Source organism: Copadichromis virginalis, linkage group LG6 (genome assembly GCF_057382275.1).
Source record: "Copadichromis virginalis isolate Kocher_CV1m ecotype Utaka linkage group LG6, C_Virginalis_male_GT1.1, whole genome shotgun sequence".
In the NCBI taxonomy this organism is placed as follows: Eukaryota; Metazoa; Chordata; class Actinopteri; order Cichliformes; family Cichlidae; genus Copadichromis; species Copadichromis virginalis.
Window position 1 is genome coordinate 3,434,632 of NC_140623.1, and position 220,383 is coordinate 3,655,014.

The following is a 220,383-nucleotide window of genomic DNA, read 5'->3' on the forward strand; positions in this document are numbered from 1 at the left end:
TTCTTATGGCCTCTGACAGTGGACTCATCTCTGTGCTTGTCCTGCTAGACCTTAGTGCAGCGTTCGATACTGTCGACCATAATATCCTATTAGAGCGATTAGAGCATGCTGTAGGTATTACAGGTACTGTGCTGCAGTGGTTTGTATCATATCTATCTAATAGACTCCAGTTTGTGCATGTAAATGGAGAGTCCTCTTCACACACTGAGGTTAATTATGGAGTTCCACAGGGTTCAGTGCTAGGACCAATTCTGTTTACATTATACATGCTTCCCTTAGGCAGCATCATCAGAAGACATAGCATACATTTACACTGCTATGCAGATGACACCAAGCTCTATCTATCCATGAAGCCAGATAGCACACACCAATTAGTTAAACTGCAGGAATGTCTTAAAGACATAAAGACCTGGATGGCCGCTAACTTTCTGCTTCTTAATTCAGATCAAACTGAGGTTATTGTACTCGGCCCTGAAAATCTTAGAAATATGGTATCTAAGCAGATTCTTACTCTGGATGGCATTACCTTGGCCTCCAGTAACACTGTGAGGAACCTTGGAGTCATTTTTGACCAGGACATGTCCTTCAACGCACATATTAAACAAATATGTAAGACTGCGTTCTTCCATTTGCGCAACATCTCTAAAGTTAGAAATATCCTGTCTCAGAGTGACGCTGAAGAACTAGTTCATGCATTTATTACTTCCAGGCTGCACGACTGTAATTCATTATTATCAGGAAGTCCTAAAAACTCGCTGAAAAGCCTTCAGCTAATCCAAAATGCTGCAGCAAGAGTCCTGACAGGGACTAGAAAGAGAGAGCATATTTCTCCTGTTTTGGCTTCCCTTCATTGGCTTCCTGTTAAATCCAGAATTGAATTCAAAATCCTGCTCCTCACATACAAGGTCTTAAATAATCAGGCCCCATCTTATCTTAATGACCTTGTAGTACCATATCACCCTATTAGAGCACTTCGCTCTCGCTCTGCAGTCCTACTTGTTGTTCCTAGAGTATTTAAAAGTAGAATGGGAGGCAGAGCCTTCAGTTTTCAGGCCCCTCTTCTGTGGAACCAGCTTCCAGTTTGGATTCAGGAGACAGACACTATCTCTACTTTCAAGATTAGGCTTCAAACTTTCCTTTTTGCTAAAGCATATAGTTAGGGCTGGACCAGGTGACCCTGAATCCTCCCTTAGTTATGCTGCAATAGGTGTAGGCTGCCGGGGGATTCCCATGATGCATTGAGTTTTTCCTTTCCAGTCACCTTTCTTACTCAGTATGTGTTAACAGACCTCTCTGCATTGAATCATATCTGTTATTAACCTCTGTCTCTCTTCCACAGCATGTCTTTGTCCTGTCTCCTTCTCTCACCCCAACTGGTCGCAGCAGATGGCCCCGCCCCTCCCTGAGCCTGGTTCTGCCAGAGGTTTCTTCCTGTTTAAAGGGAGTTTTTCCTTCCCACTGTTGCCAAAGTGCTGCTCATAGGGGGTCATATGATTGTTGGGTTTTTCTCTGTATCTATGAAGCGCCTTGAGGCGACTTATGTTGTGATTTGGCGCTATATAAATAAAATTGAATTGAATTGTTCGCACTAAAGTAAAAAGCACCATCACTTCATGCGGATAGCCCTTTGGTGCCAGTGGCGGTCTCGAGGCTGGAGCCGAAAAACAACACCCTGATAACGACTGTGTTTAGTCTGGTCCTTCCCATTCCATGCTAGGCCACCTGGGTTGGCTGGTAGACTGTTTACTTAGCCTGGCAGGGCGAAGGACACTGTCTCAGCTGAACTATGGACACGCACACACATACACTTACACTGATAAGCACACACTCATCCCCATCCCCCTCCCTTTCCAAACGCCTTCGATGCTTGTTTCCTGCGGGGGAACACGGCGGGTCTGTGTGCCGCGCTGGAATGGTAGCGCTGTGTAGGGCGGCTGCTCTGCTCGCTTCGGATTACTCCTCACCCCCCACCCAATCCTGTGGCTTGTCATGTCTTTCACAATGTTGTGCTGTGGACATTTATGTGCTTTTTGTGCAGAGGAGTTTTTTTGTTTCCTGTTCTCATGCTGTCCTACCATGGAAGCACAGCATGAGAAGAGGTCTCTTTTTTTCCTCTTGTACTTTCCCATTGTAGTGTATATTTCAGTGTTTTTCTGTAATGCTACCGATCTCCGACCTGTATCCCCATGTGATGTCTGTGTTGTGTGCGTAAGGTGTGTGTGTGTGTGTGGGGGGGTCCCATTTCACTGCAGGGCAACCTGCATGTGGCGAATAAAGCTTTGATTGATTGGTTGATTAGTTGCCAGGTAGAAATCCCTGTTCTTACATTGTGAAAGTTTCAGTTTAGATAGAAAGTGTCAAACTAACTAGCCATAGCAGTCAGATGTCCTCTTATGTTGTGGGCTTTGCAATAATAACTCCCACTATGTCAAGTGTGAAGTCAGTGAAGTTTCCTCATGATGCTTCTGCTGAAGTCTTCATTCTCCTTGTACCTGGTATAATTAGCTGCTTTGTTAGTATTGCTAAAGAGTCACTGAACTGCTCTGTGTGTGGGGAAGCTTTGGAGCATCTGTGGGACAATGTGAGGAGAAACAAATTAATATGAGATAAGAGTTTGTTCTCTTTTTTCTTTCTAGATGCCAGTTATGCTTAAGTAAATGCTGTGGAGGACCAGGAGTTGAGCTCATCAAAATAAAGCATGTATGGATTAATAATTATTTGTACTGTAAAAAATGCATTAATGACTTAATTTACTATAATTCTCTTTATTTAGACATTAGTAAAATAACTAAACTATGTAAATGATTAGCAAAGATTTAGGGGCGCATTTATACATAGAATGATAAAGATATCTCTCAAACATCTGTTAGGGTGTTAATAAAACCTGTCCCTGGATTAAACTGGGATGTTACTGCATTACATTAAGAAGCTCCTAAATAACTGGCTCATCCTTGATGTAACTCTTCATTCAGAAACTTGGATAAAAAATGCTGTCTTCATTGTAAAATGCGTCAACTAATTATTTATTGGTAAGTATTAATTCATGAAAAGCTTTATCTCAATGAATACAACTCTCCTGGCCACCCAATCAAAATTGCGCTGCGAAAAAAAATGAAGCAAACATTTGATCATCACAGTACAACACCAAATCATTTAAACTTTAGAGATATCATTGTGTCCAGTTACAAAAAGCATAAACCACTGTGAATCCATAGTGGTGTACAGTCATGGCCAAATGTTTTGAGATTGACACATATATTGGTTTTTCCAAAGTTTGCTGCTTCAGTTTTGATTATAGCAATTTGCAGATACTCCAGAATGTTATGAAGAGTGATCAGATGGATTGCAAAGTCCTTCTTTGACATGAAAAAACCCATTTCCACTGCATTTCATTGCTGCCATAAAAGGACCCGTTGAGATCATTTCAATAATCTTCTCGTTATCTCGAATGTTGATGAGCACAAGGCTGGAGATCATTATGTCAGCTGATTGAGTTAGAATAGCAGATTAGATGTGTTAAAAGGGTGACGCCTAAGATCCTTGTTGTTCCTGTTAACCATGGTTACCTGCAAAGAAACACGAAGGAGCATGCCAGGGCGAATTGGAGAGGTCAACACTGCACGTATTGACTCTTTGCATAAATGTGATGTAATCGTCAATAAAAGCCTTTGAAACCTATCACGTGCTTGTAATTATACCTCAGTACATCACAGAAACAACTGACACAAAGATCTAAAAAGACTGAAGTTGCAAAATTGGTGAAAACTAATATTTTTGTCATTCTCAAAACATTTGGCCACACCTGTAGTAGTAGTGTTATACTGTGATGACTGCAGCAATTTGTGTAATATAACCCAAAGCAGAGAAAATACGCATAAAGATGTCCAAAAAGCTCATGAATATGGCAAAAGAATCTGTTGGGCCTGGGTACTTTTACCCCTCACCGTGAATGTTTGAGTGCGGTTGCTTAAATTTGATCTGAAATTACTTTTCTATGCTTCGCCCTTCTTCCTCTCAACTTTTGAGTCAGTTTCTTTAGCAATAAAGTTTAATAAATTGGTTCATTTCATACACAAAAAATGTACAGAAGGGTTTAGTGTTTTAGCAGTTAAACTCTCCAGTTCAATATGTGAAATTGTCATTAAGTCAAATTGGTGATGGAAACATTTAAACATTTTTGCCAGTTAGCAACAATCTGCCGACATCACTTGAAAGAAATACACAGATACACCTGTGTGACTTCCCTTTAATGAATATTAACATGAAGTTTTTTGTTCCGTTTTCCATCCCAAATCCATTTCGAGTTTCCCTACATCAGTCTACAGTTGCTTATAAGCAGATGTTTAGTTTATTATACTTTTAGATGAGAAGTTCAGGAAAAGATCAACAAAACTTTTTCTCTTAAAACAGATTAGTCGTGAGCTAAGATTACCAGCTTTTCCCCCTTTCAGAACAAATGCAGAAATCCTTCGTCATCAGACCATCTACCATCTACAGTGTTAGTTTAACAAAACAAACAAAAAAGCCTTTTCTGAGTTTTAGGAGTCAAGATAACTACATACAAAGGTACTTTTGGCTGTTTCCTTGGTTCTCAAAGGATCCCAGCAGATGGATCTGCATGTTTAGTTTGGCACAACCATCCTTTAAATCTGGATTTGGGACCAGCATGAGTACACTAGCAATAGCCGCTGAATTTCATTTTTTTTTATCTTTTATGTGCAAGACAAATGTGTTAACTCCTAAACTATGTTAACAATGTACACTATTGACACAGTGATTCTTTAATAACGAAGTATTGATGTGAATAAATAATTCTTTTTTTGAAGGCTTTGTACAGTTACGGTGCCAGACTCAAACCCAACTTGCCATTAAAGAAAGCGGTCACAATTTTTTTGGTGGCTTGGTTGCCGTTTTCTACATTATTGTGAATTTTTCAAAATCACAATAATTATGAAGAAAACAAACCCAAACCTAACCCCCACTACTGTACGTGCATAATAAACACACAGTTGAGCTTGCCATAGGCCTAGATTCTGAGCACAGCCTGAAGAAATTGACGAGCTACATTTATTTTGGATATGATGCAAAGCAAACAAAGGCAAGAAATCAAACCTCACAGCTCGAGAAGAATTTTAGTTCATAATTTTTCATATTAAAACTGTCTTTATTAAGTTAATCTCTAATAAAATAAAAGGAGGAAAACCAGAACACAGCAGAAGCCAAAAAACAAAAAAACAAAAAACAACGAAACAAATTGGAATGTACTTCAGTAAAGAAAATAAAAGCTCCAGCTGGTCCAACAGGGGGGCTTTATTTCAACCACAGTCAAATAAAGCACCGCTTTTATATATATATATATATAAAGATATTTTATATATATATATATATCTATATATTTATATATATTTATGGTTTTCATATACACCTTCAGGCAATGACTAGAGAGGATTCTTTACAGAATCAAGTTTCTTGTGGTTCTCTTCATTTACAGGTAAACTTAGTTTCTGGATAATTAAACCACAGAAAAACTCAAGGCAACTTTTCTTGCCTTGTTCATAAAGTACAAAACTGGCACAGAGGACAACCTTTTTTTTTTGTTTTTTTTTGTTTGTTTGTTTTTATACACAGTAAAAATGCAATAAAATTAAATTACATACAGAGGAGACAAAAGTTCTGTAAACCTTTCCCCTTTACAGCAAAGCTCAAATAAAATCAGTATAAAACACACCAAGAAAAAAAACCAAAAAAAAAAAAAACCCACCAAGCCCACTCACCCACCCACCCTTTAAAAAAAATGTGCTGTAGTCTGTACTACTTTTTCTGCTTTTCTTCTTTATTTCTCAAAGGAGATGTTGGCTCTGCGTGGAGTCGCAATCTTATAATGCGAAAAGAGCGGCGGGAGCCGCTGAAGCTGGAGAAAGCGTCCGACTGAACATCGGCAGAAGGCAACAAACAGCAGCACAAAACCAGCAGAAGAAGAAGAAACATAATGAACAGGAGAAAGTTTGTTTCCTCTGAGCTGAAGTCAGACGTCCATAGCAGAGAGAAAAGGGGGGGAGGGAATTCAAGATATGGCGGTGGTCAGTTGATGATGTCATGAAGAGGGCTGGCCTTTAATAGAAAGTTTGGTAACAATGGCAATGGTGGCTTCCACCGTCCTGTACAGCATGTCCAGCGTGTCAGGTGGGGGGCCAACGCTCTGGAACATCTGTGAGGAGGAGGAGGAGTGGCTGCCACAGCCATCTGGACCCTCCCCCACCAGCCCTGATGGGAAAGCAGCATCCTCTGAAAGGGGTGGGGCCGGGCTGCTGCTGGTCTTAGAGCTCATCTCCTTCTCTTCCTTCACCTCCTCTGAGCAGGTAGACACGGCCTCATCCCTTCTCCCCTCCCGTTGATCTCCCACCTCGTCGTTCTCCTCGCGTGGCACCACATGTTGCTGCAGCTCAGGCTCCTCCCCCTGGACAAACCCCTCTCCCGTCTCCTGCAGCAGGGAGGAGGAGGAGGAGGAAAACGAGGAGGATGACGACGAAGAGCCCTCCATCTTTTCCTCTTTGGGAGAGGAGTCCAGATTTCTAGAGGAGGTGGGCATGGGGTCAGGAGAGGGCGGATCCTGCTCAGTGCCTGGGTCGATCAGTGATGAGGAATCTCGTGTTTCCGTGTCTGAGGTGCTTGTGGGTGTTAGCGCCTCCTGTTGGTCAGGCTTTGGATCACTGCAGGGCGGAAGAGTTGAAGAGGAGGTGGAGGCGGCGTAGAGCTGGGCTCCTCCATCTCCGGCTCTGTCGTCATCACCGCTCACCCTCCGCCGCTTCACCGGGGTCGCCCCTTCATCCTCAGCTGACAACAAACAGACTGTTACTGAAAGGAGCCACTATTCTACATCATTTACAGCACTGACTTTAAATTTTTCACAAAGTCTACTTTGTTGAGTCATACTCCAGATTATTCTGCCTAAATGGTCAACCCAAAGAAATGTGCTCAAATTGAGGTTGTGTTTTGGTTTAGTGATTGAATGGCATGTTATACCTTTGCATTTGTGGTCTTTGGCCTCCAGCTCTAGAGTGCTGCGTTGCTGGAGACAAGCACGACAGCAGCTCAGAAGCTCTTGCAGGGCTGGGAGGAAAGCTGGGTCAATGGCCTGAGAAGGCTGCACAGACAACAGCAACATCAATGCCCTCAGGTCCTGACAAAGAGAAGAGAGATCAAACAATGAGAAAACAGTGGCACCATGTATCAGGAGGACTGTTCTATGAGTGTGTGCATGCATGCATACAGCATTGAGCAGGCTGCTGGTCTTGTTAAGCTCCAGGCGATGAGCTGCCAGTTCAGGCTGCAGACTGCTCCGTTCACTCAGCAGGTTTGTCACCAAAACACCAATGAGGTTGGAGCAGCTGGGACCAGACAAAACCTGGACCTACACATACACAAATTACAAATTAAAATGCAACATCATTTGGACAATCAGTACAAACTGGGTACAACCTTGATCAAATGTAGTGACTATTTAGGATTCCTACAAGAAAAGCTGAAACTTTTTATACCTTGTGCAAAAAGCAGTTAAGGAAGGTGTAGGCCACGTTGTTGTTCAGAAAGGTCCTCTCGTCCATTAGGATACATTTAATGTACTCGCTGAAGGCTGGGTCTTCACAGAGCAGCTTCACACACGTTTTAGCCATAACAGACTGAAAGAAGAGCGAGATGAGAAGGATTTACCATTGTGCTGCTGTCCATATCCAAAGAGCCCGAGTCTATTAACAAGGCCTGACCTTAAAAATGGTTGAAATGAGTGAAATCAGAGGAACGCAGCTGTACCTGTGACTGACAGAGCTCTGTCCACAGTTTGGGGAAAAGCGCAAGATGGAGGGGAAGTCCTTCATACGCTATCAACACACCTGAGAGGGAGGCAGAGCATTAACATGGAAACATCTATGTTTCTGTGCAAATTCATGTGTGCTTGCAGACAATTTACGGTTTGATCAGTATGCTATAATGATAACAGTGGAAATACAAACACGTACTTAGCTTGACAAGTGTATCTGTGAATTTCTCACAGTTGATGGCAACGCGACACAGCAAGTGAATGAACTTATGGTAGGACAGGAAATAATCCAGCAGCATTCGATCGTACACCTCATCTTTACCCTGAGATGGACACAAACAAATATTACCACCAACACCAAGCCTCTGCAGGTACTGAAGGTTTTCTGTTGAGGTTTCTTTTACTGCTGACACAAAACGATTTGGAGCAGGAACAGATAACCGTACCTTGCTGCTCTCCACCAGTGAAGGCAGCAGACACATGTTCAGCTCCGGTCTTGGAGGTCGGATGTTGTTTTTGGCTCCCATAAGTTTGAGGTTCTCTCTGCATGGCAGGTAAGGACCAAACGACACTGCACAGGGACAATTAAAAGTCAGTGAAAAGAAAGCCAGATTTTTAATTTAATCTGAAAGAGTTTAAGTAAAGATGAACCAGAGATTTTTAAAAGTCGAAACCACTGAAGGTTTTACTTAAAAACCTTTTGGATTATAAAAGCTTAACTTGAAGAACATCAGACAGTATATTTGTCAAATATGTACTGTTCAAACGGTGGATGATTATCATTAAAAATGGCCCAAGTTTCAAACACTGAGACAACCTTCATTTCTTCCTTGATTCCTCACTTGAGCGTGGACTTGATTCTCCTTTTCTGCTTAAGGGCAGCCTTGATATTATGAGTGATCCACAGTTTATTGTTAGAGAAACAAAGTACAGTCCCAGTGGGTATGGCATTATGTACACAGATATTAAAGTAGTCCATAATGCAATTGTAAGGTCAAATACCTACAGTCATTCAAATCATGCTTTACTTATCGCCTTGTTTTTAAGCTCTAGGCAAGGTTACCCAAGCATTAAGATAGCCAAAGACTCTCATTGCCGTCTAATCATTTTACAAACTAGAGGAATGTGACATTGAAATGCTTTAAGCATTGCACAGAAATTCTCTTCAATGTTTCTTTCTGTCTCAGGTTAGAGTTCAGGTGAAGGATGTGAACGAGTCACCACAGTTTCCCCCAGAGGTTTATAGTGCCTCTGTATTCAGCATCGCCCCCTATAAAACTCCCGTCATCCAAGTGAAGGTAAACACACCCAACTTTTTCAGTTTCCATCTGTCTGGAAATAATATAATGGTTCTGCGAATGTTTGCCTCCTTTGATTTTATGTTTACATAAAAGGCATCTGCTATCATGCAATGTACTTTGAACTGAAATCCACTCAGTAATCTGTTCATGGTTAATGTGTCTGTGAGCAGCAATGAAACACACCACATCACCAGGAATCAGAGAAAAGCATTCACAGCAACACTTCCTACATCTTCCAGTATGTCAAGTGTCCTGGCTGAGTAATCACCAATGAAAACACTAAATCAGTCAGTGTGACGTGTGCACTGCCAGTAAACACAGCGACAAGAAACATCTAGTGAAGTTAAAAAGATACGTCAAAGATGAAGATTTATGCTTAAAAATGTAAAACTAAAAGCTGTTTCTCCTAAGTGGAACGAGTATTAAGCTTTTATTGTGTATTAAATGAAAATACAGCAATATTATTGGCTAACTGTGCTTAGAATATAAAAAGAACAATTTGCAAAAGAATGACAATTATTACAAATTTAAATAAATTACATTGTTAAAACTGAAGCATAAATGATTAAGCAGCATTATACTGCTGTCACTCACTGATGTGCAGCTAGTTTGGATAACTTAGTTTTAGACTTTTGGTTTAATCCAGTAGCTCACAAATTAGTATCAACTACAATCGACTACATTAGTTCATAAAGGTTTTAAGTGCTTTTTTTGCTCTCTACCTCCAGGCTTCAGATCCTGATGTTGGAGATGTGGGGCAGCTGGTCTACAGTTTGACAGCAGAAAGTCCTTATTTTGACATTAACCCATCCTCAGGTCTGGTCTATGTGATCTCAGCAACAGAACTGGCTGGACAGACAGCTAAAATGGAGGTGAAGGCCACTGATCCCCACGATCTTCATGCTACCGCTGTAGTGGAGGTGAGTGTTTAAGACCCCCCCGCTTTCCTGTCCACTCTGCTCCAACGAATAAAGGCAAAAGTCTTTATTAATAATAATTACACAAAAAAGAACTGATAGCTGATTTTCATATGCATAAATACAAAGTATTTCCTTTTAATTCATCTTCTTGTTTATTTTGTTCAATAAAACAGGTTAATAAGAAGTTAAATTCCAAGTTAAATTAATCTCTCTTCTGCCCCCAGGTGATGGTTCAGGCAAGTGCAAGCAGCTCCAACGTTGTGACCATCTCACTTAATCAGCCTGCTAACATTGTGGAGAAGAAAGTTGAAGATTTATCGACGTAAGACAGGTTTAGCTGGTGTTAAAGATTGCTTTCTATAATCCACTTCTGTTACTTCTAATAGATTTTTGTGTCTCCCAGGTCTTTGGGCAAAGTTCTGGGCTGGACTGTGAACATCGTTCAGGTGTTCAGCGCTAACGATGGATCCACTGGCACCCGAAACCTGAGAGTTTCTGTGAGGACTTTGGTCCGTTTCTTTGCTGTAGATGGAGGGGAGGTTGTTTCCTCTGAAGCAGTCATAAAGTAAGAGACTGACTTCTAATGTGTTCTACATCAGGCCCATCTGTTAGACACTCAGTATTGTTTTGCTTTGGTTTTTAGCAAACTTGCCTGAAATTCATTAGTCTGAGTAATGTTGATTTTGAGTAATTTTCCAGAGGCACCTACCATTTTGACCAGTTTGAAATCTAAACCTGGTCTCATAAAAATTAACTTCTATATTTAGATATAATCAGGGAAAGATCACCTTGGTGAACTGTGTAAAAAGGTCATGTGACAGATTTCTTTTGACCTCTTGCTGTCTGATCCACCAGGAAACTGCAGAGCCAATCAAATGCTGTGAATGCAGAGCTGTCTCAGTTGTTTGGGGAGGAGCTTCATTTTGATGTTGAGATGGTGGACCCTCAAGGGTCCACCTCCAATCAGGCGCTGGTCATTGCTCTGGGCGTCCTGTTTGGGCTGAGCACCCTGGGATTGATTCTTGCTGTTGCGTTTCTCATCAGGTGAGATTGCAGTGTTTCAACTGTTGCTACACATTTTCTTCAAATTGGTTAAATTGTTTTCTCGGCTCAAAAGCAGACAATAATTGTCCAAGTGGACAAAAAAGAAAATACTGCCGCTTCAAATTTGTAATTTAACTCATTATTTCTATACTGTTGTTTTTAAAAATGGTAAAGTTTACCAAAACAATTTGTATATCATTCAATTCAAATCAGTTTTATTCATATATTGCCAAGTCACAACAACAATCGCCCTAATGTGCTTTATATTGTAAGGTAATAACCCTACAACGTTAGAAAGAAACCCCAACATTCACACGACCTCCTATGAGCAAGCACTTGTCAACAGTGCGAAAGAAAAACGCCCTTTTAACATGCAAGTAATACCAGGCCAGACCTCAACTGGTTTGGAGTGGAGAAAAGACACACAGTGATTTAAAAAAAAAAAAGTATGAATATATAGAATAAATTAACCTTATGTTGAGGTTTTTTTAATTCTCTGCCTGGCATCAGCTGAACTATTTCAGTACTTTGTAGAGTTTGATAACTGTTTTGCGACAGCTGTTCAAACTGCAAATAGTACAAATAATTTTGAGTCTATATTGCGTCACCTTAAAGATCATATTGAAGATCCCCCCTACCCAGGGGGAAATTGCACCCAAAAGCATAGCTTCTGGGATCACTGGAATGTATTAAGCCCTCTACTGCAACTTCACAGTGGGATTGATTTATGTGTTTATCCTGACAGGTTCCATAGGAAGGGGAAACATCAGAAGAGTTCAGACAAAGAACATCTTACCAAGAACGAACAGTCTGAGAGTTCCATGTAAGATGTCTAAGAAATTAATTTTATATCACAGTTGTGTATGTCAAGCATTTTTTAAATGTTGACTTCCTGTTATATTTCAGAAATAGTTCTCGAAAACCTTCACACACCTCTGAACAGGTACATTTTACCCAAATGTAATCCAAAAACCACAGTTTGCTTCAGCTGCTGCTGATCGGTGATTTGTGTTACAGAAAAGCTCACATGAGTTTATTGATTGATGTGTTTATCCTGACAGGTTCCAGGGAAAGGGGACACATCAGATTCCAGACCTTCAAGTCCGTCGTCTGAGTCTATGACCAGCAGCCACCATTTCTGAGCTGAAAGTGTTTCTACATGACATAAGAATCAACACCATAAACCAGGGGTGTCAAACTCAAATACACAGTGGGCCAAAATTCAAAACTGGAACAAAGTCAATATTTATTGAAAAAAAAATCTTCCTCCAGATATAAGAATGAATCTTTTCTTATGGACTAAAATAAGTTTGGCTGAAAAACTGAATATGGAACAGCAAAGCTTAATACTAAACAATATATATATTAGCTGTATAATACCAGTAGGCCAGCTCTGATAGTCATTTGGTATGGCTTCGCGGGCCAAATGTGATTAGGCTGCGGGCCAGAGTTTGACACCTATGCCATAAACACAATAACTGAACATGTATTTAATTTTTCCACTTGTCTTGATATTTTATTTTTTAATGAATGAACATGAATGAAAATGAGAGTGAATAAAAGTTGAGAGGCACTCGGTGTATGCACAAGATGTACAGAAATAAACTACAAGAATGATTATTATTTTCTGAAAGTTATTCATAACACAAATGCAAAACTTTGGCTATGAAAAGTTTAGCCTTTCTGAACGAGAATATTCTAGATATGCAAAGGTTTTAGTGCTCCCTTTTAAACACTCACACCAGACAGAGCACATACAAATAGATAAAGAGACACTGACATACAGAAAAGCCTATGAAGAGACTCAGGGAGGGCCGACTCTGTCTGTTCTAATTCTTGAATAGGAAAATGAATCAAATTATAGTAGAATTTGTTTTAAATAACACTATGCATTATGTAAACAGAGTTCAGAAGTAAAGCAGCAATGAAAATATGCACAGGCTCATGGAGAATTTTGTTTTATCCAAGTAAGGCACACACTGATTAAAGCAGAGTATAAGAATATATACAGTAAAAATAATCAAAGTTACTGTAACTGTTGAACACCACGATATCAGATCATCCCTCTGTTCCTGTGCTACTGCGAGTGTAACTACCGCCCCCCTCTGCACAGCGCAAGGCACAAGGCTCGCGTGCTGAGTGAAGCAGAAAAAAAGTGCGAGAGAGAGAAAGAGAGAGAGGGTGAGAGAAGGAAAAAAAAACCCACGGCTTGCAATAAGGAGCCGGCTCGCGTCGTTCACGTCAAAGACCGGCTCTAAGAGCCGTTTCGTTCGTGACCGACACATCACTATACTGTCGGCATCAGGACCAGCAGAGTCAACCTGATGATCTTCATTATGACTGAACTCAGTAAAAATAAGACCACACACAGCAGATCTGTGTAATGTACAATTTGGTCAACACATTAGTTTTATTTGCGGTGCTGTGGTGGCACAGACTTTGTATGTTAGTTCACATGACTGTATAATTTATTTTCATTGACTTAAAATGAGCAACATCCTTTTTTGTTATCCTTTTGTTGTTACTTTTCCCTGGCACACTCTCTCACAGTCTGTTCTCTAAAACCTAAAAGAGGAATTATGGATTGGATCAACTGGTCCCTAAATGCAATTGACACCCCTTTCTCAACGAGAAGTTTGGGCTCGGGTGAGCCTGAGTGCTGAAGATATCTACCTATTCGGAACCATGGTAACAGGGTTCTGATTGGAGCTGGCTTGGCCCTGACTTATCGAAGAATTAAGAAAGCAGAACCGGCTGTTCAAACCCCCACAAGGCTGCCCGCTGGGATTGGAACATTGGGAAGAGGCGTGAGTTTCTCAAAATGGGCTCATTGAGTCAGCACGGATAAGATCTTGGAGAGGCTACGGCTGCTGTGAATACTCAGAATAAGATCTCTGACTGCAGACTGGATGACATCTCGGAGGGGCTCGCTCGGAATAAGATCTCTGGGCGCAAATTGGATGACATCTCGGGGAGGCACACTGCCGTGAGTTCTCAGAAATCGGCTCCTTGAGCACAAGAAATGACAACATCACAGAACGCAAGTATGGAGAAGCTCGCGGCTCTCCAACGGGAGATTGAGAGACCAGTGTTGGACTGTAGAACTGCTTTGAAATTCATATGAGCTGTTCTCAAAAAGCCATCTCTAGACCCAGCAGTCTTAGCTAATTATAGGCCAATCTCCAACCTTCCTTTCATATCAAACATCCTTGAAAGAGTAGTTGTCAAACAGCTAACAGATCATCTGCAGAGGAATGGCTTATTTGAAGAGTTTCAGTCAGGTTTCAGAGCTCATCACAGCACAGAAACAGCTTTAGTGAAGGTTACAAATGATCTTCTTATGGCCTCTGACAGTGGACTCATCTCTGTGCTTGTCCTGCTAGACCTTAGTGCAGCGTTCGATACTGTCGACCATAATATCCTATTAGAGCGATTAGAGCATGCTGTAGGTATTACAGGTACTGTGCTGCAGTGGTTTGTATCATATCTATCTAATAGACTCCAGTTTGTGCATGTAAATGGAGAGTCCTCTTCACACACTGAGGTTAATTATGGAGTTCCACAGGGTTCAGTGCTAGGACCAATTCTGTTTACATTATACATGCTTCCCTTAGGCAGCATCATCAGAAGACATAGCATACATTTACACTGCTATGCAGATGACACCAAGCTCTATCTATCCATGAAGCCAGATAGCACACACCAATTAGTTAAACTGCAGGAATGTCTTAAAGACATAAAGACCTGGATGGCCGCTAACTTTCTGCTTCTTAATTCAGATCAAACTGAGGTTATTGTACTCGGCCCTGAAAATCTTAGAAATATGGTATCTAAGCAGATTCTTACTCTGGATGGCATTACCTTGGCCTCCAGTAACACTGTGAGGAACCTTGGAGTCATTTTTGACCAGGACATGTCCTTCAACGCACATATTAAACAAATATGTAAGACTGCGTTCTTCCATTTGCGCAACATCTCTAAAGTTAGAAATATCCTGTCTCAGAGTGACGCTGAAGAACTAGTTCATGCATTTATTACTTCCAGGCTGCACGACTGTAATTCATTATTATCAGGAAGTCCTAAAAACTCGCTGAAAAGCCTTCAGCTAATCCAAAATGCTGCAGCAAGAGTCCTGACAGGGACTAGAAAGAGAGAGCATATTTCTCCTGTTTTGGCTTCCCTTCATTGGCTTCCTGTTAAATCCAGAATTGAATTCAAAATCCTGCTCCTCACATACAAGGTCTTAAATAATCAGGCCCCATCTTATCTTAATGACCTTGTAGTACCATATCACCCTATTAGAGCACTTCGCTCTCGCTCTGCAGTCCTACTTGTTGTTCCTAGAGTATTTAAAAGTAGAATGGGAGGCAGAGCCTTCAGTTTTCAGGCCCCTCTTCTGTGGAACCAGCTTCCAGTTTGGATTCAGGAGACAGACACTATCTCTACTTTCAAGATTAGGCTTCAAACTTTCCTTTTTGCTAAAGCATATAGTTAGGGCTGGACCAGGTGACCCTGAATCCTCCCTTAGTTATGCTGCAATAGGTGTAGGCTGCCGGGGGATTCCCATGATGCATTGAGTTTTTCCTTTCCAGTCACCTTTCTTACTCAGTATGTGTTAACAGACCTCTCTGCATTGAATCATATCTGTTATTAACCTCTGTCTCTCTTCCACAGCATGTCTTTGTCCTGTCTCCTTCTCTCACCCCAACTGGTCGCAGCAGATGGCCCCGCCCCTCCCTGAGCCTGGTTCTGCCAGAGGTTTCTTCCTGTTTAAAGGGAGTTTTTCCTTCCCACTGTTGCCAAAGTGCTGCTCATAGGGGGTCATATGATTGTTGGGTTTTTCTCTGTATCTATGAAGCGCCTTGAGGCGACTTATGTTGTGATTTGGCGCTATATAAATAAAATTGAATTGAATTGTTCGCACTAAAGTAAAAAGCACCATCACTTCATGCGGATAGCCCTTTGGTGCCAGTGGCGGTCTCGAGGCTGGAGCCGAAAAACAACACCCTGATAACGACTGTGTTTAGTCTGGTCCTTCCCATTCCATGCTAGGCCACCTGGGTTGGCTGGTAGACTGTTTACTTAGCCTGGCAGGGCGAAGGACACTGTCTCAGCTGAACTATGGACACGCACACACATACACTTACACTGATAAGCACACACTCATCCCCATCCCCCTCCCTTTCCAAACGCCTTCGATGCTTGTTTCCTGCGGGGGAACACGGCGGGTCTGTGTGCCGCGCTGGAATGGTAGCGCTGTGCAGGGCGGCTGCTCTGCTCGCTTCGGATTACTCCTCACCCCCCACCCAATCCTGTGGCTTGTCATGTCTTTCACAATGTTGTGCTGTGGACATTTATGTGCTTTTTGTGCAGAGGAGTTTTTTTGTTTCCTGTTCTCATGCTGTCCTACCATGGAAGCACAGCATGAGAAGAGGTCTCTTTTTTTCCTCTTGTACTTTCCCATTGTAGTGTATATTTCAGTGTTTTTCTGTAATGCTACCGATCTCCGACCTGTATCCCCATGTGATGTCTGTGTTGTGTGCGTAAGGTGTGTGTGTGTGTGTGGGGGGGTCCCATTTCACTGCAGGGCAACCTGCATGTGGCGAATAAAGCTTTGATTGATTGGTTGATTAGTTGCCAGGTAGAAATCCCTGTTCTTACATTGTGAAAGTTTCAGTTTAGATAGAAAGTGTCAAACTAACTAGCCATAGCAGTCAGATGTCCTCTTATGTTGTGGGCTTTGCAATAATAACTCCCACTATGTCAAGTGTGAAGTCAGTGAAGTTTCCTCATGATGCTTCTGCTGAAGTCTTCATTCTCCTTGTACCTGGTATAATTAGCTGCTTTGTTAGTATTGCTAAAGAGTCACTGAACTGCTCTGTGTGTGGGGAAGCTTTGGAGCATCTGTGGGACAATGTGAGGAGAAACAAATTAATATGAGATAAGAGTTTGTTCTCTTTTTTCTTTCTAGATGCCAGTTATGCTTAAGTAAATGCTGTGGAGGACCAGGAGTTGAGCTCATCAAAATAAAGCATGTATGGATTAATAATTATTTGTACTGTAAAAAATGCATTAATGACTTAATTTACTATAATTCTCTTTATTTAGACATTAGTAAAATAACTAAACTATGTAAATGATTAGCAAAGATTTAGGGGCGCATTTATACATAGAATGATAAAGATATCTCTCAAACATCTGTTAGGGTGTTAATAAAACCTGTCCCTGGATTAAACTGGGATGTTACTGCATTACATTAAGAAGCTCCTAAATAACTGGCTCATCCTTGATGTAACTCTTCATTCAGAAACTTGGATAAAAAATGCTGTCTTCATTGTAAAATGCGTCAACTAATTATTTATTGGTAAGTATTAATTCATGAAAAGCTTTATCTCAATGAATACAACTCTCCTGGCCACCCAATCAAAATTGCGCTGCGAAAAAAAATGAAGCAAACATTTGATCATCACAGTACAACACCAAATCATTTAAACTTTAGAGATATCATTGTGTCCAGTTACAAAAAGCATAAACCACTGTGAATCCATAGTGGTGTACAGTCATGGCCAAATGTTTTGAGATTGACACATATATTGGTTTTTCCAAAGTTTGCTGCTTCAGTTTTGATTATAGCAATTTGCAGATACTCCAGAATGTTATGAAGAGTGATCAGATGGATTGCAAAGTCCTTCTTTGACATGAAAAAACCCATTTCCACTGCATTTCATTGCTGCCATAAAAGGACCCGTTGAGATCATTTCAATAATCTTCTCGTTATCTCGAATGTTGATGAGCACAAGGCTGGAGATCATTATGTCAGCTGATTGAGTTAGAATAGCAGATTAGATGTGTTAAAAGGGTGACGCCTAAGATCCTTGTTGTTCCTGTTAACCATGGTTACCTGCAAAGAAACACGAAGGAGCATGCCAGGGCGAATTGGAGAGGTCAACACTGCACGTATTGACTCTTTGCATAAATGTGATGTAATCGTCAATAAAAGCCTTTGAAACCTATCACGTGCTTGTAATTATACCTCAGTACATCACAGAAACAACTGACACAAAGATCTAAAAAGACTGAAGTTGCAAAATTGGTGAAAACTAATATTTTTGTCATTCTCAAAACATTTGGCCACACCTGTAGTAGTAGTGTTATACTGTGATGACTGCAGCAATTTGTGTAATATAACCCAAAGCAGAGAAAATACGCATAAAGATGTCCAAAAAGCTCATGAATATGGCAAAAGAATCTGTTGGGCCTGGGTACTTTTACCCCTCACCGTGAATGTTTGAGTGCGGTTGCTTAAATTTGATCTGAAATTACTTTTCTATGCTTCGCCCTTCTTCCTCTCAACTTTTGAGTCAGTTTCTTTAGCAATAAAGTTTAATAAATTGGTTCATTTCATACACAAAAAATGTACAGAAGGGTTTAGTGTTTTAGCAGTTAAACTCTCCAGTTCAATATGTGAAATTGTCATTAAGTCAAATTGGTGATGGAAACATTTAAACATTTTTGCCAGTTAGCAACAATCTGCCGACATCACTTGAAAGAAATACACAGATACACCTGTGTGACTTCCCTTTAATGAATATTAACATGAAGTTTTTTGTTCCGTTTTCCATCCCAAATCCATTTCGAGTTTCCCTACATCAGTCTACAGTTGCTTATAAGCAGATGTTTAGTTTATTATACTTTTAGATGAGAAGTTCAGGAAAAGATCAACAAAACTTTTTCTCTTAAAACAGATTAGTCGTGAGCTAAGATTACCAGCTTTTCCCCCTTTCAGAACAAATGCAGAAATCCTTCGTCATCAGACCATCTACCATCTACAGTGTTAGTTTAACAAAACAAACAAAAAAGCCTTTTCTGAGTTTTAGGAGTCAAGATAACTACATACAAAGGTACTTTTGGCTGTTTCCTTGGTTCTCAAAGGATCCCAGCAGATGGATCTGCATGTTTAGTTTGGCACAACCATCCTTTAAATCTGGATTTGGGACCAGCATGAGTACACTAGCAATAGCCGCTGAATTTCATTTTTTTTTATCTTTTATGTGCAAGACAAATGTGTTAACTCCTAAACTATGTTAACAATGTACACTATTGACACAGTGATTCTTTAATAACGAAGTATTGATGTGAATAAATAATTCTTTTTTTGAAGGCTTTGTACAGTTACGGTGCCAGACTCAAACCCAACTTGCCATTAAAGAAAGCGGTCACAATTTTTTTGGTGGCTTGGTTGCCGTTTTCTACATTATTGTGAATTTTTCAAAATCACAATAATTATGAAGAAAACAAACCCAAACCTAACCCCCACTACTGTACGTGCATAATAAACACACAGTTGAGCTTGCCATAGGCCTAGATTCTGAGCACAGCCTGAAGAAATTGACGAGCTACATTTATTTTGGATATGATGCAAAGCAAACAAAGGCAAGAAATCAAACCTCACAGCTCGAGAAGAATTTTAGTTCATAATTTTTCATATTAAAACTGTCTTTATTAAGTTAATCTCTAATAAAATAAAAGGAGGAAAACCAGAACACAGCAGAAGCCAAAAAACAAAAAAACAAAAAACAACGAAACAAATTGGAATGTACTTCAGTAAAGAAAATAAAAGCTCCAGCTGGTCCAACAGGGGGGCTTTATTTCAACCACAGTCAAATAAAGCACCGCTTTTATATATATATATATATAAAGATATTTTATATATATATATATATCTATATATTTATATATATTTATGGTTTTCATATACACCTTCAGGCAATGACTAGAGAGGATTCTTTACAGAATCAAGTTTCTTGTGGTTCTCTTCATTTACAGGTAAACTTAGTTTCTGGATAATTAAACCACAGAAAAACTCAAGGCAACTTTTCTTGCCTTGTTCATAAAGTACAAAACTGGCACAGAGGACAACCTTTTTTTTTTGTTTTTTTTTTTGTTTGTTTTTATACACAGTAAAAATGCAATAAAATTAAATTACATACAGAGGAGACAAAAGTTCTGTAAACCTTTCCCCTTTACAGCAAAGCTCAAATAAAATCAGTATAAAAACACACCAAGAAAAAAAACCAAAAAAAAAAACCCACCAAGCCCACTCACCCACCCACCCTTTAAAAAAAAATGTGCTGTAGTCTGTACTACTTTTTCTGCTTTTCTTCTTTATTTCTCAAAGGAGATGTTGGCTCTGCGTGGAGTCGCAATCTTATAATGCGAAAAGAGCGGCGGGAGCCGCTGAAGCTGGAGAAAGCGTCCGACTGAACATCGGCAGAAGGCAACAAACAGCAGCACAAAACCAGCAGAAGAAGAAGAAACATAATGAACAGGAGAAAGTTTGTTTCCTCTGAGCTGAAGTCAGACGTCCATAGCAGAGAGAAAAGGGGGGGAGGGAATTCAAGATATGGCGGTGGTCAGTTGATGATGTCATGAAGAGGGCTGGCCTTTAATAGAAAGTTTGGTAACAATGGCAATGGTGGCTTCCACCGTCCTGTACAGCATGTCCAGCGTGTCAGGTGGGGGGCCAACGCTCTGGAACATCTGTGAGGAGGAGGAGGAGTGGCTGCCACAGCCATCTGGACCCTCCCCCACCAGCCCTGATGGGAAAGCAGCATCCTCTGAAAGGGGTGGGGCCGGGCTGCTGCTGGTCTTAGAGCTCATCTCCTTCTCTTCCTTCACCTCCTCTGAGCAGGTAGACACGGCCTCATCCCTTCTCCCCTCCCGTTGATCTCCCACCTCGTCGTTCTCCTCGCGTGGCACCACATGTTGCTGCAGCTCAGGCTCCTCCCCCTGGACAAACCCCTCTCCCGTCTCCTGCAGCAGGGAGGAGGAGGAGGAGGAAAACGAGGAGGATGACGACGAAGAGCCCTCCATCTTTTCCTCTTTGGGAGAGGAGTCCAGATTTCTAGAGGAGGTGGGCATGGGGTCAGGAGAGGGCGGATCCTGCTCAGTGCCTGGGTCGATCAGTGATGAGGAATCTCGTGTTTCCGTGTCTGAGGTGCTTGTGGGTGTTAGCGCCTCCTGTTGGTCAGGCTTTGGATCACTGCAGGGCGGAAGAGTTGAAGAGGAGGTGGAGGCGGCGTAGAGCTGGGCTCCTCCATCTCCGGCTCTGTCGTCATCACCGCTCACCCTCCGCCGCTTCACCGGGGTCGCCCCTTCATCCTCAGCTGACAACAAACAGACTGTTACTGAAAGGAGCCACTATTCTACATCATTTACAGCACTGACTTTAAATTTTTCACAAAGTCTACTTTGTTGAGTCATACTCCAGATTATTCTGCCTAAATGGTCAACCCAAAGAAATGTGCTCAAATTGAGGTTGTGTTTTGGTTTAGTGATTGAATGGCATGTTATACCTTTGCATTTGTGGTCTTTGGCCTCCAGCTCTAGAGTGCTGCGTTGCTGGAGACAAGCACGACAGCAGCTCAGAAGCTCTTGCAGGGCTGGGAGGAAAGCTGGGTCAATGGCCTGAGAAGGCTGCACAGACAACAGCAACATCAATGCCCTCAGGTCCTGACAAAGAGAAGAGAGATCAAACAATGAGAAAACAGTGGCACCATGTATCAGGAGGACTGTTCTATGAGTGTGTGCATGCATGCATACAGCATTGAGCAGGCTGCTGGTCTTGTTAAGCTCCAGGCGATGAGCTGCCAGTTCAGGCTGCAGACTGCTCCGTTCACTCAGCAGGTTTGTCACCAAAACACCAATGAGGTTGGAGCAGCTGGGACCAGACAAAACCTGGACCTACACATACACAAATTACAAATTAAAATGCAACATCATTTGGACAATCAGTACAAACTGGGTACAACCTTGATCAAATGTAGTGACTATTTAGGATTCCTACAAGAAAAGCTGAAACTTTTTATACCTTGTGCAAAAAGCAGTTAAGGAAGGTGTAGGCCACGTTGTTGTTCAGAAAGGTCCTCTCGTCCATTAGGATACATTTAATGTACTCGCTGAAGGCTGGGTCTTCACAGAGCAGCTTCACACACGTTTTAGCCATAACAGACTGAAAGAAGAGCGAGATGAGAAGGATTTACCATTGTGCTGCTGTCCATATCCAAAGAGCCCGAGTCTATTAACAAGGCCTGACCTTAAAAATGGTTGAAATGAGTGAAATCAGAGGAACGCAGCTGTACCTGTGACTGACAGAGCTCTGTCCACAGTTTGGGGAAAAGCGCAAGATGGAGGGGAAGTCCTTCATACGCTATCAACACACCTGAGAGGGAGGCAGAGCATTAACATGGAAACATCTATGTTTCTGTGCAAATTCATGTGTGCTTGCAGACAATTTACGGTTTGATCAGTATGCTATAATGATAACAGTGGAAATACAAACACGTACTTAGCTTGACAAGTGTATCTGTGAATTTCTCACAGTTGATGGCAACGCGACACAGCAAGTGAATGAACTTATGGTAGGACAGGAAATAATCCAGCAGCATTCGATCGTACACCTCATCTTTACCCTGAGATGGACACAAACAAATATTACCACCAACACCAAGCCTCTGCAGGTACTGAAGGTTTTCTGTTGAGGTTTCTTTTACTGCTGACACAAAACGATTTGGAGCAGGAACAGATAACCGTACCTTGCTGCTCTCCACCAGTGAAGGCAGCAGACACATGTTCAGCTCTGGTCTTGGAGGTCGGATGTTGTTTTTGGCTCCCATAAGTTTGAGGTTCTCTCTGCATGGCAGGTAAGGACCAAACGACACTGCACAGGGACAATTAAAAGTCAGTGAAAAGAAAGCCAGATTTTTAATTTAATCTGAAAGAGTTTAAGTAAAGATGAACCAGAGATTTTTAAAAGTCGAAACCACTGAAGGTTTTACTTAAAAACCTTTTGGATTATAAAAGCTTAACTTGAAGAACATCAGACAGTATATTTGTCAAATATGTACTGTTCAAACGGTGGATGATTATCATTAAAAATGGCCCAAGTTTCAAACACTGAGACAACCTTCATTTCTTCCTTGATTCCTCACTTGAGCGTGGACTTGATTCTCCTTTTCTGCTTAAGGGCAGCCTTGATATTATGAGTGATCCACAGTTTATTGTTAGAGAAACAAAGTACAGTCCCAGTGGGTATGGCATTATGTACACAGATATTAAAGTAGTCCATAATGCAATTGTAAGGTCAAATACCTACAGTCATTCAAATCATGCTTTACTTATCGCCTTGTTTTTAAGCTCTAGGCAAGGTTACCCAAGCATTAAGATAGCCAAAGACTCTCATTGCCGTCTAATCATTTTACAAACTAGAGGAATGTGACATTGAAATGCTTTAAGCATTGCACAGAAATTCTCTTCAATGTTTCTTTCTGTCTCAGGTTAGAGTTCAGGTGAAGGATGTGAACGAGTCACCACAGTTTCCCCCAGAGGTTTATAGTGCCTCTGTATTCAGCATCGCCCCCTATAAAACTCCCGTCATCCAAGTGAAGGTAAACACACCCAACTTTTTCAGTTTCCATCTGTCTGGAAATAATATAATGGTTCTGCGAATGTTTGCCTCCTTTGATTTTATGTTTACATAAAAGGCATCTGCTATCATGCAATGTACTTTGAACTGAAATCCACTCAGTAATCTGTTCATGGTTAATGTGTCTGTGAGCAGCAATGAAACACACCACATCACCAGGAATCAGAGAAAAGCATTCACAGCAACACTTCCTACATCTTCCAGTATGTCAAGTGTCCTGGCTGAGTAATCACCAATGAAAACACTAAATCAGTCAGTGTGACGTGTGCACTGCCAGTAAACACAGCGACAAGAAACATCTAGTGAAGTTAAAAAGATACGTCAAAGATGAAGATTTATGCTTAAAAATGTAAAACTAAAAGCTGTTTCTCCTAAGTGGAACGAGTATTAAGCTTTTATTGTGTATTAAATGAAAATACAGCAATATTATTGGCTAACTGTGCTTAGAATATAAAAAGAACAATTTGCAAAAGAATGACAATTATTACAAATTTAAATAAATTACATTGTTAAAACTGAAGCATAAATGATTAAGCAGCATTATACTGCTGTCACTCACTGATGTGCAGCTAGTTTGGATAACTTAGTTTTAGACTTTTGGTTTAATCCAGTAGCTCACAAATTAGTATCAACTACAATCGACTACATTAGTTCATAAAGGTTTTAAGTGCTTTTTTTGCTCTCTACCTCCAGGCTTCAGATCCTGATGTTGGAGATGTGGGGCAGCTGGTCTACAGTTTGACAGCAGAAAGTCCTTATTTTGACATTAACCCATCCTCAGGTCTGGTCTATGTGATCTCAGCAACAGAACTGGCTGGACAGACAGCTAAAATGGAGGTGAAGGCCACTGATCCCCACGATCTTCATGCTACCGCTGTAGTGGAGGTGAGTGTTTAAGACCCCCCCGCTTTCCTGTCCACTCTGCTCCAACGAATAAAGGCAAAAGTCTTTATTAATAATAATTACACAAAAAAGAACTGATAGCTGATTTTCATATGCATAAATACAAAGTATTTCCTTTTAATTCATCTTCTTGTTTATTTTGTTCAATAAAACAGGTTAATAAGAAGTTAAATTCCAAGTTAAATTAATCTCTCTTCTGCCCCCAGGTGATGGTTCAGGCAAGTGCAAGCAGCTCCAACGTTGTGACCATCTCACTTAATCAGCCTGCTAACATTGTGGAGAAGAAAGTTGAAGATTTATCGACGTAAGACAGGTTTAGCTGGTGTTAAAGATTGCTTTCTATAATCCACTTCTGTTACTTCTAATAGATTTTTGTGTCTCCCAGGTCTTTGGGCAAAGTTCTGGGCTGGACTGTGAACATCGTTCAGGTGTTCAGCGCTAACGATGGATCCACTGGCACCCGAAACCTGAGAGTTTCTGTGAGGACTTTGGTCCGTTTCTTTGCTGTAGATGGAGGGGAGGTTGTTTCCTCTGAAGCAGTCATAAAGTAAGAGACTGACTTCTAATGTGTTCTACATCAGGCCCATCTGTTAGACACTCAGTATTGTTTTGCTTTGGTTTTTAGCAAACTTGCCTGAAATTCATTAGTCTGAGTAATGTTGATTTTGAGTAATTTTCCAGAGGCACCTACCATTTTGACCAGTTTGAAATCTAAACCTGGTCTCATAAAAATTAACTTCTATATTTAGATATAATCAGGGAAAGATCACCTTGGTGAACTGTGTAAAAAGGTCATGTGACAGATTTCTTTTGACCTCTTGCTGTCTGATCCACCAGGAAACTGCAGAGCCAATCAAATGCTGTGAATGCAGAGCTGTCTCAGTTGTTTGGGGAGGAGCTTCATTTTGATGTTGAGATGGTGGACCCTCAAGGGTCCACCTCCAATCAGGCGCTGGTCATTGCTCTGGGCGTCCTGTTTGGGCTGAGCACCCTGGGATTGATTCTTGCTGTTGCGTTTCTCATCAGGTGAGATTGCAGTGTTTCAACTGTTGCTACACATTTTCTTCAAATTGGTTAAATTGTTTTCTCGGCTCAAAAGCAGACAATAATTGTCCAAGTGGACAAAAAAGAAAATACTGCCGCTTCAAATTTGTAATTTAACTCATTATTTCTATACTGTTGTTTTTAAAAATGGTAAAGTTTACCAAAACAATTTGTATATCATTCAATTCAAATCAGTTTTATTCATATATTGCCAAGTCACAACAACAATCGCCCTAATGTGCTTTATATTGTAAGGTAATAACCCTACAACGTTAGAAAGAAACCCCAACATTCACACGACCTCCTATGAGCAAGCACTTGTCAACAGTGCGAAAGAAAAACGCCCTTTTAACATGCAAGTAATACCAGGCCAGACCTCAACTGGTTTGGAGTGGAGAAAAGACACACAGTGATTTAAAAAAAAAAAAGTATGAATATATAGAATAAATTAACCTTATGTTGAGGTTTTTTTAATTCTCTGCCTGGCATCAGCTGAACTATTTCAGTACTTTGTAGAGTTTGATAACTGTTTTGCGACAGCTGTTCAAACTGCAAATAGTACAAATAATTTTGAGTCTATATTGCGTCACCTTAAAGATCATATTGAAGATCCCCCCTACCCAGGGGGAAATTGCACCCAAAAGCATAGCTTCTGGGATCACTGGAATGTATTAAGCCCTCTACTGCAACTTCACAGTGGGATTGATTTATGTGTTTATCCTGACAGGTTCCATAGGAAGGGGAAACATCAGAAGAGTTCAGACAAAGAACATCTTACCAAGAACGAACAGTCTGAGAGTTCCATGTAAGATGTCTAAGAAATTAATTTTATATCACAGTTGTGTATGTCAAGCATTTTTTAAATGTTGACTTCCTGTTATATTTCAGAAATAGTTCTCGAAAACCTTCACACACCTCTGAACAGGTACATTTTACCCAAATGTAATCCAAAAACCACAGTTTGCTTCAGCTGCTGCTGATCGGTGATTTGTGTTACAGAAAAGCTCACATGAGTTTATTGATTGATGTGTTTATCCTGACAGGTTCCAGGGAAAGGGGACACATCAGATTCCAGACCTTCAAGTCCGTCGTCTGAGTCTATGACCAGCAGCCACCATTTCTGAGCTGAAAGTGTTTCTACATGACATAAGAATCAACACCATAAACCAGGGGTGTCAAACTCAAATACACAGTGGGCCAAAATTCAAAACTGGAACAAAGTCAATATTTATTGAAAAAAAAATCTTCCTCCAGATATAAGAATGAATCTTTTCTTTTGGACTCAAATAAGTTTTGCTGGAAAACTGAATATGGAACAAGCAAAGCTTAATACTAAACAATATATATATTAGCTGTATAATACCAGTAGGCCAGCTCTGATAGTCATTTGGTATGGCTTCGCAGGCCAAATGTAATTAGGCTGCGGGCCAGAGTTTGACACCTATGCCATAAACACAATAACTGAACATGTATTTAATTTTTCCACTTGTCTTGATATTTTATTTTTTAATGAATGAACATGAATGAAAATGAGAGTGAATAAAAGTTGAGAGGCACTCGGTGTATGCACAAGATGTACAGAAATAAACTACAAGAATGATTATTATTTTCTGAAAGTTATTCATAACACAAATGCAAAACTTTGGCCAATAAAAGTTTAGCCTTTCTGAACGAGAATATTCTAGATATGCAAAGGTTTTAGTGCTCCCTTTTAAACACTCACACCAGACAGAGCACATACAAATAGATAAAGAGACACTGACATACAGAAAAGCCTATGAAGAGACTCAGGGAGGGCCGACTCTGTCTGTTCTAATTCTTGAATAGGAAAATGAATCAAATTATAGTAGAATTTGTTTTAAATAACACTATGCATTATGTAAACAGAGTTCAGAAGTAAAGCAGCAATGAAAATATGCACAGGCTCATGGAGAATTTTGTTTTATCCAAGTAAGGCACACACTGATTAAAGCAGAGTATAAGAATATATACAGTAAAAATAATCAAAGTTACTGTAACTGTTGAACACCACGATATCAGATCATCCCTCTGTTCCTGTGCTACTGCGAGTGTAACTACCGCCCCCCTCTGCACAGCGCAAGGCACAAGGCTCGCGTGCTGAGTGAAGCAGAAAAAAAGTGCGAGAGAGAGAAAGAGAGAGAGGGTGAGAGAAGGAAAAAAAACCCACGGCTTGCAATAAGGAGCCGGCTCGCGTCGTTCACATCAAAGACCGGCTCTAAGAGCCGTTTCGTTCGTGACCGACACATCACTATACTGTCGGCATCAGGACCAGCAGAGTCAACCTGATGATCTTCATTATGACTGAACTCAGTAAAAATAAGACCACACACAGCAGATCTGTGTAATGTACAATTTGGTCAACACATTAGTTTTATTTGCGGTGCTGTGGTGGCACAGACTTTGTATGTTAGTTCACATGACTGTATAATTTATTTTCATTGACTTAAAATGAGCAACATCCTTTTTTGTTATCCTTTTGTTGTTACTTTTCCCTGGCACACTCTCTCACAGTCTGTTCTCTAAAACCTAAAAGAGGAATTATGGATTGGATCAACTGGTCCCTAAATGCAATTGACACCCCTTTCTCAACGAGAAGTCTGGGCTCGGGTGAGCCTGAGTGCTGAAGATATCTACCTATTCGGAACCATGGTAACAGGGTTCTGATTGGAGCTGGCTTGGCCCTGACTTATCGAAGAATTAAGAAAGCAGAACCGGCTGTTCAAACCCCCACAAGGCTGCCCGCTGGGATTGGAACATTGGGAAGAGGCGTGAGTTTCTCAAAATGGGCTCATTGAGTCAGCACGGATAAGATCTTGGAGAGGCTACGGCTGCTGTGAATACTCAGAATAAGATCTCTGACTGCAGACTGGATGACATCTCGGAGGGGCTCGCTCGGAATAAGATCTCTGGGCGCAAATTGGATGACATCTCGGGGAGGCACACTGCCGTGAGTTCTCAGAAATCGGCTCCTTGAGCACAAGAAATGACAACATCACAGAACGCAAGTATGGAGAAGCTCGCGGCTCTCCAACGGGAGATTGAGAGACCAGTGTTGGACTGTAGAACTGCTTTGAAATTCATATGAGCTGTTCTCAAAAAGCCATCTCTAGACCCAGCAGTCTTAGCTAATTATAGGCCAATCTCCAACCTTCCTTTCATATCAAACATCCTTGAAAGAGTAGTTGTCAAACAGCTAACTGATCATCTGCAGAGGAATGGCTTATTTGAAGAGTTTCAGTCAGGTTTCAGAGCTCATCACAGCACAGAAACAGCTTTAGTGAAGGTTACAAATGATCTCCTTATGGCCTCTGACAGTGGACTCATCTCTGTGCTTGTCCTGCTAGACTTCAGTGCAGCATTCGATACTGTTGACCATAATATCCTATTAGAGCGATTAGAACATGCTGTAGGTATTACAGGTACTGCACTGCAGTGGTTTGTATCATATCTATCAAATAGACTCCAGTTTGTGCATGTAAATGGAGAGTCCTCTTCACACACTGAGGTTAATTATGGAGTTCCACAGGGTTCAGTGCTAGGACCAATTCTGTTTACATTATACATGCTTCCCTTAGGCAGTATCATTAGAAGACATACTATACATTTACACATGCAGATGACACCCAGCTCCATCTGTCCATGAAGCCAGATAGCACACACCAATTAGTTAAACTGCAGGAATGTCTTAAAGACATAAAGACCTGGATTGGCGCTAACTTTCTTAATTCAGATAAAACTGAGGTTATTGTACTCGGCCCTGAAAAGCTTAGAAATATGGTATCTAACCAGATTCTTACTCTGGATGGCATTACCTTGGCCTCCAGTAATGCTGTGAGGAACCTTGGAGTCATTTTTGACCAGGATATGTCCTTCAACGCACATATTAAACAAATATGTAAGACTGCTTTCTTCCATTTGTGCAACATCTCTAAAATTAGAAATATCCTGTCTCAGAGTGACGCTGAAAAACTAGTTCATGCATTTATTACTTCCAGGCTGGACGACTATAATTCATTATTATCAGGAAGTCCAAAAAACTCACTGAAAAGCCTTCAGCTAATCCAAAATGCTGCAGCAAGAGTCCTGACAGGGACTAGAAAGAGAGAGCATATTTCTCCTGTTTTGGCTTCCCTTCATTGGCTTCCTGTTAAATCCAGAATTTAATTCAAAATCCTGCTCCTCACATACAAGGTCTTAAATAATCAGGCCCCATCTTATCTTAATGACCTTGTAGTACCATATCACCCTATTAGAGCACTTCGCTCTCGCTCTGCAGGCCTACTTGTTGTTCCTAGAGTATTTAAAAGTAGAATGGGAGGGAGAGCCTTCAGTTTTCAGGCCCCTCTTCTGTGGAACCAGCTTCCAGTTTGGATTCAGGAGACAGACACTATCTCTACTTTTAAGATTAGGCTTCAAACTTTCCTTTTTGCTAAAGCATATAGTTAGGGCTGGACCAGGTGACCCTGAATCCTCCCTTAGTTATGCTGCAATAGATGTAGGCTGCCGGGGATTCCCATGATGCATTGAGTTTTTCCTTTCCAGTCACCTTTCTCACTCACTATGTGTTAACAGACCTCTCTGCATTGAATCATATCTGTTATTAACCTCTGTCTCTCTTCCACAGCATGTCTTTGTCCTGTCTTCCTTCTCTCACCCCAACCGGTCGCAGCAGATGGCCCCGCCCCTCCCTGAGCCTGGTTCTGCTGGAGGTTTCTTCCTGTTTAAAGGGAGTTTTTCCTTCCCACTGTTGCCAAAGTGCTGCTCATAGGGGGTCATATGATTGTTGGGTTTTTCTCTGTATCTATGAAGCGCCTTGAGGCGACTTATGTTGTGATTTGGCGCTATATAAATAAAATTGAATTGAATTGTTCGCACTAAAGTAAAAAGCACCATCACTTCATGCGGATAGCCCTTTGGTGCCAGTGGCGGTCTCGAGGCTGGAGCCGAAAAACAACACCCTGATAACGACTGTGTTTAGTCTTTTCCTTCCCATTCCATGCTAGGCTACCTGGGTTGGCTAGCAGACTGTTTACTTAGCCTGGCAGGGCGAAGGACACTGTCTCAGCTGAACTATGGACACGCACACACATACACTTACACTGATAAGCACACACTCATCCCCCTCCCTTTCCAAATGCCTTCGATGCTTGTTTCCTGCGGGGGAACACGGCGGGTCTGTGTGCCGCGCTGGAATGGTAGCGCTGTGCAGGGCGGCTGCTGTGTTCGCTTCGGATTACTTCTCACCCCCCACCCAATCCTGTGGCTTGTCATGTCTTTCACAATGTTGTGCCGTGGACATTTATGTGCTTTTTGTGCAGAGGAGTTTTTTTGTTTCCTGTTCTCATGCTGTCCTACCATGGAAGCACAGCATGAGAAGAGGTCTCTTTTTTTCCTCTTGTACTTTCCCATTGTAGTGTATATTTCAGTGTTTTTCTGTAACGCTACCGATCTCCGACCTGTATCCCCATGTGATGTCTGTGTTGTGTGCGTAAGGTGTGTGTGTGTGTGGGGGGGGTCCCATTTCACTGCAGGGCAACCTGCATGTGGCAAATAAAGCTTTGATTGATTGATTGATTAGTTGCCAGGTAGAAATCCCTGTTCTTACATTGTGAAAGTTTCAGTTTAGATAGAAAGTGTCAAACTAACTAGCCATAGCAGTCAGATGTCCTCTTATGTTGTGGGCTTTGCAATAATAACTCCCACTATGTCAAGTGTGAAGTCAGTGAAGTTTCCTCATGATGCTTCTGCTGAAGTCTTCATTCTCCTTGTACCTGGTATAATTAGCTGCTTTGTTAGTATTGCTAAAGAGTCACTGAACTGCTCTGTGTGTGGGGAAGCTTTGGAGCATCTGTGGGACAATGTGAGGAGAAACAAATTAATATGAGATAAGAGTTTGTTCTCTTTTTTCTTTCTAGATGCCAGTTATGCTTAAGTAAATGCTGTGGAGGACCAGGAGTTGAGCTCATCAAAATAAAGCATGTATGGATTAATAATTATTTGTACTGTAAAAAATGCATTAATGACTTAATTTACTATAATTCTCTTTATTTAGACATTAGTAAAATAACTAAACTATGTAAATGATTAGCAAAGATTTAGGGGCGCATTTATACATAGAATGATAAAGATATCTCTCAAACATCTGTTAGGGTGTTAATAAAACCTGTCCCTGGATTAAACTGGGATGTTACTGCATTACATTAAGAAGCTCCTAAATAACTGGCTCATCCTTGATGTAACTCTTCATTCAGAAACTTGGATAAAAAATGCTGTCTTCATTGTAAAATGCATCAACTAATTATTTATTGGTAAGTATTAATTCATGAAAAGCTTTATCTCAATGAATACAACTCTCCTGGCCACCCAATCAAAATTGCACTGCGAAAAAAAATGAAGCAAACATTTGATCATCACAGTACAACACCAAATCATTTAAACTTTAGAGATATCATTGTGTCCAGTTACAAAAAGCATAAACCACTGTGAATCCATAGTGGTGTACAGTCGTGGCCAAATGTTTTGAGATTGACACATATATTGGTTTTTCCAAAGTTTGCTGCTTCAGTTTTGATTATAGCAATTTGCAGATACTCCAGAATGTTATGAAGAGTGATCAGATGGATTGCAAAGTCCTTCTTTGACATGAAAAAACCCATTTCCACTGCATTTCATTGCTGCCATAAAAGGACCCGTTGAGATCATTTCAATAATCTTCTCGTTATCTCGAATGTTGATGAGCACAAGGCTGGAGATCATTATGTCAGCTGATTGAGTTAGAATAGCAGATTAGATGTGTTAAAAGGGTGACGCCTAAGATCCTTGTTGTTCCTGTTAACCATGGTTACCTGCAAAGAAACACGAAGGAGCATGCCAGGGCGAATTGGAGAGGTCAACACTGCACGTATTGACTCTTTGCATAAATGTGATGTAATCGTCAATAAAAGCCTTTGAAACCTATCACGTGCTTGTAATTATACCTCAGTACATCACAGAAACAACTGACACAAAGATCTAAAAAGACTGAAGTTGCAAAATTGGTGAAAACTAATATTTTTGTCATTCTCAAAACATTTGGCCACACCTGTAGTAGTAGTGTTATACTGTGATGACTGCAGCAATTTGTGTAATATAACCCAAAGCAGAGAAAATACGCATAAAGATGTCCAAAAAGCTCATGAATATGGCAAAAGAATCTGTTGGGCCTGGGTACTTTTACCCCTCACCGTGAATGTTTGAGTGCGGTTGCTTAAATTTGATCTGAAATTACTTTTCTATGCTTCGCCCTTCTTCCTCTCAACTTTTGAGTCAGTTTCTTTAGCAATAAAGTTTAATAAATTGGTTCATTTCATACACAAAAAATGTACAGAAGGGTTTAGTGTTTTAGCAGTTAAACTCTCCAGTTCAATATGTGAAATTGTCATTAAGTCAAATTGGTGATGGAAACATTTAAACATTTTTGCCAGTTAGCAACAATCTGCCGACATCACTTGAAAGAAATACACAGATACACCTGTGTGACTTCCCTTTAATGAATATTAACATGAAGTTTTTTGTTCCGTTTTCCATCCCAAATCCATTTCGAGTTTCCCTACATCAGTCTACAGTTGCTTATAAGCAGATGTTTAGTTTATTATACTTTTAGATGAGAAGTTCAGGAAAAGATCAACAAAACTTTTTCTCTTAAAACAGATTAGTCGTGAGCTAAGATTACCAGCTTTTCCCCCTTTCAGAACAAATGCAGAAATCCTTCGTCATCAGACCATCTACCATCTACAGTGTTAGTTTAACAAAACAAACAAAAAAGCCTTTTCTGAGTTTTAGGAGTCAAGATAACTACATACAAAGGTACTTTTGGCTGTTTCCTTGGTTCTCAAAGGATCCCAGCAGATGGATCTGCATGTTTAGTTTGGCACAACCATCCTTTAAATCTGGATTTGGGACCAGCATGAGTACACTAGCAATAGCCGCTGAATTTCATTTTTTTTTTATCTTTTATGTGCAAGACAAATGTGTTAACTCCTAAACTATGTTAACAATGTACACTATTGACACAGTGATTCTTTAATAACGAAGTATTGATGTGAATAAATAATTCTTTTTTTGAAGGCTTTGTACAGTTACGGTGCCAGACTCAAACCCAACTTGCCATTAAAGAAAGCGGTCACAACTTTTTTGGTGGCTTGGTTGCCGTTTTCTACATTATTGTGAATTTTTCAAAATCACAATAATTATGAAGAAAACAAACCCAAACCTAACCCCCACTACTGTACGTGCATAATAAACACACAGTTGAGCTTGCCATAGGCCTAGATTCTGAGCACAGCCTGAAGAAATTGACGAGCTACATTTATTTTGGATATGATGCAAAGCAAACAAAGGCAAGAAATCAAACCTCACAGCTCGAGAAGAATTTTAGTTCATAATTTTTCATATTAAAACTGTCTTTATTAAGTTAATCTATAATAAAATAAAAGGAGGAAAACCAGAACACAGCAGAAGCCAAAAAACAAAAAAACAAAAAACAACGAAACAAATTGGAATGTACTTCAGTAAAGAAAATAAAAGCTCCAGCTGGTCCAACAGGGGGGCTTTATTTCAACCACAGTCAAATAAAGCACCGCTTTTATATATATATATATATAAAGATATTTTATATATATATATATATATATATATATATATCTATATATTTATATATATTTATGGTTTTCATATACACCTTCAGGCAATGACTAGAGAGGATTCTTTACAGAATCAAGTTTCTTGTGGTTCTCTTCATTTACAGGTAAACTTAGTTTCTGGATAATTAAACCACAGAAAAACTCAAGGCAACTTTTCTTGCCTTGTTCATAAAGTACAAAACTGGCACAGAGGACAACCTTTTTTTTTTGTTTTTTTTTTTGTTTGTTTGTTTTTATACACAGTAAAAATGCAATAAAATTAAATTACATACAGAGGAGACAAAAGTTCTGTAAACCTTTCCCCTTTACAGCAAAGCTCAAATAAAATCAGTATAAAACACACCAAGAAAAAAAACCAAAAAAAAAAAACCCACCAAGCCCACTCACCCACCCACCCTTTAAAAAAAATGTGCTGTAGTCTGTACTACTTTTTCTGCTTTTCTTCTTTATTTCTCAAAGGAGATGTTGGCTCTGCGTGGAGTCGCAATCTTATAATGCGAAAAGAGCGGCGGGAGCCGCTGAAGCTGGAGAAAGCGTCCGACTGAACATCGGCAGAAGGCAACAAACAGCAGCACAAAACCAGCAGAAGAAGAAGAAACATAATGAACAGGAGAAAGTTTGTTTCCTCTGAGCTGAAGTCAGACGTCCATAGCAGAGAGAAAAGGGGGGGAGGGAATTCAAGATATGGCGGTGGTCAGTTGATGATGTCATGAAGAGGGCTGGCCTTTAATAGAAAGTTTGGTAACAATGGCAATGGTGGCTTCCACCGTCCTGTACAGCATGTCCAGCGTGTCAGGTGGGGGGCCAACGCTCTGGAACATCTGTGAGGAGGAGGAGGAGTGGCTGCCACAGCCATCTGGACCCTCCCCCACCAGCCCTGATGGGAAAGCAGCATCCTCTGAAAGGGGTGGGGCCGGGCTGCTGCTGGTCTTAGAGCTCATCTCCTTCTCTTCCTTCACCTCCTCTGAGCAGGTAGACACGGCCTCATCCCTTCTCCCCTCCCGTTGATCTCCCACCTCGTCGTTCTCCTCGCGTGGCACCACATGTTGCTGCAGCTCAGGCTCCTCCCCCTGGACAAACCCCTCTCCCGTCTCCTGCAGCAGGGAGGAGGAGGAGGAGGAAAACGAGGAGGATGACGACGAAGAGCCCTCCATCTTTTCCTCTTTGGGAGAGGAGTCCAGATTTCTAGAGGAGGTGGGCATGGGGTCAGGAGAGGGCGGATCCTGCTCAGTGCCTGGGTCGATCAGTGATGAGGAATCTCGTGTTTCCGTGTCTGAGATGCTTGTGGGTGTTAGCGCCTCCTGTTGGTCAGGCTTTGGATCACTGCAGGGCGGAAGAGTTGAAGAGGAGGTGGAGGCGGCGTAGAGCTGGGCTCCTCCATCTCCGGCTCTGTCGTCATCACCGCTCACCCTCCGCCGCTTCACCGGGGTCGCCCCTTCATCCTCAGCTGACAACAAACAGACTGTTACTGAAAGGAGCCACTATTCTACATCATTTACAGCACTGACTTTAAATTTTTCACAAAGTCTACTTTGTTGAGTCATACTCCAGATTATTCTGCCTAAATGGTCAACCCAAAGAAATGTGCTCAAATTGAGGTTGTGTTTTGGTTTAGTGATTGAATGGCATGTTATACCTTTGCATTTGTGGTCTTTGGCCTCCAGCTCTAGAGTGCTGCGTTGCTGGAGACAAGCACGACAGCAGCTCAGAAGCTCTTGCAGGGCTGGGAGGAAAGCTGGGTCAATGGCCTGAGAAGGCTGCACAGACAACAGCAACATCAATGCCCTCAGGTCCTGACAAAGAGAAGAGAGATCAAACAATGAGAAAACAGTGGCACCATGTATCAGGAGGACTGTTCTATGAGTGTGTGCATGCATGCATACAGCATTGAGCAGGCTGCTGGTCTTGTTAAGCTCCAGGCGATGAGCTGCCAGTTCAGGCTGCAGACTGCTCCGTTCACTCAGCAGGTTTGTCACCAAAACACCAATGAGGTTGGAGCAGCTGGGACCAGACAAAACCTGGACCTACACAAACACAAATTTTTATTCTGTATTTAATTACAAATTAAAATGCAACATCATTTGGACAATCAGTACAAACTGGGTACAACCTTGATCAAATGTAGTGACTATTTAGGATTCCTACAAGAAAAGCTGAAACTTTTTATACCTTGTGCAAAAAGCAGTTAAGGAAGGTGTAGGCCACGTTGTTGTTCAGAAAGGTCCTCTCGTCCATTAGGATACATTTAATGTACTCGCTGAAGGCTGGGTCTTCACAGAGCAGCTTCACACACGTTTTAGCCATAACAGACTGAAAGAAGAGCGAGATGAGAAGGATTTACCATTGTGCTGCTGTCCATATCCAAAGAGCCCGAGTCTATTAACAAGGCCTGACCTTAAAAATGGTTGAAATGAGTGAAATCAGAGGAACGCAGCTGTACCTGTGACTGACAGAGCTCTGTCCACAGTTTGGGGAAAAGCGCAAGATGGAGGGGAAGTCCTTCATACGCTATCAACACACCTGAGAGGGAGGCAGAGCATTAACATGGAAACATCTATGTTTCTGTGCAAATTCATGTGTGCTTGCAGACAATTTACGGTTTGATCAGTATGCTATAATGATAACAGTGGAAATACAAACACATACTTAGCTTGACAAGTGTATCTGTGAATTTCTCACAGTTGATGGCAACGCGACACAGCAAGTGAATGAACTTATGGTAGGACAGGAAATAATCCAGCAGCATTCGATCGTACACCTCATCTTTACCCTGAGATGGACACAAACAAATATTACCACCAACACCAAGCCTCTGCAGGTACTGAAGGTTTTCTGTTGAGGTTTCTTTTACTGCTGACACAAAACGATTTGGAGCAGGAACAGATAACCGTACCTTGCTGCTCTCCACCAGTGAAGGCAGCAGACACATGTTCAGCTCCGGTCTTGGAGGTCGGATGTTGTTTTTGGCTCCCATAAGTTTGAGGTTCTCTCTGCATGGCAGGTAAGGACCAAACGACACTGCACAGGGACAATTAAAAGTCAGTGAAAAGAAAGCCAGATTTTTAATTTAATCTGAAAGAGTTTAAGTAAAGATGAACCAGAGATTTTTAAAAGTCGAAACCACTGAAGGTTTTACTTAAAAACCTTTTGGATTATAAAAGCTTAACTTGAAGAACATCAGACAGTATATTTGTCAAATATGTACTGTTCAAACGGTGGATGATTATCATTAAAAATGGCCCAAGTTTCAAACACTGAGACAAATGTTCATGTAAGTAATCTCTGTTCTACTTTGGTTACCGTTTGATGTCACTGTGAGACAACAGGCCTCATATACTGATGTTTACCATTAATATTTTGTTGTTACCACGGTGCGTATGCTAGTAAATCAAAATTGAAAAAAGAAAAGAAAATATAGAAAAAGGTTTGGAAACAAAGCTGATATGAAAATGACTAACAGTCAAAAAGAAAAAGAACATTCAAGGAGAAGCTGTGACATCTAGCAATGAACGGCATCATGCAAAGCTACCATGTTCTTGGGGATCCATTTTAAGCTATAAAACAAGAATGCAAACCAAAAGAGGACAATCAACATGAATAATGAGGAGAAGACTTACTGGGGATATTGCTGTGGTGGTATGTGCAGTGGTTGTGTTGTAAGAAGGGGACTAGAGTGTGCAGGAAGTCATGAGGACTCAGCAGAACGAGTTCCTTCAGCACATCTGCAACAAGAACATCACGTTACAGGACACTTTCTAAAACTTCCAATTATTTCTACATCTGACCCGTTACATTTTTAGAGAGACGCAGATATGTATTCTGCTAGCCAAATTCTACTCTGTCTCAGCTGGAACAAAGGATGATTTCTGTTTTCTAGAGTTTGGCTACAATAGTTGCCAAAAATGTACACACAATCACACAGAGTCAAAAGTGTTCATAATACTCAATTCAATGTGATCACTGGTCTTTAAATTGTAAGGCAGAAACCCTTCAAAAATCAGACAATCCCCTGTGAACAAGCACTTAGTGAAGATTAAGAAGGAGCGCAGTAGTTTTTCCTTCCCACGCTGAGCTCTTTGGACTTTCCCATTGTTCTGAGCATTGGTGAGTCCAATGAATGCTGTCAAACAAATCTTTCTCATCCTGGCAAAGACAAACTACCAGTTGTAGCCAATCACAATCACTAATGAGATCACAGGACTTGGCTTTATCAAGTTAGCACATTGTAGGAACAGTTCAAATAAATGTTTAAAAGCCCCAAATTACCAGGACATACATGTCCATAATAAGTGTATATAAACATCTGACCTAACTTAATATACTTGAATGTTAGCTGGTGGGTTATCAAAGGTGAGTGTTACCCAAGCAGGCGTTGCGGAGCTCAGGTGGGCTATAAGAGTTCAGCAGAGTGAGAAGCTTGTGGGCAAAGTCAATCCTCTCCTGCCACTGGATCAGAGCCTGTTTCACATCTGGGTAACAGGAGAGAGAAAAAACAAAAGATCAGCACAAATACGAGAACACACATCTGCAGATATTTTACTCTAATACAGCCCTTTGTAACCAATGGAGTTGGTACACTGTACCAGAGCTGCTTCTTGGATGTTCAGAGTCAGATTCAGGGACATTTCATGTTCACTGGTTAAAGTTTGTGTATCATAATTTCTAAACACAAAAAAATTGTCATTTTATAGGAGCTAAAAATACAAAGTGGCTGAAGTTAAAGCTATCCAGAGATCAGAGCCAGCTGTAAGCCAGCAGCCTCGGCATGAGCAATGGAAGAAAAGAAAAAAACCAAAGCAGTTATGAGAAAAATGAAGACTATTAAAACGGTGAAGTCTGGTGAAATGATGCAAGTAGTTAACATTTGTATTTACTATATGAATCTGTAGCTGTCAAATAAAGGAGGATGTACAGCAACTCATTTTTTCCAGTATCAGAGCACTTTTGTTTCACTTGTATCTACTTGTTGAGCAGATACTAAAGTCACTGCTCAGTTTTGTTATGAAAACAATATTTCACATTTGCAGCAGTAACTGCCCAAGAAAAGTGCAATCAGTGCATCTCCAAATATGTTTCAGGCATTCGTTGTTTTCCTGACATCGTTGTATTATACTCAGTCGTACATAGCATTTGTATTTTATTCTATTCTATTGTGTACAGTTGATTCTTATCCTATTCCAGTGTTTTTCTAATTTTTGCTATGTAACTTTGCACTGTCCACTTTCTGCTTTAACAAAACACATTTCCCACCAATAAAGGTTATCTCATCTCATCTAAGGTCACATTTTTTGCACATTCATTTACTTCATGCCAGACAGATCAACTCTTCTGTAGTGTAATGCTGTCCTGGGGTTTTATGTCTTAGTATGGTCATCTCCTTTTTAATGGCAAAAATCAAAGTAGTGATCGCACAACAATCATCCAACTAACCACACCTCTTTATGAACAAGAGCACAGCAACTTCAATTAATAAGACTAAAAAACTACCGGAGCCAAAGTGACACTCCTGTGCTACGAGTCAGTGTAGCTCACTGCTGCACCATTTCAAATCTGGCAAAATAACCACAAACAGCTTCTAGCTCTGCATACGTACTATCAACAAATTTCCCACGTGTGGGACTAATAAAGGTTATCTTATCTTATCAAGTGAAAACTGGAATTCACCTACAGAGCCTAACTTCTTGCTAACATGTTGCATTAACTACAGTTTCATTTTACAGCGCCACATCACAACAGCAGTGGCCTCAAGGGCCTTGATATTGTAAAGATCCTGCAATTATAGAGAAAACGCCCAACAATCACATAACCTTCTTTGGGCAAGCACCTGGTGCCAGTGGGAAGGACAAACTATTAGTTTTAACTGTTTAACCTGTGTTACTATTACATGTATTCGCCCTGTTAAACAGTAGGGGATGGTGCACACCTTTGCGCTGCAGGTATGGCCTGGTGGCTTTGAGGACAGAAAGAAAGATGGAGAGCAGCTCCACCAAGTCTCCAGTGACGTGGCATGCTGTCGCCTCATGGTACATCATGTGCAGAGTGTTGAAGGACTGCAGGGAACAAACAAACAGTGCACATAGCTTTACTTATTAGATTTGGAAGGGTTAAAAAAAAAAAAAAATGTAGTAAGCAATGAAATGCAAATTTTATTTTCATGTACATATACATATTTTAAATGCACTTGTAATATACTATATTTAATTTTATCTTTTTAAATCCAGATATTAATGATTCCCTTTGGCCTGTTTTAAATATAATGCCAAAAAAGGCAGATGATGCATGAAAATGAATTGGATTATGGCAGCATAGAAAGATGAGACGATAGCTTAATTTAGCAATTCTTTTTGTAATATTTAGAAGAGACCTGGATTGTACCTCAGTCATTAGGATAAGTCCTCTGTTGAAGACTACCAACAGTCGGTCCTCGTCATTCTCCAGCAGAACTCTGAAGGCACTGAGAGGAACAGCACAGAGAAAGGTCAACTTAGAAAGTAACGTCAGTAAACTTTCCAAACTCTGATACAAAATGGACAGTTTCTGTGACAAACATCTTCACCAGGTTACAAAAACAAGCTTCACAAGACCTTCAGTGATAAAAGTGTGTGTGTGTTCTTACCTGATAAGTGTGGTCCAACAGGAGCGCCCATCCAGACAGCGGAGGTAGCAGCTAATAGTGGTCTTCTTAAATTGTTTAATGTCCTCCACTTCCTCTTCCCTCATCTCAGCTCGCTGCGCCACAAACAGCTGCATCAAATTGAACAGTTCCTCCACTGCCTGCAGGGAGAAGCACATCAGCGGTTATGATTTTTACATTATCACAAATAAACATAACCAAGGCAAGATCTTTAACCCTTTAAGACCTACCATAGAACCAAGTCCGCCAGAGCTTACTTTATATTTTTACATGCTGTAGTGCCATTTTTGGGAGCATTTCAAGTTGCTATACATCAATACAACTGTTATAGCCCAGATTTTAATAATATGTATGCATTAAGTCCATAGTAACTACATTAATTGCAAAAAAGTGCAATAAACTACAAAAAAATTGAAAATTGTTTTTGTTTTTTTTACATATATTTCTACTTGGAGAAATTTAAGAGGCTTATCCCTCAAAACTTTAAATACAAAAAAGTTGCAAAAAATAGAATAGAAATTTATTTTTAGTGTCTTCATAGTTTTATTTTGGAGATACACCATTTTTTATATACTGCAGGAAAAACGAAAAACAATCCTATGATGCAAATTTGCAAAGAAAACAGCATGTGCATCAAAATAAACTATTTCCAGCAGTGCAATTCGAGTTCTAAGCATCACAGAAACCATTCAGAAAAGCATAAAGTCAAACATGACTTATAAAAACACCAGTATAGGCTCTTAAGGCCTACAAATAAAAAAACTACATTTTCCGCGAAAATGACGTCACTTCTGGTTTCGGCCAGGAAATGGTGGACATGCGATAGTTCGCGCTGACGTCTGTTTCACTGTGGGAAGTGTTACGAACAGCTGATCGGATCAGCAAAGCGTGTTTCTGGAATATTATGTTTTTGTTCCTGCAAGCGCTTTTTATGCAGTTTTTGCAAAGCTATATGTGGAAGGCAACCGTGACCGAGGACAAGCTGATGGCATCAGATGTAAGTACAACTCCTCCGGTTTCATATGCAAAACAAATTATTGCGCTAGCTTACACGGTTGCAGTGCTACTGGGATTTAAAAATAGTTACGCAAAAAGGAGCGTGCCCGCTCCGACCGGCTTTAAAGGGTTAACAATTAAAGACTTCCTTTATGTTTTGCTTTTAGGTGGGGAATTTTCAAAGTGCTATGGACAATAAAGTCACATCACTGCTAGAAGTCTGACTGTCCTCTCACCCCTGGATACTGGCTGGCATGTGGAGTCAAGTTCTTGAAGGCCCACTGGATGTTTTGGTGTGATGCTAGTTGGCGGGTGAAAGCAGTCGACTGCTCGCAGCACATGCGCAGGATGCCATAGTAGGCAGGGAGCATGCCGCGGTTGAATAGCACCACCTCCTGGTCATCGTGGTCAGCCAAGATATAGTTGAAGGCAATGTTTTTGGTCACCACAGGGTTCTGCACCACTAGCCGGACGTTCTCCGGACAATCCACACAAACGTTGTACCAGAAGGACAGCAGTGCCTGCTTATTGTGGTTGGTTGCAATGGCTGGCTCTGACAGTTTCGGCTGAAAACGTGAAAGAAAAAAGTTCTAAATTCTGCACCTAAGACTCGGACACGCACATTGAAGTGTACAATCGGTACAAATCTTTAAAAATATCTTCGCAGTCAAAGAAAGATGTACCTGGAAGAGGTTCCAGAGGTCCATGAAGTAGCCAGAGAACATGAGTTTCTCCGTCTTGGAGATGAGGCAGTAAGTCATGAAGCTGAAATACTGCACCAGTTTGGTAGTACCATGAACACTGGCATCCACATACAGCTTGGCACGTCCCAGCAGCCCTAGCAACAGGTTGTAGACCTGGTGGAGAACCACGGTGGTGTCGGGGGACAGTGGGAGCTCACGGGTCGGCAAGTGGAGGGAGCGTGTGGAGCGGAACATCTGTCGAAAGGAGTTGCTGGGGATGAGGGAGACCAGGAGGTATGCAGCAGCTAGAGGGAGAAGAGAGAGTTAACTGCTATCATAAACAAAGGACTACTGTGGCTGCAGTGGTACCTCATGTTAATTTAAACATGTTGTTTTTAAAGGTGGTCTTTTCATTATTGACAGAATGCTCTGCTCTTATTAAACAGGCTTGAGTTTTTTTGGACTTGAATGGTCTCATAGTTTGCAGATATTTTTTTTGGTCATCTCAGACATCGCTCTGGTAGTCAATACAGAAGCCCAATCAGAAGAAATTTAGCTTACAGGGAGCTAAAACCGCTCATTTCGACAATGGATGAACTTAGTGCTGCAGCAACAGCCACTGTAAGACTAATGAGGAAATGTGAATCATGCAAATCTCTTTAACCATCTTTATTTAACCATCATATTTAATCTTGAGATTCTTTTCTGTGAGAGCCCTGGCTATTTTAAGAAGCAGGTTACACTATTAGTAAAGTTCTATTTACATTAACAATAAAGGAAGAATGTATATCTATATAGTCAAAGTAAAAATTGGGTTGTGTACACTAAAGGGCTGTTTAATTTAATAATTAGCATTTTTTTTAAAAAAACTTAACGTTATATTTGTTTTGGCTTCTAAAGTTCTCAGTTTTCAGAATTTAATCCACCTTTTTAAACACTGGCACAATGTCTTTTCATTCGTAGTTGGTTTAACTCCCTGTTGAGTGTTTGTTAAAAAAAAGAACATGAAACTAAATACAATGAGACAATGCAGAGGCCCTTACACGTGCGGACTCGGGGATAGTTGTGTGCCAGCAGGAAGCGTTCTACCCAGTTCTCCATGTTCTGCAGCACCCAGCTGTGGGCCAGTTTGTTCCTGGGAGTCTGCACAGCCAGCCAGTCCAGACATTGGGATGGATTGTACTCAATCACCTGACAGGAGGCACACAGATGAGACAGCATATATTTAATAAGGACTTTATAAGCAGTATATTCATTTTAAAATGGCAATCCTAAACACTGACCTAATTTTTTCTGTTTGGTTTTATTGACTTTTGATCCTGCATGTGGTGCAAGTTTACTTTATTGATAAATAAGATGTAAACCAGTTGCAACTACATGTATGGATCTCATTCCATTCATCCATCTTCCACCACTTATCTAGGGCTGGGTCACAAGGGCAGTAGCCCAAGCAAAGAAACCCAGAAGCCCGTGTTCAAAGTCACATCCTCCAGCTCATCCAGGGGAACTCTCTCCAGGATGCCCTGGGCCTACACCTCAGGACCTTATCCTGGTAGGACATGCCCAAACCACCTCAGCTGGGTCCTTTCAATGTGGAAAAATCGTAACTCTATTCTGAGTGCCTTGCAAATGACTGAATTTCTCACCCCTCCTTGAGAGAAAGCACAGCCACCCTTTGGAGAGAATTAATTTCTGCTGCTTGTATCTGCAATCTCATTCATTTGGTCATATACGTGAGGGTGGGGACATAGATCAACCGATAAATCGGCAGTCTGTCAATCTCCTGCTATACTCTACTCTCACTCGTGAACCAGAAATACTTAAATTGATCTACTTAGTGCAGCAACTTGTCCCTGAGCCAGAGTGGGAATTCCACCCCTATCCAGCTGAGAACCATTGCCTCAATCTGCTATGAAACGCTTGGTGCAAGGTGGAAGCCCCAACCTGATGAAGCCAACAGAACCACATCATCTGCAAAAACCAGAGCTGCGATTCCGCCATCTGGCTACGCCTAGAAATTAGGGGCAAAGGGCAGCCGGAGCAAAATCCCACACCCACTGAAAAGAACGAGTTATTGCCAGTAATGCAGATCAAGCTCTCGCCGCACTCGTACAGGGATCTAATAGCTCCTAAATATCAGCCAGACACCCACTATTCTGTAAGGACCTTGTACAGAATCACCTGAGGGATGAGGCTCAAGTCTACAAAGCACGTGTAAACTCCCACATGACCCAGGTACATCTTTCTTTGACACATCCATGCATGGAATTATGGTTAAAAAACCCCAAATCATTAAAATAGTGATTTGGGGTTATAACAAAGCCAGAAACAGAAATTTTCTGAGCAACCTGAAATGTTGAAATGAACGTTGGAAGCAACTATTGAACTATAAACAAAGGAAACCATATTTTTATGCAGTATAGTTTTGTCCAGCCTAAAAGGATCAAATTTTGGCAAAGCACCAAAATTATAACTAATATTATTTCTAGTAAATGACATTTGATCAACTTTTTGAAGACCTGTATTTAACAAAACCCAGAGAGGTTTTCTTTTGATAATGATAACTACATATTACATTAAATCCTTTTATTAGATCTAAACAAATGGAAAATATTAGTGTGTCAGTGTTTACCTCCCAGATCCTTTGGAGAATGTAGGAAGCAAAGGAAGGCATCCCCGGAGGTCCACCCGCAAACTCCATCAACATTGTTAGCAGCTTGAAGAAAGGATTGGCAGCCTAACAGAATTTAAGGGGGGGTCATGAAAAATCATTTTTGTATCACTACACCATATTTTTAAATGGTTTATTAAGCGTTATTACAAAGGCAAGTTAACAAACGTGAATAGACAGAAGTTCAGTTTCTATCTATTCAGGAAAACAAAATGAACAAAGGCTAGATTCGATTGTTTTTTCAAATAAAGGTGATTTTAAGCCCAGTTTCATTTCTGTGGTGCTTACCTCAGGAGTCAGCTTTGCAATCGAGGTGAAGAGCATCGACACAATCTGCAGAGAGAAGCATTCAACATGAGAAAATTAAAATGGATGCATTTTACACTTGTATAGGTGGCAGTCATTGCAACATTTACTCAGTCCATTTCCTACAAACATACATGTTCAGCCAGCCGGTTATTATAGCGACAGAGGCTAAATATGAGGTTACAGGTCTGCCTGATGTTGATGCCATCTCTGATGTGCTGGAAGAGGAAAGGGAAGCCCTTCCCTCCAGTCAGCGCTGCCATGTCGCTCTGGGACAGAGTCAGATGTCTGGACAGAGAGGAGAGGAGAACGCAGTGGCTGCTTGAATGCTTAATTCTAATGAGAATGAATCTAAACAGAAAAATGCATGCATGTTGTATACTCGTACCTCTCAGAGCGAGACTGCTCCACCAGCAGAGCAATGAGTGCGATCATCTTCTCCAAAGCTGCAGGACGATATTTTTCTTCAGCCAGAGACAAGATGTCTTCTTCCTCGTCCTCCTCCTCTCCTTCCTCCTCTGACAGCACCTCTACCTGAGGCTGAGAAGGACGTTGGTTAGGTCCTTCTTATAATTAGGTCATGTCTTCTAAACACAATATAACTACAGGCTGGGTGTTACTTCATTTAAAAAAGACAAATAATATTACAAAGAAACAGAACCATTCAGATTAAATCTCTCTTTGATAATATTACTGTAAATAAATGAGTTGTGAAATATAAGCAGTGTGTAAGCTTACATTCTCAGGGCCTTTTGTTCCCATGTAGAAATGCACCATGATAGAAATGGCTTGTAGTGACAACAGGAACTGACTCTGTGGACACAAAACACAAAAAATATTAATCGTTTTTAACAAGGAAGGGGGAAAATAACCAAACCACATTTATGAAACTAAAAAAGGACTCAAAATCATGCTGTGTCAACTGTTAGCTGAGAAGAAAGACCCAAAGAAAAAGCAAAATAGTGTCAGGTTTCTTTCTTTTTTTTTTCCACACTAAGTGATTTCAGGCTGCAAAACTCAATTTACCTCCTCCTCGCCCATCTTGGCAAACTCATACAGAAAAGCGAAGTACTCAGTCAGGTGTTTGCTGTGAGGCTTGACGCCGTGCTCCATGATAGAGAGGAGGGTCTTAACAAAGCGAGTGACACAGGACCGGCTGCCGATATCCTCCACTGGCCCATCCATGTCGTCAGAGCTGAACAGACACAGGAGCAGAGGTTCTGAGACTGAGGTATCTAATGACACATCTAAACTCTTTAGTTCATGTGGAGCCACAAGTTTTTTTTCTCAGAGTCTAGTGTGGCACAGACACTGAGTGACACATAGCTCCTGCTTGGATCTGTGTGGCCATCTGATTTCACAGACACAACACTGTTTGTGCTGCACACCTTGCATGGCAAAAATGTACCACATGAGATTTAAGTGGGTTGTGTTGCTAAGCAATAAAGATAGCAGGGATGAACTGTAAAATTCTGGGCCAGTGTTTTAAGTAACAGTGTGGTCGATTTTTTTCTTATTTTTGCTTTATTTGATCTTTATCCCAGTAGGAAAAGAAGTAAAATAAACAAAATGATACAATCTTAAAGGCTTTCGGTTCCTTCCGAAAAGCGAGAAGAGGTTTTTGAATGACATTAACGCTATGTCAGCCTATTATACAGGGAGGCACTAGTCCCTCCTGACATGGGTGTCACTTAGCCAGCCTGTAAGGCATAATTTAGCCATTTCAATCAGCTGTGTTGGATCAAGGACACATCTAAAACCTGCAGGACACCGGCCTTTGAGGCCCAGAGTTCCCCCACCCCTGCGGTAACGTCTGGCGTAATGGCATTTAAGCTTCTGATGAAGTCTCGCAGGAGGCAGTCTCATAGTGAGACACGAAATGAATGCTATGAAAGAGAACTATCAGTGTACATTCAGTACTGATGCACGAATCGTCATAGGAGCGCACTTGCTGCCAAATGCAGTCATCCAGTTGGTCAGATCTATTATTTGGATAATAATAATAATAATAATTTGTCTAGTGAATTTACATGAACAGCTACATTAAGAATGGTTTAGTTGAAAACTATTTTTAATGCACAAAATATTTGCACAGACTTTGCATGTTCGGTGTGAAAAGGCCTTAATGGAAGACTTTGAGACTCCTAATCTTGGAGAAAATGTTTTGATCAGGGAAACCTGTCCCACAATAATGAGTGACATACCCATCCTCCATGCCAGGCTGCAGGTAGAGATGAGCATGAACTGGCCGCAACCTCTGGATAACGTGAATACACAACCTCTGGAACATCTGGAAGACAACAAATTAAAACAAGAAAATTTACATTTAAAAGTCAATTTAAAGACAAACTTCCACTGACAATAAGTTCAGAATGACGTAAAAAGAGTTACAATATAGCTATAAACATTGGGAAAAAATTAAAATATAAGTACTTTTGAGTCGTTTTGGTGTAGCACTGTCTCCTCCACCTCAATCTAACCCTTTTCTTAGAATCACACATCTGCCTGTGTCTTCGTTCACTACATAAATGAACCTTCTGTTTTTTCCCCTTTAAATCCAATATATCCACTGTCCCATATGTGCACATGTCTAAACATTCTCAGTCTTGCCTGTCTAGTTTTCTAATCTTCCACTACGTCGAGCTCTGCCTGTCTTTTAGGTCAGAGCCACCTTCTCCAAACCATACATCCTTTCACTCTTGCTGCTATCCTTCCATCGTGCCACATCATTTTTTTCCCCTTTAGCTACACAATTAGTATTTTTGAGCACATTAGTCCAGTTTCAGTATTGTGAATGTTGTTGTTTTTTGAGGTTTGTTTTGTGTACAGTGATGTTTTATGACTTGTCCCTGACCTGTCTGACAATCTGATTGGGACACTTTATTAGGATCTGCATCGGCCACCAGTTGTCATCAGCCATCCGGTCTAAAAACCACTGAAACAGAAAAATAATGATCAAAGGTTGTGCAAAAAAAAGAAAAAAGTTTATTCACAGTATCCATTTACTTTGCTGTAATCACCAGAATAAAAAAGGTTTAAAACTCAAACCTCGCAGGCGGCCTGGCTGTTGTTGAACTGTTTGGTCAGCAGTTCAATCCACTGCAGCATGGTGGGCTGGAGGTAGCAGAGCAGAAAGGATTAACAGTCTATCAGTAACTTCCTTCCTCCTCCCCTTTCTTTCCACTTATCTTTACAAATTAACACCACTCAGAAAATGATAACAGTGATAAGGATGAGTGTGCATTACCTTCTCCTTGGAGTGAATGAAAGTCTCAAGGACAAAGGATGTGCTGAGCTGCAAATGAAAGGGGAAAAAACAACAGTAGAAAAGTAAGTTTTAGTTAAACTAATTAGCATTGCAAATCAGTGACATCACGCAGCATGGTATAAATATTTTTAGAAAATGCGGTCAGTTAGAAAATAGATTAAAATAACATCTTTCTGAGTAAAAGATGCAGAAACTTTTACCCATTTTCATTTTCTAGATTGGGCTTCAGCCAGCTGTTATTCCAGTGTGTTTTATCCAAAACCCAAAGTAGCTAGGAAGGAGCTAGTTTCCTTATTTTAAGAGAGAACTGTTCCATTTTTAGTACTTTTGTAGTAGTAAAGTGAAAACAAAAAAGTCTTTTTATTTTAAAAAGTAATTCGCACAATTACAGTTTATACATTTTCTCAAAAATCCAGGTTTCAAGTCAATAAAAGCCAGAAAATAATAGCTAAATGCTTGTATTACTTCTCACCTTGGCAGTCATGAGGGAGACAGCTTTGGGGTCTGGCAGGGTGCTGGGGATGCTGCTGCAGAGCTGCCACATGAAGCTGAAACAATGACAAGTCGTGCCATTGAGTGAGTAGTGATCAAAAAGGCCAATAAGATGTGACCAAAAATACAAACTGATTTATGCTCACCCAAAGTAGGTGTGTTCAAATATGTTTTTATCCTGCAGAAACTGCATGTTGTCGTGCCAAATCCACTGAAAGAGAGAGTTGGACATTTAAATGAGGGATTTAATAGGAGTAATGCACAGAGATCTGCTACGTTTAAAAGAAAAAAAGCACAGTCAGTACCTCAAGTAGATCAGGAGAGACATCAAAACTAAAGTCCTTCCCATTGTCATCCTCCGGTTCCACTCTCTTGTAGAAGAGCATGTAGGCACTGTGTGTCTGAAAGTTTGATTATCATTTCATTGTTACCTTCTGGATCAAACACAGAGGATAAAAACTACAAAAATGGACCAGAAATTCTCACCTTCTCAAAGGAGAAGTCCATAAACTTGTCAGTGACAGAGTCGTAGGTTTTAGTCTAAAAGATAAATAAAGTAGGTGAAATTAGAGATTACACGTGGAATTAAGTGGTAGTATTTATCTTGCAACTCTCGCTCATACCGTCATCTCTCCACCAAAGCACTCAGAGGCCAGCTGAGCTGAGTCAAAGGGTTTTACCTCTGCATCATTGAAAAGGTACCTGGAGGACAAGATAAACCTTTGAGATGGTGGCGTCCTATGACAGTCACTCACTTTTTGGGTTTAAAGACTGATTATTAAAACTTTAATATGCATCATCCATCACCATTTATTGTTCTTGTAGGCATGGGGGTTGACAATGTCCCGGATGAAGCTGTAGTAATGGCCGCCATCTGCTGTGCCCGTGTGCACAGTGACGCCAATGAGGTCATACTCATAGCTCTCTGTGACCTTTGCTTCACCCTCCTCTCGAAAACCTGAGGCCCATGGAAGGCAACACTTGAAGAGTCAATTACAATCATCAATACACAATAAATGTCCGACTGGGTGAACAGAAACTAACCCTCTTTGCGCTCCCCTTTGCCCATGAGGAAATCCTCAGTGTAAGGCGTCATGTCGAGGCGCAGGGGGAAGGAGAAGTGGGTGTTGACCTTCTCCTTCATCATGGTCACCATGTTAAAGGTGTATCTCATTGTGTTGAAGCTCAGGATGCGAGGCAGTTTCTTAAAGCAGGCCCTGTGTAAAGAGACACAGTGAGACATGGTGAGACACTGTGTTGAGAGAGGGGCATTATTTTTTTCAGGATTTTAAATCGTTCTGACCTTTTCTCTGCGCGGACCTTCTTTCCACACTGTGAGCAGGTGTACATGTTGTCACCCTCCAGGGTGTCTTTGATGGTCACTTCATCCAGAGACTCCTGAGGAAAGATAACAAAGCACAAATACATCAAAGAAGGAAAAGTCTGCAGTGCACTTTGGTTTAGAGAACAAAAGACAAAAGTTTGTGTTCCCTTTCAGTCGATTCACTCGGTACAACACATAAGTATGGGATATCACGCCCTCGCGTGTCCTGGCTGAAGAAACCTTTATTCACGCCTTTACGGCAGATGACGTGTGATGACACGCGCAAGGCCCCGCCCGCACATATAGCCGCTGCCATCACCGTCATCCCTCAGTTCTTACGCTCTTCACCTCGCTGAGAACACCTCTGCTGAGTTGGGCTAGCTAGCTACTGCTAGTTAGCTCCGTTGTCTGCCAACTTGAACCTAGCTTAACTGCCCCTGTTGGTGTTAGCCTCCACCGCCCAGCTGGTGCGTAGGCTGCCCGCGGAGCGCTATTTTCAAGTTTTTCTTGTGCAGCGTTTCGCTTTGCGTTTTGGGAATGGACTCCAAACCGAAGCGAGCAAAGCAGAAATCTTCTGTTCGCCCCTGTCCTCAGGGATGTGGTTTCTCTTTGCACGACAGCGACCAGCACGATGCCTGCCCTGTCTGCCTGGGGATCGTCCACGCTAGGAGAGCGTTGACGGAGCCCGAAGCTTGTGCGTTTTGTCGCCAGCTCCGACGCTCGACCCTGGAAAGACGGGTGACGTTTGTGGAAAGAGTGCTGGGACGCTCGGCTGTCGCACGGCATGACCCTCTTCTTTCCGAGTCTGGAGCCCCGGCTTCGTCCGAGTCCGAAGACGAAAATTTTCAGGTCGATGTCCCCGCGATTAGCTGGGCTGACCACATGGAATACGTTGACGGGTTAGCCGATGACGGACCGGAACCATGCAGGAGCGCTGACGGGCTTCAGCCTGGGTTGAAGCCCGCCAGCGCTCCCCAGGAAGACGATGACGTGCTGGACATCGGCCTGGACATCCATGGTTTGTCGGACGATGAGCAGGAGAGCTCATTGTCGACCCAATATGCCGCCGCTGCTGCGCCGGTCGGCCACGATGACACCTCTCTTTTCTCCCTGTTTCGCCGTGCCGCTGAGAAGCTGCAGGTGGACTGGCCCTCTCCTCCACCAGCTCGGAAGCCGTCGCGGTTTGCGGGTTTTTTCCTTCCACCGGAGCCCGCAACGGCCAAAAACTGCCTCCCCATGTTCCCAGACTTTCTCTGCGAGCTAACAGCGTCATGGGACAAACCTCTGTCTACCCGCGTCACTGTGCCCGGCTATGGACAGTACATGGAATTGGACGGCGCCGAGGGAGCTGGTTTAGCTAACCCACCCCCTATGGAGCCGTCTCTGGCTGCTTATCTGGCCCCGTCCCATAACCATGGTGTCGGTGGCCCCGCAACTCTGCCGTCCAAGCACTGCAGATTCTCGGCCTCGCAGCTGGAGAAGATTTATCGGGCTCAGGCCGGCACCGCTCGAGCCATGAGCTCCGTCACCATGCTCCAGACGTACCAAGCAATGTGCCTGGCGGAGCTTGGATCGCTGGTTCCGGAGGACAGCCCGCTGTCACCTCTTCTTAACGAGGTTAGAGTCACCACGGATTACATCCTCCGTGCGTCTCGCTGTGCAGCGCTCTCCCTGGGCAGAGGGATGGCTTCGACAGTGGTGGCGCAGAGGCACCTGTGGCTGACCCTCTCCGACGTCCCTGATAGAGACAGAGCTGTGTATCTGGACGCACCAGTGTCTGCGGCTGGGTTATTCGGACATTCACTTGAAGCCATTCAGGCTAGATTCGATCTGAGGAAGAAGCAGACGGAAGCTCTGCGCGACATCATCCCCAGACGCCAGCCCCAGCCCAAGCCCACTGCTAGCTCTCACAGGCCCGCCGCTCCTCTGACAGCTGGCAAGAGACCGGCGCCCACTGCTGGAGTGGGAGGGCCGCCGGCGAGAGCACGTACTCCGGCCCGAGCTCCACGCCAGTCGGCCTGGGGCAAAGGCCCTCCCCCGGGCCCCCGACGGGACCCGACGCCCAGGAGGAAGAAGCCTCAGCCCTCCTAGCTGTGATTGCGAGTGGGGAAGGGATCCGGCAGCAGGGAGACGCTGCTCTTACCCCTCTGTTGCCGCACAAGAGGTGCCGCTTAAGTTCTGTTCAGGTTGTCAGCCCCAGAAGGCGCTGCACTTCCCTATCGCGGTCTCCCAAGCACATAACCCCTGCACACGGTTCAGATGTGTTGAATGTTCAAGCGACCACATCGAGTGTTCCCGCTGTTTTTCATTGTTATGCCCCGGAAAAGGTGCACCTAACAAAATGTATAAATGTACATGTTCCCATGTTACAATCAATAAAGAGTGTTGTTTACTCTCAAACAATCTCAAATGCTCAACCTGCAGGCGAAATGAGCCAGGTCAGGCAGGGGATGCAGTCCCCTGCAGACACACTGGGGGGCGACGGCGCCCCGCCGTCAGTGCTGCAGGCCAGCCGGCTGGCTGCTCACTTCCCTCAGTGGCGCGCTTGCGCCCCCTCTCCGTGGGTGCTGCAAACCGTTGCCATGGGTTACCGGTTGCAGTTCCGGGTCAAGCCGCCTCGTTTCCAAAGAGTCGTGAACACGATTGTCAACCCCGAGGCAGCCTTGGTACTCAGAGAGGAAATACAAGCGCTATTACAGAAGAGAGCAATACGGGTGGTCCCCGCTTCGGAGACGGACAAAGGTTGGTACAGCCGTTATTTTGTCATTCCGAAGAAAGGGGGAGGGCTTCGTCCCATCCTCGACCTGCGAGTCTTGAACACGTACCTGCGAACGTACAGGTTCAAGATGCTAACACTCAGACAGCTCCTGAGTGCAGTCGGCCCGGGAGATTGGTTTGCGACAATCGATCTAACAGATGCTTATTTTCATGTCGCTATACACCCGAAACACAGGCAGTTTCTGAGGTTTGCATTCGAGGGCGTAGCCTACGAATACCTAGTGCTGCCGTTCGGGCTGTCGCTCGCTCCCCGCACCTTTACGAAATGTGCCGAGGCAGCGCTAGCGCCCCTCAGGAAGAGGGGCATCCGCATCTTGGCCTACCTGGACGACTGGGCTCTCGTGGCTTGCTCCAGAGAACAGGCGGAGACGCAGCTGTCGCGGGTTCTGTCACACATTCAGACACTGGGGTTCTCTGTGAACTTTCAGAAGAGCTCGCTAATCCCAGGTCAACAGATCGCTTTTCTCGGTCTGGAAATATGCTCTCTTTCCAGCCGCGCACGGTTGTCAGAGCACAGAGTGGCCGCGTTTCATCGCTGCCTCGCTCAATTTCAGCTGGGACGCAGACTGCGTTTCCAGACGATATTGCGCTTGTTGGGCATGATGGCATCCATGATCGCCGTAGTGCCGCTTGGGCTGTTGAAAATGAGAGCGTTTCAACGCTGGACTCTCTCTCACCGTTTGTGTGCTTCGCGTCACCTCCGGAGGAGGCTGCCGGTAACTGCGTCTTGCATGCTAGCTCTCCGTCCTTGGAGGGAGCCCGGGCTACTGCACCAGGGCTCTCGGATTGGGAGGGTGTTGTTTCGCAAGGTGGTGTCCACAGATGCTTCCCTAAGTGGGTGGGGAGCGCTGTGCGAGGGTGCGTCAGTGAGAGGGATCTGGTCCGCGGCTCAGCGCCAGCTGCACATCAACCACTTAGAGCTGTTAGCAGTGTTCTTAGCTCTAAAGCGTTTCCGTCCAGTCCTGCAGGGCCAGCATGTCTTAGTCAGGACGGACAATTCAACAGTGGTGTCTTATATAAACAGGCAGGGAGGAACACGCTCTCTTCCCCTGTTGCAGCTGTCTCGCTCTCTGCTGTTATGGTGCAGTGTTCATTTTCTGACTCTAAGAGCCACCCATGTCCCGGGCCACCTGAACCTGGGGCCGGACCTTCTCTCCAGGGGGGGTCCTCTGGTGAGAGAATGGAGGTTACACCCTTCAATAGTGGCTCAGATTTGGGATCTATTTGGCGAGGCGCAAATAGATCTTTTTGCTTCCAGGGTGAATGCTCACTGCCCCCTGTACTTCTCCATAATCGACCACGATGCACCCTTGGGCTTGGACGCGCTAGCGCACCAATGGCCAGACGTGCTCCTGTATGCATTTCCCCCAGTGGAAATGATATCTCCAATTCTGGAGAGGGTGCGTCGGCATTCCCTCTCTCTGATCCTGGTGGCCCCTTGGTGGCCCGCGAAGTCGTGGTATGCAGAAATAATCAGCCTGCTTGCAGCAAGTCCTTGGCAGCTTCCTCTCCGCAGGGATCTCCTCTCTCAGGCGGGGGGGGAAGTGTTTCATCCGCGCCCGGATCTGTGGCACCTTCATGCTTACCTGCTGAGAGGTTAAACTTGGTTGCTAAGGGTCTGCCACCTAGTGTGGTAGCGACGATTCAGAGCGCCAGGGCCTCGTCTACTAGAGGCTTGTACGCTTACAAATGGCGAGCCTTCGAGCGATGGTGCCAGGACCGCCACACTCTCCCATTTCAGTGCTCTATTGTGGATGTTTTGACATTCCTGCAGGAGCTGTTGGATAAAGGCCTTTCGTTTTCGACGATCAAGGTTTATTTAGCGGCTATATCTGCTTGTCATATCGGTTTTGACGGGGTGACACCAGGTGCGCATCCCCTCGCCGTGCGTTTTCTGAAAGGGGTTCGCCGGCTGAGGCCCGTGCTTAAGTCCAGTGTCCCGGCTTGGGACTTGTCTTTGGTGCTGGAGGCCCTTTGTGGCCCTCCGTTTGAACCCGTTGAGTCGGTAGATATGAAACTTCTTTCGTATAAGACCGCATTACTTCTCGCTTTGGCCTCGGCGAAGCGAGTGGGGGACCTTCATGCGCTGTCTGTGCATCCTGCCTGCACACAGTTTTCTCCTGATGGCCGCAAGGTCGTATTGCGTCCGAATGCCGCCTATCTTCCCAAGGTCATGCCTGCATCTTATAGTTCAATGGAGTTTGAGTTGCTGAGCTTTTGCTCCCCTCCTTTTGAATCTGAGGAGCAGAGGAGGGTGCATTCTCTTTGTCCGGTGCGTGCGCTACGCACCTACATTGAGCGCACTCGGGATGTGCGTTTGTGTGACCAGTTGTTTGTCTGCTTCGCTAATCCGAATAGAGGTAGAGCTCTGTCCAGACAGAGGCTGTCCCACTGGATTGTAGAAGCTATCTCGCTGGCATACAGCACCGGAGGTTTTGCGTTGCCCCACGGGGTGGGAGCTCATTCCACCAGGGGGATGGCGACCTCATGGGCTCTTTTTAGAGGGGTGCCTGTGGCTGATATTTGTGCAGCGGCTAATTGGGCGTCGCCGCACACTTTTGTGCGGTTTTATCTGTTGGACGTTACAGCCCCTTCGGTGGCTCATGCTGTCCTTTCTGCTGGGTCTACCACTCACTAAGGATGTGGTGGTCCCGTTCCGGTTCGGTGGCTGCTCTGCGGGGCGTGTATATAGGTCCCATACTTATGTGTTGTACCGAGTGAATCGACTGAAAGGGAACGATTAGTTATGTCTATAACTTCTGTTCCCTGAAGGAGAGGAACGAGGTACAACACAGGGTGGCCCCACTGAGCAGTTGGCTCGGTGAAGAGCGGCTATCGAACTGAGGGATGACGGTGATGGCAGTGGCTATATGTGCGGGCGGGGCCTTGCGCGTGTCATCACACGTCATCTGCCGTAAAGGCGTGAATAAAGGTTTCTTCAGCCAGGACACGCGAGGGCGTGATATCCCATACTTATGTGTTGTACCTCGTTCCTCTCCTTCAGGGAACAGAAGTTATAGACATAACTAATCGTTTTCTCTCTTAGTTGGTAAAAGATGCATGTGACATCACTCCTTGTTGAGCAATGGCTTTTTCTAAACCCTCAAGATGAGCATTTAACTCATTTTGGGTCTGAATATGAAACTGATGGAAGCTGAACCATACTGCATCGGTATATGGTAGCAACCCTGCTTTATTCTTCTTTTTTATTCTAATGAGTATCATTTACATACAAGATTTCTGTATACAAAAAAACAAAACAAACAAAAATGGACTGCACTTTTCAGAACCATTGTGGTTTGTGCAGGACTGTTTATGTGGCAGAGGTTGATCTCCACTGAAGCTGTAAGAATCACAGGTGAGCTTCAAACTTGCGTAACATTTTCGCCCCACTCACATAGATGTTCTTCATGTCTGCCACCTGACATCTGACTGTGTAGAACTCCTCTGCAGTCTGACTGACATGGTCACAGTCCTGTGGGAGACACAGAACAGTGAGAAAAAACAATGGCAGAAAATGTACCTCACGCTGAGTCTGTGGAACCCTTAACTCATCTACTGTAACCTTTGTAGTTTTAAAAATAACTACATTTGTGTGAGGTATTAAAATAAACACGAAATTCAGCTGTGCTTTGTTGTTCTCAAAACAGTTTTCCTTCAATTTAATATTCCTCCTTTCAAAATCAATTCCCGCACTCACCAGAGACACCACATTGTTGGTGATGACACCTCCAAACAGAGTCTTCACTGTGTTTTTCTGTCAACGTAGATAATTAAGATACATCAGCTTATTAATCAACTTTAACATGTACTATGATGCCTGAACTATTACTCATGCTCTTAAAATTATCTTTAATATTGCATAATATTTGTGGTCATCATTTGTATAATAACAACATCTTATTTGGATATGTACTTTTTATACAAACAATCTACTTCTTAATATGTATAGTGCTATAGAGAGATTATTGTGATTTTCTGAATGGCAGAGATGAACACTAAAGGTTTTATGAAGATCAGTAATAAGTGGCACCTGCTCCAATCTGGAAATTAGTGTTTGAATCCTTTAAAGCATTAAATATATAATTTGTGTGTATGTAAAGATGTATGCTCACCAGCTCCTGGGACATCTCTTCTATCTTGGTGATGAGGTCGGTGAAGAACTCTGTCATGTCTTTCTGCTCGCCGGTGTTAAGAGGCTGTTTGTCCATTGTGTAGGTTTTACAAAATGGCCGGGGGTTGTATGCTTTTCTCTCACTCTCCTGAAAACACACAGATTAACACAGATAATCCATCTCACCAAACCTTCTGATTTTGCCGTCTGTGGTGCTCAGAAAAAAAGTCCAATCGTCCAGATCTTCAGAAACTGAACGGGTGTTAAAAGTTACTCTACTAGTGACTGTAGTTTTAAACAAATACGACAGACAGAAGGGAAGGACTAAAAGGAAAACTCACCATGAGATATGTGAACATCTTCTGCAGCTCCAGCAGTGTTGTCTTGTGTTTGATATCTTCAGCGTACTGCACGCAAACACAGAGGGTGAGGACCTGTGTGCCATTTGAATTTTAATGACGTTATTGTAACAATCTTTCAGATACTGACCTTGGCAGTGAAGACAGCCTGGCGGGCCTCAGGGATCATATAGAGCTGCTGAATGGTAGAGGCCAGGTAGCATGTTGCTCCCAGGTTGGTCAGACCCACGAAGCGGCACTCAGCCCGGACGTCGTCATGGGGCCAGTAGTCCCACTTGTATGGAGCATGAGAGCCTAGAAGCAAAAGATTAAAAGAAAGTTTGAGTTCTGTGTCACACCTGTCCTTTTATTAAATTATTCAAACTGGCAGTTGCATTATTGCAGGGGTGAATCTTCCTCCAGATATAAGAATGAATCTTTTCTTATGGACTCAAACAGGTTTTGCTGAAAAACTGAATATGGAACAAGCAAAGCTTAATACTAAACTATATATATTAGCTGTATAATACCAGTAGGCCAGCTCTGATAGTCATTTGGTGTGGCTTCGCAGGCCAAATGTAATTACGCTGCGGGCCAAAGTCTGACACCTATGTATTATTGGGTTGCAAATGGAATTTCCAACTCGCCCAAAACCTTTTCCGACATAATTACAGATGGCCTTAAAACAAACTAAACTTGGAGAACAGTCTGGTAATCTGGTTGTTAAAGCTATGATTAAAATTAGGCATGGTGTAAAAACATATCTAAAATTAAGTCTAAAATAATGATAGGATTCTGCACTTCTGTAGAGCTTTGTAGTTTCAGCTCATAGTGCTCTTTAAAACTCTTTCACAACAAAAAGTGTCCCAGTCTCTTCAGCATTAGTCCCAATTGTGGGTCAATGTCTTGTAGAAGAAGACTGGATTCACTGTGGCAAAGCTTACATTGAGTCAGATCACTGACCTAGAGGACTACTGACACAGAGTGTAGCTTGCATATACAGACAGAAACACAGTACACAGAAGTAAAATAAACTACAGAAAGAGCACTACCAAATAAAAGTAATCAAAAAGTGAAGCTCTTCACCCTGCATGTGCTGAGACATGACCCAATTATGGAGCAGCCGATAGTTTTCTACCGAGCCCTTCACCGTCTCCACCAACAGATCATAGGCGGCGGCCCTTGCAGCGTGGGACTTGCACTTGGGCTGAGCACGGTCAACCAGACTGGGGAGGAGGAAGAGGAGGTTGTAGACATCCCTCAGAAACTCCTGCCCCTCACGGGAGAACTTAAAAGGAGGCTTGTGTTTGAGGACGCTGGTGGCAAGACGAAGGAGCCCTGTCAGGCCATCGTCTTCGATTGTTCCATCTTGTTGGTCCAAGATCTCACGGCTGGAAGTGAAAGAGTTATGTTTACATCAAAGCAGTATCAATTGTAGAAATTTGCCATTTGGTTTAATTTTAAAAGCCACTGCCATCAGTAATATTGTCAGCATGAACTTTCAGCAAAATGCAAACATCCTTTAAATCTTTGTATACGGAGCATAAAATTCAGTTTGTGACAATCAAACCTCCTAATGCAGTCGGCAAGATGTCGGGCAAGAGCATCCAGGTCCAGCAGGGTGGTCTGCATCGAGCCGGCCAGCGACAGAGAGGGAGAGACCTTCTGTGAGTTCAAACAGATCAATACTAGCAGCAGCTCAATACCAAAATCAAAACGTTACTACAAACTCAAATCTACTAAATCAACAGGTTGGTATGATCATCAGCATTGTGGTTTGACGTTCCCACCTGGCTCGCATCTTTAACGTGGATGTTATCGATGAGTTTGCAGAGCAGCCAGAAGTATTCCTTACAGCCCGTCCTTAACAGAGGCTCCTCTTCATAGTCTTCGACCTGCAAATATAAATGCACAGTTACTGCTTAAGAACATCCCAATGAAACGTTAATTCATCAACTCTTAAAGTCTCATGATGTGATCTAATAGAGTGCATGTCAGGTTCTGCTGCATTAAACCAATGTGAGAAACAAGGCTTAGTAGAAACAAACCAGATTCAAAGTAGCAAAGGTCAAACTGAGTCCAACGTTGCCTCTGAGGAGTACTGACAAGCGTACCGCTTCCAGTACTTTAAGAGGCTGAGCTACTTGAGTGCGAGACCTACCCTTAGTGGTTTGAGGGCCTGGGCGTCAGGCAGGAACTTGAGCAGTGTGGAGGCGGCGAGCAGCAGGAAGGATCTGTTGATGGACTCTCCTCCCTCCAGACCTGACAGAGACAACTTGTACAGGCCATTACATGCCTCGTGTCTCACTGCCGGCTACAAAGAAAAACAACGCACCTCAACAAAATGATGATAAAGTGAAACATACTGACATGCTGATTAAACGACTAAAGTCTGAACCACAATTGTAAAAATTCCCAACTGGCTCTTGCTTGTGCTCTACTGCCCTGCTGCTAATACGGCGAGGACCCGACAGAAGTATGAAACAAACTTGAAGCATTCAGGTATCACAAACAACTGAATTGCATAAATTATCCTCAAAGAAATGTGAACTTGTCGCCCTCATCAGGCTGTAATAGTAATTACAAAAACAACTGAATTGAGTGTTATAAAGATTTCTAAAACAAGTCTGGAACAAAATTCATGAACATTTTAACAGAGGTGTGACTGGGACCAGTTTAGATGTGAATGGTTTTTAAAGTCCACCTGAGGATTAAGGATTAATATTTTTGACATCCATTGTCCCGGTAAAATGCTACTGAGAGCTCAAGAAAGCACAAAAATGATCCATCTATACGGTCATACAACATCACAAGACCATTAAGAAAACTTCTACCTTTTTATGGAGTAAATTAATATCTCTTGACTTGTGATGGAGCTGTGGATGTTAGACTCACCTCAGGAATCAGGAGGGTGAGTTTTTTCAGCCAGTCGTGCAGGTGGTCGCTGTCAGCCAGACTGGATTTCACTGTTGAAGAGCAGTGAGCCCAGCTCACCAGCAGCCACATGGAATAGTGAGTCACTGTGGGTAAAACATTACTGTCACACTCCACCAGCTTACTTCTTTTAACATTTTTAGCATGATCACCGTCTGAAAATGTAAAATCCTTACCTTCGTGTCGAGACCTGTGGTCAGACTGAGCCTTCAGAACTCTGCAAACAAAAACAAACAAAAACAACAACAAACATGTCAACTATGCTGTCCATTTAAAAGTAAAGAACACATTTTTGAGCTTTTGTATGGCAAACCTGTGTGCAAGGTTGTCGTAAGTGTAGGCCACATTGATTAGTCGCTGGATCAGGTTGGTGCCTTGAACAAGGCTGAGGAACACCTGCGAACAGACAGAAGAGCCGATGATAAAGATCCAGAAGTCAGAAACGTCCTGTTGGCAGTTTCTGCTACAAAGCATTACAAGTCAGCTGGAATAGTTACTTCAGTCAGTCGAGGGATGTGCAGGCCTTTGCCATGATCTACAGTGGATTTGCGCGATTTGCCTGGCCATGCCCTTTTACGTTGGCTGTCGGAGAGGCCTGACCAGGAGAAGACATCGTGGTAGGCTAAATCCAAGTCTGCAGGGTCTACAGCAAACTGGCAGATCAGCTTCAGCAGGCAGGCCAGACAGTCCAGCAGCCACTATAGATAAAAGGACATCAAACCAAACACTTACTTATATTAGTCTGTCCAATAATATGCTCATAAAATACATCTACTATCTACTGAAAATGTAGAAAATGACAAAGGTAGACTAAACTGTCTCACCACTGTCCAGGATTCTTGGTCTTTGGGTTCGAGGATGCCCGAATTAAAAATTTCCAAAAGCAGCTGTAAACCTCCAGATGAAACAAACTAAAGAAGAAGAAGACAATTAAAGCCAGGATTGAGAGGAATTTGATTTCCATCCTGCTTGAGTTAGTGTTGTGCTGTACCTTGCAGCTCCAGGTGTTTTTGCTGTTTTCTATCTGATCCTCACTGGAGTCGTCCGAGTCTGGATACAGGTCACTATAGCTGCCCTGGGAACGAACAAGCAAGAACTAAGTAAAATAGTAATACTGTCACTAACACAATTTTACGTTTTTGAAACGATGATGCCAAGTTCTCCATGAAACACGCATTGCACTGTAAAAGTATCATTATTTATGGAATGTTTTTAATGCCGGCTTTAGTCCAAATAGGGGGAAAGAAACTACCCAAACTTTTCTGGATTTAAGGGCCAATTACTTTTTTACGTAAGTCTTGTATAGCTTTTTTTCCCTTCAAAAATGAACTCATGATTTAAAAATTTATTTTTATATTTTCTTGGGTTATCTTTTTTATCAATTTATCAATCTGAAAAATTTAAGTGTGACAAATATTTAAAGAAAGGGGCAAAAACTTTTTTCACTGTACTGTACAGAGCACCCAGCATATTGATTTTAGTGACTTTACATTTAAATATATTTGGGATTACAAGTTGTACCTCAATTTAAAAAACAAAAGTGTCTACAGTCAGACTATAGTCGCAGTAATGGTGCTACCACTTAGTTAATTTGTTTTAACTCGACTCGTGTCCCTATATTAACATCTACAGATTCCACACTTGGCAGCGGATCCTGCGGACAGAAAGAGGCCATCAATCCTTTATCTGTCTTACTGTTGACTCTCTGTGGATGCGTCGATTGGGCTTTCCCAGAGCCTCGATGATCTCTAGAGCGTACAGCAGCTTGTGAGGACTTTTAATCCTCAGCAGCTCCTTCCAACACAAACCCTCGCCATTCTTCAGACAAAATAAAAACACAAAATTAAAAGCAAATTTAGTTATTCTATGTTTGTGCGATCAACAACAAACTCTTGAAGAGCCCTTATTTAAACAGGATGACTGACCGTATCATCTGAGATGTTCTGGAAGGCCTGCAACATTTTGGGACAGGTGGGAAGCAGCATGAGCAGCTCCCAAACTCGACGAGACAAATTCTCTGCGTGAAGGTGAAGCTCCTCGCATCGTGCGCTCTGAGTTTAACAACAAAACAAAACAAAACTTTAGTTAGCAGGGATGTTCCTGGTGACTGTCTTGATGCTCATCCAGGTAACTAAATCCCTAAAGGTTGATTCTATTCATCTGGACGTAGCGTTCTCAGTGGGAGAAAGGTTTCGTCACTCATCGAAGTGACTGAGTAAACAATGGGCTGTCAGTTCAGTTCCTTGATCATTAATATGCAAATTGTCATCACCATTGATCAACAAGCACAGATCAAAGACCTTGAATATCATTCACAGAGAGTTGGGGAATGGCTGCAATGGCTGGTGATTAATTTACTTGCAGATTAAACAGAATTTATGTCAAGTAGTCTGCGAAAACTGAAAGAAAATAGCCAAAACTGAGTACAGCCCTCATGGACAAAGTTAGGAAAGGACATATTCAAGAGCCTTAAGAAATCAATGATTCTGATCTTCCAAAATCAAACAGTGTTTTAACATTGTGTTATTTGTTATTTTATAAACACATCTGTACTGAATTTGGTTATGCTTTGTTCCAGTTAAATGCTTTTATATCATTTCACGTTTGTCAGTTTATGTAATTTCTCCTGAACACCTACATGCAACGGTTCATTTTTTCAGAACTGTCGAACCCGTCTTACTTTCAAATTTGTCTGTTTACAACTTCCTGTCACAGAAACACGCTGACAATGCTGCCTTCAGGCGATGGAGTAACCAAGGATGACACCAGTGAGTAGTAGGTGGCAACATAACATCTTAGACAACATGGTGTTGTGCATTAATTAAATACAAATAAATAGTCTAGCATATTTCTAATACTAAGGCAAGAAATGTTAACCATTTTGCATACTTGAGGCATCTCTCTTACCCACAAATGTAGTTATACATGTGGATGAACATGACTGTGAACATCAACTAACATAAATCAAAGGTACACCTTAAAACAGTTTTCTGTGTTTCAGTGACCTCACCTCTCAAACTGGGTTTCAGTTCATACCTGCTCTTTTGCATTATTACATGTGGTCTAATATTATACCTAGTAAATACAATTTTCCATACATTTTAGCCAATATAACAGCCATATGATGTATACATCCCTTCAGGAGTTCTTCCATAACTAATACCCACCTCTGGGCTCTCCTGGACCTTCTCTGTGTTTGGGCTGGGTGGTTTGAAGCAAGCCAGCATCTCCAGCAGGTCGAAGAGTGTGGTGAGATGTGGCTCCTGAAGGAGCAGTAGCATAGGAATGTGCTCTTTCTGAGGAGGTGGAAGACAGGAGGCAGGCAATTGGATGCCCTCGCCCTTCCTCTCCCTCCGTGGAGCTCCCAGAGACACAAATACCATCTGGGATCAGATAAGAAGATGGTTCATAAAACTCATCTGCACTGAACAAATGTAATCAAAATTTACATGATTAGACAACAACGTTAAAAGATGTAAAACAATCTTTCAGACTTGAGCTGAACTGCAGTCTGTCCTACTGTTGGCCGTTTCTTATACAGAAGAGAAGTCAAACTGTTACCTGCATGTCTTTAAAGCCCAGCTCATGCAGAGTCTTCTCATCATAGTCTGTGGTAAGTTCATGACCAGAAGAGATCATCCTGACCGGTCCCATCAAACCACCTGCAGAACACGAGACAACATTTCACTAGCAGACTCACTCACACATTGACACACAAACAAAAGCAAGGGAGAATATTTTATGGAGGGACCTGACCTGGGAAGTCTCCTGGCTGCCGGCCACTCTGGCCAAATTCCTGCAGCTGAGCCTGATGGTTCATCTGCTCCTTCTGCAGGTTCTCGTACCAGTGGGTCACCTCAGCTCGCAGGTCAGCTACTTGGTCACTGGGATACATCTCAATGGTCATCTGCAGAAATATGTAATGGGTAGTGGGTCCAAACATTTGACTTGTACTGTAGAAGCACATTATAAGTATTTATGCAATAAGACTTATTTGCTTTTAATAAAGTGTCACCTTGTCAGGCAGGCCGGCGGGCTGACAGACGATCCTAAGAGGTAGAGACTGTTTGTCACTCAAAGCTTTAAGGTGGCTGCTGATTCCCGTCCCCTCGATCTGCCACTGTCGCAGGTGGTAAGCAAACCTGCCACAGACCAGAGACGAAACGATGTGCTGCAATACTGTTTGTTTGCTTTTTTTTTTTCCCATATAAAATGATTTTGACCACTGAGTTTTTCATAATGTAAACATTCCAGGTGTGTGTACCTGCGCCGGAACGCCTCCAGGTGTGTTTTGAGCATGAGCAACCCCCTCTCAATGCTGGTCAGACTGGAGTGGGCATCCTTCTCCAAGTTGGCAGAAGCCATCAGGAGGCTCTCCATACATTTCCTTATGAACTCTTGTTCCTTCTCCAGTCCTGTTTTACCAGCTGGAGACACACAAAAGTAGAATTAATAGATTAAGATCAGCAATTTTTCAAAGTCTTCTTGTTCTTATTGGTACGGAAGAACAAAAACAACAATTTCATAACAAAGCATATGACTTCATCATAGTGCAGTGAGTAAAAACTGACCATTGATGTAGTAGGAGTTGATGTACTGTATAGCAGCGCGGCTGATATCAGCAGATTGAGCTCTCAGAGCGATCCCCCACAGCTGGTCCATCCCACACAGCTGGCGGCACAGACATTCCTCAATTAAGCATCTACTCAAATGTGTCTGAAGACAACATGTCTGATTACGAGCATCACATGCTTTTGTTTCCATTTACCTCACAGCTAGAGGCGTTGTCCAGTGCAGTAGTGGCAAGCCGGGCCAGGTTACAGAGGTGCTGAAAGAGGTTGAGGCCTGTCATGCTGATAGTCTCTGGTTTCAGCTGTGGCATCTGGAGACACACAGTGACATTAACAAACACAAAGTAGTCAACATCAACACACGGCTGCTGCTCGTCTGAAGCTGCCCAGAGGGTCGTGATTGTGCTCCACCCCAGCTGAGTTTAAACCCATCCAGTTGAATAAACGTATGAGAAATAGTCTGATAAATTCTGTTCCTGTTTTTTTTATTTATTATTTATTTCCAGCTCTAAACTATAAACCTGAGGCTACAGTCCCACACACTTACACAAAACCCTATTCTAATGAGGACACGCATATGATCTTTCTTTTAGTATTTAGGTATGAACACAAAGCGAAGATGGGAAAAAAAGCACAAAGAGACTTTAAAGGACTCGCCGCTGTACAAACATGAAGAGGTAGGAACAGTGGCTGCAGCCTGACTGCTCATCACTGCTTTTGTTACCCGTTGAAGTTCAGGGGCTGGCTGCTGGGCTGGGCTCTAACATCACTTTGTTCTTTTGACTAGCTTAGCATTAGCATGCTGTCTGTGTAAGTGGTTGCAAAGAGCTGAAGTTGTGTTAGCAACACATCATGCTCTTGTCCTCTTGTGTAACATTTCCGCCCTGTAGACTGCCATACTATATGCACAACTACAGACAAACTTAAAAAAAAATCTAGCACAAGTGCAAATGGAGCTGATAAGAGAGCTCGATAGCCAGGCAGACTAACAGATCGCAGAAATTGAACTAGAAGACAACCAGTTCTTGTACAGAACCTGTATAGTGAAACCAAGAAAAGAAAAGAAAATCTTAATGCTATGATTCTTTTCCAACTGAAAAATTTCCTGCCAAATTAACGTTGCACAGCACAGGAAATAAAGGGTATTTTGTCAAACATTTAAGAGATTTATGGAATTAAATTTATGTCACAAGTTGTACACGAAACGGGCACAGGTTTTTGCCCCGTCCCTCCACTTTGGAATTATCTATAATTCCACAGCCATTCTTATTCATTACCCATGGGACACCCATAAAATTCTATAATCCACGGTCTTTTTACTACCTTCTCCAGGAAGAGATGTTTGTAGGTCTCCATGCCCATAGCATGCTGGTCTTTGCTGCGGACCTGGTTGAGGAACCAGTGCAACGCATCATCGTAACATTCAGCGTCCTCCACCAGACAGTGCCACAGAATGTCCACTTGCTCCAGACTCAGTCCTGACAAATCAAACACCAAAATAATTACAAACTAGAGTTCAGCGATGTCAAACGCAGACCGGGTTCATATAACGCAGACCACTTTTCCCCCTTATCTTTGGGCTTTTGGCCATAATTATCTGCTTACGTTGCACATCCATACATAAGAGGCTAAGAGCTTCTAAAGGGGATTAAAAGGTAAGAGACACATTTTCTTTTATTATACGTAAACACGCTAAAAAGGTGGATAATTTTAGAGATCCCCAATGTAAAATGAAAGAACCCAACAAGAAAGGCTCAGAAATCAAGACTGAAATGCAAAGTGCTAAAGACCACGAAACTTTAAGAAAACACTTCACTCCTTTAAATTTTTTTCCCTCTTTTGGGGGTGTAAAATATTCCTCAAGAAGTGAATGGTGTGGTGTGGAAACACAGCAGAGATCAGGGTTATGTTATGAAAACCACAGCTGTTATTTACTAAAGCATAATATGGACACCTCTACCTCTGTGCAACTCTCTGGATAGGTGCATGTCTTTTAAAAGCATCTTAGTTCACAGAGAATATTACTCTAGTACATAAATGGTATCGGAATCTTACTGAAGTGGTCGGGAGATCCCAGTGTGGAAAAGACACAGGTAAGGAACTGCAGACGGACCTGGACCTCTGCACTGTGACTGTACCTGCACAACACAGACGAGTTATGTGTCAACAGTGAAGAAAGTGAACTGATGTCTGAAGATCACAGTTTGCAGAAGCTTCCAACTGCTCTCTCAGAAGTATTGACACCAAGCACACTTCTGCTAACGCAGTCTTTCAGATGCATGTGTAAATAATTTAAATGAACAGTGGCTGCTATCATGGGCACTCCAGAAATATCACACTAGTGGGCAATTACAGTGTCATTAAAGGTTAAAGCAGGATAATAACTGCACACAAGGGAACATTAAGCAAAGCAATCAAATGGAACTAAAGAGGTGTTATGCAGATAATGTGAAGATAAAAATGAATTTGCTGGTGGACAGAATCATGAGACGCATCTTTGTTTTCCAAAAAGCAAAAACTCAAACACTTGGCTAGTCTCAACGAGGAATTGTAACACTGATGCTCTCACAACAAAAACTGAAATTTTAAATTGGGTACAGGAATTCCACTGTCAGCATGATTTTTCTGAGAAGTGACTTTAGTGTCCAATTCTTCCTAAATGTGGAATTATCAGGTGGAAGGTGCTTTGTTTTCTAGCCATAATTAAGAGAATAAAACTGACTCAGAAAGCTGACAAATTAATTACAAACAAGAAATGATAAACTGAAAAAGGAAGCATTGTTTAACTTAAATAAATGAACTAAGGTCAACCAATTTTTTTTTTTAAAAAGTGTGCATATATGAGTCTCTTAATTTTAATAAAGAACAGAAAGTATTCAATGACTACTAAAGTAATGTGGCCTAAAGAACTTCATAGAAAGATAAAAGTCATTATTAACAACTGCAAAATCAAGCGTCCCGTTAAGTACAGTTATAGAAGTTTATTGTCATTTCGTAGTGTTACCCAGCCTGAAACGAAATACTGTTTCTCACCAGCTTCTACAGTGCAAAAAGCAATACAGTTTAAAAAGAAGTTTAAAAAGAGCAGTAAAAGAGGCAGTAATGAATTGCAACAACAGTTATGGATAATAACATAAAATCTAAGTTTTAAAACAAACTCAACTCACATTTGTCCGGGTAGCCAGCAGTCCTTTCACGGAAGGGGGTGGTTAAATTAGGTAGTGTGTGTGTGTGTGTGTGTGTGTGTGTGTGTGTGTGTGTGTGTGTGTGTGTGTGTGTGTGTTAGTTATACACAGTATACAAGGCAAAAACAGTTTGGACAGTTTCTAACAAGTTGAAAGCGAATATTTAGTATGACCAACTTTATTCTTCACAGCCTGAACTCATAATTTCTTTAAGTCATCATGAGGAAAATTTCTCCAGGCTTCTTGAACCACATTGAAAGGTCTGCTTCTGTTGTTCTTTATCACACTGTTGACAGTACCATTTTCTCTTGTCTTCCAAATCTCCAGTTTCCCCAAGATATATAAAGTTTCCAGCTAATAGCAGTTTGTGAATCAACTTGTTGGTGCAAAAGTGATATTTTATTCTTGTCATACTATCATGTCGGGCCTTTTTTGTAGATTCAACTGAAGAAATGAGAACAAATAATGTGCTTTTCTAACAGACAATTTGATACGAAGTTGTCTGTAAAGCCGACTTCACACCTTGAATTACAGCAGGTGCTGCTGTTTTGCTTGAATTATTTATATGTCAGTGGTAAGTGACTTAACTTGTTTCTGGACAGGAACAAAGATGGGATTGAGTGAAAAAGCAACCAAAGAATTTCAGAAAGACTGGAGAAGCTCAGGGAACACTTTAAAAAGAATTACGAGTCCGGCTTCTTGCAAGCAAAATATAAAGAAATAAAGGGCGACTCAATATTCTGTATAGTAGTGTCGATATGTAGTAGTGGTGTAAGACAGACTCACAGTGCAAATTTGTGCCGGTGTTCTCTGACTTCTTGGATGTAGTGTTGCAGGTTGTCGAAAAACAGTTTCATCATGTGCAGCTCCTTTTCAGCCCACCTGACAGAACCAACAACCAAATCAGTGCAAGGCTCACAAAACAAAACACTTCAATACTCATATTTCTATTTTTTTCAGAAAGACTCAAATATTTTGACTCAGCTTTGATGAGTCATGTAATTGTATCTGAAACTCCATATGGTATTTGACTTTTGCACTCTGAAGAAGTGGTGTAACTTACATGGTGATCCAATGAGTGTCATAGCTGGAGCCAAATTGCTGGAAAGTGCCAAAAAGTTTAGGGAGTAGACGCAAGGAAACCACAACTGACCTGAGAGAAGAGAAGAAGACAGAGTCCAGTTTTTCAAGATTCCCAAACGAGAATAATTACAAAAATAAATAAGATGAACATTTTAAATGCTCAAGAAATGATTATCTGGTGTTGATAAATCAGTAGTTTATCTATGCACAGGAAGCTACAACATGCAACCCTTTTTATGTGTGCACTGCAAGAACAGGTGCCTACCAATTATTCATTTTCAATACATTCAATCAGAGATAAGTCCTAAACATCATAAGCGTGTTGTATTTATACATTTATGCACCAATTTAAAACATAAATAAAGAGGTCACTCTTACCGGTGATGGGCCAAGTTGTCAAGACAACCCTCGATAAAGCGCATTCGAATCTGTCTGTCAGTGAACCAGCAGACCAGCGAGCACAGCAGTTTCTCAGCTTCATTGATAAGACCTTCAGAGAGATGAATCTAAACACACAAGCAAATTATAAAATGAATTTTACACAATCCTACTGAAGCTAGCTGAAGCACCATCTATCAACTCTGTGAACATAAAGCATTGTCTATAAGGAAATATTGGAGAAGTGGAAGTCGTACCGCATCTTCATCTTGTACCAGGTCCCAGAGCAGAGTGTTGCCCTTCTTACAAACATTATCCAAGTTGATGTCAGTCACAGCGTGGCTGCTGGAGTACTGATGTTTATGAACAGCTGGACCTGAGGGGATAAAGAGCATTCACATGGTCAGATTTACTACTATTATTATTATTATTGTTATAAATTAAACTGTCCTAGTTCCATAGTGTGGCCCACCTTGCACCAGATGCTCATGGTAAATGGAGGCCAAGTTGGGAAGGTGCTGCTGCAGGTGGGAGCTGAGCTCAGCATGGGAGTTTATCTGGACTAGCTCCTCCTCACAGCCCGATTCCTCCCCGTCAAAATCAGCCATGTTCTTCTCTGACTTCGCACTGACCTGAGAGCTGCTGCAGCTAACGTCATCAGCACTCAGCATGTCCTCCACCATGGGTCTGAGGGAGGAAAGTAGGGTTTATAGATCAAGGATAGACTGACAGGTACATTTAAAAGAGAAAAAACAAAAACACTAACATGTATAACTACAGAGAGTTTCCTAGCACAGATGAAATTTGTGATTTAAGACAAATATGCAAAATAAACACCGCAGTCAATAAAATGTTTTACATCTAAAACCAGCTTTAATACTACAATATGTGCTGGACATAAGCTGTACTCAGAAGGTAAAATCCTATACTTACCTATTAATATACAGTATATAAACACACAAAAATTGCTATATGCAGAATACCATGAATGTCCCTCCATTTCTACCCTAATTTGAAACTATGTGCTCAGTAGACAGACACTCTGTGTTAGCCATTCATAAACAGAAGTGTAGCAGTCTTACCCTTCATGATGGTGGTGGTGGTGATGATGATGGTGGTGATGGTGGTGGTGCTGCTGAGGGCCAATGAAACGACGGCAGTTGAAGAGTTCACTGCTCATGGCCTCTCCTAGGAAGTCCCCGGGTCGCGGGAGACAGGGAGGCTCCTGAGGTCCCTGGACAATCTGAGAAGGGCTGATATCTGGCGGCTGCTGCTGGGTCTCTGTCCCATCAGGCCGAGCAGATGACGATGCTGAACAAGTGTCAAGCATTCTCATGCGACTCTCTAGAGACGCTGTCGCCGCTGTTACCATAATACCAGAAGTTTCTGGGTTGAAAGGGAGAACCTTGGATTTGGCTCCTCCCCCTGGGCCACTCGGCCCTGCCCCCTCACCAAGAGCATCCCCGGCTTTCCTTTTCCTTGACTCAGTCTGCTCCCGGGGCTCCTTTTGGTGCCCACCTTCAGCAGCTGAGCGGTTACCCTCATCTTCATCTTCTTCATCGTCATCATCCTCCTCCTCTTCGTCTTCTTCTTCATCCTCTTCCTCCTCCTCTTCCTCCTCCTTTAAGGCCTCGCTATCTGCCATGTCATCAGAGTGCAGCTCGCTGCCTGGGCTCCCAGCTGACTGGCTGGCTCGACTAGAGGCGGCTTCGTTGCTGGAAGCCTCGCTGCGGCCACTGCTGCTGCCTGGTCCGCTGCTGCCTTCCTCCACGCTGTTGGCAGTTTCATCTGAGCTGCCCTGCATAGACTCCTGAGGAAACAGCAGCAGCTCTTTTCACCTGGTTGTGCATTTTATGTTAACAACCTGGCTTTAATTAGACATTACAGAAAGACATTAGACAAAGAAACAGGTCATGGTATAAGATTTAAGGGCCTCAACTCCCTTCAGAATACGTCATTTTAATCATTTCAAAAACTGGACTGAAGTTTTGACCAAAAGTAAAAATTATTGTGGCCAGAAAAGTCAAAGTGACCTTCATAGTGCAGAAGGTCACAAGGATAGGACAGACTTCAAAACAATCATGACTGTTACAGAGGAAAATAAGTCAGCTGCTCTTTATTCTCTTGTTTGTATGGACGGGTACTTGCATACAACACTCAGCCAATCGTAACCACCTTCCTACAGCACTTTCTAACATTCACACACATACTCTAATAGATGCACTGGGGGCAACTTGAGGTTCAGCATCATGCAGACTGAAGTCAGGGGTCGATCCACTGACCTTCACATTGGTAGAACACCTGCTCTACCACCTGATCCTAGTTCATTGTGTCACCATATGTGCTCTATACCTCTGTGTCAGATAGTCTTTGCTGATTCCTCTTGCTGCCAGTCATCATCTGGTCATCCATCTCCATGTCGCTGCCTCCACTGTGTTGCGTGTCGCTATTGTCACTGCTGTCTGGACTTGCGGCCGGTGAACCTGAAACCACATTAGACGACAGACTGAGGACCGTGTATAATCCTGAGGCTCAATAACGCATCCACAGTCTGAAAGTGGAATTGACCAGGTCTAATGAAGATTCAGGAATTTATTGTGTAAAAACACCACTCATCCTAAAGTCATAACCAAACTGTACATATATAGAGGAACGATAACTAATGATGAAGATGCAAATATCTGGAAATCACACTGCAGATATCTGCAACTTAACTGTAGATATTGCCAATGGAAATCTGCAGACACGCGGCAAAAATGATGTCAGCTGTCCTAGAATCACATTATCAATTATCCCGACAGGTGCGACTGAGTATATAATCATTTTAGCCACTATTGAATGAAATTAAAAACTTGTTTCTTGCTTTTCTTTAAATCAAGTGGCAGGAAATCTCTTGGGTTGTGGAACATTTTGTATTTTGGAAGAAATTTTATCCTAAAATTATCGTTAGTGAAGAAGGCAGGTCCAGTTATAAAACCAGAAATTAAAAACTACATTTCTGGTAAACAGCCAGTCCCACAGCCAACTAATATAAAACATGTTGTCTTTAAACTAAAGCTCAGATACTGAAGTGGTAAGAAAAAGCCTCAAAAATATTATACTGTTTTTTGGTGGGGGTTTTTTTGTTTTGTTTTTTAAATAACAGGCTTCGTACTGAAATGCATGCACGCTGACCTTTCTTGTTGCCCATGGGGATGTTGGTGTTAAGCAGGGAGGCGAAGGAGCTTTGTTTGGAGAGCTGGGCTTTTGCTGCCAATGCATTATTCCAGAGGGCCTTAATCAGCATAGAGGCCAAGTACAGTGTCTGTCCGGGGAGAGTGGGGAAACACAGAAGCAATTCATCATAGCGACGTCACAACCACTTAAAGACAATGTTGGTGAAACTGTGCCCAGTGCTTCAACTTCAGAATGTTTTGTACCTGCTCGGTGTGAGTGCTCGGATGCAGGCCTGATACCAGGTTGAGGACATGACGGAGAGGCACAGGATCGAGGTTTTTAATGAGAGACGGGAAAAGGTCGTGGATGTAGCGGCTGCAATGTTTTAACTGATTTTTAAAAGAAAAAAACAACAACAAAGAAGCTGTTATTGTTGTTAAACACAAAACGCCCACAATCTCATCAACTCATCGCAAAATACTGAAGGGAACATACTAATTCACCTGAAGTGTTTCCATGATTTCATCACAGTACAGTTATTATATATAACACAGGCTAAATATAATATTGCATTAAATCACAGAAGAATTTGAACCATTTAAAGTTAATGAAAGAATAAATAAAAATCAGATCAAGTTCCCACTTCATCTGCAGATGAAAAATGGCTTCTTTGCCAATTCTGACATTCACAGCAATGTATGTTAATGTGCAGTGTCCCTCTTAAATGCATAAACCATTTAGTGGCATATACACCCCTAGTTTTTAAAAGTTTTGTTCCCAGTGCTTCTGACACAGAAAAATCCACCAATACAGAAATACCAGCACCGATCACTTGGTATGACTGATGTTTGACTGCAGGCTGCCCCATGATGGAGTGGAATAAAGCTGTACAGTCTCTCATTTTACCTGAGCTGCAGCCCAGATGCAGTCTATGTGCTGTGTGCTGAGCCGGCCCTCTGCAGCCAAGAAATTCAGGATCACTTGGCACTGTTTAATGATCTACAAAACACACATACACAAATGTAAATGTGCAAAACTGGGGGAAATGTTCTCCAGAATAGGTTTTTCATTTTTCATTACTGGAACCAAAAGTCTCACCTCAATGTGCAAATTTGGGCCAAATATGTGCTCCACTACATTGTTGTGGATCAGCCAGTCGGCTAGTTCCTTTGCTATGGACCTGAAAGAAAAAAGCAGAATCATAATACGCTGTGTGAACCATTTTATTTTATTTATTTGTTTATTTATTTATTTTTAGCCCAAACTGGTTTAAAATAGCACCACATCCTTCCTGTTTGCTTGCATTTATGGACAGGCATCTTTTTTCTTTACACTAACTTACGTTTCTGTGTCAGACACCAGGGATTCGTTGTTACACACATCGTTGAAGGTGTGCAGCTGATTCTGAAGAAACACAAACATGCCCCGCAATAAGTGAAGGAATGAAGCACAACCTGTCAAATTAATAACTGCAGCACCACTGGCTCATAGCTCTTATTTAACCATCTAGTGGACAGCATAGATAATAGATCTTTGTTTTTGATGTTATTTCCCTCAATTAGGAGTATACTTAGTGAAAGTATTCTCAATTTTAGCACTTAAACAGTTTGTTTGTTTGTTTTTAAACCTGGACTGCATTTACTTGTGTTCTTTCACCAAAAGAGGAAATTTACAGATACAACACAATTCATCCCTCTATTTCCCACCAAATATTACAGACATCTCCAATTGCTTAAATATTTTTGTGCAAAGTCTCATTTTGACAAAAGGTCCACAGAAAACTAGAATCAGCCAGACCTACATGAGGGTGTGAGAATGAGTTAAATCCGTTTGGAGTCCGACTCACTGTGATTTGGCTAAGTCCGGCCAATCTCATCGTGAGAGTGGGTGACATGAAATATTTGAAGGCAAGATCCAGGCTCTCCTTATCAAAGCACAGTGCGCTGTCCAGTGGTTCCTTCACCGTGCTCCACATTAGGTCTGCCATATTGCGTGCTGCGCTCTGTCGCAGCTCCTGGTCCGACAGCTTACACAGATACCTGCAGACGCATCCGACTGACAGATAAGCTACTGACAAAAACTTTTATGTTTAATACTCTCCCCAAGGGTTGTACAGTATTGCCAGCACTATTTACGTATTATTTTAAAAACCCACAGTATTTGTGACCACTCCCCCTCCTACATTGTACAAACTGCCCCCTCTCGTCAGATCTTTGAAATTCACCAATCATTACTTCTGAGAGGAAAAACAAAGGACCTTTAGGGTACTATTAAAACAAACTTGTCAGCATCCCAAAGCTAGAAAAAAAAAGTTTCATAAATCCTCCTCTAAAACAGCCAAGTTTCATTTTGAAGAAGAACTCTCACTTAAGGTTGGCTGTTTTGAATCAGACTTTTGTAGGCGTACGCTATAATTTTCCAATAAACAACTGTGCTGCTGACTCATTTACTCTCCACTCTGGATGGCTGCGTTTGTGGTTTTTAGAGGTGTAGCTTGGAGAGTTGCTACTGAAGTACTTTGTGTTCATTTAAATAAAAAGAAATCTTTAAATAGAATGGAAAGTTACCATGATGTGAAAACTGTCCTAATTTGGGTTTTTGTTAACGTACCTTTTTATCTTTTAATTGTTATCATGTGAAACCACTTCTCTACTGTTTGGATGTGTTCCTTATGGTTGTGCTAATCAATCATTTTTATAGAGGTATACAGCACAGTCTGCAAGGCAGAGCTTAAAATATTCAAGCAGCTTTACAAACATTAGCATGCCAACCTACTCACAATAACAATACTAACACACTGATAATCTAGTAAATATCAAATACTGTGTTCACTATGGAAGTTTAACATGTGTTTAATTAGCAAAATCCTAATTGAAGTACACTGAATGCAACATTATTACATTTGCAGATTTTTATTTGTATACTATAGTATTAGGAAAAATATTGACTTGTTAAAGCTGGCTCCAATTTTTCACTCTTTGGTACAGAAAATGTTACCAAAGAGTTAACTTGGTAAAGTCGTATTTTTTTTGTTTTGTTTTTTTAAATACAGTAGTTTATTTAGTTACCAAGCTACTCAGACAAAAGAGGCAATACGGTAGCAGAGCATCAGTCTGCCTACATCACATGCACTGCCAACACTCTGCCTCCTCTTGGGTCACGTGAAGAGACACTGACTGGAAGTCTGGCAACTGTTGCTATGGCAACAAAGGCTCTTCCTAGCAACAAATGTATGGCACTTTAACAAGAAGAGAAGAGGCTGCGCTGCCTGACTGAGACAAATGGCGAGCTCTAATGCAGAATCAACAACGTCTGGCTTATAAATAATAGCAAATCTTGACTTCTTCAGCTGGGAAACAAAGCTGGACACTGAATCTAATATTCAGAGCTTTGCAGACAAGATTAAAAATCTGACAGTACACAAGAATACTGCAGTAAGAGTGTTAGTGACTGTCTTCAGGTTCAGAAAGTGTGGTGTTCAACAACATGGCAGCTCCTGAGGCACTTACAGGTCTTTTAACCTGCACCTGAAAGCAAGTGCAACTGGTGAGAATCACCCGTCTCTGGCTGAGGAAGATGCTCTATGTTGTTACATGTTTAAAGCCAAGAATTGTGTGTAAACTCACCGTATCACATAGGTCCGGAACGGTATGATGTGTTGCATGACGGCAGGAATGTGCAACCATATTCGGATCTGTGGGAAGATCAAATACAATATGCGAATAATTAAACTTTTTTTTTTTAAGTATAAATTTCAGCTGAGAATCTGCCTTGCATCTTAAACAGAAGTTCATGTTCAAAGTTGTGCGTTATATTTATTACAGGGACATTATAAAGAAAAAAAAGGCAGTTAGCCAAAATATCTTCAGTACTTGCCTCCAAAAAAAAAACTCAAACAGATTAACAATTTCATCTTAAATTTAGCAATTATCAAATTTAAACCGATCACAATTTACTGCTGTTACCACTATTATCCAAGTTGTTTTTAAACATACTAATTCGTATGAGAACTGGTTCTGCTAATCTGTGGTTTTTGAAATAACAGCAGCGGTTTAGATTGATAGCACTCACATTAGAAACTATGGTGATGAAGGCGTGGGCGATAGGGAAGGGGAGGCTCTCTGGAGTGCCAAACTCGAAGCACTCCTTCATCAGGGAGAGGCCGTGTTTCCCACAGAACAGGCAGACGTAGCGCAGCAGATGCAAAGGTACCTCCACATCCTGGACAAGAGTAGAGCAGGTTTACAAACGGTCATCCACTCAGAAGCTCATTTACCTTTTTTTCCTTTTTGTGTGTGTAATCTGAGCTAGCCCTGTCAACTGTGATGAAGTGCTGTTGCAACAGAAGACAAAGCTGTTGAATGCATAAAGACAGGGCAAAATGACTTTAAAGAAGCATCGTCTATTCTAAAGAATATTCACTGGTTTTGTTTCTTTGTGACTTAAAGACGACTGTGTGGTAAAAGTACACTGCTGTGCCAAACTCAGCATACTGTGAACTTGAGACTGAAAGTAGTGAATTAAAATAAAGCGTGTAAACACTTATTTCCTATAGGTATGAGTTACTTTTGCTAATAAAAACCAGAAAAGCCATTAGTTTCCAGATTTCCAGCTCTGGAGTTTTTCATAAAAATGTCTTCTTCAGGCCATCTTAAACCCTCTCCTCCCCCAAGCCTAATAAAAACTTTATCATAGTGGCAAAGTGAACAAAGATAATCCAGGGACACATTACTTCTCTCTGGGGCACTGTAACATCATCTACAGGAATTCACAGCACAAGTTCCCAGAACAGCTTTAGTTTCATGTTGACAGTACAGAGCTAACACATGAGCTCATTTACAATGTTTACAACCCTTACAATGCTCATTTCAGAAAACAACGAGCTTCAACAGGACCCATGACCAATAAAACCCTGTTACCATGCATTTTATGAAGCTTAGAAATTCTCTTAATAATGTAAGCACATGTACGAAAAAACACAAAGAGAGCAGGAAACTGGGACAACACTTAGCTAAACAAAAATGTAACCCCCCCCCAAGGACTACCAAAACAGTGACGTGACCACTGTGAGTCATCTGGTAGGAAACGGAAAGAAGGTAAGGACCAGGGTTACATGGTTAACAGTAACTGTACTTTAAAACTCAGTGTGTGGGGACTGTAAACCAATCAAAGATGGCATTCTCTCAGAGACAAAGGTAAGCCTAGCCCTAACCTTACCTATGTAACATCTACATATCAGAGTAATTGTATTTATATGGTCACTCAGTTAGCAGCATCTTATCTACAAACCATTCTGGGCACTCTAAGGGACAGATGAGACGGCTGTTTTCAACATGTGATGGTCATGATATTTACTTCACAGTAGGATATAAATATCATCTTGAGATGTTACTGGTATACATACATCTCTTCCTACTGTTATCTATGCAGCGATGAGAAATCTGATCTGCTGCTGCCAATTTTCCAAATTACATTTAGAATAGTCACGTGAGCTGACCCTCTGAAATCTGCTTTTGGAGGAAGTAGAATAACACTTAAGCAATTTTCTTCCAGGTCCCACACATTAGACTGGACACCTTTCATTACTCTTTTTCTGTTTAAAAAACAAACAAAAAAACAAAATCATAATAATGCCCCAGTGCTATAATTCAACCACATCAATCAAAATGCAAGCGCGAGTGAAACAAAAGTCCACCACAATCGACAAGAAAAGATGTGACAATAAAACGTGACTCTCTTCACCAGACTCGTGACACTGTCACGGCATATACATGTTGTTCCCTAGGGCTGGGTTTTGATGACCGATTTATCGATTAAAATCGATTCTGGCTTGGATAACGTGATATCGATTCATTAAAATCCTGAATCGAAATTTATTTTGCCAGAATCTCAGGTGAAACGTCACAAAATTTCAACAACCACCAAACAGCTAAAACCGTAAATGTTAGCAGGAACACGGACTCTGCATAAAGACGTAAACACAAAGCGCGGACCCGCCGACGCATCAGAATCAGTGAGATGTCGCCTTTCTCACCCGACGGACACGGTCGGGGCTGAAAGCCGACAGCTCGCTGATTCTGATGTTTCGGCGGGTCCGCGCTTTGTGTTCACGCCCTTTTTGCGCTGATTCTAAAGCTGTTAGTTTGATCTCTCTCCAAACAATATTGACCGAACCAGCAGCAAAAGAAGATCCAAACTACGCTTCACATAAACATCGTCATGAATTCCCTCTGACTTTTGCTGCCACCTTGATTAAAAAAAAAAAAAAAAAAAAAAATTACACTTCATGCACAGCTCTCTCTCTCTCTCTCTCTCTCTCTCTCTGTGTACTTGAAGAACAGTTTCCCGTCTAAAAATCTGTTTTCTGCATTATTCGCTTGCTTGTTACGCACAAGTCTACCGTTATTTACAGCGCTGTCGGGCGATGTTTTTTTTTTTCCTTTTACTTACTTCCGAAAACAAAGCCTCATTTCTGCTGTTCAATAGGCTTCTGAACAAATTTAAACTTTTTAAAATTATGCAAAATTTCAAATCGCTCAGCTGTGTCTCTAATAAAATCTCTGCAACTTTGCTCTGCTTCACTTCAGCAGCATCAGCTAATGTTCATATGTTGATTAATGGTTTTCTTTCGCTTTTGATCTACTGCAGAATATTTTTATAAAATCCCAGGCCAGGAAAATCACCTTCACATTTTCTGTGTTTTATCTTCAGCTACTTTGACACAAAGGCATCTGCTGTGATGCTCACACCTTTGATAAAGTCTCGCAAGTGTCAGCTTTCTTTTTATAGATATAAAAATATGGAAACGTACTGATGCATGATCTGAATTATAATATTTCTGACTGTCTGAGGCAAAATTTCCCCGATTCAAATCGAATCATGGATCGAATCGATTTAGGACCTTGTGAATCGGAATTGAATCGATTCTAGAAATCAGTGACGATACCCAGCCCTATTGTTCCTGTCTTACAGCTATTCCCAACCCAAGGCCTACACCTACCATCACCCCTGCCGCCCTCCCTCTAATGCCCTGGATGCACCACAGCTGTCAGGTTTGGAAGTAGAAGATGTGAATGCAGCTCTAATCAAAGAGTTTCAGGGTGGAACAAATGACAGAGGCAAAACTGCCACAAGAACAAGACAGCATGAGAAAACCAAGTACAATTTAACCATTTTGAGGATACAGCTGTCAGAACAGCTTGTAAGTCTGATCATTTCCCCCCTGTGGGAGGATCCAGTTAATTAACAGGAAACAACTTGTAACCAATTTAAAAAAAAAAAAAAAAAAAAAAAAAAAAAAAAAAAAAAAAACCTATGACAACGTTTGGTTCAGTGCAATAAGGATAAAGTGTATTTCTTACATTCATGTCACAGAAGGAGCCGAGGATGTTGCTTTCATGAGCCGATATGTCCTGAAATTTAAAAAAAAAAACGTGTAAGACCAAAATGAGTTTTAACCTAAAATGTAAGATAAGATAAGATAACCTTTATTAGTCCCACACGTGGGAAATTTGTTTTGTCACAGCAGGAAGTGGACAGTGCAAAAGTTATGAGGCAAAAATTAGAATACAATGTATTCTAATGTAGAAGATCAGTAAATACAAGTTTCTTAGTCACAGCCCACACTTGTCACAATCAAAGCATTTTTTAAGGTGCTTAAAGAGAAGAATGTGTTTTGGCACTGCCATCAGAGAAAAGACAATGCATCTGTGTTCATCATATAATCTCACATAATCTAAGAAGAAAAACACTAGGCAAAACATAGCCTTAAGAGCAAAACCATGTAAACTGCATAAATAGATATGGTATGACTGAACGGCCACATTTAATGTGGTGATGAAGCCAGGAGGTATTTGCTAAATGTGTCAGCCAATAACTAAACATAGTCTACAGTAGAGAAAGAGGAAACCTTGACCACTGTGGGTGTGGTGATGTGTCAGGTGTGTTATCCAAGACTCCTCACCTCTATGGTGGGATGTGTGTTGTGTTTGTAAGCTGTGTAGAGGGGGAACTGGATCTGGAAGATCTTGGCTGCACATAGCAACAGTTTCTCCCTCTCCTCCGTGCTCCAGGAGCTGAAGGGATCTTGACTGTCCTGGTTACTTTCAATGCCACATGCCACATCGTCCCCACTCCTGGATTCAATGCTGGCATCCCCAGATCCAAGAACATCTACTTGAGATTCAGCAGACTGGTTCTGGCCCTGATCCTGGGTCTGGGGCTTGTTCTGGTTTAGGTCTGGTGTATCAGCATCCTCTTCAGCCGAGTCTCTTTCCACATTCACAGGCTCGTCTTCACCAGGTGAGTGTGGCTGGGGGAGGGTGACAGGTGCGGTCTCACCTCCACTCCATTCAGACCCCGCCCCCTCTGCCCCAGATACGCCTCTTTTGTGAGTGTGGTCCTCAACGCTGAAGAGTCTCTCTCTCAGGCTGCTGATCTGAGCAATGACCAGGTTGATGAGGGCGTAGACTAGCTGGTTAAAAACCTCCAAATGCTTGTACTCCTTGAAGCAGCAGAGACATTGCCTGGATACAAAAAAAAAAAAAAAAAGCACACATACAAAAAAAGAAGCAATAAACACAAAGGAATCAGAAGCTTAAAGAGTGCTCAGAGGATTGAAATTCCTTGTAGTATATTAAAAATGAACAACAAGTTTAGAAGTGTGAGGCCTTTTGTTACATTCCTCATGTTATTTTGTAATACCACTGTTTTTCTGCTATTGTATAAGAGAGGTGAAGGGTGATAGTAAAGAAGAAAAACAACAAAATATTTTATGTATTTGTTAATCTCTATTTATCTCTGTGTCATTTTGGCAATTTTGTAATCATTTATGGATGCGCTAGATTTTCTTCAGTCGCTGGCTGTCACAGTGCAAGTATGAAAGGGGAGGAGGAGCAGAGCATACCGTGCTCATAACAGCTCATAGCACCAAACACTTCCAAATAAATGCCTTAATTCATTTAAAACCAAAGATGGGCAGAGGACCCCCAATTACAAAACAGTTATCCTACTGGAAACACAAAACAATGCTCTGGTAGACACTAGGGCTGCCACGATTTGTCGACTAGTCACGATTACGTCGACTATCAAAATCGTCGACGACTGATTTAATAGTCGACGCGTCGTTTGAAACTTTGTACGATCACAAAAGACGCAGGAATAAGTAGCAGGATTTAAGAGTGTAATAACGGACTGAAACAGAAGATGGCAGCATTGCATGTACAAGGATGTCAGCTACCGTTAAACCCCGAAGAAGAAGAAGAAGAAGAAGCAGCTGTGTCCCAGAATTCATAGCGCGGCCCAGCGCAGTTTCCAACAATGGCGGCAGCTAGTTAGTTTTAATGTTACTCTTATTATTCTTTCTGGGTCACAAAATAAACGTTTAACATATTTTCAGGCGAGAATGTAGCTGTGTAAACCTCAAATATCTGCTCAGTTTATCAGGACACCACATATTTTCAAAAGCGCTCCGACGTTTTCGGAGACGTCTGTTACCCACTAGCTCGTTAGCGAGCCGGGGGCTAGGCTCACTAGCGCCGTGAGAACACCGGACGTTTTCAAACCCACCGCCGTCTTTCGCTACTCAGGTTAAATATATATGAGTCACTTAGATAACTTAAAATGTTATTGTTTGGCTTTTTTTTTTTTTAGTATTTTATTTGTTCCTGAGTAAATCGGTTTGGCTGAGATTAAAGTTATAGTTTTTACACAGCTGAATAAACGTCAAGCAGACAGCTGATTATCAGAAGTGTGAGATGCTCGAGAATATACTCCGGTGTCCTGTTATATTTTAGATAGCAAGGAGTTTATTAAACTTCACCAAAACAATCTGCAAATTTCATTAAAATTTAATAAACTATCATCTTGTCTTTATTTTTAGTTAGCACAGACCTTAAACACTTAAAGCTGTAAGCTAAAGATAGTTATATAAGAGCAGATGCTGCTGGTGCAATAAGCTGTAGTTTTACGTCTAATGGATGCAAGATCTGATTAGTCGACTAATCGCAAAAATAATCGGTGACTAGTCGACTATCAAAATAATCGTTTGTGGCAGCCCTAGTAGACACCATCAGTAGACACCATCAGTAGACACCATCAGTAGCAAAAAAGAAAACTCTTTATTATGAGGACTCATAAAAGTGAGCAAAAAAAAAAAAAAGCGGTGGGAATGTAGAAAAAATACCAAAAAAAAAAAAAAGTACGCTATGGAGCCTGACCAGTGACATAAACAAATAACCATAAATAATTAAAAAAATACAATAAAATAAAAATAAATAAAGGAAAGAAAAAACATGTTGGGTGCAAGAAAAAAAAGCCACTGTTGAAAGAAACCAAGTCTATAAAATCCCAGTAAAATAAATTTAAGTTTGTGGTTCAACATGACAAACTGTGGAGAAGTTCCAGGGTTATGAATACTTTTTTTTGTATGTCCTGTCCAGCACTGTAGCAATGAGAATCTCTGAATCTCTTATTCTCTGAAGACTAGGGCTGCCACAAACGATTATTCTGATAGTCGACTAATCAGATCTTGCATCCATTGGACGTAAAACGTACAGTTTATTGCACCAGTAGCATCTGCTCTTATATAACTATCATTAGCTTACAGCTTTAAGTGTTTAAGGTCTGTGCTAACTAAAAATAAAGACAAGATGATAGTTTATTAAATTGTAATGAAATTTGCAGATTGTTTCGGTGAAGTTTAATAAACTCAGCCATCTGCTCCTTGCTATCTAAGATATAACAGGACACCGGAGTAAATTCTCACACTTCTGATAATCAGCTGTCTGCTTGACGTTTATTCAGCTGTGTAAAAACTATAATTTAATCTCAAGTTATCTAAATTACTTATATATCATGTTTAACCTGAGTAGTGAAAGACTGCGGTGGGTTTGAAAACGATTTGGTGTTCTCAGCGGCTCTAGTGAGCCTTGCACCCCGGCTAGCTATCGAATTGGTGGGTAACAGACGTCTCAGAAAACGTCGGAGCGCTTTTGAAAATATGTGGTGTCCTGACAAACTGAGCAGATATTTGAGGTTTACACAGCTACATTCTCGCCTGAAAATATGTTAAATGTTTATTTTGTGACCCAAAAATATTAAAACTAACAAGCAGTCGCCATTGTTGGAAACTGAGCAGGGCCGCTATGAATTCTGGGACACAGCTTCTTCTTCTTTGGGGTTTAACGGCAGCAGTCATCCTTCTTCATGCAGTGCTGCCATCTTCTGTTTCAGTCCGCTATTACACTCTTAAATCCTACTACTTATTCCTGCCCTTTGGGATCTTACAAAGCTTCAAACGGCGCGTTGACAATTAAATCGGTCGTGGACAATTTTGATAGTCGACTAATCGTGGCAGCCCTACTGAAGACCAATGCCTTTCTGAAGTAGACCATCACAGCTTTTGCTATACTGATCCACTTGATTCTCATATTTTATTTCAGCCTTTACTATTGTTACTTTTTTTTGCCTCCACCCATTTTGAGTTATTACAAATCAGAACAGACAGGACCGGGGGACAGGAAAGAGAAAGATAGAGGTTGGGAAAACACTTAATAGAAGGAGAAGGGAAGAAAAATAGAGGAGAAGAGGGATAGAGAAAGAGAAGACAACGAAAATCTGTTTGATCACCAGCTGAGAGAAAAAGAAAAAAGGCAAAAAGAGGACAACAGTGTCGGGAAAACCACAGCAACCACCAATATAAGCATCAGTAACAATAAATAATAAATCTTGAAGGAGCAGCATACAGTACTAATAATGCATGAGGTTTAGAGGCAGCAGCCAACCAAGACAGTGTGTGTCTGTGAGTACCTGTTTGTACACCTGTGTGAACACTTGTGTCACATCTGTGACTATGAGTGCGCTTATGTTCAGAAGATTTCTCCATGCAAGTATTTTCTAATGGTGACCCTGCAACTGCCTCTGTGTGCACACAACCATCAAGTCACTAAGCTCCTGGACCAGGCACCCAGGAATATTATGCTTAGGTGGACAGGTGTCTGTCCCCCTCAGGGAAGACCTGCAACTAAGCAGGTAGCTGAAATCCTTCGATTAGATTCTCCTCAAACAAGTGTATTGACTGTCATGTTACATTACATTAGGGTAGAAGGAAGTTCAGCTTTAAATTTCTTAACAAATTCTAGAAAAATAAAGTACTTGTGAGTGGAAATAAACTGTTGAAGTATGAAGTAAAAGTATTGATTTATCAGGAAGCCTGCTATTTTAACTCTAGAAAGACTAAAGAATTACTCAGAGAACGGCACAAATCAGAAAAGAAAAGAGTTTTTGGTAGTGTTGGATGAATGATTTAACAACTCTGGGATGTTCAGTTCAATCACCAAATATAAGCAAATGATAAACTACAGTCCTTCTATATAAGGCACTTTTGTCATCAGCTGACCTCGACCATCACCCAGATTAGACCGTGTTCTTCTCTCACAAACGAGGAATGCTTCTCTTTGGAAATAAAAGTTTTCAGAAGACCATGTTTTGAATATTTATTTATCTAAGTGAAGGTTATCAGAGAATGGAGCTACAGATTTATTACAGCAAAGTTATTTTGATACCTGAGACACCAAACCAAAGGCTTCCATTCCTCTACCGCTTCACCGCCTTGCTCAAAAGCAGCTGAACTATGATTGCTGTTCTTCAACATGACTGAATATATGGGTATTCAACCCTGCAGCAGGCATATAACTGGAGGTTATGTAGCCTCTCCTCTCTGACGCACACACACACTTATTTAAAACCCTTGTTTGTTAATTGTTTACAGTAATAAAGCATAAATCTACAAATACGGTACCAATGGGCCAAAAAGTCTGACCCACAGTGTAAGAAAAATACTACGCTGAACACCAACAAACCAACAAGAACAATTCAGCAGCTAGTGAAGGGATTCAATTTCAGATATTTCAATCTTACCAAAAAAGAAGAAGAAAAAAAACCCCACACCACACACACAATGAAGAAAAGCAGAAGCATGATGACTGATTTTCTGAAGCACTGACCTCTGAGTCCAGGAGCTGATGTAGCCCAGCACTCGGAGAGCATGTTCCTTCTTCAGCTGAAAGCTTCCTTCGCTGCTGTCTGCATCTGATACTGAGGAGAAACAGTACAGAATACTTATCAGAGAACAGCTAGACAATTCCCTTCGATTTACTACAATCAGAATCCAACCAATGTAGGATTCTTAAGGACGATACCAAGAGCAATATCCAACGATTTAAAAAAAAAAAAAAAAAAAAAAAAGAAAAAAGAAAAAATATGCAAGATATCAACTGACATTTTATTTTTCCTTTCAGACACACAAAGCATAAACACATATGCCAAACATTTGTTATTGAAGTTACTTATGAGTCATTAATATGATATGACAAAATGTAAAACTCAGCACCAAGTCTCCAACATCATAAATGTTATGTGCCAATGTATGAACACACTGTTGATGGATGCTACCATAATATTTTTGCTGACTTGATAAAACACCTACAGAGCACAAAAAGATCATAGTGAAGTTTCCCCACACTGTTGTTGGTCTTCTTAAGTCGCCTGTGCAAGTCTTTTTGTGTGTGTGTGTGTGTGTGTGTGTGTGTGTGTATATCTAATATGGTAAATCTGGATAAATTCAAGGGCAATATTTAAACAGTAGATCAAGACCCCCAAGTTTCCATCTGCCTTGTTTATGTCTTTTCTTTCTATTCTAAAATGTAAAACAATTCAAAAAATTAAAAGAGGAGGACAACATCAGAATACCACCTTTATCATTTAATTACCACTGAGTATTGATATTAGCTTAAAAAGGATTCTATCAGATTTGGAGTCCAGATTGAAACATGTTAAACACTGGCACCATACTTGGACTGTGTCTAAAGTTTCTGTCCTTGTATTCAGTTCCACCCAGCTCAGGGGATTCAAGTGCCTTCTGCTGAATTGCTGACCTCCTTTGGCAGCCAAAACAGACAAAAAGTGTCAACAATAAGAGTTTAATAACCCATCTCAGCAGGACTCCTCAATCAACCTGAAGTGAATGTCCTCAGCTCTGTATGTGAACAGAAACTCCTCAGAGGCTTCAGGAACAAGATCGAGCCCGCACTATTTCGAGATGGGATGAGGGATGTCATTTTGCTGCTTTCAGCTCAGCATGGATATAGATATAAAGCAGGAGAACACCTGCACTGTGTGATCACACTCCTCAGCAGTGACTAACATTCAGTCACACTGGAAGCATTTTAACACGAATGTTCCAGGTGTGACACTATAACACATGCATTTCAACTAAAATGTATTTTTGAAAGGAAACAGAGGTTAAATGCTATTGGCAACAATACTCAGCTAGGCTGTGACATTAAGGCTACGTTCACACTGCAGGTCTTAATGCTCAATTCCAATTTTTTGATCGAATCCGATTTTTTTTTGTCTGCTTGTTCACACTACAAATAAAATGTGACAGCAAACGCGCTCTAGTGTGAACCCTCAAAGCGGCCGCATGCGCAAAAGAAGACGTCACACACAACGCGCTCTGTTTAGACCCAGTTTCCCAATTTTGCTTTAAGTTATAAAGTTATTTTGTTATTTACATATGGCCAAATAACTACTATACTACTACTATCCTTATAGCTGTTTTAGAGAGGAGCAGTGCGTCTACACTGGATAGCCAAGAAGCCTTCACGATGTCTCCTCGGGCGCTTCTCCTGCGCTGATAATTGCCGTCTGTCTTGTGTCAGTGACGTAAAAGACGGACTCAATGCGACATGGCCATTCAAACAGCAGTCGCTGTATGTATCGGATTCAGCACCACATACGAAAGTGACCCAGGTCGGATTTGAAAATATCGGATTTGTGCCGTTCACACTGTGATACCATGAATGGGTCAATATGGGTCAAAAAAGTCAGATTGATGCGCTTTCGCCTGCAGTGTGAACGTAGCCTTAAACAATGCTCACTTCGTACAAAAATGATCACCGACGTCATTACAGTCACTGGATATTCTCTTTTTCAGGCCACTCTCAGAAAACTCAGCCCAATCTATGTGGTGCCTACAATCATGCCAAATTTAATAATATAGTGAATAAAATATTGTGTTAACAATAAAACCTTTACCTTTGTGCCTCGGTATATTAGCTGATATTTTCAAAGATAAGTGTTTCAAGTTAAAGTTAAAATAAATTGGGTATATTCAGTCTTGATATTGGCAGAATGTCCCCCACTGTATCTCTTTATCTCTCTTCTTGTGCAGTTCTTCTGTTCTGTGTGTTACACAACACAGCTAGCAAATACTGTTATACCTAGTGGATAACGTTACATTAATCTTGTGCAGCATCACCATCTCTCCAGCCTATGACTCTTGGTATTTACAGTCCTGTCAGCGCACAGCCTTCATTGGTAGTCATATCAATCTCTGGTTTTGAGGTTGATTATCACTGGCCTGGGTCTGAATGCCTCTTTAGTCAATCTACTCACCACTCAAAATGTCGAAGTGAAACTTATAAAGTTTGTTAACAATAACCATGGAGAAGCTAACCCTGGCCATCAGCGACATACCAATACAGCATCCCAACAATGATAAAGATGCTTTGGTAACCTAGCAACAATAAAAGACAGATGCTCTTTTTGAAAAACTGCTCTCTGTGGTCACAGACCCTTTGCTTGTCTATTAGAAATTAATCAATACTGCCATACAGAGGAATAAACCATGTAACTATGACTTTAGCAGTACAGCCCAATCCTAGATTAGAGTATATGACTGTGAGTTAAGAATTTGTGTGGTTCAGAATTTGGGTGTAAACATTTGCTTTCCATTTTACAGAGAGGTAGAGATAAACAAAAGCAATACTGGTGGCTTCTACAAATCACGCACACTGTAAGTGCCGCCTTGTCCTACGGCCCTACAAGGCGGTAGGACAAACTACGAGCACACTTCCTTCTGCATCTTCAACGTGATTAAGACAATTTTGTTGAGTTTCCTACCTACTTTCTTGAACCATTTTGTTCATTACTACTATTACTACTTAGAGCTTTCATCTAAAAGGCAAAGTGTCCAAAAAATTGTTTTTTTAAGAAACCACACAGATTAGTTGTGTAAAGAAACATCAGTTAAATAAAGATCAGTGCAGTAAAGAGAGTTTCTGTTTCTCTCTCACACATACACATTGATGCAAATCTGAGGTCAAAGGTCACCCACAGTCACAGCACATGGATCTGCCCGTCTAGCTGACAGAGCTGTCACAGCTGACAGCACCCTGCTGGCGAACCATCCATCTCACCCCTACATAATGGTCACACTACTGTGTATCAGCTGGGTTGTAAAATCTTCTTCCCCCCCCTCTCCATTCCCTATAATAAGCCAAAGAAAAAGTTCAGCAGTTGCCATGGTGAAGTGGTGAAAGGCCAGCATCAGCAGTAATCTGTTTAAACCATGTGGAAGTATATGGCGTATCAGCACACAGCAAATATTAACCTTCATTTAACTTCAATACAAGAATAAAATGTGAGACTTCTTAAAAGAAGTTAAATCCACAAAACCCTTTGTTAGCCAAGTAAAACAGGCTCAATACTTTAACTATACGTTTACATGCATAGCCACCCTTGAAAAGGCCCGTTTTAATCCAGAACTGTGATGTATTACAGTAGCGTTGTGGTTTAGGTGCAGAGAGCCAGGTACTTTATCTACACTGGTAATGCACAGCTTTAGTCTGCACAAAATCACCAGCTAATTGTATTCACACACAGCTGGAGTTTAAAACTATGAGCCACTGCCAACATTAACATAACATTAGCTTACTGATCTTAGCTGAACAGCACAAGGTTCTATACTAAATTACAAAGCTAAAAGCTACAATACAGTGAATTATAGAAATGGGATCAACTGCAGCAGGCAAAACCTACATGTACTAAATGTCCATGGAACATAGAGTGATGAGATTTTAAGGTAATTATAAGAAGATTGTGAAAGCTGATGTTTGTTTGTTTTTTAATATTTCGAGAATAATCAAACTTCTTCTTATGATAAGGTTATGGTTTCAATTCTTAATATCACTCCTTTCACTAGTATTGAACCTTAAGAGATGTGTGAACATCTAACTTCTTTGTTTACGAAATTGCACAAATGAGAGCTGGGCGATAGAACAATAACAATATGTATTGCGAAATAACTTTTTCTCGATAGAAAAGTTAAACCATTGTGATAGGCCTCATCTCTCCTGTCCTCAAAAAAGAACAGCCAATCCAAATTGACTAGCGCAGAGCCGAACCAATCACAGCCGCAGCGTCACGTCACGTGACTTGTTACGTACAGCACAAGTGCCAAGCCGCACATGTGTATTTGTTTGGGAAGCAGCCAGCCGCCGTGCCGCCCGGGTATTGGAGGAAATGAGTGTGCTGACTAGAGAAACATCAACCGAGCGTGACCGAAGGTTACCGAAGAGAAAACAGATGATGGTTCCAATGCCGGAGATTGTCGAACGGAAGAGCCATAGAAGTTCCGTAGTGTGAAGGTATTTCGGCTATTTCAAGTCTGACAAAAAACAGAGTAGCGTGCACTGTAAATGTGCCGAAAGCAAGTCTGGAAATACAATAAAGCGGTGCAGCTCAATCTGACTGGAAGCGCTAATTCATCATTCGGCTTTTGTCAGACTAAAGTAACTGTTAAAACTGTTTGAAAAGCTCAGCTATACAACAAGGAGAGATTGAGAATTTCCTTTTAGTTCTCAGTTTATTTGATATTGACAAAAGTTAGTCAGTTTTGTCTGTTCTTCTGTAAAACAAACTAAGATTTATTTTTAGAATTAATATTTTGTTTCTAAGTGGAATTGACAGTTTAGTCTGTTTCGTTTGTTCTATTTTGAAACTTAAACGCTTTAGCGGCTGCCTTTTGTGTAGTTTGCAATATTTGCCTTTATTTATCTGAAAAAGTCTCATGTTCCTTAAGTACATCTACCCTGTTGAACTTATTATGGGAAATAAATATTTAAATAAAAACAAGCTGCTGATTATTTCACATTTTACTTGTGAGCAACGGCACATTTAAATCTTACAAATATAGTTATTTGGCTGATATCGTGATGTATATCGTTATTGCCTGAAATGAAAAAAAACATATTGTGATATGAAAAAATCTTATATCGCCCAGCTCTAGCACAAATTAGAGCCAATATGTTCCTCCTCTGCTTTGACTCTTCATAAAGTGTGAGCTGCTCTGCTGCTTTTAGCAGTCTGAGCCTGTTTCTCTCATTGGTAAAGAAAATTATAACTTAGCTTAAGCCAGCTTCTTGTCCCAGTCTCACTGATGTAGTCTGCTTTTTAAAAGCTCTGGGAAACTACTGGGCCAAATATTAAAACTATTATTAACACCAGTCTCACTTCTGGAATTGTGCCTGCTTACTTTAAACAAGCTGTGATGCAACCTCTCATTATACAAAACAAATTTGGATCCTTCTGTTGTCTCTAGTTTTAGGCCTTAGTGTTTTTTCTGGCTCTTAAATCAGAATAATACTGATATGTTCTTACCTTCTATTTATTGTTTTATTAATTAAACCGTGTGGTGTTTTCTGCCTTATATAGCACTCTGTAAAACTATTGTGTTAAAAAATTTACCTTTAAATAAAATTGGATTGAATAAACTGGAAGTGAAGGGAGATGCAGAAATTGTAGTGACTCCAATCATTTGTCATATCTGTATTTTTACGGTAACATTTTTAAGACAATAGTGCATTTCCAGCTTTTGGGGAATGGTCTGGGTTTAGCCCTTTCCTGTTTCAACATAACAATGTCCCCAAAGGCAAGCCCACAAAGAGCAGTTTTTCTCACTTTGCTGTATAAGAGCGTATAGTTCGACCCCAGCAAGCACCTCTGGGATCGAATGAAAATGCAACCTTTGACTAGTATCTGTTCTTTAACTCGCACATTAAGGAAATATCTAGTATTGCATTGTGTTCTTTCATTTGTGCAATATTGCTAAAATTACAAACATCCTAAAAAACTAATCCATGTGACTTCTTCACATTAGCAGGCTGTTCTAAAGCCCCCAGAATACTGACAGGGTCTAGAAACAGATTACATAATACCTTCTCTTCACCGACTCCCTATTTAATCCACAATTGAATTTGAAATCCATAAAAACATATAAAGTCATAAATGATGATGAACCATCATATCTTTAAGATGTCTTGGTATCATATGATCCCAATGGAGCATGTTGCTCCCAGACTGCAGGCTTACATGTAATTCTCACATTTTCCAAAAGTTAGAAAAATAAAAATGCACCTAGTTGTTGCCCTGATTTTTCAGGCTGCTAAGACACAGACACAAAGTAAATTTTGGTATCACTGTTGTCCTTTTCAAAAGTCTATTTATACTTCTCTAAACTAAACCACAACTCTGAAGTTTTCACACTAAAAAAAAAAGCAAGATCTCTGTTTTAGGGGTCCTAGTGTGGCCAATAGACATATACACTGCTGAAACCTAACAATTATATGAGTAAACCATTTGTGGATTTTAGTGCCTCATTTAACAGCAAAATAAACAACATGTGCTTTGGTTCCTCAATATGTAAGTATCTGACTTCTTTACCAGACGCCCACAGCAACTTTGAAAACAGCTCTTTAACCACCGTCCTGAACACACAAAACTCAGGTTATGTTCCCAGTTCAAAACTGTTCAACCTCTACTCATAAACCTCTACTACACTTAAGTGCAATAATCTTTTCTGGCATCGTTGTATTTTTACTCAGTTGTATATAGCATTCGTATTCTATTTTTATCTTATTGTATATTTTTATTCTATTTTATTCTACTGTATATAGTATATTATTTTATTCTATTCTGTACAGCTGTGTACTGTATTTATTCTTATTGTATTGTAATTTTTGCGTCATAACTTTTGCACTGTCCACTTCCTGCTGTGACAAAACAAATTTCCCACGTGTGGGACTAATAAAGGTTATCTTATCTTATCTTATCAATGCAAATTTGCAATTTGGTCTGATCACTGACAATGAAACACCTTACAGGTTTCAAATGGCACGTTTGGCATACTGCTGTGAGAAGAGCAGCCTGGTCCTTAAAACTTATAAAAACCAATGAACTGATCGAAGACTGGGAATAGGAACAGGAAGTATAGCCCACCTGCCCCTTCACATATGTGGCAAAGTAGTAGAGACTGAAGTTCCTTGGATTTAACTTGCCCAAACCTTTGACTTGGACATTCAAAACCCAAAGCCTGGTCAAAAAAGTCCAAAGACTATTTTTCCTAAAATATCTGAAACAAGCACAGCTCTCTGAAAAACTTCGGCTAGCATTCAATAGAACCACGACTGACAGTATCCTTACAAACTGGATCACGCTGTGATACAGAGTCTGCACAGCTGCTAAGCTGAAGCCTCTACACAGTGTAATGAAGACTGCAAAGCATGTGATGGGGTTGGAACTCCCAAAGCCAGAAGACATTTACATCAACCATCTGTGGAAGAAGGCTGAAAGCATCATGTCAGTCACTTCACACACCCTCTATTTGATCTTTTGCCACCAGGCAAACGATGCAGATCAATAATATCCCATACAAACAAACTGAGGAACAGCTTTTTCCTGACCAGCTGTGGCCTTCGCCAACCCCCAATACACTACAATAACTTGCACTGCCAAGAACTTTAAGGACTATCCTTATATACCCTATATATACACACACATATATATATTCATCTTAATCTGGAGTAATAATCTATTATTATTATTCATTTATTATTGTTTTTTCCAATAGGATAGGCTCTCTTTTGCGGGATGCCAGTCTATATTAAATTTACTTGCATAACCACAATAAAGTTTACTCTGTTCTATTCTATGAAAGCAGTTAAAGGTCTGCCTGTGCATTTGTACTGTAGTATATTTCTAAAAGTCTCCCTAAAAGGAGTTTTTCCTGGCTATTATTCGGCTGTTATGACAGCATTCAATTGTCACTCATGTCTGTAGTGTTTTCACTTTGAGTAATACACTCCACAGCTAAACCCTAAATATTTGGAAACACACGCCGTAAAGTCTTCTTCTTTGAGAGATTACAGCTTGTCAAAAGGAAGTTATCTACATTATCTTCTGTTCCATTTTAAATATGATGTAGCACGCCACGCCGCAGTCAGTCTGTAAAAGGAGCTGTCTCCAGAGCCTCCAGCAGGAGCTTTCAATTCACAGACAAGTTTATGGAACAAGGGAAAACCGCTAACAGTCCGTCTATCAATTTATGTAAAGACTTTGAAAAATGATCGACTGTGTGTTAAAAATCGTTTTCCGATGAGTTTCGGACACCCGTAAAGTCCAGCAAGGCCCAGTTAGCAAGCCTAGATTAACGGCTAAGTTTTTAGCAATAAAAGCAACCTTGTATTTATGTTTGCTTTGCTTAAGCTGACGTTAGCCGTGAGGGTGACATGGAGTTCCGTGGCAAGACAAGAATGACCAACAAAACAAAGAAGAAGTTAAGCTAGTGTGCTAAAAACATTAGTAGAGAACAAATAAGCAAGCTACCGAGGATTAACGGCGTGCTATATGCCAAAATATGCGCCTCGATGCAGCCGTTAATTTGGGGGGGGGCTAGCTTAGTTGCGGCTAGCTTAGACTAACATTTTATAGACTTGGCCAAAACACACATAAGAAATACACATGTTCCTCTTCGTGTCAGCACTATTAACCATGGGCGTGTTGTGGAGAAGCAGGCCCATTCAGAACTGTGAATGTGGCCGTCTGCAAAACAATGGGTGGCAGCGGAGAGGACAGCTAGCAGACTGACCTGACAAACACATCAAACAAAGTCAGCCTGCTCGCTAGCTGCACTAGCTAACTTCCAAACCCGAGCAACGCGCTTTTTAACAACATCGACATCTTTCAAAATATCTTATGTACTCCCTGTCCAACAGATTTGAAGTATTTTAACACAAGGCTGTAATGTCATGCAGAAATCCGACTGAATTAATTAGATATTTGAAGCTAGAGTTTTGTGAGCAGTGTTTGACGGGCCCAAAACTGACTGCCAATGTGAAAGAGAAAATGGCATTTGTATTTATACCAAAGCAATGCTGTCTCACATGAAAATACTACTGCAAAATAAGCTGCTGAAATGTCATTGTTTCCAGTGTCTTATGGCTGGATGTAAAGGACAGCTAACCAAGAAAGCACACAAAGTTACATTTAGTTAGCCAACAAGCTAACATGCTTCCATCAAGCTTCAGTGGACAGCGATGCTAACACCAAGCAGCTAGTTCAGCTTTACGTAAATGACACGATTTGTTTACTTACTTTCATTTAAAACCTCCACCAGCTCGGCGCAGTTTTCACACATTGTTCATGAAGAGGCAAACTAAGTACACCAACTCAAACCATTGCACTGGAAACAGTTTTTGGCTGGCAGTTAGTTGTTTTGAGGATAAAAGGGCCCACTGGAAGGAGTAATTGGTGAAGGTTATTCCACTAAATAAAACCAGGAGGAGCAGTGAAGTACAGAACGGGATTTGCATCCAAACGAATTTGATGTACACCAAAAATAAAGAGGCTCTGTAAGGAAGAGATCGAGTCAGTCTCCAATCTGTGCGATACTTGAGAGCGCAGGCAGAGCAGCCATGTTGGAAAAGGAGGGGGGGGCGACACAGCATGGAGACCGTTCGGGACTTTACGTCCTCTCTCCACCGCCAGTTCGTTTTTCTTCGGCTGTCTCGCGATAACTTTCAAATGAGGTAATATTCACAACCTCTAATCACAATCTCAAGGGCAAATGGAGTGAAAACAGCATGTTTCCACAAAATATGAATAGTTGGCCCCTCTTTTTAGACAAACACGCTTTGTGTTTCTATATTGTTATAATTTAGGGAAAATATTTATTAAAATGTTAAGATAAGATAAGATAAGATAAGATAAGATAAGATAAGATAAGACTTTATTGATCCCACAACGGGGAAATTTTTGCGTCACCTCAGCTCAAGTACAAGTTCCTCTGTTTAAAAATTCAAATACCTTTTAATTCATTAGTTAGTTCATAGTTCATTTGGTTACTTTAGTTGAATTGAATTATTAATGTATTCAGTTCAAAGAGCAGAACATCACACTGTTCGAGCAGTGTCTACATGTGCTCTGTGCATTTATTCTACTACATTTGTGCATACTACTGTATACGTATTGTCTGACATTACAGGTTTTTCTGCGCTGACATTTAAATGTATGTTTATGAAATCACCTTAAAAACCTGGGCAACCCTCTTTATCCTTGTTTTTGACAGAAAAGCATGTTTATTGTTGTTTTCTTTGTAATGACATTAAATGGATCTGAAATATTATAAATGATTAATGTAATCATTAATCATCAATCATTCATGACTTGTAATGGAATATATATGTATATACAGGTTTACAAAGAACCATTTTCATGATGTATGGTTTCGAGACAGTGGTACCAACAAAAAGACAGGAGGCCGAGTTGGAGGTGGTCGAGTTGTGTGGCTGTGGCTACAATGTAGCTTGTCATCCCCAGTGTGTGAATGTGTGTGTGAATGGGTGGATGACTGGATGTGTAAAGTGCTTTGGGGTCCTTAGGGACTAGTAAAGCACTATACAAATACAGGCCATTTACCATTTACCATCCGACTAGGTAAGGCTGAAATGGTTTCAGCATGTGCAGAACTGGGATAGTGGATATTTTGGGGAAAAGATAGTAAATACAGAGCTGTCAGATAGGTGGAAAAGGGGAGGGAGGACCTCATATGTCTTTGCTGGGTTGGTGTGACAGAAGAGGATTATAGGGATAAGCTGAGATGGAAGGAGATTTTAGTTGGTCTCAGCTGTGTCCACCCCAAAAGGAAGCAGCTGGAAAAAGGAAGGCGATAATCTTGCTAACCCAAACCTTGATACTTTTGCAGTACAACTTTTATAGCAGAACCTATTATGCTCATCTCCAGCAATATATTTGTATGTGTGACCCTACTATAGTAGCTTTGCATTGATTAACAGCTAAAAAAATAATCCTTATTTATATTGTACTGGGCCTTGGGGCAGCTGTTTTCTTCCTTCCACCTCCGTTTAATCCAGCTTTCCTCTGATTGGTTGACAATCCAAACACCTGCTACAGCCAGAGATGTACATTTTAGATGAACATATAAGGATTTCCCCCTGTATACAAATCCAAAAGTAGAAGAAAAAACAACCTGAAACAGAGAACTTGTTTTTTAAAAAAAGATCTTGGGTGAGCAAGGCTATGTGGCCGGAATGCAGTAGGCCTGGGTTTGAGTCTGACCCGTGGCCCTTTAATACATGTCTCCCCCCTCTCTCTCCCCAATTTCCTGTCTATCATCACTGTCTCTGCCAATAAAAAATCTTTTAAAAAAAGTACAAACTTGTACATAGGCTGACCAAACTATTTAACATGAATATTAGAGCAGCACTTAGCAAACACATCTGATCTCATTGGAAAGTCTTTTATACCTACACTGATATGGAGTGAGTAATGCACCAAGAACAAAAAAATGCTACATCGTTTGATGAAAATGATCAACCTACAAAGTGCTGCTTCAAAGACACCTACAAAATCAAAGTGAAAAAGTATGTGGGTAGCTGGTCCATTTTGCAGAAATTTCATTGCAGCAACTCAAAGTAATGCTCTGCAGTTTGTATGCCTGCCATGACAACATTGGAGAATGCACCTATCTGCTCCCCGAGGAGCTCCTGGACAGTCTTGCGGTGCAGCCTGGTGGCATCATATGTGTGGATGGAAACATAACATTCCACGTGTTGTATAAAATGTAGATCAGGCGTGTGTGGGGCCCAGTCATGCTAGGATGCCAGAGTTGACTCAGTGTTGTTTTTTTTTTGTTTTTTTTGCCTGTCCCGTTTGGCTCTTTTGCATCAGAATTGTTGTCTAAAGGCGAAGAAAGATGCCCAACGGATTTACTTTACCAAACTGACCATCCCAGCCTTGCCGTAATGGTCCATTTGATTCACCTTTTACTGTTCATTTTATTTTCACTTACTGAATACGGGACAGACTTGACTGGGGGAATGAGGGGGAGAAAGAAAGAGGGAAAGAGAAACAGCTGAGAAGAGGGACGGGGGAGAAGGGCAAAAGACAAAAACCAACAGAACGGGCATATATCAATCACCTGGATCACCTGCTGAGAAAGAAAAAAGAAAACAAGCAGAAGAGAACAAGAGTAATAGAATAAACAACATCCCAATGATATATGGGAATATGACAGTAAATACTAAATATTAAACATTATTGTGCAGCACATAAGATCAACAGAACACAGTGTGCTTTGAGGTAGGAGCCAAAAAGGGTGTGATCACCCGTGAGTTGACTCAGTGTTGCTCCTACAACGAAAGCAACTCATTAACCCCCTCTGCTACCTAACTGACCAGATCAATATTTAAAAAAAAAAATGAATCTAGTTAATTTGATGCTATACTCAATTAAAAAGTGGTCATTTTTTGCGCAGGGTATATCACAGAAATCAAGTATAATTTATCCATTTTAAAATGTATAACAAAACTTGTTATTACTCCTTCTGTAGTATCAAAGAAGTGCTATATTTGGATAAATGTGCAAGTTGATTTAGTTCAACATCTCCAATGTTTCATATATGCGTGCTGCAAATAACTGACTGGGGCACCACAGTGGCTTTTTAAGTGTAGTGATTATTCACTTAAAAACTGCATCTCATCTGACCTATCAGTAGCACCTGAAGCTTATCTATTTTAGGTCCTTAAGGTTAGGCTTACAGAAAGAAGAGAATCATACAGAATGTTTTGTAAAAATAGCCAACTTTATATTTTCAGAGTACTAAGACAGCTTTACAAACAGGATGATATGCACGCACTCATCCAAAAGCAGAGGAACCGAAGCCCTGAATTTATCAGAAAGCCAAAACAAAAGAAAAGAAACAAAACAACCACACTCAAAAACCAAAACAACAAACACAGGAAGCAAAGGAGTACAAATGGACCCCTTGAACATCACATTCGTTCTGCACAGTGCACATGGCACTTGTGAAACTGGAGCAATCTGTCACATAACCATTGCAAGTGTTTCAACATTATATATATATTACATATTAACAAGTGGGAAGGAAGTTGAAATAAGCATGTAGTAGGTTAAAAAATAACCATTACTTCTTACAACTTCATGCAGGTTTAAATGAATGCATGGCCAAACAAAGCTTTGACAGCAAGAAGGTAACAAAAGATGGCATGTTACATAAACAATGTATATAAAAGAAGCTGGTGGTGGGGAGGAATCTGTGCCAGAATTGGGGGTAGTAATAAGGGGCGATTCTCATTTACATATTGACAGAATTTGGTCGACATACAACCGAGTGCCGGGTCCCCCTCTCCAATTCTCTTCAACACACACTTGCACACAACCACACTTGGAAGGAAAACAACAGGAAATGTCTTTGCTCCCTGTTGAACTTTCTCCCTTCAGAGTTGGTCCGTAGGGGCTATGGTCACTTTAGTCGCACATCTCCTCTGGCAACTCATGGGGGTTGAGGATGCCGGGCACAGACATCTGGAGCTTGTGTTTTTCTTCCTGGGCTTGGCGCAGAGCTGTCTCTCTCTCCTCCAGGAAGAGGTCTGACGTGTCCTCACCAGCAAACTCCTGCAAGACCACACAAGTGGACGGTTTGGAAATTTGGATTCATTTGGGTGTGTTGTGCTCCTTAAACCACACAGTTTCAACACCAGTGCTTTTAAATTCAACTCTTCTACTCTTAAATTCTATTCTTCTACTAAGAAGCAGGTGTCTGCAGTGTTTTCATTGATGAATAATATCTTTATGCTCATGTAAATTTGAGCACAAAGGTTGGCATACTTTGGATCCAAGCTAAGAATCATTGCTCATTGACTTTTGTGTTGGCAAAGTCAATTTCTAGCTGACAAGTTTTTTTGGCCATTTTCTCACCTTGATCTGCACAAGGAAGTCCCTTAGGTGCTCCTTAAAGGCTGGGATATCCTGATTGAGGCTGAATAGACCCGTCACAAACACCTTCACCTGGGCACTGTAGATAAAACATTCAATGAGCCTCAAGTCTGGAAAGTACAACTTGTAAAACTGTGGTCAAAAATAACATCTGTTGTAATTCTGCAACAGTTTAATTTTTTGGCCTCATATTCAAGAAAAAAAGCGCCTTTCAAAACACTCAAGGACACTTTACAGAACAAATAAGACAAGCATAAAAACAGGAAATGAACACAATAATAAAACAAAGCAACTAAAAGTCCTGCCCCCCACGGTAATACAATGAAATGAAGGAACAGAAAGAAGAAGAGAAGAGGAGGATCTGAGGCACCGGGATGGGATGGAGATCTGTACCATGTCAGAGAGTTATGGTGGGGGGAGAGAGAATGAATAGCCTTAAATGTGTGGAGGAGTATTTTGAAATTAATACGGAGTTGAACCGGGAAGCAGTGAAGCTGCTTCAGGATAGGTGTGATGGTGAGTAGAGGGAGTCCTAGTAATAATACGGGCAGCAGAGTTCAAAGCAAGGTTCAGCTGACTTACTCTTGGAGGTGGGGGAAGGCTGTCTTGAGCAGGTTGGCGATGTACTCCTGGACATGTCCCTGATTGTTGGCTGGGCTTGCAGCACTCAGAGCAACACTAACTTTCCCCTCTTCCACCAGGTTAAACATATACGCCAAGATGGTGGCATGCATCGTTAATCCTAGAGAAAGGGCAGAACAACACGCTGGTTATTTAGTTACTGGCTGGTCTTATAAAAAAACTGGCTCCTGACTACACTGAAAATGGAGTGCTGCATCATTATTGTATTTATATAAAGGTCAAACTGAGAAGCCTTTATAATTGTGTGATGATACATTCATAATCTCTTTACCTGCAGTGTGAGATGTATCCGTGACCACAGAAAAGATGTGCTGCAGAATGTCACAGAAGTACGTCTGGTAGAAGCTCTGCGCTGCTGCTTCCTCTGCAGAAACATTCTGCAGGAGAGTATATAGGATCTGCAAGCCTGCAAAAGAGGATGCGACATCCTTTAGATCAGCAGAGATTTGAGAAGAATCTGCACTACATACACGTAAGGTCAGTTTCAAATTTTGCATATTACTTGATATTGTATTGTGTGGTATATTACTTTTATTTTGAACTGTTGTGCTCCATATTTCTATTCCAGCACTGCACTAGAATAAAAACACTAACTGTGCATCATATCTTCAGCTGTTCAATATTTTTATCCCATCCTTACTTATCTTATACGTAGTCTCACTTCATTTGTTGAAAAAGTTTAGATTCTCTCTCTTTTAAGCATTTTTATACCTATTGGCTGCCTCTTGTTAAACCCCCCCCCCCCCAAAAAAAACAAAAAAAACTAAACTAAACAGGAACAGCTTGTGAACAGTTTATGGCTCATATGATCAGTCTCAGAGCTGATCACATTAGGGATACCCGATCTCAACAACATCACATCGAATCAAAAGCAGAAAAAAAGCATCTCCCTCTGTGTTGTCTGAACAATCTAACAGGGTTAGTGCTTTCAGTTCAGACCTGTGTCAGCCACATTTCTCATCGTATGCTTAAAAGCCCAGATGATGGAGTCCAGGATCAGTTTGAACTGAGCTGGGGCAATAGATAGGAAGGCTGGGAAGCACTGGGAGGTGGCAGCCTGAAGGAGGTAGAAGAAATGGGTTCTGTGTTCTGGAAATTCTTCAAAGTCCTACAGGCATAAATGGAAAACAAGGAGTTAAGAAGGGTTATAAACTGTTCAACTTTAAATTTTTATTCTATTCTATCAGATACAGTTAAATCAACTCAGTTAAACCTTGTTTATCATGTTCAGAGTGCACTCGAAGACAGCGTCAAAGATCATGGGAATTTCTCCGGTGATATGGACTCCCAACTTGTTCACAATGGTTGCCATGGTGCTGAGGACCTCAGGCTCCCGGGCAGCTGGAACATTCCTCTGGTAGTCTATGAGCACAGCTTCCAGCAGGGGAGGCACAAAGTTCTCTGCCACCTGAACCAAAGGAACGGCAGCAATTATGATGGGTGTTTCACACCCTCATATTTTATTAATCCTTTATTTATCCAGGTAAAAAATCTCATTGAGATTAAAAATCTCATTTCCAAGAGAGACCTGGCATCATGGCAACAAAAGTCACATACCACATAGGTATATAACATTTAAAACAAATACAATATCCCATACAAACATGTGTAAAATATACAATAACAGATCAAATTAAAAGTACATTAAAAACAATCACACTGAGTAAAAGAGCTGTTCTCTCGTTCCTTTAAGACAGATATTAAAAGATTTTGAATAACTCTTTAGTATAACACACCATTAACTACTGGAGCCTTAAAAATATAATTAGAAGGTGAAAACTGACAACTCCTTTTACAATAATTTACTACATTTACAGACATTTGACTTTAACCATGACAGATTTTAGTTAAGCGTTTCATTAACACAATTTTAACATTATTAATTTGCACTCTAGCTTCAAAATAATAATAGTGCCCATTTTCCAGAGACAGTGAAGGTTTGAAAGAACATGCTTTGGTCATACTTAGGGTTATAGCAGGGAAAAAAATCTAATTTAAGCTTCTCATTGTTTCTGAGGGGAAAAGAAACCCATGCTTACATGCAAAGCAGTTATTACAATTTTCAGTTTGTTACCTGCAGCATTTATTTCTTCATTGCTAAATAAATGCAGGAGGGGTTTTATATGAATTACTGCTCGAAACAGAAGTCTCCATAAACACAGATTTGAATCTGTTTCATTAGAGAACAGACTAGAGGAAACAAAACAAGGCCAGGCTCACCATCTGAGGGTCATTGGAGCGACTGACCCAGCCAGAGATTAATTTTAGCGTCTCTCTCTTTACGGTCCTCATACTCCTAATCAGAGGCTGCTTAGTCACCATCTCACCTGTACAAACGAGAAAAACCAACAAGTTTAAGTGGCTGACGTCTCCAATGAGCACATACTGAGGATGAATAAACTTTCAAGGGTTTCATCAAAAAAACTTGGCAGTAAGTTTTTGCACATTATTTTTTTGGTCAAAATTATTACTGTGATTTACTGGTTATATTGTCACAACAGTGATGCTGTGTGCTTGAATTCCCATTTCTTTACTACTGTAGGTTTTATGTGGTAAGCAGTCTAACAGTACTTTATTGATAAGGCTCAAACATTAGTCTGGTTAATAAATTGAGGGAGAGCCCATAAACTTACCATTGCTTTGGACGGCTGAGGAAATGTTTTCACTTAGACATTTGTAGACGTTGAGCATGTCCAGGTAGATGCGTCCTAGCTGGACAACAAAGGGATGGCCAACAGCTTTGCAGGCTCTGACGTTTGTCTTGAGGATGCTGCCCAGCTGACGCACCGTCTCTGCATCCTTCAGGATATCCACATTCTGTAGCACAAGTCCATGTTAAAGATTAAGCACACACTAACAAAACAGAAGTGGGCTGCAGGCTGCCTTATTGACAATGTAACAGCACTGGCACATTACATGGTTTCTCACCTTAGTGGCTTGCTGGATGATGCTGTCCCACACCTGATTAGGCAGCAGCATGTATTTCTCTATCAGAAGCTCTTGAACAGCCTGGTCTGTCTGAGCTCCAATCATGTAGCCCACTGCCTCATAAAATGTATGAACCTGCAGGAATGGGACTGGGCTTAATTCTAACATAGACCTTTGTCAACATGTAGGTTTGGAACTTAGCAAACGAAAAGTTCTACTGCAAAACACAATTTCCATCCCGTGAAAGTCTGACAGACGCACTTAAACCTATTTAACAGCAGAACTATAACAAAACCACGTGAATAAGTCCAGACACTGGGCAGGGCTCACCTGCTGAGGCTGCAGGTCACAAATGATGGTGTTGATGTTGTTCAGAATCTCATCTATAAAGGGCATCACCTCTCCCACCTGAACCTGCACAAAATGACGGCGGCACTTTTGGGCTATCTTGATGAAAGTATCACATGCCATGTCCTGAACGCCATCATGTGTCTCTGTGCGAGGAAAAAGAGAATAAGCCGAACAAAATCACAATAAGCCTTATTCATTGACAGCAGCCAATGAGATTTAGTGTAACAATGCTTTGCATCGTTTCAACATTCTCCTAACACCAAGCATCAGAAAAACACAAAAATTCAGCACAAAATATCTCACCATGCATAAACTCAAACAGCTTGTTGACGACCGTCTTGAGGAACTTCCAGTGGGCTCGCAGGAAGCGAGGATACTGACCCACGATATACATGATGTTTGATGCTATTATGGCCTTGTTGTCTTTGCCTCTTTTCTGCTCACACAAGCCAAGCAGGTCCTGCGATTGTAACACACCTAATCAATTTATATTGTTTGGTGTTACAGAGACTGACAAAATCTAAACATATTTTTCAGCCATACTGATGCCATACTGTGTTAATGACATGTGCTACAACAATGTATGTTTCACCTTGATGACAGTCACAAGGAACCTCTTTTCATCCTCCTCATGCATCGCTCCGCTGATGGAACCAATGGCCCAGCACAGCATGTTCAGGTTTCTCCACGACCACTCTGTGCCATTCACCTGGTTGTGAAGCTTCTCTGTCATGATGCGTTCAGTATCAGCATAGTCCAGATGAGTCAGATACACTGTGCACAAAGAGAGAGTTACTTAATACAAAGTGCCAATATAACCAGTAAGTGCTGCTGACCACACCATTTTAATAACAAGATGCCAGATCTTTTAATAAACCCATTTTTGGTTTTCATAAATTTAAAGAAAAAAAATTAATCCTCTTTGAGACCCCACAGGAGCAGCATACATTACTGAAGCATAAAATTACAACTGAAAGGTCTTAAATGTTGAATAACAGCCTGGTACATACAGGACGTAACTTGACAGTGAGAAAAACCCCTGAAAACTGCACAATTAAAATATTTTATAAATATAAATAAGTAATATTATAAATATAATATTTTATAGTTAGTCACAAAGACCGTTAACAACTTACCAAGAGTCTCTCTCATGTTCTTGTAAAGGTTGATTGCATCTGTGTCCTTCATAAACTCCCTGACCACTTCGCCCTGATCGTTCTCCACCACGAGCACTTCCTCTGGTTTGGCCATACGGCTCACCATCAGTAGACGCACCTGAAAGAAGACAGGGATATAGAGAGTCAGTTAGACACATCAGTTTTGTAAGAACAGTGTAAAAAATGCAATTATTTTGTTTTAGATGTTTGCAAGCATTTTATGCCATTTAAAAAAAAACATGACCAATAAATAATCATAACAATATGATTGTAATGCTGTTCAATATAATCATAAGTTGCATTTGGGACAAGAGTGTGACCTCTTAATCCACTGACATTTTGAGGATACAATCTCTGTGTGTGCGTGCGTAATAGCAGCCCAACCTGGGAGAGCACAGGTAGGTAAAGGTGTCTGCGTGGTGGGACATCAGAGAGCAGTGGAGTGCTGGAAGTGGAGAAGGGACTCTCTCTGTAGAGTTCAGCTGCCAGGTGGTTCCAGTATTCCAAACAGATCTTAAAGATCTCCGTCTCCTCCACTTCTGACACCAGCAGCATGTAGTGCAGCGCCTGCAGACAGGACAAAGTGTGGTGAGGCTGGACAACTTTAAATGTTTCAAGTCAACTGATGAAACAAAGGGATGTATGTCATTATTCAAACTTCTATTCTTTTTTTAACGTGGGGGTTATTATGTCATGACTCTTCTGGTCAGTCACAGACTAGTTAAATTATCCTGTTGTAGGTAAAATGTGGTGGTCATCCACAATTACATAACAATGGGTTCTCCAACATCAGACGAAAATAAAGAACCAGCCAGTCAAGAATCACAGCTCTCACAGATGAGAAGCTCAAAAGAAGCTGAAAGAAGAAAATCAGCTGTCAAAGAAAAGATTCTGGCATCTTCATGGACTCACTGGAAAAAGTCTGACTGAAACAAAACACTTTACAGTGGTTTTATAAATGTTGATTTCTTGTGTGTAAAAGTAAGTGATAAGGATTCCATTTCTTGGAATCAACATAATCTCAGGTGCATTTATGAAGATGTTTCCTATCCTTAAAATCTTTGTGCTTCAGAACAGATATAGGACAACTGGGTCTTCTCAGGTCAGTTATTCGTTCAGTATGGATGTACTCAGTGCTTTAGTACTGACATTTGCAAGACAGAAAACTTTTATAACACGATCAGATGCAATACACTTCTTTATAGTGAGCTTTTTAAAGTCAAAAGATCTCAGGATATTCCTCACTTTCTTTAACCAAATGTGGGACATAGTATGCCCTGAATTTGTTGGTTTCAAGCATAATCAAGTAGTCTTCATTGGCTGTCCTATAAATATAGTATGAAGATAATATAATGGTACAGTTTGTAATTTAAATAATCTCCCTTTTACTTTTTAAGCAACTTCCTGATTTCCTGGTCCACTTGTCCTTAGCGTTTTATATTTCATAAAACAAACAGATAAGTTATGTTTACATAATCAAAATTAATGAGCCTTTTTATGGTTAAATTGCAGTACAGATTACTGATATTTCCTGTGCTACTCTCATTCTTCACAGTTCCCAGAACAATTAACTATCTATACTTATTTAAGTGGAAAAGAGAAAGGTCGACCATCCCAGTGTAATTGCTTCAAAATGTATACCATTGCAAAAGTGTAATAAGTAGGGATGGGTACCGGTATCGGCACCGGTTCTGACATAAACGGTAGTAACCAGACCAAAAAGCAGCGCACATTTCGGTGCTTTATTTTCCTGAGCTGTGATGCACTTTAGATTCTAGCCAATCAGTTTACGTTTCCGAGGATAGTAGGCGGGCCCAGGTACGTACGTTCTTTTAGAGCAGAGCTACAGATTAAAATGCCCAAAGCGAAGCGGTCAAAAGTCTGGCTGTACTTCACAGCAAAATATGGAAACTCAGCAGCAACAAGTGCTTTAAGCTGATACTGTGATACTGTCAAAGGAAGTAACACCTCGAATCCGATGAAACACCTGGCGACGCATAATGTTTTTTTTTTTTAAAGCCGAAAAATGCGGCGTATTTGACAGCTTGCTGCGAGACCTCACACCGAGCACATCTACTGCGGGTGTGGTGCCTGTTATCGGACCCAGAGTTAGCAACATCCCCCAAAAACACGAAGAGGAGAGTCCTGGCCCCTAGCCCTGCCAGTGTAGCAGAAATGATGACAGATGATGATGCAGCAGCAGCCGTTCTTCTCTGCGTGAGTAGCTTAATGTTGCACGTGTATAATTTACGTTGAGTAGGCTAACCACGTTATTACATTAATGCATGTAAGGTGAACTAGCAAACATCATCATAGCTACATGCTGCTGTCTTCTTGTTTGATGGCAGATACTCCCTTCACCCTGGCCAAAAAGGCTAAAATGACCAAAGAAAAAGAGGGAAACAGCTAAACATGAGAGGTTTTTGGACAAAGTTTGTGTTTTTTTCCATTGTTTAAGCACTGCTTCCAGCCAAGAGTGATACCATATATGCCCCATAGCTGCAGAAAAGGCTAACATTGTTATCTTTTTACAAAAAAAAAAACAAAAAAAAAAAACAGCTGAACATGAGAGGTTTTTGGACCAATTTTGTGTTTTCCATTCTTTAAGCACCGGTTTGAGCACCGGCACCGTTTCAAAAGTACCGGTTTGGCACCGGTATCGGATAAAACCTAAACGATACCCATCCCTAGTAATAAGGACAAAATGCATGAGGAGAAAAAGAAAATCTGGCAGTCACCTGATACAGAAAGGGATGCTAATATAGACAAAATGACTGTAAGCCACAACATGAGAGTTCAGGGTCCACATGAAAAAAGAAACAAACAAACAAACAAAAAGAAAAACAGTGAAAATGTTCTCGTTTGTGTTGCTGTGTTGTCCGCCTACCTCCATGAGTGTCTCGCGTAGGTTGGGCCTTTTCTCAATGAGCTGGCCATGTTCTTTGAGGAAAGTGCAAAGGAACAAGCTCAGATTCTGAATAAAGTTTTGTTCGTCATCCTTCCCATTGGCGTACGCCACTCTGATGTTTGTGTTTAAAGGCAGCATCTGGCCAAACAGCAAAAAAAAAAAAAAAGAGAGAGAGAGATTACTGCAAAGCCTTATAATTATTAATTTATCTTCAAAGCTTTCATTGAATCCATTTGGGGTTTTGTTTGTGGACATTGCATTTGCTGTAATCAAGTTTTATCTTATACTCAACTATGAGACCACTCAAGATTCAACTTTAATCTAAAACTAGAATATAAACCACAAAGTTATACCAGAAACACTGCCTGTTAAGGAATACTGGGTGATAACGTTTAGTATAGTTTCATTTAAGGAATGTTTTAATGAATATCATGTAAAGTAAGGACCAGGTTTACTTATAACTTTAGAAATGTAAAATATTCTGGTAACTAAAGAAACCCTGATCTTATATTCATTACATTTTATAATCTTCTGTTCAGATAATTTGTCAGGCCACAGCTACGCAGAAAACTTCTCCATCTCATGCACTAGCATCATTTTGTTCTTAGATAGTCAGAGTGGAGCCTGAAGTACTAAAGTACATAGAAAAGTACTTAGTACAGAGACTCTGGAGAGAATAAACGATGACTTATCAAGTAAGAGTTTAAATGTTTGATAAAGTACAGTTGACCTATTGATAGACACTGATGTACAACATAAAATGGGCTACAACGAAACAGTTCTACAGTACAAATAAAGCCTATGACCTGACTTGCTATAGCACCATATGTCAGTCTGCTCAATGTTACAGACGACATAATATTCTTGTGTGTGAAACACAGCTGTGATTATTACATGATTCATTCAGAAAAGCCTGAGCTCATGCAATGGTCTCAGAAAGGATTAAACTCTTCACTTTAGCCTAAGGCACTCTGTACAAGCACATTCACAATACACAGCACAGTGAAAGTAGTTGGTTTTAAGGTGACTAAAAACTCTGTATTTTAATTTGTGAACAGAAAGTACTAAACTATCCACTGCTTCCTCTCATGCTTTGTGTATTTGGGCAGTTTTTGAAACTTATCTGCTGTTGTAAACAGAGCAACTCAGCAAAACTGTTGAATTCACACATACACACACTGAAAAACATTTATGCCCATTTCTGAATGGACTAAGGAAAATTTCTTACTTAATCTACATTTATTTTGGGTCTTTCTTTTACTGAGAGACTGACAGCCTGTGCTGCCTGTTGAGCTTTTGTGGAGGTGGAAGGTTGGAGATTTGTGTGTAATAACTCAAACGGTATTTGTAAGCACGTTGTAACACTGAGTGCAATTAATGCAAGAGGCACTCAATACTAATTGGGTCTGAGTGCATACCTGTTTGAGCTGGGACATGGTGAGGGTAAAGAGGTTGACAAACTGCTCCTCATACTGGTTCACGCTCACACCAGCGATCTCAGTCAGACATTTCAGAGTCACATTGCGAAACATGGGTACGTTCAAGAACTGAAAAAGAAAACACAGCAGGTCAGTGCTGACATGTCTATTTTTCTTGCTCCTATAATTTGTGATGAAGGAATGCATTTCTTACATGCATACAAGTTAGCTGGTTAACAGCCTTGACTCAACAACTATGATAGTGACAGACTCACATTTAGTCAGCTCAGGGCTCACAAAAATCGCTAGCCCCGGGACGTCGGGCTAGCGAGTTTTGTGAGCCCTGCAGCTGTAACCAGTTCAGATCAATTTGACGATTTTATGATCATTATCTAGCACCAACTGCTTTATATGCATGTAATAAATGACTGATTCCTGACCAAACCAATGACACAACGAGTTCTGGATTAATGGCGATATTTCCACAATATTGTTATGCATCTTTAGGATGAACCACCATAGCTCAGACGGTGGGATCCCTTTGAACTGATAAAGTTGTCAAAATTTAAGGTTAAAACCTTTTCGAAGTTTCTACTTGTAATTGATTCCATGTGCAAATCTGAGCATTTGTTCTTAGACACTTTGCGTGACAACATTAATTTAACTGGCCTTACCATGCCATGTCAGTGTTTTTCAGTATAACCAGACTCACAGACATACTGTATCACGCTGTATTAGAGTTAATTATTTCAAGTTTTATTTAATGAAAGAGTATCATCTGGTTTACCTTGTAGACCAACGTGCTGATGAGTTTCGTCTCAAAGATGTAACCTAAAGGAATCCAATTCAAAAAGCGGAGTAAAGTCTCCAGGGTAGCGTGGACCAGTGGGGCATTTTGGGAATTTTCCTATGGAGAAGAATTATACACATCAAATTGAGGTATTGAGACTTGCACAAAATGTTTTGAAAACAACTGCGAAAAAAAATTGTTTGTCTTACCATTACAAACTGGCACAGCTGGAATATTTGGGAGAACTCATTGCACATGCTGACAGGGAAAAGAGAGCGGAGTGTAAGTACTCATCATCTGGATTTTTTTTTTGTGTTTTTTTTTTTAAAGCTCTCACCCTTTTCCCCCAAGTCTAGCGGAGTCTACCGTGGCACCCAATGAGCCAAATGACCAACAATCTGGCTTTGCGTTGACCAGATTAACAAATGGTAGTAAATTTTACATACTGCTGCTAAAACCAATTAAAGTGGAGTCTCACTCAGGATGTCAGAGTTCACAATCTTCCCAGCCTTCTTCTGGGATAATTGCTACATTTTGTTAACAAAAGGTGCAATCTTACATCTACACAGCTTTTTTGGGGGAATCATCAGTATACAAATGCATACAAATTACAATATAACCTGCAGGTTTTGGAATGCAGTATGACTGATCGAAATATGCAATGGAAACGCGAGAATGCACAACATCAAAAAAAATATGATATCTCTAACTGTGCCTGATTGGACTGAAAATAAAAGACTCAAAATCAACAATGAACCAATATTTCTCCTTCTTTCAGTATTCAGTACTCAAATGTAAGACCTGACGTCCACTATTTGCTCGACATAAGTTATACAGTATATCAGATCAGTTACCTGTCTTTGAGATGCTTGGCCTTCACCTGGGTCATCTGGCCACTGGAGAAGTCAAACACCTCTTCACTGAGCAGTTTGAGGATGATCATGTTGTTCTGACAGAGGCTCTCACTGGTCCGACTTGCACCCACAATATCACTTATAAAAGTGGGCCAGTGTTTGGGCCATTCCTGCTTCAGGATCTAAAAGTCCAGAAATAGAGCTCATCATCAGCATCATTGCTTTATGTCAAACAATAATAATGTACACTATATCAAACATTAAATGCCTATTTACCTGTACAAGGATCATGTTGAGTTTTGAAATGTATACCCCCTCTTTCTGCAAATAAACATAAAAAAGGTTACATGTTATGTTAGCTGTTAACTATTAGCAACTACCCAATAGCCACATTAGCCATTTTTAATCAGTCACATAACAGCTAGCAGACTATGGTTAGAAAAAAGATTAATAAATGGTGCAGGGCTGACTGGGTCATGGATAGAATATTGAGCAGTAACAGACTGGATTACGGACACATGGGAAACTAGATGGGTTGCTGGCTGTGCAGAGCAGCAGGGGAACAGTAGCTGAACAGTGGAGAGAATGTGACAAACTACTCTGAGCAAATTTTGGAGGTGAAGTGAAGAGCTGCAGAGTGAGGCAGGACAGAGTGAACACTGGATGAGCAAGAGGTTGCAGATCCGGTGAAGAGAAGGCAGATGTGTACAAGATGATATACTTTTCTGCTTTTGGAATAATTTATCCATGTGTTAATTATGCATTTCTTATTTTGTTGTTGCCAGCCATAACTTCAGTTTTGAAGTGCAACCAATCTGCTTCACAGTGAACACTCTTGGTTTTTTATCGTTTTTATATTAGCATAAATACATTATTATTTGTAGTTTTTCTATAATCCTCTTTGTCTTCAATGATTAAAAAAATATATCTTGATATGTTAGGTACCCTTTATCTATTGATATGTTTTAAAATATATTTTAACTTCAGTCTATAATGAAATCTAAATCATTTGTAAAATTAATACATCAAGTTTTTCAAGAAATGATGTCTTTGCCATTACTTCTGTTGTTGCACAATGTGGTCAAACTTCCCTGTGGTATCAAAAATTGTGTCAAGTATTCTCCTGAACATCAGAACAGAGTTTGAAATTCTAATATCGGGACAACCCTATTACAATGACACGAGTATGTTTAAGTGCACCATATCACACAGGACACCTTACCTCCATGTTCGCAGGATCAGAAGAAGTCTTGATAATCAGTCCAACAACATACTTCTTGATTCCTGAAAACACAGACATGTGTTGTTCAGAGAAAACTGATTACACCTTTCAGACAAATAACATATCTGAGGAAGAAAACACACAGATATCCTGATTAATGTCATTAGGGTGATTTTTACCTTCACACTGATTTCTTGGAAGAATCTTCCAGCGTGTTTTGATGACTGTCTCCAGAATCTGAAGAGCATAATACTATTTGGGAGGGGAAAAAAGAAAAAAAAAAGAAAAGATGAGTTAGAGCTCTGAAAAAGACTCAATCCTTTCATCACGATTTACAAGCAAAAACAAGAGCTAACCTCAGGAGAGTCTTTGCACTGTCATGTCTCCACGGTGACCCCATGTGGACAGCTTTGTGCAGCCCAAAATTGATGACCCATGGTCTTTAGACATTGATATTACTGGGGCTGTCAACGAATATTCTAAATTCAATTATGTAATGGAATTCACAAAGTAATTAGACATTTAATTGTGCAAATTATTTGACTGTGGAAGGAGAACCCAGCAATGGCTGCGAAGGTGCAGCTCTGGCTGCGGCAGAGTTTAGATACACAGCTACTGGTGCGAGTGAGAAGTGACCTAATGTAATTAGTAAACGTAAGTGGATAAATATCAGCTACCAAAGATAAACACTATTAAGTCATAATATGCTTAATAGAAAAACCTTTAGCTTAAATGAATCTTTCAAGATATTTATATGGGTGTATTAACATAGTTATCAGTAACAGGCTAAGGCCTAATTTAGACTTTTTCGGTGCATCCTACAACATAACCTACATAAGTGGCCAATTGTGCATGGTATAATATGTGTTAATTATCATATGGTTATATCCTGCTGTTTTATATATGGTGCTAGTAGATAAAAACAAAAAGCTGGGATTTCCCCCCTCATCATTTTAAAGTCCTTATTGATGCTTTGATTATTAATCCATATATTGAGATGATGACTGCTCTCTCATTGATAAACTCAAAAACTGCAGTGAAGAAGTTCAAAGGAATTCACATGATGAATCAAAGGTACTGAACAGGCCTTTCACAATAGCTGTGGGCTGCAACTTGTAGTTACATCTTTAGGGAGATGCATTTCAGGTTACACTGTAAAGTTTAAGAGATATTTGTGCTCATGACAGACTTCCCACTTAAGCTTTAATCCCCAGTTAGTTTAGATGTAGTAGTTTGTTTTTAAAATACACAAAGTTAGCTCAAACTTGGTTTTACCTTTAATTTTTTGAAAAGCACCATGTGGTAATGACTGCAGAGAATTCACAAGCTAATTCTGCAGCAGTGACTTTACACCCACAGTCTTCAGGGAAATTTCTGATTTTGGTCAACTGATTGCAAAACAGTGGAACCTTAAATTTGCTGACTGATTTGGCTATTGAGAAAAGCTTCAGGCAGCACTGGTCCCTGATGGTTTGATTATGTCCTGTTATTTGTTCAAAAAGATCATTGCTGTTCAGCACATTGAATGCTTATTCTATATAACTTATAACTAATCATTTTATTCGGTTATTTTGTAATGTGCATTTATGTAACTTTCTGTTTAAATACATATACCAGAATATGTCTCTCACTGTACTACTTTGCCTTTTTCTGAGTGTGCAATATTCAAATAGTTGGAAAGTGTGTCTCTCTCTTTTTTCTTTTAAAGCAATAATCATACATGACCTTTGGTCAGTGTTGACAGGTAAAAAACTAATTGTAGACTTCAGCCACATATTTAGTCACTGTTCTTACACAAAATATATACAAGTGTGGAATTGGCATTGTTATAATAATTGAACTGTTATAAATGGACACATTAACCTTCAACACTTGCACCTCTCAAGCCCTACGAGTTAAGCATTTAACTCTCTTGCAACAGCAGCTGTGTGTACCTTAGACCAAAGACAAATAAGTGTGCATACTAAGCACAGTCTCAGAGCCATTATATACACAAATGGAGACAGTAGCAATGCCAAAAGAAGCCCAAAACAAACATTCTGACAGCACTGACAACTGAAGATAGCATCACAAGAGTCTTTAAATCCGTGATCTAGTAAAAAAAGGCACAGCATGTAAGGCTGTCAAAAACTACTTATTTAAAGATAGTGAAGCATGACCCATTGACTGTACAAGATATCCAGTAAACACTAGGTCAATCATAATGATTTCTCACACCTCACCTCCCTGAAAGCCTAAGCCTTATGTGGATAAAGCAATAAGCTTCAGCTCACATTAATACACTGGTCTTCAACAGTGTAATAATGTAGCTCGTCTAAGGCCCTAGCATTCCTTAATACATGCTTGTTATGCTCACACCTTAGTTTTCATGTTCTGAGAGAACTCCAGGATGGTGTCGACTCTCGTCCAAGCATCAGGGTGGTCCTTCAAGTTTGTGAGCACTTCCTGGGCTACTCGTTGCTAGAAAAGAGCAACATAGTAGCAGTGGGTTTAGAGCAACTTAAAGTATACTTCAATTTAACATACATGTATTTGCTACAAGACAAGCTCCCAAACCCATTAGGGACTTGAAAGTAGCACTGCTTTGACTGAAGGTGAAACACATAAAACACACCTGGGATCCAATGTCATGATACATGGAGTTGACAACATTGTCCAACAGATTTATGTCCAATTTCTGGCTGAAGTCCAGCAGCTGTCTGGCTGGGTGATCTGCCAACATTGTCATTTCTGCTGGCATAGAGATTCTGACAGGGGAAACGAAGCAACAGAAACCTTAACCCCAACTTTTCTTTGGGGGAAAAGTAACAAAAGAACTACCAAACACAAAAGAACCGCATCTGTGATTAAAATTTGCAGTACAAGTGCTAAAAACTAAGCCTTTTAGTGTTGAAAATTTACACTGTAAATACTAACACATACTAGATAAGTGGAACGTAAAAAAAAATGGAATCGACAACCGATATTCTGGAGAAATAAATAAGTCAGAAACAGGTTATTCCGGTTTGGCCAGCCCCTCGTGGTAAAGTTATGACAGTCACTGAAACAAACCATAAACTGGCGAAACACGAAACAGCGCCGCCAACCCGCAAATACAGCATTCAACACACGTCCACTCAGATCCGTTTGCCACTATTGGGCGCAATTAAAGGTACCAGTTTACCAAGTACAATAACTTGTAAGACGTCTGAGTTCTATAACCGGTCATCATTACCAATGGTGGTTAGTTTCAAAACCGATACACCCTGACGTTAGTCTTAATAAGTTAATGGTGATCAGACGCGACTTACCTGATAGTTGGTGTCCGCTCGTCGAAAACTACTGATGGTTTTAATAATGTGAAACCGCTAAATACGATACAAACTAATTCGCAGCTTTATCTCATGGCACACGTTTACGTTACGCTGCCCTTAAAAGTCGTTAGCCAAAAGCTAATAGTAGCTTTCCTCGATTACACCAACAGTCGTAATTTAAAAATGCTGTCAAGCTGGATATTCATCGATTTTTTTTAGCGATATATTAAAGAATATCCGACGTTTCTTGTCTTTAGCCACTCTGAAACATAATTGGTAGGCTACCAGTTACATCCGACCAGGCTAATAGCAACTTAGCGTGCTAATGGAAAAGTCAATGATTTAGGTCCGCTGGCTAATGTAACATCAAGCTAAGCTAACACCAGAGTTTCACGTAGTCAGACTTGGAGTCGTATTCCGGGTCACAAAGTAAAAATAATCTCGTTTTATTTCTGGTTCTGTTCGCACACACTGTTGGGAAGCAAAGATGTTTAAGTGCGTGCAAGTGTGCTCTTCCTCTAAGCTCACGCTTCCAACCACGGACCGGTTAAAACCGGTTGAGACCGGGATATTCATTCTCGGTGTTTCGACCCGCCGAGCGCCGCGTAAAATTTGGACTAAGCACCCGCCTACTGAGCATCTAATTGGTTCAGCCATTGATTTCGTCACGCTTTATCATGGGCTGTTTGAAGCTGTCAATCTGGCTCATCTCCCTCCCCCTGTTTATCTTCCACTCTGACCTCTGCCTAAGGCCCAAAGCAACAAATACTGAATTACTTAAATGCTTAACCAAATTACACCATTTTTAGTTCTTAAATGAGTGGCTTTTTTTCTACACGAGTCGTCATGATATAACCGAGGCCATGTGTCCAGGAATGCCAGTCAATGAAATATTTCACATAACTAGAAATCTTTTATTCTAAGCCAATACAAAAAAGGACAGCTATCGATTAAGTATTTATATATAACACATTTTGACGTGCTAAAAGAAAACATGCACATTTAACAATTAAATAATATAACTATCTGAGAATATACTCCAAACATTCAAGTTACATTTTGCTGTTTCTTTATTAAGTTTATTTTCAGTGATAGTTTGATTTAGTTGAATTTAGACACTGCTTAAAAAGTGGGAAAATGTTAAGAACTAAAGCAGTACATCACAACAAAAAATATGAACTATTAGTACTAATTCAGGACACATTCTGATCATGGAGTGCTAGAAAAGACCAGTGAAACACAAGGTTCTCCTAACAGGGCAAGTCAAAGTGTGTGTTGTGACAATGGCTTGTGGCTGTGTCTGAAGTTACTTCCTCAAGCATGAAATTTGTGTTACTGTTATGCTTTCTAGTAAGTAAAATAAAGTCGTTATCTTAAATGTATGGTAATGAAATCACATAATGCAATCATTCACATCTGTCACAGCCATGACACAAAAATGATAGAAAACTAGAAAAAATAGTGAGTTTCAAGGGATGAAACAAGACAGCTCAAGCTTGAAAGTCCTATAATAAAGAAACATTAACCTTTCACAATTTGGTCAGATTTCTCTCTCAGAGAAAGAACACATGATGACATTTAAAATATCAGTCCTCTGCCTCCTGCTCCTTAGTGTCAGCAGCATGTTCACTGTCTTCTGAGTAATTCTCGTGATCGTCTGAGTATTGGTAACTTTCATCAGAATAATGGCAATCATCCCCAAGACAATCCTTCTCTGTGTGGTGACTGTCTTGGTAATTAGACGAGACCTCGTCGCTTTCCTCGTCTGCTCTTCCTCCCTCCTTCTCGGCTGGATCATCCACATCATCATCCAGGAAGACTTTCCTATAGTGAACTGGTTCATAACCCAGGTCTGCTTCCTCAAGGTCACTAATTATTAAAAGAACATAATGAGTAGTGTACCGACTACTTATTAACAGATAGAATACTGAGTTTAGTAAGTTTGTAAGCGTCACAGATTTACCTCTGCTTGCTCTCGCTGGATGGAGACAATTTGGGTGAAGATCCTAATTTGCCTGCTTTACTGCTGATAAACTCCTCTGTCACGTCACATCCATGCAGGGTGTTGGTGTAGTGTTTATCTGCAGCCTGTTTGGCATTCCTCTGTTACAGCAGGACAAATTCAAACTATTAGAATAATTAAAGATGTACTGTAAAGAAGGAATATGTTCTACTTAAAGAACATATTCCATTTAATTACTTAAGAAGTAGTAAAGAAAGTAATATAAGTTAATGGCAGTCACAATTTTTATAAATATCATAAAATCATGATAAATTATGATATTTATGATATAACTTGGTAATAAGCAATAGTCATATGAACAAAAAATATATGATCATGAAAATATGGTGATGGAATAGGATGATGAACAGGTTGTTTGAGATAGAAATTCAAACTGTGGAATAATTCATATTTTTGTGCTGCTGTCATTTTAAACAAAAAGTTTACTTTTTTGACAAGAAATGCCACCTTGGCAGGACCCTGTTTTTGGGTACTTGTGTATGTGTGTGTGTTAAAATGTGTTAAACCAGGCCGGGTTTAACCTGATTGCTGTGAAACAGCTGTTTCACCCTCATTCAACCCCAGCGACTTTGAGTGACCAGAAGTTCTCGCCTGCCTGACTTTCACCTACCGGAAATAGCCCCCTGACTGTAACCCCTAGCCATGATCTTGAACTTCTCCCAGACCCATCAATAAAGTCATTTCAGAGAGGCAGGCTCTCGCTTCAGCCACTAAGAGACTGTGGGACAGTTTTGATCTGAATTTATGGCCTTCTGACGAGTTAAGTACGCAGAGTTTTTGAAATCAACCAAGACAGCTTTGCAGACTTTGCAGAAATACACAAGTCCTTACCAGCTGCTCCACAACTCAGTCTTGCTGGTCCCCTCACCACATTCAGGCGTATTCCCACTTACAACATTGCTCTTTCAGATTTTTTTTAATAAAATGCCAAAGAGCCATTTTTAACCTCCAGTAAAGAAGACTTTGCATTCATTTGGTCCCCAAATAAGGGTCCAATGTGGCATTTTTGGTCAAAAAAGTAAACCTTTTGGTTTAAAATGATAGCAGCACAAAAATATAAATTATTCCACAGGTTGAATTTCTATCCTAACCTCCTAAGACCCGAACTCTTCCACGGCATGCATTTTTGATTTCTCTTTGATATTTGGGCTGATTGGGACCCAATGAATGTAAAAACAAAGAATGACCAGATTTTTTTTTTTACCTGATTTTTGTTTCTAAGAAAAATGAGAACCACATATGAGGATATTTGTTTAAAATTTCGATAGAACAGTAGCAGTATAATGTCCTCGTAAGTGGATATCAGGCCCTTGTAGAGCAAAATTGAGTATTTTGGTCTAAATAACCCAAAATGTGATGTCCATATATGTGGACGCCAGGTCCTAGGATGTTAAACAGCTTATTCATCATCCTATTCCATCACCATATTTTCATGATCATACATTTTTTGTTCATATGATTATTGATTATTACCGAGTTATGAAATATTATAATTTTATTATAGTCATAAAAATGATGACTGCCATTAATTTTTATTACTTCTTTTATTACTTCCTAACTCATAAATCGTGGACGTAATTCACTGATTTGACATAGGGTACCAAAACCAGCAAAGAGAGGGGGAGAGAGAGAGAAAGTATCATAGTGATTGTCATAGTGTGATATTATTTTGTTGTTGGATACAATGTTTGTGTAATTATCAGTAGAATGAAGGAGTGAGGAGAATAGAGGGAGGGAGAGAGAGAGAGAGAGCGAGAGGACACACGGATTGTACAAGAGTGTGATAAGATAAGATAAGATAAGATAAGATAAGATAAGATAAGATAAGATAAGATAAGATAAGATAAAGACTTCATTTATTCAAAGGGAAATTCTTTTGTGAAGTTAGCTGGAAAAACAATAGTTATATTTCACCAAAAAGTTGAAATGCATTTAATGGATGCTTTGTGTGCTTTCCAGCAAGAAAAGATTTCTGCTAACATTTTACACATGAATATTTACTGCTTGGCTTCTTTGTAATTGTTCTTTCATCAAATTTAAAGCTATTTCGTTCTAATTTCCCTCACATTTTTAAATCTTTAGAGGCACATATATATCGTCATGATAAAACCCAAATGGTGTAGTAAAAGATGAAAGACAGCAGGTTTGTCATGCAGGTGATGATGTGATATGATGTGGCTATGTAGTGGTTACACAATCACCTGTGCAACTTGCTCCAACAACAGTGGCCTTCCCTTCACTCTCTCCTGCATTTCTTTGATCTCCTGCTTGTATTCCTTCCTGCGCTGAAGATCCTGTTTCCTATAAACATAAGAGTGCAGTGGATCATCTTTCTCATTAAAGAACATGGAAAAAGAAAAAAAGTGCATTTCCTTACTTTAAGACAAATATAAAACTCAACTTGAATGTACTGCATGGCCATAGGAACTTGCAACCAAGCGCTTCTTGCAAAAACCTGCTCAGCAAAGCTTAGAGTGAAAGTAGCGCTGTTTTCAGCATACCTGAACTCTTTGAGCTTGTTTGGATGGGTCTGTGAAAGAGCTAGGTGGGGGTCATTGGCCTGGGCACGTTTCAGAACTAGCCCCTGCAGCCTCTTCTCCCTTTGCATCTGCCTTTCCCTCCACCGCTCCTCCTCCTCCTCAGCCTTCTTCCTCTGCTGCAGCACCTTCCTATTCAGGTAGAAAATTTGGTCATGGATGTAGGAATGTTTACAGGTAGTGCAGGTAATTAAGCTTATGGGTGCAAAAACAAGCTATATAAGTGTATTTGGTTATAAGGGTTGCAGGGGAAGCTGGGAGGAGGCCTTCTTTTTAATCACGGAAGACAGCTGGTGAGGACTTTGTCTAAATGGGACAATTCACTGTCTCTACTAAAATGATGGAAGTTTTTGGTGCCCTAAGGTGGTACCTCACGGCCTCATGGCGCTTTTTTGTGGCATCTGTGACTTTGGCAGGGAGGACCTCCAGGCTACCTGAGAGGGATGAACAGAGGCTTGAGTTTGGCGTCCGGGTTGGCCCAGGGCTGATGTATGGCCAGCGCAGTGTTCGAGGGCTACTCTGCTCCTTCTCGATATCAGTCAGGATCCGTTCCCGGTGTGAGGAAATCTGTGATGTCCTCAGCTCAAATGGTTCACACGCAGTCGCAGGCTTTATCTCTTTTCGTTTCTCCAGATGCTTCTGGAAGCGCCTATAACTGGCATTGAAATCTGGTACCTCTTTGTTTATCTGCGGCCTGTGTGAAAAGCCATCATCCCCCCCGACTCCAGCTTTGACATCTTTGCGATTCTTCCGTTCACTGAGCCGTCGTTTGAGCATGCTCGGAGGCATGGAAGCATTGTGAAGCATCTCCTCAGCCCTCATCTGTATCTTGATAGACCGATACAGCTGCTCCTCTTTCATCTGCTCCCCTGATGCTGCTATGTAGACAGACTTTGGCACAGGCTTGGCCTTGAAGGGTTTCACTTTCTCCTGATCAGATGGTTGCAGGTGACGTAGTTGTCTCTGCTCCTTCTTCAGCCGCTCCCGCTCCAGGAAGCTGAATGGCTTCTGTATGGTCCGGAGATGCTGCTCTTCTCGCTCTCGCATGGCTCGCCGTCGTTCCTCGTTGCGCTCTTGTAGCTCATCATAAAGTGGCAGGTGAATGTGTGCAGGTACGGGGCTGGCACGGAACTTCCTCTGACACTCTGTCAGTTCTTCCAGTTGCCGTCGCAGCTCTATGTTTTCCAGTTCAATCTCTGAGCGTGTCTTTATGCCTCGCTTTCGCTGCTCAGCCTCACGTAGTGTCATCTGGAAAGGTTTTGGGACAGTTACTCTATCTTTCCGGTGCTCCCGCTCTCTATCTTTATTCCTCTGTTTCTTGTGCCCTGTCCTCTTTTGTGGTTTATTTTGGTCACTTGTTAGACTGCGCAGCGAAGCAGAGGACAGGTGGGCATGATAGGGGGACAGCTTAAAGTCCTTCCACATATTCTTGATGTGCTCTTTGGGGGAAAACAGTATGCCTTTTTCAACATTGTTGCTGGCAGTTTGATCTTCATCTGAGGAGTCTGAATGCCCAGAGACCCATCTGAGTTCAACAGCAGAGTGAGACTTCCTCAAATGACAGTGTGAAGCTGTAGCAGTAGCATGAACCCACGGCAGTCTAAAAAAAAAAAAATAGAAGAAGAAAAAACAAACTTGAACAAAAGTCATCAATAATAATACCAATTATTCAATTTATTAGTTTTGTTTAAGAAAATGCTGTGAAAAATGTCATTCACAATTTCTCAAAGCTTATTTTGTCCAGTCAGCAGCCCAGAATCTAAACAAATAAATTCCAACTATATAAAAGCCTCATAAAATTCTTAAAATTGTCAAAAGTGTCAATATCACTGGTTTATTGTTGGATACAAAAGTTGTGTGCTTTTCTCTAATCAGAAAAGGACTATGGTCACAGGTTCACATTTGCATAGCTTCACTATATGTTTTATGGGGTTTTTGTCTGTTTAGTGTTGTTCCAAAAATTCTTTACATACAGAAAGACAATGAACAAGTGTTTAGTTCCTTACATAATATTGAACAAAATCCACCCACCTCTGCCTTCCATCCATCACTGTCATATCTAATGGCTCCATGGACTTGAGCTGCAGCTTTTGGCGATACATGCTCTCCAGCTCTGCCATGGTGTGCAGGTGGGCCTTCTTCAGTTCCTCCAGCTTGCTGTAGTACTCCTCATTGGAGAAGAAGATTTGACTGAGGTCGAGGCGATCTCCTGCTGCTCTATAATTGTTTATCATGAAAGGGCCTCCTGTCCCAGCGTAGTCCTCGTCACAGTAATCAGAGCCTGAGTCCTCATACTCCATCTGAAATAGTCACAACAATCTCATACTGCAATCAGCAGCCATTTTATATCTAAATATAATAAGTGACCAAAATACACTGCACTTATACACTGCCCTGCGACAGACTGGTGACCCGTCCAGGGTGTACCACGCCTCTCGCCCTATGGCAACATGGATAGGCTCCAGCCTCCCTGCAACCTTGCATAGGTGGAGGAAGATGGATGGATATGCTGTTCCAGTGTTGGATGCTTATGTTAAATATGATCAAAGTTAATAATGAGTCATAATAACAATAAAGAGGTCAGGTAATGTACAAGTAACCTCTGTGAGCCACATGAGATGTTTCCATTCTCGTTTTGTTTTTGGCTCTGTGTGTCAGTGATAGGGGATATCCTTATCTCACCAACACTTTTACTGTGGGTTCAGATGCTTCTTCCAGCTGCTGTTTATCTCTTCAATTTGCAAATGGCAGCAAATCATGAGAAGGTTTGCTGGCTTATTAGGGAGAGGAGCTAAAACAGCTTGTTTCAGACAGAGGATGGACTGAGGGGCTGTATCAAGTCCCAGTATAAGATGAATAGGTAATATCTGAGTGTGAATCATGCAAAGCTATTCTAGAAGAGTCCAAGAGGCAAAATACAGAGGTGGAAATGACCAGAATAGGTCATCATTAGATAACTTTTTGAACAATATATGTTTGGATTCAGTATATTAAATGTTGCATGGAATAAATATACGAATTGTGAAGCTGTCACGTTCATCCATTTCATGTTCCTACATCTTCAAACATAATGGCTTAACCACCACTCATTGAGCACTCCTCCAGGACTAAGCCTATTATGCTGTCACAGCAGCGACACTGACCATATGTTGAGGCACGACAGGCAGACACACAATTTACATCAGGTGTCTGCCTTCACAACTTTTTACTAAATTATCAAGATCCTTGATGGAAGAACAGCAGAAGATGAGTGATTTTAGGATTATACACTAAACGTGACATCTGATAATGTGGCTGAGATGGAAGTCCACAAATAGTATGCTAAACAAATTAAACAGATCAAATCCCTTAAACTGGCTGACCTTAAACTGTCAACGGCCTGTTGGAACCAGATCAGAAACAGTGTGTGGCTTACTTCACAAAGTAAAGTCTGGATAATAATGGAGAAAAAAAACTTTAAATACAAATAGCCGATTCTACTCTGTTCAGACAGACAGTTTAAACTTAATATTTAAAATACAATGTCTCAAATTGTAATATGTCAAAGATCCCAGTAACAATAAATGTAAAGGTCTGTATAGAATGACCGGGGGTCTATCTATGTTAAATTACTATTACTAAATTATTATTATTATTAAAAATAAATTTTAACAATTGTCGGAACAATAAATTACTTTTTTTGCAGGATTAAAGTATTTACAGTGACTTAGTCTGCAATTTTTTCTCCAGCATGTAAGTAATGCACTTTCTGTGTGGATTTTCCTCCACCATTGAGGAAAAGGAAACATCTAAATTAACTATCTGTAAATTAACCAGAAAGCTACGGTTCATGTCAGTAAAAGGGGGCTGGCAGGCTGATTATTAGGGGATTTTTAAACAAAAGGCAGGTGTTGTAATTGATAATCGGAACCTGTACACAACAATTAAAACTCAGTAAAAATTACCTCTTTCTCGTAATCCCGGTTGTCGACGTGACCTGTAACCATGCACGGCAGGACTCTCTCGCGTTCATACGAAGCTAACGGCGCTTTGGTGTGCGGGTCTACCGGCGTTTTCAAACATGAAGTAACCAAAACGTTTTTCCGGTGAGCATTTGCCATGTTTTTGTAAATGTTGCTTTTTATTTATTTATTTTTTAAGTTGCGTCACAAAATCACTTGTAGTAAGAGTACTCAGTCGAGATAACAAGCTCGCTCTCTATCCACATGCAGGTAGCAAGTGAAGTCCTTAGCAACAGAGAAGCTTGGTTGGGAGGGAAGTGACGGAGAGTGGCAGGAAATGAAAAGCCTTGGGCTCCATACAAATTAAAAGCACCAGAATTTGTGAAACGAATAGTTGAACAAAAAAAATAATGTTGCAATTGCCTTAATGTATTGATTAATACTATGACATAAGTTATGGATGTGGAAAAATTAATCCTCCAGAAGTACCCTTACTCACAAAATTGCAGTACCCCAAAATAAATTTTAAGTCTAAAGATATGGTTAAATCTTAAGTACTTTGCATCTGTGATGCAGATTACTTATACAAATTAGCTAGAACAATACATGATTATTTTTGAGACTTATGTTCTTGTCTGCTTTGCGTGATGGATATTTAAAAATAATTCCTTTTATTTGATTCAGTGGTGAAATTTAGCAGTTATTGTTATTCTTAACTGTAATCTTCAGTGTGCAAGTTTGCTACTTAGACATATGACAGGTATCTTGCATGCTCTGATTATACAGATTAACAGAAACAAGACAAAAGGCCAAGATGTAAAGGTTCAACTTGCTTTAAAAGATATAATCACACAGACAGGGAATGAATGTCAACAAAAAAAAAAACAAGTTGTTTTTTTTTTTATTAAATTATGCAACGTAACAACTACAGTGGAAATCTGAACAGAATGGTGTTAACAGAGTCCTCTGATCCCTTGCAGTGTGAGCAGGCTTGGTGACAAAACTCAATGGACAGACCTATCGGGTGTTCACCTGCAACAAGAAAACACATTTCCACTGGTTTGAACTGTAATCTAATAAACTCAGATTTTGCAAAAAGCCAAAGGTAGTATACAAGAAATGATCTTAAAATAATTTCACTTTAAATGTTTAAAAAAAAAAAAAAAAAAAAAAAAAGATTAAGTCTTACCACATCATCAATCTTCAGGATGCTACGGACCGTCTCAGTGGCCAGTGTCAGTGCACTGATGGAGACCAGTAAAGGCTGCACCACCAGCTCCTCAAGGATGTTGGAGATCCCTCCCTGTTGCACATACAACAAATTGTTTGGTGTGTGTCTTTTGTGTCTAACTGTTCACATTTCAAAATTCATTTTACACTGACATTCAACAGGAAAAAGAAAATTAATGCACTAAAAAACAAAAAAACCCCACAAAAAACAAACAAACAAGACAATAGTTTTATTGGAGAGCAACTAGAGAACATTTTTATTGGATAAGTAGCTTAAATATCTACTTCTGTTAGCAGTACCTTCTCCACAAAGTCAGGCTATGCTAACTTTAAAAAATAAATTAATAAATTAAAAGATCAACCTTGCGAACGTTGATGCCAGCCATCTTGTCTCCCTGTGCGTGTCTGTTACGGAGCTCCGTCACAGTGGAGATGGGGTTCAGGCCAGCATTCTCGGCAAGCGTCGATGGGATCACCTCCAGGGCATCAGCGTATGCCCGCACACAATAGGCCTCCATGCCAGCCAGTGTGCGTGAGTACTCTGCCAGACGCACAGCCAGCTCAATCTCTGGAGCACCACCTCCAGCAATGAGAGCCCTGAGAGACAGAGAAGGCAAAAATGCAAAAGCCATTGGAACTGATCCTATTACTGAGAGAAATTAGGATCAAAATAAAATAATAACAACCAAAAAGACATTTTCAAAAAAAGAATACATCTGTTTGAATGCTCTCTATCAAAGTTGCTGAAGCAACCCATTGCGAAAATAATGGCGAGCTTTCCTAAATACTGTTCCTCTGTTTGTTACGCTCCTGCAGGATGCGTCAGTGCAAAAGCGCCTTTGTCAGAGGGCAATCGTACCTGTAACTGTATCTAAAGGTGTTCTTGAACAGTCCAACTTTGCCATGTGAGCCAGCATGGAGGGGTATGTTTTCAGGTTCGTTAAGAATTTTTTTAACAATGAAATTTACTCTTCAGAAATAACTGACTGACCTCTTCTTGACCAGGCAGCGGATGACACACAGAGCATCATGGATGGAGCGCTCTGCCTCCTCAATCACAAGCTTGTTGGAGCCGCGCACCACAATGCTCACCGTCTTCCCAGGGCTCGTGCAGCCTGTGATCTGCAAAAAGTGGCAAGCGAGGCACAGAGTTGTTTCAGCTCATTTTTTCCTCAGCTGCAAGTGAAACATTCTGTGTCCTTTAACTCAAAAAAAATCAACTGAGTTTCTCTGAGCAAAGACTCAACTGTACCTTGACTAGTTTGCCGGACCCATCCAGATTGACTTCCTCTGCTAGCTCTGCAGTGCCAAGCATCTCTGGAGTGAAGTGGTCGATGTGGGCGATGGGCTTGGTGCCAATAGTCTAAAGAAGGGGTAGGGGCTTCAGTTAAATGGTGTGCAATGCTAAACACAGTTGTCAAAACTAAATACTTGCTCACAAGTTAAAAGTGTACAAATCTTGTTAACTGATGATTAGTTTCCTATAAAATTTTAAAAAGTATAAAGTGCTGCCAAATGTGATGTAGATCTATATATGTCCATTAAATACTGTGTGAAAAACAGAGAAGCCGTGGTTCATTTGACAATACTAACCTTGCAAATGAACTCGATATCCTCTCTCTCAATCTCCTTCACCACCATGATCTTCATTTTGTTGAGGAAGTGCAGGGCGAGGTCACTAAGAGCATCTCTGTTACATGACAGTTAGTTGTTAGTGTGACAGATGTTTCGTGTATCAGAAGAAGACTGAAATGCATAGCAGAGTGTGTTTTTCTCGTGTCCTTCGCTCCCTGCATACCTGAGGATGGATTTCTGGATGAGCAGCACGTTGCAGCCAGCCTTCTTAATCTGTTTTACCAAGTTGAGGATGTAAGCACGCTCCTCCCGCAACACGCGGTCCATTTGGGCGTAGTCTGACACCACGATCTGGTTGTCCATCTACATGCCCCACAAAAACCCAACAGAAGGTCAGAAAAAGAAGGCTTTTCCTGAAGGAATACATAATGGTTCACAAGAACAGCACTGACAGTGTTTTCTATCTACTGAAAACAATGTCTTCTCTTCTGTATGACTGGAAAAGGAGCAACGATAGCAGTTGAAGCAGTCAAAACTGTAGCAGCAGTTCACTGTTACAATCTGAAGCTGAGCATAAAAAATAAGGCAGAAAGGGTTTTCTTGTCAGCAGATATTCATCAAGCGACTCACATCAGTCTTGGGAGGGGACAGACAGAACTGAATAAGGCCAATTTTGGCCTTTTCCACTCGGGTCACACCAGTGTTGGCAACTCTCTGGGTCAGCACAAGGCCGTCTACCAGCTCACAGTCATCAATGGTGCCTCTAAACACACAACACACACGTGATTAAGCCTAGCAAAAATCAGAAGAAAGTGCTTAAATAAGAGTAGAAAAACAAACAAACAAACAAAAACACTCACCCAAGCTTCTTGATGATTTTGATGTCCTGTAGGTCGACACCAGTGGCTGTGGCTGGGTCAATGACTCGCATAACAGCATCCACACTCATGGGTGCCAGCAGGTTTGAATACTGTGACACCACCTTGGAGCACAGTGACGTGGTGGCACTGTTGAGCAGCGTCTCACGGTCACTCAGCTGCACTGGCTGGCTCATGCCCGTTAGCACCTCCACGCCCTTATCGACTGCCTTTTGGAACGACTCCGAAATGATGGTGGGGTGGATACCTGGCAGGTGAGACAAGTAATTAAACGGGCTCAATTGTGCTCAATTAAAGGTTCATGTTGTTATTCTTCAACTTTTCCAGATACACAGCTCAAAACGATCCTTATTTATCTTGTATTGGGCTTTAGCGCCATCTTAAGTTCATCTGCTGTGCAAAATAAGCCTTGCAAAGTAAAGGGAGTCAACATGTCCAGTGCGTGAATTCAAAATGCGCATAAAAACAAACTACAAGATACAAAAAAGACAGAAATAATTCTACTATTACTCTTAAAAAAAAAGAGAAAAAAAATTAAGCTGTAGCATCACTTTTTCGATTTTTCAATCCCCTAAAGCACTCACCTTTCTGCAGCAGCTTGGAGCAGGCATCCAGCAGCGCTCCAGCTATCACCACCACAGAGGTGGTGCCATCACCAGCCTCAATGTCTTGGGCTTTGGACAGTTCCACCAGCTGAAACACATTTGGTTCAGGCCATATGAGTTAATCGCCGAATTAACAACAGTGTTTGGTGTTTAACGAAGCTTAAAATTATACTTAGAAAGGGAGCACTCATAGGTCCGTTTTAGTTGCAAAGCTTCTGTGCAGGCTGCTGTAACGTACCATTTTAGCAGCAGGGTGGAGCACCTGCATCTGCTTCAGGATGGTGGCCCCATCATTGGTAATGGTTACATCACCCTTCTCATCCTGGATCTGAAACCAAAAACAACAGCCATCGTTTAGATACAGGTGTGATGAGGGGCCTGGGTAAAGCCATCAAATCTGTTCACTGACCATCTTGTCCATGCCTTTGGGGCCCAGGCTTGTTCTGATGGCATCTGCAACAGCTAACAAACAACAAAGGGATGGATGAGAACACAGGTAATAACCAAGTCAAGCAAATTCCACTCATCTTGTCTTGCATTTTAAAAAACAGAAGTGAGGACTAATATTCAAGCTTCTTCTTGGTAAGCACAGCATATTCATGTTTATGAACTAATGAAAACATTTCAGTATCAATATCATTGATATAGCAGGAACCTCTATGTTGTACATTACCTATTAAAATCAAAGGGATCTTACTGAAAACTACAAACATGCGTAATCTAGTTCAGCTGACAGCTCAGCAGCATTACAACCCAACAATGAAGAGATTGTGCTGAATCATTAGCATCCTGTAGCAAGTGCTCAGTAGTGCTCTTTTTTTGTTTTTTAATTAAACCCTCAAATTATTATATTATTATTCATGTATTAATTTGCTTCTTTTAACTAATCTGGAAAAAGTAATACAAGCACCCATAATGGTTTATTCAACATTAGATAAAGATGTTGGATTCTTGTAAACTATTAACTGACCATTATCTGTTATGGCCGCTGTATTGTATTTATATAGCAAAGAAACGCCGTCAACTATAATGAATGAGATTTGGACTAGGCGGAAGGTACCGTCTATAGGACCAGGAATAACGGTGCCCAGCAAACAAGCAGAGCAGGTTGCTGTACAAACCCTGAATCCCATATTAGCTGCTTGATTAACTATGATTATATCAAAATACCTTTGGCGGCAGAAATGTTACTATAGCGAATCTGCGCCGGTTTGTCGCGGTCCACATACGCCCCTCCTTTGTTTTTGCCTCCGTTGGAAAGCTTCGGTGCTGCCATCGCTTCAGGCATCTTGACTTTATAATCGATGGGAAATGTTTAGGGGAGTCTTCAGAGTCAGACTAGTGAACTCCGGCGCTGAAACACCACAGTTCGGCTTCGGATGGACTCAGATTAAGGAGCCGATACCAGCACCCTAGTTAGAAGCTTCCAGATCGCCGGGTGCTGCAGCAGAAGGAAGGACCCGGCTGTCAAATTACCCGGCGCTTGGAGATGACGTTTGCAGACAGTAAAGATTGAGTATAGAGAACCCAGAAGTTATTGATTAGGGTTTACTGTAATTTATTAAAACAACATTTTTATCCATGTGATATCAATAGCATTTGCTATCACCTATGAACTTAAGTTTAGCCCTCGTCTTGTTGCGAGAGGCAAAATTTTATCCTGAAGCTTCTCCTCTTTTGATTAGTTTTGTCTGGAAGGGCTCAGACTACAGGAAAGGGACCCTCTATTGACGAACGTGCCTTACGAATAACTGATCATCACTGTTCATAAAAAACACTGTTCTGTCAGGTAAGTTTAATTCTGCTGTCACCCATAAGAGGTTGTGTAGATTGTCTGTAGATTATTAAAACTTGTTAGCTAGCTTAGAGTATCAGAAAATTGAAGTGAGCCGTGCTGGAGCTGCAGTTGTTGGATTGCACAGGCGTGTTTAAGATGATTAGCTGCAACAGTCGTTTTTTTTGTTTTTTTTACACAATCTCAGTCTTCCGATGGCACAAAATTCTTATAATTAATAGTTTATGGTTATTTTAAGATGTAAAACTTTTTATTGTTGGTTTAGATTTTTTGTTTTGTTGTTTGTTATGTGCAGACATAGCACTGGTTCACCCGTTGAGTTGGGAATATTTAATAGATCCGTGTTAAGTAGCTTAGCAAATAAACATTGTATGAACATGGTTAGGTTCAAAGGCTGGACTAAAAATGCGAGAAAAAGCAGCCACTGCCCAAAGAAACACCTTGAAAGCCTTTCAGAAAATAACTGAATAACTATTTTTCGAGATCATTTTAAAAATTACAAGACGTTCTTGCGCCTTGGGTACAAAATATACAGATATTTAGGAGTAGCTCAAGAGTTTTGGGCAGCACGTTAGAAAGCTAGGATCAGTGCACTCTGGGAAGATGTTAACGCTTCCTTAAACATATTTGCTGTGGGATCTGGTGAGATGGAAACTGCTGGTTTGAGTATCTGTTCAGACGCTCACACGTGCTCTCTCTGAGATTTGGGGGAGGGGGGGGGGGGGCCTTTAATGTGTCTTTTTTCTTTTTTTTTTCTTCTGTTTTTTTAACACTATCTCTGACAAACATACGTATAACAAACAGGAACATGACTGCACAAATATTTGGAGCACTAGGTCTGAGAACAGCTGTGTAATGGCTCTCTACAGGCTGAACAACAGTCACAGATCTGCACTGTAAGCCTGTTGATGCAGTGACAGACAGCTGTTCTCCCACTTCCTGGAGCAAAAGCTGTGTTGCCTTTTTGTGTGTCAAAATATGCCAGACAAAATACTTCTCTAAAACAAAATGTGAAAATGTCCAAATGGTGAGAAAAAAACTCATAGTACTTACAGTAAAAGTAAAATGAATCAGTTTATTATCTAACTGGAAACTGTGTGTTTTAACCATAACCAGGAGTTTCGATGTTCTCCCCTTGTTTGCGTGGCTTCTCTCTGGGTACTCCAGCTTTTTCCCCACAGTCCACAGACATCCAGCTGTAGGTGTGAATGTGGGGTGTTAATGGTTGTCTGTGTCTCTGTTAAACCTGCATCAGGCTGGTGACCTGTCCAGAGTGTACCAGCCTCTCGCCCTATGGTAGCTCAGATGGCTCCAGCCTGGATGGATGGTGTTTTAACCACAGTTAGATATATGCATGCTTATTAAATAAGATTATTTTCATGTGGTTTTTCATGCAGTTTTTTCTGTCTTTCTTTCTTTCTTTTTTTAATACACCTTATAATAAATATCTTGACACATGCTCAATCATCCAGGTGAGTAAATCCCAAAAGTTGATTCTGTTCATCTGGACGTAACGTTTTCAGTGGGAGAAACAGAAGAACATCATATCAAGAAGACCCTGAGTAAATGTGGTTATCCCAGCTGGACATTTGTCAAAGCTGCGATGGCACCCAAAGAAAGCTCCAGCTGATCCAGGAGAGAAGGACAACTGTTGCCTAAGCAAAAACCCTTAGTGATCCCTTATGTGTCAGGGCGTATCGGAACGGCCCAAATTTCCCCTTGTGCAACAATTAAAGGATCATTCTATTCTAACAGCTGAGATGCATTTTTTTCTCAGCACTGCATCTCTGTGGCTTTTAAACCCCAAATCACACAACGCCAAAAATTGGTCCACCCCAAGGATCGTGTCCCCCGACACAAACAGAGTAACATAGTGTACGCTGTTAAGTGCCAGGAGGATTCCTGTGATTTATACATCGGGGAAACCAAACAACCTCTGGCTAAGAGGATGGCACAACACAGAAAAGCCACCTCGTCAGGCCAGGACTCTGCAGTCTATTTACACCTACAGGCCAGTGGACACTCTGGATGTACACAGGGAGGAACGCTGGTTTGAGCGCGGAGTCAAGGAGGCCATTTACGTGAAAAGGGAAAGACCATCTCTGAATAGAGGAGGGGGAATAAGGGTACATCTGTCACCATCTTACAATGCTGTGATTGCAGCCATTCCCCAACTCTCTGTGATGGTACTCATGGTCTTTGATCAATGGTTATGACAGTTTGCATAAATAATGATCAAGGAACTGAGCTCCCAGCCCATTGTTCATGCAGTTTTCAGTCATTGTGCAAATGCACTGTTTATAAGGTTGGGAAACCTGCAGTCAGCTGAGACTGCAGAAGTCACTTGGATGAGTAATGAAATATTTCTGCCACTCAAAACGCTGCGTCCAGGTGAACACAATCAACTTTTTGGGACTTGTAATAAATAACACACAGTATTTACAAAAGGCAGTTAACATCTGCAACATTTTAAGACAGAATAGCCATTTATCATGCCGAAATGTTCATGGTTCTCCTTTTGCACTCTGCAGTCATGCTGCCCCTGAAGGAGAAGGATAAACCAATCATCCAGAAGTTGCTGTCAGCTGGCTGCTGCGCTCGCTGTGTCCTCAGATTCTGCTGCGTGAGTGTGCAGGCGGCCTACCGGAAGCAACCAGAGGTGAGGCTCATGCTGCAGACGCCGCTTTTATACCTGCTATATTCTTTAATCGTCATCTTGTTTAGAAATTATTTGTTGGTTTGTTTGTATCGTGGCTTATGCAGAGAGTTACAAGGAAGAAAAGATTGTGAATACTTATCTTCTTGTTTGGGGAATGTATGCTCTCGTTGTCGTATTCTACAGATTTCGTCAGTTGCATTAGTAAATATGTCAAAATACATGAAAGTTCTAATTGCATTTTCTTCGACCTGACACAGGAAACACTTAAAGAACTTCAAATTTTCATCAATGATACAGAAAATGATAAATGTCAAGATTCAGTAGCTCTAGACTCCAGAGATGATTACAAGTCCAAAGATGCTGCAGAATCAGAAACATCTGAAGACCCTCCCAATAAAAGAGCAAAACTGGAGACCAGTATAACTGATGTTCAGTCAGAAGAAGAGGCAGCCGCTGTGGTCAAATCAAAGGATGGGGACTCACGTGTATGTGTGGTGTGTTTGGGAATCCTGCAGGGACTATGTGGTACAACCCAGGCGATAAAGGTGTGTGCGCTCGACAGTATTCACTGTTTCCATTTACACTGCCGTCAGTGTTAAACTGCTGTTTCTGGTGTGTGTTCACAGATAGCAGAGGCAGTGAAGGCTGGAAACTACGAGTTTGACACACTGGTGCTGTCTGTGTCTCTGCCCGCTCAGCTCTGTGTCCGCGAGGTCAGTATGGTTGTGTGTGTGTGTGTGTATGAACCATGCTTACATATTTTGTGAGGACCAAAAATTGGAATGGTACTATACTTGTGGGGACAAAGTCAATTATGAGGATAAAATGCTCGTCGCCACGAGTTTGAAGACATTTTTTTAGACTTAAAATGTGGTTTTAGTGTCAGGGTTACAATTAGGTTATGGTTAGAGTTAGGCTGAGGGTTAGGTGTAGTAGTAATAATAATGATAATGATGATAACACATTTTATTTAAATGCGCCGTTCAAGACACCCAAAGACACTTAACAGTAGAGTAAAAACACATAATAGAACAAAGAACAATATAAAATACACAATAAGTTCACAGTGAATAAGCAAACTTGAACAGAGAATCAGTGTTTCTTATATTCGGGGTAGAGAGTTCCACAGGCTGGGACCAGAGCAGATGAAGGCTCTGCTTCCCATGGTGCTGAGGTGGAAAGAAGGCACAGCAAGTGCAGAGGAAGATCAAAGTGAGTGGGCAAAAGAGGTAGTGCTTAATAGGTCAGAAAGGTAAGCAATGTTATGAAGGGCCTTGAAGGTGAACAGAAGAAGCTTGAATACTATTTGGAACGTCACAGGGAGCCAGCGACGTTCCTGAAGGACAGGAGTGCTGGTAGGAGGGGTTCTGGTAATAATGCAGGCAGCAGTTTTAAACCAGTTGAAGCTTATGGAGGGATTTTGGAGGGAGACCATTGTAGAGATAATTACAACAGTCAGTGCAGGAGGTAACAAGACTATGAACAAGGATTGATAGAAAGGGGTTAATTTTGCATAGATGGAAATAGGCAGAATGGGTGAGATCATTGATGTGTGATTGACGTAGGAGACGAGGTGAAGAAATGTGACAGTGTTGACTTCCCAGCACAAGTTAATTTGAAACAACCATTACTTAAGGCATTTTTGATGTCAACATTCTAACCTTTGTGGTTTTTGTGGATTTTTTTTCTGTGTCCTTTGAGTTTTGGGTAATTGAGATGGATGTCTTGGTACTCGCAATATCGTCCATTTGGTACTTCACAGTTTTTCACGTTATAAGTTCATTTCCCGGCATTCATACATATCTGTAATATTTTCACTGGATGTTCATTTGTATTTATTGCTTATGTAAAATATCTGCGCACTGTTTATGACAATTTCTTTTAAAATACTGCAGCACTCCTGTTGGCTCTACGTGAAGAAGGAAGTGAGGTAAAGTATTTGTCGGCTACGTTTTGAACATCAGTCGATGTACAGTCAAGAGTCACAAGGAATCAGATGTTTAATTTAATATTTTCAGAGAAAAGGGCTTAGTGCTCGACAAGGACGATGTCATCCAGGTCAAGGAGGCCTTCAAGTGGATCATGCAGGGCATGGTTACCAAGGAGCTGGGGGGCATTGCTGTGGTTACCAAGGTCAGCCCGTTTGAGGTCAGCGTGGAGTTCACTCATCCAGAGACAGACGCTGACTGCCACTTCCTGTGAGTCCTGAACTCTTCAAGATCACATGAAATTTCTGAAACAGCTCTTGGTGAAGAACATGAAGTTGGAGGGGAAAGGAAATATTTCTGAATTGCTAACATAAAAAATGACCAGTAATAATTAAGACATATCCATTTAATTTAGAAACATCCATTAGAAGGATTCACAAATTCCCTGAATTTCAAAAGCTAAACTGATTTTAGATTAAAACAGGGACAAGATGTGCTCTGAGTTTTGAAATGTAAAAGATTTATGGGTTAAACAATGTCCTTTTTACAGAGCTGCAACATGTCCTGACTGCTTCAAGCCCACCAAGAACAAACAGGTGAGGAAGCAGAGTTTATCCTTCAAAATAATCAGGACGACTAGTTTGTCTTCATAATTTAATTGAAAGTTCAGTAATAATGTATACTTTATTGATCCCTGTGGGGAAATTCCTCTCTGCATTTAACCCATTCACTCAGTGAAGCAGTGGGCAGCAGCGTGTAGGGACGGTACTTTGCTCGGGGGTACCTCAGGGTAGCCGTTTAGTGGATTCGAACCCCCGACCTTCCGATCACGGGGCCACCACTCTACCTACTGAGCTATCCCTGCCCCTGTGTGAATCTGTATCTTCTCTCTGCAGTCGGTGTTTACTCGGATGGCGGTGGTCAAAGCTCTGGAAAAAATACCCGATGCCAAATTTTTGAAGTAAGGATCCTCTTCATCTTTAACGAGTAAAAAGTTCTATGGAATGATTTTGAAATGACATCTTTTATTCCTTCATTTCCTTTCTCCAGGCACTACCCCTGTCCTCCAACGCAGCCTACCAGCAGTTGCAGCCCTCAGGTCCAGTGTCTGCACGTGTCTGTGTTTGTGGCAGGTGACGTAGGACATTAAGAACATCTGTTTGAAATGTTGTTGTCTAAAACTGACAGCATAATAAATAGCATAATGATGTCTCCTCGTGATGTTTAGGGAGATACAACAAGTTCTGTCGCAGCCTACCTCAAACTCCCTGGGTGATCGATGGAGAGAGGAGGATGGAGTCTTCAGTGGAGGAGTTGATCGCGGCGCCTATCCTCTCTGCCTTTAGAGCGGATGGTGAGACCACAATCGCAGCTTAAATGAAGACAAGCACAGTTTTTGGGGGTGTTTTGGTTTAGTTTGGGAGCAGGTTCATTTTAAACGTGAGCCAGCTCGACTTTTAAAACCAGAGATTTTGTGACACTTTTTCAGTGAGCAGATTTTAAACTGTGTAATAACTATTGTACATTTATTCATGTTTATTTATATTATTACTGTTTTGTTTTGTTTTTTCAGCACATGACACGTGACTTGCCGTAGAATAAAATCTTTATCTCTGTTTTCGGGGTTGCAGGTTTTAATTTCTCTTCATCTGGCAGAGAGGATGTGGATGTCAGGACTCTTGGGAACGGTAGGATTTTTGAAACTTTAAGATTTTGTCAGTTGTGAAGATTGAAGAACTGTTTATTTTATCGGGTTCATTGGTTCGATTTGGCAGGACGTCCATTTGCGATGGAGCTGCTGAATCCTCACAAATCCAGATTCAGCAAAGAGCAGATGAAGCAGCTCCAGGAGGTACAGATGTGTCCTTTCACTCCGTCCATTATTCTGCAGTCACTTAGTTGCTGAACTGAAGGTCTCAGCAGCAATATAAGAGTTTCCTTATTAAGCCTGTTTTACATTATGAGAAATGTTGCAGTGACTGAAAATATTTGAATTCAATCCCTGGGAATCTCTTCTCCCTTAATTATTTTAATTTGTAATATTTTACTTCAGCCAAGAACATCTTAAAACACAGTTATTTTCTTTCGTTGTTTAGCATTTTGTTAAAATGAGTTAGTCCCTGCATTTGATTTGAAATATGTTAAAGTTGTATATAAGTAAGAACTGACTTTATTGCATAGTACTTTTTTCTTTAGAGCATAAACTGTAATAAAAGATGGACATGGACACCTTAACATCAGGTATTGGTTTTGGCATTTTGAAGAGTTGACATTAACTCTGTGGAGGTTGCCATGTTAGGATTTGGAGCAAGAAGTGAGCTTATTTGGATTAGCGTTGTTGCTAGCAAGCTTGATTATTGCTTGCTCATGTGAAAAATATGGAACTTAAGGTACCAAAACAGAAGTGCAAACCTGTTGGACAGGCTGTACCACACAGCAAAAACCTAGCAGAGGGGGTCAGTTCAATCAATCAATCAGTGGTGGTAAGACCTATCAGATCAGTTATAGCTACCTGGGTTTACCACACCTGTCAATCTTAGCCACCACACAACTATAGAAATCAATAATAAATTCAGATGGATTAGATATTAAAGGCATTTGGGATCCATACATTCCATCCATACACAAGGTTGTAAAGGGAAAATATGTGTTTTGCACCACAGTGTAAATTTTAGCATTTTAACGTGAGAGTTTGTAAATTTGCAGTTTTGGGCAATTGGCAGATCCTTTTTTTTTTCAGCCTCCTAAAAAAATGCTTGTTTCAAAGTTAAGCTGACAGAAATGTGCGTTCACTGATGCAAAGACTTTAGGCCTGCTGATATCATTTTTGTTTTGTTCTTAGACCATTAACCAGTCGTCAGACAAAATCAAAGTGAGAGACCTGCAGATTGTTACCAGGTGAGAAAATGACTCATTCTGCATTTGTACAGCGACATCTCCAACATATGTGAAAGACTAAGAAAGTAGTCCATGTTTGCTGTGTGTTAAATTGCAGAGAGGCTATGAGTCGCATGAAGGAGGGAGAGGAGGAGAAGACCAAGTCATATACAGCTCTCGTGTGGACCCAGAAACCCATCCAGAGAGAAGACATCTCTTTTATTGATGACATCAAGGTCTAGTTGGTCTAATTCATAACCTGTTGAAATTGGAGTGTTTTAACACTCAAACATCAAGAATCAGCAGTGTGACTGTTGTGTGTCTCATCAGGATCTGACTCTGGACCAGAAGACCCCTTTGAGGGTTCTGCATCGACGGGCACTGGCTGTCCGACAGCGAGCCATCCACAGCATGAGCACTCGCTTCCTGGACTCTCATCATTTCTACCTACGATTGAAGACGCAGGCCGGGACGTATCCTCACTTTAAATGGCACATCTGTGCGATGATGAATTATAACATTGCACCGGTCAGTCTGTTGTTAATTGAAACGATAAGCTAATAGAATATTTTACCCTGAATTTTATCTGAAACCTGCAGTGAGACAAAAAAGCTCCTTAATGCTCCGCCAACAGTTACATCAAAGAGTTTGTCCACGGAGACTTCGGCCGAACGATTCCCAACCTGTGCCAGCTGCTGAAGACTGACACAGACATCCTGGAACTGGATGTGGAGGTGGGAGAAAGTCACATCTGTAAAACAAATATTCAATATGTTTGCTTTTTTTATTATCATACAGAATATAACTGTCACTGTCTTTTCTGGAAATGTTATGTCCCTAAATTCCTACTTGTTGAATATGATGTTTCCCTTCTCAGTCTGTGGATGTGGACTGGCCTCCCCCTGTGCCAGAGTGAAAGCTGCACTGCCACGCAGACGCTGCTCTTGTCCTGTTTCTGAGAGGATTCGGCTTGGACTGCACTGGTTCCATCTGCTGCTGGATTCCTGTTAGACCACAGTGCTGAACTGTCAGCAAACGGGTTCTGACAGTTGTGGTGAAGCCATGACGGTGCTTGGAGGAGAGGAAAACACAGTTCTCTCGGTTGGCTAGTCTGCTTTGTCTGGATTTATTTTTCATCTTCACATCATCGACTGTGAATCTTGAGTCTGAAGTAATTTAATAAATAATAGTGCCCTTGTTCTGTTTTGAGTTTTTTCAGGGCCAAGTGGACAAAGTAGTTTGTATGTAAAGATGAAAAACACGCTCCTTCTATTTTTGTGTACATACTGGTGCTTATTTGCTTTCAATTAAAGTGTATAAAAAACTATCATTTGTTCCTTTGAAGCAGAATGTCAAATAAGACAGGCTAATGTGTAAAATGTAGTTATAAAACCTAAAAAAGCTCTTAAACCTAAAACATTTTATTAAATTGTATTCTATTTTTTCTGTATTGATTTTGTTTTCTTTATTCTTTTTAAGCAGACTTACCAAATTAGTAGTGGATTAAAAATCAGATAAGGGTAGTATGACAGATGTATATTTTTAGTTGGAGTGGCTGATGGAGAGTTCGTTTGGATGCAGATGTGATGCTGGTGATCAGTCTGCATCACTTCCTAAATGTTGCTAAAACAAACAAAGGCAGCAGAATTTAAAACATACTTTTAAAGAGTTGGATCTTAAAGAAGAGGTCAGAGGTCCAAATAATGTTACAATTAGAATCTCCATCTCCTATGTTGTCAGTGCATGCTATGGCAGTAAGAAACATTTTAAATTGCTCTGTGTAGCATTATTAGGACTTTGACCTTGAAGGAGAGGTCAGACTACAGGACCACCAAACCCTCCCCCGCATCCTCTGATGTCTCCTTCCTCAACGAGCTCAACAACGTTTATGCTCGTTTTGAGCGAGGGAACCCCACAACCACAACCAAAGCAGACATGACGCCAGACCACCAACCTCTGACTCTCTCCCCCACCGATGTAGGAGCGGTGCTGAGCAGGATCAATGTCCACAAGGCTGCAGGCCCTGATGGCATCTCCGGGCGTGTTCTCAGAGCGTGTTCTGGAGAGCTTGCAGGAGTGCTCACAGACATATTCAATCTGTCCTTGGCCCACGCTGTGGTACTGGCCTGCTTCAACTCCACCTCCATCGTCCCGATACCCAAAAACTCCAACCCATCTAGCCTCAATGACTACCGCCCAGTAGCACTCACCCCCATCATCACTAAGTGCTTAGAGCACTGGTCCTAGCACACTTCAAATCCTGTCTCCCCCCCACCCTGGACCCCCACCAATTCGCATACCGCCAGAACAGGAGCACAGAGGATGCAGTCTCCATCGCACTGCACTCTGTCCTCTCACACCTGGACAACAACAACACCTACGCCAGAATGCTGTTTATAGACTTCAGTTCAGCATTCAATACAATCCACCCCTCACAACTCATCAGGAAACTGACAGACCTGGGTATCAGTTCCCTCATCTGCAAATGGTTACTGGACTTCCTGACCAACCGCCCCCAACATGTCCGGCTGGATAACCACTGTTCATCTACAATCACGATGAACACCGTGTACCACAAGGCTGTGTGATGAGCCCTTTCCTCTACTCCCTCTTCACCCACGACTGCAGACCTGCTGATGGTTCCAACACCATCATTAAGTTTGCAGATGACACCACGGTGATTGGCCTCATCAGTGACAACGATGAGGCCGCCTACAGGGAGGAGGTGGATCGTCTGGCTGAGTGGTGCGACAGAAACAACCTGCTGCTTAACACCGAGAAGACCAAGGAGCTCATCGTGGACTACAGGAGGAATGCTGACCCACATCCACCCATCCACATTAAGGGGACGGCTGTGGAGCGTGTGAGCAGCTTCAAGTTCCTGGGAGTCCACATCTCCGAGGATCTCACCTGGACGACCAACTGCTCCAAGCTGGTCAAGAAGGCTCACCAGCGCCTCTTCTTCTTGAGGACTCTGAGGAAGAACCACCTGTCCTCAGACATCCTGGTGAACTTCTATCGCTGCACCATCGAGAGCATCCTGACCAACTGTATAACAGTCTGGTACGGGAACTGCTCTGCCTCGGACCGGAAGGCGTTGCAGAGGGTCGTGAAAACTGCCCAGCGCATCACCGGAGCACCACTTCCTGCCATAAAGGACATCTACAGGAAGCGGTGTCTGAAGAGGGCTGGGAAAATCATCAGAGACCCCAGTCACCCATCACATGGACTCTTCACCCTCCTGCCCCCTGGGAGGCGCTACAGGAGCCTCCGGACTAAGACCACCAGGTACCGGAACAGCTTCTTCCCCACAGCTGTCAGACTCCTGAACTCTGCCTCCTGACATCTGACCCACGTTAACACACGGACTGGACATACACACACCCACAATGGACAACTGTACCCTCAAACACACAATAATAACATGGACTGAACCACCACTCACAACCACTAGCACTTTATATAGCCTCTTAACTGCACTACTGCATAGTTCTGTGTAAATAATCATACGATAATTTTTAATTCTACAACTGTTTACAACCTGCATAGTTCACATTTCTGTATAGCTGTATATCTCATATTTCTGTATAGTTTTTCATATTTATATCCTGTTCATAGCCTGTACATACTTATTGTTATAGCATATTCATAACATACTTCATACCGTGTACATTATAACATACCATAATAGACCCATTTCTGTAATATACTCACATATCTATATCATTGCTAATATATATTGTAATATATCTATATCATGGCTAATATATATTGTAATATATCTATATCACTAAAACACTTCTGGATGGATGCAAACTGCATTTTGTTGCCCTGTACCTGTGCATGTGCAATGACAAAGTTGAATTCTATTCTATTCTATTATTAACTCCGCCAGGAAGGTTAAGGTGCACATGAAAAACTGACTTTGATTTTAAAGACTTGATGATTTTGGTTTCCAGTGACTGTTAAGTAGATTTGGTCTCGGCAAATGACCCAGAATGTGTCAGTCGAGACTTTCAGCTAGAATATTCCACTCATCAAGAGTCCGTAGTTCATTTTAGTGAGTCCATCATTTCTGGGGCAGCATATTTTAGCTCTTTTAAGTAATTCACAGACAAAAAACCTGAAGCCACAGATTATCTACTAATCTTTACTGCAAGTGGTGTTTTTGCAAAAAAAAAAAACAACTTTGTTTACATCAAGAAGCTCCTGGGCAGTTTCAGTTTATGAGATTTATTATTAAGTTTTTGTACAGCAGATAGTTTGATATTAGAAATGTAATATTTGGCTTTTTTAAAAACTATTTTGTCTTCCATGTTAAAGAACCAAAATATTTTTTTGCTTTATTAATCCAATCCAAGTGTATCTGTAAAAAAAGTTGAACTTATTAGTTTTCTCAGATCTCTTTCTTCATAAAAGGCAAGATCTCATCTAAACAATAAAGAGAAAGGTCTGAAATCACCTGAAATAAAGAGTCACAACAGCAGAAACCCTGAAATGTATTTCTTTTAATTTAATTCAAAATAAATACTACCACGGCAATGCAAGTCCACTACTGGGTTCTTGCCCTAATGTTTTGGTAAGAAAACAAACAAGCAAATGATCGAAAAAAAAAAAAAATCAGTTATGCATCCATCATTCTTCAGCGACTTTCAAGAGGTGCCTTTTTAACAACATACAAGGTAACACTGTCTAGAATGACAAACATTAATAAAACAAACACTATGGTATAAAAAGGAGGGAAGGAGAAGGAATTGGGACTGAAGAAACCTGATGAAACCAGCACCGCACACACGCACACACACACACAGGAAATAAAACAAACAAACAAACAAACAAATGACAGTCCTCCAAGGCTCCTCTTATAGTTTTTTAAGAAGGTGAAGGGAACAGAAGTACAGTGCAGACTCCATGTTACAGATGTCCTCACATTTCTGGAGTCGATCGTTTTCAGGGACCATGGTGACATAAGAAAGGCGGGTTGGGGTTCGTCTCCATGGAAACATCCTCATGAATCACAAAAAAACCAAACAAACGCAAAACTGAAAAAACAAACAAAACCCAAACAAAAAACAGTGGAAGGGTCCATTCATTGACACGTGTTTATTTTTTCCTTTTAAATGTTTTTTTCTTCAAAGCAGTTTTTGAATCGTTTGCGGGTGGTTTGGATTTTTCGGTCACTATTCTCATCAGCAAGCTTAACATACAGTCACACAGAAAACAAATGTTTATGCCTCATAAGTGAAGACAAAAAGAACAAAAAAGGCATTGCATATTTACACCAAGAAGTTTGGGGCCACTTTTTTCTCGCAGTCCTCACAGTCTTCATACACGAGTGTCTCACGGCTCAGTTTTCTTGTGATCTGACATGATCAGTAAATTATTGATACTCTTACTTCAATTTAAATATTTGTCTGTGTGTAAATACATTTCTCTCATAATACTGACAAGATTAATTGGGTCAGGACCCCTGCGTCTGGAGCTGGAAGCCTCACTTCTGCTTAGCATCTGTGTGATAAATTACATTTTCTTCACTAAGATTTGTCATGTAAAAACAGTCTTTGTATCTGTGTTTGTGAGTCAATATTTCTCCTCTTAAACTGAAAACAATGTTTCTCTTTTTTTTCTTTAAAAAAAAAAAATCTTTACAGCAATCTTCTTTTTAGGTTCCTGCACAGCTGCAAAACCCTTTCCCTTCACTTTTTACTCACTACTTGATATGTCTCGGTCGTACTTCTCTACCTGCGTCGTTACTTTAACACACAAAGACGTACCAATCCTCAGTTCTTCTTCTTAATCTTTCCAAACATCTGTAAATGTACAAAATACTTTCAAGTCGGCAGAATTCTCCAGCAAATCAGATCTGATGTGTGCTCACAGGTGAAAAGGCTGCTTCACAAGGACAGTTTAGCTGACAGTATTTGGGATGATTGGATCGCTTTCCCCAATTCTCCACAGTCAGTTCCACTTCTTGTAGGAAGTGTGATGCATCAGTCAGGCCACTTCTGGGCAGAACTCACTAAACATATGCTAATACTGCCAGTGTGGGAGCCAAGCCTGCGAGCTAGTCCAGACGAGCAAACTCCAGCTGCAGTGTCAGTAACACCAACACGGCCCCCTCACTTTCACTACACTCCAAACACACCGTCTGCTGGTGGGTTTAAGCCGCAAAAGTCCCCACACTGACTCTGGCAAGTCAGTACTGCTGCTACTCGTAACCATCGCAACATCCACCTGTAGGGTACCAGGCCATACTCTGACTATCCAATGCTGTAATAAATTCATCACTTTAAGCTGTAGTTGCCCAACTACTGCCTTTAGTTGTAGCTGCACAGCACATCAGAGGACTATCTTCTCATCCATATCATTTTTTTGCCGAACTTACTGTCTGAATGAGTTTGGCAGCTTTCTGATCACTTTCAACAGCAGCTGAGCTAAGAAACAATAAAATATCCACACGTCTTACTGTTTCCAATGAACAAAACACTTTTTCAGCTACATGTCAGAACACACATTGGAACAGGCGATACCAGAAGATTGTCAATTTTGGTTTCTGGATATAACAGCTAGGTTACTTGTGTTAAGGACTCACTATTTGGAGGCTATTGGAGGGGCCTCCATAATAGCAGAGGCCAGCAGGAATCAGTTCAGTGACCAAAATAACTAACACATGATGGGGACGGAACTGCATGAAGCTCAGTCTGAACGGTCAAAAACCTTCTTGTGACTTGATGCATGGAGTTTTTCCTTTGCAGACACCTTTCTCACTCACTATGTGTTAATAGACCTCTCTGCATTGAATCATACCTTATAAAGCGCCTTGACGCGACTGTTGTGATTTGGAGCTATATAAATAAAATTGAATTGAAATTCAAAAAGGAAAATAACAAAAAATGAAAAGTGGTTGTCCAGTGTATACTTTTGTATTTGGTAACTAACTGCAAGTGACTGCAGTGACCTCTTTAGATCGCAAGGCAGTTCCAAAGGTCGCCTGGTGGGAGGCAATCTGTCAGACGACTGTGGTCTGACTCAGAGTGACTGAAATCACTCAGATTTCAAAGGCTTGCACATAACCGCTGGATAATTAGAAATAGACTGACAACATGTTGCTTTCTGAGTCAGCCTGTGCCAAAGAGAGCCACTCTTCTGTCTCTGTGCAACAAGACACTTGTCTCAGCTGGTTGGCAACTGGTTGTGTTCTTGTACATGCACAAAGCTGCTGATGTCATTTTTAAAATAAAATTGCCATCCCAAGGCAACTGAACAAATCTGTTTAACACAGTTAATTTGTGCAAAAACATTGTATCCAAGTACAAATCTGACCCCATTAAATTGCAAACTGAGCGGATACAGCAGACTGACTGCTTGACTCCAATCTTATTGTCAAAGTCTTGATGCACCAAAAGTGCTTTGAAGATGGCAGGTGACACAGTTGCAGTGATTCTGTTCATGCTTTGGACTCCAACCACTGTTTTCACTAGTGTGACTGTAGCAATAGAGGGTTAAATAAGCAACCAGAAGCAGGAACAGGCATCAGAACCAACTACAAAGCAACGTGCAGCAAGCAAACTGCTTGGCATGTAGACGTGACCTGAGGCTTGGGGCTTCTGCAAGTTGTGGAGCATTCTCGTGTCCCCATGTTTTGCAAAAACAGAAGAAAAGACCATCAAATCTCAGTTTGGAGTAAACTGCCGACTTCACTATGATCATTATAGACAACACTGCGGTTTACTACATCTGAGAGTAAGTGTGTGTGTGTTTCTGTGTGCTATGACAGCATATTCTTGACCCCCATTCAATCGCAAACTGTACATACATACATGAAGCCATGTTTCCCTGTGTAAACATCCATTCCATTCTAGTCCTACAGCTACAATGAAGAAGAAGAAAAAAAAAGAGGAGAGGTGGATGATGAGGAGGAGAAGAAGCGGCGATGCTGCAGAGAAAGGCCTCGTTCCCCTGCCGGCTGTGGAAAGCTGGAGCGGTTAAGCTGAGTTTGAATGCGGTTGTGCTCTGTGGCGCCTGAGTGAACTGTGCAGTTTCTGGCAGTTTAGTGTTTCTTGTTTCAAAGTAACTTCAAAAAAGCGCAAAAATAAAATAAAATAAGAGGGAAGTTACTGCGACGAATGAAAGGAATGATATAGATTCACCCATTCTCATCTTTCAACTTCTCTTTTCTGTTTGTTTGTTTTTTGTAATCTGTAGGCTCACTGTGATTTTCATCACCATGGATTTGGGAAATGTGCGCTGCCATGGCAAATGTACGAGGAAGAGGTTTTTTTTTTTCTTTCTTTCTTTTTGTTTTTTTGTTTTTTAATGAGTGAACCATGAGCCATGCACTTCTTCTCAACTATTTATGACCTTTCACATCCCAGAACCCACCCACCCTCTCCCCTGATGAAAAATCCCAATCCCCAAAAACAACAAAAACACCACCCTGTAGGTATGATGCAAAACATCTGCACACATAAGGCAACATTTTTGGTTTTTTGTTCCCTAAAACGGCTCTTCCAAACCAAGTGCAAAAAAGTTAAAAGAAGAACAAAAAATGGGCAGAAACAACAAACAAACAAAAATATTAACGCAACCTGGGTCAACAACTTAATACTGACAGAAAGAAAAAAGAAATAACAAAAACATTGCCTTCTGCAGTAAATAGCGCTGAAAATGTAGGAGACTTATTTTTTAGTGTGGGGAGACCGGCTGGAGTCTATCCCACTGTGCAAAAACCTCTTTTAAAGTCCCTAAAAAGACTTCTCCCCCTCTGCAAGGAGGCAGAGAAGAAGAAAAAGAGGGGAGACTGGTGTTTTTTTGTTTTTGTTTTTTTTTCCTAAAATGGCTACGCGTTTTCCTCAAAATGGCCACAAATGGGGACGATACTGCCTGGCTGGGCTGGAGCTCACTCTCGGCCACTGGCCGAGTAGGAGAACTGTGGGAAATGAGGCCTTCGCTCGTTGTCTGCTGCATCCATCCCGTCCTCATCGTCTGTAAAAACACAAACAGGAAAACATAAGAATGTTCCAATTATGGACAGTAAGGTTGTCCTTACAAACTTTAACGGCAGTTACCCCGACTCTCCTCAAATATTCAGTGTGTCCAATACTAATACTGTTTTCATTTGCAGTTGGTGTTTAGAGCCAGTGCCATGCAAACACGCTAAACTCACACTAGCTGCTGGCAGTGTCATCTCAGTCAGTTAATACAATGCAATAAATTACAGTGAATGTGCACTTACATTTTTCCGGTGGAGTGATGGTGATGGTCTGTGCTGTGAACTCTTCATCGAAGTAGCGCGTGTCTGTCTCAGAGGTGACCTGAGGCTGGAAGGGTGGTACCAACTGGGACGGACAGAAAGCAGAGAGCGGTGGTGTTGTATCACTGAGGGGTTCAGTCTTCAAACAGCTTCACATATGCTGTCGTTTCAACTGAAGGAACACTTTTTTTGTCAAATGACTTTTATCAGTCGTGCTAATATAACACAGATTTTAATAGAGCATTTTACCCTACAGACACCCTCTGTACTTTTAAGATTAGGCTTAAAATTCACCTTTACTAATTAGGTCCTGCATTTTTTACAGTTAGGGTTAGATATTTTTGTTCACCTTAAACAGAACTCAAATCAAACATTTAGAGCCTTTTTTTCTTTTTACTTTATTAAAATTATTTTGGTGAGTTCTAAACTTTTAGATAGTCTAACATACACTAATACAAAGAAATTATCACCAGACTACAGAGTGTGTTATGTTTCTTCATTAGACGTACAAAAAAGGCAAATTTCAGGGGAATACAGTTTCCTGGTCCAAATGTGAACACAGAAGAACTGGGGAACAAAATCAGTTTAAAACTTCACACCATATTGTTGTCTGTGTCTCCAATACACACATGGGAGGCCTGGGTGGACACGTTATTATGAAAGCTCAAGTTGAGAAAAAAACAACATACAAATATGTATAAAACGACCTGGTGGTACTTGTCTGACTGTGTTATAGTGTTCAAATGAAATAAAGATGAGGTAATGTTTTGTCCTTTTCATTCCATTTTGGATTTTACATGTCAGCCAGACTTCTTTTGAAAAATACGGTAACCCTGATACCAGAATACCTCAGAAACACTGTTTGAATCGATTTCGATTGAAGTGACGATGACGTCTAGCAGCTAAATCCTGCTCTCACCTTCTTGTCGTAGACGTCCTGCCAGTCGATTGTGCCAAAGAAACTGTGCCGCATGATCTCCTTAGCGTCATCCGGTCCACCGCCCAACCTGTCAACCAACACACAGAATACGAAGGAGATGGCGTCAAAGTCATACATCAAATAGCGCTCTCACAAAGTCTCCATCAATGGAACCAGAATATCCACCTGCTACTGATCCCAAAATAACTTGATGGGGTGAACAAGTTCGCTCAGTGAAGCTGCAGTAGCCTCTTTTCACTGGCGTCTTCGTTAGACACAGAAAATGCTTCAGGGATGATAAGAGTGGAAACTTGAACGCAGCCACCAGCTGGTTTTGCCTGAGAACATTTTAGCTGGGCACCCATTAACATAAAGAGTTTGTGCTCTCATCAAGTGTGCGCAAGATTATTAATTTAAGCAACTGTATGTAAGAACATGTTATCTGGATATGTAACCACTTTGCCAAAGTCTGGCAGGAGACGCAAATTCCACCTCAGGTTGAAATTAGGTAAAGTTAGGATGTTAAAGAAGCACAGAGGCTCAAGCCTGCCATTAACTGGAAACTACTGGAACACACAATAATAAGTTTTACATTGCCAGGGACAGAGAAGGTACTGACCAACAAAGAAGCACCTGCTCCAAAATCGACAGCTTCAAGCAAAACTATAATTTGCTGATTTTCACCCGTACAAGCCAAATGCCTTCTGGAGAAAAGTTTTATGGTCAGAGAAGATAAAGTAGGGCTGCACGATTTTGCATAAAATGAGAATCACGATTTTTTGGCTTAGAATTGAGATCACGATTCTCTCACGATTTTCTTTTCCAGTATAAATATTTATTGCACTTATTAACTGCACATCAACTTCGTAACAGTTGCGACTGAACATAAAAACAATAAATAAACATAAAAACAATAAATGTCTCACGTTTTGTTGTTGCCGCAAAATGTTGTACTGCTTGAAATTCCGTCTCCACCGTTGCTCGACGCTGCGTGTACAGAGCAGGTAGTGCAACAATAGAAAAATAGTTGCGGGACGGCACTGTGTAGCGTTTGTATACGGTGTTGCTCATTTTCCTAAATCCCTCGTTTTGCACAGTGTTGATGGGAGCCATATCTTTGGTCAGGTGATAAGTGATAGCCTCCGTAATTTCTTTGTGCCTGCGGGAGGTCGACGGGTAAAGGGAAGCGCTGTATAAGGTTCCCGTTATTGATGTTTGGGTGGTTGACCGGGACGGATTTTCACCGCGGTAAAGTGAGCCGTCATTTGTGAGCCGCGGTCAAGCCAGCCGCCTCCTATCCGCCGCATAAATTTCCTTGCGCTTTTACACCAGTCTTTACGGTAGCGCCTTTTCGCTTTATGTGCCGATTGAAAGCCTATACCCGCGCACACGTGCACGCGCGCGAACAAATTACAATGTAACGGCCCGATACAGTCAATACAATTATGGAAATGTCAGAAATTCATTAAAAATCATCCTGAGTAGTTGATGTCCAACTTTCAACACATCCCCCCTCTGGGACACCTACTGTACCTGTGTGCCAGGTTTCAGCCAGATTTACTGTAGAATTCCTCAGAAATTAAAGGGTACTTGTATCCAATGCAGTCAGCCAATACAATTTAATTATGTCAATTTTCAAAAATTCATTAAAAATCATCCTGAGTAGTTGATGTCCAACTTTCAACACATCCCTCCTCCGGGAAACCTGCTGTACGTCTGGGCCAAGTTTCAGCCAGATTTACTGTAATATTCTTCAGAAATTGCAGGGAACTTATGTTCAGTGCAAGAAAGGCTGAAAGACGACCACTACTGAACAAGACACACAAGCTGAAACGTCAAGACTGGGCCAAGAAATATCTCAAGACTGATTTTTCTAAGGTTTTATGGACTGATGAAATGAGAGTGAGTCTTGATGGGCCAGATGGATGGGCCCGTGGCTGGATTGGTAAAGGGCAGAGAGCTCCAGTCTGACTCAGACGCCAGCAAGGTGGAGGTGGAGTACTGGTTTGGGCTGGTATCATCAAAGATGAGCTTGTGGGGCCTTTTCGGGTTGAGGATGGAGTCAAGCTCAACTCCCAGTCCTACTGCCAGTTTCTGGAAGACACCTTCTTCAAGCAGTGGTACAGGAAGAAGTCTGCATCCTTCAAGAAAAACATGATTTTCATGCAGGACAATGCTCCATCACACGCGTCCAAGTACTCCACAGCGTGGCTGGCAAGAAAGGGTATAAAAGAAGAAAAACTAATGACATGGCCTCCTTGTTCACCTGATCTGAACCCCATTGAGAACCTGTGGTCCATCATCAAATGTGAGATTTACAAGGAGGGAAAACAGTACACCTCTCTGAACAGTGTCTGGGAGGCTGTGGTTGCTGCTGCACGCAATGTTGATGGTGAACAGATCAAAACACTGACAGAATCCATGGATGGCAGGCTTTTGAGTGTCCTTGCAAAGAAAGGTGGCTATATTGGTCGCTGATTTGTTGTTGTTTTGTTTTTGAATGTCGGCGAGGATTCCGCACGGCACTCCCCTCCATTCACCTCGCGAATCTCCGCTCTCTTCCAAACAAAGTCGACGAATTACTGCTCTTAAACCGGACTAACAAGGACTTTGCACGCTCTGCTGCCCTCTGCTTCACTGAAACCTGGCTCAGTGAGCGAGTCCCAGACGCTGTCTTAAATCTGCCGGGCTTCCAACTTCACCGGGCGGACCGCGAAACAGAGCTCTCAGGGAAAACAAAGGGTGGTGGAGTCTGCTTCTACATTAATGAAGGTTGGTGTACTGATGTCACAGTGTTACAGAAACACTGCAGCCCACACTTGGAAAGTTTTCTCATCAACTGTAAACCTTTTTATTCACCGCGGGAGTTTTCTTCCTTCATGCTGGTCGGAGTTTACATCCCTCCACAGGCCAACGCGAACAACGCACTGTGCGAGCTGGCTGACCAGATTACTACCCTGGAGAGGAAATTCCCGGATTCCTTTACAATTATTCTTGGGGATTTTAACAGAGCAAACCTAAACTACGAACTCCCTAAATACAGACAGCATATAGACTGCCCCACCAGGGACAACATCATACTGGATCACTGCTACACCACTCTAAAAGATGCCTATCGCTCTGTGCCCCGGGCAGCTTTGGGACATTCTGATCACTGCATGGTCCATCTTATTCCAGTTTATAGGCAAAAACTCAAACGTGCCAAGCCTGTAGTCAAAACTGTGAAGAAGTGGACTAACGCAGCAAAGCAGGAACTGCAGGACTGTTTTGACTCCACTGATTGGACTGTTTTTGAAGCTGCATCTGAGAACCTAGATGAGCTCACGGACACTGTGACATCATACATCAGTTTCTGTGAAGACGTGTGTGTGCCAACAAAGACCTTTTGCACATACAACAACAATAAACCATGGTTCACTCCTAAACTCCAACATCTTCGCAAGGCCAAGGAGGACGCTTACAGAAGTGGTGACAGGGTCCTGTACAAGCAAGCCAGGAACACACTGACCAAGGAGATCAAAGCAGCTAAAAGGATCTACTCCCAGAAGCTGGAAGAACGGCTCTCAGCCAACGACCCTGCGTCAGTGTGGAGGGGCCTGCAGGAAATCACCAGCTACAGACGCCCCCCACCCACTATGGAAGCAAACAAAGACCTGGCCAACGAGTTAAACACTTTCTATTGCAGGTTTGAGACGGACAGACTCCCACGCCCCACCCTCCCCTCCCCAGGGACATTGCTTCAGACATTGACCCCCAACACACCTTCCACCTCTCCCCCCTTCACCTTGCCCCTCCCCAATCAAGACTCAACGACCACCCCCACCCTCCCCAATCCAGACTCAACGACCACCACCACCCTCTCCAACCCAGACTCAACGACCTCCACCACCCTCTCCAATCCAGACTCAACGACCTCCACCACCCTCTCCAATCCAGACTCAACGACCTCCACCACACCTCTCACCCCCCTTTCCTCCTCCCTGAAACTAAGAATACACACTCAGGATGTGAGCCGACTATTCCAGAAACAGAAGCCCAGGAAAGCCCCCGGACCAGACGGTGTCTCACCCTCCTGCCTCAAAACCTGTGCTGAACAGCTGGCTCCCATCTTTACTCGCATCTTCAACAGATCCCTGGAGCTGTGTGAAGTTCCCTCCTGCTTCAAACGCTCCACCATCATCCCTGTTCCCAAGAAACCCACCATCACAGGACTGGATGACTACAGACCTGTCGCCTTGACGTCTGTGGTCATGAAATCCTTCGAACGACTGGTGTTAACCCATCTGAAAGACATTACAGGCCACCAGCTGGACCCTCTGCAGTTTGCCTACCGGGCAAACAGGTCAGTGGATGATGCAGTGAACATGGGGCTGCATTACATCCTGCAACACCTTGACTGCCCGGGAACTTATGCCAGGGTCCTGTTTGTGGACTTTAGTTCGGCTTTTAACACCATTGTGCCTGAACTTCTTTCCTCCAAACTCTCCCAGCTCAGCGTGTCACCAGCTACCTGTCAGTGGATCACCAGCTTCCTGACAGACAGAAAGCAACAAGTGAGGCTGGGGGAGATCACCTCTGAAACTCGGTCCCTCAGTATTGGTGCCCTCAAGGATGTGTCCTCTCACCACTACTGTTCTCCCTCTACACTAACGACTGCACCTCCAATAACTCTGCTGTCAAACTCCTAAAGTTTGCAGATGACACCACTGTCATTGGCCTCATTCAAGATGGTGATGAGTCTGCATACCGGCAGGAAGTTGAGCGGCTGGTACTCTGGTGCAGTCAGCACAATCTGGAGCTGAACACTCTTAAGACTGTAGAGATGACAGTGGACTTCAGGAGACATCCCTCAACTCTGCTCCCCCTCACCATATCAGACAGCCCTGTGTCAACTGTGAAGACCTTCAAGTTCCTGGGTACAACCATCTCCCAGGACCTGAAGTGGGAGACCAACATCAACTCCATCCTCAAAAAGACCCAGCAGAGGATGTACTTCCTGAGACAACTGGGGAAGTACAGTCTCCCACAGGAGCTGCTGATCCAGTTCTACACTGCGGTCATTGAGTCTGTCCTGTGCTCCTCCATCACAGTCTGGTATGGAGCAGCCACTAAACAGGACAGGAGCAGACTGCAGCGGACTGTACGGGCAGCAGAAAGGATCATCAGCACCCCCCCTGCCCTCCATCCAGGATCTGTACCTCTCAAGAACCAGGAAACGGGGAGGGAAAATCATCACAGACCCCTCACACCCTGGACACAGACTTTTTGATCTGCTGCCCTCTGGCAGACGGTACAGAAGCCTGCAGACCAGGACCACCCGACACAGGAACAGTTTCTTTCCCCTCGCCATCTCCCTTCTTAACAGTTGACCTGTCACACTGCTCCCACTGCCAGACTGCAACTGCACCTTATGTACATTTTGTAGTATTCATTCCACCTCATTCATTTCTGTATTTTATGTATATAAGGTTAGATTCGTTATTTATAGTTGGTTTACATAGCTTTGTGTATGTATGTGTAATGTGTATATATAGACACTTGTGTGTGTGTGTGTGTGTGTGTTTTACATTGCTGTGCTTGAGAGCCACCATCTACCGGAATCAAATTCCCTGTATGTGTCTGCACATATACAGTGGGGCAAAAAAGTATTTAGTCAGCCACCGATTGTGCAAGTTCCCCCACTTAAAATGATGACAGAGGTCAGTAATTTGCACCAGAGGTACACTTCAACTGTGAGAGACAGAATGTGAAAAAAAAATCCATGAATCCACATGGTAGGATTTGTAAAGAATTTATTTGTAAATCAGGGTGGAAAATAAGTATTTGGTCACCTCAAACAAGGAAAATCTCTGGCTCTCACAGACCTGTAACGTCCTCTGTAAGAAGCTTTTCTGTCCCCCACTCGTTACCTGTATGAATGGCACCTGTTTGAACTCATCATCTGTATAAAAGACACCTGTCCACAGCCTCAAACAGTCAGACTCCAAACTCCGCCATGGCCAAGACCAAAGAGCTTTCGAAGGACACCAGGAAAAGTATTGTAGACCTGCACCAGACTGGGAAGAGTGAATCTACAATAGGCAAGCAGCTTGGTGTGAAAAAATCAACTGTGGGAGCAATCATCAGAAAATGGAAGACATACAAGACCACTGATAATCTCCCTCGATCTGGGGCTCCACGCAAGATCTCATCCCGTGGGGTCAAAATGATCATGAGAACGGTGAGCAAAGATCCCAGAACCACACGGGGGGACCTGGTGAATGACCTGCAGAGAGCTGGGACCAAAGTAACAAAGGTCACCATCAGTAACACACTACAACGGCAGGGAATCAAATCCCGCAGTGCCAGACGTGTTCCGCTGCTGAAGCCAGTGCATGTCCAGGCCCGTCTGAAGTTTGCCAGAGAGCACATGGATGATACAGCAGAGGATTGGGAGAATGTCATGTGGTCAGATGAAACCAAAGTAGAACTTTTTGGTATAAACTCAACTCGTCGTGTTTGGAGGAAGAAGAATACTGAGTTGCATCCCAAGAACACCATACCTACTGTGAAGCATGGGGGTGGAAACATCATGCTATGGGGCTGTTTTTCTGCCAAGGGGACAGGACGACTGATCCGTGTTAAGGACAGAATGAATGGGGCCATGTATCGTGAGATTTTGAGCCAAAACCTCCTTCCATCAGTGAGAACTTTGAAGATGAAACGAGGCTGGGTCTTCCAACATGACAATGATCCAAAACACACCGCCCGGGCAACAAAGGAGTGGCTCCGTAAGAAGCATTTGAAAGTCCTGGAGTGGCCTAGCCAGTCTCCAGACCTCAACCCCAAAGAAAATCTGTGGCGGGAGTTGAAAGTCCGTGTTGCTCGGCGACAGCCCCAAAACATCACTGCTCTCGAGAAGATCTGCATGGAGGACTGGGCCAAAATACCAGCTACTGTGTGTGCAAACCTGGTAAAGACCTATAGTAAACGTTTGACCTCTGTTATTGCCAACAAAGGTTATGTTACAAAGTACTGAGTTGTATTTTTGTTATTGACCAAATACTTATTTTCCACCCTGATTTACGAATAAATTCTTTACAAATCCTACCATGTGGATTCATGGATTTTTTTTTCACATTCTGTCTCTCACAGTTGAAGTGTACCTCTGGTGCAAATTACTGACCTCTGTCATCATTTTAGGTGGGGGAACTTGCACAATCGGTGGCTGACTAAATACTTTTTTGCCCCACTGTACTTGGCCAATAAACACGATTCTGATTCTGATTCTGAGATGTATATTTGTGAATGTGGAGATGTTATATTGGTTTCACTGGTAAAAATAAATAATTGAAATGGGTATATATTTGTTTTTTGTGAAGTTGCCTAATAATTATGCACAGTAATAGTCACCTGCACACACAGATATCCCCCTAAAATAACTAAAAAAAAAAATAAAAAAATAAAAACTACTTCCAAAAACATTCAGCTTTGATATTAATGAGTCTTTTGGGTTCATTGAGAACATGGTTGTTGTTCAATAATAAAATGATTCCTCAAAAATACAACTTGCCTAATAATTCTGCACTCCCTGTAGGTCTGTTGACAGAGCTCTGTACAGGTCTGCTCGAGCTGACCTGAAAAGGGGTCCCACCTGTCCAGCAACAACACATGGCATGGAATAATAGACATCATAAACCACAGAGGCAGAACTGTGAAAACAGAAAACCTGAGTGTGCAGCTAGCAGAGGACATAAACAGCTTCTTTGCCCGCTTTGAAACACCACAACAGCAGCATTCATCTGCCTCAGCCCTGCTCCCATCCTCATCCTCACCTGGTTCCTGCACCGCTCCATTCACTGTAACGGAGCACGATGTCAGATGAGTGTTCCTAGCAGTGAACCCCAGGAAGGCGTCCAGACGGAATACGTGGTAAAGTGCTAAGACCATGTGCCCACCAGCTCACCCTCATCTCCACCAGAATCTTCAACCTCTCACTGGATGAAGCAGCCATCCCATCCTGTCTAAAATCAGCCACAATCATCCCAGTACCAAAGAAGTCTCCCATCACCAGCCTGAACTATTATTGCCCTGTGGCCCTCACACCGGTAATCATGAAACTAGTCCTTCAGCACACCAAGGATTACCTCCCCCCAGAATTCGACCCCCACCAGTTTGCATACCGTGCAAACAGATTCACAGAAGATGCCATCACCCTCCACTCGGTGCTGAGTCACCTAGAACAGCGGCAGAGCTACGCCAGAATGCTCTTTGTGGACTACAGCTCACCCTTCCACCACTCGCCCATTGAGAGCCTACTAACTTACTGCATCACAGTATGGTACAGCAGCTGCACTAAGGCGGATAGAGCCACCCTCCCAGCATGTTTGCAATGAGTAGGAGATGCTCTGTATCTCACTGTACAACTGTATAGTGACAAAGGTATTGGGTTCTTTTCTAAAAATTGCTATAAACAGAGGAACCCAAACTGATGAAAAGTGGCGAATATTTTTTTTCAAATGACTATTTTTAGTGGATTTTTGATATAGAAGCAGAATGACAGAATGTTAAAAGAAGTTACTTTTAGTCACTCTAAGCTGGGCATTGCGTTCTCTGGCTGTTCAAAGCCATGGAACTTTAGACTTTCCAAGCAAATAATGATGGCCATGCTGATGTTCTTTTCAGTACATTTTACTTTATGTTCATTTTCATTTTTATGATGTTTCTATTTTTACATAATTCCTCCCACATAGCAAAATTGGTATGGCCTGGATCTGTCCCACACAATGTGCTTACACATGGCCTGCGTACCGCAAAGAATGACGGCCCTATGGTGGCCCAGATCTGGTTTACCAGAGGTGGCCCACACATGAGCCAGCACAAGGCCAGTTGCAGACACACTGCTGGCCCTGTGCTGGCCCAGAACAGTTTCAGCTCTGGCCCCAGATGTCAGCCTAATGTGTACCTTAGCCATGTAAGCCATGTAATAACAACATGTGCTGGAACATAATAGTGCAAATGTGACATGACGACATGACGAAACTCTGTTCAGACAGTGAATGGACTGATTCTTATACAGCACTTTTTTACTCACCCATATTACTCAAAGTGCTCTATACAACATGTCACATTCACCCAATCAGGCCAAATGTGGCATGCCATCACATAAACAGTGCCATCTTACCATGCCAGAAGTCAGCCAGCAGTGCCGGCTTGACACCAGATCCAGGCAAGACCCGTCTGCTATGTGGGATGACTTGTTCTTTTGGCGTTTTAGTTGTGGATTGTGTTTGGACTGTGTCTCTTGCCCTTTCAGTATTGTTTCCTTGTGCTTCTAAGTGTCCCTTTGTTTCTTTTTAGGTTATGTAGTATGGGTTAGAGATATTTTGTATGTTGTTTTTGTTTAATAAATCCGCCTTTTGGATTATTCCCTGATGTGCCTGAGTTCTGTTATTTAGTGTCACTTTGAAAGGACACACAGCCAGCATTTACATAGAATTGTTCTTTCAATTTTTGATAAAGATTACAGTGAATTGAGATGTAACTTGAGATGTAGGACGCCCAGAGTAAGAAAGTGTTGAAAGTTGGACCTCAACTATTATGGGTGATTTTTAATGAATTTTTGAAATTTCCATAATTGTAGTGTATTGACTGTATTGAATTGAATAAATGTTTCCATTAATTTCTGAGGAGTTCTACAGTAAATCTGGATGAAACTTGGCACACAGGTACAGTAGGTGTCCCAGAGGGGGGATGTGTTGAAAGTTGTACATCAACTACTCAGGATGACTTTTAATGAATTTTTGAAAATTGACATAATTCTATTGTATTGGCCGACTGCATTGGATACAAGTACCCATTAATTTCTGAGGAATTCTACAGTAAATCTGGCTGAAACCTGGCACACAGGTACAGTAGGTGTCCCAGAGGAGGGATGTGTTGAAAGTTGTACATCAACTACTCAGGATGATTTTTAATGAATTTCTGAAAATTGACACAATTGTAGTGCATTGGCTGTATTAGATTGAATAAATGTTTCCATTAATTTCTGAGGAGTTCTACAGTAAATTTCGATGAAACTTGGCACACAGGTACAGTAGGTGTCCCAGAGGGGGGATGTGTTGAAAGTTGGACATCAACTACTCAGGATGATTTTTAATGAATTTTTGAAAATTGACATAATTCTACTGTATTGGCCGACTGCATTGGATACAAGTACCCTTTAATTTCTGAGGAATTCTACAGTAAATTGGGCTGAAACCTGGCACACAGGTACAGTAGGTGTCCCAGAGGAGGGATGTGTTGAAAGTTGTACATCAACTACTCAGGATGATTTTTAATGAATTTCTGAAAATTGACATAATTCTATTGTATTGACTGTATTGCATTGAATATAAGTTTCCTTTAATTTCTGAGGAATTCTACAGTAAATCTGGATGAAAATTGGCACACAGGTACAGTAGGTGTCCCAGAGGGGGGATGTGTTGAAAGTTGGACCTCAACTATTCAGGATGACTTTTAATGAATTTTTGAAATAAACATAATTGTAGTGCATTGACTGTATTGCACTGAATATGAGTTTACTGTGATTTCTGAGTAATATTACAGTAAATCTGGGTAAAAACTTGCCCAGAGGTAAAGTAGGTGTCCGAGAAGAGGATTGTGTTGAAAGCTTGGCATCAACTTTTAAGAATGATTTTTAATGAATTTTTGAATATGCAACCAGACTGTCACGATGGCTGTATTGGGCTGTTCCATTGTAATTTGTGTGCGCGCGTGCGTGTGACTGTTCACGCGCGTGCATGTGTGCGCGAGTCTAGGCTTTCAATCAGGATATAAAGCGAAAAGGCGCTACCGTAAAGACTGGTGTAAAAGCGCAAGGAAATTTATGCGGCGGATAGGAGGCGGCTGGCTTGACCGCGGCTCACAAATGATGGCTCACTTTACCGCGGTGGATTTTCTCCTGTCACTTTCTCGTCATCCCTGACGTGCTCTCCGTTGTTTTTTCCCTGCTAATTTTAGCATCACACGGCACAGCTTCTGTATCACGTGGTATAAGGCTCCGCCCTTGTCATTTGTTGAGAAGGAAGAGTGAGCGCTTGTTTTCATGCAGAGTACGTCCCGGATCAAAATGCGGTACAATCGTCGTCTTTTTTTCTTTCTTTCTTTTTTTTTTTTTTTAAATCGTTGTCATTTGGAAATGAGATCGCACATAAGTATGAATCGAGATCGCGATTTTCTAACGATTAATCGTGCAGCCCTAAGATAAAGATTAATTTATCTAGCCACAATGACATGAGGTATGTTTAGAAAAGTAAAGCTGAGGCTTTGAAATGCTGCTAGCAGCAAAATGCACCTGGTTGAAGTGCAACTTGCATGCTGCATTTGCCTGCCTGCCACATTAAGCACATCTCTCATACAGTTTAAAAAAATGTTGGTTAAAATTTGGTTTTCTTAGTTTTCTTATCCCTTTGAAAAGACCTGACAGAAAGGCCTGTTGCACCTGTACATTTTAAGTGTGCTATCAGTGACAGAAAACCGCTGAGTGAACCTCAGACAGTCAGCAGGTTTTCCATTCGTAGCTAAGTCAGTAGTGAAGTCAGGACTCGTAGAGAGTCTTTGTGTCAATGAGGGGACTCTGTCTAAACAGGACAGGGCAGTTAGCAATAAAAAGAACTTCACTGCACAGGTAAGCTGATCAAAATTACATTTGCATGCATACCGTTTGTTGGGGTCCTTAATGAGCAGCCCTGACAGGAGTGACTTGGCGTCAGCTGACAGGGTTCGTGGGAATTTTATCTCTTCCATGAGGATGAGCTCAAACAGCTTCTCGTGGTCCTGGTTGTAGAAGGGCAGGCGTCCGCACATCATCTCATATGTCACCACGCCCAAACCCCACCAGTCCACTGCACGTCCATAGTCATTGTCCTCTAGCACCTGAGGATTTACACAAAAACCCTTTTACTGTATTGCTCCCACTAGCCCCATTTGTATTTCATTCAGAAGAAGCCCTACATAAAAGGTTCTCCTCTAGTGACTGTTTATATTAAAAGCCACGAGGCCACTATCGTTATGATTAGCTCAACTGAGAACTTCACAAAAATTCTTTTTTCAACCTTTAACTGTGTGATAACCTCTTTCATATCCTCTTTATGAAGCAAACAACTTTCTAGTTCTCCACTGAGAACCACATTAAAAGAAGTGAGATCAGTTACCCACTGGAAAGAAAACCCTTCATCAGAGGAACTGCCTCCTAGGGCACTTCCACATTGGACCTGGTAGTTGCTGGGTGGTGACACACAGACAAACAGAGGATCCGAAAAACAGTTTCCTTCCTGAATTTGTTACAGAGGACAAACCGGATAAATTTGGTTTTGTTTTTTTAATCTTATGCTCTCTTTCTTGTTTTTTATAGCCATAGGAAGGTTTGTCAACATCTGAAACCCAAAATTCAGATAATAGTCTTTATGTGTATCTGGTGTGACCGCTGACCTCAGGAGCCAAGTACTCCGGTGTTCCACAGAAGGTTTTCATAGTGGCAGTGTCAGTGATGCCTTCTTTGCAGAGACCAAAGTCAGTGATCTTGATGTGGCCATCTTTGTCCAACATGAGGTTCTCCAGCTGATGAGCAGTTGAGGAGAAGAATAAAACCCATTAACCTTTACTGTATCCTTTAATAAGCAGGAAATTCAGAATAATAACGGACACTTCTCAGATCTCACACAGAGCAGGTGTACTTTACCTTCAGATCACGGTACACGATCTTGGCAGAATGCAAATAATCTAAAGCAGAGACGATCTCAGCGCCATAGAAACGGGTGCGGTCCTCTGAAAAAACTCTCTCTCTTGACAAGTGGAAAAATAGCTGTGGACAGGGAAACAATAAGAATTCATGCAGTTTAGATATGTTTCTCTTATCGAGTGATAATTCACTTGGTGAAATCATGACTCAATAGCTTCAGCAAGCAAACACAACAACTTTGAATTACACACAGTTTTAGTCCAAACAAAAGCAGAATCATTGTTCAGTTTAATAGAATAGAATAGAATAGAATAGAATAGAATAGAATAGAATGCCTTTATTGTCACTATACAGTTGTACAATGAGATACAGAGCATCTCCTACTCAGTGCAAACATGCTGGGGGGGGCACAGTTCTGCAGCACTATATGCATATGGACAGTATTAACAGAGAAAAAATATATAAAATGTACAAATATACACAAGCCAGTTTTAAAAAGTAATAAATAACCTTTTAAAGCAAATCTATAAAGGAGACCAAGTCTCCATGTCACTCACACATTTAATAGATTCAATATAGATAGAATTAAAAAACATCTACAAACACTTAAAGTTGCTTAAAATCATTTTATATATCATAATTGTCACTTTATGGTCATAAAATAAACTAAATAAACCCTGAACTGATTCGTGCTTTAAAATGATGAAACTATTACCACAATGGAACCACAAAAGTTCAGACTTCCCAGTCCAACGTGTTTCCCAGTGAAACATAACACTATCTAGTGAGAGACTGCTTGCTCTAAAAGCACTTTGGATCTCATACTGTCATGTTAATCAACATTATTCAATAATTTTTAAAAATCCTTGTATGTTAAACGAAAACATCTCTCATCAAAGTGCTATTTAAAAAGTCTCTGAGTGACTTCTTACCTCTCCTCCGTTGACATACTCCATTACAAAGCACAGCCGATCCTTTGTCTGGAATGAATACTTCAGAGACTGTGAAAAATATTGAAATATATTTTAAACCCAGACGCGCCATTTGTTTCAAACGCAACACAAAAGCTCTTTGAATCGAGTGCATCTTTCCAGCTGTTAGTCTTCACAACACTTCTTAAGAGTCTCTGCACAGATGCTAGTAGTCATGGCTTGTTTGGACAAAATGCAAATTACAACTTGGTTCACACAACTCCTAGCAGGATGTGGCTGTATGTGGTGCAATGATACATGCAATCTACCATACTTACAGTTAGGAATGGATGCCGAGTATTTTTTAAAACCCTACTTTCTGTGAGAGTGTGAGCAACTTCATCCTGTTCAAAAAGATTAAAGAGCAATGATTAGTGAGGAGTAAAAAGTACTGAGCTGAAATCTAAAATTTGAGAGAATGTTTGATATGAATGTGCTTCATCTAACAAATGCAAAACACCAAATATTAGAAGGCAGACATGCTGTAATTAGATTCAGATTAGATTAGTCAAATATGTAACAGTAGATTCAAAAAATACACCTCGTTACTGAATTATTCAGCAATAAGGCTGATCATTTAAAAGAGGACCTTGGCAATGATGACTTCTTTTTTGAGGATTTTCATGGCGTAGTAGGTGCCGCTCGCCTTCTCCCTCACCAGAATGACTTTACCAAAAGTGCCTTTGCCCAGAAGCTTCAAATAGTCAAAGTCATTCATTGTCTGTGGAAAGAAATATCAGGAAACAGTTGTCATAAGCATTTCTCCAGTCTTCAGTACACTTCATCTTCAAAGCAATATGCTTAAAGTAAACCAGTCAGCTCACAAACTGGGACATAGAAGAATGGTCAGATCAACAATACTGATTTTTACTGTATATCCCACAAACACTTTGTATTGTGAGTCCTTGATACTGTTTTAACCTCAACTGCTTTATTACAGTTGGACTTCTATGCTTCTTCTTATTTTCTGTCATATTTGTAGCGGTACGACAGTGGATGTTCAGGTTTCCGGAAATTAGGTCAGTGTGTGTAGCAGTAATCCAGATGAACCAAAAGCTCGGGTTTCACACTGCTTTAAACACTCGGTTTCAGTTAAAGAAACGAGAGCAGACACAGATATCTTGCTGTTCAGGTTTTACGTTATTTAGAGGCACTCAATCAGCAGGGAGGCCTAAAGAGATTAAGAAGCAAGCTAAAACAGCTTGTTTCAGGTGAGAGTGGGCGTGCTTCAAGGCCCAGCATATGATGAACAAGGATTATTTTGAACTGTAACTCATGAAAAACTACTCTAGGACAGTTCCAGCAATAAAAGTATGAAGCTGGAAATGAGAATTAAAGCAGTCTCTACCTTTCGTTTGTAGTGGCTAATGGAGGTGTCCATCTCCTCCTCGTTGACGTTTTCAATCTGGGAGGTGGGGCTGCACAAGATGCCCTCCTCCTCCTGCTTGGCTAGTGACTCTGCTACCATCTGGATGGCCTCAGCCCACTCGTCCCTGTAGGAGATACGTGGAAACAACATCATAGATTAAACGTCAAAAGTCTATTTTCTAAATTTCTTAAATAGATGGTTAAATTAAACTATATGCCTTCCGTATGGGAAAGGTTAAAGTTTTCATAACGTCACTCTGCAAAGTATTCTTCTTTAGTTCGACAGCTTCCGGCTGCACATTTTTTTGTCAAGTTCTCAAGATTTGTAGTAGTAGTATAAATTGTTAATTCAAACAGGTAATCTCTTGGAGACTGACGCCTCTTTTTTCAAGAAGAATCTGTCTGCAGAAAACCGTTAAAAAAAAACCCCTGAGAAAAACAACTACATAATAATACTGTGATTAAATTCAATCAAGGATCAAAGGTAAGCATGAAATCTTTACAGCAGAGTCTTATAAATAACAATTTGCTGGGGGCCTAAATATGAGATACAATGGTGAGTAAGAACAGAATCACTGGTGATGAACTGTGAATTCTATCCTGGATGAAAAATAATCCAAGTGGCACTCTGTCAATCTTTATAAATGTGAGCAATTGTTTTAAAATGCAACGTGAAAAAAATTACGAAACTCCGACTTCTTTGTCTTGCATCGTTTAGAGTCCTCAGTGTTCAGTTTAAGACATTTTCTTAAGATGTTTGTTACATTTTTTTCTTGCCTTTTAAAACTTTTTAAGGAACCTTTTGGATATACTTGGTCAAAACAAATTGTTCTTCAGGGTCTCTCACAGCGATCCACCATCCTCAAAACCAACCAAATCTGTGATAAAACCACCCCCACTCATGTGTTTTTAGTTTAATGTTGTTAGTAACAAATCATTTCACATCAGGTATCAGGTCTTTGTGCGTACATTTTTTTAGTGTTTACTTGCAAAACTTGACTTTCCATCTCAGTCCCACTCACTTCCTGACTGTCTTCTCATTGTGTTGATTGAATCCTGCTGTGTAAAGTAATTAGAATTTAATTCAACCATTTCCATAATCTGACCCACTCCTTTCATACTAGGTAATGACTCTCATATCTTTTTATTAAATATTATTTATTTTTTCTTCATAATAAATACACACAGTCAATGGAAGCCCACAATCTAATAAATTATTTACATTAAAAGAGCTGCAATGCATTTCCGTTTTCTCTGTCATACATGCACACTGTTCTAAACGCTGCATTTTTTTCCCTCCTACTCTTGGCTTTTTATGTCAGTGAGATAGGATATTGCTAATATGATTACTTCAACCCTAGAGGTATTTCTGTGAACACGGAAGCCTTACCGATCTGCCTTCGTAGATCTGCGTTTAATATCAAAGCCAATCAGAAGAACGTTCACTTAAAGAGAGGAGATACTTGTTTCAGAAGGAGGGGGGGTTGAACAGTGGTGTGGTGCCTCATAGTAAGAAGGTTCTGGATTCAAGCCTCTCAGGTTTAGATTGATTTGTGATTCTAAATTTCCCTGCGAAGAACACAGACAGGGCAGCGCACCCTACATCTTGCCTTTGGTCAGCTAAACTTCAGCTCCGGCCCCGCTGGAGGCTTAAGAAGTTAAAAATATGAAAGAATGTATTGAGGCTCTATAACAAGTATCAAAAGGACATTATTTTTAACTATAAATCAGACAAAGTTATTTAAACAGAATCTACGTAACTTCTGTAATATTTTTTCTCCTTTTCCTTAAGATGTATACCTTTTTTTTTTTTTTTTTAGAAGGATCTTCTTCATTATCCAAGGCTGCTGTAATAGTGAAATACAGGAATTTGTAAGATGACAGCTCACCTCTCATCAGGAGTGTCAACATGAAAAGTTCTTTCGATGACTGTCGTCCACTGCAGACAGCGGATGATAAAGGTGTTTGGCTTTGGCCGCTCCGTCTTCATCAGCTGGCATTCTGACAGTCACACAGAGAGATGTGTTGAGTCGTACAAAGTTAGTGATGTTTGAAACGTGCGATGATCTACTCATGGCTTACTTGCTACAGAGAAGTTGTTGAGTGGGTAGGCCAGGTCAGAGTCTTGTGGTTTGTCCTTGTAGCCGATGAAAGAGCCGTCTGTCTTCAGCAGAAAGTAGCGTGGTCGCCAATTCTTGATGTACTCTCCTGCAGGTAGGGAATAAAAGATAAAAATGGCACCAACAGCTCATACCCTGGTACTATCACGTCTTTTTAAACCTTTCATAAGTCTGTTCTATAAAATAGAATTAAGTACCAGTGCCAGCTCCTAATCCACAGATTACCACTAAGACCACTTTGGACTTTTATTTACTGGTGTTTTAATCATGAAGACCTCACACTAAACTAATGATAGCTGGGGAATGCTGTTCAAGTTCAGAAAGATCCAGAGATTACACTTTCAACTAGGATTAAAAACGTCTGCAAAGTCACAAACGAGTCATCCCTTTAAAACCTAGTAATTGTTATTTTGTGTCATTTTTTGTTTTACTCATTTTAGCTTCACCCCCAAACTCCATATAACAATTTATGTGTTGCTTCCCTGCTATCTGAGTCATATATTTGTGACATAATTACAACAAATGCTGTAATTATGCTGTGCTGTATCCATGTTACTTGGGTACATAGGGCGATCGTTGGGAGTTCGCCTTGTAATCAGAAGGTTGCCGGTTCGAGCCCCGGCTTGAACAGTCTCGGTCGTTGTGTCCTTGGGCAAGACACTTCACCCGTTGCCTACTGGTGGTGGTCAGAGGCCCCGGTGGCACCAGTGTTCGGCAGCCTCGCCTCTGTCAGTGCGCCCCAGGGTGGCTGTGGCTACAATGTAGCTGCCATCACCAGTGTGTGAATGAGTGGATGACTGGATGTGTGAAGCGCTTTGGGGTCCTTAGTAGTAGTCCTAGTAAAGCGCTATACAAACACAGGCCATTTACCATCTACCATGGATACATCCTATATATATATATATTTATATCTTGATAAATTAGAGAGTCATACTAGCAGCAGAGTTAACAAAGAACTGTGATATCAGTGATTAATATCTGAACCACTTTATGGTCTATCAAACAAGTCAAACCCTGAAGAAACTATGACATGTGATGACTCACAAGGCTTCAGAAAAAACAAAAAAAACAGTCTTATGGGAAGGATAAAGGCTTCGGCATGAGACAGACACCAAATATCTCTGTCAGTAAGATAACTGCCGCTGACAGCAGCTCTACTTTAAGGGTAAAGTAAGCAATTTTAGTGGGGGTCATTTATTAGAAAAAACAAACTCGACATTGTCGCAATTACTGTCAGCAGATTAAACGGGGAACCCTCCTGGCTCTAAGCAGCTGACACTTAGCTTGCTAAACATTAACAGCTAGTTATAGGCTAAAATTATGCCAGCTAACGTAAACACGCGAGCTTCACTGAATCATGAATTGATATCTGAACGTTTTACAGCCTCATTCAGAGTAAACAAACATGGTGATGCAGCATATTGTCAGCTGAGGTAAACAGTGGACTGACAGCCTACATTCATTACAGATGAACGGCGGCAAGAACAGCTCTTTGTCCTAGAGTGGCCAGCATAGCTAGGATTGTGCACTTCAATTGGGAGGGAAAACAGATTGTTGTCATCAATCTGACATCCATTGGTGAGATTTTACATACTGCACCTTTAAAGCTGGAGAAAGGTTTTTGAATGTATTTTTTGTCTCAACAGTCCACATCTCTGCTTAACAGAAACATGCTGTATGTCCAGATATTTGTACAGTGGAATAGTAGAACTACATTTTTTATATCAGTTGAGCTATTACTCATATAAATCTCTTCAAAATGTGTACTGTCTGGTCCTGCCCTACTTGACCTTTCAAACTGAATGATTTCCCATTAAGTTACAGTTTAAATCTATACCTGATCACATTAAACAACTTGCAGCTTCAGCTGGTCTTGCTTGGCCTCCCTCTTCCTTACTCCCAGGAGAGGGAACTTCCAACTCATTTACAACTTCTTTAGTCCATCCTCTTTAAACAAGCTATTTAAGGTTCTCTTGTTTTAAGGTCACCCTATCTGTAAGCCCCCTTCCTTCTGATTAACAAAAAGGTTTAAACAACAGGTTGGTGGGACCTCTGTGCCAACAGCCAGAGCAATGTGACATCACTGAATCCAAAAGTAGACCCCCCCCCCCCAAAAAAAACCAAACAAACAAACAAGCAAAGAAATAAAAACACAGGCACACAGCCTGAAGCCCAAGTCTTTGGCTCACAGGGATACATTGTAGAGACACTAAAGTCTTTTTTTTTTTTTTTAATCTTCAGCAATGTTTAATATAAACTTCTACCTTTATAGCAGCAGATATGAAAAAATGAAGGAGAGGTTAACAGATCCCTTTTAACATCTGTCAAATTAGATTAGAAAATTTAACTGATATGTGAAACATTTTACTTGCATTCTGTGAAAGCTAGCTATAGTGCAAAACTGTGCTTCCTCTGCTTTGTTTTAAACCAGCTATATGTAAAAATGTGTGTTCCCCACGCCCACTAATATGTAGTGTGGAAACTGTGTCCAAACTTTCCTGAACTTAATGTGAACTCTTGAGTTTTGATGTTGAAACAGCACAGAGAGCTTGTGAGGACAGCGTCCCTGAGACGGACATTAAGGCTGAATTATAAGAACACACAGAGGCGCAATAAACAATTCAGGGACTTGTGGGGGCCAGATAGGAAGGAACCAGAGTGTTAGGTCATCCTCTGTATGCTCATAGTGCCACTGAGAAACTTCCCCCTGCCTGCCAGCCAAAAGCCCTGAGCTCATACCAGACAAACCCACCTTCAGCAAACACAAACACACACTTACACAAACACAAAAACCAGTGTGGGAAATAAAACACACCAGCAAAGTGCAGTTCAGACTGGGCTGCAGCCCTGCAAAGCTTGCCTTCACTGCTCAATGTCTGGCAGGTAAACAACCATTGTTTGGAGGTTCTGTGCTTCAAACTGGCATGGTGGCTCAGGCCATGTCCACACATAGCTGGATAAAAACAAATCTATTATGACTGAAGCCGGTGTGTTGAAAAGCACAAGCGGTTTCTTTTTAAGCCCTCTTAGCAGTGAACTGATCTTAAAAATAAATTGGTAATAATAATAATCATTGGTTTATATGTTTAATAAGTAAAACAGCCAGAAGCAAAGTGAGCAACTAGTCAATGAGACAATTAGGACTTTTTTCAAGTGCAACAACAGTTGCTGTTGGTTCTAAGATCTTACTCTACCTTGCGCTACCCACCACAGACAGCAGCACCCTCCATTCCCCTCTCGCTTCTGTCAAAGAAAGTTCTTAACAAATAATGTGAAAAGTAAGACAGATGAGAGCCCCGTGAAACAGTGCAGCTCTAAAACACTCAACAGTCAGTTCACTGTGCTAGTCATAGGTAGGCTGAATCAGATTAAAAGGGCATAAAGCCACATTCTGCACAGACAACATGAACCTTATCTTGCAACAAGGCTGCAGATCCAAACACCACTACAAGTTAGTTACACTCAACTAATCTAATAATTTATGAATGCAGAGTATACCATTTGAGTGGAGTAATTCAAGTAAGCAGGTTAGGAAATTAATTATATTTCTTATAGACATCCTAGTCCTTTTCACTACAGGTGTGATATGTGCGATACGAAGATATATATCGGTCGACAAAATGAAAACATCTATAGTTTCAAATTATACGCTATTGTTTGTTTCGTGGTGTCGCAAAATACACAGTTTACGGCAATATTTTTTCATCGGGGCACGGAGAATACCACCGTGGCCAGTGAAGACGAGCCAGAACCAGGTAGCTCCAAACAGAAAGACCAGTCAAAACAAATCGAGGACCTTATTCCTAAACAAGGGGCTACCTCAGTTGCATGGACATGGTTTGGTTATGAAACGTCCGACAGGGACCAGAAAACTGTACTATGCAAATTATGCCTCAAACCGGTCCCCACAACGGACTCAAACATGACAAATCTCTTCTACCACCTACACAAGAATCATGTGAATGGGGAGATGAGAAGCAAAAAAGAGCCGTCAGGCGCTCAAAATAAACCTTAGACTCAAACGTTAGAACAGGCTTTTCCCCGCAGCATCCCATGCAATAAATACTCAAAGTTTCATGCATCGGTCAAAACACTCGACGCCCAGCTGGAAACACTTCACACAAGTCGAACTGCCTGAGATTCACAGAATTTACAGAAAAAGCGCTATTTTGTGATATATATCGTTATCGTGATGAGAAACATCTCATAACGGGATATGAGATTTTGGTCATATCCCACAGCCCTCATGATCTATTTCTATGATGACATAAATGATTGCATTTTCCCAGTTTTGCAGAACTGCTCAAAGATTGCACTTTGTTGAAGTGAAATGCAGTTAATTATAACAGAACAATATAATAATATATAACAAAAGCACGAATAAACAGGCATTTAACTACATTTAGTAGTGAAATGTATGTTCTTTGAAACTGACAGTTTTTTCAGTATCACTTCAAACGTATATTGGTCATAACAGAATAACAACTAACTTAAAAAAACAGTTGGTCTCTAATAAAATTAGCAACACATCAGCATCCTGGGTGTAACTAAAAAGAGAAAAGGCAAAGTTTGTGCCAATAGCTGGATACGACTGTTTTACAAATGTATTACAAGCCTTGGAGCCTCTTGAGTCTAACATGACTCCCTCTCAGTCCATCCAGCATGATTTTGATTTTTTTGTTTTAAGATAAACTTCAAACATTACTTTTTCCGATGTATATTAGACTGCTATTTCCCTTAATTGTATTTAAACAAGCATGAACAAACAATTAAAAAGCTAGAAAAGAGATTACTGAACCAGGCAAATGTTAAGAAACTAATTAAATTAATAGTATTTCACTTGTACAACTGATGTCCATCCACTTATGTTAACAAATCAGGGTAGGCTAAACTATTGATCACTGTATATAAACAGTAATCAATATGATTTTCTGCTCTTCTGCTAGAATTTAAGAGCATACCAACTGCTTTCCCTTCAAAACAATCCCACGTGTCTCTCCATCTCCTTCATCTTTCCTCCTTGCACAGAGGTGCACATGCATTAACAGTACAGCAGTGAATAGCATTATATTAATTGTGTTTAACTCCTGTGCAGGTGGGTTTCTAACAACTTTTGTGCTGAAAACTCAAACACATTCACACCATGACTTTGTCTGCAAAAAATTAATAAACCTTCCAGTTCTATTTTTAAGATTAATCCACATTTGGTGCTCTAACAGGTATTTGGGACGAGAGTTTAGTGTATATGGGAATGACAACTTTGGACAGCAGTGTAACTCTGTGGGACACAACAGAGGAATAACACATCAGGCTCTGGTTACACTGCAGGTCTGATTCTTCACTAGGTCTACAATTTAGCATTGATTAACCTGCCAATTATTTCTTCAATTTACTGCAATGTAGGATAAGCATAACAAATAAATACTACGTTTTTGCTTGAAAATCGAATCCATTATCAAATCACCATTCAATTCATTGCAGCTCTATTTGGAATGCTCAGAGCTACAAGGTTGCCAGATGTGTTTTTAAAGACCAGAGTTTAGAATTCCTAATAGAAAAAGAAGGAAAACTTGCCTCTTTTCTGGACCCAGCCTTCCTTGACGACGTTCTGGTCGCTCATGGTGGCTTCTCCTCGTGACCAGTTCTCCCAGCTCTCCCAGTATGGTGACCGTGAAGGGACAGTTGTTGGAGGGTTAGCAGGACAGTGGGTTTGTCTGAAGCTCAGTCAGCTGTCCGTCTGACCGCTTGACTTATTCTCATCAGACTTTAAATTCTTCCACTCACTGCCTAATAGATGAATAATTATACTTCTCTTGTCCACTATCACTTACTCTTTCCTCCTCTTGCCCTTCTGACCCAACCTGACTTTCTCCTGCTGCCTCTCTTCCCGTCTAGTGTTCCTCACCGTCTTTACTTTTCTTGCTCCCTCTTTCCCTCCCTCCCTCCTTCCTTTCTTCTCACTCCCTCTTTTACAGTGTTCCCTTCACTCTCTTGTTCTCTCAGAGTTCTTCAGTTTTCAGGCGGTCCAGTAGTGAGTCAGCCTGGAAGGAAACAACGACAGAGAAAGGAGAAAACTGAGAAGAAAAAAAACCCCACAGCAGGTCAGTGGATAGTTTCCTTCTCACAGCAAACACAGCAGGCAACCACTCATTGTTCAGAACCTTAGCACGCTTCCTGCCTCCTTAACTCCTTCCAACCTTTTCCTTGTTTCCTTTGTTACATCCCTTGCCAGACAATTTGCTATTTCTTTCATGTCTCTGGTTCCCAGCTCTGTAATTTTTTCATCTTCTCTTTCCTTTGTCTCTCTTCACTCACCTTTAAGTGAAGGAAATTCACGTATCTCATTCTCTCCTCTCCCATTTTCTATGCCAACTACCATTTAAGGTTGATTCTGTTCATCTGGGCGTAACGTTTTCAGTGGGAAAAATGCTACGTCCAGATGAGCAGAATCAACCTTTCAGGATTTGCTTGCCTGGATGATTGAGCATGCATCAAGACATCTATCATTTACCTGCTATCAACTTCCTGATGATTCTCATTTTCTTTTACTTCCTTTAGTCCTTTCTTGTCATGTTCCTTCTCTTCCTCACAAACTCATTTTCTTCCTGTCTTGTCCCCTCCCCATTCTGTCCCTCTCTTCATCATTTCTTGACTAGGTATACTAGTTTTTTCTCTTTCTCCGGTCCTTCATTCAGTTTCCCCATCCATCTCTCCCTTGGCTGACTTTTCCTCCTTCCACACAGAATTCCAGGACCTCCCAGTCTCACCCGTTTCCTTCCTTCCCTCCCTCCCCAGTTCTCACTCCTGCTTTCCTCCATCATTCATTTTAATTCTTTTGCCTCACTTTTTCAACTCCTGTCGCCCCCTTCTTCTTCACCAGCCCCTACTTTGATTCTTTTTCCTATTTCTATTTCTCTTCTCTCACCTTTTTCATCCATCCTCACATTTTTCCATCCTACCCCTCATAACCTTCTCTGACTATACCAACAGACTTCTCTGTTCTTAGGTAGGACTTCACAGTTGTGAGAATGTTGCTTGTTTATGTAAATAAGACTTACAGTAAATATGACAAGTTAATTGAGAACAATGGGACATATGTTTCTGTTTCTAGAACAATCTGCATTGTGTCAAACTTATGACTTAACTTATGTCTTAACTTATCAAGGTAACAACAACAAAAAGGCAGCGGCTACTATTTACTTTAATTCATTGATTTCCCAAGATAAATTGTTAGTCTTGAGTGTGAAAATGTACAATACACCAACAGCTGTTACATTATTTCATAGAACAGCTAAACAATTGGATAAAACTGTTTCTATATAAAATTTAAATACAGTGAAATAGTTTTTCCAGTTTAACTAGAAAAGGAGTTGGGAGTTTGCATATCATGTCAAAATAAATCAGATCCAGCTAGCTGCGGCTAAAGAGACTATTTCTCTCTGGGGATTAAATAGTCCATCCATCCACTGCAATTCGTCTGCAGCTGGGTTGCAGGGGCACCAGTCCAAGCAGAGACGCCCAGACCTGCCTTACCCCAGCCGCCTACTCCAGTTCTTCCGGAGGTTTCCAAATCAGCCAGGGGGTCTTCTCGTGGGGCATGTCTGGAATACATTACCTAAGAGGCACCAAGGAGGCACCCTAGTCAGATGACTGGTTCCTTTCGATGTGGAGGAGTAGCATCTCTATTCTGAGACCTTAATTAACCGAATTCCTCTCCCCATCTCTAATAGCCCTTTTCCATTAGTACATACTCGGGTCAGCTCGGTACAGCTCGACACGGTTTTTAGGGTTTTCCATCAGATGACAGAACCTGGTACCTGGCAACAAGGGAAATGCCCACACAGAAACAACACCGTGGTGCTGAGCCTGACAAAAAGCCACAGACCGAGCAGCAGGTATAACGTCGCCTTGACATCCACCTTTGTTCATGTCACATACAAATGACGACACGGGATGTTCAGCCATGTTGCTATAACAACCCCATGCACATTAAGTGGTACTCGATTGTAATGGAAAACAAGTTGTGCCGCCTCGAGTTGCTTTGTGCCAATTCAAGTAGGTAGCAACGGAAAAAGGGCTTAAGGAAGAGCCCAGCCACGCTTTGGAGGAAACTTTCAGCTGTCTATATCCTCAATCTCATTCTTTTGGTCACTACCCAAAGCTTGCCACCACAGCTGAGGATGGGGATGCAGACCAACTGGTAAATTGACAGCTTTGCTTTAATGCTCAGCTCTCAGTTTTCCACAATGAGTGTCTCCATTACTGCAGAAGCAGTACCAATCCATTCATCAATCAAACACTTCCCTCACCTATGAACAAGACACCAAGTTACTTAAACTACTCCAAAAAGCAATGATAAGATTTTGAGGCCACCAAAGTGAAGACCTTCTGCCACTTGGCTTCACCAAATTATTCTGTTCATAAAAAATTATGCACAGTGACAAAGAGCAGGTCCAGTGCTATGCAAGTCAGGGTGCAGCTTTAGGTGAAGGCCCTAACAGTCTGACTTCTGCCTTTTGAAACTAGATGTTGAGACATGGAACAACAGCTTTCAGCTGGGGAAGAACCATGAGCAAGTTTGGTTGACTCTTAATGGACTGCATTCCACACCTCCATTGTTGAGGTGTCTGTACAGAGCTGTGGCTGCGAGGTAGCTGATGCCTGTCATCGTGGCAACCTCCTAAGTAGATAGCAGACACCAAATGTGAAAAGAACTGTTGAATTAAAGAAGACGTCCCATAGGACTTTGTTAGATCGTATATTTCCTGAGATACCTGGCAAGTACCAAAAGGCAAAGTGGACTGTAACTCTGGCAGTGACAAAAGCAGAAACTCAGCTGTGGGAAAAGTTTGGTGAGATAAGATAAGATAAGATAAGATAAGATAACCTTTATTAGTCCCACACGTGGGAAATTTGTTTTGTCACAGCAGGAAGTGGACAGTGCAAAAGTTATGAGGCAAAAATTAGAATACAATAAGAATAAATACAGTACACAACTGTACAGAATAGAATAAAATACTATATACAGTAGAATAAAATAAAATAAATATACAATAAGATAAAAATAGAATACAAATACAAATACTATATACAACTGAGTAAAAATACAATGATGACAGAAAGGATTATTGCACTTAGTATTATTGCATATGTATGGATGTGTGTGCTTGATCAGTTAAAGTCTTTATTATGGAGTCTGACAGCAGTGGGGAGGAAAGACCTGCGAAATCTCTCCGTCCCACACCGTGGGTGCCGCAGTCTCCCACTGAAGGAGCTGCTCAGTGCTGTCACAGTCTGCTGCATGGGGTGGGAGATGTTGTCCATCAGGGATGACAGCTTAGCCGCCGTTCTCCTGTCACTCACCACCTCCACTGGGTCCAGAGGGCATCCTAGAACAGAGCTGGCCCTTCGGATCACCCTGTTCAGTCTCTTCCTGTCCCCAGCAGAGATGCTGCCGCCCCAGCAGACCACGCCATAAAAGATAGCAGAAGCCACAACAGAGTCATAGAATTTCTTCAGGAGTGGGCCCTCCACTCCAAACGACCTGAGTCTCCGCAGCAGGTACAGCCTGCTCTGCCCTTTCCTGTAGAGGGCGTCTGAGTTATGAGTCCAGTCCAGTCTATTGTTCAGATGAACACCAAGGTACCTGTAGCTGTCCACAGCCTCAATGTCCATACCTTGGATGTTCAGTGGTTGCAGTGGAGAATGCTTGTGCCTGCGGAAGTCTACCACCAGTTCCTTGGTTTTACTGGCGTTGATCTGGAGGTAGTTCAGCTGGCACCAGTCCACAAAGTCTTGGGTCAGACCTCTGTACTCCTTGTCGTCCCCATCAGTGATGAGGCCGACTATTGCAGAGTCATCAGAGAACTTCTGCAGGAAGCACTGGGTGGAATTGTGGGAGAAGTCTGCAGTGTAGATGGTGAAGAGGAACGGAGCCAGAACCGTTCCCTGTGGGGCCCCCGTACTGCAGACGACCCTGTCCGACACACAGCCCTGAGTCCTCACATACTGTGGTCGGTCGGTGAGGTAGTCCAGGATCCAGGTAGTGAGGTGATGGTCCACTCCAGAGTTCACCAGCTTGTCCTTTAGAACCGAGGGAAGAATGGTGTTGAAGGCACTGGAGAAATCAAAGAACATGATTCTCACAGTGCTTCCAGCGGTCTCCAGGTGAGCGAGGGAACGATGTAGGAGGTGAATGACGGCATCATCCGCTCCAATGCCAGGCTGGTAGGCAAACTGAAGTGGGTCCAGTGATGAGCTTATTAGGCGCCGAAGCTGAGCCAGGACCAACCGCTCCAGGGTCTTCATCAGGTGGGATGTCAGAGCCACCGGCCTGTAGCTGTTGAGGTCCTTGGGGCGTGAAGTCTTTGGCACTGGTACAACACAGGAGGTTTTCCAGAGCTGTGGGACTCTTCCCAACCTCAGGCTCAGGTTGAAGAGGTGCTCCATCACCCCACACAGTTGGTCCGCGCAGGACCTGACGACCCTCGAGCTGATGCCATCTGGACCCGCTGCCTTCTTGCCATTAATCCTCCTCAGTTCCCTCCTAACCTGGGTGGTTGAGAGAGACAGGCTGGAGCCTTGTGTTGAGTGTGTATTGGATGCTGTTGTTGGGGGTGGGGGGGAGTGAGCAGGGTGAATAGAGGAGGTGTGAAGTGTCTGAGGTGGAACAGCAGCAGTGGGGGTGGGTGAGTCTGCAGCCGATGTTGCAGACTGCCTCATGGCTGAGTCAAATCTGTTGAAGAAATGATTCAGTTCATTTGCCCATCTCACATCCCTCCCAGGCAGAGAGTTCTGCTGTTTGTGGCCCAAGATGGTTCTGAGGCCTCTCCAGACTTCACCAACGTTGTTTTGCTGAAGCTGGTTCTCCATCTTCTGCCTGTAGCTGTCCTTCCCATTCCTTATCAGTCCCCTCAACTCTCTCTGCACCCTTTTCAACTCCTCTTTGTCTTTGGATTTGAAGGCCCTCCTCTTCTGCTTGAGGACGGTTTTAATTTCTGGGGTAATCCAAGGTTTGTTGTTGGAGAAACACCGTACAGTCCTGGTAGGTACAGTGTTATCCACACAAAAGTTTATATAGTCAGTAATGCATGTAGTAAGGCTGTCGATGTCCTCACCGTGGTCATCACAAATCACCTCCCACACAGTCGACTCAAAACAATCCTTAAGAGCCTCCTCGCTCTCCTCTGACCATCTCTGTACTGTGCGGGTGGCTGGTGGCTCCCTGCGCACTAAGGGCTCATACACAGGGACAAGGTGCACCAGGTTGTGATCAGATCTGCCCAGGGGAGGGAGAGGTGATGAACTGTATGCCTCTTCAGCATTGGCATACAGTAAGTCCAGTGTTTTATTGACTCTGGTTGGGCAGGTCACATACTGGGTGAAGGTGGGCAGTGTGGAGTCCAGTGAGGCATGATTGAAGTCCCCTGATATTATGAGAAGGGCTCTCGGTGATTGTGTTTGCAGTCTGCTGACCACAGGGTGGAGAGAGTCACAGGCTGCATCCGCGTTGGCCGAGGGGGGGACATACGCTGTTATCGCGATAACATGCGAGAACTCCCGGGGCAGGTAGTACGGACGCATGCTAACGGCTAACAGCTCAATGTCTCTGCTGCAGAGTTGCTCTTTTACAGTGATGTGCCCAGGGTTACACCATCTGTCGTTCACAAAAACTGCCAGTCCCCCTCCTTTCCTCTTACCGCTGTCTCTGGTCCTGTCCGCTCGCAGCAGCTGGAATCCCGGTAGTGTCACGCTTGTGTCCGGAGTTAGCGATGTTAGCCACGACTCCGTTAGCATCATGATGCTACATTGCCGGTACTCCCTCTGTGACCAGGTTAGCGACATGAGCTCATCCATCTTATTGGGCAAAGATCTTACGTTTCCAATAATTACAGAAGGAAGAGATGGTCGATAACGTCTCCTTCTCGGGCGACGGCGCTCCTTCCCAGCACGACACCCCCGTCTTTTCCTCCTCAGCTCGCTGGGAATATCGGGTCTGTCCGCCGGCAGTACCGCTGCAGGACTCAGCGCTAACAGCTGATCCTTACTGTAAACAAAGGATCTCTGCTCTGGGTCCCCAGACACGGGTGAAAAAAGTAGAAATAAACTGAAAAAACGACCAGGACTAGCACAAAACGGTAGAACATGGTTGCAGAGTCTAATTACTAATACGTTAGTTATAAAAAAATTACGAGAAAAAAGATAAGAAAGAAAGAAACTCAGAATGAGCAGAGCTGCTGTAACAGGGGGGCGCCGGAAGTATAAGGCCATGGAGCAAAACATTTGATTGGCCTCCAAACAATTCTGTTGAACCATTATACAACTTAGGCCCTCCTAAGTTGTATAATGGTTCAACAGAATTGTTGAACCAGTACCATGCTCTCATGGTACTTTATACAGTGAGGAAATGGTCCTGCTGGCTTCAACTGAGAATTTAGTTGGGCAATTGAAGGAATAGTTTGAGGATCTCCTCAATCCTACTGACACAGCTTCCATAAAGGACAACTTGCTAGTCTTCCCTAAAAATGTTACATGCAGGCCGCCATCTAAATATGATTTTGAATCAAAATGAAATGTGGACAGCTATAAGTACAGTTACTTAATCCACCCGATTTCAAACCAACTTAACACCTGTGGAAGATTTTAACTAAACATTTTAGTCAGTAGTTCTGGTAGATTTTCTGAGACTTTTAGAAATAACACTGAGCAGCAACAGATCCATGGATGTGTAACTGTCAGTTCTTTTTGTTACTATTAGGGCTGCCACAAATGATTATTCTGATAGTCGACTAGTCACCTATTATTTTTGCGATTAGTCGACTAATTAGATCTTGCATCCATTGGACGTAAAACGTACAGCTTATTGCACCAGCAGCATCTGCTCTTATATAACTATCATTAGCTTACAGCTTTAAGTGTTTAAGGTCTGTGCTAACTAAAAATAAAGACAAGATGATAGTTTATTAAATTTTAATGACATTTGCAGATTGTTTTGGTGAAGTTTAATAAACTCAGCCGTCTGCTCCTTGCTATCTAAAATATAACAGGACACCGGAGTATATTCTCGAGCATCTCACACTTCTGATAATCAGCTGTCTGCTTGACGTTTATTCAGCTGTGTAAAAACTATAATTAAATCTCAGCCAAACCGATTTACTCAGGAACAAATAAAATACAGAAAAAAGCCAAACAATATCATTTTTAAGTTATCTAAGTGACTTATATATCATGTTTAACATAATACCTTTCAGGTTAAACATGATACCCACCGCCGCGAAAGACGGCAGTGGGTTTGAAAAAGATTGCCGGGAGTCCGGTGTTCTCACCGGCTCTAGTGAACCTTGAACCCTGGCTAGCTATGGAGCTATCGAAAATGTCGGAGCGCTTTTGAAAATATGCGGTGTCTTGATAAACTGAGCAGATATTTGAGGTTTACACAGCTACATTCTCGCCTGAAAATATGTTAAACGTTTATTTTGTGACCCAAAAAGAATAATAAGAGTAATATTAAAACTAACTACCTGCCGCCATTGTTGGAAACTGAGCAGGGCCGCGCTATGAATTCTGGGACACAGCTTCTTCTTCTTCGGGGTTTAATGGCAGCTGGCATCCTTGTACATGCAGTGCTGCCATCTTCTGTTTCAGTCCGTTATTACACTCTTAAATCCTACTACTTCTTCCTGCGTCTTTTGGGATCTTACAAAGCTTCAAACGTCGCTAAGACTATTAAATTATTCGTCAACGTAACCGTGACTAGTCGACTAATCGTAGCAGCCCTAGTTACAATTAGGGCTGTGCGATATGACCAAAATCTCATATCCCGATATAAGACATCTATCATCCCGATAACGATATAAATCACAAAAGTGTAACATTTTCTGTAAATTCTGTGAATCTCAGGCAGCTCGACTTGCATGAAGTGTTTTCAGCTGGGCGTCGTGTCCCTGGAGTTATGACTTTTAGCCGATGCATGAAGCTATACATTTTTAGACATAAGTTGTAACAGCCGCCGTTTTCTTTGTGAGTATTTATTACACGGCGTGCTGCGGGGAAAAAGCCTGTTCTAACGTTTGAGTCTAAGGTTTATTTTTTAGCACCTAACGCCTCTTTTTTGCTTCTCATCTGTAAACACTGCATACTCTCTCACGGGATTTAGTTTATTTTGAAAAGTCTCAACAGGATCTTGAGCTTTATTGTGAAAGGTTAATATGCAAAACAAACAAGCAGACAGTGGAGCCACGCCATTGTTTTACCGTGGTGGTTGCTAACGACAACGCGTAAAAACAGTCGCTTGTCCGTCCATAGTGTGGTCATATTAAATATAAGAGAAAGAGAGAACTTTAACAAATTAATATAACCACTACAGTGACCATCAAAACGATGAAAAAATATTGCCGTAAACATTATATTTTGCCACACTACGAAACAAACGATAGCGCAATATGAAACGATAGACGTTTTTATATCGTCACCGATATATATCGTTATATCGAACAGCCCTAGTTACAATATATAGTTTTAGTTGAATATCTCTATTGGCAAATATTGGCCCTGTTGATTGATGTTTATATATCTAAATGCACGGCAGTATTTTCCGAAGTTATCTTTTTTTCCCCCCAATTCTAAATTTAAACATATTTTTAAAAAGAGAGGTTAAAACAAGTTGTCCTTTTCCCATGGATCAGAAAGGGAACTTCAAAATCCTTAGCAGCTTCAGCTATTGGGACTTTTTTCTGCGTGCTTGTGAATTTTTGAACAGTTTGTGCAGCCCTACCAAAAACACAATGAAGAAAAAAAAAAAAAACCCACCAGCATCAGCTCCTTGACTCACATTCAGAGGCAACAGGATCTGAGACAACATGGTATGGGATAAATATTTGACATTTAATAGTATAACTTTATTATGCAAAAGTTTGGGTATTTAAAGTGTTTAGATTCTTCTCCATCATGTAAAGATCTCAAGAAGGCATCTGATCATCTCAAATTCATGCTGCAGCTCAAACTCAAAGCTCAAACATCCAGCCAGATGCATCAAGCAAAAAGAACAAGGAGTCCTGCAACTGATGGCCCCTACAGAGCCCCAATCTCTACATCACTGATACTTAGACTACATTTACAGAACCAACACTATCAAGTGAAATAATGGATGTATGCATGTTAAAATGTTGAACACGTGTATAGTTTAACACTGCTTCATTACAATAACTATTTCAGCATATTACCTGAAATTACTTTCACAGGTGCATATAAAGACATTTTCCATGATGATGTTTTGTAAATGAATGCAAAAATCATACAATTAAAAAATAAACTCATGTTTAGAGCAACTAACTGTGTGCAACTGTAATATAGCTCCTTGGAGCCAAAACTTGTCCCTCAGCTTAAGCCTTAATAAGACCCAGCCATTGCTCTTAACCACTTATCCAATTCAGGTTAGCAGAATGTAAGAACGTATTATATCAATTTATTTGTCAAATTATCCACTTTAAACACAGAAAGATAATGGATATCTATATGCTAAATTATATCACCCCAGTGACTATAAACAGAGGGACTACAATTAGCTTTAAATGGTTCTGTAATGCAATTCTGTTCCTTATGAAGATCACACTGAACTGCCTCTGAACAGAGCTATCTGAATGCTCTGACAAATGACCTTAGAGATAATTGTTTTCCTGATCAGTTTTACAGATGCAGTGATGATGATGATTCATAAAGGTTTGTCACTGTAATGTCTCACAAGTAACTGAATTTCCTATATGCCAGTAGACAACATGAGATGAGACTAGTAGGTCCACCTCTGCTATCATTTTACAAGTAATTCAACAATAAAACCTGATTCCCACATCAGTGGCTTCTCTTTCATATGAAAAAACGAACACATTGTGGGTAAAAATCGCATGCCTTATACTGACAATAATCATTCACATTTCAGCATTCAAACAACATATGGTACTGGTTGTGTTCTGATGACCGACTGGTCATGTTGCTTCAATGCATGGCTCACACAAGCACCATTGGGAAGATCCAGCGCTGGAAAACAAATGCTGAGATCTCCAATGACAACAAAAACAATGGCTGACAGGAGCAGGGGTTGTATATTTCAGAAGCCGGCTCAGAGCTGCGGCCCTCGGTGCGACAAACACTCCCCCCTCCCCTGTTTGTGATTTCTTGTTCATGATTGTGCCCTGCATCACACACACAAACAAACAAATACTGAAACAACAGCTTTTGTTTCAAGGGCGTGTGGTGTCATTATCTGTTACATAACAACATCCGCTTGGCGTGCTCCATTATATTTTAATGGGCGAGCCGTGAATAAATGTCTGGCAACGGCTCTTATGCCGATTACTAACTGTTAGTGGCGATGAAATAGCTGGTGTGAGACGGCAGGATGGGAAGGTGGTTGTGTGGTTGGCCTGTGATGGCTCGGCTGGAGGATGCGGGTTAGCCAGGGATGCTAGCTGGGGAGGGTGAGGGGGGTGATGCTAGTGCTAATCTTAGCCGGTCAGCCAGTTCAATGCCTGGCTAGCATAGCTGGCTAACTGACAGTCCGGCAGTCAAGCTGTTGGAAGTGGTGTTATTTCTCAGATGAAACCACTCCGGTATCTATCATCTGCGATTTTTGTTTGTTCATCCTGAACTGAAACGAGAGTCTGTGGTTTATGAAGGCGGGGGGCGCAACGAAGAGAGGTGGGAGGGGGGGAAACGGGAGGTTGGGGGTGTAGTTCATAAGGACGATGGGCCGAAGCCAGACGGCCGGTACAGTTACCATTACTGGCCCTCCCCTCCCTGCTGCTGCAGCAGCGGCAGCATCCCAGCGCCGCATCCTTCCCAGCCCGGCGAATGACGAAGCAGCAGCAGTCCGCTAACTGCAGCTAGCTAGCGTGCTAACCTCCGCTCCAGGCTCGAGACAAACCCGCTGCCCGTGCCCAACAAACAACGACTCCCACTCCCCCCTCCTTATCACCCTTTTCACACAAACAACCCAAGCGTCCACCCCACACACATTATATCATATAATTATTTCACCTGGCAGTCGAAAAATGATAGGGATACCCCCTCCTCCTCCTCCTCTCCTCTGGGCACTGGAGCATCCGACGGAGTAACGTCGCTCAGTGTGGATAACAGGAGGACATCGATGGGTCCATAGCCGTGGATGCCGTCTCCAGACCGTTGAAGCCGTAAAGATGAGTTTTCGGGGGTGTATTGTTTTGTTTTTATATCCCAGGCAGACAGCGACTGCGGCGGCGGATAGACACACGAACAGACAGACAGACAGACAAACCCGCTCAACTCCGCAGCTCCGCCAGGAAACCTCGCTCGGCTCCGAGTCGGCTCGTCACGTTCAGCCAGATCTGACTGGGAGGACTCCTGCTGGCTTCAAGGGCTGTCGGAAATGTGATCTTTCTAAAAACGGTGACAAAAAAGTCGCAGCTAATCAAATAATTTGGGGTACTTTATCCTCGCCATTTAGTCGCAGCCACATTACTTAACTTGAATCAGACAATACTGCTTATGACATGTTGTTTAAGTGGGGGACCAAAACGCAATTTAAAACATAGATTATATTTCAGGAGCTTGGCTTATTTACTTAATTCAAATAGCTGCAGAAAAATTACATGTGAGGTTCAAAGGTAATTATTTATTTGGCATCAAATAATTTCTTCCTGTACTTTATAAGTATATGTGTTCAGATTCATTTAAAAGCTCAAAATGCTGCTTTTATGCAATATTTTTCCACATTCCACCTGCCTTATAGTTTATATATATTAAAATGCAGGTAGAAACAAGCTTTTACTCAAGTCCTAAACTTACATTTTAAATTATTTATCAACAAATGGAGTCTCACTATCCATTTAGTAACCAATTATAGAATTAAACTCATAAGAAAACGGAAAATGAAACGTTTTCTTAAAGTTGTAAGTGGCATCTATTGGCTAAAAAGGGGCCATTCTTGGTGTGATTGAATCTCTTTGCTGGACCCTTGTTATGAAACCGTGGATAAACTCTAAAGGCGCTAAAATGATTTGAATCCTATTCGAATGATGGGGATTACGTTGTGGTTACAAAAACGTTTGTGGATTTCCACTGAGCTATTACTCGTAGTGTATTCTTCTCAGTACTCTAACTTTTTCTGCTTTATGTCATCTTTACCCTTTATTTTTATCTTGTGAAAACCCAGGTGTTTCAATTTTTGTTTTTGCACTTGAAAGAGACACTCGACTTTCCACGTTTGTTTGTTGGCTACATGTGTATGTGGTAAAAGAGACTTTACGAGGAACACGTGAATGCAGCATCTGTCTCCTCATGGCATCCTAGGCTTTTGTTGATCCCTGGCTTTTGTTCTCTCTCTCCCCTCTCTCTCTCCCTCTCTCTCTCGCTGTGTGTGTGTGTGTGTGTGTGTGTGTGTGTGTGTGTGTGTGTGTGTGTGTGTGTGTGTGTGTGTGTGTGTGTGTGAAGCGTTTGTATCTGTCCAGTTTCAGTTCAGTTATAATTCATTTCCTATGATTCACAGCAGATATAAGTGTCTTCTTTGTGTGTATATTTAAGTGTATGTTTTGCCCAACACAAAATATGTATTTTCGGTAATGTTTTGTTGTTTGTTTGTTTGTTTTGTTTTGTTGTGTTTTAAGAAAATGTATAGCAACCCCCCCTCTTTTCCTCCCCAGCCTTCCACTCAATGGCTGCTTTGTTTAAGGATCCGGTCCCAGTCTGGCTGTGGGAGTGATGCTCCTGTTGCTGGTGCTGGTGCTTTGCATTAATCAATTGGTGTCTGAAAGAACAATTCAGTCTCAGTCTCTGGTCTACAACGTCCATGAGGTAGTTTAAGGATATTGTTCAAAAATGAGATTTATTAATAGATGTAAATTCATTGTACACGTTGATTTTTTTTGTTTTTTATTGTTAGATCTCAGCACTTGATGCCATTATTATGATTGTGATTATGATGAAGATTGTTATTGTTATTGTATTAGCATATTTGTGAGCATATTTTAAATATTTTTGAAACCTGCTACAGAGCAGGTTAAGATCCAGATTAAAGATCAGCAGGTATGAAATTATCACCTACTGACCAAATAAATCTTCAGAAAATAGCATCAACATTCCTGGAAGGACCTCCAAACACAGAATACACAGCAAGGATACCTGTTCGACCAATAAAAAGGATTTACTTTTGATCTGCGACAAGTTGAAGCATCTCCTTTATTAGGCTGTGTGATAGTAAGCTTTAATGTTTAAATGGATTCAGTCTGAACTGCAGCCATCACATTACAAATAATAATCTGCAGTGAGAACGCACTTGGTGATAAAACTATTAATTGGAATTAAAATATTTATTGTGTGCACTAAATCGCCAGAATAACTAAAACATTTTCTGCAACATTTATCAGCATCATTTTAACAACAATATTGTATTTTACTGGTACATTTTTGTGATCTGTAGAGATTTATATCACCATTTGATAATATTTCTGCAGCAGGCGCCACTCATTGGGATCATTTTTTGTGGAAAACAAGTCATATGATCTGTGAAACACGCCTCTGTGACTGGTTAGATGATGTCAACCAATTACTTGGGTAAGTTAGAATAAGTGAAACCAGATAACACAAAGATACCCTAGGTATGTTGAACTCTCTTCGTCTGAACAAGTGTCAACTTCTGTGTTTGTACGCTCCAGGTATTATTCCTGTTTTGGAGATGTTAATATTAATTAAACTGAGGTCAGTTCAGCTCAGTTCTTTTAATGTAGCACCAGCTTACAGCAACATCCTTTCAAAGGCTTTATAGGGTAAACAGTGTGATAGCCTGTTGTCAAACTGTAGATAAGAAGAAGGACCAGAAGATATTTTCATGGAACCAACAGATGCTCTGCCATGACTGATTTGAGTAGAAAGAAAACAAACCGAAAAAAAAGAAAGAATGAAAGAAAAAGTGAGACTAAGGACCAAACAGAAGACAAAAGTTCTGCCATTACAGCAAATAATCAACTGGAGTAGAAGTGCTTAGTGGACTGTGGGAGGTCCCAGCCTGTGTCTACAGCAGAATCTGATATTCTTTATGATAACCAACCCAGTCGCCATAATGTAAAAAAAAAATCGAACCTCTGAACTGAAGATAGAAACATTGTTTTACAGGAATTTGAAGTTCTGGATGAATGAATGTGTGTATGCAAGATAAGATGTCCCACATATTTCTCTGTGCAAATTACTAGCAGGTCAAATTGGAACTACAGGTGTATGCATGTGTCTGTGTGTGAGCAAGTGAGGGAGTGAGAGAGGCAGAGAGAGATTAAAGTTGCTAGTATCAGCTTTCTTTGTTGCCAGAGCACTTAGTGTTGGGTTTCTCTGTCAGAGAAGAGAAACATAGGATAGGAAATAGTGAGCAGAATCGAGTGTATCTGGTCTCGGGTTGATAGGACGAATAGATGTGATGACTCTCTCATGTTAAGGTAAGGCTGCACGTCCTCCGCTGCTTTTTCAATTAACAAGGCTTTTCTTATGTAGGAAACATATTTCAAAGCCAAAGTTATTAAATAAATGAATTCATTATATTTTTCCTATTCTGTGCTTAAACTCACTAATGTGATTGTTTTTATATGCAGGCTTTGACTGCATTTCTTTTGCCTACAACTATACTTGGATTAAATATGCTGTACAAAATATAGTTATTAGTATTATTATTAGTATTATTAGTTAGTAAAATACTATATTTATATATACTAAAAATACGACACTATGAACATAACTAAAACAGTAACTTCTCACTAGCAACCTCAAGTGGTCAAAATAATCATTACCCATCAAAATATATTAGCACATGACACCAGAATACTGCACACATATATTACTTTAGAGGCTCAAAGATGACTGTATTTCTTAGGGTTCTAATTAGGCATGTTCACAGATTTAAAGGCTGACTGATGATATAGAAATGCATTATTCAGCAGAGATTATTGTGTCTCCTGTGTTTTCTTCAGGAAACTCTCAAACTTGAACTGTGATAGTGGATTCATTGTTGACCTTCACTGGGATCCGTTGCAGACATTAACTTGGACAGTGATGGCAGGATCCGGTGTCGCTGTGAGGCTGCATGAGTTCAGAGAGTCTCACAACTCCAAAGAGCTTGTCTCACCAGCTATGTTAAAACCAAAGTGAGTGGTCACTCTCTCAAACTAAATCTGGATAAAGTTCTCAAAAAACACTCTGACCTTTTGCTTAAGTAAAAGTATTAATGCCATAATGTGTAAATACTTTGTTACAAATAGCCCTCAAATTTACTTATGGTATAAGTAATAAATGTAAATTATACTGCTACAAAATAAAAGAAAGAAATAAAAAAACTTGTTAAAATAAAGTCATGCTTATATCTATACTGAACTGCGCATTGTGTTAGGAACGGCAGGATGGCATCGTTTGATGGAAATTAAAATGATCAGCCTACAAAGGGCTGAATTCACACACAACCCCTTAATTCAAAATGAAATTCTGATGTGGCAGGCTGGATCATTTTGCAGAAATTTCATTGCAACAACATAAATAACACTCAGTAGTTTGTCTGACCCTGACATGCTTGTATGACAAGCTAATAAGATGGCAGATGGTGTCCTGGTGATTTCTTCCCACCACCAAACCGGTCATGCTGAACCATGTGACAGGGAGCACAACGTTTTCCACAGTTTCTCCAGACCCTGTTACATCTGTCTTAAAGTGCGTAGGGTGAGCATGCGCTTATTTGTGAAAAGCACAGGATGCCAGTGGTGGATCTGCCAATTTTGTCTTCATTGTCAAATGCCAATTGGTCTCCACACTGCCGTGGATTGAGCACAAGGCCCCCAAAAGAATGTCAGGCAATTCTTTTTGAACAGTGTAAAAGTGTATATATGTAAGTTTCAAAATTGAAAGGAGAAAGACTTCAAAAAACCTTTCACATCTATCCTGCTGCAGTAGTGGAGTAACTATATATTTGGCTAACATCAGATCATTCTTGTCATAAAAGTATTACATTTACAGTAAATCCCAAATATATGCAGAAATCCAAGTAGAAGCAAATGCAGTCACTGTACTCGGCAGATAGCTTGGATTTGATTTCTCTATCTTGCTGGAGCAAAACTCTACTAGCCCACTGGAGAAAGAAATAACAACTGGCCCTATAGTTAGCTTTCAAAAATGTATTAGAAAAGTCTGTAACCTTATTGATTTCATGAACTTTCATGTGATCAAATGTAATTTTATTATTTTATATTTTTGGATATCATGATTAATGAAGTGTAGCAATGTCAGGAGTAAGAGCAAAAAGTTTTTCACACAGAATTTTGTTTCTTTTTCTCTACAGAAGATCACGTTTGGGGAGGAATGTGCATGGATTATATCCAGGACAGCTGGGCAGAGTACACACTATCCACTCCAAGGCCTGTGGGTAAGCTGGTTTTATATGAATCTTTGCTGTGGCGATTACAAGGGATTTTTCCTGTATTTCATCAGTGATTTACCTTGTTACAGCTAAAAGATAAAAAAGAAGGCATAAAAGCTTAAAATGTAAAAACAGATGAAAGACCATTTCTGTGTTTTTTTCTGTCATTATTTGCAAAATAGTTATACTTACATTATTTATCATTCTTTTTTGTACAGCACTTGTATATAAAACATACATGTTCTCAGTTTCAACAAAAATAGGAAAAATATCAAATGGACAAGCAAACATTCGATCCCAGTGGTAGGTTCTAGTTGACAAACACATGGGGAAAACATTGAACAGTGATTCAGCACAAATATCAGAAGATCAAATATTCTTCGGTTGAAAAATCAGTTACACTGTTGGCCTCAGATCGGAGGAAAAGGAAAAACATAACAAAACAAAAATATTTGAGGTATTTTGAAGATGTTCATTTGTTTCTGACAATAGCTCATTAAAATGATAATATTTTACTCTTTTTTGACAAAAGTATTTCCTTTTTTTTTTTTTTGTTGCCTGTCCCGTTTGGCTCTTTTGCCATCAGAATTATTGTCTAAAGGCGAAGAAAGATGCCCAACGGATTTACTTTATCAAATAGACCATCCCAGCCTTGCCATAATGGTCCATTTGATTCACCTTTTATTGTTTATTTTATTTTCACTTGCTGAATATGGGACAGATTTGACTGGGGAAAAGAAAGGGGAGAAAGAAAGGGAAAGAAAAACAGTGGAGAAGAGGGACGGGGATAAAGGGAAAAAACAAAAACAACAAAATAAGCAGACAAAAAATGCATATATCAATCACCTGGATCACCTGTTGAGAAAGAAAAAAGAAAACAAGCAGAAGAAAACGAGAGTAATAGAATAAACAACATCACAATGATATATGGGAATATGACAGTAAATACTAAATATTAAACATTATTGTGCAGCACATAAGATCAACAGAACACAGTGTGCTTTGAGGTAGGAGCCAAAAAGGGTGTAGTTTGTGGGTGTGATCACCCGTGTGTACACCTGTGAGCATGGACGCGCTTGTTTTTAAAAGGTTCCTTCATGTAATGATCTGCTAGAGGGTGTGGGGGGGCCACAGCCCCGTCCTCCAGGGCGTGAAGCAGGTATGGAGGAGATCAAAACTCCAGACATCCAGAGGCCCCCAGAACACAAGAGACCAAGGAAGACCAACAGAGGGGCAGCCGCGCCACTGTCCCAGAAAGAGCTGAGGAGAGTCCCAGATGAGGGCTCACTCAGCAGCCGCGGAGCAGAAGCCAGGGGGAGTTGCAGTGACGCGCCCGTGAGCTCCGCCGGCAGCCAGCCGTGCCTGAGTGACCGAGCCCCAGGCCGAGAGGCCGAGAGGCCGGGGGCACCCCACCTCCGAAGTGGCCCGAGCGAGCCCCAGGCTGCAGGCCCCGACAAGCAGCCACCAAGGAGTGAGCCGGTGTGTACCTGGACGCCCATCCCCATCCCCAGACACAAAGAACCACCAACGCACCGATGTCTGAGGGCGTCTGCCACTGGCAGGGGAAGTGGTGGTGGGGGGAGATAGGCCTCCATACCTTGGAGGGCCTGAGATGTCCCCAGAGAGGTGGCGCCTGATACCCAACCTGACATAGACACAGACATACAGGCACACACAGACACAAACATCCATTCCCACCCTCATGCTCTCATATGCACTTACTCCACACTCAACCAACGTGGAGACAGACATAAAGAGACGCTGTACACACGATCACACTCCCCAAGCGTACTCTACGAACCGGGTCTAGGTACCCTTGCCCCTGGAGGGGGAAACTGCACCCAGACCCAGGTAGTGTTACCCTTTTCCCTGCGGTGGAGAGAAGCAGACCGCCCCGACTCCGCAGCAGCAGCAAGGAGGCCCCACATTCCAGACCCCAATCGGACAGCCAACTCCTCCTCCTAGCCCCCCCGCTCCAGCAGGCCGCACACACGGGGTGTGTGAAGACTCCAAACCTCCCTCCACCCGCTCATATGTAGTGTTGATGCATGTGTGTTCTAAGGTGCATTTAAAACCCAGGAGGGCATGGAGCTACCTGCCAGAGAGCAGCAGGTAAGCGCATAGCCCCTCCTGCTAGCCCTCAATGTCTACGTGTATTTAAAATTGAGAGGTGGGCAACGACGCCAGGGGTGAGGTGTACACCCTGATGGTAATTTGGATTCCGTGTAGCGTGCCCACCCCCAAGATCCTATATGTATGTGTAATGAGAGTGTGAGTAATGTGAATGTTTTGGGATAAAATTGAGGCACAGGCAGCCAGAAGGGGACAGAGGGGGGGATACCTCCCCTGCACCCTGGTGACACACCTTTACCCCAAGGCCCTGCATGTGTGGGTGATTGTGGTGGAGCGGGAAGAGGGACAAAAGTATTCCTGAATTAGCAGACTATTTCAAATCCCCACATCTTAAAGTTCAAAGTTCTGTGTATTTCTATAGAATTAGTCCTCGATGAAACCCTGAAATCTTTTTGAGCCATTATATGGTCAAGTTTCTTGCATTATGAGCCCTTATTTTTCAGCATTCCCTTCAGACAGCTTTTTATACAGAAAGGTTAGGTTTAGTTATCTAGCTGGTCATTGTCTTTATTCAGCTTCAGTCTGTTGTCTTTTTATATTCTTTTTAGAAAGCACATGTTTTTCTGGCATGCCTCCCATGAAGGGTCCTGAAATCTTTAGATTCTTAGAGACATCAAACAGTCTGCTCTTGAGTTCAGTGTGTCTGACATAAACCACTTGGAGATGATCTTGCTTAGAGTGGAATAAATATAGCTGCCTTTTTGAACATAGCATTTTTGTTAATACTGTTTAAAAGTGTTTATGTATCTAAATATGTTTTTAAAAGGCCAACATTTTACATGTGATATTTACTTTTGCAGATGATTTATTTCATTAATGCAAAAGAAACATGTTCAGTTTTCACTGTTAGTGATTAAACTACTTCAGAAATATATAACTTTTATACTGAGAAATAAGTAATTTCTGCTACATGTATTTTCTAATGCTTCCATGCATGTAGTCTTAGTCAGGTAACTGTTGTGGTAGTTCTCTGTATAATGCAACTTCTCAAGTAACCCCTGCATCTTGAAAATAGACTCCAATTCCACCCTCTTGGACAGCATCAGGTGACAATAGTCGCTCTTTTGCTTTCCGTGAGACTGGAGCTAATGTGTCACCCCAACCAGAACCAAACATGGTGGAGAAAGGGGCCATTGCCTCCAGAAACACACCCCACACGTAGCTCAAAATGAGACCACCGTCTCAACTGGCCAGCTGTAGTCCAAGACCGTGGAGTCTGGACATTTCCACCTGAGCGGTCAGCCTTTGAGACAAGCAAAGCTATTATCAGTGACTTTAAGGTATTAATGCTTGTGTTCATGCTATTTTTCACCATGTAACAGCTATGAACACCACAGTGAACAGTCTCAGCACCTCCGTGCGTCTCCAAACCATCAACAGGAAAGCTACCAGCCGAGCTTTGATATTTGCACTCTGAGAGCTTTGAGTGTCCTTCGCCACAATGCGGAAGTCTGGGAGCAGCACCTTCCTTGTTCAGCCTGCCAGGATCATTTTCAGCTGTAGTGTGTCACTTTTAAATAACATCTAACTGTATTTTCTGCTCATTCATATTGTAAATGTGATATTCATGAATATGCAATCTTAACTTTACATGTCTGTCTTTGTTTTAATCCTTTTCTCCTGTGGATTGCAGTACATTACCATGTTTAACATTAAAACAAACTGAAATCATTCCAATAGACTTATTGCTTTTACTGCATTTTTGTAATTGGTGGTAATTGAAGAGGGCTACAGGTTTTGTTTTTCATGAAAGAATAGCTTGCACAGAGAGGATCACAGCATGGAGCCAAAGCAGGTAACTGGACAGCATTTCACTGCGTGAGCGGAGAGGTAAATTAGTCCAGGTAAGTCTGTCAGAAATGCTGTCAATGTTACTCCGTGATACTGGATTGGGAGGTGAGTGGAACAGCTTACTTTACATTGCAGAAGAAGAATCCAGGTGATGAAGCGGATGACCAAAGAGCGGGAGACCACACCTCCATCCAGAAGTAGAACCATGCATGCCCAACCCAAGCCAGACCACGGAGAGAGTGAAACCACAAAACACAAGAGCAAACCAGAGCCCTATTCCAGAAAGCAGGTTTAGCTAACAACTCTGAATTTGTCAACTTAACCCTGAGATGAGGGAAAATCCAGGCTTTCTGTTCATGAAAGACAATTAACTTCAGCTGGGGTTACCGGGGTAACTGATTATCTTCACATGCCAGCTGTCTGCTGACCCTCCCTCTAACTTAAAATCAAATTAAAAATAGTTAAAAACTGGGGAACATTCAAGCAGATTTTTATCCAGTAATAGCAGAAACACTTTGTATTTGTTCAACTAAAGTACATTTTTATTTCAGATACTAAACCAACACAGTGCATGAAGTCCTTCTCTGAGCTGCACATTCGTTCTGATGTGAATCAAAAACGGAAGCACTATGATAACACGTCTGTATTCTCATCAGGTCATTGGCTCAAAAACCTGTTTTGTTTTTAGCAATCCAGGTATGTGATATGTTCATACATGTACTGTCTGGCATGATCCTTATCATTTCTGGCATTAACTACTTACATAAGCACAATATCTTCTTTAGTGCAACAAAAGCCCCACATGATCCGTCCACGAGAGAAACATGTGCACTTCTGCATTCATGCTTTAGAAATGGATTCTATCATAAGAAAACACTGCAGGAAGTTACGTGAATCGCTTGTAAAAAAGCCATACAAATACAAGAAGTATTATATGTTTTACCTCTCAATATGCTGCAACTGAAAATACATTTATTTAGGAACTTTTGAGGCTGTTTGTTGATGGTTTTACGATTTGGTAACATTTTCATTTATCTTCCGTCACTCAGTTACATTTCTCAGGAGCAGATTTTGATGGCTTTCTTTGCATTTATTATATCCTCTGTTTGTAGTTTCTGTTTATACTCAAGTTCATCTTCTTGGTTCTGTAGTTTGAGTTGTCTCCTTTTGTAATTCCATTCTGTTCTTTCTATCCTGTCTTGCCTGTTTCTCTTCTGTCTCTCAGGTTCTCGGGTTCGCATGTCTTAGTCTGGTTCTCAGTGTGTGTGTTAGTTTCAGTTTTATTTAGATAATCTCGTGTGCTTCATATTGAGTTTTATGTCTCCATTAACATTATTCCTGATTTTTTAGCTGAGTTCCCCGGTGTTTCACGTTACCTAGTATATATTAGCTCGCTCTTCACTCATCCATCTGTGTAGTGTCCATGTTCATATCTATGCCTCTTGTGATTCCTAGTTTTGATTATTTAGCGCCAGCTCATCTGACGTCCTTGTTTTGTGTTTGCTTTGAGAGTTTCTTAATAAATCTACCCACTGATTTTACATTCCGTCTCCTGAATCCCACATGGGGGTCCTTTTCCTGTTTTCCACGCTTCTGAACCAAACCAACATATGTATATACAGTACATGTTATATAAATGTGGCAAGTCTGATATCTGCAGAAGTGCCTCCTGTCCAGAGGAGGTCGCTCTTTCTGTCCTAGTCAGGACAGGCCAGTCTGCTTTTACATCAAACTACAATGGAAAACAACCCAAACAATAAACACCATATACAGCATATAAGGCAAAACTGGGGCTTGTACAATTCCAACCAACGTGAAAGTCAATATTTAGTATGGCTGCTTTTATTCAGCACATCCTGAATTCTCTTAGGTAAGCTTTGTTGTAAATTTTAATTTCTCGTTTTCACACTTCTACAGTGGCCTACTTTGGTTAATGGTAACATCAGTAATGTCAAAAATTTTCTCCCCCTTAGCATTTGGCATTTTCCCAACAATATAATGTAATACCATAATCTAAACCCAGTCAATAAAACATAATTTTCTTAAGCAAACATCAGCAACCAAAAATTACCAGCTGCAAGATTAAGTCTCCAGCTCCACACTCTCATGTGAACCTCCAGTCTCTCTCTCTTCTCCTCCTGCCCCTGCCAAAAGCAAAGCAAAGCATCCCCTTTCTCTTCCCTGCGTGGTTAATTGTTTGTCAACATTTACTCATCCTAACCTTGGTCCAGTCTTTGTCTCAGTGTCCGGTCAGTCAAAGATTCAGTCCACATCGTCAGTCCATCGCAGTTCTGTCTGTCTTCTGTCTTCATCAGGAAAGTGACTGTCCTTTAAGCTTCTTCTCAGGATAAGGACAGAATGAGAGGTGAAGCTGTCAAACTTTTAAGCCAAAGTCTGGCCTGTCTTCGTCCTAATTCTGTTAATCTATCATTTTGCCGCTGTACTCATGTTTTCAAGTTGAGAAGAGTCCATGGACACGTGTATTAACACACTAAAACATTTATTTAATATCATTTTCATTACCATTTCTTAACACTACCTAGATTTTTAACACATCTCTCTTTCTCTGGTTGCACACTCCACACATCCGCCAGTTTCCTTTTATGGGCATGCAAAGTTGTTCACTTCCTGCCAGACACACACACACAAATATACTCAGCTCTTTGCATTTGCAAGCATTCACATCAAAATCCAGCACACTTAACAGAGCTCTTTTGGCACAAATCCTCAGGATAATTAACAGTTTTTTTTCACACAGATCACCATTCTTTAGCTCGGTTTTGTAGCATCATTCACACAATACTTTCACACACACACACACACACACACACACACACACACACACACACACACACACACACACACACACACACACACACACACACACAGCCTTTCCTCTCAAAACAATGTGCACATTTAATCATTCATCCAAATAACAATTTTACACTTCATTTATACATTCACACATTTATAACAAAAGACTGCCACTGACTGCCAAGGTAAATTATTTCTATTACCATATCACATCTTCACTTCATCTTCAAAACCTCAGTACCTAAGTTTTCGACTAATTTAAAAGCCTCTAAGGCCCAGGTTTGCCCACCCTGCTGGTCAATTTTACCCGCTTCGGGAACGCCCTCCCCGATAGCAGTCAAATTTCTAGGCCCTAATTAATTTATAAGCGCTCCCCACAGCTCAACAGGAAGCTTTTATATTTCATGCACTTATGATTGTAGAATAAGCCACTGTCAACCTATATAAACAATAAATTAACTTCACTTTGTGTGCAGAGTAAAGGTGAGAAAACTTTCAAAGACTTTTAAGCCCTTTATAACATCGTACATTGACTAGGCTATTTTTTAGGTTGACTTTGTGTAGCTTGAATTTATCTGTCAGATCATTGTTGCTGTTTCGTGCGTTTTGTGGAGACATAACCGTGATGCTTGCAGTAAATTTTACAGTTTTCACAGTTGACAGTTTTTTCCCTCACTATTATTTTTAACCAATGACTTCCTTGTAGGCTTACAATGATGCCTGGGAAGAAATTATTGAACAGCAAACTGTGACTGTGTTCACGACAATCTGCTTTAAGGTTTCTTGACAAATATTTCAAATAAGCTTATTTTGTTTATCATGATAATCATCATCAAGCATTAAAACGTACTGCAGTTAAAGTCGTGAAAACCTGGCAAGCTTTTGTAAATTCGATTTTGGATGTTGACACATAAAGTGCATTCATTTTTGTTTCCTTTAAAGTTTCACTGATTTTAAAACAACTGATGATATTGTTCGTGTTATTTGGTCTGTTTACTGGAGGTAAGTTCTGCACAGCAAAATACACACAGGTCAGGTACCTGAATAAATATGCAATCTATGTCACGGTCCTGAGACTTTGACCCAGCATTTTGACTTTTGGACTGTGGAATATGAGGTAATGTTGCAAGTCAAATGAAGATGAGCACTGCTTGTATAATGTGTTGTACTTCTGGTTTCTTCTTTTTAGTCTCCTTCCTGAGTGAAGATGATTTGCTCTTCTTATGTTGCTGTTTTGCTGGACTTGTTATTGTTCTTCTTTTTGTTGGATATAAAATGACAGCTGCACTCAGGAATCAGGTGGCCTTATATTTAATACATTCTGTGGTTACTGTAGTAACACTGTGTGCTCAAACACCTGATCCTCTGAAATTATGAATCCTGATAATGTGATAATTCAGCTTCACCTCGTCTGTCCTTTACACTCTCAGCCAGGTCTTTTCAGCTACATGAAGGCATGCCCTATAAACAAGAAAAGAGAGTTTCAGGTAGACATATCATTTTCTTCCCACACCCTCTTTTGAGCTCAGAAGCCATGTGATATTGGCTGCTGGTGGGGATAACTATTGTGCTCCATTCAGGGAATGGCATTTATCTAAAGTGAACAAGAGATGGCCTATTGCCAGCGGCTCTGCAGATGATATATTCTAAGTCACGTATGCTCTTTGAGTCAGAGACGACAGATGAACTCAAGATGAGGGTACACAGAATATTTCTCCTGGTAGTGCTGGGCTGCAGCTGGGCCGGTGGACGAATTGTGCCAAAATGTGAACTGAGAGACCAACTGATCTGGGCAACCAGCAGCCTTCCACAGAAAGCAAAAGATTCAGGACTGGACAGTGAGAAGTTCGTGACCAAGAGTAAGTGGCAACGATGCACTGAAGTCTGCTTAGAAATGAAATAGATTTAATTTAATGGATTTATTGTATTTTAGGACTTCGATTTTATATTGATATTTGTTTTAAGTCTCGTATAGAGTCTTTGAAAGCTGATGAAATCAAAACATTAGACTTGTAAACAAACTGGGAGTATGACAAGAGTCATGCCTGACATCTTTTTTCTTGTATATCTTTAATATAAACAGTAATTTGGTGTTCACTTTAAATGGCAAGCTAGCCCAACTCACTCTTCTATCTTGCTCTTATGCTTTAGTTTCATTATTAAGGTACTTTAACTGTGGGCTCGACTCTGTTTCCTCTCTGAAATCCCATTTTAATGTGAACAACTAAGATCCAACGATTCACGTGAAATGACAAAGCAAACTCTCAGCAACTTATTAAGCACCACTGTGATAGCAAAGAAACATGCCAGATGGCAGCTGCTTTGTCATCTTTGAGAAGGATTCATATTGCAACAGGATAATGATCCCAAACACAGATAAATATTCTTCCTCCAGATCAACCAGATTAGTGGTAAAAATGTTAGGTGAAACTGGTTCGGGTTTGTTTAAGATATGTTAAAAGACATGTTTTGAAATGTTGGTGGTGCTAGGAAAAACTAAGTCATGGAATTATTAGCAACTTCTAGGAGCCATAAATATCCAGAGGAAATTAAACAGATATATGCCCAGTCGTTTGAAAAACATTTGTCAGTTTGCTTCTCTTTTCTTCTCCAGTCGTCTGTTTTGTGGAAAACGTATCAGAATTTAACACCAGTTTGGTCAGTAACGGGCTGAGAGACGATGGCATTTGGCAGAAGAACAATTCTTCTGGGGACTCGGACGACACACTCTATGGCATTTTCCAGCTCTGGGATCAGCTGGTCTGTGGTAACGGCACAAATTCATCACCAAATATTTGTGCGATAAACTGCATGGGTGAGTATCATTCATTACAGGCAAATAAGTACGTTTGTAGATTTTTAATATCTTTCACTTGTTATTTTCTTGAAATTTGATGGATAGAATATCAGATGTAATTGTAGCGTCAAGCCTAGACAATGTAAATAAACAGAATCTACATCTGAACTAGAAAAATGTTTGTTTCTTTTTCTCCTTCTAGACTTGATTGATGATGACATACAAGACGATGTCCGCTGTCTGATGAAGCTCTTCGTCGATCTGGTGTAGGTCTTTCTGTCTTTTCTGTGTAATTTGTCGGTATGATGTCACAGGATGCAACGAACCAGCAAAGATCCACGATGACAACTGAGAGATTTTGTTGTGATCAGATTAGAAAGTTGAATGTTTTGTTTGCAACTACACCAATTATTAACAGAAGGAACCGTGAGTACTCAGTGAAATTCACTTCAGTGCCTATTTTCATGATTTCCACAGTGAAAAAGGTTTTGGGGCAGCCCATTGGAAGGAGCTAAAGAAAGAGTGAGTTATGTCTTTATCTGTTTTGAAAACATGACCTTTAAGATGAACTCGTTGCTTTTACTAATAATGTTCAATATTTAAATATTGAATAGATATTTGTGAGATCAGTGCATATGCTATTCCTAATAAATTGCAATATTTGAATACATAAACTAATGCAAATCTGTTCTCTTGCAGGATTAAGCTCATCTTGCAGGATAAGTGCAAAGATAAGCAAGCAGCTGAGTACTTTGCTGAATGCCATTAGTAATGAATATATGTTAACAGGAATAAAGTGATTTGTGAAAATAAAATAAAACTAAAGCATGTAAAGTAAAGATTTAGAGTTGTCTGGAAGAACTGAATTGAATCTAGGAAATGTGGATTAAGATGAGCAGTGTGAAGAGGAGAATACAGAAATGTTAACCAGTGACTTAGATAAGTAGAGATAATAATGTCCTATGGCACAGGTACTGCCATGGAGCAGCTCAAAGCACAAACAAAACAGTGAGACCACACAGATAATGGAGTTTTGAATAGCAACAACAAAACAATCAAATTCAATTACCATCAAAATATATGTGATGAGTTCATGAATGTGGTGAAGGTGTTAAAAGGAAGAAAGATGCTGTTAGCATCAAGCCATTTTTAAAACAGTCAGCCAGTAGGTGTACTTCCTTTAGGAACTGCCTCGCACACCCTGCCTGTCTCTACACAAAACCAGAAAGAGGACAGAGCAGGCAGAGTGGGAGCACTCATCACCAGTGTGAGGTTGATTACTAAACTTTAGCATCAGGAGACACAATATAGATGTAGGATGTACTCGACAAGTAAGATTCACTTTCAGCTTTGTCAAGAGCCCCAACAGTTCTAGCAGGACGGTGCAGAGCTATCCAACTTGTTCTTACTGCAAGGTCGGAGGCTGTTGGCCTCACAGAGACGAACAAGGTGTCCTTTAGTGTCAAAAATCCAGAACCATTTCATGTTTTTATTCACCCCAGTTGCTTTAGAAGCACCAGTTAACTTACCCCTATGCATGTCTTTGGACTGTGTTAGGCTGCTGAAGTACTGGATAATATGCAAACTCCACACAGAAAGGTTGATCCCACCTTGATTCAAATGCAGGACCTTTTTGTTGGCAGGTGATAGCCCTTCAAGGGCTGTAGTTTAATTATTTTTGATCCTCAATAATGAAGACATCTTTTTGTTCAAACATGATATATGACGCAATAACAAATGCTAAAAACAATTCTGTGCTTCTTTCAGCCTGGCATACTTACAAATAATACCGCTATCATGGTTTCATGTGCAGTGTTGGGAACATAAATCAGATTTCTACTAAAGATTATGACCATAACATGTGATCGTGTACATCATACAGTGTATTAAAACCATATTAGAGTAAGCAAATTTGTTGATGTTGTCATTCTGGCTTGTTACCACTAGAGGTCAGTCTTTGATGCAGTTTCTTTAGATTCTTCATCCTGCACTTCTACATTTGTCTTTCTCTCTGTTCCACTCTGTCCTTGGGGACAAGTCACACACATGTCACGGTCACATGTCACAGAGGGGAAAGAAAATCCGAAACAAGTTGAAAACACAAACAAGTGTATTCACACATGCAGTAAATGTCTTGATGCATGCTCAATCGTTCAGGTATAAGGAAATCCCAGAAAGTTGATTCTGTTTATCTGGAAGTAGCGTTTTCAGTGGGCGAAACATTTCATCACTCATTCAAGTGACTTCTTCAGGCTCCAGGTTTCCCCAATCTTATAAACACCACATCCAGAACACCTCGGATTTTGACTATAGAGGCAGATGAAGCAATGGTCTGGTACGACGTTACATCTCTCTTCACTTGTGTTCCAGTTACTGAAGCAGTGGAGGTAGTTTGTAAGAGATTACAGGGTGACCCCAACCTCAGCAACAGGACCACTCTCTGCACGTACCACATTTTTTTGCTCTTGGAACTGTCTTCATTACACCTATTTTAGAAATAAGGGTCAGTACTACAGGCAGAAACATGGCTGTGCCATGGGTTCCCCAGTTTCATCGATTTTGGCCAACCTGCAAATGGTAGAAGTGGAAAAGGGGGCTTTGTTATCCTACCATGGAACACCAACAAGCTTTGGATCAGGTATGTGGATGACACCTGGAGAAAATCAAATCTCAGGACATACCACAATTCACTGATCACATTAACACGGTGGGTCAACACAGCAAGTTCACCAGGGAGGATGCGAAAAATGGCAGGTTGGCCTTCATAGACTGTGAGATTTACAACAGTAATGTGGACATTTAAAAGCTGATGTGTGCCTTAAACCTACGGACACGGATCAGTATTTAATGTCTGACTCTCATCATCCACTGGAGCACAAACTGGGTGTCATCAGGACGCTACAACACTAACCCTTAGTGATCCCTTGTGTGTCAGGAGAATCACACAATCACAATTGAGACGCGTTTTCTCTAAACACTGCATCTCTCTGGCTTTTAACTCTTTCGTCCTGACCCCAAAACAGTTAGAAATCCATAAGTTTCAGGTTTTCTAACTGTTAAACTGGGGTTAAACTGACCTCCCAGCCCACTGTTCATTCAGTGGTGCTAGTTTCAGTCGTTGTGCAAATGTATTGTTTATAAGGTTGTGTAAACCTGCAGTCAGCTGAGACTGAAGAAGCCTGGATAAATAATGAAATATTTCTCCCACTGAAAACGCTACGTCCAGATGAACAGAATCAACTTTAATAAAGACAGTAAATAAAGACCAGCATGCAATTCATATCATTTGTTCCCTTTAAGTCCAGTTTGGCTCTTGAACAGCTAGATGGTCCTTTCCAGTATCTGTTTACACTGGCATGTGGTGTGTTTGCTTTATCAGAGATTGCTACTGCCCTCTGCTGCTAGAAAAGATATTACATGTAGTGTTGAGGAAAAAAAACACACAAGACTTGATGTGTACTAAGATCAAAACAGGAACCAAGAGAAGCTAAAGTTTTCTATTGCGCTGGAGAGTTGGATGATAGTTAAGTTGGCTGGGTCTGGTTTAGGACAATTGTCACCCAGTGGATTTGAGCTCTGGACACATTTTTGCTTCTATATTTTCTATTTTTATGGACTCTACATCTTTGGAACTGGATAGGCTGGCAGCTCTGGTGATCTTGGTGAGCGTTTCCTCGTACGGTGGAGGCAGGTAGACCATAACAAAGACTCCATCGGATCCATCAGAGCTGGTGCTGGCGTGGCGCTCGGCGTTCTTGGTCAGAGAGGACAGAAACTCAACGCTGCTCTCTGCATCCTCAAGGTCAAGAGTGATGATGTTAGCCAAGCTTAGTTTACTGTGTGAATAACAGCAGTATATCAGACCAACCAGGACAGCCAGCAGGAGGACGGAGACAATTGGAAGGATAATGTAAACCACCAGCTCCACACTTTCTGGAAATCCTAATTCGAGTCCATAAAAACTGTTGTCCTAGAGATCAGCAAAGAAGAATTCATGATATATTTGTCAGCACTGTCAGAACTTCCATAGTCATCTATAAGCACATTCATGTAAGAGATGTGCAAATTAATGCAGATTGCTAATGATGTACAGGTAAGTATATAACCTTATACCCCCCCCCCTCCCAAAAAAACCCAAAAGATTTTATTCACAATAAAACATTAAAAACAAATCAAATGTTTAAACTGAAAAAATGTACCATTTAACCAAAAAACAGCCCTCATTCACTAACAGTGCATAAATTATGTGTCAGAATGTTTCATTTACAAATTGTTGAATTATTACAGTTGGTATTTTATGAACAAATTTGTACAAACAAAAGGAACCTGGCTGTCTCGTAGTAGAATACTGCTACTACTACAACTGCTGTAATAATCCATCCAGCCAGCCATTCTCTTCCACTTATCCTTTTCAGGGTCGCCGGGGGGCTGGAGCTTTTCCAGGGCAAGAGGCGGGGTACACCCTGGACAGTTAGCCAGTCTGTCACAGGGCTAACACATAGAGACAGACAGACTTTCGTACTAAGATTCACACCTGTGGGCAATTTATAATAAGCAGCAGCTGTTTCTGCAGTGAGATAACATTGATTTCATTTTAGATTAAGCTGTCCCACCTGCACATCTGCAGTGCTGATCACTCATAACCCTGAGACGGTTTGATCCAGAAACAAAGGGTGATTCTACAGCCCTCCAGCTTTGAGAGAACAACGTGTGAAGAAACATGTTCTTCTTACGTCCACTCATAGTGTCCCTAATTCCTGTTGCCTCACTTTTTCTAGCAATTAGTTAATGCTGCCTGGATAGGCAACAGGAAAGTGAGGCAACTCTGCATTTCACAGAGTTACATGTTGGCGCTATATAAAATAAAATTGAATTCAATTGAATTGAATTGAACATATAACAGGTGAAAATTAAATCAGATTAACTGAAAAAAAATGAGTTGACTTAAATAAAAAAACCTTTAATTTAACTGTAGCATAAAAGTATTTATTAAACATAACAGCTGCAACTTTGAGCTTAATGTAAAAATCTGTTTCCTTAACAACCAACATCTGCTATCATCAAAGCAGCAGAGGAGCCAGTAACTCATCTTAAGGTGTTATGGTGTTATTCCAACAGATGTTGGCTCTGCAGCATCAGTGCTGGAATAACTCATATCTTAAAATTATAACATTTAATTTAAAAACAAGGATACACAAAAATAAGCTAGGTGAGAAATGTTTCTTTCATTCATTATTATTATTATTAGTACGGTAGTAGTTGTTGTTGGGGGAGCTTTAATATAAAGGATTAATTTGTCAGATTTACACAGCTGAACTCTACACACCTGCTGCTCTGATGTTGAAGGAGATCCTGTCACCCAGTCATACGACTCTCTGCCTGCTGGTCCAAACCTCATCCAGCTGCTATCCAGTAGCCCCCGCATGATGCTGAGGTGTGTGTGATTGATGTTGGATGGTGAAATATATGTTTACAGAGTAAAGACTGGCTCGAGCTGTTGGTCCGGATGTTTCGGGAGTAAACAAAGCTGAGAGCAGGGCGGAGATGGCTGCTGATTGGGGGGGAGGAGGGTGCTTGGAGTCCGGTGAAATGAGTAAAACTGGGGTCAAACGGTTGGTGGGAGGGGCCACATGCTAAGCAGCTGCTCACATGCTCGCACATGCAGGCTTTATACTCCAGCCGGCCTTATAAGAATATTAAGTATATATGAGCGTGTGTGTGAAAAGCTTGGTTACATAAAAAGGCGGGGCTTCACTTTACATCAAACCTCAGACACATGGACATAATCGAGAAATAAATCAATCTGAGAGTGAAGTTACACACCTGTTACAAACTATTTGTGTATTACTATTTATTGCTACAAAATGATAAAACATTCATGCATTTATCCATTTTCTTAATCATTTGTCCGAGCCAAGGGGTGCTTTTAGAAATATTTGCTAATTTAGTTAAAGTGTAAAATAGAATTCCCTTATTCCAAGTTTTGTCAGCCTTAATTCAGCCATTTTTACAGCAGTTACAGTTTTAAGTCTTCTTTGACAAGCTTTGGACGCCTTCATGTGGGCGGCATCGACACCAGCATCACATGTGAAGATCCTCTCAGAGTCTGTTTCAGACTTCACAGATGATAAGAAGTCTTGTGTCCCCTGGAGATGAAGCCTGACTTTCAACCCAGGTTTATAAATCTGCAGACTCGTTGCTCACTCTGGTTTAAATCCCCAACAGGCCTTCAGTCAGGGGATTTAAAGCAGCCATCAAGCTCTGACTGATGATGGTGCTTATACAGATGAGCATGAGAGTGATCACTTTGAATTTAATACACCTGAGCTCTCTTTGTTCTAGAATGTCGTGCCTATGTGTTTATATACAACTTTTTTGGAGCAAAGTATCATTAAATATTCTGTTTCATTTTCAAAGAGATTTTCCTAGTCTGTCCATTCAGTTGAATTCAACTTTATTTAAACCACAGTCATTCACAGTTGCCTCAAGCCAGTTTATACCGTAGATCCTAGCATGATGGATGCTACAGAGTTTAATGAATAAAAACTTGGCGACAGTCTGTAGGTCTCTTCAGTATTATTAAGTAGTGAAAGTTATGAATTACAAAAGTATCCCATTACATTGTTACATTGTGACATTACATTATTATGCCTTTGTGTTGTCTCATATGCTACATGAGTACTATAGCATAGGTATAGAAGTACCACCTATGTGATAGATATATTAATAGATTTTATGTTAACTCATTCACTGCCAGCCATTTTCAAACGTATGCTTTCAATTGACGTCTATAGACGTCAATGGCAGTGAATGAGTTAATAGATTAAATATCCTAATACTTAAGTAAAGCACCTCAAGTACATAAGTAGGAGACTTCAACCTTAAAAACTCACCTGTGGACTCTGAAGTAGGAACTGACTTGGATTGGCAGGTTAATATTAAAATTAATATTAATATTAAAATTCAAAGTGTGTAACAAGGTCATCAAGAGGCAAGACTAGGAAATGGAGTCAAAGTTGTTCACACCTTCACTGATGTACATTTTTTCTTGCAAAGTGCAAGCACTTAGGGAAGTGTATTTGTGTATGTTTCCAGTTTCCTTGAGTATTAATCTTTCTGTTGGCTTACAGGAAGAAAGTGTTGCAGTCTGACACTGGGGACCTAAATACTTTAGTCCCTGATGCCAGATGGCAGGAGGCTAAAGAGTTGGTATGAGGCATGTGTGGGGTTGTCCTCAGTGCTTGTGGCTTTTCAGATGCAGTGTGTGTGAAAAAGTCTGCGATGGAGGGGAAAGTGACTGCATAAAGATACAACAAAGGAGGCACAGAACTGAGTGTGAAAATATTCACCTAACATACGGGTGTCTCATTTTTAGTAAACTCGTTTTGTTTGTTGATTGTGAGTGCTGCAGATTAAACAATACTGCACTCAATTACATTTTTTTTTCACTTTTATTTGAATGGTGTATTTCTTTTCATTTAACAAATAGCACCCAGTAACATCGGCTGTCCCGCTGTAAAAAAAATGCAGCTCACAGTGTTGATCAGTGATTTATTTACACATCTGCAATCCAGCTGTAACATCTGTGTAGAGGGAACCCGATGGGATGCTCGATGGCTTCTCTGTCGAAGGGTTTGGGGAGTTGAGGGTGGGGAGATTTAGCAGCGAGTAGGATTTGTCACAGCTGGATTAGTGATATGGGTGTGCAGAAGGCAGCTGTAATACAGGCTCACGTGGAGTGCCGAGTGGTCAGAAATCCAGGAGGCTGGGTTCATGCCTACAGAGGTGGAGCGAACAGTCATGGAAAGAGTAAGACCTGTTGTGACTGACACCACAGATTTTTATTCTTTTTGCCAACTAAATGTTACAAATCTTATTCTTTTTAATACAAAAAGTACAAATTTTACAGTTTTTTCTCAACTTCTTTAGCACAATTCTCACAGCAGTAATGTCACTCTCATTAATCTTAGTGAAGCTCATAGATCAGTTAAGGCAGTCTTCATTTATTAGGCATGTCTGTTCAGCTGCTTGTTAAGACAAATATCCAATCAGCCAATCAAGAATGAAATCAAGAGATGGCCAAGAAACCCTGCTACGTTCAAACAGAGCATCAGGAAGAAAGGTGAGATGTGTTGTGCTTTCAGTACATAGTTTGTTTGTAATGAGTAGTTATTTGAATTAGTGTTGCCTTCCTATCAGTTCTCTTATGACATCAACAAGGTACAGTCCCGATCAAAAGTTTAAGACCACTTGAAAATGGGCAAAAATTCATATTTTGCATGGTTGGATCTTAACAAGGTTCCAAATAGAGCTTCAACATGCAACAAGAAGAAATGGGGGTGAGACAAAACATTTGAGCCTGCAATTTATTTAAAAACAAACAAACAAAACAACAACAACAATTAAACTGAAATGGGCTGTTTCTACAGCTGATCAAAAGTTTAGGACCACACCTCCAACAATCCTGTTAAACGCAACAGAAATCAAAGTTTCAAACATGAACTCAGTAATCAGTAGCTCCACTGTTATTATTGATCACTTCAATAATTCCTTGTGGTATGTTTGTTGCAAGCATTTCCATGAGGTGAGTGGAAACAAGTGGTGAAGACGGTCGCACAAAGGGCATCTACTGTCTGGAACTGTTGTCCATTTTTGTAAACTTCACTTGCAACATCCCCAAAGGTTCTCAATTGGATTTAGATCAGGGGAACATGCAGGATGGTCCAGAAGAGTGATGTTATTCTCCTGGAAGAGGTCCCTTATCCTGCGGTCATTGTGTACTGCTGCGTTGTCTTGTTGAAAAACCCAGTGGTTACCTCACAGACGAGGGCTCTCTGTCATCAGGGATGCTCTCTGCAACATCTGGACATAGTCACTGGCTGTTTGACGCCCCTGCACCAGTCTTCAGTCTCAGTTGCCATCTGATGGTTACGGGGCTGCAGTCGGCACCCAACAGCCCGACAGCCAATTGGATACTCCGGCTCAGTGCTGGTGAATTTTTTTGGGTTCTGCCAATTGACTAAGCGAGGCTGAAACCGAAGCCGGGGCTGGACCAGGCGACGGCGTGGGTGTAGCTGAAGCTGGAACAGGCGACAGCGTGGGTGTAGCTGAAGCTGGAACAGGCGACGGCGTGGGTGTAGCTGAAGCTGGAACAGGCGACAGCGTAGGTGTAGCTGAAACTGGAACAGGCGACGGCGTGGGTGTAGCTGAAGCTGGAACAGGCGACGGCGAGGATGAATACACAGAGGCTGAAGCTGGACCAGGCGAGGTTGAATACACAGAGGCTGCAGCTGGACCAGGCGAGGATGAGGCAGCTGATGAAGAGGCTGCAGCTGGACCAGGCGACGCTGATGAGGATGCTGATGAAGAGGCTGCAGCTGGACCAGGCGACGCTGATGAGGATGCTGAAGCTGGACCAGGCGACGCTGATGAGGATGCTGAAGCTGATGAGGAGGCTGCAGCTGGCGAGGATGATGAGGCTGCAGCAGGCGAGGACGAAGCTGCTGTTGCTGCCGGCGGCATGGATGAAGCTGATGTTGCTGCAGACGGTGTGGATGAAGCTGCAGCTGGTGGCTGGACGGGCTCCTCGGGCCCTCCAGCTGACGAGGCAGGAGGCTGGACGGGCTCCTCGGGCCCCCCAGCTGGCGAAGCAGGAGGCTGGACGGGCTCCTCGGGCCCCCCAGCTGGCGAAGCAGGAGCCTGGACGGGCTCCTCGGGCCCTCCAGCTGGCGAAGCAGGAGGCTGGACGGGCTCCTCTGGCCCTCCAGCTGGCGAGGCAGGAGGCTGGACGGGCTCCTCTGGCCCCCCAGCTGGTGAAGCAGGAGGCTGGACGGGCTCCACGGGCCCCCCAGCGAAAACAGTCTCAGAACCAGCAGGCACGTGGGCCCCTGGCACACACAGGACTGAACCAGCAGGCACGTGGGCCTCTGGCAGGCACGGAACAGAACCAGCAGGCCCGGGGACCTCTGGCAGGCACGGAACAGAACCAGCAGGCTCTGGGACCTCTGGCAGAGACGGAACAGAACCAGCAGGCTCTGGGACCTCTGGCAGAGAAGGAACAGAACCAGCAGACCCGGGGACCTCTGGCAGAGACGGAACAGAACCAGCAGGCTCGGGGACCTCTGGCAGGCACGGAACAGAACCAGCAGGCTCGGGGACCTCTGGCAGAGACGGAACAGAACCAGCAGGCCCGGGGACCTCTGGCAGGCACGGAACAGAACCAGCAGGCCCGGGGACCTCTGGCAGGGACGGAACAGAACCAGCAGGCTCGGGGACCTCTGGCAGGCACGGAACAGAACCAGCAGGCTCGGGGACCTCTGGCAGGCACAGAACAGAACCAGCAGGCTCGGGGACCTCTGGTAGCGCTGGCTTCTTTACATCCAGGGGGCCAGAGTTAACTGAATGCTGACATCTAACCTCTGGGGAGGCCCTGGAGAGAGCAAAAGTCTCAAATTTAGCCAGGTCTTGAGGAGCAACAAAAGTCTGTGTGGGGCTATCCTCCTCCTGAAAACAAGTGGGTGGAGATGGTGGCTGAGGAGCAGGCAGTGCTAATGGCTGAGGTGCTGGCAATACAAGAGAGTGCACTGAACTCGACTGAGTAGGAGACTGAACTGACTGGAGAACAGGAGGAGACTGAACTGGGGACCGTCGGGCAACTAACTGAGCTTCTGGCTGAAGAGGTGTTTGTAGCAAACGTAAAGAGGGTGGTGGCCTATGTTCTCCTGAGCCTCCAGAGCACAGTTTCACCCGCTGGATGGGCTCAGAGAAAACAGTTTTCCTCGGGTTCCCCTGCTCTGAGTGGGCAGGTAAAAAACAGTCTTTAGCAGGCAGGCTGAGCTCGTCTGGGCTCTTAGCAGAAATAGGAGGCAAAGACCGCTCGGCTGAGCTGCCAGTGGGGGGAAGAGCAGGCTGCACTAGCCCCATAGGGTCAGGAGACGCTAGTTTAGCAGCAACAAGCGCTTCTCTGGAATTTTTAGTCTCTGAGTTAACCTTCGCTTTATTGGGTATGGTTCTAAGCTCCAAAGGAGTATGAACAAAGTCCTTTAAATCCCCTGAGAGGGAACAGCCCCCCTCAGACGAGACAGAAAAAGTGTTCTTGTTACTCACCCCAGCCGGCTGCTCAGAAGTTCCCGAATCCAGCTGAGGTAAGGGGTGCCGGCGGCGTGAGCGGCGTTTCCTCCCAGACGAGGGAACAGAAGTGGCGGAGGGATGACAACTTGCTCCTCATCCTCTGACCACATCGCTGCCAAGAAGGAGGCCGGTGAATTTGGCTCGGAACAGCACGCGGAGGAATCCCGCGGCAGAGGTGTGGAGACGCCTCTCCCCTGTGACCGTCGCTGCTCCGTAGCGGGAAGCTCCGTGCTCCGCGGCTGCTGCTGCGGTGGCTTCAGGTTGGCAAACTGGGAGCGGGCAAAAGCCGCGAGTTTGCAAGCTTGTAGCACCTCCTGGGCTTCGTGCAGCTGGTCCATATAGCCCATAAATCCTCTTAGCTGGCGCAGGTGAGGATTTCCCTCCAGGATGGCTTTGATAGCGTTAATCCCAACCACCATAGTCGTAGTGTCTTTGGTGTGGGAAATCTGCTTCATCAAACCTTGGATGCGGGAGAGATCACACTCCCGGGACGAGTCCGCTGGGTCCTGGTTGTGGTCGCATCGTTCTGTCATGTCTGTGTGTAGGCAGGCAGGAAGAGAGGACCCAAAATGCAGGACTCACTGAGGCGGAAGTAATTCAAAACACACAGCTTTATTGCTGGTAAGAAGCAGAACAGAAAAACACTAACTAAACTGGAAGAACGGAATAAGTAGGCAGGAAGGCTGGCTTGCTGGCAAACTGAACACACAGAGGAAGCGAGGGTGAACAGACGTTAACGATGTGACACCGAGTAGGGGAAGACACAGACACTAAATACAAGAGGTGAACAGAGCGAAGAGGAAACAGCTGGGAGGCACGGCTGACGCTGATTACACTGACGAGACAGGGAGAGCACAAAGCTGAACGCACTGACAAAGGACACAGACCTACAAAATAAAACAGGAAGCACACGCCAGACAGAGACAGACTCGTAAACAGGCATAATGACGTCATGGACAAACAGAGGGACATACGGGCAGAGACGACTAAGCACAGGCAACCTAAACTAAACATAAGGGCAAGATAACAAAACCTAAACCAGAAATAATCATCATCATCATCAACATCATCATCAGATAACTAAAGAATCAGAATATAATCGTAATCAAAACAGTACCACCAGAGAATAACTAATCCATAATGCAAAAATAAACCAAAACATAAGAAACTCAAAATGCTGGGTCGACCCGACCCAGGACCGTGACACTTTCAAAGTGTCTGACCTACCAACTAAAACATCCCCGTCTTAGCAAGTCACTTTGTCATTTGAAGACCTGGTTTCAGATATTGACACCCTTTTCAAAAAGATTATTTCACCAAACTGTGATTTTTTTGTAATAGGTAATGTGTTTAAATTGCAATGTTTGAATCTTAGATATGATCAACCTACCTCTATGAAACAGCTATGCACAATGGGCATCACTTGACCTAGCTGTCTTAGCTAATTATAGGCCACACCCCAATCTTCCGTTTACCTCAAAAATTTTTGAAAGAGTAGCTGTAAAACACCTGACTGATACTGTTGACCATAATAATTTATTGCAGTGAGGACTGCATGCTGTAAAGGTATTAAAGGTACTGCAATGCAGTGGTTTGATTCATGTCTATCTAATAGATTCCAATTTGTGCATGTAAATGGAGAGTCCTCTTCACACACTGAGGTTAATTATGGAGTTCCACAGGGTTCAGTGCTAGGACCAGTTCTGTTTACATTATACATGTTTCCCTCAGGCAGTATCATAAGGAGGCATAGCATACATTCTCACTGCTATGCAGATGACACTCAACTCTATCTATCCGTAAAGCCTGGTATAACACACACTAATTAGTTAAACTACAGGAATGTCTTAAAGATATAAAGGCCTGGATGGCCTCTAATTTTAGTTTTTTTGTTTTTTGCTGCTAAATTTAAATAAAACTGAGGTTATGGTAGTCGGCTCCAGAAATGGGCAACATGGTATCAAAAGTGTTGCTTACTCTTAATGGCTTTTGGACTCCATCGTATCTTGATCACCTTGTAGTACCATATCACCTCAGAGCACTTTGCTCTCAGACTGTGGGCTTACTTGTGGTTCCTAGGATATTTCAAAGTAATATGGGAAGCAGAGCCTTCAGCTTTAAGGCCCCTCCTCTGTGGAACCTGGAACACTTTCCTTTTTGACAAACCTAAAGTCAGGGCTGGATCAGGTGACCCTGAATCCACCTTTAGTTACTGCTGCAATAGGTCTAAGCTGCTGAGGGCTTCTCATGATGCACTGGTTGTTTCTCGTTCTCTCTTCTCTTTTCGCTCACCATACGTTTATACATCACTCTGTATTTAATTATTGGTTATTATCAATCTTTGACTCTCTTCCATAGCATGTCTTTGTCCTGTCTTGCTCCCCTCACCCCAACTGGATACAGTGAATGGCAGCCCCTGCCTGAGCCTGGCTCTGCTGGAGGTTTCTTAAAAGGAAACCCACTGTCGCCAAAGTGCTTTCTCACAGGAGGTCGTATTCTTGATTTTTACTCTGTTTTCTTTGTGTTATTGTAGGGTCTTTACCTTACAATATTAAGCTCCTTGAATTGAAAGCCTGTTTACTTTCTTTTAAACAGCAGCCATAAATGCTCAGTGGAGTTGGGTGAAGACTGCAGGCAGACCTCTCCACTCTCAAATTCTGTAGTCTCTAACAAATCCTGCTATGTGGTGATGAGCATTGTCAGAAGGATAGAGTTCAGTCCCAAAGTTTGACAATATGGACTGCTATCATGGTCCTGAGTCTGAGGACTCGATGTTTTGTGTTTCTTTATATTCTTCTATATACTTGTTTATTCTGCCTTGTCTTTTGTTTAGGTTTGCTATGTGTTAGTGTGCTTGTTTCATGCCTGCCTGTGTTCCCTGTCTGTCCATGGTGTCACTGTGTCTGCTCGTGAGTCTGCCTGCCAAGTTCAGTGTCCGTTCTGGTTCTGTCTGTTAGTTTCCTGTTTTGTTCTGAAAGTTCATGTCTCATGTCAATGTGTTCAGTTTTACCTTTCTCCTGTCTCGTTAGCCTAATTTCTCCCAGCTGTGTCTCCCTCCTGTTGCCCATTTCCTAATTACTCCCCTGTGTATTTAAGCCCTGTGTTTTCCTGTGCTCCCTGTCGCGTCGTACCCTCATGCTGTGTGTTTCTACCTGTAGCTCCCTGTGTGTTTTGTTAGAGTCTTTGTGTTCAGCAATAAAAGCTGCCATTTTGAGTTCAGTCCTGTCTCCAGTGAGTTTGCGTTTGGGTCCAATTCCTGCCGGCTCACAGCCGTACTATGACAGACTGCCATTGGTTGCAGAATAACATCTCTATATCCCTCTGCACTGAGATTGCCTCCAATGATGAAAAACCTTGTTTTCCAGTGAAAGTGATGCTGACCCACACCATCACACTGCCACCAGCCTATTGGCCAGCAATCAGAATAGTGTTCTCTGTATCTTCTCCACATTTTGACTCAGCAATTCAACTGTCATTGGCAGAATCTGGACACACAGCTGAACCTCTCTCCACATGTTCAGGTTCCAGTGCACATGTTGCCAGAATCAGCACACCACCAATGGGCCTGACGGTGAAGGGCAGCCATTGCAGTACAATAAGACTGGAGGTTTACTCTGTGCAGTCTTTTCAACCGACCTCTATTAAACAGCTATGCACCACGGGCCTTGAAGCTGGCAGTAGTTAAGCCGTTGCTTCAAAAGCCATCACTTGACCTAGCTAAATAGAGAGCCATCATCAATATTATTCTGTAAACCTTGAGTGCAAAGCTGTAAGAGACTGCCTGTGGTTCCTAAGTGCTGACAGGGTAAGGAAATGTTCTTCTTGTGGTGTGGTCTTTTTAAGATGCCCAGTTCGTGGCCTGTCTCTGATCTCCCATTTCCCATTAAATATAACGTGTCCTTCAATTTGGGGATGGTAAATAATGCTGCATGCTGAGTGAGGGAACAAGGACACACTGTGGAAGAGAGTGAAAGATTAATAATAACTAATGATTAAGTGCTGCGTTGGTTTAAACAAAGGATGTGTCTAAGTTGTCAACCAGTCAACTAGTCATCACCATTGCCATTAGTTGGTACTATGCCTACTAACTGTTTAATCTAATTATTTTACATTTTAATTGATTGGTCAATAATAATAATAATAATAAACATTATTTATAAAGCACAGTGAAAAACCAAGGGTATACCAAGATGCTTGACAAAATAACATAGGAAAAAAGGAGATGGGAGAGGGAAAAGAGAAAATACCCAGCACGTATTAAATATGAAAACCATAACAATCATAATACATCAAAGTAGTTAACAAAGCATAACAGATAAAAATGTATCAACACACATCAAATACTCACAAGAGATTTTATATCCTGTTTATATCCTGTCTGGACAATTTTGGCTTACACCAATATATGGACGTTCCCACACACTCCAAAGGACACATTTTGGATCTTGTTTGCTGGATTGGTGTCACCCCTAAGAATTGTGCTGTATTGGACATGCCTTTTTCAGACCATAAATTAGTTTTATTCAATGCTAGTTTCCCACTATACAAAAATAAACAAAACCGCTCAATTACTTTTAGAAATATTAGGGGCATTGATCTATCAGCTCTTTCCCATGGCATTAATATATTTACCTACCACTAATGCCTCAGCTTCCATAGACGACCTGGTATCTCACTATAACAATGAACTTAATCAACCTCTTAGATACCTTGGCTCCCCAAAAAACTTGAACTGTTTCTTTCTCTCGCTCTGCGCCATGGTACTCATCTGAACTTCGCCAACTTAAAGCTACCGGACGCTGCCTGGAATGTCTCTCCAGGAATACTATTCACAAGGACATGTATCTCAGTCATATACAACATTATAAAGAAGCTATTCATCATGCTAAATCTGCTTACTACACCTCTGTTATTGAATCCGCTGAAGGAAACACTTGCACTTTGTTTTCTACATTGCATAATATTGTTAAACCCCCAGATACCTTTGCCATACATGCACACTCTGTCGCAGTTTGCAACAAATTTATGGACTTTTTTTACACCAAGATTGAGAATCTTTACCAACAATTGCCCTCGTCCTGTGTTATGGTCAATTGTTCTATCTGCATTTTTTGTCCTCATTCTCTCTATCCAATTTTGAACTTCCCACAATAACTCAGCTATCTTCCATAATTACTAACTTAAAGTCATCATAGTGTAAACTTGATCCACTGCCGACAAATCTTGTTAAACTCTCATTCCCATCTCTTGCCCCACTGATTGCTAATATTGTATACAATATTACTCATCTCTTATATCTGGTTCTGTTCCTTCTTCTCTTAAAACTGCAATAATAACCCCAATACTGAAAAAGAATGGTTCAGATCCCTCCAATCTAAATAATTTCAGGCCAATTTCAAATCTCCCTTTCCTAGCAAAAAATCTTGAAAAGATAGTGGCTGCTGTTAAGATTCAAGAATTGAGAAAGGGTACAAGAGGTGATCGAAAAATAACCACACTGGTCCGGCCGGGTGAAGTCAAACGAAGATTTTAATTCACATGTGGGAAGATCACTGAACACAGCAATTGATCTTCAACTTACTAAAGCACAAACAATTATTTTATAACATCAGGGTTTGTTTACTGACGCCCCTTCATGCGTCACAGATACATTTTATACATAGATCAGATCAACATCATCATGACTTTTCACCTAGAAAATCATCTTCTATTTTCATGGCTAGCCCTTCCTGTCTACCTTTCAGTTCTTGTCTTGTTCCTCTTTCTTGCCGAGACACCAAGAAACGGTTCCTCTTTTACCAAGACAATTTTGCAGTTACAGCCAAACATAACTAACCTCTCCTCTAAATAAATCTAATTTAAAGTGTGTGTGTGTGTGTGTGTGTGTTGACCTCACATGCTCTTTGTGTCACCTCTTCACCTACTGTCTGTGTCTCGTCCTCAAATGCTCTTTCTCAATTCACCTGTTGCACTTCTGACCTTTTACCAGACCAGAAGCTCACTGAGACTATGTGTATGTCTTCTACTAAATAAATGTTTTAACCAAGAACCTCTACTAAAACCTTAATACAAGAATATGAACATATAAAAGATAATAAAATAAACTGATATAAGTGTTTTGTAAGCATGTATTGCAATTCCTTCTATGTTCTAGTTTTCCCTCAGCATGTATCACCTGAACAGTCACGTCAGTGAGGCTTACGACCTTTAAAGAACCTGAACATCAACTCAAATAAGCACAGATATGCAATATGTATAAAATGGTTATAACTGCACCTGAAATACAAAGTTAGCATCATCATAAACATCTTAAGGCCATCTTAAAGCTATCTATTACCTTGTTAAAGCAATGATCATACTGCAGATTATATTATGCTGGTAAAATACTTTTTGTTCATCCCCACAATTCCCCCTTACGACCTCTGGCACACCAGAGGTCGATACACAGGTTGTTGTTCACTCCTCAGTCCACTCGGCTACCTCCAGATCCATCATCGGCATCATGGACATAGGGGCCACCGCCCCAGGGTCCACTGCCTTTACAATCACTTTCTCTACCAACCTTCGGGCACAAGGAATGAGACAACAACCACAGGTCACCAAAATACCCACCAATACAGATAGAGACAACATAATTGACAGAACAAGCCCCTTCCACTTTCCCTTTTTTACTCTTTTTATTTGAACCACCCCTTTTCAAACTCTCAATTTGTTACCACTCCTTTCTGTAGGCGCGGCGATCTCCTCCTAGGCTGCTCTTCTTTCTTCGGCCTTCCAGGTGGACTACTGGTCGGCCCGTTACACAGGTGAAGAGGTTTATTCTGCCTCTGTTCCTTGACACCTGCGTTCCTTGAAGACGAATTTTCCTCCACCAAGCTCTCGTGTGCGGGTGCACACTGCGACCAGTGGTACCAGGTGTCGCCTTTCCCTTTCAGCTGGACTGCTGTAGCCGTCCGGGCGGTCACCTCATACGGACCAGTCCAGCGGGGCTCCTTCCACTTTCGCTTAATGACCTTCAGCCACACTGCCTTTGCGTCCGGGACCTCTCCGTTCCCCGTGGGTCTCTCACAAGTGACCTGTTTTGTAAAGCTGGACACAAGAGCTTTCAACTCATTAAAATATTCTGCATGAGACCTGTTGCTTGTCCTGGGCTGCTCCACCGGGACCACTGTCCAGGGTGCTGGAAACTGTCTCCCAGTCAGCAGCTCATAAGGGGTGAAACCTGTGGATTGGTTAACAGAACATCTTATGGTCATCAAAGCAATGGGCAGGGCTGCGACCCAATTTAGCCCTGTCTGCGCACAAATTTTAGCCAACTTGTTTTTCAAATTTAGGTTCATCCTCTCTACCTTTCCTTGAGATTGAGGATGATAGACCGTCCCGAACTTATGTTGCACTCCCAACATCCTCTCTACCTCTTGCAAATCTTTATTCTTGAAGTGAGTACCATTGTCTGATCTAATTCTCTTGGGAAACCCATGCCTTGGAATGTAATGATTGCTTAAGCACTTAATCACACTTTTCGCATCTTCACATTTGGTCGCCCATGCTTCGGGCCATCCAGTCAGAACATCCACACACACCAACAAATACCTCACCCCACCTGGGCCTGTATCAATCATGTCGGTATAATCAATCACGACCTCTTCTCCTGGCCTTTCTGGCATGAGAAACTTACCAGCTTCAGGTTTTACTGCTGGCTTTGGGTTGTGTGCCCCACAAATTAGGCACGTTCTGGCCTTTTCCAGTATCATCCTTCTCAAATCAGGATGCCACCATCGGCACAAATTTCTCTCCATCTGTTTCACTCCCACGTGACCAAGCCCGTGAGCCTCATTCACCTTTTGTTCCGCCATTTTGGCCGTTAAAGCGGGACGCCCATCTGGCCCCCTCCACAAACCGCCATCTTGCCAGGCTCCTTTGTTTTCCCACACCCCCTTTTCCTCTGGGGATGTCTCCTCCTGAGCCTTTCTAACTTCTTCCATGCTGTTAGTGCTAACCTCCTCTTCTGGGGTTACCTGCACCAGTTGTCTCTGTCCTTTGTAGCCCGCTGCTTCCTTTGCGGCTTCATCAGCTTTCTGATTTCCTCTTGCCACCATACTGTCTGCTTGTGAGTGGCCTTTGCATTTTATAATACTTACCTCGTCTGGGTCCTCCAGGGCCTTTTCCAGTTCCTCCATTTCCTTTTTGTGACAGATGGGTGCATTAGTGGCCGTTCTGAACCCGGCTCTCTTCCACTGAACCAGTTCCACATGAGCTGCTCCAAACGCATATGCTGAGTCAGTGTAGATGTTCACTCTCATGTTTTTAGCCAACCTCAGGGCTCGAGTTAGGGCTATCACTTCAGCTCTCTGGGCCGACTGTTGTCCCTCGATTTTTCCTGCTTCTTTCACCTGAAACTCAGTTCCTACTCTACAGACTACTGCATAGCCGGCTTTCAATCCTTCTTCATCTCTGTGGCAGCATCCATCTGTGAACCAATCCTCAGCTCCAAGTATGGGCTCTGCCTTTAGGTCTTCCCTGATTTTTCCTTCAACTTGGGCTTTCTTAATACAGTCATGTGGTTCTCCTGACCCCATTAGGTCCGCCATATTTATTCCTTCATGTGTGAATATCAAATTTGGCGCCTCTAAAATTTTGCTCAACCTTTGTTGCGTCAGTGGAGTCATTGTGAATGCCTGTGAGTTCACATAGGCCACTACACTGTGTGTAGTAAGCACTTTCAGTGGGTGTTCCCTCACTATATGTGCTGTTTTCTGAATTATCTTTGCTACTCCTGCTGCGTGTTGTGTGCATGTGGGATGCCTTGCTTCTGTTGAATTTAATCTTATGCTAACATACATAAGTACATCCCTACCTCCCCCTTTTTTCTGAAACAACACACCATTCACAACTCCCTTTGTTTCTGAAACATCAAGATAAAATGCCTCATCATAGTTAGGTGTGGCCAGATCTGTGGCTCTTGACAAATCCTGTTTTAGCGACATGAACGCTGTCTCTGTGTCCGGCGTCCAAGGCAATTCAGCCTTCAGATTTTAAACACCAACTTTCTTGATCAGGTCCCTTAAAGGGGCCGTTTTACCCGCATAGTTCGGAATGAACTGCCTGCTGTAACCTGTCAAGCCAAGAAAGGAAAGCAACTCCTTCACAGTTCTTGGTTTTGGATGTGTCAGAATTTGGTCTCTGTGTGTGTTCATTAACCCCACTGATCTGTGTGCGATCACCCGGCCCAGGAATGTTACCTCTGGCCGGACCAACTGCAGTTTTTCTTTGCTCACTTTGAAGCCACACTCCGCCAATCTGTTCAACACCACGAGCGATGCTGCCGTACAGGCCGCTGCTGACGGGGCTGCAATAAGAAGATCATCAACATACTGTATTAATTTACAGCCCCCTGGCAGTTGACATGGGGACAATGCCTCTTTCAACACCTGATTAAAAATTCCTGGTGAGAGTGCAAAGCCTTGTGGTAGGCGTGTGTACCTAAATTTGCGGCCTCTGTATGTGAATGAGAAAATGTCTCTGAGTGACTCGTGCAGTGGGAGACAAAAGAATGCATTCGCTAGGTCAATACATGTGAACCACTTTTGGTCCCCAGTAATTTCGGTCAGAGCCGTGTAGGGATTTGGTACAGGCACAGTGTCAGTCCTCAGCATGGCATTTATTGCTCTCAAATCATGTGCCATACGGTACTTCCCTGTCCCATGTTTTTCCACTGGCAAAATAGGTGTGTTCCAAAATGACCATGAGGGCTCAAGCACTCCTGCCTTCCACAGTCCTTCAATGGTTTCAGCTATACCTTCTTCTGCTTCAGTTTTGTGCTTATATTGTGGTCTGTTAATTGGTATGTCAGACTTCAGCTGGAACAGGACAGGCGAACAGTTAGCTAGACCTACATCTGTGGGCCCTGCGGACCACAAAGTACCAGGCAATTTTGAGAGCTCAGCTACTGCATCAGGATGATCCATTCTTTCCCTGCCATGTATTCTGGAGATTTCTTTATGTTCTAAGATCACTGCATCGTTGGACAAACAAGTTATGCGATATATTTTACATTTTGGTGCATACCAGACATTTGGAATTTGGGTGCTTTGCCAGCATGCGTTGTCCAGCGCCCGCTTGACCATTGGTCCCAGATCTCTTGGCCCATGACCCTCGTGGACCGCCAATGTAATGTGAGGGGCTAAATCCTCTCCCACATTGTACCAAGGCAGTTGTTCATCAGTAAATTTCACAGCCGCGGCCACACCTTCTGGTCCAACATAAATGTTATGTGTTTGCACATTCCACGTCTGTCCCTCAAGATCAGACTGGAACTTTTCCCGATAGATATCGTTATCTTCCCTATCATAAAAGAGTGTAACGTGGAAAGGATCTCGCGGAGGGGAATAGACGGCCAGGCTCATTATCCAGGGTTTCCATAGCTGATAATGTCTCAAAATGCCTTCTTCCACTAGCCTCCCCCAGTAGATTTCGGCAGTGGGTTGTTCAGAGTTCTGGACTAGATATTGAGTCTTTGAAGGTGATCCCAGTTTCACAAGCAGGTCCCTGCCCATGAGATTTTCCAGGCACCTGTGAGGACACCACATATTGGTGCTTCAAAGTCTGTTTTCCCAGCTGTGTCAATGCTGGATCTGTCAATGGCAGTGTCATTGGAATCCCGGAAAAGCCTACCACATTAACTGTGTGACAGGAGAGTGTTGCACTGTCTGGTGTGTCTTTCAATGTTGAGTATGTTGCTCCAGTATCCACCAGGAAGGGCAATTCAGTGCCTTCCACGGTCATCGACAGCATGGGTTCTGCCGTTCCCACGCTGTTCGGTTTCTCCGGGCTCCGTCAGTATTGCTCCCCCTCCCAGCCCCAGTCAGCTACTGGGTACTGGGCGGCTGGTGCTGCATTCGGGTTTGGAGCTTGATGTGCTCCCCTGTAAGCAGCTCTTTGTCTTGGGCCTCCTCGTGCCTGGGATCGATAGCCTCGCCTCTGATAATTTCGCTGCGATTCAGGGCATTCTCGGGACCAGTGTCCTTCTGCTCCACAGCTGTAACAGCCAGTCCAAGACACATTATTAGGATTCCCTGGATTCCGAGCCCTTTGTCCTCCCCTCACGGATCCACCACGCCCTCTCTGCAGTCCACCGGTCCCCCAATTCCCCACTGGTTGACGCTGCCCTGGTGCATTGGCGGGCCAACGATCGTCAGGGTAGAGACCCGGATCCTGATTTGGCCAGTCAGGCACAGGATCGGGCTGAGGCCTTGCCACCATTATAGTCTTATTTAGTTCTTTCGGTTCTTTTTTCTTCGCATTATATTTTTCGCGAGCCTCACCCAGCTGCAGCCTAAGCAGCTGCGCCTGTACTTCATCTAACTCTTTCTTTTGTTTGTTCGTCAAATCCTGTTCCCGCTGAAGTCTGTGGGTCACATGTCTATCCCACTGCACCGAGTCTGCAACGGCAAAATCTGGGTTCCTTTCCAAGTCAACTGCAACCTGGTTGGGCAGCCCTGCCAGCACTGCCGAACGAAACCACGCTCTACTTTCACCCTCCTTCCCCGGATGTATTCCTGTTCCTAACAACCATTGTTCCTTTGCTTTAGCTAAACACTCTCTGGGTGTGTTTTTGGGATCCCAAATAATTTTTGGAATGGCTCCAGAGTTAGGAGTTGGGTACTTCTCCCGAACTGCATCTGCTAAGTCACCCTGCACCTCATGGTATTGCAGGTCATTTGCATATCTGGTTGTTTGAGCTATCTGCTCTACATCTGCTAACCCACCACCCAGCATACAACGTCCGGCCAAAGCGCGAAAATCGCCCAGCGCTAATTCTTCTCCTTCCCAATGTTCTCCCTTGGTTATTGGTGGAAGTTGTTTAACCAATGCTTCCAAATCTCTCACCTTATAGGCGCGATAAACTGGTTCGTTCTTTGGACCTGCTATTAGAGGCAGACTTAAACCAGGGTCAGGAGCTCCTTGTTCAAAACTCACTTTTCTACTCTTTGAGCTCTTAAATATGGGCCGTCTCTGTGCTTGGTCTCTCTTCACACTTCTTTTCCTCAAAATTAGGCTTGTACTTGGTTGAGGTTCAGCTCCTCCATCTTCGTCCTCCTTATCATCCTCTTCTTCTGATGACGTCGCACGGTCTTCATTCTCCTCTTCTGGCCCTCCCTGCATTACTCTCTGCTTTATAACCTCCAATGCCGTTAATGCCTCTATGGACGCACGTAGGGCCTCATGCATTTGTCCGTACACTTCTCCTTCAGTTTTTAACACCAAGCTCAGAGGTATTTT

General features: G+C 41.6%; 11 protein-coding genes and 1 long non-coding RNA gene across 15 annotated transcripts; 5 read left to right on the forward strand and 7 right to left on the reverse strand.

Moving 5' to 3' along the window:
* Window positions 1-4,228: 4,228 nt before the first annotated feature.
* LOC146706965 (ubiquitin carboxyl-terminal hydrolase 34-like) lies at window positions 4,229-8,405 on the reverse strand. Its single transcript, XM_085458262.1, has 7 exons — window positions 8,263-8,405; window positions 8,016-8,139; window positions 7,810-7,889; window positions 7,539-7,679; window positions 7,271-7,411; window positions 7,024-7,180; window positions 4,229-6,834 (listed from the first exon to the last, which is right to left on the reverse strand). The coding sequence occupies exons 1-7, from the start codon at window positions 8,341-8,343 to the stop codon at window positions 6,095-6,097; spliced, it is 1,464 nt and encodes a 487-aa protein (XP_085314388.1). The 5' UTR covers window positions 8,344-8,405; the 3' UTR covers window positions 4,229-6,094.
* Window positions 8,406-8,978: 573 nt separating this feature from the next.
* LOC146706966 (uncharacterized) lies at window positions 8,979-12,409 on the forward strand. The gene is made up of 8 exons (XM_085460823.1): window positions 8,979-9,114; window positions 9,846-10,037; window positions 10,262-10,359; window positions 10,441-10,602; window positions 10,893-11,081; window positions 11,827-11,904; window positions 11,988-12,024; window positions 12,143-12,409. The coding sequence occupies exons 2-8, from the start codon at window positions 9,984-9,986 to the stop codon at window positions 12,221-12,223; spliced, it is 699 nt and encodes a 232-aa protein (XP_085316949.1). The 5' UTR covers window positions 8,979-9,114; window positions 9,846-9,983; the 3' UTR covers window positions 12,224-12,409.
* A 7,785-nt stretch (window positions 12,410-20,194) lies between these two features.
* On the reverse strand, window positions 20,195-22,818 carry LOC146706967 (ubiquitin carboxyl-terminal hydrolase 34-like). The gene is made up of 7 exons (XM_085458265.1): window positions 22,676-22,818; window positions 22,429-22,552; window positions 22,223-22,302; window positions 21,952-22,092; window positions 21,684-21,824; window positions 21,437-21,593; window positions 20,195-21,247 (listed from the first exon to the last, which is right to left on the reverse strand). Exons 1-7 carry the CDS (start codon window positions 22,754-22,756, stop codon window positions 20,508-20,510), a joined length of 1,464 nt encoding a protein of 487 aa, XP_085314391.1. The 5' UTR covers window positions 22,757-22,818; the 3' UTR covers window positions 20,195-20,507.
* A 464-nt stretch (window positions 22,819-23,282) lies between these two features.
* On the forward strand, window positions 23,283-27,118 carry LOC146706968 (uncharacterized). The gene is made up of 8 exons (XM_085458266.1): window positions 23,283-23,527; window positions 24,259-24,450; window positions 24,675-24,772; window positions 24,854-25,015; window positions 25,306-25,494; window positions 26,240-26,317; window positions 26,401-26,437; window positions 26,556-27,118. Exons 2-8 carry the CDS (start codon window positions 24,397-24,399, stop codon window positions 26,634-26,636), a joined length of 699 nt encoding a protein of 232 aa, XP_085314392.1. The 5' UTR covers window positions 23,283-23,527; window positions 24,259-24,396; the 3' UTR covers window positions 26,637-27,118.
* Window positions 27,119-34,597: 7,479 nt separating this feature from the next.
* On the reverse strand, window positions 34,598-95,732 carry usp34 (ubiquitin specific peptidase 34). Of its 2 annotated transcripts, none has more exons than XM_085458264.1 (78): window positions 95,398-95,732; window positions 86,130-86,220; window positions 81,089-81,650; window positions 80,487-80,537; window positions 77,197-77,346; window positions 76,752-76,819; window positions 74,972-75,164; window positions 74,468-74,529; window positions 74,224-74,305; window positions 74,032-74,124; window positions 73,389-73,514; window positions 73,144-73,273; window positions 72,322-72,452; window positions 71,052-71,779; window positions 70,442-70,656; window positions 70,227-70,345; window positions 69,970-70,097; window positions 69,572-69,661; window positions 69,295-69,390; window positions 67,379-67,461; window positions 66,647-66,801; window positions 65,521-65,634; window positions 65,324-65,423; window positions 65,017-65,179; window positions 64,768-64,894; window positions 64,509-64,659; window positions 64,314-64,414; window positions 63,920-64,135; window positions 62,678-62,803; window positions 62,448-62,570; window positions 61,744-61,827; window positions 61,577-61,663; window positions 61,250-61,450; window positions 61,066-61,148; window positions 60,929-60,969; window positions 60,714-60,838; window positions 59,980-60,132; window positions 59,609-59,713; window positions 59,389-59,444; window positions 58,905-59,209; window positions 57,970-58,133; window positions 57,822-57,887; window positions 57,482-57,628; window positions 57,067-57,123; window positions 56,764-56,841; window positions 50,568-50,662; window positions 50,309-50,481; window positions 50,072-50,222; window positions 49,888-49,966; window positions 49,751-49,804; window positions 49,570-49,665; window positions 49,411-49,475; window positions 49,245-49,320; window positions 48,752-48,799; window positions 48,553-48,618; window positions 48,359-48,439; window positions 47,709-47,794; window positions 46,531-46,699; window positions 46,243-46,317; window positions 45,893-46,044; window positions 45,639-45,792; window positions 45,487-45,531; window positions 45,160-45,264; window positions 43,571-43,718; window positions 42,528-42,832; window positions 42,081-42,410; window positions 40,831-40,988; window positions 40,590-40,668; window positions 40,138-40,264; window positions 38,576-38,683; window positions 37,832-37,936; window positions 37,108-37,232; window positions 36,861-36,984; window positions 36,655-36,734; window positions 36,384-36,524; window positions 36,098-36,238; window positions 35,851-36,007; window positions 34,598-35,661 (listed from the first exon to the last, which is right to left on the reverse strand). In XM_085458264.1, the coding sequence occupies exons 1-78, from the start codon at window positions 95,438-95,440 to the stop codon at window positions 34,922-34,924; spliced, it is 11,007 nt and encodes a 3,668-aa protein (XP_085314390.1). In that variant the 5' UTR covers window positions 95,441-95,732; the 3' UTR covers window positions 34,598-34,921. The 2 variants fall into 2 exon arrangements, with proteins under 2 accessions (XP_085314390.1, XP_085314389.1); XM_085458263.1 differs by having other exon boundaries at window positions 59,389-59,483.
* Window positions 95,733-98,884: 3,152 nt separating this feature from the next.
* xpo1a (exportin 1 (CRM1 homolog, yeast) a) lies at window positions 98,885-116,233 on the reverse strand. Of its 2 annotated transcripts, none has more exons than XM_085458268.1 (25): window positions 115,620-116,233; window positions 114,944-115,076; window positions 114,688-114,789; window positions 112,509-112,581; window positions 112,330-112,391; window positions 111,384-111,428; window positions 111,108-111,289; window positions 110,463-110,511; window positions 110,251-110,370; window positions 109,464-109,592; window positions 108,025-108,183; window positions 105,522-105,704; window positions 105,117-105,255; window positions 104,573-104,754; window positions 104,284-104,440; window positions 103,960-104,123; window positions 103,630-103,764; window positions 103,335-103,518; window positions 102,922-103,028; window positions 101,915-102,109; window positions 101,641-101,809; window positions 100,973-101,107; window positions 100,642-100,801; window positions 100,042-100,138; window positions 98,885-99,738 (listed from the first exon to the last, which is right to left on the reverse strand). In XM_085458268.1, exons 2-25 carry the CDS (start codon window positions 115,067-115,069, stop codon window positions 99,592-99,594), a joined length of 3,201 nt encoding a protein of 1,066 aa, XP_085314394.1. In that variant the 5' UTR covers window positions 115,070-115,076; window positions 115,620-116,233; the 3' UTR covers window positions 98,885-99,591. The 2 variants fall into 2 exon arrangements, with proteins under 2 accessions (XP_085314394.1, XP_085314395.1); XM_085458269.1 differs by lacking the exon at window positions 115,620-116,233 and adding an exon at window positions 115,381-115,548.
* Window positions 116,234-117,112: 879 nt separating this feature from the next.
* fam161a (FAM161 centrosomal protein A) lies at window positions 117,113-124,876 on the reverse strand. The gene is made up of 7 exons (XM_085458270.1): window positions 124,127-124,876; window positions 122,214-122,482; window positions 120,553-121,782; window positions 120,147-120,314; window positions 119,847-119,946; window positions 117,586-117,725; window positions 117,113-117,491 (listed from the first exon to the last, which is right to left on the reverse strand). The coding sequence occupies exons 1-7, from the start codon at window positions 124,280-124,282 to the stop codon at window positions 117,209-117,211; spliced, it is 2,346 nt and encodes a 781-aa protein (XP_085314396.1). The 5' UTR covers window positions 124,283-124,876; the 3' UTR covers window positions 117,113-117,208.
* Window positions 124,877-124,986: 110 nt separating this feature from the next.
* On the reverse strand, window positions 124,987-129,869 carry cct4 (chaperonin containing TCP1, subunit 4 (delta)). The gene is made up of 13 exons (XM_085458273.1): window positions 129,582-129,869; window positions 128,821-128,873; window positions 128,650-128,739; window positions 128,391-128,499; window positions 127,789-128,053; window positions 127,559-127,691; window positions 127,152-127,291; window positions 126,947-127,043; window positions 126,606-126,716; window positions 126,345-126,475; window positions 125,716-125,950; window positions 125,313-125,426; window positions 124,987-125,155 (listed from the first exon to the last, which is right to left on the reverse strand). Exons 1-13 carry the CDS (start codon window positions 129,697-129,699, stop codon window positions 125,141-125,143), a joined length of 1,611 nt encoding a protein of 536 aa, XP_085314399.1. The 5' UTR covers window positions 129,700-129,869; the 3' UTR covers window positions 124,987-125,140.
* pus10 (pseudouridine synthase 10) lies at window positions 129,854-139,120 on the forward strand. 2 transcript variants are annotated; one of them, XM_085458271.1, is made up of 18 exons: window positions 129,854-129,916; window positions 130,097-130,200; window positions 132,738-132,865; window positions 133,123-133,410; window positions 133,492-133,578; window positions 134,761-134,795; window positions 134,884-135,063; window positions 135,344-135,389; window positions 135,690-135,754; window positions 135,844-135,926; window positions 136,022-136,147; window positions 136,425-136,481; window positions 136,569-136,645; window positions 137,636-137,691; window positions 137,789-137,906; window positions 138,001-138,143; window positions 138,305-138,404; window positions 138,548-139,120. In XM_085458271.1, exons 3-18 carry the CDS (start codon window positions 132,740-132,742, stop codon window positions 138,584-138,586), a joined length of 1,626 nt encoding a protein of 541 aa, XP_085314397.1. In that variant the 5' UTR covers window positions 129,854-129,916; window positions 130,097-130,200; window positions 132,738-132,739; the 3' UTR covers window positions 138,587-139,120. The 2 variants fall into 2 exon arrangements, with proteins under 2 accessions (XP_085314397.1, XP_085314398.1); XM_085458272.1 differs by lacking the exon at window positions 129,854-129,916 and having other exon boundaries at window positions 129,963-130,200.
* A 3,038-nt stretch (window positions 139,121-142,158) lies between these two features.
* Window positions 142,159-182,396, reverse strand: akt3b (v-akt murine thymoma viral oncogene homolog 3b). Its single transcript, XM_085458274.1, has 14 exons — window positions 182,054-182,396; window positions 170,597-171,063; window positions 164,985-165,110; window positions 164,792-164,903; window positions 162,883-163,027; window positions 162,124-162,255; window positions 161,813-161,878; window positions 161,496-161,564; window positions 160,564-160,686; window positions 160,314-160,442; window positions 159,544-159,758; window positions 147,843-147,930; window positions 146,906-147,008; window positions 142,159-146,655 (listed from the first exon to the last, which is right to left on the reverse strand). The coding sequence occupies exons 2-14, from the start codon at window positions 170,640-170,642 to the stop codon at window positions 146,570-146,572; spliced, it is 1,440 nt and encodes a 479-aa protein (XP_085314400.1). The 5' UTR covers window positions 170,643-171,063; window positions 182,054-182,396; the 3' UTR covers window positions 142,159-146,569.
* A 3,628-nt stretch (window positions 182,397-186,024) lies between these two features.
* LOC146706975 (uncharacterized) lies at window positions 186,025-191,194 on the forward strand. The gene is made up of 3 exons (XR_014921040.1): window positions 186,025-186,177; window positions 187,359-187,442; window positions 190,892-191,194. It is a non-coding gene; the product is annotated as an uncharacterized LOC146706975 (long non-coding RNA).
* Window positions 191,195-195,831: 4,637 nt separating this feature from the next.
* Window positions 195,832-197,796, forward strand: LOC146706976 (lysozyme C, milk isozyme-like). Its single transcript, XM_085460824.1, has 5 exons — window positions 195,832-196,033; window positions 196,789-196,989; window positions 197,174-197,237; window positions 197,449-197,493; window positions 197,671-197,796. The coding sequence occupies exons 1-5, from the start codon at window positions 195,832-195,834 to the stop codon at window positions 197,738-197,740; spliced, it is 582 nt and encodes a 193-aa protein (XP_085316950.1). The 3' UTR covers window positions 197,741-197,796.
* The last annotated feature ends 22,587 nt before the right edge of the window (window positions 197,797-220,383 follow it).

What these genes read in the sequence shown, in the direction of transcription:
- LOC146706965 (XM_085458262.1), bottom strand. Translation starts at nt 8,343, where the DNA reads ATGGGAGCCAAAAACAACATCCGACCTCCAAGACCGGAGCTGAACATG. An exon ending in AGATACACTTGTCAAGCTAA is followed by an intron (nt 7,890 to 8,015) that starts GTACGTGTTTGT and finishes CCTCCCTCTCAG; the next exon opens with GTGTGTTGATAGCGTATGAA. An exon ending in CAGAGCTCTGTCAGTCACAG is followed by an intron (nt 7,680 to 7,809) that starts GTACAGCTGCGT and finishes CTCTTCTTTCAG; the next exon opens with TCTGTTATGGCTAAAACGTG.
- usp34 (XM_085458263.1), bottom strand. Translation starts at nt 95,440, where the DNA reads ATGTGTGAAAACTGCGCCGAGCTGGTGGAGGTTTTAAATGAAA. An exon ending in GGTGGAGGTTTTAAATGAAA is followed by an intron (nt 86,221 to 95,397) that starts GTAAGTAAACAA and finishes GTTTCTCCTCAG; the next exon opens with TATCAGATGCAGACAGCAGC. An exon ending in TACGACAACCTTGCACACAG is followed by an intron (nt 60,970 to 61,065) that starts GTTTGCCATACA and finishes TTTTGTTTGCAG; the next exon opens with AGTTCTGAAGGCTCAGTCTG.
- fam161a (XM_085458270.1), bottom strand. Translation starts at nt 124,282, where the DNA reads ATGGCAAATGCTCACCGGAAAAACGTTTTGGTTACTTCATGTTTGAAA. An exon ending in ACCGGGATTACGAGAAAGAG is followed by an intron (nt 122,483 to 124,126) that starts GTAATTTTTACT and finishes TGACTATTTCAG; the next exon opens with ATGGAGTATGAGGACTCAGG. An exon ending in AAGCGCCATGAGGCCGTGAG is followed by an intron (nt 120,315 to 120,552) that starts GTACCACCTTAG and finishes CTACCTGAATAG; the next exon opens with GAAGGTGCTGCAGCAGAGGA.
- LOC146706968 (XM_085458266.1), top strand. Translation starts at nt 24,397, where the DNA reads ATGGAGGTGAAGGCCACTGATCCCCACGATCTTCATGCTACCGCTGTA. An exon ending in ATGCTACCGCTGTAGTGGAG is followed by an intron (nt 24,451 to 24,674) that starts GTGAGTGTTTAA and finishes TTCTGCCCCCAG; the next exon opens with GTGATGGTTCAGGCAAGTGC. An exon ending in AAAGTTGAAGATTTATCGAC is followed by an intron (nt 24,773 to 24,853) that starts GTAAGACAGGTT and finishes TGTGTCTCCCAG; the next exon opens with GTCTTTGGGCAAAGTTCTGG.
- pus10 (XM_085458271.1), top strand. Translation starts at nt 132,740, where the DNA reads ATGCTGCCCCTGAAGGAGAAGGATAAACCAATCATCCAGAAGTTGCTG. An exon ending in GTACAACCCAGGCGATAAAG is followed by an intron (nt 133,411 to 133,491) that starts GTGTGTGCGCTC and finishes GTGTGTTCACAG; the next exon opens with ATAGCAGAGGCAGTGAAGGC. An exon ending in AGATGAAGCAGCTCCAGGAG is followed by an intron (nt 136,646 to 137,635) that starts GTACAGATGTGT and finishes TTTTGTTCTTAG; the next exon opens with ACCATTAACCAGTCGTCAGA.
- akt3b (XM_085458274.1), bottom strand. Translation starts at nt 170,642, where the DNA reads ATGAGCGACCAGAACGTCGTCAAGGAAGGCTGGGTCCAGAAAAGAG. An exon ending in AAGAAGTCATCATTGCCAAG is followed by an intron (nt 161,879 to 162,123) that starts GTCCTCTTTTAA and finishes CTTTTTGAACAG; the next exon opens with GATGAAGTTGCTCACACTCT. An exon ending in CGGAGTACTTGGCTCCTGAG is followed by an intron (nt 159,759 to 160,313) that starts GTCAGCGGTCAC and finishes GTAAATCCTCAG; the next exon opens with GTGCTAGAGGACAATGACTA.
- LOC146706966 (XM_085460823.1), top strand. Translation starts at nt 9,984, where the DNA reads ATGGAGGTGAAGGCCACTGATCCCCACGATCTTCATGCTACCGCTGTA. An exon ending in GCTGTTGCGTTTCTCATCAG is followed by an intron (nt 11,082 to 11,826) that starts GTGAGATTGCAG and finishes TTATCCTGACAG; the next exon opens with GTTCCATAGGAAGGGGAAAC. An exon ending in GAACAGTCTGAGAGTTCCAT is followed by an intron (nt 11,905 to 11,987) that starts GTAAGATGTCTA and finishes GTTATATTTCAG; the next exon opens with AAATAGTTCTCGAAAACCTT.
- xpo1a (XM_085458268.1), bottom strand. Translation starts at nt 115,069, where the DNA reads ATGCCAGCAGAAATGACAATGTTGGCAGATCACCCAGCCAGACAGCTG. An exon ending in CTGATCCTGCGAACATGGAG is followed by an intron (nt 111,429 to 112,329) that starts GTAAGGTGTCCT and finishes GTTTATTTGCAG; the next exon opens with AAAGAGGGGGTATACATTTC. An exon ending in AGCTGTGCCAGTTTGTAATG is followed by an intron (nt 110,371 to 110,462) that starts GTAAGACAAACA and finishes TCTTCTCCATAG; the next exon opens with GAAAATTCCCAAAATGCCCC.
- LOC146706976 (XM_085460824.1), top strand. Translation starts at nt 195,832, where the DNA reads ATGCTCTTTGAGTCAGAGACGACAGATGAACTCAAGATGAGGGTACAC. An exon ending in TGAGAAGTTCGTGACCAAGA is followed by an intron (nt 196,034 to 196,788) that starts GTAAGTGGCAAC and finishes TTTCTTCTCCAG; the next exon opens with TCGTCTGTTTTGTGGAAAAC. An exon ending in AAGCTCTTCGTCGATCTGGT is followed by an intron (nt 197,238 to 197,448) that starts GTAGGTCTTTCT and finishes TGATTTCCACAG; the next exon opens with TGAAAAAGGTTTTGGGGCAG.
- cct4 (XM_085458273.1), bottom strand. Translation starts at nt 129,699, where the DNA reads ATGCCTGAAGCGATGGCAGCACCGAAGCTTTCCAACGGAGGCAAAAAC. An exon ending in TAACATTTCTGCCGCCAAAG is followed by an intron (nt 128,874 to 129,581) that starts GTATTTTGATAT and finishes GTTGTTTGTTAG; the next exon opens with CTGTTGCAGATGCCATCAGA. An exon ending in CTGGCATCAACGTTCGCAAG is followed by an intron (nt 125,427 to 125,715) that starts GTTGATCTTTTA and finishes TATGTGCAACAG; the next exon opens with GGAGGGATCTCCAACATCCT.
- LOC146706967 (XM_085458265.1), bottom strand. Translation starts at nt 22,756, where the DNA reads ATGGGAGCCAAAAACAACATCCGACCTCCAAGACCAGAGCTGAACATG. An exon ending in CACTGGTGGAGAGCAGCAAG is followed by an intron (nt 22,553 to 22,675) that starts GTACGGTTATCT and finishes TGTCCATCTCAG; the next exon opens with GGTAAAGATGAGGTGTACGA. An exon ending in TTAACTGCTTTTTGCACAAG is followed by an intron (nt 21,825 to 21,951) that starts GTATAAAAAGTT and finishes GTGTATGTGTAG; the next exon opens with GTCCAGGTTTTGTCTGGTCC.